This window comes from Hypanus sabinus, chromosome 7 (assembly GCF_030144855.1).
Source record: "Hypanus sabinus isolate sHypSab1 chromosome 7, sHypSab1.hap1, whole genome shotgun sequence".
In the NCBI taxonomy this organism is placed as follows: Eukaryota; Metazoa; Chordata; class Chondrichthyes; order Myliobatiformes; family Dasyatidae; genus Hypanus; species Hypanus sabinus.
Window position 1 is genome coordinate 68,064,940 of NC_082712.1, and position 288,358 is coordinate 68,353,297.

The window sequence follows — 288,358 nt, forward strand, 5'->3', positions numbered from 1 at the left end:
ACAATAGACAGTGATTCAAACAGAGAGAGGAGAAATGGGTTAAAAATTCTGTATCTGAATGCACAAAGTGTCAGAAATAAGGCAGATGAGCTTGAAGCTCAGGTGCGAATGGGTAACTATGATGTTGTTGGGATAACAGAGACATGGCTGCAGGGAGATCAGACCTGGGAAATGAATGTACAAGGGTATACGTACTATCGTAGGACAGAAATGTGGGCAGAGGGGGTGGGGTTGTCCTGTTGGTGAGGAATGAGATTCAGTCCTTTGCAAGGGCGGACACAGGTTCAGGAGAAGTAGAGTTTGTGTGGATAGAACTGAGGAACAGTAAGGGCAAAAGGAACCAAATGGGTGTTGTCTACAGGCCACCAAATAGTAGCATGGATATTGGGTGCAAGTTGAATACGGAGTTAGCATTGGCATGTGGCAAAGGTAATATCGCAGTAGTTATGGGGGATTTCAACATGCAGGTGAACTGCGAGAATCAGGTTGGTGCTGGACCCTAGGACAGGGAGTTTGTAGATGCATTCTTGGAACAGCTTGTACGAGAGCCGACCAGGGACAAGGCTATTCTGGATTTAGTGTTATGTAATGAACAGGATTTGATAGGCAATCTTGCAGTAAAGGAGCCATTAGGGGGTAGTGACCATAATATGATGTTTTTATCTGCAATTTGAGAAGGATAAGGGCATCTCAGAGGTGTCAGTGTTGCAGTTGAACAGGGGAAACTATGGAACCATGAGGGAGGAGCTGGCCAAAGTTAACTGGACAGATAGCCTAACAGGAAAGACAGTGGGACAGCAATGGCAGGTATTCTTGGGAATAATGCACAAGGTGCAAAATCAGTTCATCCCCCAGAGAAGGAAGGATTCAAAGGGGGGAAAGGGTCCACAGTGGTTGACAAAGCAAGTCAGAGATTGCATAGCATTAGAAAAAAGGAAGTATGACAGAGCTAAGGTGAGTGGGAGGACAGATGATTGGGAAGTTTTTAAGGAACAACAGAACTTAACTAAAAAGACAATATGGGGAGAAAAAATGAGGTATGAACGCAAGCTAGCCAGGAATATAAAGGAAGATAGCAAAAGCTTTTTTAGGTCTATGAAGAAAAAGAAGATAGTTAAGAACAATGTTGGGCCCTTGAAGAATGAATTGGGTGAAATTGTTATGGGAAACAGAGAAATGGCAGAAGAATTTAATGAGTACTTTAGATCTGTCTTCACTAAGGAAGACAAGCAATCTCCCAGATGTATGGATGGGCCAAGGACATAGGGTAACAGAGGAAATGAAACAGATTGACATTAGGAAGGAAACAGTGATGAGAAGACTGATGGGACTGAAGGCTGACAAACCCCAGGTCCAGTTGGTCTGCATCCTAGGGTACTAAAGGAAGTGGCCCTGGAAATTGCAGATGCATTGGTAATCATTTTCCAATCTTCCTTAGATTCAGGATCAGTTCCTGAGGATTGGAGAATGGCTAATTTTATCCCACTTTTTAAGAAAGGAGGGAGGGAGAAAACACAGAACTATTGACCTGTCAGCCTGACATCGGTGGTGGGGAAGATGCTAGAGTCCTTTATGAAAGATGAAACAGTGGCATATCTAGATAGCAGTGATAGGATTGGGCCAAGCCAGCATGGATTTACCAAGGGTAAATCATGCTTGACTAATCTGTTGGAGTCTTTCGAGGATGTAACCAGGAAGTTAGATGGGGGAGATCCAGTGGATGTAGTGTACCTTGATTTTCAGAAGGCATTTGATAAGGTCCCACATAGGAGATTGGTGGGTAAAATCAAAGCTCAGGGCATCGGGGGGAAGACATTGACATGGATAGAAAACTGGTTGGCAGATAGAAAGCAAAAGGTAGCGGTGAATGGGTGTTTCTCAGAATGGCAGGTGGTGACTAGTGGGGTTCCACAGGGCTCGGTATTGGGACCACAGCTGTTTACAATTTACGTCAACGATTTGGATGAAGGCATTGAAAATAACATCAGCAAATTTGCTGAGGATACTAAGCTGGGTGGTAGTGTGACAAGTGATGAGGATGTTAGGAGAATTCAGGGTGACTTGGATAGGCTGGTTGAGTGGGCAGATACTTGGCAGATGACGTTTAATGTGAATAAGTGTGAGGTTATACACTTTGGGAGTAAGAACAGGAAGGCAGATTATTATCTGAACGGTGTAAAGTTAGCTAAGGGAGAAATACAAAGAGATCTAGGAGTCCAGTGAATGAGCAAGTGTAGCAGGCAGTGAAGAAGGCTAATGGAATGTTGGCCTTTATTACAAAGGGAATTGAGTACAAGAGCAAGGAAATCCTCTTGCATTTTAAAAGAGCCCTGGTGAGACCACACCTGGAGTATTGTGTACAGTTTTGGTCTCCAGGGTTAAGGAAGGACATCTTAGCTGTAGAGGAAGTGCAGCGTAGATTCATGAGGTTAATTCCTGAGATGTCTGGACTGTCTTACGCAGAGAGGTTAGAGAGACTGGGCTTGTACACGCTGGAATTTAGGAGATTGAGAGGGGATCTGATTGAAACATATAAGATTATTAAGGGATTGGACAAGATAGAGGCAGGAAATATGTTCCAGATGCTGGGAGAGTCCAGTACCAGAGGGCATGGTTTGAGAATAAGGGGTAGGTCATTTAGGACAGAGTTAGGGAAAAACTTCTTCTCCCAGAGAGTTGTGGGGGTGTGGAATGCACTGCCTCGGAAGGTAATGGAGGCCAATTCTCTGGATGCTTTCAAGAAGGAGCTAGATAGTTATCTTATGGATAGGGGAATCAAGGGATATGGGGACAAGGCAGGAACCAGGTATTGATAGTAGTTGATCAGCCATGATCTCAAAATGGCAGTGCAGTCTCGAAGGGCTGAATGGTCTACTTCTGCACCTATTGTCTATATTTAAAGTAGAGATTGATGGCTCTTCATTAGGAGGGTCATCAATGAGTATGGGGAGAGGACAGGATAAAAGTGCTGGAATGAAAAAAATAAATCAGATGGTAAAATTGTAGCACAGACCTGATGGGCTGAATAGACTAACTTGCTCCTATGTTGAAGAGCTACAATCCATGGAGGCTGAAATGCCATGGAGTATTTGCCAGATGGTGACTCCCATTGGGGTTCAAAGGTTCTGATAACAGTTTCACAGTGGTAAGATGTATCAAATGAACAGCTATACTGTACAGGGCAGAAAGAGGCCGTGGGTCAGTCAGCATCTGGCTGATCAAAGTTTTCACTGCTTTGGCCTTGATCTATTTAGATTGCGCATCGGTGACTACCAATATCACGTGACCGTCCAATCACCCCGCAAAGTCCCCAGAGTTTGGGGGGTCAATGCCATGGAGCCATAGGTACGGGAACAATTAAAGATTGAGACTGCTGACGTGGGTCACACACATGAATAGTGTGTTCAATATCTTCATCAATTTTCGACCAGCAGAGATAATTCCGAGTTACCGCCTTCACACGTGATATTTCTGGATGCTCACATTGCAACTCATTCCGGATAGGGGACCATAATCGTGCAGGAATTACGACTTCCCTACAGCAGACAGTCGTCATAGAATGCTAAGCCAGTTTTGATGTCTGCACAGTTTGAGGCACACTAGTTAGCCATCCATCTTCTACGTACCGTTTTGCTTGTGCCAATGTTACATCTCGCTCAGTTTCTTCCTTTACCCGAGAGGCGGTGATCGAAGATAGGTTGACCCAATCCATCAGTAGTACCAGTCCCAAAGGCCTGTCGTCCATATGAATCTTGAAACATTGGCCGTACATGTAATGGTGAAAATGCATGACCACAAACACAACTGCCAATGCTTCCTTGTCCAAGTGTGCAGAGTTTCGTTCACACTGGTTTAAGGGTGCATGACGCGAAAGCGATAGGCTTTTTATGACTGCATGACTGTCCCTATTCTTCTGGGTTAGTACCGCATCAACACCATACAGGAAGGCATCATAGTACACAATTATTGGTGCCCGGGGTCTGAAGTGCATTATGTTTGGGGCTGAGTCAGTATTTGTTTGGCTATCTGCAAAGCAGATTCCTCTGCCCGTTCCCAACGTCACCTCTTATCTTTCTTCAATAGATTGAAGCAAGAATCTACTCTGCAAAAATCTGACATGATTATACATATCCAAGAAGGAGAGAAGTTCATGTATATTACTTGGTGCTGGGGCTCCAAGAATAGGATGAAACTTTTCTTTGATAGGTTGTATACCTTTGGAATCCAAATGGAAACATTCCATATGATTTGTCAGAAAGATGCATTTCTCGTACTTTAGTCCTACACCAAGTTCCATCAGTCGGGAGAAGGTTTTATCAAGATTCTTCACGTGCTCTTTTAGGGTTGACCCGGTAATCAGAATATCATCTAAGTAAGCTATTGTGTTGGGCAGGTCTTTAATGCAGGATTCGATGGTACATTGACATATTGCTGGAGATGAGTTTATGCCAAACGGGAGCCTTGCAGACTGGAACAAGCCTTTGTGGGCTGCAATATATTAAGGCTCTTCTAGCTCGAGCTGTTGGTATGTATATGCGCAGACAAGTTAAGTGAAGAACTATCCGCTTCTTAGTATCACGTAAATATTTTCTGTCTTTGGAATTGGGTATATCTTGGTGGGTAGGCATGAATTCACTGTAACCTTGTAATCTCCACATATTCTTCTGCGCCCATTGCTCGTGACTATTGGCACAATATCAGATCTGACGGCAGTCGTTCAACGAGAACAAGGCGCTACCACTGCCTCCACGGGAGGCTTTGGAAACAACATTATCATCAGCCACCGAATACACCGAGGTTCGCAGGTTCAAATATCCCGTTTTCTTGTAATGGTGAACTCAACTTTGGGGCAAAGCATATCTGGCAAAGCATGTGCCTGAATCTGGAAGATGTACTTTGGTACCCTTGAGATTACCTTCAACAGGATTGCCGAAAGGAAGTTTACTGTTGCTTGAGTAAGTTGTCGACCCACATGTTGGTTTTCACCTGGTGCACACCTAAGACAGGCATTTGCCATAGTCAATCACGCCCGGGTAAGTTCATTCCATATCCCTTAGTGATATGTACTGGTAGTTAGGGCGGTTGATTTTCATGCTCAGAAAACCCTGTCACAGCCAAACAGCAGTAACTGCTCCCCCGCGTATGTCTTCGATCTGTAATGCGGTGGTGTAAGTGTCTTCCAGGTGTCAGGGCCAATAAGAGTCTGTCCTTGTCTTTTCACTGCAGAGAGTAATAACTCACCTTGTGTCAAATTTAAAAGGAATAGATCGGTCGGTAATCTATAAAACCATCCGGATGGTGGGAGCTGGCCCTAGGCCATCTGAGTGCATTAACCGCAGCCGCGTACAGTGCTGCTGTGGGATGTTCTGGTTTGAATGGAGGCCAAGATCGGTAAAGTCTTGCCAAGTGTCCTTTCTTTGGCAAATCTGACAGACGGAGTCTCGGGGTGACAGTCAGTAGGCTTCTGGTGAAATTCACCTTAACAGTAACGTTGGAAACCTGATGTTTAATTCTTTTTTTAATCTTAGCTAGGGACACTTTGTTAACGCCTGAATAATCTGCTGCAGTTGTTGCCTCTCCTTGTACTTTGCACTATTGCAGCAAAACTGCGTTCTAATCTGCCGCTTCCATGCTATTTGCAAATATCAAAGGCTGCCTTAAGTGGGAGCGCTCTGATTCTGCCAATAGGCGACATTCAATGCGAACGTCACGCACACTGATGACAAAGTGATCACCTATAATATATCCTCGAACTACGGCAAAATCAAAAAAATCAGTTTTCTTAATTCAGCAACCAATGTTGCTACTGATTCGTTTTCTTACTGAACAGAAGTACTGAGTCTAAAGCATTGCACAATGACAATGGATTAGGATTGTAGTGAGACACAATTAGTCCCACAAGTTCCCCATAATGTTTCGAAGAGGGAAAATCAGGAGTCATCAAACTTCAGATATTATATGTTTTGGACTGTATATACTGAGCAAGATGCTGGCTTTTTTTATTGGGATTAGCGATTATGTTTGCCGCGAAAAAAACAGTCCAAACATTCGACTTAAGCGTTCCAGGGGTATTGAGTCACGGTATTCCTCAACTTTTTCAGCTATGCTTATTGTTCAAATGTGAACATGTATTCCAAAAGAGTGACTGACACAGCTCCCATCCTCGTTGCCGCTGTTAAAATTTAGGAAAGACACAGAGGTTTGAACAGAATATTTATCATGTACAGTGCAGCCTAATAGGTTTACTTGACTCGCAGGTCAACCAAAAACAAAGTACACATTCACCTGCACAGGATTAGTATGCCAACGTTAATTGATAGATGGACCAGCCCACAAAATCGGCCAATCGTATGATGTCACGTGACAGACCGATAGGACAATAGGTAGTTCACCAAGTTTCCTAAATTGATATTGTATCAAAAGCAAAGCTACGCACGAGAGTGGGTATGTTTATTTGGATGTTTGGGAGCAGAACAATTATGGATGGAAATTCCTGTAGAATAATTAAGTTTGTGAAGGTTATTGCAGTTCATTTATCCATTCTTGGAGATCTGTGAAATTTTAATTTTCTTTGGAATATAAAAAGCATATGTTGCCAATTTGGTTATTGAAATACTGTTTTCATGACTTAAAAAAATATTGAGCCAAGAAAAAATTTGGAAAAAAGATGGAAAGTGAATTAAAAAATGACAATACTAGAAATATGCTGAAGGTAAGGCGTTCACTGGTAACCTCTCAGCTCAGTGACTGTTCATCAAAACTAATTGCATCTACAGGTTCTACCTGAACTGTTGAGTATTTCTGGCATTTTCTGACTGTAATGGAGAATGTTCAAATTCAGAACCAATTTCACTGTAATGAATGACTTGACTTCATTCGCCAGGCTGAAGTGACACCACCAGTGCCCATAGCATCTTATCACTATTTCACTCAGTGGCTGATAACCCACAGAGCATCACTGTTCCATTTTTCTTTCAGAATTTCATAGAGCCTCCTGCTTGCACACAATATGAAGATATTCTGCTGAAGGAAACCACAAATGTTACCCTGTTCTTTAATGAAGGATGTAGTGAACTATAGACCTGATAGAAGTACAATAGTTTGGAGGGAAAATGCAGTAGTTTAAAGATGTGATTGGACAGACTATACAGATTTGTGAAAGGACATATTGACACATTTGTTAAAGGTACCTTGACATGGGGCCACCATAATCTGAAATACCTTAACATAGATATGATGAGATGTCACCAGAGGTTTGTCCAAGAACTAGGCGTGAAGGATGTGAGGAGAACACTTTCTATAAAGTGGTTATGACCTGCAGCAGTCCCTCAAACAGGGCTTGCAAAATGAAACAGAATAACTGACACAGGGGGAATGGCTTACAAGGTTGCATGAATAGGATCAACTATGTTTCTCTGGAGTGATCTTGATAGGCTGACCAGGCTCCTGCTTTGCAAGGTTCTTCACAAAGTTAATTCTCATTAAGGTAGAATAATTGAAAGGACAGAGCATTAATGGGCAGAAGATCAGCTATTTTCAGGCTGAAAAGCAGTAACTGTACTGCAAAGATTAGTGCTTGAGCCTTAGTTATTTACATTTATATTCATGACCTATATGAAAGGAGTAAATGTAATATGATTGAGATTATCCAAAAATAAATTTGAAAGAGCCATCTGTAGTACATAGATAAAAAAAACTGTTGCAAATATAGATGCTGCTAATATCTAAAGATAGCTCACTAAAATACAATCATGCACATTGTCAAAGATTACCTAGCAAAGCTGCCCCTACATCTCCTCCCTCACCAACATTCAAGGCCCTAAAGCATCCTTCCAGGAGAGGCAGCGTTTGACATGTGACGTTATTGTTGTTATTTATTGGATCTGTCTGTGGTCCCAGTGCAGCCACTTCTACATCAGTGAGATTGGGAGTCGCTCCATTTTTCGTACCAGCCAGGATCTCCCAGTGGCCAGTTGTTTTACTTCCACTTTCTTCTCCCACAGTGACAGATCTGTCCATGGCCTCTTCCCCTGCCAACCTGAGGTCAGGTGCAGATTAGAGGAGTAACAGTTCATATTTAATTTTGTTCGTCTCCAATCTGACATCATTGAACATCAATTTCTCTAACTTCCAGAAAGCACTCTCCTCTGTTCCCTGTTATCTTTCCCTAACCCAAGAACCCCCATCACCTGATCTGTTCGCTCTCTCTCACCCTCTCCATCTGCACATCACCCACACATTCCTCCCATCAGTTCCCCTTGCCACCTCCTTCCCATGGTCCAAGGCCTTTTCTTGTCTGATTACATGTTCTTCAGCCTTTTGTCACTTCCACCTAGTACTTCCCGGCTTCTTACTCCATTCCTTCTTTACCCCCTCCCTCTCCTGCCTATCACCCACTAACTCCTGCTGCTGCTCTTCCCTCCCTATCTTCTTACACTGGCTATTTTCCCTCTTTCTTTCCAGTCCTGATGGAGGGTCTCAACCCAAAATGTGGGCAGTCTGTTTTCTGCCATAGATATTGCCTGACCTGCTGAGTTCCTACAGCCCTTCATGTGTTTTGAACATTTCTTTATTAATATTAAAGCTGAATATCAAAATATATTTTGAAGACAAAACAGAAATCTAGTAATAGTTACTAGTAATGTTTATGTTACTAGTAACTATGCTGTTTGGTTGGCAAATTTGACACTTTCAATTGTCCTGAATGTGAAAGAGGGTCGACAATTCAGGGTGTGTGTGAGAAACAAGAGGTCATAGGGAGATCAGGGTTTTAGGTTATAGGGGAATGGATTGGCCAGTACAGACTTGAATGGCCATCTTTGACATCACAAAGAAATATGGTAAAAGATAGGAGAAATATGTGATAAGGACATGGTATTGCTGTACTGTATATACATTAAACAGAAAGTGCCATGGGTGGACTGTAGGACAAGCAGTGCCTGTGAAGAGAGAAATGTGGAAAATGTCTTCGGGCTAGCTCTGATGAAGAGTTGTTAACCTCAAATGCTAACTCTGTTTCTCCCTTCATCGGTAACACCTGACCTTTTAATTATAAAAAGCATTTTATGTTTTACATCAGATTTTCAACATCTTCACTTATTTTATATATTTTATATACTGTACCTATTTTATGGTATTTTCAATATTTAGTTATTTTGACTACTATGTAACTGAGTTTCAGAAGCAGAATCCATTTCATCTGCAATCCTATGGTGCCCAGCAACTGAGTGAAAATGCTTAGTGTTGAATGGTGTTAATGTGCCACAACTTCAAACAACAGCTGATGAACTATTTTAGTTACACCAATTAAATTGAGCTACACCAGTGCTATACGCTAGTTTCTATTTTTGGCACAATGAAACTTAAAGCTGGTTGCCAGAAATTTTCTGTACAAATTTGGTCAAACAAAAGAAGAAAACAATTCTCTATAGTTAATCAGTCTATAGAATTTGGAAGATTGCTGATCAATTGACAATTATAGTTTTTGAAATTATGTGTTATTCTAGGAGGTGCACTATTCAAGACCGATGTCCTTGGTTTCATTTAGAAACACAAGGGAATTCAGGTGCTGGACATTCAATCAGCATCAGAGAAAGGAAAGGAACTGTTGTGAAACTCAGCATCACGGCTGAGAGGAGAGAAGGAGGCTAGTTGGCATAAACAGCAGAAAAGGAGAGGTGAAGCAGGACAACTGCCACCTGGGCCCCAACTGGCTCCATCTGCCTTTCATCCTTCACTCCCTCTTAGTTCATCCCCTCTCACCACTTCCCTTCTTCTCTTTCCAGCTATCATCTTCTCTATTCTCAGCCCTGATACAAGGTCTCAACTCAAAACATCAACAGTTCCTTTCACCTTACAGATGCTTCTTAACCCACTGAGTTCCTATTAATTGTTGCTTGGGTTCAACCAGGTGAAGCATAGCATGGGATGTGGTAGGTAATGATAATGTCTTAAAGATCCAAGGACCTGGATTCAGACTAATCCTCTGTTCCTGACTACTTGGAGCTTGCATGTTCTCCCTGCAAACCCAAACATGGGTTTTCTCCTAGGTGCCTTATTTCCAACATTCCCTCCGATATACCAAGGGCATGCTGATGTTATCTCTAGTGCGGGTAAGCAGCATGTAAGAGCCACAGGTAAACAAGGAGAATGTGGAGTGAGACTGATGGGATTGGTCCCTTGGGAGCTGTGATGAACCAGAAGATTGAATGGTTCTCTGTTGTAATAAATAGATGAAATTTGAGCTGGAATGTCAAAAATAAAATTAATATTGACCATAGCTTTCCTGCATCCAGCATGGAACTAGCAAGATGTTAGTTGCTGCTAATACATGATAGGAAAGGCAGCTTCATTGAGTTGCTAGAAAAGTGTCTAATGTCTGAGAAACAGGAACCCTATAATATCAACTGTATAGTGGACATTAAGAAGAAAAATAAAACTCTTGCTAGATAATAGAACACGCACCCACATCTCCATCTCTACTTCACAACCCAGAGTTCACAAATCAGAGTTGAATTTTTCAGGTACCTGTCAGATCCAAGAGCCTATGGTATGTCAGCATCTTTAGTTAACAAGTAAGTGATACTGTCACTTGTTAGTATATTGCACTTGCTGCATTACATCCTGCATTATATCTAGCGGAAGAATGTGAATCCAGCTCTCTATGCCATGATATGTATATGCACAGAATAGTTGTTTTACTAGAGACAATAACACACCCGCACACTGTTTGCTGAATTGCCATTTTACGGATGCCTACGAAGTACTACTGGCATCAAATTTGTCAGTAAGTACAGGAGATTCAGACTTATATGCTGCAATTTCTGAGATAATGGAGTGACCCACATTGAAGTGAACACTTTGACAATGGTGTAGCAATTGGTTAGTAGGTGAGTTAACACAGATCAGTGATCCCAGAATTGCCAGCCGCAAAGGACATTTAACAACACAAAGAAGTTTGCAGGGGAATGTTGATCTCCATGGAAAGGTCAGTATTCCATGTTAAATGTGATGTCTGTAAAGGTTAGTATCTCAGCTTTAATCCATGCCAGATCTGTGTGGTGGCCTTCCAAGCACAAAAACCAGTTAGAATGGCTGTATTATATTTACCCATACTGTACTTCAAAGTTCAAAGTAAATTTATTATCAAAGTACATATATGTCACCATATAAAATGCTGACACACTCAATAAATCCATAATAGAATAATAACCATAATAGAATCAATGAAAAAACAACTTGGACATTAAACCAGTGTGCAAAAGATAACAAACTGTGCACATATAAAAAGAAATAATAACAGTAAATAAATAAACAATAAATACCAAGAATATAAGATGAGGAGTCATCCAAAGTGAATCCACAGATTGTGGGAACATCTTTATTATGTTCCTCTTAAATAATGGTACAACTGCACTCCCTTGTTCATTGAAACTCCTGTCAGATTCTGCCGCTCATCTACACAATAGGGGCTTTCAAGGACAAAAGCAACAAGAAAATCTGGAAATTTCAGCATTGACATTTTAAAAACTGATGGAGGCTCCTATTCATTTGTACAAATACCACTCTCCTATTTTGTGTCACTGGGCTGGATCACAGCTCTGAAGTAGTCAGCCCAAGCAATGACTGAGAGAAAAAAAAGAGGTGGGGGCGTGGCACTGTTGACCAGAGATAGTATCATGGTTGCAGAAAAGGAGGAAGTCATGGAGGGATGGTCTACTCTGTGGGTGGAAGTTAGAAACAGTAAGGGGTCAATAACTTTACGCAGTGTTTTTTATAGACCACTCAATAGTAACAGGGACATTGAGGAGCAGATAGGAGACAGATTCTGGAAAGGAGTAATAATAACAGGGTTGGCATGGTGGGACATCTTAATTTCCCAAACATCGATTGGCATCTCCTGAGAGTGAGCTATTTAGATGGGGTAAAGTTTGTTAGTTGTGTTCAGGAAGGTTTCTTGACACAATGTATAGATAAGCCTACAGGAGGAGAGGTTGTACTTGATCTGCTATTGTGAAATGAGCCTAGTCAGGTGTCAGATCTCCCAGTAGGAGAGCATTTTGGAGTTAGTGATCAAAATTATATCTCCTTTACTCTAGCATTGGAGAGGGATAGGAACAAACAAGATAGGAAAGCATTTAATTTGAGTAAGGGGAAATATGAAGCTATCATGCAAGTACTTGGAAACATAAATTGGGAACAGATGTTCTCAGGGAAATGTACAGAAGAAATGTGGGGTTATTTGCATGGAGTTCTGCATAGGTATGTTCCAATGAGACAGGGAAAGGAAGGTAGGGTACAGGAACCATGGTGTACAAAGGTTGTTGTAAAGAACAACAAGAAGAAAAGAAGAGCTTATGAAAAGTTCAAAAAACTAGGTAATGATAGAGATCTAGAAGATTATAAGGCAAGCAGAAAGGAGCTTAAAAAAGAATTTAGGAGAGTCAGAAAGGGCCATGAGAAGGTCTTGGCAGACAGGATTAAGGAAAACCCCAAGGCATTCTACAAGTATGTGAAGACCAAAAGGATAAGACGTGAGAGAATAAGACCAATCAAGTATGACAGTGGAAAAGTGTGTCTGCAACCAGAGGAGATAGCAGAGGTACTTACCGAGTACTTTGCTTCAGTATTCACTACAGAAAAGGATCTTGGTGATTGTAGGGATGACTTACAGCAGACTGAAAAGCTTGGGCATGTAGATATTAAGAAAGAAGATGTGCTGCAGCTTTTGGAAAGCATTAAGTTGGATAAGTCACAGGGACCAGACAAGATGTACCCCAGGCTATTGTGGGAGGCAAGGGAGGAGATTGCTGAGCCTCTGACAATGTCCTTTGCATCATCAATGGGGATGGGAGAGGTTCCGGAGGATTGGAGGGTTGTGGATGTTGTTCCATTATTCAAGAAAGAGAGATAGTCCAGGGAATTATAGACTAGTGAGTCTTACTTCAGTGGTTGGTAAGTTAATGGAGAAGATCCCGAGAGGTAGGATTTATGAAAATTTAGAAAGGTATAATATGATTATTAATAGTCAGCATGGCTTTGTGAAAGGCAGGTTGTGCCTTATGCGCCTGATTGAATTTTTTGAGGATGTGACTAAACACATTGATGAAGATAGAGCAGTAGATGTAGAGTATATGGATCTCAGGAAGGCTTTTGACAAGATATCCCATGCCAGGCTTATTGAGAATGTAAGAAGGCATGGGATCCAAGGGGACATTGCTTTGTGGATCCAGAACTGGCTTGCCCACCAAAGGCAAAGGGTGGTTGTAGATGGGTCATATTCTGCATGGAGGTCGGTCACCAGTGGTGTACCTCAGGGATCTGTTCTGCGACCCCTACTCTTTGTGATTTTTATAACTGACCTGGATAAAGAAGTGGAGGGAGGAGTTAGTAAATTTGCTGATGACACAACAGTTGGGGGTGTTGTAGGGTATGGTGGGCTGTCAGAGGTTACACTCGGACAGATGCAAAACTCGGCTGAGAAGCGGCAGATGGAGTTCAACCCAGATAACTGTGAAGTGGTTCATTTTTTTAGGTCAAATGTCATGGCAAAATATAGTATTGATGGTAAGACTCTTGGCAGTGTGGAGGATCAGAGGGATCTTGGGGTCCGAGTCCATAGGACACTCAAAGTTGCTGTGCAGGTTGACTCTGTGGTTAAGAAAGCATATGGTGCATTGAGCTTCATCAATTGTGGGATTGTGTTTAGGAGCCGAGAGGTAGTGTTGTAGCTACATAGGGCCCTAATCAGACTCCACTCGGAGTACTGTGCTTAGTTCTGGTCTCCTCACTACAGAAAGGATGTAGAAACTTTAGAAAGGGTGCAGACGAGATTTTCAAGGATGTTGCCTGGATTGGGGAGCATGCCTTATGAGAATAGGTTGAGTGAACTTGGCCTTTTTTCCTTGGAGCAATGGAGGATGAGAGGTGACCTGATAGAGATGTATAAGACGATAAGAGGCATTGATCGTGTGGATAGTCAGAGGCTTTTTCCCAGGGCTGAAATGGCTAGCACAAGAGGGCACAGTTTTAAGGTGTTCTGAAGTAGGTACAGAGGAGATGTCAGGGGTAAGAATTTTTTATACGGAGAGTGGTGAGTGCGTGGAATGGGCTGCCGGTGACGATGGTGGAAGTGGATACGATAGGGTCTTTTAAGAGACTCCTGGACAGTTACATCGAGCTTAGATAAATAGAAGGCTATGGGTAACCCTAGGTAATTTCTAAGGTAAGGACATGTTCAGTACAGCCTTATGGGCCGAAGGGCCTGTATTGTGCTGTAGGTTTTCTATGTTGATAATGTAAGATATAAACACAAGTGTTTCAGCAGATGCTAGAAATTCTGATCAATACAAACAAAATGCAGGAGGAAATCAGCATGTCAGACTGCATCTATTGAGGGGAATAAAGAGTTGACATTTCGGGCTGAGACTATTTATTACAACTCTGAGGAAGCATCTGGGCCCAAAACTCTTTATTCCATGCCATAGATGCTGCCTGACTTACTAATGTAAAGTATGGTCGTATCCATGGAGCAGCTGACAGTTAATGCTATTTAAAGTCATTTCATTGTTTCTATATGCCTCTGATGATGAAATAAATACAGAGAAATAATACAGAACTAAAATTGAAAGCAATGTTTTATAAAGTCATGATATATTAAATAAAATCCCATTTATATCAATCAAAAGAAAGGTAAAACAAAACAATAACTTTTCCAAGGAAAGCAGCAACCTCAGTCAATTGAATGTGACCTTACTGGCTGGTGTAAATATAGAGGGGCCAGATGCAGGAAGTTCTGGGCTTACTATTGAAGTCAGTAGCAAATGGAAAAGTAAGATATGCTTGTGCAACTGACCTTCAAAATATTCTTAAACCCAGGATTCTGTGTATGGGCTAGAATTATATGATACTCACTCTGTATCAAGTACTGATGAAGGGTTTTGACTCAAAATGTCAGCTGTTCAGCTTTCTCCATCGATGCTACCTGACCTGGTGGATTCCTCCAGAACTTTGATGCGTTGATTCAGTCTTCCAGCATCTGCAGTCTTTCTCTGTGTTAGCTGGTCATTGGCATGATCCAATCCAATGTCTTTCCATAAATCGCTGTGGCTAGTCTATAAAACCATGCATGCCTCACCAATTTATTTCCTGTTTATTTTAAAGATTCCATTTCAATTAGTAAAGTTTTGTTTTTTATAAATATTTTATTAAATATGCATCTTTTGAAGAACTTGTGGCATTATATTATGTGGCAGCAAAGTTAATAAAGATTCAATATGCAAAGACATCTTTCTCCAGTTTTTAAGTTTAAACCTAATAATTCTCAAACAATTTTCATCTCAAACTTATCATTGTCCTTAACAATTATCAACTAATTTTACATGTATGTTTCTCTCTTTTCACATTCTCATTCACTGTCTGCATGCAACACCCTAAGAAAGGTTTCACTGCTAACGTAATGCTCTTTCTGTAGAAGCATTGTCTGGGTTATGGTCAGAGCTAACAGGTGCTTTAGAATGTGAGCCATCCAAGGACAAGGAGGTGTTTTTGTGCTGTGTGCCTGACACCAAGATGATCTGGGTCTTTTGTTCAGCGGGAGATGAAGAGAGAAGATGCTGGAGCGTAGCCATGATCCGATAAAGTCTAAGGAAATCGAAGGAGAATCAGCAAAGGGGAAACAGTGAGCTCCTACTTGTACACATTAGACCAGGGGTCAGCAACCTTTACCACTGAAAGAGCCACTTGGACCCGTTTCCCACAGAAAAGAAAACACTGGGAGCCGCAAAACCCGTTTGACATTTAAAATGAAATAACACTGCATACAACGTTTTTTTTTGCCTTTATGCTATGTATAAACAAACTATAATGTGTTGCATTTATGAAATTGATGAACTCCTGCAGAGAAAACGAAATTACATTTCTGCATGCAACAAAAACATTTTGAACTCCGAAAAAAAGACGTTGGGTTGAAAGTTACTTTTAAGTAAAATATTCAATGTCCATTTGAGTCCTTCTTGTATTTATGAAAAACGCCGAACTTAAATTTTCCGCCAGCAGCAAACCAAAAATAACGTCAGCCAGCTGTCATCCTGAAAAATGAAAGGACTATTTCACTGAACAATGAAAAAATATGAATATAAGTAAAATAATAGGCAATTAAAATATTTATCATACTTGGTTAATGGGATTTCTGCTCCTGGACCTCAGCGCACAGCGTCTGCACATCAGGGCTGTATGATGTCACCTTCATCTTTACACAGGATCGCAAGCTGTCATCTGTGAGGTTTTCAATATCACTCCATTTGTGTTTCTGAGCAAGAACGGCCTTCTGACGGGCAACATCTTCAAGGTCTGCTGTCAAGCGTCTAAACTTGGACACCCATATGTCTTTGTCGGCTATGTCGGCCAGTTCCATCTCAAGATCAGGTTGACTCACACCTGCCAATGCAGTCGTATTCAGTAGGGAAGGATCGATGCTTAAGGGAGTGACCGGGAAGGATAATGTGTTTTTTTCCTCTCTGAACTCACAGAAGCGTTTCCCAAACGATGTTTGCATTGCGATGATTGCAGAATGTAAATACTCCGAAATTATCATGTCGTGACCTTGTTTGAACTCTCTCAAATTGGGGAAGTGAGACAAAGTGCCTTTCTGTAAATCTCTGGCAAGCACTGTCAACTTGCGCTCGAATGCCAAAACATCCTCCAACATGTGCAGGGCTGTACGTCCTTTCCCCTGAAGAGCTGTGTTCAGCGTGTTCAGGTGCGCTGTCATGTCTACCATGAAGTGTAGCTTTTCCAGCCACTCTGGCTGTTCCAGCTCAGGAAAGGTGAGCCCTTTGCTGCGCAGGAAAGTTTTCACTTCTTCCAGACACGCGACAAAGCGTTTCAGCACCTTCCGTCTGGACAGCCAGCGATAAAAACACGTTGTAGCGGTGTCAGTAAACTGCAGTCAAAGATAGCTTTATTCGAACTAAACAGCCTTGCTTTTAAGCCTCCCTCAACCCAGCCCCCATGGACGCAGATGCTGCAAAAGACGCGTACTCACAAACCCCCGTAGGCTATCTCCCTTAGCCGGAATGCTGGCTAATTGTGAGCCGTTTCGGATGTGGCAGGAAATGTGTCGCTACACTTAGGTTGTACAAGATCACCATAATTACATTTCAAAAGCTAACAAACTAACATAAAATACATTTTAATTAAATACTGACCAATTATTTCCCAAAGCCACAGGGAGCCGCAGCACAGAGGTGAAAGAGCCACAAATGGCTCGGGAGCCGCAGGTTGCCGACCCCCCCATTAGACTATTTCTTTAAAAGGGACCCTTTTCCTTTTTTGCTTTTTCTTCACTAACCCTGTAGTCAAATTCAGAATTATGAAGCTAAATCATTTAATTGTATGTGGTGTACTGTCTGTTATTTTGTGGTACTGATTTGTAACAGGGTTACAAATGATACAGCATCCACAGGTTTTGGGGCAGACTCACATCTCAATCTCACCCATTTGGTGGGGCTAGGAACTGTCTACCCTAGACTTACACAGCTGACAGAGCATGAGGGTTACACGTTTCCACATTTCCAATTCATGCTCCTGCAGAGATATTAATCTTCATGTCTTCTCAAAGTTCAAAGTAAATTTATTATCAAAGTACATATATGTCACCGCACACAACTCTGAGATTCATTTTCTTGTGGGCATACTGAATAAATACAAAAGCACAATAATAACATAATAGAATCAATGAAAGACCACACCAACTCCAGTGTGCAAATGACAACAAACTCTTCAAATACAGAAAGAAAGAAAGAAAGAAAGAAAGAAAGAAAGAAAGAAAGAAAGAAAGAAAGAAAGAAAGAAAGAAAGAAAGAAAGAAAGAAAGAAAGAAAGAAAGAAAGAAAGAAAGAAAAAAATAAAGAAAGAAAGAAAGAAATAATAAGTAAATAAGCAATAAATATTGAGAGCATGAGATAACAAGTCCTTAAAAGTGAGTCCAAAGGTTGGGAGAACATTTCAATAATGGGGCAAGTGAAGTTAAATGAAAGTATTCCCTTTGCTTCAGGTTGAGGGGTTCTAACTGTCCCTGAACCTGGTAGTGTGAGTCCTGAGGCTCCTGTACTTTCTTCCTGCTGGCAGCAGCAAGAAGTGAGCAAGTCCTGGGTGCAGGGGAGTTCCCTCATGATGAATGCTGCTTTATTGCAACAAGGTTTCATGTAGATGTGCTCAATGGTGGGGAAGGCTTTGTTCGCAATGGACTCGGCCATATCCATTACTTTTTGTATGATTTTCTGTTCAAGGGCATTGGTAATTCCATACCAAGCTGTGTTGCAGCAAGTCAATAAACTGTCTACTACGCTACGGAGAATCTCACCTGGTTCCTCAACACCAGCTCCATAGCAAAGAAAGCCCAGCAGTGTCTGTACTTTTTGTGAAGGCTGAGGAAAGTCCATCTCCCAACCCCCCCCCCCCCCCCCATCCTCATCACATTCTACAGGGGTTGTATTGAGAATGTCCGAAGCAGCTGCATCAGTGCCTGGTTCAGAAATTGCACCATCTTGTATCGCAAGACCCTGCAGCGGATAGTGAGGTCAGTTGAGAAGATCATCGGGGTCTCTTTTCCCGCCATCACGGACATTTACACTACACGCTGCATCTGCAAAGCAAACAGCATTATGAAGGACCCCACGCACCCCTCATACAATCTCTTCTCCCTCCTGCTGTCTGGGAAAAGGCTCCGAAGCATTCGGGCTCTCACGACCAGACTATGCAACAGTTTCTTCCCCCAAGCTATCAGACTCCTCAATACCCAAAGCCTGGACTGACACCTTACCCTACTGTCCTGTTTATTATTTATTATAATGCCTGCACTGTTTTTGTGCACTTTATGCAGTCCTATGTAGGTGTGTAGTCTAGTGTAGCTTTCTCTGTGTTGTTTTTTTTATTACGTAGTTCAGTCTAGTTTTTTGTACTGTGTCATGTAACACCATGGACCTGAAAAACGCTGTCTCATTTTTACTATGCACTGTACCAGCAGTTATGGTCAAAATGACAATAAAAGTGACTTGACATTATGGAAGTCCCCAGGGCTGCAGTGCAAGCTGCATTCAGGAGGGTGAACCCATGAAAAGCATCTGGCCTAGGTGGGGGATGCCGTCAAGTACGAAAAACTGGCTGGTGTGCTCACAAAGATTGTTAGCCTCTCACTTTAGTAGTCCAACGTTCTTCTTAGCAGCTGTGGAGCTTTGTGATGGTTCCTCTGTTTTTTGACGGTCAAAGAGAACATATCAGGTATTGAGCTCACCTGGAATCAAATCCTTGGTGTTGCATTTATGGCTTGATTTAACTTAAGAGGTGATAGTATTCAAACCCTGACACATCTGTTGAGCATCCTTTGGTGTTCCAAGTTTAATCCGGAGTTGCCACTTTGCCTTTGAGGTGGTGTTCTGGAGATCGTACCTGGACCTTCTGTAATGTTCTTCATCACTTGACTTGAATGCCTCTGATCTGGTCCACAACAGATTGTGAATCTCATGGCTCATCCAGGGCTTCTCACTGGGGGAGACGCTGAATGATTTTGTGGGGACAGTCGTCTACAACAGTTTTAGTTCATCATGGTCCATGTCAATTATGGTGTATTCATTCAGATCCACAGATGAGTTGTCCTAATCTCTTCCTGTATGCAGGAATGCAACACTAATATGGAGAAGAGGCCAATTTCAAATGTGATCTCAGGTGCTCAAGTCCCACGTGCCCAGCATTCCCCATCATCCTTGGAACTGTGCCAAGACACCACTTGGTACCAGTTAAAACAGGTACTTGGCTATTTCTAGATGCTAACAAGGCAGCTACCTAAAAAAATTGGCAAGAGTTGGAAAGATCATGTGCCATGCATGATGTTCTCATATCTACAGCTATCTACTGAATGACCACAAGGGGTAACCTGAAGACTCGATCCATCACTTTTGTGTTTGCTACTGATTATGTTAAAAAATGTACAGCAAATTGAATATATATATGTGTGTGTGTGATAATATTTCAATAGTTCTTAATAGAAACACCATCAGCCAATTGTCAATGTATTAGGTGAGGTGAACAGCAATTGACTGAAAAGGCCGGCTTTAAGGTGCTTCTGAAAGGGGAAAAGTGATGGAGATCTTTAGGATGGGACCTCCAGAATGGGGAACAGAAAGCAGAAGCCATGGTCAAATCTTCAGTGAAATCAAGGAAGATCCAGTAATTTAGAAAAGCTCAGACATTTCACTGTTGCAGTAACAATGAAAATGCTGGAAGCCCTCAGCAGGTCAGGCAGCATCTGCTGAAATGGAAACTAAGGAAATCTTTTAGATTGATGTCCATTCATTAGAGCTTAGGAAAACGAGGGGACTGTCAAAAGTATTTGTTCTTTCTTCCAATACTCTCTCTCTTAATAATGAGAGGATGTGAGCTATGTGAGTATAACCATTGTGTTCTCTCTCTCACATCATTTGTAACTTCACCTCTGAAAATACCAAGCTTTGTGAACAAGATACCTTGGTTTGAACGTTTTGATTCAGACTTTGAAAAAAAACATTAATTTACACACACAAATTGCTGGAGGAACTCAGGTCAGGCAGCATCTTTCTCTTGTATTTATCCATTGACATAAAAGCTTCCAGTCTTCAGAATGCTCCAAAGAAAATTATGTACATTTGAAGTACAGCCAGTGATATAATGTTGTAAGCTTAGCAGCTTTATGCAAAGCAGGATCCTTCGAACAGAGGCATAATGCTCAGATAACCCATCAAATGATGATGTCTGAAGGAACTATTATTGGCAATGACTCTTTGGGATGACCCATTACTCAATGTAGAGACTGGGAATCAACTAAGCAGATGGAGGGGGCTAAGATTAAACATCTTAAATGCCTAGAACAGGGGCGGCGATCTTTTGAGAATGTGCCCAAACTGGTGGTAATCTAAAAAAATGTTCTTTTGCCATGGTAATTTTGACTGGAGATCACACTGATTAATCAATTGGTAACAATAATGATAGACATGTTTTAAAGGAAAATAGATGAGGCTTTTTGCTTATTTGTGTGTATTCATTGTTTTACCATTAATTAAAATATAACAGAGACAGATTGAAATAAATTAAGCATTTTAGAACTCCTGTTCAAAGATTATTAATGTTAATCTTTTAAAAAGACAATTGAAAAATAACATTTCTCAATAGTGCTGGGATTATATCCATTTACTATCCAAATACTGTGAGGATTTCAAAATGTATCATCCAAAATGCAAGTTGGCCTGAGATGTTTCCTGTGAAAACATCTGACTGCTCGTGGATTGTATAAAATCATTTGCTGCAATTGGCAGTAAAGATAATCATTTTGTATCTTTTTATCATGGGTGTTGTACCCTGATCCTTGAAAATAGTGTCACTGGTGCCTTGACTGAGACTGTCTGCCCAGATCTTGTGGTCCAGTCCCTCGAGCATTAAAGTCAGATTAAGGCTGACTGCCAATGACAGTAGGTTAGATAGCTTGCAGAATCAGACAGCGCTACTGCTTGATGTCTAGGGGTTGTTAAGAAGGAAAAAAGTACCCAAGAGCCGAAGTAGGTGAGATACATATTTGTTCTCTAAGGCAGGATAATTAATATCCCTCACAAAAGCTTCATCCCCAATTAACTGTTTGCACTTAAGTGATTAGATTTAGTGAACCACTAGCTAATATTGAGAATTAACTTAATACTAACTGACTGTGCTGACCTTTGAAACGTTAAGCTGTGCATAAAGCCTTTGGAACATAGAACTTCTTATCTCTCCCTCTGCAACATTGTCTGAGCCTGGCCCTCTGCCGTTCAGGGAAACCTCTGACTTTCCCTCAAAAGAATGTACTACCAGCCTAAATCCCCAATGCCCCTGCCAGCCCATCATGCCCAGCCTGCAAACCAGATGAAATCAATGAAGTCAGCACTATTAATGTGTTCAAGAAAAGAGCAGAAGGATTGAGCATGAAAAATAGGGGATGATAATGGTCTTGTTCTGTCGATTTGGGACTGGTGTAGGGAAGCAATGCTGAGGTTAAAGGTTATCCATGATCTTACTAGGTGATGGAGCAGGCAAGACGGTCCATATGGTCCAGTCCTGGTTCTACTTCTTACAGATGGCAAAATAAAATGAATGTTATCACAATTTTATTTCTCACATAAAGCATAGGAAACAAAAAAAACATACAAATATATTTAGACATTAAATTTTTCTCACAAACAAGTTATTATTTTGGTACTGTAACATTTTGATATGAAAAATGACTTTTAAGTTATAAACATTAAAACTTTATCATCTCCAAGCTTTGCTATTTTTCTTTGTTTGCACTTATAATGACTAAATTGATTTTACAGTGCAAACAAAAACAAAACAATATATTCCAGAACATTCTGTATAAAGTGCTTGGAATGAAACAATCAAAGTAATTTTAAAGATGACAATGAAAAAACTCTAGTGCTCATGGAAGTGTGTAATTTTATTCCTGATAGGATGCAATGTAAACACTTGTGTTTTACTCGTTATATCTGTAGTCGGTAAATAAATAACTTACAAAGATATTTTGTTTATATCTATAAAAGTTTTCTCAGAGAAGGGTTATTAAAGGAATTGAGGCCAGCTTTGGTTACGATTTCTGAAAGCTTCAGAATTTGGTAAATATTTTATCAACTATGTGGACTGGTTTGTATGTATTTGTTTGTGGATGAGTTATTGATTTGTTAACTCATTGCTAACTTTTATTTATCTAGAGATACAGTGTGGAACAGGCCCTAGTGGTTTAACAAGCTGCATGGCCCAGCACCCACCTATTCAACTCTAGCCCGATCATGGGAGAATTTACAATGACCAATTAACCCCTATTAATTGGTAAGTCTTTGGACTGTGGGAGGAAACCGGAGCATGCTGTGGAAACCCAGGCACACGGAGGAAAAATGTACGAACTTTCTCACAATTCGATGGAACTGAACGCCGGACTCTGATGCCCCGAGCTTTAATGGAGTTGTACCACTCGCTACGCTACCGTAGCACCCCTGACCAGTGATTAACTGTTGGATTGTCGCATTGTTTTTGTTAAATTGAAATTCCGTATAATACTAGAGTTTCACAAGGTCGTCATATTGAAATACAAACTATATTCAAGTTTTAGACTTAACCTCAGTACTAGTTAACAATAAACAGAGGCACCGCCTTCTCACAAAATAGTGGAATTATTGCATTGGATTGCATTGAATGGCATCAGTAGAGTGTCCAGTTTTATTCTTCCTCTTATTTACTTAAAAACAAGTTCAGATTTTGAAGGGAAGTTTCTGTACAGGTCTGACATTCAGTTCATCAGTTCACACACAGCTTTCCTTCACATTGCTGTCATGTAAAAATGAATTCAGGAGTGCAACGTTGAGGACGGTGTCGTTTCTGTGAATGGACGAGTCCTTTAGGAGGTCATCGTCACTTTGGTCCTTGGCAAAGTTTACAAATACCTGAAGAGAAACACACAATGAGAAAGAACAGAATTTAATTCATAAAGCTACCCTTTGCAGAAGATTTGTACTTGAATAGGGCCTTTCCTAATCACCCTTTGAGAAAGAATGTTATAAAGATCCTCAACTCTCTGAGACAAAAGTATAATCTCTATCTAAAATAGTGACCACATATTTTTAAACAGCACCTCCCAAGCATAGCCTGCCCAACTTTTGTCAAAGAACTAGATGATTCTGCTCTTTCTACACCCATGACTGTGTGGTGAGGCATAGTTCAAATGCCATCTATAAATTTGCTTGATGATACAACTACCGTTGGTAGAATTTCAGATGGTGATGGAAGGGCATACAAGAGTGAGATGTATCAGCTAATTGAGTGGTGTCACAGCTACAACCTTGCACTCAAAGTCAGTAAGACCAAAGAACTGATTGTGGACTTCAGGAAGTGTAAGGCAAGGGAATACACATGGAAGGATCAGAAGCGGAAAGAGTGAGCAATTTCAAGTTCCTGGGTGTTAACATCTGTGAGGATCTATCCTGGACCCAACATATCAATGCAATTAAAAAGAAGGAAAGACAGCAGCTATATTTTATTAGGAGTTTGAGGAGATTTAGTATGTCACCTGCAAATTTCTGCAGATGTACTGTGGAGAGTATTCTGAAAGGATGCATCACTGTCTGGTAAGGAAAGCTACTGCACAGGATCTTAGTAAGCTTCAGAAAGTTGTAAACCTTGTCATTCTTATCATGGGTACTAGCCGCTGTAGTATCCAGTATATCTTCAAGGACTGATGCCTCGAAAATGTGGGGTCCTTCATTAAGGACCCCTATCACCCAGGACATGCCCTCTTATTGTTACCGTCAGGAAGAAGGTACAAGCCTAAAGGCACACACTCAGTGATTCAGAAAGAGCTTCTTCCCCTCTGTCATTCAATTTCTGAATGGACATTGAACCCATGAACTTTATTTATTTCTATTTTTGCCGTTCTTATTAACTCATTGTAACTCAGTTTTATTTCTCTATTATCAAGTATTGCATTATACTGCTGCTGCAAAGTTAATGATTTTCACAACATATGCCAGGAATATTAAACCTGATTCAGATTCTCATTCTAACTGCAAGAATTGATGAGGACACTAGTTTAAAAAGGGAGTCCAACACTGAAGGGCCATGGTACGGTCCCCAAAGTGAGCAAGAGAAATAATCAATGTGGAAAATAGGAATGTAGGGATCTTTACCTGAGGAAGAAATGAGAAAGGGAAGCAAAAAAGACAAAGCCATTTTAAACTTGAGGTATTGCTGGGGGACATGCTATTCTAAATCAGCACTAGTGTGCACCCATAGTTTTAGGTTTCAATGAATAAAGAAGCAAGCACCTACTTGGTCTAATGTGGTTTGTGAGACGGAGTAGTCCTCAATGTGAAGCTTCTCCTTGTTGCTGGAGAGAATACTGAAGATCCTTGATAAGGAGGACTGGTATGAAGGCAACTGGTACTGGAGCATGCTGCGGTGTTTCTCCTTGAGAATGCTGCCAGGAAAAGCCCGCTTAAAGAACTGCTCCACAGGAGTCAGGTCTGGGTTTGGACCAGCTATCCGCACGATTATTGTGTATCCATCACCAAACCTGGAAAGAAAACAATTCTTAATTGTTAAAGTTAATGGCCACAAAATATCCGACTGCAATCTGCAGACCTGTGTTTCAAAACTTTAACAACTGGAACTACGGGTTCTGTGTATCCTTTACATAACTATGTAAAGAGATGGTGACACACACTGATGAATTCAACAAAGTGATGCAGTAGCTTGATGCTAACCGTGGAAGCTAGGATTTAAATTAGTCAACAATTATACAGAAATATTTCCTTTCATTATTGGTTTTAAATATTTTGTGTGAAATTAGGGAAAATTACTTTTCAAATTGAACTGGATATCACCATCATTTATTCCCAATCATCAAATACTCTTGAAAGGTGATGATCAGCCTCCTTCTTGAACTACTGAAATCCACACTTTGAATGTGCTTCAACAATGCTGTTGGGAAGGTAGTTCCAGGATTTAGATGATGATAAAATAATGATACTTTTCCAGATCAGCAGCCATTGGAGAGAGACATGCAGATGGTAGTTTTCATACATTCTGGCTGGATTGTAACATCATAGCCCATCTGCACCCCAAATGGGAAGCTTCCTCAGAATGGTGGCTTTGGTGACATCTCAAAACAAGGTACAAAGACACTTTGCAAGTACCTTAAATACAGAGACCCTTATTCTTAGAAGTTTCATATCTGAACTGAGAAATGTTATGTTGATACAGGGAAACCAAAAAAATCCAATACCCCTCTCTCTGCAATGCAAGAATTCAGCAAAAGTAACATTTGCCTTACATCCAAACAGAAGTCCAAGAATATTAATGCAAAATTATATTGAATGGTGCTTTAGTGAACCAGGCTCTAAAAAGGGCATCATGAAAAGTACTTATTGATGATATAGAGGTAACTAAATTTGACGCAATGAAATAATTCAATAGCCACAAGATATCCAAGCACAATTTGCAGACCTGTCTGTCACAATTTAATTATTGGAACTCTGGGTTCTGTGTTTCATTTATAGAATTATATAACAGATATAGTTTGAGAAGTTCATCATAAGATTCTTCTTTGGCAGGGTAAAGGTAGTCTATGAATTTTCAGATTACCCATTGTCGATTTGAAAACTAATTGGAAATGAACTCACTATAACATAGTATGATTTCACTGATGCTTCATTGTTTCTCATTTCAATCTTCAAATATTACTAGGAATTTTAACAGTATAATTCTTTTCCTCCTGATGTGCTCCCTTTGTCTAACTAATTACTTTCTATTAATTTGATAACCTTCCCAATGATTAACAATGAGAGATGATCTTAACAGGCGTACACCACCAGTCTCAAGGACAGCTTTGACTCCACTGTAAAAAAAAATTCACTGGTTCCCTAATAATACAAAATGGACTCTTGACCTCACAACCTACTTGGCTGTGACCTTGCACTTTACTGTCCTCTGTAAAATTTTATTCTGCACTCTATTATTGCTTTACGTTGTACAACATCAATGCATTTGCACTGAAGTGATCTGTATGGGCAATGCACAAGACAGGTTTTTCACTCTAAGTTTGGCACATGTGACAATAATAAACCAACTTAACCATCTAATTCACTGATTCACTTCAGCTTCAGGTAGAAGACTACCGAGGGTCTTACCTGTTCTTGAGGTGCTGTACGCTGCCTAGACAGCGGAATTTGCCATTAACCATTATTGCCATTCGAGTGCACAGAGCCTCACACTCCTCCATACTGTATGGAAACAAGCAGGGAAAGCTGTTAGCTTTACATTTGACTGGAGGCACTACTCTACACTTAGAAGCAAGCAGTCAGCTTGAAATATGATTTAGATCAAGTCCTGAGTTGTTACATATTGATAAATGTCACTTGCAAAGTCACTGATGTGAAGCATCCTGAGTAGTATAGGAAGAACTCTCTAGTCCTCAGGATTCTGGATACATGAGGGACAAATGTTTATATCCATAGTAAATATAGTCATGCAAATTATACATAGGCATCTAAAATACATCTTATGAAGTTGGTGTATATTTATTTACACATGCACAATCTATTAAACGAGTTTCTGAAGTTTGGGTATATATATATATGAAAATCATCTCCTTTTCCTCGATGGAAAAGATTCAGAATGAAGCATATACAGGAGGTGGTTGTTAATGCTGTTAGCTCAATATTAACAGCATTTTGTGCTTCCTTAAGGACCAGAATGCAGGCTTAGCATTTGCTGGCACAATTAAGAATTTACAGGGTTAGGAAGTGAATATTTATAGCATTGGGAAGTGGTTCTGCTCACACTGCTATTTAATACGCTTGCGTAAGTGATGTGATGCCAGACGTTAATCATATGCCCATCATATGCCTTGAACCCAGTTAATCTGATCAGCCAGCTAAAGAAATCATTACAACACGAGGAGAATAATATTGCTCAACTGGCTGTGGCTACTACAATGTGTCTTCAGTATTACTGAGCAAGATTAAATCCCCCAGCATGCACCCATAAACAAATGACATGGACAACAGGCACCTGAGTTACAGGAACTGATTCCAGATATCGGACAATATTCTCCAGAATGCAGGGAACTGAGAGGTGACCAGATAGAGATATTTAAGATTACGATGGATTAGACAGGGTGAAAGCACATAGTCCTGGGACTGGGGTCTGCTAAAAACAAAAGCTCATACAGTAGGTTTAAGATCTGAGGCACTAAATTTAAAAGGGACATTGGGGCAGAATTTTCATGCGAAAGATGGTGTCTATTTGGGATGAGTTGCCAGAGGTACAGGCAGGCACTTAAGCAACATTTAATATCCATATTGATAAGTACATGAATAGGAGAGGTTTAGAGGGCAATGGGTCACATGGGGGCAGATGGGACACGTTTGCTGGACAACACAGTTGGCATGGGCAAGTTGGGTCAAGGGGCCTGTTTCCTTGTTGTATGACTCTGCAAGAATGAAGTGTACTGTAGATGGACTATTTTATGTTTTACAAGGTTCAACATTTAATAAGAGTGAAAGACTCTTCCTGTCCTGAACCATCATGTCCTCAGCATCTCCAGGATCTCAGCCGTGAGGCTATATGAGCCCCTGCTGTGGCAAAACGAGGTCATACTAAATTTGCTGGGAACAGTGTCTCAGAGATGAATGATGAACGTCACACATTTTAGCTGCAACTTAACAACTGGTTCATCTGAATGAATGCAATCTCCCTGATGCTCTCATCCACACACCTGTGTGATGTCAAAACCACTGAACGACCTCCTTTAATGATACTGAGAATTGTGTTCCACAGGAATCTCCGTGCTTTTGGATCCATACCTGTTGTGGGTTCATCCTGTTTTTGACAACAAAAGAGATTCCCTTTAACATCACTCACTATGATTACGGACCCAATGTATCCAGCACAAATAAATTATCCAACAGATATTACATCCCCATGACAGTGAAATTAGAGAAATGAGTGGGTTGAAATTTAAAATGTAAATATGGTGGACATCTTAATCATTTTGGTAACGATGCATTGGTTTAAACATTTTTTCTTCACCTTCAGAAGAATCCAAAATGCTCCATTTGCGTACAATGTCAAGTTTGAACTATTGTAATGTTTATAACTATCTAACCTCAGTCACCATACTGATTACAACAAAGCTCTGCTGTACTCAGTATGTTGATTCAGTAGCTGTACAACAGTTTAGTGACCAAACCAGCACCAAGATCCATGACTTAATGACTCTAGCTTTGGACTGTTGATCCAGAGGCTCCAGTTGAAACCCCAAAATGGAAACTGTAAAACTTATGTTCAGATAATTAAATAATTCTAGAATTAAAGCTACGCACTATAATAGTAATTATTAAATAAGATTAAAGCTGGAAAATCAAATAGGCTTGGAACAGGGTCATATTACATCATATGAAAATATTGAATAAATGGTCTCCATGTCTTTTCAAATTTAATAGAAGTATCAAATACACTACTTCTAATTTTTTCTAAATTTAAACATAACATAGTTTGAGAAAACCAATGAAATACAGTGGGAGGATTAATTTCCTTCCAATTCAGCAAAATAGATCTTCTAGCCATCAGAGTGAGAAATGCAATCATTCGACAGGTGGAAGAAGATAAATGAAGTAAGTCCATCATTGGTAAACCAAAAATTGCGGTAATAAGATGGGGTTGTAAATCGATGTTCAATACCGCAGAGATAATATCAAAAATATCTTTCCAATATTTTTTCAAAAGCGGACATGACCAAAACATATGAATTAAAGACGCTGTTTCAAATTGACATCTATCACAAATAGGATTTATATAAGAATAAAAAAGAGCTAATTTATCCTTGGACATATGGGCCCTATGTACGACCTTAAATTGTATTAATGAATGTTTGGCACATATAGATGATGTATTAACTAATTGAAGAATTCTATCCCAATTCTCAATAGGAATAGTAAGATTAAGTTCTCTTTCCCAATCATTTTTTGTCTTATAAAGGGGCTCTGAACGTATCTTCATAATTATATTATAAAATTTTGATATAAGCCCTTTTTGAAAAGGGTTTAATTCAAACAAACTCTCCAAAATATCTGAAGACACAAAATTTGGAAACATAGGGAGTACAGTACTTAAAAAATGCCTAATCTGTAAATATCTAAAAAAATGAAATCTAGGCAAATTATATTTATTAGATAATTGCTCCAAAGACATAAAACAATTGTCCAAAAATAAATCAGAAAATCTTAGTAATCCCTTAGTTTTCCAAGCCGAATAAGCTTGATCTATAATTGAAGGATGGAAAAAGCAATTAGATACAATAGGAATATTTAAAACGAACTGAGTCAACCCGAAAACTTTCCGAAATTGAAACCATATACATAAAGTATGTTGAACTATTGGGTTGTCAATTCGTTTCGGCAATTTAGAAAGAGCAAAAGGGAGAGAAGTCCCTAAAATAGAACCCAGAGCATAACCTGGTACCGATTTAATTTCCAAACTCACCCAATGAGGGCTAAAAGATCCATCCCAGTCTTTCAACCAACATAGCAAATATCTAATATTAACTGCCCAATAATAAAATCTGAAATTAGGTAATGCTAACCCACCTTCCTTCTTTGCCTTCTGTAAGTATATTTTACCTAACCTGGGATTTTTATTCTTATTTTTAATCTTATTTATGTTGAGAGGATCGGAGTTGACGACACTGATGATTATGTATTCTTGTGAGATATTATAAACAGCCCTTTTTTTTCATTTTCTAGTTTTTCTTTTTTTTTCTTTTTTTTTGCTTTTTTTTCTTCCTTATTAGCTATTAGATTAGTAGTTTCGTTATTTTTGCATAACATTTTTTTTTCTTTTTTCTGTTTTTTTTGTATTATATATTATGAAATACCTAGATTTACCTTGTTCATATGTATACTGTATTGTTCATGATTTGGGAATACTTATTTATACTGTAATCATTGCTTATGTATTCTTTCATGTGCAATGGGGATTTGTATGTTTGTAATCCCCTTATTAATATATCTATTGTATTTTGTTCATATTATTAATAATAATAAAAAGATTGAAAAAGTAATTATTAAACAGGTGAACTGCTCTAAAAGGTAACCTGCTGATTCCCTCATCCTTGGTGTGTCTGGTATAAATATAACTCCATTCCCACCAATGTCATCGATTCATAACTGTTCCCTCAGTTAAGGGACAATTAGGGATTGACAACCCAAATCAACATAAAGAACAATATATATTTTGCTACAAAAAATAAATTATAAAAATAAACATGAGAAAGTCTCCAGATTCTGGAAATTAAAAGCAACAAACACAAAATGTTGGAGGAACACAGCAGGTTAGGCAGCATCTATGGAGATGAATTAACAGTTGATGTTTCCGGTCGAGGCGCTTCTCCAGGACTGAGAAGGAAGGGGAAAGACACCAGAATAATAAAGTGAGGAGAGGGGGAGGAGAATAGCTGGAAGGTGATAGGTGAAGACAGATGGGTGCGAAAGGTAAAGGGCTGCAGGGAAGGAAATCTGATAGGAGGAAAGAGTGGACCATAGGAGAAAGGGATGAAGGAAGGGAGCCAGGGAGCAATATTTAGAATTTTGATGCCTTTGACCTCCATGCATGGAGTTCAATTTGCAGGGTTGGAGGTTAGATAGGTTAAGGAGGTATAGTGGTACAGCTGATTGAGTTGCTGACTCACATCTCCAGCACTCTGGGTACAATCCTGACTTCCAGTGCTCTCTGTGTGGAATTTGCATGTTCTCCCTGTGACTTTCTTCCAGGTGCTCCAGTTTCTTCCCAAAGATGTGTAGGTTAATAATTTAATTGGCGACTGTACATTGCTCTTAATGTTTGTTGGGAGTTGGAACTTGGGAGGTATTGATGGGAACACAGGAGATTTAGGCTACAGAATAAATTAGAATGGGACTGGAATTGTTCTCTCAGCATAGATTTAATGGGTCAGAAGTTGTATCTCTCCATATCATAAGGAAACAGAAATGTGAACACTCACCAGAAATAAAACTGGAGGTCCCCCTATCAAGGCCATGGCAGTGGAGAGCTTGCGCCGATTCCCGCCACTGTAGTTCCCGGCCTTTTTGTCTGCATAGCGCACAATTCCCAACTTCTGAATTCCCCACTCAGCAATCTGAAGGGTAGAAATAATGTCAGTGCACATCCATAACCAGCTACAGCATCATTATACAACCACAAACTACAAGGATACATGTATCCCAAACTACTCCTATAATTTTTCTTTAAGTCAGTAAGTTCTGATCATACAAGCTTTGGCAAAATGTCACTTGGATAGATGACGTGAGCTACGATACTGGCTCCAGTGCAGTACCTCACCTTGCAGATTTCCTTTTCTGGAATTCCACGGAGGAGTGCATAAAGCTCCAGATGTTCCCGGCCAGTCAGCAGCTCATTGATGGCGTCAAACTGAGGGCAGTAGCCCATGTTTTGATGGACCTCTTGCATATTAGATAGAATGCTGTGGCAAGAAATACAAGAAATTAAGCCATTTATTTTTAGTGAAGTCTTCTTTGTAACTTGCACTTTTGTTTTTGATAATAAGTCATCTATTGAATGGTAATTGAGGCACAAGATAGAGAAATCTCTAACCTTCACATAAAAAAAACATAAATTTTTGATCATGCTGCATTAGATCAACTAAGTTAGCAGAATATAAAGTAATCCTAGAAAGCTCAATCTGCTTCTTATGATCATTTTATCCCAATTGCTTTTATGCAAAAATAAATATTACAAATATGTGGTGTGCCAAGAAAGAAATGAACCCTCAGCACATGTGCAGAGTAAAAGTTCTGAGATCTGTAAAGGAGCTTTGTGATGTGATCTTGCTAAGTCATGTTAATATTTCCCCGTAGTGACTCCAATTTTGACTCCAGTATCCCATTCATGTTCCTCCCTTATCTCTTGCCCTCTGGTACATCATCCAATGTCAATCTTGTTGGTCTTTCACTGACAGACCGGGCATCCATGAGCAAGGTTGTCATGGTGGAACTACAATCAACACATATCATCTGAGCCCACCCTCTCAGAGGCTGGCTGCAGGGCTGGGTACTAAAAGAGAAGGTTAATTGCTGGAGAGGGATGACAGACTATCTCACATCTTTTACCTTTGTTATAGAAAAAGACACTAGCAAAATTATGTCACATTTCCATATTTTCTACTTACACATGTCTCAGTTGTTTAATAGCCAAATATCCCCCATAACAACTAGTGTGCCCATGACCTCTTTCCATTCCTCATCTTCCTGAAAGGATGTGCTAATGAAATAAGGTGCTTTCTTGTGTCTCCACAGTGAAATAATGTATCTGACTGCTACTATATATAAATGTTGTCTGCATCACATACTCTGCTGTGAAGTAGCATGATCCAATCTGTTAAAAATAACACATTGGAATTTGGGTTTTTGGAAAGCTCCTGGGGAAGTGCCTGGAATATTGGGCCATCATTCTTCCCTGCACAATTCTACAATGGTTAATCTTCTCTCCTTTATTTTTAGAGATAGAGCATGGTAACAAACTGATCCAGACTCAACGAGCCTGTGTCAGAAATTGTACCGATGTGACTATTAACCTACTAACCCATACGACTTTGTAACGTGCAGACAGCGGCAAAATGTAACCTGGATTACTAACACTGTAATAGCGTTGTGCTAATCACTCTGCTACTCTGCCACCTTATTTATACGGGTTGCTCCACACCCATAGATCTAGTAGCAAAATCTCTATGAAAGACACAAGTTAGGAGCAGGACTTTTGCAAGCATTGAGAAGTATTGGGAGAAATTGTCACTGTGTTCCTCTACTTGGCAAGCACTAGATGGCTCTTTCCTAGGATACTAATAACAGTTATACTGTTTAGTTCCTAGGTTCTCCTACTTAGACACTGGAAAGGCCTCAGAACATTGATGATGTGAACTTGACTTAGTGTGAGTGCCATTCATACACTGGTGCACCTCCTACAACCAAGCCCTGAATTACATTGAGTAGATAAATACTGACATAATTGCTTTTGTGATTAATTAGTTACCTTTGAACAGTCACAAACACTCTGATTTACCTGTGTCCTTTTAGGAAAGCCTCTCCTCCGGTGACGTAACTATCACCTGTCAACATCTTGAACGTTGTTGTTTTCCCAGCACCATTCACTCCTAAAAGCCCAAAGCACTGGAATGGAAAAAAATAGTGTCAGGGAACTTGCTTGCCTCTTGAAGACCAAACCTGTGTCCCTGTCGTGAGGTGCAATTAGGTAAGGCCGGCAAACAGGGCTCTGGTGAAGCTGTATGGGCCAGGCCTCTGTAGAGTGGATACAGTGGATTACAGAAACATTGATGAACTCCAACAATACCATCAACTTCAGTGGACAATGGAGACAGGAGGTCATCAATGATCTATGCTCCACAGGGAGCTAAGTGCCCAAGTACGTTAGTAAGAGAACTTGCTTGTACGCTAGATACTAACAATTACCTAATTATGTTCTGGAGGATCATGTCTTCTAAATAACCTGAAGATGATGAGTATAGTGACACAACTAGTAAAGCTGATGCCTCACAGTGTCAGCAATCAAGGTTCAATCCTCACCACTGACGCAGTCTTCCAAAGAGTTTACATGTTCTTGCTGCAACTGTGTGGGTTTGCACAGGTAGTCCAGTTCCCTACTGCATCCCAGTGATAAGTGGTTTGGTAGATTAATTGCCCATTTTAAATTATAAGTAGGTGGTGGAATCTTGACATTATTGAGGGCAGGGCAAGTAAGGAGACGTGTTTGCAGGGAAACTCTTGCAGGGGAAGTTGGTTGTTTCGCGTACAGCTACAAACTGGATAGGTTGAATGGCCTCATTCCATGACACAACAAAAATTAGAAACACAATCTCTATCTCTGATTCCTATGTCAGTCCAAAGAATGCAAGTCAATGACCCTTAGCACCTCCTACCTCTCCAGGTGGGATCCCCACACAAAGTCGGTCCACAGCAGGCTTCCGCTTCATCCTGTAGATCTGGAACAGAAACACACTCATTGTGAGAAGCAATAAAAATTTGTCCTGTCTTCCTGTTTTGCTCAAAAGCACAATTTGTAACTCACCTTGGTGAGGCTTTTCAGCTCCAGAATGTCATTCTGGCACCCACCACTCAAGACCCTCTGTCTCTCTTTGGCCACATCATCATCATCATCAGTCACCTCTGGCAGCTTTAAAGATGAGGGTCTAGATGAACAGCAAAAAGACATTAATGCCCTTCTTTCTCCTGTCTCAACATCACATGAGTCACTGATTTAATTGAACATGGACACAGAACATTTTTTATCAACTTATTTTCTTTTTACCAACAAACACATTTCTATGACAACAAGGCTTAGGCTACTAAAATGTTACATCTGGTCAATCTTGCTGTATGCTTCTGAAACGTGGACTATAACACCAGAACTCCATTGAAACTTAGAAGCAACAGAAACGTGGTTTCTTAGAAGTATGCCGAAAATATCATATAGAGATAGGGTTACTAATGAGACAGTACTCCAACGTGCCCATACAAAAAGGTCTTAAATGAGAACATTAAATTAGAGGAAGCTTAATTTCTTGGGCTATGTCATCAGAGAGGGAGAAATAGAATGCCTTACATTACAAGGCTGTATGCCTGGGAAACGCAGAAAAGGAAGGCAAAGAAGAAAATATATGCACACTGTGAAAAAACTAACAAATCTAAGTGTGTGAGATATCATTGATGCTGCGAGGGATCGTTCGATGTGGAGAGCCATGATCGCCCAAGCAAGTAACGCGCAAGGCACATGAAGAAGAAGACTAACGTTTTACTTTGAAACACAATTTTACACAGATCTCATGATATCAAATGGGTACCCATTACCTACCATAATGACTTCCATATGCAAATTAACCTAGTGGACCGAAAACATTGTTTGGCAAGGTGCTAAGTAAATACATCTATTGAAGGGATTGAATGGGAGGATAACCATGAATCAAGAAGTAAATTGATAACAAAATCTATATTTTTCATTTTAAATTATTCTGTTTTTTTGTGGAGATTGAGAGGTATAAAGTATGCATTAAAACATTGAAGCTCTGCAGAAACAAGACATTGAGCTCTATTGTTCTAAACTGGTGTAATGTTCTTCATAAACCACCCCTCCTTATTTTGTTGAACTCTATGAACTACATAGTATGAATGTGTGACAAATGCACAGCTGATATACATGGAAGAGGACGTGGGAAACTAGCAGTACAGCTACTGTGGGCCTACTGCTTTTTCAGCTGGGTAGAACTTGGCTTGTGGCCACATGTCTGACTTGCAAGCAGTTCAGTTTATGAACAATTCACAGGAATGATCCCCTTCTGTAATCTGGAGATGAGCTGTATTGGCAACATTTACCTTGGTTTTATGAAGAACCTGTACTGAATCAGCACTGTGATGATAAAGAAAACCACTCCCTCCACAGCCATGGCGAAGAGATTTCTTCCAACTAGCTCCCAGGAAAGGGGAGAAACAAAACGATTCTCACCTAAAGGAAAACAGAGTCAGAATGAGCAGCAGACCTAAACAACAATAACACATTCTTATACAACACCCACCCCATTATAATTTGAAGTAGCGAGAGAAAGAGCAACATTGTTGCAGAACAGGTGCCATTTGAAAAGAACAGGTCTCGTCGGGGAGTGAGTTTTGTTGGAGCCAATAAAAAGAAGAGAAGTGTAAGTGGAGAGGCCATTGTTGGAGTGGGCCAGTGTTAGAGGGGGAGGCTTTGGCTCAACATGTCTTTGGTGAGACAGGCTTGGGCAGGCACTAGCAAAGGTTCTAAGTAAGTTTCCAGTAAGTCTTTTGTTTTCTCTTTGTCTATTAGTACATAGCTAGTAGGCAAGAATGGATATGGAAGTTGTGGTATGTTCTTTCTGTGAGCTGTGTGAGACTGGGAGACCTCCAGTCTCCCTGATAAGTGTATTTGCATGAAGTGCACCGAGCTGCAGCTCCTTAGAAACCGTGTTAAAGGACTGGAGCTGCAGGGGGATGATTTTCAGGCCATAGGGAGAATGAGGTGGTGATGGACAGAAGCTGACAGGCAGGAGACAGAGCGGGAATAAAGGGACCTTTTCTCGTTAGCTGCTGGTAATGAGTGGCCTGTTTTGGGACTGCTTCTTTTCATGTTATACATCAATAATTTGGATGATGGAATGGATAGCTTTGTGGCTAAGTTTTCAGATGATATGAAGAAAGGTGGAAGGGCAGGTAGTGTTGAGGAAGCAGGGAGTCTGCAGAAGGATTTAGACAGATTGGATAAATGGGAAAAGTGGCAGATGGAATATGGTTCAGAGAGTATATGTTCATGCAGATTGCTAGAAGGAATAAAGGCAAAGACTATTTTCTTAATGGAGAGAAAATTCAAAAATCAGAGGTGTAAAGGGATTTGGGAGTCCTTGTGTAGGATTCCCTAAAGTTTAATTTGCAGATTGAATTAGTGGTAAGGAAGGCAAATGTAATATCAGCATTCATTTCAAGGGGACTTGAATATAAGCAGAATTATGTAATACTAAGTATTTATAAAGCATCAGTCAGGCGGCAGTTGGAGTATTATGAGCAGTTTTGGGTCCATTATCTACAGGTAGATGTGCTGGTATTGGACAGGGTCCAGAGGAGGCTCCGGAGAATGATTCTGGGAATGAAAGGTTAACGTATCTGTAGCACTTGTTGGCTCTAGGTCTGTACTCACTGGAGTTTAGAAAAACAAAGAGGGATCTCATTGGAATCTATCGAATATTGTAAGGTCTAGATAGAGTGGATGTGGAAAGGGTGTTTCCTACAGTGGGCGAGACTAGGAACAGTTGGCACAGCATCAAAATAGAGGAACACCCATATAGAATAGAAATAACGAGACATTTCTTTAGCTGGAGGGTAATGAATCTGTGCGATTCATTGCTACAGGCAGCCGTGGAAGCTAAGTTATTGAGTATATTTAAAGCAGAGGTTGATAGGTTATTGATTAGTGAGATGGTCAAAGGTCATGGAGAGAAGGCAGGGGAATGTGATTGAGATGGATAATAAATCAGTCATGATGGAATGGCAGAGCAGACTCGATGGGCTGAATGGCCTAAATTTGCTCCCAAGTTTTAAGGTCTTATTATAAACTAACAAAGCTATACGAAGAGACAATCAAGAGATTATTGGTTCGCATTATGACACAGCCGGTAGATATACTTCCTCACAGTTCCTAAGACCAGAATTTAGTCGTAACCTCTGGAGATGAGAGTTTGGAGTTTGCACATTCTCCCTGTGGCTGCTTGGGTTTCCCCGAGTGTTCTGGTGTTCTCCCACATCCCAATAATATGCAAGTTGTTGCATTAATTGACCACAGTAAATTGAAGTTAATGTGTAGATGATCAGTACAATATGGTGGCAATGAGGAAAATTGATGTCACTGTGAAGAGAATAAAATGGGTCTGGGAATGGTGAGTGCTAAAACGGATGTTGGTTGCTCAGAGAGACTCGATAGGCCAGTTTCAGTGCTACACCTCTCAATAATTCTTTGTGCTTGCTAGAAATAGACAGGTGAGGGGATTGGTGGGGTTCAAATAGACCAAGATAGGGGTAAAAACCCAAAGCTTAGTGTTTTACCCACAGCTACCAATAAAGAAATATATTTTGTGGAAATTATCATACTGATGCATTGACATTCGCATCATTTGTACTAACAAGACTTTTACTCTCAGCAAGCTTAAAAGTGACTGTGCCAAGTACTCTAAGACAACTTCTTTACACAATGTAACAGACTTAAGGTTTCAAAAATAATCAATAAACTATTACACACCAAATCTTTCCAAGGCATCTGCCATTGCCTGATTTTTCACCATATCTATTAACCCACGACCCAGGCAGAAGTGAGGGAAGATCAGGAACACAGATTTCAAAACTTCATTAATGCTGTTCAGTTTCTGAAACAAAGAAGAAATATTTTATGTATTTAGATAAATGTTTAAAGTTTATTTACAATCTGCTACTTTATGTTCTAAGAAGGGAGAGAATCATTATCATCTTTTTAATTTATCATTCCTAAACATAGAGCTGACAGACTTACTGCCCGTTATCTTTATATAGACAGCCAACACCTTCACTGCCTTAAGTCATATAATCACACAGGCCAAAATGTGGCACTGAAGCAGAATTGAAGTGACAACTTTGAAACTGTAAGAATTTGCCCATTTCAAAGACTGAAAGAGTGAGATTTGTAATTATCAGGCTCAATAACAGCAGAATCTAACAACACCCACTGGTAACTAAGTAAATGAACTGGCTAGTTCAAAGGACACCAGCCTTTACTGTGCAACTTGTCTTTATCCATGCAAACATCCACACTGTCATTACATTAATCATACCAATAATATTATATTTTAGACAGCCAACACCATCTTCATTATATATTTGCAATTCTATTATCACAGAATCATTTGTAAATCTTATCCCAATTTTATTTGACCATACATATACATGATAGTTATAGACCTTCAACATGTGTAAAAAGTATTTATAGTAAATTATGCATACAACTCTTGCCAATGGCAGTGAATCAAATCAGGAAATTTTACTTTATAGATGATACTAAATCCAACAAATAAATCTGAAGCAACAAACAATACGCTGCAAGAACTCAGCAGGCCAGACAGCAGCTACATAGGGAAATATCATATTTGATGTTGCAGTGTTTGCCAAGCTTGGCAATTCGCTTGCAGACGTTTCATCACCAGTCAAGGTGACATCCTCAGGGCGTAAGTGTTGGTGTTCCTCTCTGAGAGTAAGCTCTAGGAGAAACACCAATAACTGAATACTGAGGAGGTCACCTTGACTGGTGATGAAACATCTGCAGGCTAACTCCCAAGCTCGGCAAACACTGCAAATCAAATGCCTCAAACTGAGCAGCCAATATTGACCACCATCCTAAAGATAGCGTTGAGGTTTCAGGTCAAAACCCTCCTTCAGGAATGTACCGGCACCAGTCCCACTGTATTCCTCCAGCAGATTGTTTGTGGCTCCCAGCTCCATCATGCTGTCTCCAGATAAATCAGAAACTGGATTCAGCCTCTTACAATCATTACAGTGTGCATCATTGCCCAATGAGTACAGATTCCCTGATCATGTGATTAAGCAAAAGTTCTCATCAGGGAAAAAATTCAATCAGCAGCTTAACATTGTTCCATTTGGGTGGAAAGTGGACAATGTGATAAGTGAAAATGTTTAATGACTCACATTGTTGCTAAACAGCTCAAGGACAAAGGTAGCCACACTGCCATTGATCCCGATGAACAAGTTCACACTGGTTAAGATCACATAGGCTGTGCTGGGGATTCGGAATATAAAGGATGCCGGGTACATCAAAGGGGTGATGGACCACCTGCAAGTGAAAAGAAACACTCGTAAGAAACAGACATTGAGGGGCAGCTCAGTGGCACAGTTAGTAGAGTCTCTTCCATGCAGTGCCAGGGATCCTGGTTCAATCCTGATGTAGGTGCTGTTTGTATGTAGTTTCTATATTCTCCCTGTGAACTTGTGGCGTTTCCCAGGGGTGCTCTGGCTTTCTCCCATATCCTAAACGGGCTCTTAGGTTAATCGGCCATTCTTAATGGCCTCTTATGTGCAGATAAGAGACAGAATCTGGCGGAGGTTGCTGGCAATGTGCGGAGAGTGAAAATGAATTATGCTGGCATTGGAGAGGGTTCAGAGGAAGTTCACAAGAGGAATTCTAGGAAGGAAAGCGTTACCATATCAGACCAGTTGATGGCACTGGGCCGCGACCCACTAGAATTCAGAGGAACGAAGGTGGGGGGGATCTCATTGAAGCCTATCAAATGTTGAAAGGCCTCGAGAGAGTGGATGTGAAGATGTTTCCTATAGTGGGGGAGTCTAGGACCAGAGGGCGCAGCTTCAGAATAGAGGGATGTCCTTTTAGAACGGAGATGAGGAGAATTTTCTTTAGCCAGAGAGTGGTGAATCTGTGGAATTCACTGCCACAGGCGGCTGGAGGCCATATCATTGGGTATATTTAAGGCAGTTTGGGCAGAGGGGGAAATAGGTCAGCCTTGATGAAATGGCAGAGCGGACTCAATGGCTTAAATGGTCTAATTCTGCTCCTATATCTTATAGTCTTACATTATTTTTCAATCCCCTATCAGTAGAATATGGGAGCAGGTGATGGGAATGTGGGAAGAATAACACTATGTGGTTAATGTAGGTTTAGTGTAATTAGGGGGTTGATAGTCAGTGCAAGTTGTTGGCCAAAAAGCCCACTACCGAGCCGCGTCCCTCTGTTACTCAACGTGATGACTGAGTACTGCCATTCCTGTTTCAGAAGCTGATGGGTTCATTTCTTGCTTTTCCAAAACTTAGTATAACAGATGATGGAGGGATTGCTGTCGTGAAAATGATACCATCCCTCTCATCCTGGTGTGTTCTTGTTTGGGTTAATTCTTAGGGCATTTCCTCAGATTTTTTTTTTAAGGAGGAAGCCGTTATACAGAACTCTGAAAACTTTAAATATATTGTCCACTACGTGATAGCCTCAGTGGAATCTGTCGTAGGTGGTGGATGTTCAGCACTGACGAATGCTAATGAGAGTATGGGGTCAAACCCATCCTCCAAAAGTGAGACAAACTTTTCTGATAGCAAGCAAGCATTGGAATGAAAAACATGAGTGCGCATTTTGAAATGCTATTCTATTTTGCTTATTGTCCTTATAAGCTCAAGTTTCCTAACCACGAAGGACTGACTTACCCATATAGTAACAGAAGCAAAGCAAGCACGGGTAAGTTTGAGGAGGACACGTAAGATTTTTGTTGGAAGCAGATGAAAATGATGATGACCAGTGTGGCAGGAATGATGTAGTTACACTGCAAAGAAACAAAAGCACAAAACATATGAGTAATACCAATCTTTCATCAATAGGTTTATGGTAAATGAACTATTTAGAACTATCCTTTCCACACTACGCTTTCTTCTCATTTGGAACATAACAATATTGTACTGTAAATGAAATCAACAAACTGCAGATGCTAAGAGTCTAAAAGAAAATTTGAAAAGTGCCAGAAAAACTTGACAGTCTGTATCTGTAGAGGGACAGTATTAACAGTGCAAGTTTTTGACAGGTCTCCAACCTGAAACATTAATTTTGTTTCTCCTTCTGCAGATACTATTTGATCTGCTGAATGTTTTGAACATTTTCTGTTTCTATTTCAATATTAATATGCTTCAGGTTGAAAAGTTGATGATCACCATTGGGATCAAAATTCATCCTTAGACGCCTGGGCTAAATACATACAGCAGCAACATTTGCACACTGAGCTCCACATTGGAAATTCAGTAGCACTCAGCTCAATTTCAGCAATAGTCTTCAGTGGACTTATATCATGAGCTCATATAACACAGGGTATACTTCTACTATCCACAACCAACAGAAATCATTCATTACCTTTGAACTGTGCATGCCTTAACAAAGTAAGAATAAGCATTTACAAATAACATCAGCGACAACTTTGTATTTTTGCCAGACCTTTATATTGTTAACATATCTCAAGATTCTCCATAGAAGTTACTAAACAAAATTTGACAATGAGCAATATGAAGTGATACTAAAACAAGTGAGGAAGGTGTTCATCATCACCTGTTTACGGACAGAACTGAGACATCAAAGAGCTTGTGCTGACACAAACCCCAACTCATGTTTTACTACCTCTGAAATGGACCCATTAAAGACATAAAATAATACAGTATGTGCCCTTTAACACAGTACCTCTTAACCTGCCCACAACCAATTTAATCCTTCTCTCCTACATAGCCCATAACTGTCCATTTTCTTTCAACCATGTGTCAATCCAAGAGTCTCTTAAATGTCCCTAAGTACAGTATCAGCTCCAGACTGCATTCCAGGCACTTGCTACCGTCTGTGTAAATATCATACCTCTGCCATCTCCTCTAAATGTTCCTGCACTCACTTTCAAAGAATATCCTCTGGTTTTAACCATTTCTGTCCTGGGAAAAAGGCTGTCCAATCTATCTATTACTCTTATACACTTCTATCAAGTTACCTTCACTCTCTCCAAAGAGAAGAAATCCTAGCATTCCTCTTTGAATTGCTCGTAAGCCTACCATTGTCTACCCTCCATTAACCTGTGGTCACCCAAAAGTCTGCTCCCCTTAGCTTAAATCATGCAATCATCTTCACTGTTACCTTTAAGCTTGTTCATTGATATTATATCTGTTTATACTAATCTATTCCTAATATAGATGTAATATTGATGGCTGTCATGTTAGGCCAAATACTCTTTTTCTGTTGGTTTTATGACTTTGTGGCCAACACTGTGAATTGAAAAAGAGGAGATCTTATAGAAACATCTAAAATTAAAGAAGGGATAGATAAGATAGAGATAGGAAAGTTGTTTCCACTGGTAGGTGAGACTATAACTAGGTGACCTAGCCTCAAGATCCGGGGGAGTAGTGTGGTGAACTACATATACCTGTCTGGACACACCCCCACCCCCCCCACCCTGCTGACTGCTCCTGTGGCTCCTCCCACGGACCCCAGTATAAAGGCGTTTGGAGACACAGCCCTGGCCTCAGTCTCCAGGATGTAGTGTGGTGGTCACTTGCTGCTTGTTCTTTCTTCCAGCCAATAAAGCCTATATCTCGCCTCATGTCTCCGAGAGTTATCGGTGGTGCATCAAGTAGATTTAGGACGGAGATGAGGAACTGCTTTACTCAGAGAGTGGTGAATCTGTGGAATTCTCTGCCCAATGAAGCAGTGGAGGCTACCTTAGTACATATATTTAAGACAAGGTTAGATAGATTTTTGCCTAGAAGAGGAATTAACTGTTATGGGGAAAAGGCAGGTAGGTGGAGATGAGTCCATGGCCAGATCAGCCATGATCTTATTGAATGGCGGAGCAGGCTCGACAGGCCAGATGGCCTACTCCTGCTCCTATTTCTTATGCCACCCATTCAACTTTTTATAATATTGAACTACGTATTGCAAGTATATTCTTGTGAAGCAGTTAGTAAGTGAAAAATTCCTGGGAAGCTTCACAGAACATTATCAAACAAAATCTGACAATGAGGCTCAGAACAATGTTTTGGAGCAGTTGTTCAAAAAGACTGTCAAAGAGCCAGGTTTAACAGCTCATAGCAAGAGGAAAATGAGGTGAAGGGGTTTGGAGTCATGAGCAGCTGAAAACAGTGACATTACTAATGAAAGTTTAGGGATGATCAAGATTCTTGTATGAAATATTATCATTCACAGTCCATGGCACAGTTTGATTTTTTTTATGCCATGGACACCTACCATTAACTGAAGGGTCCATGGACCCAGGTAGGAAAACATTGCTCTAGAGGGCTCCTGCAATGATACTGGAACACGGAAGTCACCGCCACACCCAGATACTGTTTGTCACATGTATATTACTGTATAATCCCAATCTACTGGCTGATGGACTAACTATTCATTCAATTCTTGCCGCAGTGTTCTCCTATCTTGTAAGATCCAGAAATATATTTTCACTAAAGGCCAGTGAATTAAGGATAATCAACTCCACACTAAATCAAGGCAAAGTGTACAAAGCTATGATAGGTATACTGAAAATAATTGAAGAAATCTAATCAGAAATTCTGCAGCCTTTGAGGATAAATTCAGAGTCACATTTTCCCTTTCTGTCAAGTATGGAAAACCCATACAGGATAAAACTCTGCAGTCAGATCTCACAGTGATCCAGCATCAAAGAAGGCTAATCAATTCACAGTGTCCTTATTGGCCTAGTTCAATCGCTCCCACTATCCTGCTCTACTCCCACCGCTTTGCAAATGCTTCCTATCCAAGTGCTTATCCATTTCCCCCGGTACCTGGTATATAGGAACAACAGAAGCATTTCCTGAGCAATGGGAGTGGTTACAGTTTATAACTTACCATATCCCACATATAGTTAGCCAGCCAGTAGATGGCCGGCTTCACTCCACAGATGAACTGCATGTGCTTGGCTTTGGTAACTCGCTCCTGGATCAGGAAAACCACAAAACTCGCTGGGACAAAGGACATGGCAAAGATCACGCAGATGGAAACTAAAACGTCCACCGAAGTAGTCATTCTGCAAAATGCACACGTTCCAGAGTCAATCAAACATTTCTGATTAAAGCTCAACAGCGTGAAACATGAACTCTGTGTCTCTGTCTACAGATGCTGCTTATCCCATTGATTAGGACCACCATCTTCTTTTTTTATTTTGGATCTATAACATGTGTTTGCTTGCTTTTCAATCAAATAGTCTGTACACCAAACAGAAGTTGAAGTGGTAGAGGGAAGTATGTAGATGGAGCCTAGGGAAAAGTTAATAATCCAGCTGCAATAATCGCCTAACAATTATTTCATGGGGTTGAACTTTCAAATGCTGAGGGCTAGCATATTGCCCTGATGGTGAAGACTTTTGAAGGGACATCTTCTCCTGATACATAGAGGTGTTATATCTCATGGTGGTTTTCTACAGATCTGCAAAGTGAGTTAACCTCATATAGCAACCATGCTACTCCCAATGTGCATGCATTTCCTAAAACTGTCTGGTTATTTTTGGCTTTCTGATTTTGGAGATACAAAATAATCCTTTATGTTGAAGTGAACTACAATTTTTAGTCGCCAAGTCTGAAGGGAATATCATGAGAAGGTGGTTGTGGGACAAAAGACAAACTTGTCCTTTTACTACAACTGCTACTTACAGTAGGTATCACTATTACTAGCAGCTTAAGGAGCTTGCATCACTCCTCCATTAAGATGGTGCCAGCGAACAATGATTTTTTGAACATCTTCCAGATAGCAAATCTTTTTCACTTTTTCTGGGCCTTCTGCTTGTTCTTTTTGTCCTGCTTGAGTTACGGAAACAGCTGAAGCATGTGGCATACAGTTTGAAACTCGATTAAGTAATCTAGTGCTCTGCTGTGTCTAGAGAGCTGGCTTGTGGGGATCAGAGACATGGAACTGAAAAGGACTGAGAACATGAGCTGACTCGTGGAAAAGACCAGAGACAGGACGCGGGGTCAAGATGGACTCTATCTCAAAGCAGAGAGGAAGATTGAAGTATTGAGGTGAATGCAGAGGGGGTCAGTGATTGCTCTCAATGGAAGCCACTGAGTTGGTAGTGTTCGGCCCCGGTCAGCAATTGCTCCCTATGGAGGCCAGACGGTCAGCAAACGGTTTCAATAGAGGCCGCTAAGGTGAACGCAGAGGTGGTCAGCAATTGTTCCTAATGGAGGCCAGATGGTTAGTGATTGCCCCCATCAAAGACCAGCAAGATGAATGCAGAGGGGATCAGCGGATGGACTGTTTGATGTTCTGAGATTAATGTGATTGGACTGCACTTTGTATTAGTCTCCTTTGGCTTTTCAGCATTTTCTTTCTTATGGCCGGTTGGTGGGTGATCTGTTAGTTCTCTGTGTGTGAGGGGTGGGGATCAAGGGTTTGATGCTACTGTTGCTGTTCTTTGTTTGTGAGTTAGGGGGTCAGGGATTGCTGTTTTTTCTGTGAGTGAGGGTGATGGGGGATTTGATGCTGTAGTCGCTGTTTATTCTATGGGGAGTGGGTGGGGGGGGGTTTGGGTTTGCGAGTTTTTTTCTTTTTCATGTATGCTCTTTCTGTGTTTTTTGGCTATCTGGAGAAGGCAAACATCAGCGTTGTATATTTCATTCCTAATTTGATGATAAAATCAACTTTTGAACCTTTATAAAATGCTGGAAATACTCAGTAGATTAGGCAATGTTTGTGGTGGGGGGGGGGGAGGTCAACATTGCAGTTGAGCTATTGAACTATTGATTATTACTCCGTTCCCCTCTCCATTAATGCAGTCTGACCGGCTGAGTACTTCCAGGGTTTTCCATTTTATTTCCCATTTCCATCATCCAAAGATTCAGCTTTTGCTGCATGATCCAAGATCAGATTAAAGCATGCTTTAGACTGATTCTGCTGAGGGTAATCCATGGCATAACTTACAGCTGACAAAATGAAATCATATAAAACCATGTAATTTTAAAAAAGCATCTTTTTTTTTCTTAAGTGAGAATGGTTTAGGTGGTTGAGAGTGGAGCAGATACTTACAGGGCCACCTCAGAGATCTGCTCTTTGGTCAGATTGAGTGGGTGATTGATGGCAGTGATTCCATATACACTTGGATCTTCTCCTTGTGGTAGATTGGAGCGCAGAATGGCATTGTTCATGACATTTAGGAATGCTCCCAGAGCATGCCAGCCTTTGTTGTTAAACCAGATCTGAATGGAAAAGCCAAATAGATGTTTCAAAACATTACCATCTACAAAATAGGTAATGAGATGGGATCTAAGAGCGTAACATAATCCAACCAAATACCATTGCTTACTGTGGAAATGTGGGAAAATCATGTCTAGACCATTCCATCGCTTATGCTTGTTCACTTGTTCAATGGATCACAGCAGATCAGAGATGTCACCTGTATCCCCACTTTTGACCACCCCCCCCCACCTGAACCACACTGAATTGTAAAATTTAAAATTAACAATGGATCAGCTACCATCTGTTAAAGAGAAATGTAATTTTTAAACTCTCTTTCTTTCTGTAGTTGTGTTTCCTAATTGCACTCCTGGTCTAGATTTAAGATCATAAACCTAGCCCTTTATTTCCCAATCAGTTTATTCCTACTTACAGCACTTTCAACAAGGATAAGAACACGCCTCTTCCTCTGTTCCACACTCTGACCTTTTACCTCAGTCTCACCTGCCTCCTTTCCTTTCTCCTATGGTCCACTCTCCTCTACTGTCAGATTCCTTCTCTGCACCCCTAACCCTTTCCTGCCCACCTGGCTTCACCTATCACCTTCCAGCTATTCTCCTTCCCCCTCCCTCCACCTTTTTATTCTGGCATCTACCCCCTTCCTCTCAGTCCTGAAGGAGGGTCTCAGCCTGAAATCTAAACTGTTCAGTCATTTCCATAGATGCTGCCTGACCTGCTGAGTTCCTCAAGCATTTTGTGTGTGTTGCTTTGGATTTCCAGCATCAAAAGATGTTCCCATATTTTTAAGAACACTCAGTTTGCATTAGAATTGGCTTATTTTGCAGTAAGTCCCAGTAATCTAGTTACAAAAATAATATGACATTGATAAGTTAAATACAAAACTCTTTTCGCCAGCTTCCTGGACAGTGTATTCAAGATTATCAACTAGAATAAACACCCCTATTGCTTTTTCCCAGTTACTCGAAATCTGTACCTTCTGGTCATGTCTCCTTCTGACACTAAATACAATTTCACCTTGTCTGCTCAATCCAAATACTTACTAAAACTCTTGAGCAAAAATGGCAAGCAAACTTGTCTTAGACAAGTTGGACTGGGATTTGGCTGACTCAGGAGTTCCATAGGTCTACTTGAATTCATAGATAAGAGCAGAAAAAAATCTTTATTCTTACCTAGTAATACCGACACTGCTTACAAAATACAAAGGTAAACCCAATTCCTCAGAAATATGTATTTGTTTCAATCAATTTAGTAACTTGAATTATCACTCCTATAAATTCCAGCTTTTTACCCTTTCTAAACCAAAATTTGTTTCAGATAGAGCATTAACTGACCAAAGCAACTGCTGGGTTCAAGTTCAAAAGGGTCAGATCATACCTTCACATTATCTTTTGCGTCGAGTCCAGATATGAACTTTGGGAGTTGCTTCATAAATCGGTCCGAAGCACTGCCCTGGAAGACAAAGAGCACAACTTTTAACCAGTCTCAATCTTGCTAATAGCTTCATCTGAGCTTGCTCCTCAGTTGGTTACAGAAATAAATGCCCACCGAGCTTCACTGATGAGGCACTGCTCCCATGGCAAAATGGAGGGAATATCCTATCTCCAAAACTGTTCTATCAAAGGGTAAAACTTTATGTAAACAATATAAACTTTATATTTCATCTGAAAATGGAACCAGATTTTAGAAGAAGAATAGAACATACATATTATAAAATATCACACATTTAGTGTGTAAATTAAGATGTGAATTTCAACTATTTTGTGGTGGTCAGGGTTCTTAATTGCTACTGTGCTTGACAATGCTCCTTTCTTGTCACTAATGCTGTTAATGGTTGAGTCAGTTTGCTAGAACGCAATTCTAGCTAAAGAAGGTATTGACTCAAATTCCTTCTAAATGCAGTTTTGCAATTCTAGTACGTTGTTTGGTAATATTATTCTAAATGTAGAACAAATAACAGAGAACTCTACACACAGGAACAGGCCAATCAGTCCACAATGCTGTGCCAAACCAGCTAAAAAGCAAATCAAAACACATGAACACTACTCCCGTCTACCATCACCAGGTCCGCCTCCCTCCATCTTCTTACATCTATCTGCTTACGCAAATGTCTCTTAAAACACTCCGATGCATTTGCCTCCACCACCATAACAGGCAGTGCCTTCCAAGCATCCATGACTCCCTGAGTAAAAAACTTACCCCTCACATCCCCCTTGAACCTACCGCCTTCAATTTCTTGCTTTTGCAATTCTATATTAAAATAGAAGGGTCCTAAGCTTTTTATCATTGTATTTGGGATATGGGCAATGTTGGGAAGAGAAATATTTACTTTCCACCTCTGAATGGCCTGAGATTGTGAGAGTTCTTCAAGGAGCCCTTCACAGTAGCTGTCAAGTCAAGTCAAGACACTTTTATTGTCATTTCGACCATAACTGCTGGTACAGTACAAAGTAAAAATGAGACAATGTTTTTCAGGACCATGGTGTTACATGACACAGTACAAAATCTAGACTGGACTACAGAAAAAAAACAACACAGAGAAAGCTACACTAGACTACAGACCTACACAGGACTGCGTAAAGTGCACAAAAACAGTGCAGGCATTAGAATAAATAATAAACAGGATAATAGGGCAAGATGTCAGTCCAGGCTCTGGGTATTGAGGAGTCCGATAGCTTGGGGGGAAGAAACTGTTACATAGTCTGGTCGTGAGAGCCCGAATGCTTTGGAGCCTTTTCCCAGATGGCATGAGGGAGAAAAGATTGTATGAGGGGTGCACGGGGTCCTTCAGAATGCTGTTTTCTTTGCGGATGCAGCGTGTAGTGTAAATGTCTGTAATGGTGGGAAGAGAGACCCCGATGATCTTCTCAGCTGACCTCACTATCCACTGCAGGGTCTTGCGATCCGAGATGGTACAATTTCTGAACCAGGCAGTGATGCAGCTGCTCAGGATGCTCTCAATACAACCCCTGTAGAATGTGATGAGGATGGGGGGGGGGGGGGGAAGGGGAGATGGACTTTCCTCAGCCTTCGCAAAAAGTAGAGATACTGCTGGGCTTTCTTTGCTATGGAGCTGGTGTTGAGAGACCAGGTGAGATTCTCTGTCAGGTGAAATTGTCACCAAGAAATTTGGTGCTCTTTACGATCTCTACTGAGGAGCCGTCTATTATCAGTGGAGAGTGGTCACTCTGTGCCCTCCGGAATTCAACAACCATCTCTTTTGCTTTGTTCACATTAAGAGACAGGTTGTTGGCTCTGCACCAGTCCGTTAGCCACTGCACCTCCTCTCTGTAAGCTGACTCATCGTTCCTGCTGATGAGACCTACCGTGTCATCGGCGAACTTGATGATACGTTTCGAGCTATGTGTTGCAGCACTGTTGTGGATCAGCAGAGTGAACAGCAGTGGATTGAGCACGCAACCCTGGGAAGCCCCCGTGCTCAGTGTGATGGTGTTGGAGATGCTGCTCCCGATCTGGACTGACTGAGGACTGCCAGTCAGGAAGTCTAGGATCCAGTCGCAGAGGGAGGTGTTCAGGCCCAGTAGGCTCAGCTTTCCAATCAGTTTCTGACGGGTGATTGTGTTGAATGCTGAACTGAAGTCTATGAACAGCATCCGAATGTATGTGTCTTTTTTGACCAGGTGGGTTAGGGCCAGGTGGAGGGTGATGGCAATGGCATCATCTGTTGAGCGGTTGGGATGGTATGCAAGCTGCAGGGGGTCCAGTGAGGGGGGCAGCAGGGTCTTGATATGCCTCATGATGAGCCTCTCGAAACACTTCATGATGATGGATGTGAGTGCAAAGGGACGGTAGTCATTTAGGCAGGACACCAAAGACTTCTTTGGCACGGGGACGATGGTGGCAGCACGTTGGAATGGTGGTGCTGCTCAGGGAGATGTTGAAGATATCAGTGAGAACATCTGCCAGCTGGTCTGCACATCCTCTGAGCATTCTACCAGGGATGTTGTCCCCACGTGGTTTGGGAAAGTAATCATCGTATCTAGCAGCCAGGAATGTGCAATAGCCTTTTGGTTCCTGGGTTTATCAACAATCTCAAAGTTATGAATAAAGTGATTGCAATTGGTCCATGATGTGGTGCTGATATTTACAACGCTGTCAGTCCAGACAAATAGCAAGAAGCAGGATCAACTTTTCTCATGGTTCCTGATCAGAGCAACATGATGTGGGCAGTGGAGGGACCACAGAGCAGCAAAAGTGATGTCTCCTAGCTAGAGGAGATTTATAGTAAATTTGGACTGTCCAGCTTGAAGGGTAGCTATCTATTGTCCACCATAACAGCTAAAGCATCTCTACCAGTGGCACGGAGCATGTTGTGGGGAGCAGAGCATGCCCGGGCAAGCTGATAAAGATGTGCCGCAAAATTTATAATAAACTACCTTGGAAAAAAATTTATGCAGGTGAAAAGCTTTTGTTTGTTTTTCATTTTTGCTGTTAATTTCACCGGTTGAATGCGAAATATCTGTCACAAACCTGTGTTAACTCAAGTGACTGCTTCAATTGTTGGATAGCTTTGGTTATTTCCTCCTTTGGAGTCAGGAACGGTGAGCTCACTCCCCCCAGTGAAAATCCACCATACCTAGGAGACACAAGAACTTATCAGTAGCTGCTTTTCTCCTTGTAAATGGTCCTGTTCTGACAAAGTAATCAGTTACACTGCCTAGAACCATCCTAATGACACAAGCTATAAGAAGTCATGGTCTACACTGAAATAATACACACAAAATGCTGGAGGAACTCAGCAGGCAAGGCAGCATCTATGGAAAAGAGTAAATAGTTGATGATTTGGGCTGAGAGCTTACATCAGGACCAGTTTACTAGTCAATAGGGCCACTGGTCCAGTTATTCTTATTTGATTGATCAAAAAAAAACATTTTAGGTTGTAACTTTCTAAGTAAAATTATCTCTGTATCCCATGTATCTATTTCAAATTAATAAACTATTATCAATTGAGGTGTAGAAAATAGATGCAAACCTACCTAAACTCATTCACCCAGAGCTTGTTCTTCAGACTGTTTATACAAAACAGAAACAGAGTTAAAACACTCAAAGGCACAAAACCAAATACTAATTTACTATGAAATACTCCAGGGCAAATGCTAGCACTGCAATCTGGTGGAACCCTTTTACCACAATGTGACAACTTACTTTCTTCCAATGATCTGTGCATAGGTTTTCACAAGGTAGTCCGATATATTTCTGCCTGACAGGTTCTGAAGGATGTCTGTTGAGTTCAGTTTAATCTAGAAAAGTGGGAAGGGAATAAGGAAAACATGTTAATCTTCTCAGTGATTACAAATTGATTATTTTGTTACAGTTGTGTCATATTTTGGGTGATGGGTAGCGATACGTTTTTATCAAGGGAGGTGTAAAGGTGCTCCTTCCCTTAATTGGGCAAGATGTGGCAGCTGCTTAGTGCCACCCACCACCCCCACCCCCCACCGGGAATCAGGGTCACATGAAGCCACGGGAGCAGGAGGTGGAAGGTCACATGAGCAGCTGGTGCCTATCACAAATCCTGGCCATGTGACCACTGACACCAGCAAGACAATCTCTGAAGAGTATTGATAATGGATGGGGTCACCCGTCTTGTAAAGACACTGCCCACAAGAAACCAATGGCAAACTACTTCTGTAGAAAAATTTGCCAAGAACAATCATAACCAAGGTAGTTCATGTCATATGACACAACACATAATGATGACGAGGAGTGTCATATTTACTTATCTTTTATCTTCAAAAGTAAAGCACATATCTTAAAATAGTGCTTATAATGTTAAGGTGTTAAGGAAGTACGTTTTTTTTTAAACTTGGCACCCTGTATTGGATTTACAGATTTCTAATGGTAAATGAACCTCAGTATAGGAAATTTGAACAAGAATTAATAATGCTGATGTAACATTAAAAGCATTACTTCTTGTTCGTAGGGCTGTTTGCTGAGCCTGGAGACAAATGACCCTACAAACAAGCAGCCAATCTGAGCTACCAACCTTCTTTCTTTCAAGCATTATTTCTATCAAATCTAATCACAGATCCAAAAACAAATCTAATAACAGAAATGCCAGACAAGCACTACATCACTCATGCCGGTTTCTACAAGTGCAGGTGAATCACCAAAACTTAGTCTCTTCCAGTGATATATCTTTCTAACCAAAATATTTCATCTCCTTATGTTAACGTTTTACCTTAAAATATGGTATTCTGGGCATGATTAAATGATACTGCAATAATTTCATAACTGGATTGATTTGCCTTAAAGTAGTCACTGATCTCATCTATACTTTGATTCAACTGCAGTGCAACTACATAATTATGCTGTCCATTAATGCACTTAAACTGAATTAGCTCTCTCAAAAAGTATTTTGTCAATATTTGCCAATAATAAAACATTATTGTAAATAGAGTAGTGCATCCCATACCTGAGGAGGAGGAAGTCCACCTGCTCCTGGAGGACATACTGGAAGCATCTTCTTCACAGCATTATCACTACATTGACATGAAGGTGAAGGGTTGTCCATTGTCCAATTCCCTTTGAGGAAGACGTCCATTATAGAATCTGATACAGATGGAGTAATCCATTTCTCATTTGTGGGCTTACATGGGACATTCCTGAATCGAGCAATAAACAAGACAAAAATTATTTATCAAAATATCTCTTTATATAAATAAATTGCCATTTTTGGATACCATGGCTTGAATAATTGTGGCATTTATTAAAGGAGACTAAACATTAACAATATCATCTAATAGACCTTTAGAAATTTATAGTAGTCACCAAATCACTTCATCAAACCTGTTTTCAGAGGCAGGGTTCAAAGTACTGATATTTGGGATAAGATTAATGAATAAGTTTAGCAAAAACAAACTGAGAAACCTTACCAGAACTGCATCACCATATTCAGTGTGCTTTGTAACTAACAAGGTACCATCAAGGTAAAACAGACTAGTAAATCCAGCATTTCTATCTCTTTTTTTTAAAGGTGGGTATTATTTGGTCAAACAATATGTATTTTTACACAGCCTGTGTTCACCAGGGATAGCACGACAGTGCAATTCACATCAAGAACAATAGGGCATCCTTTTCATCAGCAGCATCTACTGCTATTCCCAATTCTGGTGGATAGGACAGGCCATGTGTTACATAAAACCTTAGAATTTTATGTCATTGCATAAAATGCAAGGTTCAAAAACAGGCTATTCTGTCCATCTAGTCTTCTTTACTTGGTCCTCCTCCTTGTCTACTTCATCTCATCATATCAGCAGATCCTCATTTCGCTCTCACATACATGTCCAGAACTTCCATGAAACTGCATGAGTATTTTTCCCCTCATCTCTTGTTTTTGGCCCACTCCCTTGATATTGCTGCTGATTTATCAATGAAGTCACATGGTTTTTCCCCTACATTTCAGATTGCCTACAAGAAATAATAAATACAGAAGATTCTGCAGATGCTGGAAATCTTGAGCAACACCCAGACAGTGCTGGAGGAACTCAGCAAGTCAGGCAGCATCTATGGAGTAGAATAACAGGCAATGTTTCAGGCCAAGACCCTTCATCAAGACTAGAAAAGGGGGAAGGAAGCCAAAGCAAGAAGTGGGTGAGGTGAACGTGTACAAGCTGGCAGGTGATAGTTAAGACCAGGTGAGGAGGAAGGTGGGTGGGCAGGTGGGAGAGTGGGGATGAAATGAAAAGGTTAAAGAAGAGGTAAAGGACTAAAGGAAAAAGAATCTGATAGAAGAGAACAGTGGACCGTGGAAGAAAGGGAATGAGGAGGGGCACCATAGGATGGAGATGGGCGGGTAAGGAGAAAAGAAAAGAGGAACCAGACTGGTGAATGGGAAAAAGGATAAAGAAGAGGGGTGGGAAACTACCGGAGGTTGGAGAAATTGATGTTCATGCAGTGAAACGCACACAAAATGCTGGAGGAATTCAGCAGGCCAGGCAGCATCTATGGAAAAGAATACAGTCGATGTTTCGGGCCGAGACCTTTTAGTAGAACTGGTTCATGCCATGAGGTTGGAGGCTACCCAGATAGACTACTGGTGTTGCTTCTCCAATATGATTGTGGTCTCATCATGACAGTGGAGGTGGCCATGGACAGACATGCTCAATGGGAATGGGAAGTTGAATTGAAATGAGTTGTCACCAAGAAATCATGTCTTTGTGGCAGACGGAGTGAAGGTGCTCAATGAAGCAGTTCCTCAATTTCTATTGGGTGTCACCGATGTAGAGAAGGATGCACTGGAAGCAGCAGGTATAGTAGATGGCCCCGAGAGGCTCGCAGGTGAAGTGTTATATCACTCGGAAGGACTGTTTGGGGTCCTAAATGGTGATGAGGGAGGAAGTGTAGAGGCAGGTGTAGCACTTGTCCCACTTGCAGAGTTTAGTGCCAGAAGGGAGATCAGGGGGGAGAGACAAGTGGATAAGGGAGTTACATAGAGAGCAGTCCTTAAGGAAAATGGAAAATGGGGGTAGGGGAAGATGTGCTTAGAGGTAGTATCTTGTTGTACGCGGATGTTGTGGAGAATGAAGGCTGGATATGGAGGCTCAACAGGTGAGAGGTAAGGTTAAAGGGAACTCTATTTCCGTTCTGGTGATGGGAGGTTAAAGTAAGGACTGATATGCAGGAAATGGAGGCTATGCGGGTGGGGGCAGCATCAATAGAGGTGGAAGGGAAACTACGGTCATTAAAGGAGGATATCTCAGATGTTCTAGAATGGAAAGCCTCATCCTGAGAACAAATTAGTGGAGACAGCAGAACTAAGAAAAGGGAATAACAATTCTACAGGTGACAGGGTAGGAAAGGGTATAGTCAAGATACAGTAGCTGTGAGAGTAAATGTGTTTATAAAGGATATCAGTAGATAGATTGTCTCCAAAAATGGAGATGGAGAGATCGAGAAAGTGGAGAGTAATGGACCAAGTAAATTTGTGGGCAGATGGAAGCTGGAGGAAAACTTGATGGAATTGATGAGCTCAGCAGGGGTGAAGGTAACAGCACCAATGCAATCGTCAGTACAGTGCAGAAAGAGCTTTGGGGTGTTACCAGTGTAGGTTTGGAGCATGTAGTCTTCCAGATAGCCGACAAAAAGGAAGGGATAGCTGTGGCCCATGGCTATGCTTTGGGTTTGGAGAAAGTGAGAGGAGCCAAAGAGAAACTGTTAACGATGAGAACCAGTTCTATCAGGTGGAGGATGGTGATGGTGGAGGGGAACAGGTAGGGTCTGTTTTTCAGAAAGAAATGAAGAGCTTTAAGGCCTACCTGGTGGGGATCGAAGTGTAAAGGGACTGCAGAAGTAAGAAAGAACATTTCTCTGACTACATTATAATTTTGAAGACCCATATCAGATCAACTCTCAGATGTCTCCTTTTCTGCTCAGTCGTCCCTGCTATATATTTGCAGTGAGAAATCACAAGTTGTGTCAAGATCCAGAATAACTACACCAGCTCTATTTTCCTCAAATTGATTGGCTGGGGTGAAATTACATCAGAGGGCAGCATTTCATAGAGACTAATAAAAATTCAGAATAAAAGTCAGGTAAGAGAATCAGCTGCATTTGTTCTTCTCAGTTTGAGATCAGGTTGGGAGAAATTTACGGGGCAGTTTTAGGACAACGACCCATTCACATTCTGGGAACTGCATCATGACTGCTCAAAAGAAATTAAGGAGCATTTTATAAGTGTATCACGGTAACCAGACAGTTAGCTACAATAAATGAATTGCACAATAACCTCCTGTAATAAATATTCATGCTATTAGCTTGAGTGTATGCCATTTTTGCTTTTACCCACAATGCTGTCCAAGGTCTGTAGCTGATAGTATCTTGCACTGAACTACTGATATAAGGGAAAAATGCAAGTGGGTGGAGCAGTAGGTTTTAAAGTATGTTGTGCAGAAACTGATTGCAATTAGGGATGCTAATTTACAGAACCTTCAGTAACAGATTCAGAACTAAATATGCACTGGCCATGGAATTAATATTTCTGAGTTAAGCTAGTCCTTCCACACCAAGTCCAATTGTGCATTATGAATTGTGTGAAAACTAACATCAGCAAATGTACTCACGAAATTGGGTCTCCTCTCATACACCGTGTCCCAAATCCTGGTTCATTAATAAGAGAATCCATCAGCCTTGCTGTGTTTGCATCTCCAGGGGCATCATTACTGCAGGGAAGGTAAACACAAACGTCATTAGTCTCAAATTAAGCTGGATCAGCAGTAGGATCAGTACAAGCTAAGCACTAATCTCACCCTTTCCTGGAGAATTATTGGGAAATATCACTGCTATATTTTTACATGATTCTGAACATGTCTTTCCGGTGACCATCTTTTCTCTTCCTTAGTAGATGAGTCAGATTTTCTAACCCTCTAGCTTAGCGGGATGTCAGTACAAATCAAGCAAACCCTTAAGAGCTCCCTTATCCAGAGGCTTGATCCGGAGACACAAGGTATAATCCTACCATGGCAGCCGGAGAGTTTTAATTCAGTTAATTTAGTACATTTGGAATAACACTGCAGAATTGTGGCCTCCTTCTGTGCAGTATATTTCTGTGATTCTGTGCTCTGAGGATGCTCTTGGCTAGTAATTTGATAATGGTATGCCTAATCAAGGAGAAGAGTCTGAATTGGTAGGAAGCCTTATAACTCTAATTAGGGAAACCATAACTTTTTTTCTGTCTCCACTCTTTTAGCAGGGCCTATAATAAATTTAAATGTGTAACACACTCCTCTTCTAAGGTAAACACTTCTCAAGAGGTTGAACTTGATTGTAACAATTGTAGGTTGAACTGACTTTCTACAGAAATTTGACTAGACCGGTCGTGAATCAGACAGTGATGCAATTAACATACCAGATGTGCATGACGCATCAGCTTACTTCCTTACTGTCTGCTATGCAGCTGGAATTTAGCAGAGCAACAGATCCTCTACCTCTGTCTGTCTTTGGCCAGCTTCTCTATTGTGCCCCAGGTATGGTTCACGGTCCTCACATCTGCCACTACAATACGGGGTCAAGTTGTTTTTGGTCTCTTACATTTCCTCCATCCTTCAGGGGTCCAATGAAGTGCATCATCGTCTTGATGATGGCATTGGCTTCTCCTCTCTTTGTGCATCCAACCCATCTCCAATATTTCCTGATTGTGACCGTGTCCCCTCGATGACACCAAAGGTGTAAGACGTAATTGGAGATCTTCCTTGGCCAGAAAATACAGACGATCTTCCGGAAGTTCATGGAGCTGTGCTGAACAGCTTGGCAATGTCACTCTCTGTCAGGCACCAGCATTCTGACCCATACAAGAGAGTGGAGAGAACACACAGCTTCGGTACAGCTCCATCTTGGCGTGGACGCTGTACTTGGTCGATCCTCATAAGTTGTTCATTGAATTGAAGATGTTTCTAGCTTTGCTGAGTCCGCACTGGATGTTGTCCTTGGTCTCACCATCCTACTGAATGCCCAGGTAGGTGAATCTGCCAGAGCTGGGTAACTTGATAACGGATGTTTTGGTGGGAGGAGGAAATTCTACATTGAGGGCCGTGGTCCCAGTCTTTCTCTGACTGACTGAGTCCAACCTGACCTCCGAAGGTACAAAGGCACTCAGTTTTCTCTTGCATGTGCTGGTGTGTATGTGATAGTAATGCGAGGTCATCCACACAGTCAAGGTCTTCTAAAGTACAGAACAGTCCACCTAATGCCTCTCTGCTTATCTTCAGTAACCCAGTCAATCGCCAGATTAAACAATATTGCTGACTCCACACAGCCCTGCCTGATTCCTGTCATGACTTCAAAGCTCAAATTGCAGTCCCCATCTGAGCAGGTGAAGTTAGTATAGAAGCTCTGGATAAGTTGGACAATTTTGGAAGGGATCCTGTACGATATGAGAATTTGCCAGAGGCTATCCCTGTTGATGCTATGCTCATCAGAAGAGCTCCTTTACAGTATGGCTTAGTAAATTAGATCATATTATGCTGGATACACTCAGAAACATCATTTGCTACATTACTCTCAGTGGCCACTTTATTAGGTACTCTTGCTCATTAAGGCAGATACTTAATCAGCCAATCTGGTGTCAGCAACTCAATGCATAAAAGCATGAAGTCATGGTCAAGGGATACAGTTGTTGCTCAAATCAGTCATTAGAATCAGGAAGAAATGTGATCTAAGTGACTTTGACTGTGAATGATTGTTGGTGCCAGAAGGGGTGGTTTGAGTATCTCAGAAAATGCTGATCCCCTGGGATTTTCATGCATAACAGTTTCTAGAGTTTACAAAGAACGGTGCATAAAATAAAAAAAAAAAATCCAGTGAACGGCAGTTCTGTGCGTGAAAACCCCTTGTTAAGGTGAAAAGTCAGAGGAGGATAACCAGACTTGGTCAGGCTGACAGGATGGCGATCTAATTTACCTGCCAGGTCCTCGCTCATCTGGTTAGCCTGTCTACATCCTCCCAGGGCCTCTCTGCATCCCTCCTGACAATCCACACTACCAAGTAGTTTTGGACCAACAGCAACATTGCACCTTTGGCACAGATCATGAATAACTGGGATCCAAGTATCAATTCCTACAGCAGCCCAGGCTGTCATTTTCCTGTGGCAACCCGCAAACAAAATGTTCCTTGGTTCATCCTGAGTTGTTAATTTTCAGGGCCTTTGCTTCTCGTGTAATTGACATGCCATTTCTTTAGTCACTGACAATTCTAGGATCAATACCCTCTCTTTGATAAGCAAAACCTACGATCAGAGGAGGGAAGAGGATGAAGACTTAATGTTAAAGAGTACTGTTCCAGGCCTCTGCGACACCAGCATTCCTCAACCAATTGCACTAATGGCTGAAAATAAATGGAGCTACTAAGTTAAAATAGCCATGACCTCAAACTGATGCTCAGTAGTAATGGGAGGGCACCATCCAAATCCTGCTTCTAACTACAACCTTTGCCACTTTTCAAGTTGTACTCCCCACAACACTTCAGCATGATTTCAGCATCATCTGACGTTCTCTTGCAATGAGCTGCATTTTTTCATTCAACACCGCCAGAAAGGGGCACTCGAGGCATGTTACCAAAGCTAATGCAATAGGCACACTACTTCTGCTGTTGATTAACCTTAAGCCTCATTCCTCCAGCCTGCCAGTCTAGAAGTGAGGTTGAAGTGCAAAAGCTCTGGTTTGCCTCCCTGTGCATCCAGGAAGCTCAGCGAGAAAGAGGATTATGTGGAATGTCAACAGTCGTTAAGGCAGCTGTTTTATATACCAGCTTCCCTACAGTTCCAGTGTTATAAAACAACCTCATTTGAAGTCTGCATCCACAAAAAGCAGCGATTCTTGACAAACAATGTCAGAGCCATCAAGCAACTTCAAGTTCAAGTTTATTGCCATCTAACTGTACATATCTACAACAAAATGAAACAACGTTCCTCCAGACCATGGTGTATCCACATAACATATCCAAATAACATATAAACCAGAATATAACACTATAAATAAGTTAATAAAATAAATTAATGCAAAAATTTAATTGAACTGAACTCAGCTTTTCACGTGTTATTTTGTCTTTGAGTCATGGCATATCTTAACTTTCTCAGTTGAACTATTGTGATACTCTATGAAACAATGGTGGCTTTACGGGAATTGTAACCTTTGTGTAGACGTACCTAATGAATGTGTACTGCTCTTCGTACATCCAGGGGTGCAGCTCCAGGCTGGGATATTTACCGAATGGAGGCACAATCAAGCTGAACACCAATGCAATGCACACAAAGACAGCGGGAAGCACAATCTGGAAAACAGAATTCCTCAGACATGTAAAAATTAGGCTGGACCGTTTCATATTCTAATGCACTACCACATTAAGGTTGCATAAGTTTTGTTCTCTCCATTTGTAATATTACCCTTGCTAACATAATGTCTTTAAACAAGGCACTGAGATAATTAACTCCCCTTGCTTTAATGCTAGGCTAACACTGCCAATATTAAAGAATGTTATGGTCACAAATAAACTCCAACTAAAGACAGCTCATGTGAAAATAGCAAATTCCTTGTTTCTATAACAGAGAATCCACAAAAATATTAATTTAGAAGCAGAGAAGGATTGTGTGTAGCAGATGTGTGTTGTGTTGGACAGATCCAACTTTATGATATACTGACATATATTTCGTATTTTCTTCTCAATTAGTAAGAAATGGCATTTAAATGTGGGTCTTTAATTGCATACTTTAGACACATATCACACAAAGCAAAGGTCCTTCAGTACTGCAGAAAAAAGTTACCAAATATAATTTGATGGAGTCACTGGGTGACCATTACCCTGCTGCAGAGAGAGTGGAGTACCCTAAAGCAGGAAATACTGCTGAGGTGTAGGGATTAATAGTCCAGAGTTTGAGGAGCACAGTTGTGGAATTTAGTGGGAGTCCATGGATCATTTTAGCTCAAACTTTGTAGCATTGACAGAGATGGATTTGCACAGGTTTTCTCTGAGTCTACAAAGATTATTGCGGATACGCTATTCCAAGTACAATATGCGTGAAACTGGAAATTCCAGTAAAATGTGAAGTACCTCAGGCAAGTTGTATGCTGGCTCTATTTCACACTTTAACTAATGACCTATCAACTTCAATCTTACATTATTGTGCTATGAAGGCTTGGACAACGCAACTGTAATGAGCTGTAATAGCTTCTCTGTAATGTTTCACTGCTAAGGCTAATGAAATGGCTTTTCTGTAATGTTCACTGCTGAGGTAACGGTTTCTCTGTAGCAGCAATGTTTGGGTTATGGCTGGAGATAACAGGACTGTGGTATGCATGTTAGTCATTCAGGATCTTGTTGCTCTGTCTTGTGAATCTGGAAGGAGATATTTCGCAGACTTTTGCCGGGGTGAGATGAGGAGAGAAGACACAAATGGAGAGAACTGGTAGACCGCTGGAGGGGGTGGACTCGGAGCGAGGGTCCGAAGGGCAGCAATGATTGGAGGAGATTGAGGGTGAACGCTCGATTTATCAATGAGCTCCAACTTTGCGCAACAAGCTCTTTCATAAGATTGGGCCCTTTTTTTCCTTTTATTTCATTTCTCTACTAACCGTATAGTCGAAGTAAGAATTATAGAGCTTAATTGTTTAATCGCATATTGTGTACTGTTTGTAACTTCGGAGTACTGATCAGTAACAGGTGACACATAATGCAACATCCACCCAATCAAGATTTCTTAAGTATGGCCGGGCAGGAGGCTATCACCCCCTATATTAAGCCGCTAGCTGAAGCAAGAGTTACACAACTGTTCTTGAAGAGAGATGCTCCACGGGGTTGTGGCTTGCATGATACAATGAGCAGTCATACCAACTTCTAAGACATCTTCAGACAACAGCTAGAATGAGCCTAGATTTTATATTCTTAATAAATAAGGCAGGAGAGGTATCAGTGTGGGAAATACTGCCCCCTTGAGCAATAGATGAAGCTGTAGAATATACATATTAGGCCTATTGCAACATGTAAACATGTGGAAATGATTGTATCTCACAAGTTATGAGAAATATCACAAAGACTTGTAAAGACGTGATTAGCATTGCAAAATTAGAATTCAATAAGATTGCGTAATTCCTTCATGTTAACTAGTCCTAGGAATGGTTCTGATGTCACCATTCACAGAATATGGCGAGGACAGCTGTCCATCGTCTATCCCCTTCTGTCAGTTCTGACAGGAAGCAGGCTTACCTGAGCAAAGATTCCTTTCCTGCTGCGCTTGGCATAAATCAATCGCTTCCAGAACAATGCCACAAACTGTTGCCTCATGAGATTCCAGCCTCTTATTGAGTATGATCCCTTCCCATCCATCCCACTCAAGAAGTCAGTTTCCTGGGATTCTGCAAATACATCCACGGATGTTATACATATATAACCTGTCAATCTCCTTAGCTTGTACACAGGGTGCCACAGTACCAAATTCATTTGTGCAATAAAACTTAGTCAGTTATAATAAAACAGTTCAAATGTGCTCTTGCTATTCCGTAACAATTTCAATGATCTTGAATCATGGTGATAAAGAAACAACACTGAAATCTTACATTTTTGAAGAAAGGATATATTGTTGTGTATGCCTCAAGGATATCCCAATAAACTTTCTAGCCAATTCATTATTTAAGAAGCTTAATCACTCTCATGATATAGAAAACATGGTAGCTAATTTGTCCAGAAATAACATAATGGACACCAAATAGTTTACTTTGGTGGAGTTGGTTAAATGGCATAGGTATTATGCTTGGGGTCTTTTGTGTTTACTTGAGAGGATCTTGGTTTAATGAATCAGCCAGGAGCTAGCACTTATGACAGTAAAGCTCCATCAGTACTTGTCAATGGAGAAAACCAATTGATAAGGACCCTGATAGAGCAGAAAAGGAGAAACCAGGAATATTTTTATTCCAAGTTCAATCTGCTAAAGACTAACTGAATAACTCAACATCTGAGAGAATGTGCCCGTGAACTGATTTCCACTTTACATTTAATTCCTATGAAACATAAGAACAATAAAGTCAAGAGCGAAAATGAGAGGAAGTGAGTTAAACTAGTGAAAGGGTTGGGTTTTCACAGTCCACTTTCTCCCCTGCCTGATGTAAACACTCATGATTACAGGAAACAAGGAATGTTATATTAAGTGCAAGGAAGTGGCACCAAGATAAAATATCCCCCAAGAATTCATTGAATGACGGAGATATTTCCTTGTCCTTTGCTCCTAAACTCACTCTATGACTTCTGAGATATACAACTCAATTGCAATTATTTCCATATTGCAACAGAGGCCACACTGATCATCGGGTGTTTTAGAATATCCTGAGAGGTATGTGAAAAGCACTTCAGAGAAGCAAGTTTTTCCTTTTTGTTTTAAGTGTATCTGTTACTCTATTACAGCCTAGATTCTTTTTGATGTTACTTTCGGGGTGTTCAAAGGAACACACAGTCTTTTGCACAGTAATTAGATGAACAGCAAATCACAGAGTCACTGTACTTTCCTGAGTGTCAGTGGTTTGTGTCAGCATGAACTGGGGGGGAAGATCATCTACGTACAATTTACAATGGAGCCCAGCAAGTGACATTGCTTTAAGTATTGTTGGAGAAAATATTATGAAAGCACATCACTTTTACAACTCTGTATTTACCTGGGTCAGCATCTGAGTCATTCGCATCGGCAGCATCGTCATCTGTGAATGGTCTGAGGCAACTCTGTCTATCAACGAATCTCGATCTCCTGTTTCTGCAGGCAGGGATAGTGCCATCTGAAGTGAAATCACATTTGCTGGTTAGAGCAGCCTTAACCTTGGAAGATGCAACATTTAAACTGGTATTTTCTATTTACAAAGTTAGGCAGTAACCATCTTGAATGAGATAAAGCCTAGCTAACTATCTATGAAAATTCAGTGGCTTTGTTATTCTTACTACTAGATGGTCTCCCTTATTTTTATCATTAGTTGGTCGGATTAATGCGATTAAAATGATGATTTTACCGAAATTTTTATATTTATTCCAAGCTTTACCAATTTTTATTCCTAAATCTTTTTTTGATAATATTGATTCAAAAATTTCCTCATTTGTGTGGCAAAATAAAAATCCTAGGTTAAGCAAAAGGCAATTACAAAAGTCTAAAAAAGATGGTGGTCTAGCTTTACCTAACTTTAGATTTTATTATTGGGCGAATAATATTCGTAACCTAATGTACTGGAAACTAGATTTGGATTCACCTGTGTGCCCACAGTGGGTAAATTTGGAATGTAGTGAGGTTAAGGGATATTCTATATTTTCCGTTCTTGGTTCTTTTCTTCCTATTGATTTAGCCAAATTCAATAAACAGATATCTAACCCTGTTGTTAAACATACACTACGAATTTGGTTTCAATTTCGCAAATTCTTTAATCTGAAAAACTTTGCTCTGGACAGCCCTATTTTATGTAATTTTTTTTTTAAACCTTCATTGACAGACCAAGCTTTTAGTATATGGAAAAGGAAAGGTATAAAATGTTTTCGTGATCTTTTTTTTGAAGGTACTTTGATGTCTTTTGATCAACTATCCAACAAATTTGAATTACCTAAATCTAATTTTTTTAGATACTTACAAATTAGAAATTTCTTACATAAAATTCTTCCATCTTTTCCTAACTCAACTCCATCGGATTTTTCAGATTTGATTTTTACTTTTAATCCTTGTCAGAAGGGATTAGTAGCTTTTATTTATAACATGATTATGAAGATACAGCCAGAAATATCGGATAGAATTAGACAAGAATGGGAAAAAGAACTTCGATGTAATATATCAACAGATAAATGGGAAAAAATTTTACAAATGGTTAATTCCTCCTCTATTTGTGCTAAACATGCTTTAATACAATTTAAAATTGTACATAGAGCTTATATGTCTAAAGATAAGCTTGCCCGATTTTATTCGCATATTAATCCTCAATGTGACAGATGTCACTTAGAAGTGGCTTCATTGACTCACATGTTTTGGACATGTCCCACTTTACATAACTATTGGAAGGACATTTTTGATGTCATTTCCTCAGTATGGAATATCGATTTACAACCCCATTTTATTACTGCAATTTTCGGTATACCAAATGAAGATGGCAATCAGCTTTCCCCTTCAATCAGACGAATGATTGCCTTTGTAACATTAATTGCCAGAAGGTCTATATTACAAAACTGGAAAGAAGTAAATCCTCCTACTACATTTCAGTGGTTCTCCCAAACTATTTCTTATTTGAGTTTGGAAAAAATCAGAAGCACTATCTTTGATTCTTCAATTAAATTTGAAGAAACCTGGGGACCATTTATTCGACACTTTCATATGAATTAATTTGGCCTATTTCAGATCCTTTTCTCTACTTATACTTGTTCAGGTATGGAGTTCCGGAGTTCTTTTCTTGACACCTTTATATATTTATAAAGTGCTATTATTGCCCATGTTAGTTTTAGTTTAGTATTTTTTTTCAATATATATTTTTTCTCATATATAATTTCAATTTTTTTTTTCTTCTTTTTTCGATGATTATTTTTGTTTTTTTTTCTCATATATATTTATATAGACTTGATTGATTTATGTACCTTTTGTTGATGGATGTTTTAATAGGATATTATTATCCTATTACTAATGTAATCTCAAGTTTATTGAATCTGTAATCTATTCATTATTATGTGTTGTTTTTTTTTATATATGAAATTTAATAAAAAGATTGAAAAAAAAAGAAAGAAAGAAAGAAAGGCTTTGTTATTGCTTAGTCCTCTACCCTCAGCATGCTGGGGGTCCCTAATTGAGTTGGTAATGCTACTGTTGCTAATGCAGACAATAGCTGAAATATATGGCATCTACAAAATTCATTGCACCATCTGCCTACAGCATCTGGCACTTCTCTGATCTCTAACACCAAGAATTTTCAGGTGCATGGAAACACTACTATCTTCAAATCCTTCACTGACATAGAATCTTAAGACCTGGAACTTCCTAGCCAACAATACTGAGCGAGTTCCTTGACCCACAGACTGCAACGGTAACACACAAAATGCTGGAGGAACTCAGCAAGCTCGGCAATATCTATGGAAAAAAATAAGCAATTGATGCTTCAGGTCATGACCATTCATCAGACTATAACAGTAAACATAAGAAGGTCTCAGATGCTGGAAATCCAAAGCTACACACACAAAATGCTGGAGGAACTCACCTGGTCAGGCAGTGTCTATGGAAATAAATAAACAGTCAATGATTTGGGTCAAGATCCTTCTTCAGGGGTGAAAAAGGAAGGAGGAAGACACCAGAATGAAAAGGTAGAGGGAGGGAAAGAAGGATTGCTGGAAGGTGATAGGTGAATCCAGGTTGGTGGGAACGGTCAAGATCTGGAGAAGAAGGAATCCGACAGGAGAGAACAGTGGTCTATAGGAGAAAGGGAAGGAGAAGGGGTCCCAGACCGTAAATGGTTCAACATGAGATTCATTTCTACACTCTCAAGGAAATCAGAGATGGGTAATAAATACTGGTTTTGCCAAAAGTGGCGCATTCTGAAACTGAATAAGAAAGAGAAGTGCTGGATGTGACTGAGAAATTCTCCAATGTTTATTACTTGTTTAAACTCCTTCATATAGTGATTAATGAATGAACTATTTCAATACTTGATTACAGCATAGCTGGGATAATAATTGAGGACAATGATATGCACCTGTTTGTGAGAGCTTTTCTGTGACTCTGTATGATCAGCCTTGCAAAGTAATGATTAAAGCATAAAGATCTAAACTGTTTCTAGAACTATATGCACCAGACTGCCAAGGAGCAGGAACAGCAGCCGTATTTTTGTAAAAAGCATTGTACATTCCAATCCAAGAAAATTAAATATGCAAATCTTCTACAAAAGCAAATAACAACATTCAAATTTGAAAGAAAAAGGTGTAGTATATATCAGCCTTCTCCGCATAACTATCTAAGACAATAATTTGGAGAATATAGACAAATTTATGGAGTTAAAGGTGGTGTCCTTAAAGATAACATCTGCCTTGTATTTTGCTTATCAGCAGATTTGCCTCACCACATGCTAAAAACTGGTTGTACTTTTGAGATTTGACTATAGTCAGTACACTTCGCAGTAGTAAACGTAGGTTCTGATTTGAAATACGTACGGACATTTAGCACAGTTCTGGAGAGACAGCTAGTGGTAGAAAAGTGTGCAGGTTGCCCAAGCACTTGGTGTAGATGACGTTACCTGAGATTTCAGCGTCCACTCCATGATCTTCTGCAACCTTCAGAAATATCTGTCAATAGAAGTAATAAAAAAAAACATAAAGACGTTTCATACATTTCCAGGATGTGCTGATTAATGGTTTCATTGTACATTCCTAAGGGTAGCAATGGCAGTTAAGCATCGTCTCAGCACTGGCCCTCTGTTCAATATGATTATGCTGATCACACTCACCTTATACCCTTATCCCTCGATGTTCAAAAATCCACTGTTCTCAGTCACCAAGTAACCTCCAAATGAGACAATTTCAAAGACATCAAGGTTCTTCTTATATGTCCAAGATAATTGGGTGACCAGTAGGGGAAATAAGGGGAGTAGGCAGCTCGTGCCAGGTTCCTCATTCCCCTCAGCAACACTTTGAATGCTGTTGAGGGGGATGTTCTTTCAGGGGCTGGACTGGCTCTGAGATTCAGAGAGAAATTGTGCAGATAGTAGGCACTACTCAAGAGGGAGTAATACCAGACTTCCTCATAGGGATCAAAGCAGAACAAGTAACTTAAGTGCCAGCCAGAAAGACAATAAAATAGTTACAGAAAAAGACAAATCAGGTCCACAGGTGGGCAAGATTAAGGAAAATCCCAAAAGGCTCTACAGCTATATTAAAAATAAAATTTCGGGTAGGGAGAGAATGGGTCCTTTAGAGATCCTCAAGTGTTTACTGAGGAAAAAAATCATGGTTGCTTAGGAGATGAGGGGGCAAGACAAGTAGAGGAATTCCAGAGGACATTCATACTACTGTGCAGGAGGTATTTGTAGCCTCACAGTGCATTAAGTGGTAATTGTAGGTTCACAGTACGTTAAGTGGATAATTTCTCAGGGCCTGACTGAGTGCATTTTCAGACTCAGAGGCTAGAGGGGAAATATCGTAGGTGCTTGTGGAGGATACTTGCTTCTTCATTGACCACTGGTGAAGTTTCTCAAAAATGGGAGATGGCTAATGTTGCTTTGTCTAAAAAGGGTAGAAAGGAAAACTAGTGAGCTAGAGGCTAATCAGCTTGACATCAGTCATGGGAAGAGTTGTTGGGAGAGAATTCTGAGAGACAGGATCTGCCATTATTTGGACAGAAGTGTCTCACTAGAAGGAGTCAGCATGGCTTTGTGCATGATATATCATGCATGGGCCAGTAATCAGTAAGTGTGCTTACATATTAAGCGTTAAATATTAATCAGTAATGTTGATTCAGGAAGAAATTTTTTTCTGAAAATTGAATGTCCATGTGGATAAGTGAAATATTGATTACTCCTTGGTGTAAATGTGAAATATTTAAACGTTGAAGTCCCTTGAAAAGGAAATGCGGTGGTTTACTAATGAATGCTAGCAATTGTTTACATCTTTGCTTCAAAAGAGTTCCCCATTCACCCTCCTCCCTGACATCATGTTTTCTACACATCTCTCCTCCACTGTACAATGCCTTAGGCATGGATACTTTTATTGTTTAAGAGACAGTTTCTCATTTGTCAGCCTCAAATGTCAAGTTTGAAAGGTTATTCAACCATGGGGGCCTCATACCCAAATCCAAAGCTGGACTTATTCAACAACCTTAGCAGAAAGCATAGATAATTTCTTTCCTCAGGCATCAAACAAGATCAAGCATTCTAGAGAGACACATATTCTATAACAGGGTATCCTCTTGACAGCACTTTCCTGAAACTGTACAAAGACAATTCAAAATTGAAATCATGCGTGTCTCTTGTCAGTGCTCATTGCATGAAGAATAGATGGCTGGGCTAAAACTGAAGGTACAACAGTGAGTTCAGAATGCTTACTTCTTCCAGAGTGGTGTCAGAAATTCCATAACTGGAAATTCCCAAGTCAGTGAGTCTGTCATCCATCTCATGGAAAAGTTCCACAAAACCACCATCTTTAGCAGCTTCGTAAGGTAACACATATGTCAGTTCATGCCCAATATCTTCAACTAGGCGAGCCTTTGCCACATGCTTTAAGATCAGATTGGAGATAGCTGAGACATCTGCAAAACAGAGTGAAAGGAGCTTATTAATAACGCTACAATATGATGTCCTGGATGTACTGGTCATGTTGCGTTATTAATTCTTTAAAGAACTGGGTTCAGAAGGCCATATGTTCCTACACTTAAGAGAGGACAACAAGGCAGAAGGAAGGGCCAGGGTTCCAGTTTCAGCTAGCCATAGTGTTGTGAATGTGGGAGGATCTGGGCTCTTGCCCAATATAAACCCTTGACTGGGCTATCTTCACCTGATGTTATTCTGCAATTTCAGCAGGAAGGTGTGAGGGGAAAGGCACCTTTTCTCCTTCTAACAAATGTCTCTGGACACACGGATCAGTCCCGAGGAAACGCTTCGTGGCTAGAAGTGCCTTCCTCCAGATAACCTCTTCTGTTCACATTGAAATAAATGACGGCATGACTTTGAGGAATAATAAGGAAGTCATCTTGAGTGTTTTGAATGACATTTATCGATCACTTCACAATTACGCGGTTTGTATTACAGTGGCATTTGTGAGAGTTGTGGCTGCATAAACTGGCTGCTGCATTTGTCAAAGCTCAGTGACCACACTGCAGAGGCAGCTGTCTGAAAACTTGGAAACTTGGACTCCATTTCACGAATGCAAGTTTTTATTTTCCCTTTTTAGAAATACTAAAATATTTACAAAAATGCAGAACAAATTAAGTGCTACAGTGAATAAGCTATTCATCCCAAAGGAATCCTAATTGGCAGCTAATGGATTTTGCTTACCTATTGTCATAGTATCACTGTCTTGATCACTGCCAAGTCCAGCATCTGAGCTACTTTGAGAAACATTATCATCCTGTGAAAGGAACCAGGAGAATATATGACCAATGAGAATGGTTGCCTTGAAAACATTTACAACCATCTTCTCACAATTTAACCATGCAAGTGCCACTTGCCTTCTTCAGGTAGGACATAGTGCTATTGCTGTTCCTGCAGGAGCTAAGAGATGGCTCCAAATCTTTCTTGACCAGGGTGAGATAGTAACCTGTTCCCAGCTGGTTCTTCAGGTATAGTGAAGACCCACAGCAACATAGCTTTCCATTGGAAATGATGGCAATCCGATCTCCCAGTATATCTGCCTCATCCATATGATGAGTAGAGAGGATAATAGTCCTACCTGGGGGAATCAAAATATTTAGGTTATTTACTTATGCAATTTACATTGGCTTTATTATTAACCTAACATCACTTTGTATAAATCTGCAGACTTTCAAGGTAAATTAAAACTCAGATTTGAAAGTGTTCAAATCTAGCTTGACCATATACAACAATGTAGATACTAAGACCAAGAAAGCACACCAATGCCTCTACTTGCTTAGAAGACTAAGGAGATATAGCATGTCCACATTAACCCTCACCAGTTTTTATAGATGCATCATAGAGAGCATCCCGTCCAGATACATCACAGCTTTGTACGGCATCTGCTCTGACCAGTAAATTGCAGAGTTGTGGACACTGCTGGTCCTTCATGAACATCAGACTGCCCTCAACGGATTTTGCCTCAGAAAAGCAGCCAATATGATCAAAGAACACACCCACACTGGATATTTTCTCGTCTATGCTCTTCCATCGGGCAGTCGATGAAAAAGCCTGAAAGTATGCCAACAGGCTCAAGGACAAATTCTATCCCACTGTCACAAGAAAATTAATGGACCTATTGTATGACAAAGGTGAACTCTTGATCTCACAATCACACTCCTCATGGCTGTTGCACCTTATTCTCTACCTGCACTTTCTCTGTAACTATAACAGTATTATGATATTCTGCATTCTGTCATTGTTTTTCCCTTTGTATTCATGCTATTAAATGATCTGTATGAATACCATACAAAACAAAGATTTTCCACTGTAGCCTGGTACATATGATAATAATAAACCAATTACATTTGTTATACTGCTTGAAAAAAAGGCCTATCCTTCCTGTATAATTATCACATACCACATACTTCAATCATCAGGGAATCCAAATACATGAGCAGGTGCAGTGGCTCTTTTGCTCAGAAATAAAATTGAATCCTTAAAAACAGATGATGTATGACTCGAAGATATACAATCCTTTTTATGTGGAGTTAAGAAAGCACAAAGATAAAATGACCCCAATGGGAGTTATACACAGGACCCCAAACAGCATTGCATCCAGGATTTGGGGTAAAATTTAGACCAGGAGATAGAAAAGGCATGTAAAAAGTATGAAGAGCATTTGATGGCTCTGGGCCAGCAATCACAATAGTCATTGGGGACTTCAATATGTAGGTAGATTTGAAATTCAGGTTGTTCTGAAGAAAGAAATTATAGAATGGGGCTATGAGCTGGCTTTTTAGAGCAGATTGTGATTGAACCCACAACTTCGGGGGTGGCATTTCTGGATAGGTATTGTGTAATGAACAGGATTTGATTAGGGAGATTAAGGTAAAGGAAGTCCAGATTAAATATAGTGCAGAGAAGTGTATGGTCATGCACTTTGAGAGAAGGAATAAAGGCACAGAATGCTTCCTAAACAGGGAGGAAATTCAGAAATCAGAGACACAAAGAGAGTCTTCGTGAAAGATTCCCTAAAAGTTAACTGGCAGATTGAACTGGCGGTAAGGAAGGCAAGTGCAATGTTAGCATTCATTTCGAGAGGACTAGAATACAGAAGTAAGGATGTGATCCTGAGGCTTCATAGGACATTGTTCAGACCACACTTGGAGTACTGTGAGCAACTGTTGGCCCCTTTGCCTTAGTTAAAAAAAGGGTGAGCTGGCATTGGAGAGAGTCCAGAGGAGGTTCATGAGAATGATCCCAGGAATGACAGGGTTAAAGTATGAAGAGCATTTGGTGGCTCTGGGCCAGAAATCACAGGAGTTTAGAAGAATAAATGAGGATCTCGTTGAAACCTATCAAGCACTGAAAGGTCTAGACAGAGTAAATGTGAGAATGGAGACATAAGAGATCACAACTGATAGAATCTGGAGCAAAATCAAATGCTGGAGGAACTCAGCAGGTCTAGGTGAAACTGTGGAGGGAACGAGACAGTCAACATTTCAGGTGAGATCCTGGATTACTTCAAGCAGAAGTCAGCAGACCCAAAAAAAAAGCCATGACTTGTAAAATGATAAACTAAGTGGCCAAGGGTAGGATTCTGCTGGAGAATTCTTTTCCAACTAGCACAGGAATGATGCACTGAATCATTATCTTTTATGATGTCAGTCTTCTGTGACCTGCTATATCTAGCTTTGACATTTTAAAAGGAAGCCTGGTAAAAACACAATCACTCCAGACTATATCGTGATTTTACCTTGGCGATATTTGAGCAACAGATCCCATATTCCCCGGCGGGAGTAGGGGTCAACTCCTGCGGTTGGTTCATCCAAGATGACAACTTTAGAGCCACCAACAAAAGCAAGGGCTACTGAAAGTTTGCGCTGCATTCCACCTGTTAGGCAAACAAAAATCACTATGTTAGCTTCAATGTGAAGTTGAATAAGCACGGCAATAAAGAACACCTTAATGAACGATAAGATTTATAAAGATTTCACTGGAGGCTTCCATCTGTCCTCTTGAGGAAGAATTGAAGTTGCAAAATACAATCGTTTTTATGAAGTCACAGACCAGGGGCACATTGGGCAAGACCAGCATGTATTGCCAATCCTTAAATGCTTTGTATATTTTTGGTTTGGCTAACCCCTCAAGAGGATGAACTGAGTGTTACGCTTAATTCACTTTGAAGCCGAAACAGGTAAAAATGGAACATCTCTTTCCCTAAACTTGAAGGGTTTCTAATAACAATTAAGCAGTTTGAATATCACTGTTAACGATACCTATTTTGTTTCCAACATTTTTATCAGTCCTGAGCTGACGTGGTTGGCTTTAAACTCTTGTCTCACTATTAATTGTTAATTCAGGTCACCAGCCCAGTAATGTTAGTACATTACTGATCAATAACCTGTTTCAGGTGAACATATGAATTAGGAGCAGTTGCTGATCACATGGTCCCTGGAGCATGTATTGCCATTTAATAAGAAACTTCTATAATCTCATTACAACCTGAACTTCACACTCCTGCCTACCCCTGCTCACCTCAACCCACTTGTTAGTCAAGGATTCCAGTTTAATAATTCCCCTGATGAGGGCTTTTGTCTCCAATTTCCCTTGCTACTGATGTTACTGCTACTGTGACAGCTTTGAAGAAGCCTTCTACACAGCCATTTAAACAAACTAACTATTTTAGTTGTAGATCCAGAAATATTTATTAAATATGCCATTTAAAGTTTACTTTTTTTTCCACAATTGGATCTTACACATAAAGGACCCAAAGAATGTTCCGGTGAACATTGAACATTGAATTCTCCAACTTCCGGTAATTCCCTCCCTCTCCCTTCCCCCATTCCAGTTTCACTCTGCCTCCTCTTCCAGCTGCCTATCACCTCTCTCATGATTCTGCCTTCTTCTAGTACCCATAATGCTTTCCCCTTACATTCCTTCTCCACCTTTCCTGCCTATCCCCTCCCCGCTTCCCCTCCCCCACCCCTTGACCTTTCCTCTGATTGGTTTTTCACCTGGCACCTACCAGCCTTTTCATTCCCACCCTCCCCCACACCTTCTTTATAGGGCCCCTGCCCCCTCCCTCTTCAGTCCTGATGAAGGGTCTCGGCCCAAACCGTTGACTGCTTGTTTCCATGGATGTTTCCATGGATGCTGAGTTCCTCCAGTGTGTTGCACGTGTTGCTTTGACCACAGCATCTGCAGTGTACTTTGTTTTTACCTGAAGAAGCTACGTGGCTCAGGGCTGACCAATTATAATTCTATTGAATGGTGGGAGAGGTTTGAGGGAACAGGGTACCATCTCTTGCTCCTACATTCTTGTGTTCTTGTGTTCTTGTGTTCAATGGCTAAACAATCAGAGCTCAACATAAGGGAAGTGACATTCTGTATGGAACTAGGCTACAGCTCCACCAGGATTATTCAGAATTACCCTTGCAGATCAGTGGTGAGTTGTGGAAGAGCTTTTGAAGTGGGTGGAATTTTCCTGATAGAATCACACCTTGAAGAAGGATTCCCAAAGGCCTGCAAGCAGGGTTTTGCCACATAATACAGAGAGGTAGATCTCTAAGCAAGTTCTTGACAAAATCCTTACCCAGCTGTCTTTTACCAGTTCAAAGAGAAGAATTTGCTTCTGTTAACTCTAATGTCTTTCGAATCCAATGAGACTATAATTAGAATAAGCTGAACTATCCTGTTAAAAAGATGAAACACGTGGTCTCCACTAGATATCACAAAGAGTGATCTACTGGTCCAAAGGCTACAACCATTTGGTGAAGAGTTCTTAACTGTCATTTCCTTCACCACTGGTAATCCATTCAGAAAACTATTGGAAAACCTGGTTAATATTGTGGTGAGTCTAATTAAGCATCACAATTATAAGACATCATTAGAGAAATGAATTAGGCATCAAGGTAACCTCCTTACCTTAAAGTGGTGAGACAAGGGATGACACAGTGATACAGTTAACAGTTACTTACTGCTTCACTGTGCAGCAACCTCAGCTCAGTTCAGATATTGAGTGCTGCATGTGTGGAGATTGCACGTTCTCCCTGTGACTGCACTGGTTCAATGAGATGCTCTGGTCTCCTCTCACACCCCAAACCATGGAGACTGGTAAATTAATTGTCAATTCTAAACCGTCCCTAGTTGGCAGGTTGAGTGGTGTCATTGGGGGAAGTGATGGAAAAGAGAGGAAAATAAAAAGGATTCTGAATTGATGGTCACCAAATGTAACTTGGCTGAATGATTGTAGGTCTGCAAAGTATTGCCTGATATCACAGGGAGTGGTAGTATTGAACAGAACAAGTGGAAGCTGCACAAACATGCAAGGAATAAAGGAACGGAAGGGTATGTTGACAGGTGGAGAGAAGTAAATTGGACAGAGGCCACTGTGGTGCATAAACGTGGAGACAGTCCAACTGGACTGAATATTTATGTGCAATAAATACCACGGAGGATGATTTAGCTAACCTGAATCATGGTAATAATGATGACAGTATGCCCTTAGTTCAGGGAGGTGGTGGTGGGAATTTCAAAAAATAAAACAAAACTCCCTGCTGGCTCCTGCCTTTGGCAGATGAGATTGGGGATGAGTTATTCTCTGTCTCTGCAGTACAGAGCCAATTCACAAGAGAGGAAAGGCACTCTGTTTACAGTTGTTGCTGCCAATGAACTCAAGTAACCCTTATGAAAGTACTGCAAGTTCATCAGGAACCTGCAGTCCCATGGCTGAACACTGTGTACACTTAATAAAACTGACATCTGGAGCTGATCTGAGATTCAATTCCGAGCTGTATTTCAAGGAGATTGCTCCAATCGTTCCGGAGAGACGCCACACTTGAGTTCCCGGCAGTCTAATTTCAAGTATCCTGTTGAGTCAGAGAGTGAAACTGTCAACAGGAGGCAGGCCAGTTTATTTCTTCACAGTCTCCAGTCCGAGCAAAAGTCATCTCAAGCATGGACCTGCTTCCTGGCAACAGGGGAACACTGATGTTTTCACCAATTCAAGATGGAGGACGTAAACAGAAGGTAATATAATTGCTGGGAAATTGTCAGAACTCTTGATCTGAATATTCACCGCACTAAGGATGAACAACATAATTCAACAACAACATTGTATTAATCAACGGCCCTGTGTATAACTTCAAACAAAGGGCTCTTCATGCCTTAACCATTTCCTTCATTCGTTCATGCGTTATCTGAATTCAACTGGAGTGAACCCTACAACATGATGGGGGAAGAATTGTCTTATTGACACACTCAGTGGATCTTGGTGCATGGCAGGGTGTAACCAATACCACCATCCTTACGTACACTTTTGGCACTTGCAAGTAAAGAGTTTTTTTTTCTACATATTACCTCCATAGGGGGGTACAGTAGCATAGTGGTCAGCACAAAGCTTCATAGAAGAGCGATCCAGATTCAATTTCTACTTATGAGGAACTTGAATGTTCTCCTCATGACCGTGCAGGTTTCCTCTGGGTGCTCAGGTTTCCTCCCACAGTCCAAAGACCTACCAGTTGGTAGGTTCGTTGGTCATTGTAAATTGAACTGTGATTAGGCTAGTGTTAAATTGAGGGGTTGCTGGGCTAAACGGCTCAAAGAGCCAGAGGGGCCGATTCCACACAGAATCTCAATAAGTAAGTAGATTAATCAACCTTCCCTAAAAGTATTTGATAAAGCTGACCACATTTTTATAAGGATTGCATGGAAAGTGCAGCACAGAAACGTGCTCCACAGGTCTCTGGTGGTCTTTATTTGCTACACAATAATTTTCACTCATTCCACCAGCATAACCTCCATAAGAAGGTCTAAGGTACTTTCCTCAGCTGCTTTTTTGGATAGCAGGTTCCACATGCCAGCTGAGCTCTTGCTAAATATATTTCTCCAGAATTCTGTACTATATTGTGATACCTGATTTTGGATTGCCCTATAATGCAGGCCATGGAGGAATTAAATTATGGAGGAAATCATCAAACTCGAATGAGTCAAGGACAATGAAATTCGGCAAACCAAATGTCTTCTTGCCTCGTGGCTGAAGAATGGAGGTTGCCAGTTTGTAATGCTGCTCTGTAACCATTTAGTGAGCTGTTCTCTGAACTGGTTTTACTCAGGAAGCGGTATATCAAAATGCTTTAAAATGGACACGGTGATGTTCCTGATAATCAGGCTGAACTAGAGATAATTTCCAAACAAGAAGTTATCTGTGAGGTGTTCTTTGGTAAGATAGACATATGAATAGAGGAGTCTGTGTCTGGCCAGAGTAACTCGAGCCTAATAACTAGCTGGCCTACTCTGATTCAGATCAAAGAGAAGCTGTTACTGGACAATAAACGGATGCTGGCTGGGACCAGTGCCAATGGGAAGCTGACACACATTAGCCAGATAGGCCAGAGCCAACCAGGTCAAAATGCAACATCTGAACTGATAAGGAAAGAGTACAAGAATGATGGGCTTCAAATGACAAGAATCAAGAACTCCAAAGGTTAACTATCGCAAGAAAGACCTCCATGCCAGGGGCTGGGAGAAGAATGATCGACCAGTGGGCCAATGGGACATGCCCGATTCCAGCATTATAAATTGAAGAAGTGATCTGGGTGAGTAGAGGTACAGAGGGAACAGTAACATTCTTGTTTTAAGTTGTTGGCCCGGGGTCAACAGTTATGTTGATTTTTGTGCACAGGCAATAACGTGCAAGTTTTGATTAAGAGTTGTGCACTGAATTGTTGAACCTAGGTCAGCTGACAATTGCCAGCAATAAGGACACAGGTTTAGAGTAGGGAGTAAGATGTTTAGAGGGGATTTGAGGAAGAGTTTTTTCACTCAAGTGGTAGTGTGTAACTTGAGTGCATTGCCTGAGTCAATGATGCAGGCAGGCACTCGTGCATTTGAGAAGTATCTAACTGAGCACTTGACTCAGTATGTAGATCTGAGTATAACTATTTTAAAAACATTTTAGTACTGTTGTGGAACACTTGACAACATCCACTGAATATTGTTTTCATTTTGTTGGAATTGTCTTCTTTCTTGTACAATTTTGTAAATGTTTAATGTTTGTTTTTCTTGAGAATAGTGTCTCTAATGCAATGTCTCTATGATGCTGCTACAAGCAAGTTTTTCATAGCATCTCTGCGTTGATGTACTCCTGTGTTTAACAATTAACTCAATAAACTCCACTTGACTACACAACTAATACAATCTTCACAGTAGTCTTATCCCCTTTGCCCTATTGATCCCTCTGCCACCTTCGCAGTAACTTAGACCTATCTTTTTAGTTTCTTTCCCATTTTTGATGCAAGATCTTTAACCTGATTTTTTTCTGTTTCTCTGTCCCACAGATATTGAGTGTTTCTAGTATTTTCTGTTTATGTTTCAGATTTCCTGCATCTGCGTGTCATTGGTATTTCTGTTTCCCCTGATTACTATAAGTAACTTTGACCCCTAAGAGAGGAGGCCTTCCTGCACTAGAGATGGTGTAGTGTAGAGCAAGTTAACTGATCATCAGCACCTTGAGATAGAAGCGAAGTCTCAGATTTCAGTGTTTGACCATGGAAGATAAGCACTTGGGATGTAGTTGAATGGACATACACACAAGGGCAAACAGCATCAGATAAATTATTTTGGACACTTTTACAATTAAACAGTGGTGGTAGGATGAGGAGACATGATTCAAACTACCCTTATCAAAAATAGAACACATAGCATAATGTCCTGAGGCAATTCCAAGAACAACATCTGCAAAGCTTAATGTGAGCTAGATGAGAACGCACAGTGTGTTTCTTCACAGAAAGACAATGTATTGATGAAGAACAATGGCAGGTATGAATTGCCACTCATTGTAAATCCTTGCATTGTACAGAGGAAAGGCCTACCTGAAAGCTTGTCAGTTGTTTCTTTGCGTTTACTAGGCAGCTTCACGTCCAGGACCATTTGCTCCACCTCTCTCTTCACCTCTTTCGCTGGCAGCCCCTTGAGCCGTGCATAGAACCACACGTGCTCCTCGACAGTAAGCCTGACAGATTCATAACAGCTTTCAGTTAAAATTGACTAACAGAGCATTTGCACAGTGTTTGGCAACAACTATGGGGAAAAAGGAAAATAGCCATTGCTTGCAAACTAGAGTCTGAAAATAGAGTTTAGCCCTTACGTGCACAACAGGTTTTCCAAAAGACTATAAGATATAGGAGCAAAATTAGGTCATTTAGGCCATTGAGTCTGTTCCGCCATTTCATCATGGCTGATCCACTTTCCCTCTCAGCCCCAATCTCCTGCCTTCTCCCCATATCCCTTCGTGCCGTGACCAATCAACAATCTATCAATCTCTGCCTTAAATTTACATAAAAAATTGCATTCCACAGCTGCATGTGACAATAAATCCCCCCCCCCCCTCTGGCTAAAGAAATTCCTCCTTATCTCTGTTTGAAAGGATGCCCCTCAATTCTGAGGCTGTGTCCTCTGGTCTTAGACACTCCCACCAAAAGGAAACATCCTCTCCAAATCCAGTCTATCAAGGCCTTTCACCATTCGATAGGTTTCAATGAAGGCACCCCTCATTCTTCGGCTGAGTTGCAGTTAGAGTGTGTGAATGAGTCACTAATGGTCATTAAGAATTAGAACCCAAACTCTGTTTCCATCCCACTGTGATTAGCTTTGACGGAGAATCAGATCCAAAACCTGAAGATCTTTGAGTTTTCTTCACTTCTGCATATTGCCAAAACTTAGATTGTCTCAGCAATTTATCACGTCCCGCAGACTTGAAACTTGCGTCAGTCTATGTGATACGTAACTACTGTTAAACCATAATGAATCACATTTTAATCTCTCTCTAAGCTACCAACAAGGGCTGTGGTGAAAATGGCCCCTCGACACAAGTCCTACTCACAGTATGTAATCATCACTATTGCCAGTTCCTACAACCATTTTCAGGAGTTTCAGAAATCGAGAGACGGCCAAAATATGACCATTATTGAAAGATATGTTGGCAACTGGAGTGTTCGGACTGATATTGCTCCACAGGGAGATTGCTTACGTTTTATATATTTAGATATTATATAATTAGCAATGGGATAACTATGATGAATGTTTAGTGTGGTGAAGATTACTTGAGAGCTCTAGTGAATTATGTGTATCCTCTGAGGAAGCAAATTCTCACTCAGGTTGACCCTTTGCTACTCTGACACACAGCAGTGTGCTGCATGCTTGGATGTCCACTGAGATACCACTACAAGCCGCAGGGTAACTTCAAACCACGATTCCCTGTCCAACAATAATGTGAGATTGCCCTCACAGAAAAGATGCACTTCTTTCAAGAAAGTTCCCCCCCCCCCACACTTTCCAAAGGGCATTTAGAGGGGTGGGGGCAATCATTTCTGGCATTGCCGGTGACAACGGTATCACCTGAGATGGGAAATAAAAAAGCATCAACTATACTTACAGATCGAAGAGGACGTTGTGCTGTGGGCACACCCCCATATTTTGCCGGATGGAATTGAGGTCACTACGAATGTCTTTGCCCAGTATGTAGGCTGTTCCAGAGGTTGGTGGAAACAATCCTGTCAAAATTGACCTGCAATTAGGATTGACAACTTTAGAAATTGTACCACAAACTTTCTACAAAATCTAAAACTATCTGACAATATATATTAAATAGACAAGCATTGGAATGAAAGTATTTTAAGTTTTCCCCCATTTTTAAATTCAGTTCTGATTTTCAAGGATCATACTCAGGTCACAGGAATTTGCCATGTTCTGATTTTGTAGTTCAAGGTTTTTTTTTGCTTACAAAGCTAAAGATAGAACATTGTTGAACAGAATGTTTCAGAACCTGGACAGTGATGGAAAATTGATGTATCTTTCACTCAGTAGTTTTGGATGGGAACCTGTAGGTGTTGGACTTCTGATGTAATTACTCTCCTACTATTCTTGGTGATGGACATTATTGCATATCCAGATACTGTTGGAGAAGCCCTGTTAAAATAGTGCTCAATATCTTGCGTCCTGATGAAGGGTCTCGACCTAAAACATTGACTGTTTATTCCTTTCCATAGATGCTGCCTGACCTGATGAGTTCCTCCAGCATTTTGTGTGAATAACCGTAGTGGGTTTTCCGAATGTAGTTTCAGAAACTGCTGCTCCTCTGAAATCTCCATACACCCACACTGTCAACTGTCCTTATTATGTAATCGATTCCTCTACAACAGGGATTCCCAATGTGGGGTTCACAGATCCCTTGGGTTCATTTAATAAGAAAGGGCGAGAAACCCCTGCTCTACAATGTCACACAATGATTAGGTAATACAATTCTTGAATACCTGTTACTTGTCAAGTTTGGCATGTCCTGGATAACAGAACATTTACTGGGTGTATTATTAACACAAAGAATGATTTAAATGTAGTCTTGAAGATAATATAACTTGCTAGGATTTATTGACAGTAAGCACATTAAATGCTGGAAGAACCTAGCAGTTCAGGCAGCATCTATGAGAAGAAGTAAAGAGCCAAGGTTTTGGGCAAAGACCCTTCATTGGGACCGGAAAGGAAGAGGGAAGAAGCTAGGATTTATTCCTTCCATTATCTCCTTACATTGTGGTAGTTTTGCCAGCGCCATTGTGTCCCAGGAAAGATGTGATCTGCCCTTCATAGAAGCCCAGTGTGAGCCCATCAACTGCCAGCTTCTGGCCATCTCGGTAAATTTTGACCAGGTTTTGAATGGAGACACCAAGCCGAAGGTGAGTTGGCTCCTCCTCCATGCAAACTGAAAGAGAATAAAAAGGGACAGATTGTGCAACCACTTAGTGACCATGCTCAAGTTCATCACAAACAAGAAAATCGCACAAATATACCCCATAGGTGCTGGAAATCTTAAATAAAATCAGAAAACATTTGGATGAGTTTCTCCCTTCACAGATATAAACTTGTCCTACTGAGGGCAAGTACAGCATTCACTCTACAGGTGTATCTTCATGACCAACAGTAGCTCTGTGAATGGCATGTTTTAGATCGTGAGATAGTCGTACTGTGTACACTGGTATATAATGAAGCCCACTGTTTGACTTGATGCAGATACTTCTCATTCATTTACAGTGCTGAGTGCAATGTCAGTAAGTAATGCCTATTTCCTCAACTGAATACATTGCTGCAACACAATATATACTGCAACATTTATTTAATCTATTAAGAATAAAAGGTAAAATAGCTGAAAGAGTGGTCTCTTAATACACCAAGAAAAAAAAGTCCAGGCTATGATAGCTAAATTTAGAGTCTGAGAGAAAGTTATCAGCAAGTTCACCAACAATTGGCCATGCTCCTACCACTGACTGGAATGGGATTCTGGAAGGTGGCCTTTGGATTTAATGGATTGATTGAAATCCAAGGAACAGTAGGCTCTGTCTCCGTGATAACAGTCACTTTTTAAATTTTATTTATTAATTACAATACAGCATGGAATAGGCTCTTCCAGCCGAGCCACCTAACAACCCCTGATTTAACCCTAGTCTAATCTCCGGATGATTTACAAAGACCAATTAACCTATCAACTGCTATATTTTTGGACTGTGGGAGGAAACTGGAACTGCTAGAGTAAACCCAGAAAGGAAGAATGTACAAATTCCTTACAGACAGCATCAGGAATTCAACCTAGCTCACGGGTAAAGCTGGTAAATGCTACTGTGCATTTCAACTACAAGCATTGGATTCCACATACCAGAATGTTTCTGGGGTGATCATTTACTTTCATCAGGTTCTGAATCAGTTTGCTCATTGAAATGTAGAAAGCAATATTTTATAAATACAGTAGTTCTAAAGAAGTTTTCAATAAGTTTCCATTCAAAGGTTGTTCTTAAACACTTACTTCGTGAATCTTTACTCTTTACATATGGAGACTGTTTAATATCCTGAACTGGGTCTCCACACCAATAGGACTTGGTAAAAGGGAAGTACCAAGGTTTGGGAATGCCATATTGTCCTGAATTAGGAACAAGACACAATAAGTTCTTTAGAAATGCAGTAATAAAAATACATGCATTGTGTTCTATGAAGAAAAAATCATCTTCTTTTATGTACATGTTGAATGATAGTTATTCAGAGCCAATAGGCTGATATAAATAGACAAGGTTTGATTTCAGATAGACACTGTTGTGAGATTTGTTACAGATCCTCAACAGATATCAAAAACCATTTCATCTATTATAGTGCAAAATGATTTTAACATGTATGAGCAATCTTAGAAGACTCAGTGTTGGTAGATGACCAGAATTATTCCTTCATACATTGACTACAAATTGCTTTTCTTGTTAACAAGGAGAGATATGATTGTTTCCATACCTGGGAACACTGCCTCAATATACCAGGTCATAACTGCATAGAGGAAGGTGTCGACTATCATGAGGATGATGGATGTAGTGATGTTGTACTCATCACCTTTCGATGGACTTACAAAGAGATTATGCCACTGGACACCAACTCCCTGCTCCTCAAACTGCGCAAAATAGTCAAAGCCAAAGCCAAATGCAACTGGGGATAGCAGACTCTGTAGATATAATTAGAGAAGGGAATGAGAAAGTCAGCCAGTCAGTAAATTGATCTGCTGTGTGCCATGTACACTAACAACAATGCTGGGAACAATGAGGAGCTCCTTTTGAAAATTGTAGTCAGAGCTACTCCGGGTGCAACTAAAGTCACTCAGCAAAAAACACAAAAATATTCTGTGGGTTTGAACACAAATTCTGGTCCTGTTATTGCATCTTGTTGAAAGTTCTATCTTTTGGCTGAGAGCTGAAGCCAAACTCATGAGGAACTCATCATTCCTCAGTCAACATGTCAAAATCAAAACCACCTCTCCATCAACCCTTCGCTATTTTGTAGAATGCATTACTTATATGTTGGTTATCATGCCATATATAACAGTGAATTAACTTCCAAGAACCTTCACCCATTTGTGGAGCGTTTCCAGTATCCCAAGGACAAGATAGGTATAGTACAGATGATCAGTGGAAACACCAAAAAGCAAGTTCAGTGCTCTCAGCTTCGCCTTAATCAAAATGAAACGTGCAAGGAAGTGGAAAGGCAGAGTCCAAGATCACCACTGCCCCCATAGAAACAGTAATGTCAGAAATCAAGTTGCACCAGTTTTGTTAACCGGTCTCAGTGGGGACACTGTTAAGTGTAATAAAGTCAAACAGATTTTCACTGACATGAAGTTATACACTTATGTGTCATTAATATATATACATACTCACTTGAAATCCAGTATATCTCACAAAGGATACTGTTTACTCATGCTATTAGTGTTCAGCTTTTTTGAAAAAAATACATTAGCAAGGCAACAAAGAATCAAACTGCCGGCAGTGTCACTTAACATACACAGATATGGTCATCATCTGGTATGACTCAATTCACCTTGTTGCTTCAGTCTGTGGAAACAAACTTCTTCAATTGCTTCTTCTGACTTGAGGCATTGAAGGCTGAATCTGAGCAAGCAAGTCACGACTGTCTTGATAATATTGCTCCCAGAGCCAACATATTACCTCCAAAACAGGTTTTGTAAAATCAAAGTCAGGTTTGGTGGTGAAAAGGCCTACTTACTGCGAAGATTTTGATCGGGTAGTTAATGTACTCCTGCCAAGCCATACACAGCACGTAAGGGAGGTAGAGGGTGAAGTAGATAATCCCTCCACAAGCTGCTGCCAAGTTAGCCTTCGAGAACAATGTGCTGATCAAAAAGCATTGTAAGATGGTGACCACTCCAAAAACTGCGAGGAATGTGAAGACGGCAGCAGGGTTACTGTAAGGCAAGATGTTCCCTTCCTGAAAAAAAAAGAATGAAGAGAAATTTAAATAAAATTTTAAATCCAACACTGAGAAGCAAATTCTACAGTAATGCGAATTGTTCTATAATACTAAGCGTCACATTCTAATGCAAACATAAACGACAGCATCTGATCCAAGATGAAGTGCATCCACAAAGGAAAACAGCTGACTCTTAAAAAAAGAAACATGTACTCGAATTTCAAGCTCATTTGCTTCAAAAACCTGCAAAGAAATTGAAGTGTAGAAATATGATTCAAATGCATAGCTGATCGCAAAAAGCAACAGCTGTGAATCCTCATTGTAAATCTATGCTAACAATTCAGTTTGGTGACGTCAAAAGGCCACAGTAATCCGGAGACTTGAATACAAAGCTTGTATTTATGCTTCCCCTGCAGGAATGTGGGAATACCGCAGAGTTAGAGTTAGTGATTCTCAGGTGAGGTGATCAATATTCCTTTTGCCCTCACAGGTTAAAGGACCAGCGGGTCTCTGTTCAAATTTGAATTTCTTCTGACAAGATGGCAGCATGCTTAGTCACAGCAACCTGTCTGGGCCCAACAAATGATGCAAATATGTGTCTTGTGATCACAAGACCCCGTTGGACATTGGTAATACCAAATCCTGCAAGTCCAATTAATTGGTTCATTGGCAAGACCAACAGTGAAGGGAGCTCAGTGGCCTCGGTCACTGCATGAACCAGGCCCTCATGCTGCAGTGTTACCTGTTACAGCCACCCAATGGAGATGGCAGGAATGCTGCAATCTGTGCTGGGATGGGAGTTAGCTTCTGCACACCAGCTCTCCTGTTGGTGTTGTTCTCCAGTGTTCGCTTCCTGGAAGACAAACTGGATTTCCTACGACTGCGGCTGACCCAGCACAAGACAAGCTGAATTCTTGCAAAAACATGATTCCAGGACATCCCAGGCACCAGCAGTCTTTATGCCGTGCCACTCGGGGACTTGTGCTAATATTATCCTTTGTATGTGCTTTCACAACTGTATGTGCCGTGTATGGCTATATGTGCTGTTTTCCACCTTGGCCCAGAGGAACACTGGTTTATTTAGCTGTATTCATGTGTAAGGTTGAATCACAATCAAATTTGAACTTGAAGTTGTTTAAAGAAATAAGGGGTTGACCATTTAGAGATATATAGCATGGGCCAACTATGTTTTTTTTGTGAGGGTCACGAGTCCCTCTTCCTTAAAGGCATAGACACTGGAGCAGAATTAGGCCATTTGGCCCATTGACTCTGCTCCACCATTCAATCGTGGTTGATTTTTCCCCCTCCTCAGCCTCACTCCCAAGCCTTTTCCCAATAACTTTTGATGCCGTGTCCAATCAAGAACCTATCAAGCTCTGCCTTAAATACCCCCAATAATCTGGCCTCCACATCTGCCTATGGTAATAAATTCCACAAATCCACCACCCTCTGGCTAAAGACATTTTTCCACATCTCCATTTTAATTGGACGCCACTCTATCCTGAGGCTCTGCCCTCTTGCCCTAGACTCTTCCACCATGGGAAACATTCTTTCCACATTTACTCTTTCTAGGCCTTTCAACATTCAAAAAGTTTCAATGAGATACCCTCCCTCCCATCTTTCCAAATTTCAGTGAGTACAGACCCAGAGCTATAAAACATTCCTTGTATGTATTCCTTTCATTCCCAGAATCATCCTTGTGAACCTACGCTTATCAATTTCTGCTAACAGAAAAGAAACTTTACGCAAATATGACATTTCTTCTATAAGCCTACCACCATTGAGTATCTTTAAGAGAGGTAGATAGATAGTTGAAAAGTAAGGTGGGGTGGAGGGAGGGTGTTTACCAGGAAGAGTTTAAAGTATAGAATTGAGGTTACAGTCTGGTTAGTGGAGTCGGAATGAGTGGCTGAGTGTCTAATCCTGCACTGAGTTCCTATAAACGTCTGACTCTACAGGATTGGGCTCTCGTCGGTAATCCAAACACCAGGATTGTGAAGCAAGGATGCCCAGCTGAAGCACTGTCAGTAGTTGCAAAACAGGAGAATCAGGGACACTCTTCCTGGCAGTCACTTTCAATTATCTAGTGACATCTACCGAGCTAATGGTGGTCCAGAAAGGACCATTAGCAAAGGATGAAGTCAATGTAAAACCTTTCTTTTTTTTTATTAACCACCACCTGACAAATTTCCACTTACCTTTAGAATCACGACAAGCAAGCCAGCGCTGATGAGCAAAGGGATCAAGCTGCTGATGAACCAGCTAACCCACAGGGTTCCACTGCTCAAGCCCATGATCCTCATGGTCTCTTTCAGTCGGGTTTCCTTCTCGTACACTATCCCTTTGATTATCACAGCTACAGAGTATATCCAGGCCAGCGTGGTGAACAGAGGCAAAGACTGGCTCAGGACGCGAAGAAACCTAAGGTCAAACAGCAGAAGAAGATTTTTTTCCCCGGAAGTACACAAATCAAAGCATGAGTGAGTACACCTACATAAAGGCATTCTGGTGAAAATGATGAAAACCTCAGTCTACTGTCTGCATCAGACATAGGTTCTTGTAGACTTCCCGAGCCTGACATCAGAACATCGATTATCATTTGGTGACATAAGAAGCTGCAGATGCTGGAACCTGAAGCAAAGAATGAAATCACTGTCCTGGCAGAACACATCGCAAGGAGCACCAGCACCTTTACTTTCTTAACAAGTTAAGGAGATTCATCTAGTCACCAAGCACTCTAACAAACTTCTACAGAGGTACTGTTGAAAATATCCTGGCTGGTTGCATCATGGTCTGGTATGTCACTTCAATTGCACAGGGATGTAAGAAAGAATTGTCGACTCTGCCTAATATCACAGGCATACCCCTCTCCACCACTGGTAGTATCTACCTCTGCCTCAGGAAGACAACATCTATCATTGAAGATCCCCAACCATATCAGCCATACCATCTTTCTGCAGCTATTAATGCAGAAGCTTTGAATCTCCCGTCACTAGGTTCAAGAATTGCTGTCACCTTTCAACAATTTGCATCTTGAGTCAAGCAGCAAATGGTTACAGTTTAGAAACACTATGACCACCTTGTACTAAAATGGGTATCTGCTTGTTCTTTCTCATATAAGTCGTGTATAATTTATGTTAAATTTACATTGTTCTTGTGAATGCTACTTGTACTGCATGAATGGGTGAGCACTAAGATTTTCATTGCACCTGTTCATATATGTACTTGTGTTAATGATAACAGACTTGACTTTAAGTTTGGTGAAGGAACCCATTGGGTCAGGTAGCATCCATGAAGGGAAATGGACATTCAACGTTTTGTCTCAATGCCCTTCATCTTAAAGTTGTCAGTGGAATGTTAATGGGATGTGAGTCCTGCCAAAGGTTTCGGCCTAAAACATCTCCGGTACTCTTTTCCTAGATGTTGCTGGCCTGCTGAGTTCCTCTAGCATTTTCTGTGAGTTAGTGGGATGTTAGATGCAAGTCCCGAAGACTTCCCAGGGGGAAGCACTGCATTCCATTCTCTTGATGTTCTGAACTATTAACTCAGTACAGCAGGGAGGCTGTCTACTCTCTCCTACACCTAGGGAAGTACCTATTATGGGAGATACTCCAGGTAAAGCAAAACACATTAAATGGAAGTTTAAAATCTACTTCTCTTGAACTTACAAGTCATCCACGTAGCAGGGATATGGCATTTGTTGGATGTATACACCTGTCTCCTCTTCGTTGCCAGTCACCGTGCGGATAATTGCATGCTCTATTATATCCTGCAGGTAGGAGAAGCCGCCCCAGATGTAACGGAGATCTTCAAATGGGTCAGCACGTGGCCCTGGATCCCAGTACCTTCAGGAGAAAGGATGAAAGATGAATGTGAGTGGTTCTGAGGAACAAGGGTTACACAAAGCAGCAAACAACACAACTTTTGTTAACTAAAAATATTGCATCTTTTAACACTGTGACAGGAGATGTTTCAACCATACCCATCCATTATCTTATTTGTTCGTTCCACATTGTCAATATCCATCCGGATCTTGTACTTCATGTGTTCTGATGGTTTTGTACTGTTGGAGTTAGAGCCAAGGAACACAATCCCTGCCCAAAACTTCCTCTCATCCAGCAGTTCCATGGATTTATTAATTAGTTTCTCCTCAGTAGACACAGCTTCCAATTTGTCCCATTTTATGCACTAGGAATAGTAGCAAGTTATGGTTAACATGAGGGTAATTAGCATATCAGTTGTTAAATACCAACATTTGTTTGTAACACAATGCTAGACCAGAATGTCCTCTGATCCAGATATTCTTCTAACAAGAAACTGACTTCTGCTCAACTGCGCATGGCAGGATACAAAAAAAATTAGTCAAACCCCTTAAATTTATAGCAATTATGTCTAAGGATGGAATCTTTGATCTGTACATGATCTCACTTACCCTTCAATGATAATCACCTCAACTACTTCCTGAGGTGGTGTGTCCCATATTCCAGCTGCTTTCAGGAGATATTGCTTCTTCTAAATTCTCTATTAATCTTTAGTAATCACTACTTCTAGTTTCACTACATAAGGGTCTACCCTCTCAGTGTTGAACACTCCACCTGTCCTTCTCTTAAAACTTCTATTTTCTAGAGAAAAGTGCCTCAAATGTTTTAGGTCTGGGAATAAATGGAACTCCTCACTAGGTTGGGATCAAATCTGGTTTTCATCTAAGGCAGACTGGAGCTTTACCTCTCGATCCCAACACCAAATATGCATAATCCGTAGGAAATGTTCTATAGACTTGGACCTGAAAAATGTTGGAGCTCATAAAACTTACCTCCATTACATGTGATATGTTGTGAATTGCCTCTTCTGTCTCATTATAAGCATTCCTCCAGGTATATGCTGAGTGATTTGAATGCTGGACCTCTTCTGGGTATTTTGCAATGAAGTTGGAGATGTCAGTAACTGTCCAAGAGGTTCCAGCCAACTGTGAGTTAATGTAGTCACCCATAACTTCTTTCTTCAGTAAACTCTGCAAAGATAAGGATGATTTTGTTCTCAAGTCTCCAAGCTACCATGGCCTCTTGACTCGACCAAACTGAAATGTTAGTTTAGATCAGGAGTACCCTACCTGGGATCCATGGATGCCTTGCTTAATGGTATTGTTGCATGGCATGAAAAGGCTGGGAACTCCAGGCCTAGCTCTACCATAAAGGAATCACAGCCTGTGCTTTATATAATCAGCTGTCGTATTTCTGCACTCTACTTTCATTGCAGGTTTTGGAAGCAAATGGGATTCAGATTTAATTACCTATATCCTTTTAACAATCCGCTATTTTCTTTTGTGGCTGAAAATTTCCTTGAATCAGATGCTGTTGTTTATGTTTGCATCAGAATATGATACTTAATTTAATTTTACTTACAGAGCAGTTCAAATTTACTGTAATTATTTCAGGTTTTTGGTTCCCAACCTTGGAAAGGATCAGCCATTTGAGATCTTCCCTGACCTTCAGCCCAGTATGAGTTTAAACAATAGACCTGACCACTGAATTGCTGGAAGTTCAGTCCAAATCCGTTCCATCAATAGAATGTCTCAAAGGAGGAGAGGATAAGGAATTAATTTTAGGCAAAGTATTAAAGGATCCAGTGATAAGTGAGTTAGATTGAGTGAGCATATGGATCATCTGTGATATAATCTATTGGCTCAAGAGAGCTGAAGGGATGAATGGCCTCAGAATATGGTATCATTAGTCACAAACATTGGGCTCATTATATGCATCAACCAATCTGTTGGCAAAATAATGTTGTTCATTCTCAGAAGATATCCATATTTTTAATCTCAGATGCACAATGAAGGGCTAATCTGCCCTCTTCTAATTCACACCAAATCCTGCTCACCAATTCCCAGTGTTTGCTGTCTCACACTGGCTTCCTAAATCAGCAGTATTTTAATGTTAAAGTTTTTACTCCACTGTCAAAACTATTGTGGTCGGCTCTCCCTCTTTCTGTATTCTCCCCCATCTTTAGAACCCACTTAGAGCTCTCCACTCTAACTCAAATTTCTGATCTTCCCAGCTCTCTTAATGGCAATCCATTACACTCTTAAAAAACCCAAAATTTCTCTGCCTCTCATTCAGTCTTTAACGTGCTTCCTAATACTCCTTTCCTTACCCAACTCTTCTCTAGTATGTGGCATTGCGCGAGTTTTTATTTTATAGCACTATGCAGTACACGCAAGGATGTCTTTTTGTTACGTTAAGGGAGCAACATTTCAGAAAAAGTGTGATACCTTTCAATTCCTGAATTAACCACTAGGGGGCAATACAATGTAGAGAGCCATTCACAGGAGCAAATTACACAATGCAAACAAACTCCACACTTTGGCAGACTGCAATTTCTTCATTTACAAACCACTCAAATTATATGCTTATTTATTCACAAAGAATAAATACATTGAATAAATATCGTACCATAAACAACAAAATCAGGTTTATAAGCATTAAAACTGATTTCACACTTGCCTTTCTTTAACTAGGCTTGTTCTGTCTGCAATAAAATTTATGTTTTTGGATTTTAAATGGATTATTCACAAATCTCTAGACACCAATACAAGTCAGAATCTCACATCCTTTCTTGTGTCTAGAAAAAAATGTAATAATTGCAGGTGATCAAAATGCACTGGTATATGTGTTACATTATGTTTCAGTGTCACTGTGCATTCAAATAGAGTTTTTGAGGTTGTGTTGGGTGGTATGGTACAGTAGGTGGTTGGTAGGAGGCTGTTAAATGTGTGCACACACCTGCATATCTGTCAGTGTGTGTAAGCATTCATAGTGCAGGTGTGGAACTCCAGAGAAGGCAGTGACTTCAAGACAATGGGAGAGACAACGCTCCTCTCTATCTCACATTCCATGTCACTCTACTGCCCCTTCCCACCCAACCATTCCCATGGGCTCACTAACCTTTACAGGCTTTCTGACCAACAACCCACAGACGAATCACAACCTTGTCTTCCTCACAAATTTCTACAGATGGACCATGGAGAGCATTCTAACTGGCTGAGCCACCATCTGGTATGGTGGGGTGCTGCTGCACAGGATCAAAACAAGCTGCAGAGAATTGTAAACTTAGTCAGCTCCATCATGGGCACTAGCTTCCTCAGTATCCAGGACATCTTCGAGGAGCGATGCTCAAGATGGTGGCATCCATCATTAAGAACCCCCACCCAGAATATGCCCTGTTCTCATTGCTATCATCAGTGTAGCGGTACAGGAGCCTGAAGGCACACAGCTAATGATTCAGGAACAGCTTTTTCCCCTCTGCCACCAGGTTTCTGAGTGCACACCACCCTCGCTGCATTTTTATTTTTATTTTTGCACTGCTTATTTAATTGACAATTTAATCAATATATTCCTACTGTAATTCAGTTTTCATATATTACGTATTGCATTGTACTGCTGCTGCAAAGACAACAAATTTCACAACATATGCCCATGATATTAAACCTGATGTGATTCTGATTCCTCTTCCATTAAATTCTGCACACTGTTTCCACTGTCTTCTTTCCAGATTGTTGACTCCATCAGACTCCTCAATACCCAGAGTTAGGACTGACACCAACTTACTGCCCTCTACTGTGCATATTGTCTTGTTTATTATTTATTGTAATGCCTGCACTGTTTTGTGCACTTTACGCAGTACTGAGTAGGTCAGTAGTCTAGTGTGGTTTTTTCTGTGTTGTTTTTACGTAGTTCAATGTAGGTTTTGTATTGTTTCATGCAGCACCATGGTCCTGAAAAATATTGTCTCGTTTTTACTGTGTACTGTACCAGCAGTTATGGTTGAAATGACAATAAAAAGTGACTTGACTTGACATGATGAAGAATTTTTAAGTCTGTAGTCTATTTCCCCTCTCTGTTTAGCAGAGTAAGTTGTCTGATGGTTAACAATGATAAACTAGCTGCACAAGCTTATGTGACTTCCTCTGTACTCACCACACATCTTTCACTTCTGTGGTTGTTAATCCTACAATTTTTGCATCGAACCCTTGTGGGATGTGGGTTCAGCAAATACTTATTATATATCTGTAATTCATCTGAGATGTTTGTCCTGAGCTCCCTCTTCAATGGTACTTCGATACAACTGCTTGAGGCACTACTTCAAAAAGCTAGTGTTAGCACTAATGTTGCTGCAATATGTAATCAATGAGATGCGCTTTGAAGTTTTCATTTTAATGCTCTGACTGCTGAACAAAATTGCAATTGTTCAATGTCAGGTGTTCCGAATGAACACCTGAATAACAAACGAAAATCGTCAAAAAAGCAGATGTTGGAGATCTGAAATTGAAGACTTTTTACTTGAACTCTACAACACAAGCTACATTTATTTCTATAATCAATTGAGCATGAGTGGTTCAGGAACTGTGGACCTGGAGATGCTGGAATGGAATAGCAGAATTCCTTTCCCATAGCTGACAGTCAGAAAGCACCAGTCCAACTACTTCAAAGGGAACCCAGATCGACACTAATGGGAGGGCCACATTATTAGAGGTGCTGATTTCCATTTCAGATCCTTTTTGCTCCTCCAGATAAATTAAACAATTCCCTGGTGATCACTGAAGTAGGGCAGAGGGGGATGTAGGTCCTCAGGAAGGCCCAACCGGCAGCCTGAGTGTAGAAATAAATAATTTGTGAATGTCTTGAATAAGTACTATTCAAGACTTCTCAAGTTGGAAGAAGGGTTGATGTGGATGTTTGGAAAAAACAAACCGCAAGGGAGAGAGAAGAAAATAAGAGGTCAGACATCTTTAAATCGGGATATATCTCTAAGCCCTGGTAAGATGTTTCCATCATATCTTAAAAGAAGCATAGGAGGAAATCACCTTAACATTGATTATTGATCGACCAGCTACCGAAACCAATCCCTTTCTCCTTATTCCATCAACACCTTATCTGGAGTACTGAGGAGAATAATCAGTTCCCTTATTTTAAGAATGGATGCTGCTGCTTTAGAATTGGTTCGGAGGTTTACTGCACCAAAACTGGAATGGGAATGTGGTCTAAAGAGGAAAGGATAGACAGGCTAAGCATCTATCTTCAGGTGTTTAAAAAGTGAGAAGGGACTTGATTAAAACATACATGGTTTGAAGGGTATTAATGAGGTGGATGTGCAGAGAAAGTTTCCTCTTGTAGTGGAGTCTTAAACTATGGGTCATTGTTTTAAAAGAATACTACTAAAAGGTTTGTAGCTTGTTAATTTGTGTATTTCATGATATCAAGTGATTTCACCTCAAATTCATTTCCCAAGCAAAATAACCTATTGCTTGCCCACTGGAATATAATCCAAAGAAGGCCCTGTGGCTGAAACTGTATCAGCCACTTAGTAAATTTTGTAGGTAGTCAAACTCCATACAAATATTCTATGTCATCTCCAATACTGACCATAGTTACTTGAGAGGATTGATGTGGAAGTTTCCATGGTTCTTTTCTTCCCCTGCTTGATTCTTATCAGATTCAAAATACAAGAATAGGCCATTCAGCCCAACTTGGCAATGCCAGAGATAATCCTCTGCAGTCTTTGCTTCACTCTCTACTTTATGTCACCCAACCATCGTATAAGAACCATAATAAAGCAACAGATAGACATAGGCCCTTTGAGTCTGCTCTGCTAGGACATAAGATCATGGTTAATCAGTTCTGATGCAGAGTTTTGATTTGAAACATCGACAATTCCTTTCTCCCAACAGATGCTGTTTGACACACTGTGTTCCTCCAGCAGATTTTGGTGCTCCGGATTTCAGTACCTACAGTTTTTTTTTGTCTATCCAGATTCCCGTCAGGTTCTATAAACCCCTTTAGTCAAAACAATCTCTGGTTTGAATGTACTTAATGATGCAACGTCTGCATCTTTCTGGGACAAATGATTCCAAAGATTCAAACAAAGAAGAAAGCTGTTCCTGATTGTAATCTTAAATGGACACTCTGGTTGGTGGTTGCTCCAGCCAAGGAAACAACTGAGAGGTTCACCCTCTCAAGCCCCCTTCATATTTTGTGCCCAATATAACGCAGAACTAGCTTAGACTTATGAGCACACTTTGTTTGTGACACACATTCAACTACTAGAACATTCCAGAATTAATCAGTAATGTCTGATTTGATGACAAATGATGACAAAGTAAACAAGCAGAATGCACACATACTAGAAAGCATGTAACTCACTCGAATCAAATCCATTGCTTGGCTTCTTTCCATAAATTCCCTTACTTTTGGTCCAATTTCTTCCCACATCCCTCCAGCTTCCCTGAGGACACTCAATTCTTGAAAGGTCTTGTTAACCTAAAAGTAACAAATGACAACATTGCTCAGCATGTAAAACAGGCATTCTGGTGAAAGATCAGTAAGGATAGACATTGTTAAAATTATCACTTCAACTTTTGTTCTCGATATGAGGCCAAAGCACTGAAAAAGCCAAGTTATTATTTGTTTTCCTAATTTAAAAGTATCAAAATAATATTGATGCTTACAATATACATTTACAGTTCAAAGTAAATTTATTATCCAGGTACATATGTCACCACGTACTACCTTGAGGATAATTTTCTTGCACTATGTACTACCCAATATCTCATAACCTACTGACACATGGTTTATAGCATCAATTAAGCCCTGAAATAAGACAGGGAAATAAGAGAGAGAACGGCCATACAGATACTCTAGCCTGTTCCATTGTTGAATGAGGTTATATTTTGCTTCTCTATCTCATACCGCTAAATAATTTTGAATAAAATATCCTTCATATCTCAGATTTAAAATTAATAATCAGCCCTGGTGTAATTTGCTGAAGAGAATTCTAGACTGTGTGGGGGAATGCATTCCAATTTTGCTCCTGACCCTGCTCCCCCAGGATCTTCGACTACCCAACTAGTCTCAATAACTTTCAACTCTCTAATATACTGGCACCTCGGGATGTCTCAAAGACTTCAATCAAATTACTCTTTTGTCTTCTACATTCCAGAGGACTTGCATTTTTCTTCATGGTCTGACCTTTGGACCCATACATTAATTTGGCAAATCTACGTTCTATTCCATCCACAGCCAATATATTATTCTGATGGTTTGCTGCCTAGAATTACTCACTTGTGGTCTTAGAAGGACAATACATACCAACAATTATACTTTCTATCTCCTCGTCATCCGGAAATAAAGGTCAGCATGGGATTGCTTCTGGCTCTGCCCACGATTTTGTACTGAGCTATGAAAATAGAACCTCAAGTCTCCTCGGAATTCAACTGTTTCCAGCTTTTTACTTTTTGGAAAGAATTCTGTCCTTTGTGAGTCTAAATATCATGTTGCCCATTTGAATTTAATTAACCACAATTTTATTTAGTCACACAATCCATTAGTATATTTTTTCCAATGCAATACTCACATCTACAGAGCTCATAATACCAGTACAGACTAGGTTTATGTAACTACTTTTGAACCCACTTACCATCTCAAAACAAGTGAGGGCCAAAATTAATTATGAACAAATATTTGTCATTCCTGAGTTAGTCTCACTGTTCTTGTGAGTACAAAACCTACTATTTTAAAGTATTACATTTTGTGTCACTATGGTGTCCTTTCACTTTTCATCATCCAATCAGATTTTGAACAGTAATTGTACACAATAAATAATACATGCATAGTCGCGGGGGAGTTATCACGAAAGAAAAAAAAAATTCTTTTAAATACATATAGTGATGATCAACCTACAATGATAAATACAATCAAGAAGTTTGTCTTTCCAAAGAAACCTGGTTAACTTCTTTGCAATAGCATCATGGGTGAATAGTACAGGGTCATTAGTACAAACTGTATAGCTTGAATGGGAAACTCAATGCACAGTGAGTTGAACAAACTACATAAAACAGTGTGACAGAAAATAGTGCCTGGATTTGGTACCGTAATGGTCCAAATGACCCAGTGGTCATGAGATCACAATTTTGCCAGTAGTAGCTAGTGCAACTGATTCCAGTAAAATTGATCACTTCAGTGTTGCAAAACATAAAAGCATGAGTAAGCCTTTTAACCATTAGGCCAATTATGCTGTTCAATTAGATCACTTAACTTAACTCTTCCCACAAACGCACACCCCTTGGGTGAAAAATCAGATTCATAAGATTATAAGTGCATTCAGATTAACTTGAGCTACTGCCAACAAAAAAAGTACTTTGAAATCCACTAAACAGAGAATTTCAAAAAGTTCCTTTTAACCCAGCTAAAAATAAAACAGATCTTAAAGTCAGAATGATGACTGTACTTTTTCAACTGAAGATGATAGGTTGGAATCCTGTAACTTGTCAGAGAGCATTTTATCATATTAAGGTGCTCTCATAATAAGTACGTAACAAAGAATATGGGTAGGTTGAGAGGAAGTGACGTTGGGGATTTAAAAAGAGATTAAAAGGATCAAGGTTCCCCCACACATTTAATTATAAAGCTTACCTCTTTGATTATTTTCCGGGTTACAGGAGTATCGGGAGTGTACAGAACTTTCCCAACCAACAATGGTTTCATTGCCCTCCAGATCATTTTTGAGACGGGATTGGATTCCAAACGCTTCATCAAGTCATTGCAGTATGGAGCTTAAAAGGAAAACAGAACAGCTTTATTTTTGGGAATGATTGATATTTGATGTGATAGTTCTCATTGAAAACATATCAGTGAAGGAAAGCAGAAAAAAACAAATAAGACAGTGAGGCAAAGAGAGGATCAAGAGAGAAGGGGGGAAGGGGGAGAGAAGAGGGGGGGAGAGAAGAGAGGGTGGAGAACAAGGGGGGGAGAGAAAAAGGGGGAAAGAAGAGAGGGGGAGAGAAGAGGGGGTAGAAGAGGGGGAGAAGGGGAGAAGGGGGAGAAGGGGGTAGAAGTGGGGTAGAAAAGGGGGGTAGAAGAGAGGGGAATGCAACAACAGAGAAACATCTTCCATAACCTTAGGATTCCCAATCTGCCAAAAAGTCTAAAGAAATGATTTTGAGGTATGGGCACTGCTGCAATAAAGTACAAGTGCAGTTTGTCCGGAGCAAACTCCCACAGTGGCATTTTTTAAATGTTGGTTGAGGTATCCAATATTGTACTTCTTCAAAATATTGCATTTATCTTTTAGTGTTCACTTCTGAGAATAAATGGAGCCTTTGCTTAACGTCTTACCTGAAGCTGGCAAATTGTTTGATTTTTGTCATATGTACCAAGGTAAAGTCTTGCATTCTGTCCAAACAGATCGTTCCAGTACAATGCTGCGATGACATAGAGCCAGGTAAAACAATAACGTGATGTCAGACTGAAGTGTTACCATTACAGAGAAAGGGCAGTGAGGGTATAAGGTGCAAGGCTACAGTGAGGTAGATCCTGCGGTCAAGAGGCTATCTTGTACTGGAGGGCCATTCAACAGTCTTATAACAGAGAGATAGAAGATCTTGGGTGGGTATGTCTTTTCAGGCTTTTACATCTTCTGCCCAGTGGGTGGGGTTTTTGATTATGTTGGTTGGTTTACCAAGGCAGCATGAAATGCGGACAAAGACTATAGAGAAATGGCTAGTTCCTGTGATGTGCTGAGCAGTGTCCACACCTCTTTGCAATTTCTTGTGGTCTTGGGCAGAGCAGTTGCTATACCAAGCCATGATACATCCAGATAGAATGCTTTCCATGGTGCATCGATAAAAAATTATGAGAGTGAGAAGGCACATGTCAAAATTCCTTAATTACATGAAGAAGTTGGAGCAGGATAGGCTCCTAGGAACTTGAAGCTCTCGATCTTCTCAACCTCAATACAGTTGATGTAAACAGGAGCACTTGCACAGTTCCACTTCCTGATGTTAATGACCAGCTCTTCTGCTTCGCTGAGATCATCTGTTGTCATGACAACACATTACAGGATCTCTATCTCCTTCCTCTACTTGGACATTGGTATTTGAGATATGCTCCACTATGGTCATATCATCTGCGAATTTGTAAATGTAGATAGAGCAGAATCTGGACACACACTTATGAGGTAAAGAAAGTAGAGTAAGGGACTGTGGATGCAGCCTTGGGAGGCACCAGTGTTGAAATAATTGTTATAGATTGCTGCCTATCTTTATAGCTTGTGATCTGTTGGTCAAGAAGTCAAGGATCCAGTTGCGGAGAGAGGTGTTGATTCACCAGTCTAGGAGTTTGGAGATAAGTTTACTGACAGTACCTCAGCAAAAAGAATGCCTTGGTATCTGTTGCAACATTGTGAATATTCCACGCAGGTCTGTGACTGCAGAAACGGGCCCTGTGTATCTAAGAGTATTCTATCCAGCAGCAAAGAAGTTTCAGCTTTGCCTGGCTAACATACTGTAAATGTTTGTGGGTTCAAAAGAGGCCTATGTGCATGGAGGACACTAATTATTAGCAATCATTTAATGAATGAATTCACTCATATAATGCCATGGAATATAATGTATTAAGGGAGTCAAAAGAAATATATCTCTTTAAACGCAGTGGATAGTCAACTTTTTTAAGGGCTACCTGTACATTGCTCATTCAGGAAAGTGGTCTGGCAGGATAGAATAAGAAAATCAGCTTCTGGCTTGCATTATGAAAATACAGCTATGAGTCACAAGCGGTGTTGTTTTTTTGTCATGAGGTACCTAAAATTTCTCCAACATCATTGGTGGAGGGATGGGTGCAATTACATCCTCATCGGCCCACACCCAAATTGGTTGCTGATCTGTCCTCTGTAAGAACAAGGTCAAGTTGGTACCCGGTTACAATGTTTGATGATATTGTTTGCGGGGTTGGTTTTGGGGACAGTGCGGGGAGTTAGGGGTCGAGTTAAGGTTTTGGTACAGGAATGAGGGGGGAGTTAGAGGTCAGAGGCAGTAAATAAAGGGTCTGAGCAAGAGATTGAGTCTAGGTAGGAATGCTCTGTGATTGAACGTCAGTAAATCCCAGAGGTGAGATCAGCAGGCACTGAGGAAACCAGCAATCCCCTTGTTGGTGGCAGACAGTAGGTCTGAGGTACAGCCTGGAGGCACGAGGGTTGGCAGCTCCCCAGGTCGTCAGGGTCAGAGGTCCATGGGAGTCCAGAAGTCGAGGCCCATACTTCGAACCCATGATAGGCCGGTTCTGAGGTTGCTACCCAGATGGAAAGCAAAACCAAAGATCAACGTACAGAGCACAGTAGAGGCCTGAAGGAGTCACAAGTGATCAGGTCACCATGTCAGAAGTCTGTATGAATCTGGAACCAAGTCTCAGAGGTTAATCTCCTGATCAGTGAGTCCTATGGTCTAGATCCGAAGGTCAAACCAGTAATAGGTGGAAAAGAGGCTTGCTTTACTGTTGTCTTGTTTTTTTTTTTGTTCTTGCTTGCATTGCTGAACATTGTGGGTCAGCTATATTGGCACCAAGTCAAGTCACTTTTATTGTCATTTCGACCATAACTGCTGGTACAGTGCATAGTAAAAATGAGACAATGTTTTTCAGGACCATGGTTTACATGACACAGTACAAAAAACTAGACTGAACTATGTGAAAACAAAACAACACAGAGAAAGCTACACTAGACTACAGACCTACACAGGACTGCGTAAAGTGCACAAAAACAGTGCAGGCATTACAATAAATAATAAACAGGACAATAGGGCAAGGCATCAGTCCAGGCTCTGGGTATTGAGGAGTCCGATAGCTTGGGGGAAGAAACTGTTACATAGTCTGGTCGAGAAAGCCCGAATACTTCAGAGCCTTTTCCCAGACGGCAGGAGGGAGAAGAGATTGTATGAGGGGTGCGTGGGGTCCTTCAGAATGCTGTTTCCAGAAGGTGTGGCAACACTTGCGGGCTATCCCCAGAGTATCCTTGGGTGTGCTGATTGTTAACACAAACATCATATTTCACCATATGTTTTCATGTACATGTAATAAATAAATCTGAATATGAACAGCATAATGAAGGGGGAAGATTTCTTCTCCAAATCTCTTTAATGAAGGTCACCCACTCTGACTGGACATAGTTTAGGAGGTTTCATCACGTGACTCCTGCCTTCAACAGCTCTTTCTCCCTTCTCCAAGGTCCTTAGCATGACTGAAGGAAAGTATCAAAAACATCAGACAAAGGACCAACAGCTTAGTTTTAATGTCCCTATGACTTTCCCCCAAAGTTACTCCTCATTGAGTAATTTTTAATTCCTGGAAATACCAGACCCAAGCTGGCAACCTGTTTATGGCTCATTTAGCACCCCTTTCTCAACTCCCTTATTCATCGTGTTTCAGCCTGTTACATGAATCATTTACTAAGAAAGTACCCAAACTTCATTTGCATGGAGATGACCAAATGCAGATACTCACTTGTTGAATTGTCATATTGCGAGGACTCTTCATCTGTGCTGTTTCTGCCCAAAAGGTACTTGTAGTTGTTGTCCTCGTACCAATTCAGGGATTTGATTTTTAAGCCCCCACCTTCTGGATGTCCACACACAATCCTCGTCACGGCTTGGTACAGCTCCTGGGGCGATCCTGACAAGCTATCGTTGCTAAGCAGCTTCACCTCTTTTCTCATGTCACTCCAACTCCTAACCTCAGTCAACTGTGCAAAGACAAGAGACACAGGAAACCAAGGGTTTAGCAGCTGTTTGGACCCAGGGGCATGGCTGGTACCTTCTGCTCCTCTTAACCAGTGAACAGTTCTGCTCTGGCTTTCCTTCCAGTAAACTACCAGTGAAATGATCTTACTTCAACACGCTGAGGAATCTGATAATTGGAAATGAAAGATTCTACGAAATGCAACGAATATTTAGTGTTCTATGAATTAAGTCAAGATCATGGTGTCACCACAGATGCGAATGTGACTCTAACTAAAACAAAAGTTCTGGAAGGATAGAAATATATCTACATTTTCCTGATGTAAATGCAGAATGGAGTATTGCATCTACACTATCCTCCCGAAGTTTGATTGTCCTTGAATTTCAGAAGTTATAATGAAGAACTGAGGCTATTAAATAAAAAATCATTTTGAACCTATGTAACCTCTGGATAAAAGAATAATTGGGACTGAATAGGAATTTTTGAACTGAAGTAAACTCTGTCTTCAGCAGTTACCAAAAAAAACCCTGGCTTATAACTAGTTCTCCTTTGGTATACAGAGAGAGACATTGAGAGTTGATAATATTCTACATTGTACCCTCGTTTGAGTAAGAGGAGGAGGGCTCACTGATAAGGACAAGAATGAACATCCGTCAGGGTCTTGTAAAGGGAATAACTGATAAGGATTGGACAGTACACCCATCTGTAATTAAAACCTTCATTTAAAAACTCTCTTATCTGTAACTAGGTTCTGCACCAACAGACTTGGTGGGAGTAGCAGTTCTAATAACATCTGAAACAGTAAGGTACGGGACTTACGAAGTATAAGTACACGGCTCTAACCTGACTAAGGGGTCCACTTGTCAGATGGTGGCAGTACTTACGTGCCTTCCCTTCGACAACTGAATCTCAAACTCCTGCAGGAGGGTGCGGCAATAAACTGCTTTAACTATAAGAAGCTGGTGTCCTGAGTTCTATTCAGATTCGACTTTAACAGTAACACACAAAAGCTACTAAATGACACATGTGGCTTATGTAACTGAGGGTACACTTTTACTCCTTTATTTCTCAGAGAAGATTTTAAAGAAAGGGGTGTGGAGACATTTAGCAGGGATCTCCAGAGTACGTGCCCAAACTGAGTTGATAAGTATCTGATTCGGTGATGAAGCAAGTGTGGGAAAGCACACACGAGACCTACAAGACTTATACATAACTTGATAATAAAATTTACTCTGAAATTTGATTGCTTGGAAGTGCTGTTAGGTTGGAAGATGTTTCTGAGATAGAGTGAAACTCATCTTTGTAGAATTTGTATATGTTGCAAGTACGAGGATTTATGTGTCAAAACTGCCACCTCATAGTACTAGCGTGTGGTTCCTCAATGTGTATACTGAGATTTTTTTTAGTAACTGTCATAAATTATTATTTGGTAAAGTACTACATATGATATTAAATTTCCCCTTTTAACAATGGCTTCAATGTTCTGTTTTTTGAGAATTTCACCTTTAGAATAATACTTAGTGATAACAACTACATAGTTCCAATTCACAGGGTGGATGAGTTTTATATTTTAAAAAATAACGGCAAAGTAGCTCTCATGGACCCCAAATGTCAAGTGAGAGATGGGGAGGTGATCCAACTCAGAGACTTGTATCCTGAGGTTCAGTTGGCATTAACAACAGAAATCAGTGAGGCCACACTTGATGTATTCTGTTGAGTTCTGATTTCCCTTGTGTAGGAAGGATGGCATTAAAAGATTTACAAGGATGTCATTAGGACTGGAGGGTATGAGTTATAAGGGGAGTCTGGGTGGGCTAGGACATTTCCCTGGAGAGCAGGAGATTGAGGAGGCACCCCATAGTGGATGGACCATGATTAAGGACAGTCTTTTTCAAGTGTCAGGGAGTCTAGAACCTCAAGACATAGATTTAAGATAGAAATTGATAGATACTTTATTGATTCCAAATGATTGAAATTACAGTGTGACAGTGGCATTGCAAGTGCACATATATATGTAAATATATTAGAAGAGAAGATGGGAGGAGGTAGATTTAATAGAGAACTGCGAGGTAACTTTTCATACATACAGAGGTGATGGAATGAGCTGCTAGAGGAAGCTGTTGAGGTGGTTATCACCACAATGGGTAAAACATATTTGGACAGAAACATGGAGAGAAAAGATCTGGAGGGATATGGGATGAATGCAGGAAAATGGGACTAGTTCAGATAGACAACTTGAATAATATGGATGAGCTGGGCTGGAGGGGCTGTTTCCATGCCTCTAATTAATGCTCTGCATTTCCCTTGTTAACATTTCAATTCTGTGTGAACAGCACCGATGGGGTTTCTCATGAAATTTTTAATGCAAAGAGAGAAAGATTCTTGATAAGTAACTTGCAGGGCTACTAGGGTAGTCAGGAGAGTGGAGTTGAACTGACATATTTTTACTGAAAAACAGAGCAAGCTCAAAAAGCCAAGACTTTGGCTCCTAATTTGCATGTATGCTTGCAATTATTGTATGGGGAATTTAATGTGGTACCCAAGGTGATATACAGATAATGAGAGAGGTAAGCAATGTTGTCATGTCACATCAAGCTCTCAAATGGCAATGCGACATTCTCCAAAACAATGTTGAATAAGAGATACAGTCGGCCCTCCTTATCCGCGAGGGATTGGTTCCAGGACCCCTCACGGACACCAAAATTCACGGATACTCAAGTCCCTTATTCAACCTGTCTCAATCCAGTGGACATTAGGACCCAGCGGAACTCCGGACTTTATTCAACCTGTCTCAGTGCGGTGGACATTAGGACCTGGCTGCGCAGCTCTGAATGCGCAGTGTTTCTGTTCATGAAAATAATCACGATCACAATTGAAAATAAAGTGGAAATAATAAAGTGATTGGAAAGAGGTGAAATGCCATCGGTCACTGGAAAAGTGTTAGGCTACTCTGGTCAATGATTGGAACAATTTTAAAGGATAAAGTGAGAAAGGCCCTGCCCCGATGAAAGCTACAATTCTTACTAAGCAACGTAGTGGTTTAATTATTGGGTTTTAGGGTTTTGCATTTTTGATCCTCCACATCAACCCGCCATGGATGGAGAGTGCACTCGATAGCGGTCTGTCACTGGATCGAACTCGGGAAGAAGTTCCTGAGCCCGGTACTGAAACATACGTTCTTAAGTGTTTTACATGTAAAGAAAGGTGAAATATATACTATATACTAAGACAAACGTTTGACTAACTGACGCTAAATAATACCGGATGTACCTGTTGTCTTACTTAGTAAGAGAACTTCCGATTTTTTTCGATCCCGACCCACGACAACCCACGCTATCCTCCCGTATACTTTAAATCATCTCTAGTTTACTTATAATACCTAATACAATGTAAATGCTATGTAAAATAGTTGTTACGCTGCATTGTTTAGGGAATAATGACAAGAAAAAAAGTCTGTACATGCTGAAACAACAAGTGCTGGAAGAGCACTTCCGGGTTTTCGCAGTTGGTTGAATTCGTGGATACGGAATTCGCGGATAAGCAGGGCCAACTGTAAATGCAGGCCGGGAAACTGGTGAAAACTTGTCGCTCATCAAAACTGTCACAGAACTTTTTGCATCTGCCTAAGAGGCAGACAGAGCCTCAACTTAAGTGTTTGCACGTGCTTCATATGACCCCATGGGTTGCCTCCCACCTCTCAAGATCAAAAGGCTAACTGCATATTGTCCTTGGTGCATGGGTGAACGGTGGAATTGTTGGATATTGGGGAGAATAAGAGGACGTTAGGATAAGATGAGTGTAACTGAGTATTTGAAGATGAGTATGGACAGAAGGGCCTGGTTCCATGTTTATGATTCTGGAGCTCCTTCAATAGCTGCAAAGCTTTTCTGCTCAAGTGCCTGGAACAGGATTGAAACCATGGGTTTTCTGACCCAGAGAATGGATGATTTAAATGTGTTATCTCATATACATGTTTTGTTCTGTTCCTAGATGAACTAATAGTCACTGTGTCAGTGAGAGAACAGTTAAAAGACTTTTCTTGTTTTTTTTTAAATGGATTATTCTCATCCTATCACATCACAGATGATACCAAAAAAAAACTTAGATCAGAAACTTTTGAAACTGTAACGATCACCCAATAAATCTTCTCTACAGGAAAGAACTATCACTGTTGAATCTATGACTTGTCTGCAAATGCACCCACATTAAACAGGACAACCACTGCTTCGGGATACACTAACTATTCGTCATGGACAGTTTTAAAATATCTTTGGGATCTGACGACTATCAGCAAAAAGCAAAGCGCAGCTATCGTTAGAAACCAGGAGTTGGGAAGTCCGAGAGAAGTTATGGAGAGACAGATTAGCAGAGTGGCAAACTGGCAAAGAGGCAGAGAGACAAAGCAAAAGTGAGAGAGAGAGAGAGAGAGAGACAAGGGGGGGAGAGAGAGGGGAGAGAGGGAGAGAGGGAGAGAGAGGGGAGAGGGGAGGGGGAGAGAGAGAGAGAGAGAGAGAGAGAGAGAAAACAAACACATCTCAGGGTAAAATGAGTGAAAGGTCATTGACCTCAAACACTGACTCTGTATCTCTCTCCACAGATGCTGCCCAACCTGCTGAGTACCTTCAGCATCTTCTGTTTTCGTTATCTGCAGATTATGTTGTTTTGTCTGATTGGCAAAACGAGAAAAAGAGTTAACAGGCCAGTTGGCAGAAGTCCAAAAGGAACGCTAGTTCCCCTTGACAGTGTGTACTGGGACAACTTGGCCACGTCAGCTCGTTTGGTATCACATGGCTTCAATTATTTTTAACAGACAAAGGCGAGCCAAAGTACTGTAAACTGACACTGTAGCTTGCTCATATGCTTATTTCTGCTCATCTAGACTTATGCAATACAGAAATATATAAATTTTTAAGCGTCTGTGAAATAGTATTTCCAGTCAACTTACTTGCTTTTGGTGCTTTTTACTTTCCATTGATTGAAAAGGAAAAGGATGTGTGATCACACAGTTAAATCTGAAACCAGAAGTAACCGTAAGTGGCTTGAGAGCCTCTCATGCACTGTGGGGTTACTAGAGTTCATTTGACAGAAGGCTCCTAACTAATTTAAATGCATAATTCATAAACATTGCATTCAAGGGAGGGGGAGCTCCTGGGATAATAGCCACTATTCATATTGCAAACGATCAAACAAAGAGAGTCTGCAGACAAATTGGAATATTGCACCACTGTAATGTGTCAGAACACGCAAACAGTATGCCAACACAAAGCAGGCAAGGCAGAAACAAACACCCGCAACAGAGGAGAAGAGAATATAAAAGACTGAGGTGTGGCTTGAGCGTGGCTTTGAGGACTGTAAAAATTACAGACTAGACCGAACAAAGAAACTCCCATTTACAGAGAGGTCCAAGGGCCTTTGTTGTAAAGTAGTCGCAAATACAAACAGGGAATTTCTTCAGAATGAGAGAGCAGCAACTTGTGGCTCTCTACCAGGACTTGTACTTGAGGGGAGTTGTACAGGTTTACATAGAACATTAGGCTACAGTCTAGTAGTCTGTTACTAGTCATACCTGTCTAGTAGTCTCTTAAACTTCACTAGTGTATCTGCCTCCACCACTGATTCAGGCAGTGCATTCTATGCACCAACCACTCTCTGAGTGAAAAATCTTCCTCTAATATCCCCCTTGAACTTCCCTCCCCTTACCTTAAAGCTATGTCCTCTTGTACTGAGCAGCGATGCCTTGGGGAAGAGCCGCTGGCTGTCAACTCTGTCTATTCCTCTTGTACACCTCTATCATGTCTCCTCTCATCCTCCTTCTCTCCAAAGAGTAAAGCCATTAATCTCTGATCATAATGCATACTCTTTAAACCAGGCAGCATCCTGGTAAATCTCCTCTGTACCCTTCCCAATGCTTCCACTTCCTTCCTATAGTGAGGCGACCAGAACTGGACACGGTACTCCAAGTGTGGTCTAACTAGAGGTTTATAGAGCTGCATCGTTACATCGCGTCTCTTATACTCTATCCCTCGATTTATGAAAGCTAACACCCCATAAGCTTTCTTAACTACCCTATCTACCTGTGAGGCATCTTTCAGGGATCTGTGGACATGTACCCCCAGATCCCTCTGCTCCTCCACACTACCAAGTATCCTGCCAGTTTGTGAGGGAAAGCTCGATAAACAGGAAGGATAACTGAATAAGAACCAGAGCAAAAAAAACAATAACATAGACTGGGAGCATCAGCAGGTCAAGCAGCTTCTGTTGGGAGAGGGCCAGACTCAACATTTTGAATTTCTTTCCATAACTGAGCACTTTCAGCATCTGATGGCTTTATTTTGGATTTCTGGCCCTTTCAGTTTTCTTGCGAAAAAGAGTAAGACAGGAAACAAAAATGAGAAGAAGGGGGTTGAGAGTACTGACACGTACAACACCAACTCAGGCATAGTCTGAGGGGCAGAATGGCCTGCTTCTCTGTGATAAAAGCAGAAATTGCTCTAAAAACTCAGCAGGTCAGGCAGCATCTATGGAAACAGAAACAGTTCACGTTTTGGGGGTTGTGTTCAGAATGGACGGTTCCCCGGCTTCTGCTGGAGGTATAGAGCGAGTCAATAACTGGATGTAATTGCAAAGAACCTTAAGCCTTCTTAATATTGATCACCTGCTGAAGATGTAGGAGTCAAGGAAAGTAGTGAAAACTTGTTTTCATAGAACTATTTTCCAACAGCAGTTAGTCCATTCAGGACAGAACAGAGAAACAAGCATCCAGCTTGCTTGGTACATCAGTGTGGGCCCAGTGGTACAGTTGGCCCTCCTTATCCGCGGGGGATTGGTTTTGAGACCCCCCCTCCCCCGCAGATACCAAAAAACACGAATACTCAAGTCTCTTATTTAACCTGTCACAATGTGGTGGTCTTTAGGACCCAGCGGAACTCCGGACTTTATTTAACCTGTCTCAGTGCGGTGGACATTAGGACCTGGCTGCGCAGCTCTGAATGCGCAGTGTTTCTGTTCACAAAAATAATTACAATCACGATTGAAAATAAGGTGGAAGCAATAAAGCGATCGGAAAGAGGTGAAACATCATCAGTCATTGGAAAAGCGTTAGGCTACAGTCGGTCAACGATCGGAACAATTTTAATGGAGCATGTAAAAGGCCCTGCCCCGATGAAAGCTACAATTATCACTAAGCAACGTAGTGGTTTAATTATTGAAATATGTATATTTCTGAAGTGTTTTATATGAATAGAAAAGCAAAATATGTATAATATACAGTACTAAGAAAAACGTTTGACTAACTGATGCTACATAATATCGGATGTACCTGTTCCGACTTCAAATCTGACTTAAAGACGGACTCAGGAATGGAACTCGTTCTTAACCAAGGGACTGCCATATCTTTAAGTCATTTTTAGATTACTTATAATACCTAATACAATGTAAATGTTATGTAAATAGCGGTTATACTGTATTGTTACGGGAATAACGACAAGAAAAAAAGTCTGTACATGCTCAAACAACGAGTGCTGGAGAGAGAACTTCCTGGTTTTCCTGATCCACGGTTGGTTGAATCTGCGTGTGCAGAACCTGCGGATAAGGAGGGCCGACTGTACTGTGAGGTTGCTAATTTAATGCCAAGTTTCTGGGACAGCAATCTTTCTAAGTTTTCTGTGTAAAATATGATTTCATGAGTTCAAGGATGTGCATTGCAATATGAAAGAGAAGCAACAATGCCAGTCTAAAAATCACAAATCCCCAATTCATTACACCTTTGACAGTTGGCAAGAACATTTTGTTTCTGAGGGAGAGTTATCAATCAAATAAGCAGGAACTATGTGCTTGTAGCCAAGCAACTGCTTTTTCTTCATGCATGGGTTAATTTGATATGTCAACAGCAGCAAAGGTAAATGTTACCCTCAGGGTTTTCTTTTGAAACTATGAACTGGGGTAGGATCCAACCCATGGATATAGAATGTCAGCTTAATCAGTGTCAAGTTAGAAATATCTCATAATAATTGGTGCAAGGTTGCACCATCAGCATTGAGTGAATGGATAAATACCCCAATACTCAGCCCACTGCTCTCAGAGAAGTGAAATCAGAAAGTTTCACAATGAACAATGATGATCTACCCACGATACGTTGCAACTTGCCCTTCCAGTTTAAGCTGACAGAGAAACAGCTAAGGCAATGGAGGACCCATGTGGACTGAGTTTCACCAATGTTAATGCAATCTGGGTCTTGGACCTGAAACATTAACTTTCTCTGCCTATCCTTCCTGAGCCATTGAGTATTTTCTGGGTCTATTTCAAATGAATTTCAACATGGCCTGAGACCTGCATTGACTTTCCTACTGAGAGACACAGTTGTGGGTAGTGTCATCTAATGGGATATGATTCCTTATGACGGGGTCAAAATCATTGTATGAAGTCGATACCTCAGGTGCCCAGGATTTCTCAATGACAGACTAAATTGCTTGGCACTACACTGGGAACCAAACAGGGAAAATACCCTCATCTTAATTGTTTTGGAAGTTCACCCAAAAAGTAGGGAAAGTATCAAGCATCTACTGAAGGTAAAAATTGTGAAGCCAGCTGACGAACTCTGTCACACATAGATACTTCAGTACAGGACGCAGGAGGCTACATCCTCAGAATTTCTGGAATAGTAACACCAAGAGCATAACAAGGACAAGGACTTCCGGAGCAATACTGGTCTCCTGGGTATCTATGTGCTAATTTAACAAATAGTTCACCGCACCTCTTTAGTGAGAATCATGACGTTTTGAAGCACAGAGTCAATGGCGTTAGACACCTCTATCGTTGCAAGAGGATCAATGGCCATTCCCTTCTGTAAAGAACAGACAAGATAATATTAACAAAACAAATGTGCACAGGCAATGATCACCCTCCTTTAGAGAGAGTGAGCATTTAATTCAGATCATCACAAGAACACAAGTTTATAGTAGTAGGAATAGGCTACCAGACCCTTCCTGCTTGTCCAAATTTTCAATGTAAGCACGCATTATCTCTGCCAATCCCCTATAGTTCATCAATATTTCAAGTATTTAGTGAGTTTTGAAAAAAAAATTCAACCAATTATCTTTCTGACCATTTCCTTAAAACCCTGGGGTTCAGGCCTTCGGCTCTAAGTGATTGTTTCACCTTCAGTCCCATGTGCTTCCCCAATAATTTATCAGAATCAGAATTAATAGCACTGGCACATGTTGTGAAATTTACTGTTATGTGGCAGCAGTACACTGCAATATATAATAATAAAAACTGTAAATTACAGAAAGAAGCGTTGGTATATATAGCCACAATAGGTCTAAGTCAGAAGCAATCTCACTGGCACTCCACTCAGTCTTGGACACCTGGACAATAGCAATAGCTACGTCAGCCTGATGTTTGTTGATTCCAGCTCAGTGTTCATACCCTCAGTACTAATCAACAAGGTCCAAAACTTGGGCCTGTGTATGGCCTTCTGCAACTGGATCCTTGACTTACTCATCGGGAGACCACAGTCAGTGGAAACTGGCAACAACATCTCCTCCTCACTGACAATCAAAACTGGTACACTTTAAGGATACATGCTTCTACTCTCTCTACACCCATGACTGTGTGGCCATACATGGCTCAAACACCATCTATAAATTTACAGATAACACAACTGACTTTGGCAGAATTTCAGATGACGACGAGGAGATATAAGGGAGTGAGATAGATCAGCTTGTTGAGTGGTGGGGCAATAACAACCTTTCACTCAACAACAGTAAGAAATTGGTGAGACCAAGGAATTGATTGTGGACTTTAAGAAGGGAAAGGCAAGAGAACACACACCCATCTTCATCCAGAGATCAGCAGTAGAAAGGGTAGGCAGCCTCAAGTTCCAGAGGGTTAACATCTCTGAAAATCCATCTTGGGCCCAACATATTGATGCAATTACAAAGCAGGCATGACATGGCTACATCTCATTAGGAGTTTGAGGAGATATGGTATGTCAACAAAGATTCTTGCGAATTTCTACTGATATAGCATGGAGAACACTTTATTTGGTTGCATCACAGTCTGGTATGGAGGTGCCACTGCATAGTATTGGAAAAAGGTACAGGAAGTTTCAAACCCAGCAAGCCCTATCATAAGTACTAGCCTCCCCAACATTGAGGACGTGCGCAAAAGGCGATGCCTCAGAAAGATGGCATGCATTGTTTAAGAACCAATCTCCCGAGGACATGCCTTCTTCTCATTGCTATCATCAAGGAGGTGGTAAAGGAGCCTGAAGACACACACTCAATATTTTAAGATCAGCTTTATCCCCTCTGCCATCAGATTTCTGAATGAACAATAAACCCATGTACACCAGAACATAGAACAGTACAGCACAGCAACAGGCCCTTTGGCCCACCATATTGTGCTGAACCACGTAAACTAGTAATCAAATAGCTGATGAAGCAATTTTTTTATACCTACACAATGTCTTTATCCTTCCATTCCCCTCACATCTATGTGCCCATCTAAATGTCTCTTAGAAGTCCATGATGCTGCTGCCTCTGCTACCACTCCATGGCAGTGAATTCCAGGCTCCACCACTCTCTGTGTAAGAAGTTTACCCTTCACATCTCTTTTGAACTTGCCCCCCTCACCTTAAATTCACGCCCACCACTATTAGACATTTCAATCCTCGGAAAAAGATAGTCTGTCTATTCTATCTAAGCCTCTCATAATCTTACAAACCTCTATCACTACTCCACTCAACCTCTGCCACTCGAGGGAAAACAAACCCATGATTGTCCAACTTCTCTTCAGAGCACATAGCCTCTAATCCAGGCAACAACCCTGTAACCATCTTCTGCACCCTCTCCAACACTCTAGCATCCTTCCTATAATGGGGTGATCAGAACGATATGCAATACTCCACATATGGCCTACACAAAAGTTTTATAAAGCTGCAACATAACTTCCTGGCTCTTGAACTCGATGTTCAGATAATAAAGACAAGCATGCCATATGCCTTCTTAACTATCCTATATACACGTGTAGCCACTTTTGGGGAGCTATGAACTTGGATCCAGAGATCCTCTGCTCATCAAATCTGTCAAGAATCTTTCCCTTAACAGATCCTGCAAAGATACAACACTTCACATTTGGTCGGGTTAACCTCCACCTACCATTTCTCCACCCATATCTGCAACTGATCTATATTCTACTGTATTCTTTGCCAGTCACCTACGCTAGCCACAACACCAGCAAACATCTTATGATCTGAAAACTAACCCACCAATCTACATTTTCATCCAGGTCATTTATTTATATCACAAACAGCAGAGGTCCCAGTACCGATCCCTGTGGAACACCACTAATCACAGACCTCCAGCTCGAACAAGTCCATTCCATCACTACCCTCTGTCTTCCATGGGAAAGCCAGTTCTGAATCCAAATGGCCATTTACCATTTAATCTTCTAAATCAGCCTTCCATGGGGCACCTTGTGAAATCCATGTCGATAACAACCACAGTCTACCTTCATCAATCACCCTCGTCACCTCATCAAAAAATTCAATCAAGTCTGTTAGACTCGACTTGCCCTGCACAAAGCCTGCTCTTCCTAATTAGGCCATATGTTTCCAAATACACAAAAATCTTATCTCTAAGAATTCGCTCCAGTGCCGTCCCTACCACCGACTTGAGACTCATGGGTCTAAAGTTCCCAGGATTACCTCACTGCTATATAGCTTCCAGGAATACGAACATGTTTTTTTGCATTCGTCTTGTACTACTCATTTAATTTAATATTTTATTTTTATTTGCAGCGCAGTACAGGCCCATCTGGCCCTTCAATCTGCACCATGCAACAACCCACTGGTTAGACCTAGGACAATTTACAATGACCCGTTAACCTGATAACTGGTAGACTGTGGAAGGAAACCCAAGCACCAATTACAATATTTCTTATTGTTATTTATAGATATTTAAAAAATTTGTATTGCATAATAACACCAAATTTCACAACATACAGTATTCCAGTGATATTAACCCTGATTTTCTTTCTGAGAATTCCATTTCTGCGAAATTCTTTATTTCTCTTTCTCTCATGGAAAATATTGGCAGGGGTGAATAAGCCCAATGTATGAAGATTAGGAGAATTCCAATCCCAAACATTTTTCTCAGAGGAAGTCAAGTTATGTTTGGTGTGTTGTCTGAGTAATAACTCAGTCACTTACTTTGGTTAACTTTAGGATATCCAGGTTAGAGAAGAATGTTCTTTCGACTTTTCTTAGCTCTTCCTCAGACAGTGTGCAAATGAGAGTTTGAGTGTCTGTGGCTGTAGCAGGATCACCAATGATAACAAAGTCATCCAGTTTTGTGCCATTGCAAAGGTCTTTCAGCTGTAACCCTTGCCCAACTGTAATGACCTGGAACAAGTGACATAATGGTTAAAGATCTATATGTCAAGAGTGAACTGAAAGCTTGTGCTTTTGCAGTGGCATCATTACCACTGTGCTAAGTGCTCCATGCAATAAAGTTAGTTATGCCAAAGTGTATATTTAGGAACATAAGATTAGCATAGATTTCCGAGCTTGATCCATGTTTCAAATTGTGTCATGACTGATGAGCTGTCCTACCCACCTTGCCTTAATTACAATATTCGGTAACACCCTTGTCAAACAAAAAAGGGTTAGTTTTCTGTAGCTGTGAAATTAATAATGTAAAATAATATTTCCAAATCAAAACTGATTGCTCCATAAACATTATCCATAATGTACCGTATATGATCTTGCACAAGCCACCAAGCCCAGTTCATACAAATCTTGTCTAAGTTAAAATTTAAAACATAATGATTATACATATTATGTAGTACAATTTGTTAGTTATCAGGTTAACATGACCTCAAGAGGCCACACTTGATACTATAATGTCACAGCGGAGTGTAACTGCTACCTTAGACTTGAAATTAGATTACAGCCTTAAAGTTATTTAAATAAGATGTCTAAATGACTTGAAGTACAGTAAACCTGTAAATAAGCTAACCAAATAATCATTCCTCATTCATTTCATGAACAGTAATTTATATTAACTTAAGTTTATGTCAATTTATGTTTGTCATTTTTTGTAATCTACAGTACTGCAGCTTCTGCTGCTGCTGCAAAAAAAACTAATTTTAATGGCATTTACACCCTGGGTATGTATGTCCAGGGCAATAAAATGAAGATCACACTTTTTACAAAGTCATGCAAGTACTAATTTGATTGAAATTAACTCCAAGTTTCACAATTTTTCTGAAATTTAACCCATATGTTTACTATGTTTCTTCCCAGTACTTTCTTGCACGTGTCTCATATAAAATGCACAGTGAATGACTGAATTAGCATCTAAGTGATCTTTTGTAAAATGACTGGCTTTATTGGTTCTGACCAACATTTGCAAAGTGTCTGATCCAGGTAGAATTTCTTATTTATCAGTGGACTGTATGTTTGGCTCAGCAGCATAATTGAAGAGAAAATATTATAGAATCAAGTCCCACTCCAGAGATTTTGAGCATTTTACCTCAACTGATAGGATGAGACTATCATCTCTCTCTCTTTGGACTATATGTTTAATCAAGAACTTCAAAGGGATGTAGTGTGCTTTTTCTCTAAAGTTCATCACAATTAGCCGCATTACACAGTTCTATCTCTATTCTACAAGGTTATACCCAGGGATTCATCCCGAGACTCATATCAACTGCTACTGTTAGACCATCAGCTCAGAGATAGACAAACTTTGGTCTGCCTTAAACTCACCTGTCTTACAATGCAACTGAGTATTGCTGAGTGGCACACTCTACGGTGCAAGATTTTATGTCGTAATATGTATTGAAGTGGGAATAGCCAGTGTAAATGATCCACACCAAAAGACCACTAAACTGGTGTTTTTTTTTCATCCTTCACATGACTCGAAGTATTCAACACTTTCCAATTGCTACCCATTCCCATCCTTCTACAATAAATTCCTTCAACTGAGTTTGTGTAGGAAGTTGTCAATGCAACATGTCATAGTGCACCTCCAATATAGCACTTTAACTTCCGAAGAGGTAATTACTGTATGATAAATGTTCAGAGAGCACACTGAAATTACACAAAATTAACTAATTCAAACTGCCCAGGAGTAGGGGATGGTGACAGCAATGCAAAAGGACCTGCTGGATCTTTTAATGAGGAGCTGAGAATGGAATCGAAAATTTTGTAGCTATCAGCAAAAATCTTACTTTTGATCTTATGACGGAAGGAATATGGTGCAACTAAAGACAATTTGAACTAGAACATTATGATTGTTCTTTAATTTTTCTTTCCATTACATGCAACTCTTTTCTCTTGATGCCCCGTTGACTGTATTTTCCCTCAGGGCTCCTTGATATCCTGCTCAGTCAAGAGATGCCTTTTAGTATTAGGTAAGGTCACTTATACCTCATGTTTGGGATTACACACTTTGGGACATATTTAGACCAAGGTTGTAATGAGGTCTGGAACCAAGACATGTTGTCAAAACCCAAAGTGGGCATTACTAAGGTGGTATTGGTTAGTAAATAGCACTTAATTACACTGTAGATGGCACGTTCATTCACTTTGTTGATGATTGAGACCAGAACCGATTGGAAGATTTGCTGGACTGTACTTCCATATATTAGATATATCTGGACAATCTTCCATATTGTTGCATGGACACATAATATTAACTACTGCATTAGAAATTTACATGGACAGTTTCATGTAAATTTCCAGAAAACCAGATTTGTTACAAGGCAACAAGATGAAATTGATAGTATAAATCTTAGCACAGGAACATATAACAAGAAAAGCTGGCACAACGTGGAACCAGACACAAAGTCTTATGATGGATTACGGACTAAGATTGGGTGTTGTTGTCTATATTACTCTACAACTACTGTCATTTTTTTTTACCTTTTCAAAATTTACATCAGCATCCAGAATTTTATCCACTGTCCGATGATCAAACGACATGTTTTGGTACAGAAATTCTGACAGTGTCTCATTTTCAATCAAGAAATCCCGGAGCCTGAGATCTACACACAAAAATAAGATGCAATCAGTAAGCAAAGAATTTGAGCAGGTTTTACACTGCAATCAAGCGTAGTCTATCAATCAATAAAAATATGGCTGTTCTACACCATCCTCAGCTCTTCTTCTGTGTCAGCTCCCCTTTAGACTCTCCTCTTTATACCAACCATCACCCTTCTCTATCTTTAGTCCTGATTCAGAATTTTCACCTAAAATGTCAACAATTCCTTTATTCCACAGATGTTGCTTGACCTGCTGAGTTCCTCCAGCATATTGCTTGTTCCTTCGTAAGCCTCATTACCTTTATCTTCTTGAGTATTTGTATCTCCATCTTAAACATATCTAATGATCTGCACCACCACCTGCAGGGGCAGAGAATTCCAGAGAGGAGACATTTCTATGTAGCTTAGTTTTAAATATGACCTCTTACTTGGTAACCTTGTTTGTAACTCTCCCACAAGAGGAACTATCTCAGCATCTATTCTGTTAGGACCTTGTATGTTTGAATAAGGTTACCCATCATTAGGCTTATATTGTTGTTTATTGGTTCACTCCTTCACTGTTCCTCAACAAGTAACCTTAGTCTTGATTTATTGTTACCACCTGATGATACCAAGCTTTAGCTTTTGGTTCAGGGTATTTTCAGAATAAATACTTATATTAATAAACTTAGCTTTTCCTTTGCATTTCATGTTACCTAATGCAACATTAAGTATTAATGCTACATTAATTAATTAATTAATTAAGTAAGTAAGTAATTAAGTACTTTTGTAAGTGTATCGCTGTCCTGATGCAGCTAACTTGAAAACAACAAACTCCTCCTAACAATAATGTAATTGGTGGCAGATCATTCCTTCTAGTGATATTTTGTCAGCAGTCAATTCTGGCTAAGGCATTCACAATTCTCTTACTGCATTTCAAAATAGTGTCATGGGATCTTTTACAACCCCCTAAGATAACAGATGGAATCTCAGTTTAAAATAAAAAGTTGGCACATTCTGGAAAAAAAAAGCCTAATTTTTCTCCAATGTATCTGAACTGGCAAGTAAAAACAAAGAAGCAATAAAATTTTGAGAGACTGCCAACTTAAAAGGAAAGTATATATTCACTGAATACTTCTGTGGGGTTACTTTAGTTCAGTGTCTGTGCTCAACACTTGGACTCAAACAGAATCTCATTAATATTCATAGTCACAGATGAACCACGTGCAGGTGGGAAGCCAAAGACTACAGGCATGTGAACTGACCGATAATAACCTCTCAGCTTGTATATGCTTCAAAAGCTTCTGCACATTTTAACAGGAACTGCACCAACTATGATGCATCAAACATGTTCAACTTCTGAAACAGGTTTTAACAATAGGGACAGAGGAAGAAAATCAGCCCAAAAATAAACATAACCCCACTATCATCAAACCAGAGTTAAAATTTGATTAAATTGATATTGAGAAGAAAGGAATGTCACCAAAATCAGCTCTATCCAACATACTGGGTTAATGAAGAACAGAATCTGGTCGGCTGCTTTCCAGCTGTATACTTTTTCCATGTGTGTTCATCTTCATTCTCTGATTAGCTCATCAGAATATGACCACACCAAGCATTTGGCAAAGTTTTGCATGTTAGTAATGGGATTGTGACAGTGTTTCAGGGAGGGGGGAGGTCGGTTGGAACCTCAGGGGTTGCGAGGAGAGTGGGACACCGAGCACAAAATGAAAACACCTTCATGTTGCCAACTGACATTGATAACCTCCAAGCAGGAATATGTACATAGTTACTTACTTCTGGCAAAGTGGAAGAGCTTCTTATCACTCCTTAAGGAGCAGTTATTTTCATTAATGGTCCATAATGGTCTCAGTTAGGCCTTGGCTCATCGCTCATGTTTAGTTTAGCAACTTACTTCCATTGGGGATCCAATTGGAATGAAGCTAATTTATGAGAAATTGTTCAATCTACAGCACCTCCACACCAAAACCAAGGGCATTTCAACTTCAGTCATTGAGCTGCAGTGTACATGTGAAGTCTGACAGTGTTTGTACATTTGGAGTTAAGATCCAAGTCACCATTGACCCATTCACTGAAGCATCTAAGATGAATGGTTCTACGTACCACTTGCCCACAAGACAATAGTTCTTCAGCAAAATGGCCCCAATGTACAACACCAGCATCCAACAAGAAAGTCCACTTTGAACCCTGGAATATCTGGAACACTTCCCATATTTCAGAAGTCATACTTCTTTGAAAAGAGACATCAAATGATGAAATTCGCCATCGTCCACAGAAGGCCAGCTTTGTCGAACTGATGAAAAGAGCACTTGATGATCAAGACCTACAAAATGACACCTAACTCATATCAAACAGCAGTGATCCTTGCCCTCCTGTTCCAAGGCACAGATTATTTCAGCCATAATACCTTAAAGTGCAGAAGAAAAACCACCAACATTATCTCAGCAAAATACACCACATCTACAGGCGGGAGAAATGAATGAATCCCAGCATCCTCTTTCAGGGCAGAAATCCAATGCTTGACCTGTGACTGTTCTGAGCTCCTCCACCAAGGAGGAAACTCCAAGGATGCTCTCAAAGCCTCCTTGACAAAGTGTAAATCCACATTCTCCTGACCCTGACTGCTCAAAACAGAGGAGTCTTCAGGATGGCATTGACATCCTGATGTTCCCCTGCTTGCAGCACAAGGAATTTTGCAAAACACTGGAAGGAACACATCATCTCAGCATCTACCCAGCCAAGAGCTTCCTGTCTCAATTACAGCTCAATGATTATGTCGCACGTTAACCCACAGAAAGCAGAACATAACAAAATAACCCTCAAACTTGACAGACATTTTTGTAAAAAGGAGAAGTCAACACCTTTAGTACCAAGGCATGTAGAAAGAACAAGAGCAGAGGAACTTCGACAATGAGAAGAAATACTCTAAGTGTTGGGTTTATTAGAACGTCTTAAAGGCAAAATGAAAGACTGCAAGGCAGCATATTTAGGAGGATTTCCTCAGAATGAACATCTGTGAGTGATAGAGTGAAGTAAAAGATTGAAAAGATTTGCATTCAGGTTCAAACTGGGTTGTGACATTTCTGATATAAAGATTCAGGGTGGGAGGAAAGAGCAAGTTGCTTCAACACGACCGCTTCAACCAGTCAGCACTTCCTTTGTGCTGTGTCTGAAGTAGCTTTTGGCAGCTGTTTCAGTCTAGCAGTTCAGCTGACTGAAGGAGCAATACCACAGTGCTGAGCTGTGTGAAAGAGAGAGGAGGTTACTCTCGGTCATTGCTCTCCAACCTACATTTAGCACTATCAGATTACATGCAAGCTTTGTTCTCTGCCTGAGCAATGAGTTTGATAGCCAAATCATTTTAATTGGAAGCCGGACAACCTTTGATGGAAAAACTTACTTTAGCAAAGTGAACTGCAGTAGCCCTACAAAACACTGAAAGTTTTTTCTCATTTTTTACAATCAAAGTGCATTACTGATCACAAGAAAACCTCTTAAAGAACGCTTAAATGTCATTTATTTACACTTACAGCTTGTGTGTTATACCTTTAACACAGTGAAAAGTCCCCTTCTACTTCTTTGTAAGAATGCTTGTCTGCCACTCCTGTTCTTGCCAACCTCTATTTTGTTGAGACATGGGATCCACTCCGGGTTGTGATGGAACCCTCTCCTTCCAACTTTCCAACCCTTTTTCTACTGTATGATAAAACTGCTTACTATTTTGTAGGTAGGTGGATAGTTTTGGAGGCAGTACACTCCTTCTGCTAGACTTCTGTAATACCCTGCACACAGAAGTCTAGATTCACACTATCAACTTGAAAGGTTCTTCTCCATTTTGAGGAGACATGAGTCAAGAATTTCCACACAAATTGGTGGGGGCACTGCACTCTCTCAAGGAAGTCTTGAGCTGTTTTCTCTTTCTTCCTCTGCCATGCCATGGAAGAGTTTGGAACTGAGCGTCTGTTTTGCAAATTTGGTGTTGCACACAAATAACATGACCTGTTCAAAGGACTGACTGTGTGTACTCAGGAATTCAATGACCTTTCAATGCTGTGACATTGATATTGATATTGAGAGAGGACATTGATATTGATTTGCCAATCTTCCAGTGGATTTGAAGGATTGTGTCAGGGCAGCCTTGGTGTTATCCGTCTAGGGCTTTAACATGACTGCAGTAGGTAGTACATGTCATGAAACATAGGTGGAGCAGGAATCTCTACTGTCTGTTAAATCATTAGCTCATCCTCGGATATACATTGGAATACAGGAGATACGAACATCAGCTGTGCTCATTGTGCCACAGTGTCACTCCAAAAACAGACGAATAATCTCCTGAGCCAATAGTACACTGCCTATGAATGTCAAAATCCTGCATACATATGGTTTACACAGATAAATATGTATATAAGCACACACACAAAATGCTGGAGGAACTCAACAGGTTAGGCAGCATCCATGGAAATGAATAAACAGTCGACGTTTCAAGCCGAGGCCCTTTATCAGTCCTAAAAGAGGGTCTCGACTTTTCATTCATTTCCATAGATGCTATCTGACCTGCCAAGTTCCTTCAGCATCTTGTATGTGTTGCTTTGGATTTCTGGCATTTGCAAAGTTTGTCATATTTGTATATGTTACGTATTCTTTGGGGTAAAGAGAGACTTGCTTCCTTTGTAGTTCTCTGGACTAGGAGGTGGAAGGTGAGGCAAATGTGTGATGTAAATAGGGTGGTTAAGAAGCATATAGCATTCCTGTCCTTATTAGTTAAGGTATGGAGTTCAAAAGTCAGCAAGGTATGTGGCAGCTTTATAAAACACCAGTTAGACCACATCTGGAGTATTGCATACAGTTCTGGTCACCGCGTTACAGGAAGGATATTAAGACTGTCGAGAGGTTGCAGAACAGGTTTACCAGGATGTTGCCGGGATTAGAGGGCATGTACTCTTTAAGAAAAGTTGGACGAACTTGGGTTGTTTTCTCTGGAGCAGTGGAGACTGACGGGAGATCAGATGGAGGTTTATAAGATTATGAGAGACAGAGATAAGGTAGACTGACCAGATCTTTTTTCCAGCAATGAAAATATGTAATAGCAAAAGGCATACATTTAAGGTGAGAGGGGATAGGTTCAAAGGAGACAAATTCATAGGAGACGCGAGGGGCAAGTTTTTTTTTGTGTATATACAGAGAGCGATGTGTGCCTGGAATGCACTGCTTCAGGCGGTGGTAGAGGCAGAAACATCAAAGACTTTTGAGAAATATTTAGATGGGCATATGAATATAAAGAAAATTGAAAGATATGGACACTGTGCAGGCAGAAGCGATTAGATTAGTTGGCTATTTGATTACTCGTTTAAGTGGTCTAGCACTATATTGTTTCAGTGTTGTACTGTTCTATGCTCTATATTCTATGGTAAATGCAAACATTATGCATAAATGCAGTGGCTTTAGAATGCAATTGTAACTGTTGTTCGATAAATAATTTTCCAACAATTATCAGCTGAACAAGCAGCTAAGTTAGATTTAATTTGAAGCTTGAAGTAACAAGGTATTGTGAAATATGTTACCTTCACAGAAATTGAAGGGATCACCCACTCCACGAGTAATTTTTAAACCTACCTAATAGAAAACTCATTTCCCCCTGCCTTTAACATATCTTAATCCACAAGTCTTACTGTCCATTGCTGCAAGACTCTACATTTGATGTTAAAGAGAAGTTGGAAAAATATTTGGAAAGAAACAACTAACAGGGACACGGAGAAAATGAAACCTGGAACTCCTCCGTTGTTTGAAAGGTCGGGCATCCCATGCAATGGACTGAGAGGCCTCCTATTTCTGTTTGTCCAATGAAACATTAATCAACTCTACAAACTGCCTGTGAACATCAGATGATTTTGTGAACTCGTGTATTGTAACTTGATGAAAGCACTACCGTCTGTGCCTTTCACAATCTGTGCCTCTCTGAACTTTGTCCGACAATTGTCACTTGATTACAGTGATGACACAATTGCATAGTCTTAAACGAGTCAGTAGTACTTTTTTCAGCATTCAAAGGAAGAACTATTAAAAACCAAATTTTCTAACCTAAAATAGATTTTCATAGATCCAAACGAAGTGGAAACACATTCTAAGGTTCATCAAGTCCTCACCAACTATCACCATGTATTAACAATAATCATATTTTATTCTTTTCAGATTCCCATCAAATCCAACCCCCCTTCCCCCACCCATCAGATGTTACCACTCTTGTACATAGTAGAGGCAATTTCCACCTATTAAACAACCAACTTTGGCCTATAGAAATAAACTGAAGACACAAAGGAAAGCCACCTGATCACAGGAAGAAAGTACATAGACAATGCTGGACATCAGAACGCAAACACAGGGAAATCTGTAGATGCTGTAAATTTAAGCAACACACACAAATGCTGGTGGAACGCAGCAGGCCAGGCAGCATCTATAGGAAGAAGTACAGTCAACGTTTCGGGCCAAGACGCCGACTGTACTTCTCCCTATAGATGCTGCCTGGCCTGCTGTGTTCCACTAGCACTTTGTGTGTGTTACTGGATATCAGAATTGAATCTCAGTCAGTGAACTTTGAGGCAGTGGCTCTACTGGTTGCACCACCCATTGACCAATCTTCAAAATGCAATTTCTGTAAAATGGCAAAGGCCTACTTTCCTTTCACTTAACCAGTATTGCATCTCTAGTTGCATGCTCTCAACAGCAATGCATGCAACTTGAGCTCAACTTCTGAATTTTGATTTTGACCTTAACAGAATCATACTTGAGATGGAATATCCATTGCATGTACATCACAGAGATAGCATGTCTTTCCCATCTTATCATTTTCTGCAAGACTCTGAGTTAGAACTGGTAGAATGTGGGGACAAAATTGAAAAAGTGCTCCAGTGCATGAATCACGGCAGATTAGCAGGCAGACCCAACAAGAAGTTAAACAGTATATATGTATTTATTGTTAAATGTTTGGAGTTTAAAATTAGGGTAAATTTCTTACAGCTGTATGAGGTAATGATGAAGCCACACCGGGGATACTGTGAAGAGTTCTGGTCTCCTCAGTTAAAGAAAGGATACAGTAACAATGGAGGTGGTCTAAAGGAGATTCCTCAGGCTAATTCCTGACACAAGAAGTTTATTCTATCAAGAGAAATTATACAGTTCAGATTTGTATTAACTGGAGCTATCACAAGTGAGGACTGACTTAATCAAACACAAAAGATGTTCCCAAGGTAGATGTGGGAGAGTCACAAACAAGAGAACATAACTACAAGATGCCAGTCATTTAAAACAAGTGTGCAAAATTTTCTTCTTTCATAGGGTAGTTATTTCTGGAAGTCTTTGCCCCTGATGATGACGGAGGCTACAACATTAGATACAATGAAGGTGAGGCCAGATAAATAATAGAAAGATGAGATTTGAGTTTAGGCTATGGGGAAATAATACAGCAAAGTTGATGCCGGCATAGATTAGCCATAATCATATTCAATGGCAAGGCAAACTTGAGAGGCTAAGTGGCTCACTCCTGGTTTTGCTTTCATATTGCTCTTGTGCCGTCCTTGTTCTACGAATCTGCATGGATATATCAGTGCCAAAACCTGCCCAAGGTCAATGCCTTTTTCCACAGACATCATTTGGTTGCTGGAAAATGTGATCATGGGAGATAGGGTCTTCCTGCCACCCCAGTCAGCCTTTTCCTGAAAATGTGAGTAATTTTAGGTAAGAATGCGATTCTGAGTGCATGCATCAGGTAGCCTGGGGTGGCATATGTTTTAATCCATGATAGTGGTATGTGTGATACATTCAGACAACCAACCCTAATGGTGCAAGATTTTAAATGGCAGACAACTTCCTCTGACTTGGAACTCGGGAGATGCTGGAGATCCGAGGCAGACCACGCAAAATGCCGGAGGAATTCAGCAGGTCGGGCAGCGTCTATGAAAACGAAGAAACAGTTGATGTTTCTGGTCGAGACCCTTCATCGGGACTGATGAAAAATCCTGAAGAAGGGTCTCGGCCTGAAACACGACTGTTTATTTATTTCCGTAAATGCTGCCTGACCTGCTGAGTTCCTCCAGTATTCTGTGTGTGTGGCCTTCAGCAGAACGCAGCTGGGTTATTATGCTTGAAGAAAGGATTTTTATTGCAATGATTATGTTCAGGAGAACAACTGGGTAATATTGGCAAAGCACTGCTGAGCAACATTTTAGAGTCTAATGCCTCAAAATGTGTGGATTATTCAAAAAGGTAATGTTATGATTTTTATATATTCATAAAATCCATTTATAGCCTTATAGATTGCATCTGTTTCAAATCCACTGAAGAATTCAGAACTTTTGCTTTGAATAAACAGCTTTTTTTGTAAATATTTCTTCTACCTTTCCTTCTCTATGCAAAAGAGGAAAGGTGTGTATTGAAGGAAAATTGCTAATGTGATAATCTTATTCAAAAGGGATAGGAAACAACTACAGACTGGTTAGCCTAATGACTATTATTGGAAAAATGTTATTATTATTTATTAAAGAGCTAGTAACAGAAGGTTTAGAAAGTCAAAATTGGAATCAATAGAGTCAGCATGACTTCATGAAGGGGAAACCAATTCAGACTAACATGACATTTTGGGGAAGTGTAAGTCAAAGCGGTCTGAGGAAAGATGTCTCACATTCACAAATTTCTCATCCCATATTTTTGTGTGGCATAGGTCATTTAGATGCTTATATTTCCATCCTTATCCGAAGAATCCCATTAAACCCATTCCCCACCTAACTTCCTACAGCTCTTTCTCTTACACGTGCCTATCATGTCCCCTGATTCCCCCAACATCCATCCACTGGTACAGTTATGATAATACAATAGCCACTTAACCAACCAATTCGAACATTTCCAGGATGTGGAGGAAACTGCAACACTCAGGGAAACTCGCATGGTCACAAAGAAAATGTGAAAACTCCACAGAGATCATATTCAAAAAGCACTAAGAGATTACATTGCAAGCTAAGAGCTCAACAAAATATGTTAATGTGGATGGAGAATTCTCTTATTAGGATGAAGCAACAAATGGAAGGGTATCATTTTGAGCTTGGAGACTTCAGCCCAAGGGCAACAGAGGGAGTAGTACTTGAATGACAACTGTTTGAAATATACTTTAATGATTCAGAAGAAGGTAGTGAAATGCCAACTGAATGGTGGCACAGCCTAAAGGGGCCAAATGGCCTACTTCTTTGTGCAGGGGATAGTAAGGAGGGGTGTTGAGTAGGAGAGAGAGAAAGCCTTTCCCAACATGTAAGATTTCTCAGTTTTAACATGTTAAAACTCTTTCATGTTGCAGTATGCTAGAATTAAAGGTTGCCAGTGATGAACACAGTCATTTATAGTGACAGTGGAAAGAGGAAACATACGTATGTAATAAGGGTGTTCTAAATTTAAGTCAATCATAGGGACTATTGATCTAGAATGATCCCAGACCTGCAACGTGTGTCTACAGCATTCCCGAAGACGGTAGTGTCACTGAGAATTCTACTAGGGTGATTTTCACCAAGTAAAGGATCGACATGCAGAAGTGAATAAGATCACAGGCAAGACATTCACAGTCTGCCTAATGAAAATTTTAAAAAATTCAACCCAATAATCAAAGCTATCGACTAAATACCAAGTCTTCTTCCAATAAAAATAGAACTGGATCCTCTACTTGTGAACTGGACACTCAGTTACAGAGGGCACAGGCAAGGATGATCCACTGCTCCAGACTAAAATAGCTCCGGTGCTAAAGTGCAGCCACAGATGTAGTATCGAAGACGTGGCAGCCAATTTGTGCAGAGCAAGCTTCTGCAAACAGATTGACAACGACCAAGTAGTAGAGCAGAGGCTCTATTGACTGTGATTTCTGGCTACCTGCCCCTGCACTCCGTTGTTCTTTTCAGCCTGGTCCAAGGAAGTCATCATTGGAAGGTGTTTGCCAGCTCATCCGCTCAGCTCTGCATGGTGCATCTTCTCTCCCAGTGTAATTATCCCACTACATGGACAGAATGGCTTTGCCAGCTGACGAGGCTCCTTCACCCAACCCGAACCTTGCCCACAGGCTGTTGAAACTGTCACTGAATGCCTTTCAGCAATCAGAAACATTTCAAAATCAGGCAGTATCTGTGAAATTGTCTTAAAAATGCACAGGTACACATGCATCCTTGCACACTCATACAAGCCTAGTGTTACGAACCCCGTAACTGGGTCACTTACCAGCAAAGATGGAGACGTCCGTTGAAGTCCAATGATACTATTTTTAACAGTATTTATTAGTAAAAATACACAAAAATAATATCAATGCAAACATACAGATAATATATGTCGTCAATACTAAATCTAAAAGTGCGGGTATAATAATAATCAATAAGAAATAAGCTCTATCGTTGTCTAGGGGATAATGTATTGTCCGATGGAAATATAAAAGTCACTCAGTTCATACTGGCTTCAGCCTTTGGGGACCATTGGGTTTTCAATTGTTGGAGAGAGAGAGATTTTAGAAACTTGCCAGCTTTTCCTTTTTATGATGTCGATCCTTCTAGAGTTCCGTTGGTGTAGCTGGTCACGTGTGGCCACTCCTTTTGCTAAGCCGTTCTTCCATGGTAAGGCCCCAATTCCCAGGCAAGGGAAAAGGACGCACAGGAGCCCTCCACCGGCTATCGCTATTAAATGCTGTCACGGGATTTCTAGCATTTCTCCTGGTGCGTCTGAAGGGGTTGTTCCCCAGACCCTCTTTTATCCTTGCTCACGGGGTCTCAGATCATCCCAATCAGGTTGGGATGATGCAATCCCTCAACCAGTCCACTTTGGTCATTCCCTGAGGGCTTCAACAGTACTCAATACACAATTCCGTCTCCAAGAGACAATGGCCGTTATCCGTGGCTTTGTATCGCTGAGGCCAGGACCCACATTCCAAACCCTTGTGGATCCTGCATGTCTCTCTCTCATTTCCTGGGTCCCAGACCCGAATTAATAGCAATCTTGCGATTCTCACAAAGGAGGGGGCTACTTTGTACCCTTCGGCCCCCCCAGAGTTGTGGCACATTCGTAACACTAGACACTCGCACACACCCATACACTAACACATACCCCTGTATACACACACACACACACACACACACACACACACACACACACACACACATGAACACATGCTCATACACTCACATACATAGACACACTAACACACTCATATGCACACTAACACTCTCACATGCATTAACAGATGCCTGGATAGAGTGGATGTGGAGAGAATGTTTCCTATAGCAAGAGTCCTAGGACCAGTGGGTGCAGCCTTTAGAAAAGAAGGGCCTGCAGTTAGAACAGAGATGAGGAATTTCTTTAGCTAGAGGGTGGTGAATCCATGGAAATGATTGTTACAGAAGGCTGTGGAAGCCAAGTCATTGAGTATGTTTAAAGTGGAAGTTGATAGGCTCTTACTTAATTAGGACATCAAAGGTTACAGGCAGTAAACAGGGGAATGGGTTTCAGAAGGAAAATAAATCAGCCATGATCAAATGGGGGAGCAGACTTGAGGGGCCAAATGGCCTAATTCTGCTCCAATGTCTTCTGGTCTCTCTCACACACACACACACATTCTCTCTCTCACACACACTTTCATAAACACACTGAGCCAAATAAAATCTGATATAAGAACGTGTTCTCGTGAGTTGATTTTCACTGGGGCTGCTGTACTTGCATCATATCTAGTCCAGTGCCAGCTCAGCAGGCAGACGACCCAAGCACCGAATTGTTGCTGTGTCAAGAGGTGTACACAGGGATTAGTAATGCTGACCCTGTCACCAGTGCAATGCCAAGCAGGATTGCTGCCCTACAGCACACATGGAAGTAGCCCAGCCATGGCATAGTCACCCAGCTGACTAAGCAGATGTTGGTGGGTAATCTGCCTCAGTACCTTTCACCTACATGAACTAGATGTACATTACGTCCAGGACACAAACAGCAACCCACCCGCTCTTCATTGTAAAGTGCCTTGTCACCTTATGCACAAACCCGAGACAACTAGCTTCAAAGGTTTCAAAGGTACATTTAATGTCAGAGAAATGTATACAATATACATCCTGAAATGCTTTTACCTCACAACCATCCACGAAAACAGAGTGCCCCCAAAGAATGAATGACAGTTAAATGTTAGAACCCCAAAGTCCCCCCCCCCCAGCTTCCCTTCCTCCCGCGTGTAAATGGCAGCTAGCAATGAACCCCCCTCCCCTCCACCAACAAAATAAAGCATTGGTAGCCATCACTGAGCACAAGCATACAGCAAAGCAACGGCAAAAACACAGGCTTGCAGTACTTCAAAGACTACTCGTTCACCTGGTATTCGATATACCACAGGCTCTCTCTCTCTCTCTCTCTCTCTCCCCCTAATAAGGAAGGAAAAGATGTCTCTATTTCACAGTGAGAGGGGAGACATAACAAACTACTCGCTGGTTTTCAATGTTAAAAGTCCATTGTGTCGCTTTTTCCGAGCTCTGTGCCCAAAGATCTCTGGTCTCTGGGCACACAGCCATTGACCTTCCAGCTCCCACGACACACTGATCTCCTGCCGGGACACTGACCTTCGATCCGCCTGTCTCCAGAGCCACGAAGTCTCGGACCTCCAAAGGCCAATGAAACTCTTGGGCAGTGCCCTTGGCATGTCGAATACGGCCTAACACCTCAGCTGACAGACCCCATCTCTAACAGTGCAGAATTCTCTCAGTACTGTCATGGATGCTGGCCTGGACTTTGAGGTTCATTATGTAGCATCTTACATCAAAAACAACTGCCTATTGTGCCCTGAGATATTGTGACCGAATGAGGTGCTGCAAATATTTGGTTATCAGAGTAATGACAGAGCCAGCAAGGCCTACTTTTGAATTCAGAACTAAGAGAAGGATTAGGTCTTGCCACCATATTGGCTGACCCTACTTAGCTCCCTGTTTACTGCCCTATTCCCACATTCCTTGATTCTTTTATCATTTTCTGTGCAGCAAATGACATAAATGAAGGCCTAGATGAATGATTAAGACTATATAGGAAACTTTCCTCTTCATCAGGCTCCCTCTTACCACCTTCGACAACAGAGAGTTTATTTATTTAAAAATATAGCATGGAACAGGCTGTCCTGAGTCACATCACCCGGTAACCCCCAACTGTCATGGGACAACTTACAGTGACCTATCAACTGGTATATCCTTGGACTGTGGGAGAAAACCGGAGCAACCTCAGGAAACCTACAGACACATGGGAAGGAACATACAGACTTACTTTCAGGGGACAGTGGAACGGAATTCCAAACTCTGACACCCCGAGCTATACCAGTGCCACGCTCACTGCCACACTACATAGGTGCCCTGCTGAAGTGTGCTTCTGCAGATCGTGGCTCTGTGCAGAAACCTACCCAAGATTACACTGTTCATGGGTGATCCTTGACAGCACAAGTCACACAAAAAACTGAGTCAAACTCTTTTGATAATTACCGAAATAGAGGACAGATAACACAATAAAGATTTAAGTAAGATCTGTATGTAATTTATGGACATAAATGCAATACATTTGATTCAGAGTGCTATTTTCAGCAATTCCAGATTCACAGGTCTATTCGCAAACCTCATGAACAGAGAAAAGGTCTGCATTCTGCTTGGGCAGTGCACAATGAACTGAAACCCAGCTGCGTCATTACAAGTGCTGAAAAACAAGGGAGTAGTTATGGTGTCAGCACTAAGTCCTGCTGTGAGTTGATAACAGCTGAGTCTGGTATAGTTGATACAGTGCGTGTTCTGGAGAAACGTTTGGCAAGAAAAGACTGAATCATGTGCAGAATGAGCAGGAAATTTTGCCAAAGGACAATGTTGCAAAGGGATGCCAGTTCCAAAGCTTTAAGGATCCTCTGTAGGTGTGGATTTTTTAAAATTTCACCCAGACGCAACATATCAATTGTGCCTAGGACAGACATCGAATAACTATCTTGGAGTGAATGAAAAGGAATTGATGGGAATTAATTTCTGATGAATAACCATAAAGAAGCAAAGTCAAAAGTCTACACAGAATCAGGATGAAAAATGGTTTGAAAACAGGAGCACAAAGATAGAGACTTTAGAAAGCAACCAAAGTCGGGATTGCTGTGGTGGACTTCCCAGCATCCAGAAAAGCTATATAAGAATCCTGGGTCCATGACTACATAAAGTGCATTTAAAGTGGCACTGGGACCCTTCAGGTCCTTGTATTGGGAGTGCAACATCACTGGCAAAAGGAGTGCACTACCTCACTCATCCCATCTGAAACCTCCTAACTATCTAAGGTAGATTCTGCAGGACCCCATTGGTCTCCTTAAAACAGAGCAGAAGCAAATCCTCTGTGGTCCTGAGGGATTGCTTAAGAAGAAAGCGAAGAACACAGGTTCACAAGTGGCACCAAATACCACTTACAGTTGTACTACCTGAGGGCAGCTTGTTGGGAAGGCTGCAGTGACTGGAAAGATCGAAAGATTTACAATTTCATAACTGGCAGAATTTGAAACTGCACTTTAATACAATAGTTAACTAATTTTAAAGTTATGGAGTGGTATTAAACAAATGCTTGTATAACATGCTTGGACTCTTGATACAGTACGTATGGTATCAGGCACTGCAGCTTAATTTTGAATTACTACCTTCCAAATAAGGATGCTCAGTTGGGAGTTATTTCTTTGCTTGTTTGTTATTTCAAATAGGGAACAAAGTTAATTAACAGCAAGAGCTTTTTTGGGGAAAATCGTAGGGAGTGGAAACGTTAGCTGGGAGGGGTACATGATGGGGTTGGAGAGATCACATTCGATTTAGGCTTCAGAAGAACATTCATGCTCCCCGGCCATATAAAGTAACCTGCAGTTCATTTTTGTCCTCCCCGCCTTGTGGCCTGAGGGGTGGACAGACCCCATGCTTACTGAACTCCTATTAAGACATTGCCAGCATTGTTTCAACATTTGTGTGGTGTAAACAAATGCAAGATGAAATACAGATGTGAAATTGTCAAATCTCATATTTCCTTACAAATACGTCGGGGGGGAAAAAGCAATTGCCTGAAAACTTGGTGATCGACACTTTGAGTACTACAGCCAAAAATAGCCCCTTCATCCCAGAGTCTGCACCAAGCACCTATTTACACGAATTCCATTCAAACATCCCCACTTTCCTATCAACCTTCCCGTTTCTACCACTCAACCACACTCTAAAAGTTACTTAGCTGTGAGCAATTTACCAGCAATTTAACAGAGATTTTTATCAATGTAGGAGAATAACCCCTGCAATCACAGGGAGAGCATGCGGACTCCACACAGAGGCCAGGAATGAAGCTGGATTACTGGAGTTGTGACAAAGAGCACTACAGCTACAACATTGTAACACCGAGATGTAGTTCTACCCCATTCATCATTTGAACGTGGGGAGTGTGGTGAACTACAAATACCTGTCTGGACACGCCCCCTGCGGACTGCTCCTGTGGCTCCTCCCACTGACCCCGGTATAAAGGCGATTGAGGTCTGAGCCCGGCCTCTCTGTCTCCAGGATGTAGTACGGTGGTCAACCACTGCTTGTTCCTTCTTCCAGTCAATAAAAGCCGATATCACGCCTTTACGTCTCAGAGAGAGCTATTGATGGTGCATCAATTTTATTGACTGGAAGTTTTAAAACATGGAAACCGTTTTACGTCCGGAAAGATTGGATTTGGACCCCCAAGACCCTGAAGCAGCTCTTGCCTTTGAACTCTGGCTTGCATGCTTCCAATCATACTTGGAGGAGGTTCGTGCAACTGACCCCACTGTTATGCACAGGATTCTCCTCTCGAGGGTCATCCCAAAAGTTTATTCATTTATCAGGGACCTGCCAACCTACGAAGGGGCACTGGACGCCCTCAAAAGACAGTACCTGTGGCCGGTGAACACTGTCTACGCAAGACATCACTTAGCTACCCGACGGCAGCAGTCTGCAGAGTCAAGTGCCGAGTTTCTCTGAGCCCTAAAGACACTCGTCAGGACTTGGGACTGCAAAACGCTCACGATGGAACAGCATGCGGAGCTGCTAGTACGAGACGCCTTTGTTACAAGAATTAGGTCAGTGTATGTGTGCCAGTGGCTGCCGGAAAATGCCGATCTTACCTTACGCTCGGCGATCGAGACGGCCAACATGCTGGAGGCTGCTCTGCACAACGCTGACGCTGTCCAGCCGCGCGATTCTCCGCCGGTTCTGTGGACACCTCAGACCCACCGCCGTCGGTTCCTGCGAGCGAATTCGCCAACGCCACTACCAGTTGTGATTCCACAAACTTCCCGAACCCGACCACGGCAGCGGCCAGGCGAAAGGCCGAGCAGTGTTACTTCTGTGGACTCGAAAAGCTCCCACGAAAACGCCACCCGGCCTGAGAAGCGACCTGCTCCAGCTGCAGGAAGAAGGGCCATTTCGCCAAGGTCTGTAAGTCTAAACCATGAGCTGGGTCGAGCAGCGCTGCGTCTGAGACGTGGGGGCCACCATCTTGCATGCCCGGATGTGGGCAGCCATCTTTGTCAGTGTCAACATGCCCCACCCTCGATCCACCAGTGTTTACCGGGCACCAAGACGACAGTTCAACTCTGGCCACCGCAACCCTCGACCAAAGCGCCCCACACCAGCTTGCAAGGTCAATGATGGACATCCTGGTGGAGGGGCACAGGACTAGCTGCCTGTTTGACATGGGCAGCACTGAGAGTTTTATTGACCTCGCGGACACAGTGCAACGCTGTGGACTCGTGACACAGCCGGTAAGTCAGTGGGTCACGTTGGCTTCTAGGTCGCATTCCACAGACATCCGGGTGGGTTGTGTAGCGATGTTGGTGGTGCAGGGCACAGAATATCGGAACTTTGTGCTACTGGTCATGCCTCAACTGTGCGCACCTGTGCTATTGGGGCTGGACTTCCAGAGCCATCTCGAAAGTGTGACTATGGCATATGACGGGCCCCTCCCACCACTCACTGTCTGGAATCCTCAGTTTGGTGGGACTTCGTCATATACCCCGCTACTGACCACACACACACACCGACCAACACATCCCACCCAGCACCATGCCGACAGCCGCGCTACCAACACCACTTGCAGCCTCTCCACCCTCAAGATCCCTCCCCCATCGCTGTTCGCCAACCTGACCCCCGACTGTAAACCTGTGGCAACTAAAAGCAGGAGGTAAAGCGCGGGGGACAGGGCCTTCATTCAGACAGAGGTGCAGCGGCTTCTCAGCGAGGGGATCATTGAGCCAAGCACAAGCCCTTGGCGGTCCCAGGTGGTTGTTGTTCGGACCGGGCAGAAAAATAGGATGGTCGTGGACTATAGTCAAACTATCAATAGGTTCACGCAGCTTGACATGTACCCCCTACCCCGCATCGCGGATATGGTCAACCAGATAGGTCAGTACAAGGTGTACTCGACAATAGATCTGAAATCCGCTTATCACTAGCTCCCCATCCACCCGGAGGACCGCCCCTACACCGCTTTCGAGGCGGGCGACAGGCTCTATCACTTCCTGCGCATCCCATTTGGTGTCACAAACGGTGACTCGGTTTTCCAGAGGGAAATGGACAGGATGGTGGACTAGTACCAACTGAAGGCCATATTTCCCTATCTGGATAACATCACCATCTGTGGTCACGACTGGCCGGGTCACAACACCAACCTCCAACGATTTTTCCAAGTGGCCGAAGCTCTGAACCTTACTTATAACAGGGACAAGTGTGTGTTCGGAACCACCCGACTTGCTATCCTTGGATATGTCGTGGAAAACGGGGTCACTGGCCCTGATCCCGACCGTATGCGCCCCCTGTTAGAATTCCCTCTTCTCACCACTCTCGAAGCCCTCAGACGGTGCCTGGGTTTTTTTACGCCCAATGGGTCCCCCATTACGCAGACCAGGCCTGTCCCCTATTCAAGTCTACCACTTTTCCCCTTTCTGCTGAGGCCTGTGCGGCCTTCAGCTGCATTAAAGGGGACATTGCCAAAGCAACGATGCATGTGGTGGACGAGACCATTCCCTTCCAAGTAGAGAGTGACGCCTCCGATTTCGCGCTTGCTGCTACCCTCAATCAGGAAAGCAGGCCAGTAGCATTCTTTTCTCGTACCCTTCAAGGCTCTGAAATTCGGCACTCTGCGGTGGAGAAAGAAGCCCAGGCCATAGTGGAAGCTATTAGACACTGGAGGCACTATCTCGGCGGCAAAAGGTTCACCTTGCTGACCGACCAGCACTCGGTTGCGTTCATGTTCAGCAACCAACAGCGGGGCAAAATCAAAAATGATAAGATTTTGCGGTGGAGAATAGAACTCTCCACCTACAACTTTGACATCCTGTACCGGCCTGGCAGACTCAATGAGCCCCATGATGCCCTATCCCGGGGAGCGTGCGCTAGCGCACAGCTCGACCAGCTATACGCCCTTCATGCACATCTTTGCCATCTGGGGGTCACCCGATTTTACCATTTCGTGAAAGCCCGGAACCTGCCGTACTCCCTGGAGGACATCAGGACGATGACCAGGGACTGCCAAATCTGCGCTGAGTGCAAACTGCACTTCTACCGTCCTGAAACGGAGCAAATTGTCAAGGCCACCCATCCTTTTGAGCAACTGAGTGTTGACTTTAAGGGCCCCCTTCCCTCCACCGACCGCAATGTCTATTTACTTAATATTATCGACAAGTACTCGCGGTTCCCCTTTGCCATCCCCTGCCCCGACACCACTACCACGTCCGTCATAAAAGCCCTGCACCAGTTCTTCACTCTCTTCGGATATCCCTGCTATATCCACAGTGATAGAGGGTCCTCCTTTATGAGTGACGAGCTGCGCCGGTACCTGCTGGCTAGGGGCATTGCTATTAGTCGGACCACGAGTTATAATCCCCGGGGAAATGGACAGGTGGAGAGGGGGAATGCCACAGTATGGAAGGACACACTTTTAGCCCTCAAGTCAAAAGGGTTGCTGGTCTCTCGATGGCAGGAGGTCCTCCCCGAGGCACTCCACTGTATCCGTTCCCTGTTACGTACGTTCACCAATGCCACCCCTCACAAGCGCCTATTCTCTTTTCCCAGGAAGTCTGCACTGGGACCACCCTACCAGTTTGGCTGACGTCCCCAGGGCCAGTGCTGCTCCGGACACATGTGAGGAGTAATAAATACTCCCCGCTGGTCAAGAGGGTTCACCTTCTAAATGCGAACCCCCAGTATGCCTACATGGTCTTACCTGATGGGCGGGAGGACACAGTCTCCGTCCGCGACCTGGCACCCACAGGAGCAGCAGACCACTACCTCAAACACACCCTGGTAACTATGAACCCTGTATCCGAGGTGACACTGCGCACACCGAGCCCTACACAGACTCCTCAAGACACTCCTATACCGGGCATCTCGTACACACATATACCAGGTGCCTCACACACGCGAGACGGATCACTGATGCCTAGTGGTAGTGGGCTGACACCTCCAGTCAGGCTGGAACCAGCACAACCTCCATCTCTGGTGCAAGCACCACTGGCATCTGTGCAATCACAGCTGGTGCTACGTAGATCACAGCGACAGATTCAACCACCTGATAGACTTAACCTGTAAGAAACTTCGCCACATGGGAACTCTTTTTAAAATAAAGGGGGGTGAATGTGGAGAACTACATATACCTGTCTGGACACGCCCCCTGCTGACTGCTCCTGTGGCTCCTCCCACAGACCCCTGTATAAAGGTGATTGAGGCCTGAGCCCGGCCTCTCAGTCTCCAGGTTGTAGAATGGTGGTCACTCACTGCTTGTTCCTTCTTCCAGTCAATAAAAGCCGATATCTCGCCTTTACGTCTCAGAGTGAGTTATTGATGGTGCATCAGGGAGTTAAAATCCACCTCCCCTCTGTCCAGTCTCTAGTTATCTTTGCAAACTGCAATGTTATTCTTGGCACAGAAGTGAGCTACCCAGTATAGCCTATGATGTTTACTGTCCAGCTAGCACAAACTCAAGATAACAGATCTCATCACACAGCATTTTACTGGCAAGCCATACCTCTAATCTGTATCAGTATAGATGTACTTCGGAATGAATTCTTCTAAACATAAAAGGTCTGTGCCTTATTTGACACTTAAAATTACAAAACAGAAACGTCCTGATGTATACAAATATTAAACCACACTGCACCTGCTTTTCTCAAATTAGTCAAAGGATTTAAGGACAAGGTTAATGGACTGAGGCAAACAAGGTTTTTAATCAACTACATTTTTGTGATGTACACTATGTAGGATTTGTCTGACGTCTTTAAAAGGTTAAGGACGACTTTAAAGGAACTGCTGTAAATGGAAGAGTGGTTGGCCCATCGCGCCACTAACTCACAATTCCAGAGACTGGGGTTCAAAGTAGACATCTGGTGCTATCACTTTGGAGTTCGAATGTTCTCCCTGTGGCTGGGTGGGTTTTCCCAGAGTGCTTCTGTTCCCCCCCACGTTCACAAGGATGTGCAAGTTGGAAGGATATTCTGTGACTGTGAACTGCCTCCAGTGGATAGATGAATGACAGAATTCCGAGAAGAGCAGCTGGGATCACAGAAAGAGCAGATAAGAAAAGGCTGCAGGGAAAATGAGTGTGTCACGGGCGTGCTCTGTGAGCTATCATAGGCTCACAGACAGACGTGTCCTTCTACGTCATAAGGAAATTCATATATGGAGTTCAGGCAGCATTCACTCCTGCTTGAAAGGTGGAATTTAAAAGATTGTAATATCAATATTGCACCCTGTTTCAACAGTGTATCTGCATATTAAGGACAGGGGAGGCCCAGTTAGGGTAAAGCTAATCTTACAAAGTCTCCATCCTAAAATCAAAAGGTTTTCCAAGAGCATTTGTTAAAAAAAAGTGGTATTTGACAATCATAGTGCATCAAGACTTAATTCAACTGATGTCAACAACAAATTGATATTAACTTTCTTTCTCTCCATCTTCATCACTGAAGAAACGTCAGGTGCACATGAATTTCAATATACAGATTACAGCAAAGCATTTTTGATTAGTGGTGCCACAGCTTCTCCAGAGCTGCTACAGTTGTAGGGCTCAATGTCTCTGGAGATCAATGTACTTAGCTCATCAATCCAAAGGCCCTCACTGAATGCCAGAGAATCCTCTCTGTTGTGCCAGCTATTCCTTATCCATCAATCAATGCTACTTAGAAATGTTCTGGCCATTTCAGCATTGATGTTTATAAGTTACATGTCTGCAAACTAACTGCCTTGTTCCCTACATTATAACAGTGAGGATACTTCAAAAATACTCTCCAATCCAATGGCATGAATATGGATTCCTCTCTCTGGTAAACAAATTCCACTTCCTATACCACTTCCTCTATTCCTCACTCTGACATTTTACTTCTTTGCACCCGCCTATTCCTTCTGCCTGGGTCCACTCTTACTTCCTTTTCTCCTATAGTCCATTCTCCTCTCTTATCAGATTCTTTCTTCTCCAGCCCTTGACCTTTCCCACCCACCTGGCTTCACCTATCATCTTCCAGCTAGTCTCCTTCCCCTCCTCCTAGCTTTTTATTCTGGCAACTTCCCCCTTCCTTCGCAGTCCTGAAGGAGGTTCTTGGCCCGAAACATTGAGCGTTTATTCTTTTCCATAGATGCTGCCTGACCTGCTGATTTCCTCCAGCCTTTTGGGTGTGTTGCTTCAAAAGTACAGGACCCCTCTAGACATACCACTCACTTGCAGCAAATATGTAAAAGCATTTTTGTAATTGACTGGATGGACTTGCTAATAAAAGAATGGATTGGATGAATTGCTACCATGAGCACAACCCTCTCCACCAATGAGGACACCTTCAAGAGGCAGTGCTTCAAGATGTTCAATAAGGACCTTCACCATCCCAGACATGCTCTCTTCTCTGCAAGGGTGGAGGGACAGAGCCCGAGCACCCACAATCAATGATTTAGAAAAAATCTCTTCCCCTCTGCCAGATTTCTAAATAGCCCACAAACCCATGAATACTACTTCATCATTCCTTCTGTTTGTATTATTTATTTACTTTGTAATTTATTGCAGTTTTTCCATCTTTGCACTGTACTGCTACCACAAATTCCCCATCATATAATAGTGAAAATAAGCCTGATCCTGATTCAGAATGTTTAAAGCTCCCATTCATACATATCAACATAAAATGTATCTACTGGTTTGGTTTGAGGCATTTCAGTTTCAGAAGCAACACAGCAGTGGAGGAAAACTACTCCTTGGGGATGGCTGGAAGAGAATGCAATTCTTCACTTTAGCAATATACCAGCCAACTCTGATCTATGCAGACAACCTTTTGCAAGTGTGTGAGCATGAACACTTCCTGAAGGCACATTCTGCAGAAAATCCTGCCAACTGTTCACAGCTAATAGCAGTGGTCTCATCCTCACTTTCTCTACCCAGAAAAGTTGGCCAGATGCAAAAAGAAGCACCTTTCTAAATCAATTCTGAATTATAGGATCCACAAGCCAGAAATCTATGGATGCTGAAAACTGGAAATACAAACAAGAAATATCGCAAGTCAGGAAGCATCTGTGGAGACGTGACAGAGTCAATGTTGTAAGTTGATGAAAACTGTAAAACAGGAGAGAGAGGAGGAGGGAATAGGCCTGTGATGGCAAGAACAAAAATGGCACTAAGTGAAGAATAGAAGGCCTGCAAATTCAGTCTGTTGGAGATAGTGAGAGAAGTGAGGGCAGTAAAGATGAAAAAGCACTGATAGAACCGTGAGAGGTGGTTCGTGTCAGAACCAGCCATGAAACTCTGTTGGTGTTGGAACTGCTACTAGATTATGCTCTGTAATATGAACTCAGGCTTGTACAGATGCATGAAGCTGAATTGGCTGAGCATTTCCAATATTTTGTTCTTTCTCTCTCTCTTGTAATTGCACAATCCATTTCAAAATTTCAGCATTTCCCATGGCAGCCAATTCAGTCACTGCAAAATGAAAGCATTATTGTATTGCTGTAAATGGAGAAACCAATCAGAGCACAGCAGCATGTTTCCACTGCACCAGCGTGATAATGACCAGATAATCTGCCTTAGTGCAGTCCTAAAGAATAAATATTGGTCAGGGTAATGTGGAGAACTCATTTGCTCTTCTTCAAAATAAGGCCTTTACACCCTTAACACCCAGCTTGCCAAATAGATTAGATCTTGTTTCAATAATTTTTCTAAAAGCTGCCACATCTAACAGGGCATCACTCTCTGAATGGCATGACTTCAATTATGCCAGTAAAAGCTTAAGTACCTGGAATGGAACAGTGCTATACTTTCCATTCTAACTTATAAAAGTTAAGTCACATAAAATAGACTGCACTCCAAAACAATGTGTTGGAAAGGTAATATAAGAGTTAGTCAATTGTACTGTATAGGGAAGCTACCCAATAACAAACTTTTACCCCTTGAACATTAAAAATATGCATTAGTTAATGATGTTCCTGCAGTCTTCAAGACTCTTTGAGTACCTCCAAATCTCAACTCTTCAAAATTGCAGGTGATCATCACTCCTCCATCTCATTCAGTTTTGTGGGGCCAATCCCTAATTCATCTGCCTCTCTCACATATTTGCTATGACTATTAAATGGAACTCGGACCAAGATTTCAGTCTCCTTTACTCTTATGTCTTGATGTTAATCTGCTGTAATACTGAGTCTTCTGCCCAATGCATTGACTGTTTTACAACTATGTCAAATGCACAGTACGTTGCTAATAAATCCAGATAAAGATGTAAAAAGAGGGGTCATCATGAACTAGGGGGGAGTAATTATTGAGAACAGTACCGAGAGTAGAGTTGCTGAATTTTTTCAGCGCTTCATACAGCTTGTGGAAGGCTTCTGTGTTTCCATCCCTCTGGCTGTACAGTATTATCTTCTTGGCGTCAAGAAACAGGCGGGAAAGGCTGCAATGAAAGACCAAGTAAAACAACTTTATCAAAAATTCAATTTGGTACTATATATCTATTCCTAAAAGCAACAACAAAACATCTTTTATAGCAATGAAGCTGCAAACTAAAACACAATTGTACTCCCAGCTTGTGTACCCTGTAGATTTTAACACAGACTTGTGACGCCAGTTGGATCCAATATTTCAATAACATTGTACGTTTGGAGTGATGCATTATGATTTTCAGGGTTAAAATGATCAAATGTTTTGGTGATTTCTACTGTTTGGTGTCTTCTGCAGGACAGATTATGCTGTGTATAATTAGGTTAAATGGTTTAATTGTTAAACTTTCAAAGTAACATCACTTCTGTTAACTCAAATACAGGTCAGAACACATACGCAACATCAAATTTCTTATAATCTAAAGGAGGTGTAACATCTATCTAAACGTTTAAACTGAATATTGGATTGCATGGCACCCCAGCTTTGCAAAGGTTTAGAAAATCTCATACATTTCACTGGGTTTTAAAATGAAAGAGAAAAGTCACATTGTCAGCCTGATGCATATCAGTTTCATACACTTTCTTTGCACCATTTGCTGTTTTAAAGTTAGGCTTTTACATCAGTTCATTTTAAAATGAAAAGGTAGATCTTTGCTATCACAACAACAACCCTTAGAAGTAATCCGATTGAGATTCCTGGATACAGCTAGATATGAAGGAAAATGTGACAAACTACGATGAATGAAAGATAAATTGTAACTGACTCTTAAGTTGTAAGTCATTCCCAACTTTGTCTATTCGTCCCATGACTTGAACTAATCAGTTGCTCAATTTCCTAAATCTCAATATTGAAAAGTGAAATACATAGGCAGACAAATATGAAATAATATATTTAAGTTTAGCTCAGCCACTGAAGTCAAAACTGTTCTGTTTGTTGGAGTTCAGATCCGCTCTGTTTAAGAGTCAGCTTGATTTTATGGGGAAATTGCATGTTTCCAACCAACTAGTAATGCTTAAGATAAATCAGCTAGCTCTGGTTAACACACCAGAGTACCACAATTTTGACAAAATTAGTTTTGTGAAGAATTAAAGATATATTGGAACAACATGTGAAAAGGTATCAAGTTCAACTCAGTGCATCTATGTATATTACTATATTTTCATACACAAGGAAAAATATTCTTTAGAACAACTGATCTCTGCTGACCATCATTTCCATTTAAGTTAATCCCATTTGAAAAAGTGAGTCACAAGCAAAACACAAAATATTTTTATTCATCAGTCTCGGTATTAATGTTTTAAAATAAATCAGAAAGGCTGCCGGAGCCCTGAGAGCTATTGCAACTATAGCAATGAGCCCATTTCTCACTCACATTGATTTGTCAAAATTTCCAGTCACTCTGGGCGATTCACCAGGCGTTGGATAGCGAAAGCATGGGTTGTTTGCATTACAGATAATTCCTTGTATCCATGGCAGAGTGCCGGCAGAAGGCATTGCCTTGTTTGGGAAATGGCCTAAATAAACAGAAAAGAAAGTAACTTTAGTTACATGTAAACCTTGTCCAGTTTCTGCGTATTCATCTAAATCAGTTTACTCTGTTCATTTATGGTATGACTTTGCTTTATCCTGTCTATTGTGCCATCCAATCAGTGAACAGGTTGGAGACATCCAATATCATGCCACAAATGGAACATGCGTAGAAAGAACAGGCAACTTTGGACCTGAGATTACTATCACATGGGACTTTTTTTAGTTCATGCTTGCCCCAATAGATAGTTTAAAATAATTCCTTTTTCTTGCGCCAGGCGAAAACTAGACTGGTGAAAGGGGTGATCAGTAGTAAATGCTGAACAGTGGTGCTCCCCAAGAATGGATGTTGTATCTATGCATTAACAATTGATATAACGGTGTGCAAGGTAGTATTTCAAAAATTATGGAAGATACAGATGAGTAAACTATATGGATGACCCACAGTACACAGCAAGAAGATAACCCAATACAAGCATGAGAAACAATACCTTATTCTTGAACAGAGCATCTTGCAGCACAACACCACCCCCCCACCTCCATCCCAGAATGAAAAGGAAATTAGAAACACAGAAACATGAAAAACCTACAGCACACCCATTGTCCTCTAGTTTTCTAAGCTCCATGTACCTATCCAGGAGTCTCTTAAAAGACCCTACTGCATCCACCTCCACCCCTGTCTTCGACAGTCCATTCCATGCACTCACCACTCTGTGCGTAAAAAACTTACCCCTGACATCTCCTCTGTACCTGCTTCCAAGCACCTTAAAACTGTGCCCTCTTGTGCTAGCTATTTCAGTCCTGGGGAAAAGCTTCTGACTATGCACATGATCAATGCCTCTCATCATCTTACACACCTCTATCAGGTTGCGTCACATCCTCTGTTGCTCCAAGGAGAAAAGGCCAAGTTCACTTAACCTATTCTCATAAGGTATGCCCCTCAATCCAGGCAACATCCTTGCATATCTCCTCTGCACCCTTTCTATGGTTTCCACATCCTTCCTGTAGTGAAATGACCAGAACTGAGCACAGTACTCCAAGTGGGGTCTGACCAGGGTCCTGTATAACTGCAACATTACCTCTCAGCTCCTAAACTCAATCCCACAGTTGATGAAGGCCAATACACCCGTATGCCTTCTTAACCACAGAGTCAACCTGCACAGTAGGTTCTCCAACCTTTAAGCATCTCATTATTCTTTTCTGTCAGACCACATAATTTCTGCCTGTCTTCCATCAGTGATCACCCCTCCATTTTTTAACAGCTCGATCTGTTGGACCTGACCCACAGCCCTTCCATTAGTGACAGAACATTGAAAAGTATTATAACCCTCCACCTGTCTCCCTAACCCCTTGACCTACTCTTCCCCACACAAATAATCCCTTTGTCCTATCTATCTACCCTCCTATCACTTCCTCTGCAATTTTAAATTTATTTATAACATCAATTTATAAGACAGAAGATATTTTCCCATGAGTTTGAGGGCAATGGAATGGAAACCTCAAGCGATGATGAAATAGCCAAGTGAGGGGAAAAAACCTTCTTTTGCACTTTTGGTCATTTTGATCTATAACTCTTAACTCAAAAGAGTGGTCAGCTTGACACTGCAAGGCTCTGGAGAAGGATTTGGGAATAGGACTGATGGGATTGCTTTAAGAAGTGCCCACATGTACATGAAGGACCAAATTGTTTCCTTCTGTGCATTACTGATTTTATAATTCTTGAACATGTTCCATTCAGCACTTCCCATGTCTTCTATTCCAGCACATCTCAGAAGTGTAAAAATTCATTGATCATTTCCTCTTCCTACATCTTCCATATTAATACAGGCCTATCATCTCAACTTACTATTTTTGAGTCTTTTCTGCTATTGCTATAGACTAGTAAAAAGTTAACTTAGAGTCACGGAATGATGCAACACATGAGATGGCTATGAGTCAGTCTTGACCATGTGAAAGAGCTGTCCAGTTAGTCTTGCTCTCAACCGTCCTCCATTCCACTCTCTTCAAAACTGGAGAAAGTAATAGACATGTACTTGAGATGCTGTGATCTCAGGGCTGGGGTAGCTCTTTAATGACTTGTACAAGTGACAGGCTAAACTGCTTCCTTCTCTACTGTAATATATGATATTGCAATTCTGTGATTATACTTTCAACAGTTTGTTTCAGAACCAAGGAGTGGCATGGTATTGTAGTGGTTAGCACAGCACTTTACCATACAGATGACCCAGGTTCAAATCCCGTCACTGCCTGTAAGGAGTTTGTATGTTCTCCCCATGACTGTGTGCTCTGGTTTCCTCCACAGATGTACTGCTTGGTAGGTTACTTGGCCATTGTAAACTGTCCCATGATTAGGCTTGGATTAAATCCGGGGATTGCTGTGTGGTCTGGCTCAAAGGGCAAGAAGGGCCTATTCCACACTCTATCTCAATAAATAAACTTGGATTTTTGCTCTTAACAAGTGGTCCTCAAAACATTTCATTTCTCTGACAGCGTTACTTATTCAGATTGTCCAAACAAAAGTGCTACTCAAATCACTTACACAACTAAACTGGAGACTGGGATATGGAAATGGTTTTGAGATGAAGACAAACACTCGTGTCTAGAATAAGCAAAGACACATCGGGCCATTTTCTAGGTCATAGCTACTTAGTATGCTATGGAATTACTTGGCTATCTCAATCAAAACACTCTCCCAATTTGTTCAAAACTGACGACAGTAACCACAGCTCTGATGACAAGCACAATAAGGAACGGAGACAGTGGGTGGGGATTAAAAATAGAAGCAAAAGAACATAAAGGCAAAAAGAAGTGGGGAATATAAACATACAAACAATATTATAGGAAGTAAGAAAGAGAAGTGGATAAAATGCCTGACAAAGCAGCTTCTTATTTCCCAGTCACAGCCCTGTTTAATCAAGGACCTTTAGGTACTGAATGGTAACTTGAATGGACAAGGGTGAAGGATGGGTTCAATAAAGGAATTCAAACTATTCTGGTGTATTTGAGGTGCAATAATCACTTGGAAATTCTACTGTGATTATTATTCCATTTGGGCTGCATATCCAATTGTCTCACTTAGAGCCATCTAACCAGCCATGCAGGCCTATCTATTAAAGAAGGATGACAGACAAAATGCACGCGGCTGTTTTACCCATTGTTACTGCACTGCACTATGCACTGACATAACCCAGTGATGAGACTAAATTGGTAAAACAGCAGCAGAAGATAAATCTGACATTGGCATGACTACAATCTACTGAAGGAAAGCAAGAAGTAAAGCCAGACTTTAAGCACGTTAGTGATGATATCCAGACCATAACTGACTAAGCCCAGGTGTGCAAGGCAGACCTGTCGCTCAATGAAACAGTTTTGATAATTAATATTAATGAATTAGGCATGGAATGAATGGAAGCTTCACAGTGAACTTTGTTAAACTTCTGCTACCTGCTTTATCCTGAGATATATTTGGGAATGTGGATAGACATTCCATGTGACTCAGTCCTTTTATATTAATAAGAACCTACTCAGCACACTAACTAATAGTATAACTTCATTCTAAATTGCTTTAGTAATATTATTACACATCATATAGCCTTTGGTTAGGTTTTAACTCTCAAAGAATGGATTAACAAATTTGATCAGCATCAAAGGTTGTTGCATTGTTGCTACGATGCCACTCCCCCCAGCCAGTTATAAATATCAGCTATCAGTAATTGTTTCTCTAATCTATACTGGTTCAGGGTCATTCAATACAGTTCAAACCTAGACCTCATGTATAACCTAGAGAAGGCAAAGTACAGAAAGCAAAATACAAGATCAGAATCATTGCATTATCCTACCCTATAAAATAAGAGGGTGCACTATCAACTTGTAAATCATTATATTTCAATGTGATTGTCCAAGTTAAGTGAACTATTATAAGTTTAAGTAACAAGCTGACTCTAATTCATGATGGGTCCTAGTTAGCTGGTTGCTACTTTTTTGTTGCTAGTTTAGGTGATTTTGAATTGGGGTGGCCTGCATATAATGAACACTGAGCTGAATTGAAATATGCCTTTTGATTCTGTGTTTTTGTTACCATTTGTGTGATTTGTTTTTTTTTTGTGCCTGGGTGAGGGGGGGGCTTGTTTTTTCTTCCTTTGAACAGGTTCCATAGTTCTTCTTTGTTCTATGGCTTTCTGTGGGGAAGTTGAATGTCAGCATTGTACACTGCATACATACTTTGATAATAAATGTAAATGTACTTTGAACACCAAAAACTAAAACATACAGGACTGAGAGAGGAAAAAAAAAGAGTAATAACTTTATTGCTGGCAGAACTGGTATGCATTTTCCATCACAAACAAGAGAAAATCTGCGGATGCTAGAAATGTGTGTTGCATGCATTTTCCATCCCCGACTGCCAATAAGAACAGTTCAAAGGATTTTTTTGGGGGTGGGGGGAGGGAGAAGGTGGTCAGAAATCCCCTCCAGGAAAGAAAAACAGAGATCCTTACTCAAGGCCATTAAGGAGCAAGTGCCTTTTACAATTTCAGGTTGCCCAAAGTGATTCACAAGGTATGATCATGTAGGAACAGAAACAGCACATTTGGAAAGAGCTGGTTCTCACAAAATACAATGTATTAATGAATAATTTCAGTAATGTAGGCTGAGGAATAAGTATTGTCCCTGATACTCTGAAAGAGACCATGAGTTAAATTGCTCACCAACATACAGAAATTTAATCATACATTCGAAATTCTTACAGTTCAAGCATAATTCTCTATTGGGAAGAAGGAGCCATGACTTAACAACTCATGGTTTAACATGTTGAATCGAGATTAAAAGAACCTAATACTGATCACTACTTGCAGACAAGGTAAAAATATAACAGGGGCAAAATGCAAATGGGAAATACACCACTGCAGTTCAGAACTCCACCCTGACACAGCCAATATTCGGCTTCAGTACTGTCAAAGGGGCATTTCATATAAAAGCCAATGGATAATATACTGTACTGTGAGGCTTTAGTGTAAAATTAGCTGAAGGTAAAAAAAAAGTCATATCAGGATGGATTAATGGGACCTAGATGGCAGGGTGTTACAGTAGAAATATCCATCAAACTTCTGATTCTCTGAACAAATGATCCTGATCACAGTCAGGACGGGAATGTGTTCACGCATGTATTTGGCCCAAAAGCAGTAATTGCTATTTCAGCAATATCACTGGGTCATGGCCTTCTTGAGACTGGGATCTAGATTTACTGATACAGTAGTGTTTTACATCTCTTAATGAGAAGAGCTCCCATGGATAACATTGCCAGCAAATTTGCTGAAGACTCTATAAGACTCTCACCCTCCTCCCAAAAAATGTCTTTCAGTCCATCAGCCTTCCTCGGTCCAGAAGGTTAGAAGGTTTATGTCATATCAGTGCTGACTGCTGGTGACATGTTTGCAGCACCAATTTGTTCTAGAGGAGGGAGCTAAATAAATACCTATAAATTCCCAAAAGAATAGGCCAACAGAATGAGTCCTTCTCCTCAAGCCCCAATTATGCTCTAATTCTTCTTAAGATATATATTAGTAGTGTGTTCTTTGTTGTTAATCCATCACTCAAGAAGAATTAGTGGTGGTAAAATAACGTTGAAATCATAACTTGAGCAGTATTACCATAGCAAAGGGTGGAGTTGGATGGAGAACGACAAAATTAATTTCTTAAGCAGACTGTCATAATTAGACTTAAGTCACGTGTGTTCCTCAGAACTGACTTTTATAAACCAAGTCAGCATCAGTAATGCCTGGAATGAAACCATACAGCCAATCATTCAGGGTGCCATGATAACAACGCAGTTAGCCTGACGCAATGTCGGAGTTCAGCGTTCAATCCTGGTACCCTCTATAAGGAGGCTCTGTTTGCCCTCCCTATGGAAAGTGAAGGTTATCTCCTGGTCCTCCAGTTTCCACCCAGACTCCAAAAGTGTACCGGATAGGTTAAATGGTCATTGTAAATGGTCCTATGATCATGTTAGGGTTAAATCGGGGTTGTCAAGTGTTACTGGGCAGTGCAGCTTGAAGGGCAGGAAGGGCCTATTCTGTGTGACATCTCTAGATAAGTAAGTACATGCCAAAGGAGAAGGATTTATACGGCATTACTCAAATCACTTTCATCACCTTTCAAAGTGAAATAGGTTTTCTGTAATTGTCATTGTAATACAGGGAATAAGACATACAAGTTGCATATGGCAAGTTCCTTCAGAAGCACTGTGATGATGATATTAAGTTCAGGTGATAATACTTGAAGAAATAAATTTTGCTACAACACGAGGATAGCTTTCTGTTTTACAAGAGTGCTTTTAATTCTGGGATAGCACTCTGGGACTGGGTTTAATGCTTTTTGGCTCTTTGAAATACCCTAAATGGTTTTAATGTTTAACTGGGCACACCAACTGATGACGGTATTTTGTAATCGCAGCTGAAAAATACAAAAGTCCGACAGGCGATCTGTCGACGTCCCAGAGTTCACCCTGATCCGATTCAAGGTTCATTGAGGCTAATGAGGAAAAGGCCTGATGCAATAGATTAAAGATCACAGAATGGATGCAACGTAGTGGGTGACTGTGATATCACATGTCTTCACTTGTATTCACTCAGGGCAGGTGTTCTGGTGACTAAGACCACAGTGCCACACTCTATTTGTAGTAGAGAAGCTAATCTCAATTTACAATTGAAATGGTTCATTTGTTCTCCTTTCAGTCAATTGACAAAATAGTTTTGCTTGTAATTAATGTAAAAATAGTTACTGATTTGCAGATGAAAGTCAATTAAAGATTAGAGACTAAAATTATATAACTTTGCTAGTGATATTTTCTCCTGTCAACACCATACATTCAATTGTTTAACCTGATTTTTGCTGTTACAAAATGATAGACCTAGTGGAGTTTGACAGTAGAACTGCCCAAATAGCAGTTTTATTTGCTTTCAGGTGGCATGAAAGAAATCAAACTTTTTATCTTATTTACCAAGAGTACAACACTCATCAAGAGCCCAAAAACCAGCAGTCAATGAGCTACCACAGTAATGTGCAGTCTGAAAGCGAGGTGATTGGCACTTACATTCATGCTGCTCGTAAGGTGGATAGGAGAGCCGTACGGAAATCAATATGAAGAACAAGAAGAGAGGCCACGCTATCTCAATCAGCAGCTGAAACTGAAAAATACAAAGAAAAACACTTTAATGATGGTGACAACGATTCTGGAAAGATTCAGACATTATATTTCTGGCGTTTATCACTGAGATCACTCCCACCACCCTCTTTCCAATATAGCGGCATAATTCCTTCAGGACTGTTTTTCTTCTGGAGAGCAGAAATTTGTAGCAGTTCCATGAGAAATGACAAGTCATAATGTGCTCACATAAGCCTACATTCTGAGCACCCCAAGCAATCTTACAAAAGGAGCCATTATGACTGAGGCCACTGCTTTTTCTATCCAATATACATACTGAACATCTCCAAAAGAGGCTATTACACAATATTATCAACCCCAGCTGATTGTCTTTCCAATAATTTTTCTTGTGAACATACAGGTAAATTTTAGACAGACTACAATTCCTGAACTCAGGCCATCTTGGGGCTTAATGAATGGTACAGACTTAAAGCTGCTATATTTTCTTTGACTTTTATGTATAGTGCTCACATTACTACCCAATAGATGAAATTAGGTTCTGCTCAGTATTGTAATTCAACCCATTACAAATACTGTATGTTTTCGTTTCCTTAACCAGTGCGAAAACACTGATAAATCACAAGACATAGGAGCAAAATTAGGTTAGTTGGTCCATTGAGTCTGCTCTGTCATTCAATTATGGCAAATATATTTTCCCTCTCAACCTATCCTCTTGCCTTCTCCATGCAACCTCTACCACCCTTACTAATCAAGAAACTAACAACTTCTGCTTTAAATATACCCAATAATTTGGCTTCCACAGCCATCTGTTGCAATGAATTCTACTAATTCACTACCCTCTGATTAAAGAACTTCCTCTTTATCTCTGTTCTAAATGTTCTATCCTGGGGCTATTTTGACCTCTGGGAAAGACTATGTGCTTTCACATTGTCTATGCCCCTCATGATGTTATACAGTTCACTCCTCAATATCCTACATTCCAGGGTTTAAAGTTCCCATTGTAGAAATTTCAAGGCAACACGCCCAAAGTGCTTGAGGAACTCAGCAGGCCTGGCAGCATCTATGGAAAAGATGCTGTTGAGCCTGCTGAGTTGCTCCAGCATTTTGTGTGTGCTGCTTTGATTTCCAGCATCTGCACATTTTCTCTTGTTTATGATTCGATTACTACACTGTGAAGTCTTTTCCAGGAATGCACACCCTGAAGAAGTTCAAATTTCCCTTCGATGGGAGTTCAGTGAAAGCCTCTCTCGCTGATCCCCCTCTGTGATCTCTGCTCTCCTCTGATCCTCTTTGCCTGTCCTGCTGAGTTCCTCCAGTATTGTGTGTGTGTGTGTGTTGCTTTGATTTCCATTATCTGGGGATTTTCTCTTTTTTGCATAAATTTCTCCACTTGCTAATTGGCTCTTTCTGACTGACCCTTGGTCTGCAGATGATAGCCAGAGGACAAACTAAGTGACAAACTAAGGGCCAAACTAAGATGTGGAGGATGAAGCAGAAGGCTCACCAGAAATGTGAGATGATTTGTGGACAGCAAACCAACATAATGGCCTCAGAGAAACTGCTGATGAATCAGGTCAACCACCTTAGTGGCTGCCGGAAGCTTGGGGAGCGCAATGAAGAACCCGGGAGAACCGGTTCACCATGGTGATGATCACCATGGCCCCATCAGAAAGTGGCAGACATGTGATGAAATCCACGGCGATGTGAAACTGTGAGACTATGAGTATCCAGAGATTGGTAGAGACTAGAAGAGCCCAAAGGACTGCTGGTTGGAGGAATTGGATAGGCACATTGACGGCAGGCAGCAATAAACCAACAAATTCTTTGATCACGGTGGGCCACCACAACTGGCGTCACACAAAATCGAGAGTCCACAGTGCACCTGGATGGCCAGGGAGGGCTGAGGAGTGGGCCCACTGGAGTGCTTCAGTGCGCATGGCATTGGCATGTATATGCGATTGTCATGTGTGATGGCCAGACCAGGCCTTGCTGTAGGGCCTGACCTACCCGCTTCTCTCAAGGACCCAGGCGGTTAGGGTGAGGATCTACAAGGATGGAATGATGGGCTGAGGGTTGATCTCCAATTCAGCTTAGTCAACTTAGTCGAACATCTGCCTTAGTGTTCATGGAGCTACCTGGAGAAGGTGATTGAATTGCTTGAAGAAGAGGGCCAAACAAGCCTGGGGATTGAGCTGGCAGATCAGTTGTATGGATCTGTTATCTGTTCAGGTAATCAGTCCAGTTCAGGAAGGGCTTGATGCTTCCCATCAATCAATGTCTTCATTCCTCAAAGGTTCATTTAATGGCAATTAGCTCCCTGTCTCCTACTACATAATGGTGCTGTGTGGAGTTAAACTTGTGTGAGAAGAAGGCACAAGGGTATGTCTTCCCACCCAGTCCTTGCTGAGAGAGGTTGGCCCCAGTGTCCACGTCAGATACACTCACCTCTAACACAAAAGGTCTAGAGGGTTTTGGATGCCAGACTATGGGAGTGGTGATAAAACTTCTCCTGAGCTCCTCAAAACCATGGTCCACAGCAGCAGAGCAAATTATCTATGAGGTGGTTGACTAGGTGAGGGAGGTGAGAGGTGTGGTAATTTGGTGCTCATCCCTGATGAAATGGCAGTAGAAATTGGAGAACCAAAGAAGTGTTATAGCTGTTTTAGGAAGCATAGTTGGGGCCATTCAACAATGGCATGCTCTTTCTCTGGAATCATGGTTATGCCTTAGGGTGAAAGAACATAACCCAGAAAGGAAGAGATGGGGTATGGTACCGGCATTTCTCGAACTTGCAGTACAGTTGGCTTTTGAGGAGATGTTGAAGGGCTGAACAAACATGACAGGGGTCTTGAGGTTCCTTGGAGAAGATGAAGATGTCATCGAGGTAGATGAACACATACCTGGTTTGCATTTCTTGAAAGGTCTCATTGATGAAAACTTAGAAAACAGATGGATTATTGGAAATTCTGAAAGAAATCACCAAGTATTCGTAGTAGCCAGTTGGCGTTATTAACACTGTTTTCCACTCATCCCCCAGATGATGCAGATCAGGTTGTACGCTCTCTACAACTTCCTGTTTGGTGAAGATCTCTGTCCTGCAGAGTGCTGTGAATGTCCTATCCATCAAAAGGGGAGGATATTGGTTCTTAAAGGTGGTTTTATTGAGTACACAGTAGTCAATGCAGGGACAAAGACCCCGTTTTTCTTTCTGACAGAGAAGAATCTTGCACCAGCTGGGGACTGAAAGAACAGACATGGAGGGGTGGTGCCCGGGAGAAGACTGATCACGTAGTCTGTGAGAGAACAGGATGCTGGCCTCCCTTTTTACTGAAAGCAAGGGCTAGGTCGTCGTATTGCTGTGGGAACTTGGTGAGGTCGAAGGTTTCCATGGATTTAGCAGGTGAGATCAACTGTGGTTCCAGGCATCTGACCTGGCAGGTGGATCCTCAATTCACCAGACGTTCAGGTGAAGTGAGGATCGTGAGCGGAGGGCCAAAGCTAACGCAAGATGAGATGAATGTTTAATGAGTTGATAAGGAGGATGTTCATGTGCTCAAGCCCTGTGCATGTGCTATCGAATCCACACCCTAAGGGACGTCCATCAATGGGCACGATGCAGAAGGGGTGAGAGATAAGCTCGGTAGGGAGTTCAAGCTGCACAGACAGAGTCTGTTCAGAAAGTTGCCTGTTGAACCAAATCCAGCAGAGCCTCCTATGTGCATAGAGCTGGAGTGTGGAGGACAGAGAGTGTCAGCCTACGGTGCTAGAATGAGGGGACTGGGGAAACTTACCAGATAGAAAGCCCCTCATCTCTACCTGGCGGTGCTGTTTCCAGACACAGTGTGCATTTGATGTGTGGGTGATTTTCAGCTCCCCAGTAAGTGCAGAAATCATTTCTCCACCGACGCTCACACACTTGGGGCATTAAGAGAGCTCTCCTAAATGCATAGGTTTCTGGAGGCATTGATGATAGGGGTCCTGCAACCTGAAATGGTTCTGGGAATGGAACTGGGGTTCAAGTTGTTGACCTGGAGGGTCATTCCGTAAGATGCTAATTAACACGGAAGACCAGAGTAATGAGGCTTTCATGTTTGGTGGGTAACTCCCAGGTAGACAGCTCATCTTTCTAGTGCTCCAAGAAGACGTGACAGAAATGGGTCAGCAACACTTCCACTTTTCAGCTCCACCGTCAGGCTCTTGAATTCCATGGTGTAACCCCCCACTGAGTAAACCTTGACGCAAGCCAAGCTTCCTTGGTTCCGCTCCCCGGACTGTCGAAAACCCGGGACATCTCAGTGGTGAATTCCTCACATTTATTCCAATTGGTAGTTTTATTGCCCCAGTTAGTGGCAGCCCAGGTCAGAGTTCCCCCAGTCAAGAGCATGATGACAAAGGCAACATTGGCTCAGTCTGTATAATACTGGACTCTAAGTGCAAAATGCACTGGCATCGGGAGTCACGGCATCAGGTTTGGGAGCCGTAAAGCGTTCAGTAACCAGAACCTGGGGCTCAGAGGGAGGAGTTGAACTGGTGCTGTGTTGCCATTTTAAGATGGCGAGTTGGAAGAGAGTGGTGAACAGATGGTCAGTGGTTTCCTGCTGCTTCTGGACGGTGTTTTCATGTTGACGGATGACTTCATTTAGGTGAGCGAGCTCCACTGGATCAATCACTAGTTCACCCATCCTGTCAGAAAATGTAGAGGAATCTTGATCCAAAGGCAGAGCCACAGAGATGAATCAGTGATGAGCAATAACGTTTATAACAAACTGCAAAATATTAAGCTGTGAGAGGTCACAATATTAACAAAAAACAGTTGCTAAACACAACAGGCAACTGAGTAACTGAGGGCAGGCAGTAACTGGTTGCGACTGGCTGGTTCCATGGGTAAAGAAGGATTATGGATGAGTCCTGGGTTTAAATAGGCTGCAGGTGATGAGTCAGAAATGAGTGGCAATTGATGCCTGTTCACTGGGTGGAGATTGCCTTTCTGGCACCTTGTGCCACACCATACACTGCCGACCCATTACATTTGACCTCTCAAAATGCTGCACATCACACTTGGCTGGCATAAGCCCCATCTGCAATTTCTCCATTCATTCCTGCAAATGATCACTATCCCAATGTATCAAATGAATATCTACAACATGGATTCAATGGAGCAAATGGCTTTGTCCTTTGTTGTAAATTTGTGATCAATCTTACATGCTACATGCAAAGTTAATGCACACACATAGTTCCAGAACTTCCAGGAAGGATAAGACCCACATTCTTCCCAAACTTGTCTCTATCTTAACTTCCTTTTAACATCCATCCATTGAGGCCTTTCAATATTTGGTATGTTTCAATGTGATCCCCCTCGTTCTTCTAAACTTCAGCAAGTACAGGCTCAGAACTATCAAACACTCTTCAAGCATAAACACTTTCATTCCTACAATCATTCTCGTACACTTCCTCTGGACTTTCAAATGCTGGCATATCCTTTCTTAGACATGGGACCCAACACTCGCCACAATATTCCAAATGTAGTCTGACCAATGTCTTATAAAATTTCAGCATTGCATCCTGGTTCTTCCTGATAAATGCAGATTTCAGTTTTAATAAGTTTAAAAGAGAACTATTAACTGTCTATTAGTTCCACTACTATTCTTTACATATTAAAATTCAGCACAAAAGCCAATATACAGTTCATGAACATGTAAACAGGATTAATTGGTTAACTCTGTTCACAGTCTTAGCCAATCCACTGGGAGATAGAGAAATGGCAGTGTACTATATTTCTGAATATGATGAAGAATATTCATTGCTGTCATTTGAACATTCTTTGGTAGGTAAAGCCTTAGAAATCTGTCGGTTGCCTCTTTTAGTGAAACAATAATTAGAAAGGTGGACATGGGATGAATAGACCAGACACACTTCATCTCTTTGAAACAGAAGTATCATACCACATTGTTCAACCTTCCTACTTACCATTATGCCAAGAATAAAGCTGACAAAATCAAATATAATGATCATGAAAAGAATACAATGAAAATGAGCACCAGTAAATGTAAATGACATTCCATACAATGGCTCTACCATTGCAACCACATCCTGAGATGAAGAACATTAGACCCTTAGAATTATAATTTATAGTTATAGAACTGTACCCTACTCCACTTTCTTCTTTAATGGTAAGCTATATTCTATGTATAGCTCCATTCCGGTCTAAATGAGGTCATTAATATGGTTAATTAAATGCTTAAATCACCTTCACTTCCCAGCAACATAAGCTGCAACATTACATCCAAGCACAATTATCAAATTTATTTATTGAAACCCAATCACTCTCACTTTAGTTCGCAATATAAATTAACACAAGTTAACCTTAAAATAATTACATTTTATTTGCAGTAGAGAGAAAGAATTCAGAAAGAAGAGACATCAACCATTTCACAGCTAATTCTGTGGATGCAAGATGGTCAGCTATTATCCAATATAACTCAAACAGCTCATCATCAAATTTGATATGTTGTCAATTGGGTGTGAAGGTAGACTACCATAAAAACCAACCAGACTGTCAGTAGTAAAGATTTCCTATAACACACACAAAATTCCAGAGGAAATCTGCAGGTCAGGCAGCATCTATGGAAAAGAATAAACAATCGATGTTTCGGGCCAAGATCCTTCTTCAGGACTAAGAAGGAAGGGGGAAGATGCCAGAATAAAAAGGTTGGGGATGGGGAAGGAAGCTAGTTGAAGCCAGTAGGGTTGAAAAGGTTAAGGGGTGGAGAAAAAGGAATCTGATAGGACAGGAGAGTGGACCAGAGAGAAAAGGGCAGGATAAAGAGCAGGAGGGGACCCGGGAGAAGTAATCTGCATCAGTAGGCAGCTGTGGATCTCAGGCAATCATGGGTTTGCGCCTCTGGTGGATTGGGTTAAGTGTTCTCTCCAAGGCACAAGCCTGGGTAGAAAGATTTGAAGAACCGGTTGCTGCCCATGCAGTGGATGCCCCCCTCCACATCACTGATGTAGTCCAAGGGAAGGGCAAGTGCTGATACAGCTTGGCACCAGTGTCGTCGTCGAGGTTGCCAAAGTAAAGTTGTAAACAACATCAAACTGCCTTGGGGATCCCAGCTCCTGATTTCTTTCTCAGGGTTTAATCCTGAAGCCTTTCCCGTGGGTGGGTATGGCAGCAAGGCAGTGGAGGTTTAAAATCAGAGTTTTCTTTCTCCTAGGTGGGCTGCCATCCAAGGCTGATGGGGCCCACCTGCCTAGGGGGAAGTCATAAGCAGATAAGAAGAAGTAAAATGTCTGTAGGGAACAGAGCAGAGGGAGGTTTTTTTTTACCAGAAGGAGGAACTGATATTCATGCCATCAGTTTGGAGGCTACACAGACATAATACAAAGTGCTGCTCCTCCACTCTGAGGGTGGCCTCGTCTTGGCACAAGAGGAGGCCACAGGCCGACATGTCAGAGCAGGAATGGGAATCACAATTAAAATTTTGGCCACCTGGAAGTTTGCTTATGGCAGAGGTGCTTGATGAAGTGATTACCCAGCTTACGATGGGTCTCACCAATGTAGAGGAGGTTGCATTTGGGAGCAATAGACGACACCAGCAGAATTGCAAGTGAAGTTGCAGTGGAAGGACTGTCTAGGGTCCTGAATGGAGGTGAGGGAGGAGGTGTACAGGCAGGTATCGCTAGCTCTTAGGCAGCTTGCAGGGTTAAGTACCAGGATGGAGAATAGGGGGAGGCACAAATGGACAAGAGAATCACAGAGGGAGCGAATGCTGTGAAAAGTGGGGGGGGGGGGGAAAGAAGGTACTGATATGCTTAGTGGTAGGATCTCTGTGGAGATGGCAGCACTTGCAGAAGATGATGCATTGGAGGTGGAGGCTCATGGGATGGCAGGTAAAGACAAGAGGAGCTCTATCACTATTAAGGGGGCAAGAAGATGAGGTGGGTGCGGATGTTTGGGAAATGGAGGAGATGTGGGTGACAGCAGCATCAAGCGTGAAGGGAGGGATACCTTGTTCTTTGAAGAAAAAGAGCATATCTTATTTCCTGCAAGTGTCAGCCTTCCCTCCATCCCTGCTTATCCTTTCCTCTTTCATCTGCTCATAACTAAAACTTTCAAGGACTATCCAGAGGCAAGATTGGAACCATTCTGCATTAAATCTTCTATCTTTGCCGTGCTCAATCTTTAGATTCAATAAACATGTCAACCATCAATTTTCCCCTCGTGTCCTGGAAGTAAGAGTGTAAGTAACTGAGATCAAGCTAATGAAGATCTAACATATTGGACAGTCGCAAATAAGCGGGATTTGACATAATCTGCCTCCTAACTTTCTCACACTAATTAGAGACAAAGCTGTGTGTGCACATCCATGGGAGGTTTGTGGCTTGTGAAAAATGAGCAGGCGAATACTGAGCTTTCAGCCACAGTGGCTGAAGAAACGCGATGGAATCATGCAGAGCTGAAATATGCTTAAATTAATGCAGAAGCAAAATCATTGAGGATAAACAAAACAGGAAGATAGAAAGAAAACAAAAACATATTAAAATATTCTTAGTTATTATTAAAATCTGAATAATGAGGTTCTTGTTACTGCAGTTATCCAGTGACAGATACAGCTGACATTAGTTTAAACATAATGTTATTAAAAATTCAGTTACTCTGAATGACCAGTTCTATCTTTTTCTGGCAGGTTTAATGGACATATATCATTGATATACCATAAATTCACACTATCAGTATTTGAAAGTGAGCAGGGCACTGTTAAAGCGATAACTTTGGAGCAGCATAGCATTTCAGATATTAACCGACCGATTTCTGCATTTAAGGAAAGCTGATTTAAACCTTAGGGTTATTCTTACTGTAAATCCAAATCTTAATGCTACAGTAAACCATTCCAATTGGATTTTCCAATTGGGATGTGAGGAAAAGTGGGTGTAGAATTTAGTGAGGCCTTAAAACATTAAGTATGATGTTAAGTAGTCAATCTAGTTTTTGTACTGTGTCATGTAACATCATGGTCCTGAAAAATGTTGTCTCATTATGTCTTACTATGTACTGTACCTATATAGCAGTTATGGTGAAAAAGACAATAAAGGTGACTTGACTTGACTTGATGATACAACTAGAAGGAAAGGTCACTGTCAATATGTCAGTAGCACACTAAGATATCCTTTGTTCTTTAACAAATCTCATGACAATAACCATTAAAGATTTTAATAAAAGATAGACTAAAGATTTCTTGGTGTGGCATTGTCACCCCCCCCCCCCCCACCACCCCCAAGGTGTAACTCATATTTGGGACAAGCGCTTAATATTGCAGTTATATTTCCAGATTGATTTCTTTTTAAATATCAAAAAAAAACAATGAAATGAAAATTAAAGTGATGATTATAAGTTCTATAAAGCAAACCTTAAAATCAATTACTAAAATTATCCATGATTATATCTACCAACTATATGCATAATTTTTTGATAAAGCAATACTTCCTTAAGATTACAAGAGAGAAAAATGTCCCCACAGAGGCTTAGCACTGAGATCCGTAAACCAGGAATATAGAAGGAATCCAAACATGTAATTTGCTGTCTGAAGCATATGATGCAACAACACACTGCCTCATCTCCCAAGGGTGTGGTCCCTAATACGCACAGGAGTTAGAGTCAGAGAAAGTTATAGGAAGAAATGCCATTCACTTCATTATTTTCACACTGATCAATAAAGAATTATTTAGCACAAATCCCACTTCCTATCTCTCAATCTGCAGTATGCACAAGTTCTCAAACATGTCCTTATTAAATAGGAGCAGAGTTTCTGTCTTATCCATTCAGCGAATGAGTTGAAGACCCAATTATTCATCAGAGTGAATATTATTTTCTTTATGTCCTTTTTAATCCTTCCCTTCATTAGCTTCAAATGATGTCCCCAGTTTTTAATCTCATTTTTAAGGGACATGAATCTTTACTGCTAACCCAGTCTAGGCTACTCCTGGTTTTTACAAACCTGAAACAGTTTTTCTCTGGGCTATCCATATTGCAAAGAAAGCAATGCTGCTTTAACCAATCTCACAGCTCTGTATAATTCATGTTCAGTTGATGATTTTCTTGTTTATGTCGAGTCTCTAAAGTCAAGTGTCTATGATGCATGTAAATTTCTCATTGCACATGCACACATGTAATTCTGCATATGATAATAAACTACAGGTTTTCATCAATAAAATGGCAGAAGCATTATACGTTTAAGAGAGATCATAATAACTGCTATATTGACAACAAAATACAAGAATATAAAATGTGGTTAAAAAATTTACAAAACTATGTCATCAAGTCAGTCCAGCCTCGTAAAGTGAACGCCAACTCAATTTCAGTGGTTGTGCATGTTTCCACCCAATGACGAGTCAGCACACAGAGAGGAAGTGCAGTGGCTAACAGATTGGTGAGTGCCAACAACCTGTCTCTGAATATGAGCAAAAACAGGAGTGCATGGAGTGACCACTCTCCACTGAACATTGATGGCTCCTTGGTAGAGATCAGTAAGAGCACCAAATTTCTTGGTGTTCATCTGGCGGACAATCTCACCAGTTTCTTCCACTGAGCCATCAGACTCCTCAATACCCAGAGTCTGGACTGACACCAATTTACGGCCCTCTACTGTGCCTATTGTCCTGTTTATTATTGATTGTAATGCCTGCACTGTTTTGTGCTTTTTATATAGTCCTGGGTAGGTCTGTAGTCTAGTGTAGCTCTTTCTGTGTTGTTTTTACAAAGTTCAGTGTAGTTTTTGCATTGTTTCATGTAGCAACATGGTCCTGAAAAATGTTGTCTCATTCTACTGTGTACGGTACCAGCAGTTATGGTCCAAACAACAATAAAAATTGACTTGACTTGACTACATTACTCAACAAGCTTTTGAATTATTTGACTTATATTACAAAGATAATATATTTGTAGATATAATCCCAGCATTTTATGAAGTTCTAAATTCTACCTATTGCAGCATTATAACTTTGAGAAGCTTCCTTACCTAAACACTGTGAAGTTATTTATTGAATAAAAACTATGAGAAGTTAGGATTCGAAGGTGATTGTGGTCATGAATGGGAATAGTATTAAATTAATGAAAAGAATACACTCCATAGCTCAGAGAATATTAAGCATAAACTTAACAGGCATTTGCAAGCATAAATGAACTTCATATAGTAAATAATAAGAAAAACTTCTAGTGGTTAAATCAGAAACCAAATGATTTTGAATCAACATAATTAATAAAAGGAGTAGAGCAGAAATGTTTTTATTTTGTCACTTATCGTGATCAGACTTGCACTGACATAAAGGGAAATGAAAGCATGATACATAATGATAAGTGGTACAGGCACAAAAAGGTTGAATAGCCTCATTTTGAACTGATTCAATGTGAAGAAAATGGATGTTGTTATTCACTATTGAGAGTTTTGCCAACCACAATGCAGCTTATTTGTGCTGAATGGTTGAAATAACAATTGCTTTCCCCTTCCTTTCAGGCTGACCCTTTTATGGTACAAATACCAAGATTCTATAATTTCAGGATGGGTAGTTGTGAGTACATGGCAAATTGTTCAATTCCAGTGCAGCAAATTAGAAAATGTCAACACATAACCATTTCCCTTAAATGTAGCACCTCAGGAGAACTTAACCCTGTGAATATCAAGAGATTTTTAGTTTTAATTGTATTCAAGGAAGTAAATCTAGTACAGAACCTGGTGTGAAGCAAGCCCAATTAAATAACCCATTGTTTCACACTTAACTCTTGAGAAATCAGCCCATGTGCCGTGTCTGTATCCTAAAGACGGTGCTTGTGTGCCAAGTTGTTCTTTTAACTTCAGATTGATAATTGCTTGTCATTTGCATTATGAACTGAAGTCTCGCTCTCAATTTAAGAAAAGAAGTCAAATAAAGAATATTGGTTGAAAGTTTATCCTACTGAAAAACAACATTTAAATCTCTAGAATTTTCAACGGATATGTTAGAAAGCTGAGCTTGGCTCTCAGGCCCTGGGACAGTGACTATCCATCACAAAACCTGCAGAAATAGGAGAGGAAATATATGATGGAAGGGGGCAAGGCACTGAAGGAACTTTAAAACAATGATGTGAAATTTAAAATTGAAGAATTCTTTCACACATTCAAGGCAAAAGCCAACCTACACCCATTGACTGCTTTGTAAAGATGGCACTGGGGAAATGAAGGAATTGTACTGCTTCTCCCTCAGCTCACAGACCGTCTAAGAAAATTAACACACTTATGAATACAGGCTCTGCCAAGAGAGGAAAGATCAGGCCACCAGACACAAAATATAGATGGCCTGGCTTGTTGAAACATTTCATAATGGAAATTAATGTTGGCAGCAGATTGCTTTTGCTGAGTCTTGCGGTACAGAATGGACATCACCTATTATATTGCATAATATGCATAAGTATACCATACTATTAACAATCCTGCTGAATCTGCAGAAATAGTTTTTTGAAACTGACAGGAGAAAGGAACATGTTATTTATTCACTTAGTCATTTCAATGCATAGGATTAAATGAGAAAAGGTTTAGACAACCATGGCAATTACAATAATCTTTCCTAAAGCAAATTACTCAGCAGGTAAGCAGCCCCTATGGAAAGAGATCAGAGTTGGTGCATGAACTACTGAGTATTTTGAGTATTCTTTTGATTTATCAATTGACCTTCAATTCCTTCAAGTACTGGGTCAGAGATGATCTTTACAAGGCCCTGCAGATAATTATCAGTTTGAGGGTACTACCATGGATTGATTTGGGATTTTTATTTCACCCATTTGGGGCTGGGTTGTTAATCTGGTTTGACTCCTCTTCTAAAACGTCATATGGTTTTATGTGGGGAGGAGAGTGGAGATATATACACACAACATTTCAGAACTACATGGACAGATTGGGCGCTTCAGGGAGTCCTTTTCTGTGTATCATTGTTTATAGTTCAGTTCGCTTCAAGGACATTTTTAAAATCTCCTTCCAACTATATAACAGTCTCATGGGAATGCTTAGCCCATGGCTGCTCGAAACAAAGAAATTGATGGAATGTTGTAAACATTTCTGGCCTAGACAATGGGAGCATGAGAATGTTAAGGATAAATGTTGGAAGGGCCCATCAGAATCCTACCCTAAGGCCCATTGTGAGAGGTGGAAACAGGTATAACTGTATAGGCCAAACCTATGTACAGTGGATGCAATGGTTTGCAGAAGCATTGATAAACTCCATTCTTACCATCAACTTCAGAGGATGATGGAGACGGGAGATCAGCAATGCCCTGTGCTCCACTTAGGAGCTAAGGGCCCAAATAAGTAAATCATGGAAGGACTTACTAAGCTATCCATTGACCTACTCCCTCTTAAAGGACCCTCAGCACATCAGATAGAAGCCATTAACTGCCTCAGAGGCACAGGACTGCAATGGAAACTGCTTCGAGGAACAGCCTAGTGTGAAAATGTGGCTTATCCACATTTTCATAAAATTTCATTCTTTGTTTTGAGTGTTCCAAGGCCAGAAATGTTGCATAGATTTAAAATGCCTATGAAACAAACTGAAATTTTGTGTGCAGTTTTGGTCACCAAATTACTGGAAGGATATTAATAAGGTTGAAAGAGTGCAGAGAAGGTTTACAAGGATGTTGCCGGGACTTGAGAAACTGAGTTACAGAGAAAGATTGAATAGGTTAGGACTTTATTCCCTAGAGCGTAGAAGAATGAGGGGAGATTTGATAGTGGAATATAAAATTGTGATGGGTATAGATAGAGTGAATGCAAGCAGGCTTTTTCCACTGAGGCTAGGGGAGAAAAAACAACCAGAGGATATGGGTTAAGGGTAAAGGGGGAAAAGTTTAAAGGGAACATTTGGGGGAGCTTCTTCACACAGAGAATGGTGGGGATGTGGAACGAGCTGCCAGATAAAGTGGTAAATGCGGGCTCAATTTTAACAGTTAAGAAAAACTTGGACAGGTACATGGATGAGAGGGGTATGGAGAGATATGGGCCAGGTGCAGGTCAGTGGGACTAGGCAGAAAAATGATTTGGCACAGCGAAAAAAGGCCAAAAGGCCTGTTTCTATGCTGCAATGTTCTATGGTTCTGTGGAAAAATAACAATGTCATACAGTAAAGGACACCCTGGAACATCTGCTCTTCTCCCCATATGAAACCATGAGATCTGATGCAAGAACTGCAAGACCCAGTTAAAACCCCAGCTCCATCAGGTGAAAAAAATTAGAAACTAGCTCATTTCAGTAACCATGTTGTTCGGAGGAGTTCTTAAGAATATAAACACTTACTGTCTGTCGTTTTCTATAGGTGAAATTCTTCCACACTAACAGACCCAACTGTGTCCAGAAACTCGTCATGTCTTCCAAGCAGATGCTCTATGTATAGCAGAGAGCCTACTGCTCACTCACTGAAAGAAAAGAATATCATGTTACACTTGAGATCAAACATCTCACCACACTGAACAAGTCAGCTCCTATGCTTAATGTTCAAAACATTTCTTCAGCTGCAGTTGCATTTAAAAAGTCACAGAAAGCCACATATTCAACAATATCAGATAATAAGTTCAAAGGATTGTAATCAGTTATTCTTTGTCAGCTATTGAGAACCACTGTCTTCGCATCTCTGTCTTTTGTTTCATTAATTATCAGTGAACTGTGTACAATGATGTAGTCTGTAAATGTGTTGCTGCTAATTTAAAACAATACTATCATAATTGTCTTCTTTGAAATATCATCTTATCATCTATTTGATTATGACTTTATTATTGGATGGATTATTGAACTGAGTGGTCAGAGCATACAGATGATATACAAATACCACAAAGGCAGCACCAAAGATCAGGAATGAACCCTGATCTCTGGTGCTGCCCAGCTTAAAGGATACCTTTGCAAATGTTTCTGGAGGAAAACACATCAGACAAGTGGTCTTAGCTGAGGCCAACCTATAGATGGAGATGGAAGAAGAATCCAGAAGGTTTCTCACCATAAATACTCACAGAGGGCTTTATTGCTATAATAGGCTTATTTCTGGAGTAGCATCCGTAATTGCACTCTGGCAGAAACTATGGACCAGGTGCTGCAAGGCTGCCCAGGCACTCAGTGTTACCTGGATGACATCACTGTTACCAGTGAGGATGACAAGAAACATCTACAAAATCTCCAGATGGTGTTAAATAGTTAAGAAGATTATGGGCTTATAGAATGAAGCAACAAGAGTGAATTTTGAGCATCACTTATACTGTAGTCACACCATTGATGCACAAGATTACACAAGTGTGCTGAGAAAGTTCATGCAGTGGTGGATGCGCAGTCATAGTTGCAGTCCCTTTTCTGATTTGCCTATTATTATAATAGGCTCCTGTCAAACCTGACCACTGCGCTCCTCCTTGAACTTATTACTGCAAATTGGGAAAAAATGGCAATGGTCAAAGCAGTGTGAGGTAGCTTCTCAAAAGGCAAAAGAAATGGTGATGTCAGACACTGTCCTCACACATTATGATTCACTTCGCCCAGTGAAGCTTGCCAGTGTTGCCTTACTTATGGTACAGTTGCAGACATGTCACATGTTATAAGTGATGGAAGGGAACATCCTTTAGCCTTCGCAGCATGTTCCCTACTGCTGCAGAGAAAAAATTACACACAGATTGACAGAGAGGTCTTGAGTCTGATTTGTGGTGTAAAGCATTTTATTCAGTACCTATGAGGGAGAGTGTTTACCCTCACTACTCATCCTCAACCACTGTTGTCCATTTTCAATCCACAGATCAGTGTTCCACTAACAGCAGTGACACAAATGCAGAGATGGGCTCTGTTTCTTGGAGAATACAATCAAAAGATTGAATTCAAGAGGACAAGCAATCACAGAAATGCTGATGGATTGTCCCATTTACCCTTGGAAAAGGAAGTACCTGAAAAATTTACAAAACAGGACACTTCTCTTGACATATTCTCCTTACTACAAGTCAAAAGTCTCCCTATAATGGCAGAGGTGATCCAAAAGGAAGGCAGGAAAAACATTATGCACATTCAGATCTACATGGCAACCCAGAATGGATGGAATATGCAGCAGAAATTCCAGTCCTCTGATTTTTACCATCACCAGGATGCGTTTGCCCTTCACAGGGATTGTCTTATATGGGGATTGAGAGTTTTTGTGCCATCCAAGTTGAAAGCTGAAGTGTCAGAGGAGCTACACTGATGTCATATAGGCATAGTCAAAATGAAAGCGTTGGCTCAAAGCCCTGTGTGGTGGCCTGGGAAATTATCAGCAGATCGAGCAGTTCGCCATGTACTGTTCGGGAAGCCAGCCCATCAAGAATTTGCCAAGAGCAGAGCCTCTTCATCCCTGGGAATAGCCAGCACTGCTTTAGCAGCGGACTCATATGGATTTTGCCAGACGGTTCACGGGCACAAGTTTCTTGGTAGTAGTGGATACACCTACAAAGTGGCTGGAAGTGCTCCCAATAGCCTCCACTACAGATCTGCACACCGTTGATGTGTTGAGAAGCCTCTTTGCAACAACTGATGTTTACATAATTCATTATGGGTTAAATGTAAGAAATGTGATAATAGCGTATATCATTATAGACAATAGACAATAGGTGCAGAAGTAGACCATTCGGGCCTTTGAGCCTGCACCGCCATTTTGAGATCATGGCTGATCATCTACTATCAATACCCGGTTCCTGCCTTGTTCCCATATCCCTTGATTCCCCTATCCATAAGATACCTATCTAGCTCCTTCTTGAAAGTATCCAGCGAATTGGCCTCCACTGCCTTCTGAGGCAGTGCATTCCAGACCCCCACAACTCTCTGGGAGAAGAAGTTTTTCCTTAACTCTGTCCTAAATGACCTACCCCTAATTCTCAAACCATGCCCTCTGGTACTGGACTCTCCCAGCATCTGGAACATACTTCCTGCCTCTATCTTGTCCAATCCCTTAATAATCTTACATGTTGCAATCAGATCCCCTCTCAATCTCCTTAATTCCAGTGTGTACAATCCCAGTCTCTCTAACCTCTCTGCGTAAGACAATCCGCATATCCCAGGAATTAACTTCGTGAATCTACGCTGCACTTCTTCTACAGCCAGGATGTCCTTCCTTAACCCTGGAGACTGTACACAAAACTGTACACAATACTCCAGGTGTGGTCTCACCAGGGCCCTGTACAAATGCAAGAGGATTTCCTTGCTCTTGTACTCAATTCCCTTTGTAATAAAGGCCAACATTCCATTAGCCTTCTTCACTGCTTGCTGCACTTGCTCATTCACCTTCAGTGACTGATGAACAAGGACTCCTAGATCTCTTTGTATTTCTCCCTTACCTAACTTTACACCGTTCAGATAATAATCTGCCTTCCTGTTCTTACTCCCAAAGTGGATAACCTCACACTTATTCACATTAAATGTCATCTGCCAAGTATCTGCTCACTCACCCAGCCTATCCAAGACACTCTGAATTCTCCTAACATCCTCATCACATGTCACACTGCCACCCAGCTTAGTATTATCAGCAAACTTGCTGATGTTATTCTCAATGCCATCATCTAAATCGTTGATGTAAATTGTAAACAGCTGTGGTCCCAATACTGAGCCCTGTGGCACCCCACTAGTCACCACCTGCCATTCCGAGAAACACCCATTCACCGCTACCCTTTGCTTTCTATCTGCCAACCAGTTTTCTATCCATGTCAATATCTTTCCCCCAATGCCATGAGCTCTGATTTTACCCACCAATCTCCTATGTGGGACCTTATCAAATGCCTTCTGAAAATTGAGGTACACTACATCCACTGGATCTCCCTTGTCTACCTTCCTGGTTACGTCCTCGAAAAACTCCAATAGATTAGTGAACCATGATTTGCCCTTGGTAAATCCATGCTGGCTCGGCCCAATCCTATCACTGCTATCTAGATATGCCACTATTTCATCTTTAATAATGGACTCTAGCATTTTCCCCACTACTGATGATAGGCTGACAGGTCAATAGTTCTCTGTTTTCTCCCTCCCTCCTTTCTTAAAAAGTGGGATAACATTAGCCATTCTCTAATCTTCAGGAGCTGATCCTGAATCTAAGGAACATTGGAAAATGATTAGCAATGCATCCTCAATTTCCAGGGCCACCTCCTTTAGTACCCTATTATGACATATCATATGTGAGCACTTCACTAAAAAAAACACTAAGTAGACAAGTATCTGGCTTTTGTGTTTATCTTTTGGTATTGAAATGAGCTGTCAGAGAAAGCAGTAGAGGTAGGCATTGTTACAATGCTTAAAAGACACTTAGCTAGGCACTTCATAAAAAAAGATCTATATGAATATTGGCCAAACACAGGCCAATAGGACTAGCTCAGCTAGACATCTTGATTGGCATAGATGACCTAGATCAAAGAGCCTGGTTCTGTGCATATAACTGCAAAATGAAGTCAATCATTTTCCTTAGCTTTATGCAAAATGACAGAAAGGATACAAGGTCACTTGTTCAAAATGTCTTTCCTGGCACAGCATGTACCATCCTCAACTGGAATTATGGTGGGAACCATAAATAATCACAATGTCCTTGGCTAATGAGTGTGGAGAAATTAATAAATATATGAAGTAACCCAATTAGCTCCTAGAACTGGCTCCACCATTAAGATGCTCATGACTGATTTGGCTGTAGTCTAACATTCTCATCTACCCAGAGCAAATTTACAATCCCTGCTTATATTAAGCATCTATCTACTTCTGACATAAAAATACTCAGGCTATTTCCAGAGTCAAAAGACTCTTTCCTTTTAAGTGAAAAAGTTTATCTTCTGTCATATAGAGGCTATCCCTTATTTCTAAACAATGACTCCCTGGTTCTAGGTTCTTTCACAAGAGGAGACATTCATTTAATATCCATCCAACCTCTCACTTTTCCAGTATCTTGTCTGAGCTGCTTCCAGCATGTTACAATTCTTCCTTAAATAAGAACAGTATTCCAAATACAGTCTCAAGAATTTCCCATATAACTGGAGCAGAATCCCCCTATTTTGATATTCATTTCCCCAAACAGTAAGTGATAATCTACAGTTAGCTTTCCTAAATACTTTGCATATTAGTGTACTGTTCTTTTGCACGTCATTCACTGGAAGACCTAGATTACTTTGTATATCAGACCTCTACAACCTCTCATAATTTACATAACATGTGCATGCAACATTAAACTTGACATGTCTCTTCTTTATTCTCCTGCCAACATGGACAATGTCACATTACTTTCCACATTCCAGATCTTTGTTCACTCAGTTAGCCTATGATCCACTGTAGCCGCCTTACATGCTCTTTGCATGCTTACATGCTCTTTCCTACCTGTCTTTACAAAGCCCAAACACCAATCCTCCCACTTCTGAAGACTACTCACTGCCCGCTGAAAGAGCAGACAAAGTATGTGAGTTTGAGGATCAATTTCAGTTTGAAGCAGTATCAAAGCATTAAGGTAGTTGTGTATTACCATAATGACTGGATAGCCCAAAGACTTCTACAGCTAATTATATGCTTCTTAAGTATAAACAACGCTAACAGGTAAGAGTGGTCAATGAAATCCACCATGATACTAGACAAATGCAGCCAGAAGATTGTCGTGTACCACATTACAAAAAGATTCTGATTAGTCCATAATAATATTCCTGGAAAATTAAAGTTCTGTTTCAAAATAAGTAACTTTCAAACTTTCTGGAGTCTCATTCTGACCACAAGCAATGCACTTCTTTTATACCCTACACCCAGCTGTTCTGCTTAACTGACTCCTGACACCTGCTCCCCAAGATCTTTCCAAATACACATCTGGCTCTCCACTGCACAGGTCTAAGATTAGCAGATAATGCAAGACAGAGTCAGTATAAATTGGACACACTAGATCTTGTTCAATTCCAGTGAACTATGTGGCAAAAAATGCTGGCAATAGGAAAATCCTTTTAAAAACCTTGCATAGTACAGTCGGCCCTCCTTATCCATGGGGGATTGGTTCCAGGACCCTCCCCCCCCAACCCCGTGGATATCAAAAAAATGCAGATGCTCAAATCCCTTATATAAAATAGCATAGAATTTGCATAAAACCTATGCACATCCTCCCATGTACTTTAAATCATCTCTAGATTACTTATAATACAGTACCTAATACAATGTAAGTGCTATGTAAATAGGTGTTATACTGTATTACTTAGGGAATAATGACAAGTAAAAAAGATCTGTACATGAGACGTGAGGCAAACAATGTTCAAACAACGAGTGCTGGAATGACAATTACCAGGTATTCCTGAACCGCGGTTGGTTGAATCCGCGCATGTGGAACCCACGGATAAGGAGGGCCGACTGTATAGAATATGTTATGTTAAAACATTATTTTAAACTAATTTGAAGTCATGTGATAGCTGTGCAACCATTCATTTTGCTTGACTCATTTATTTTCATCTAAAGAGAAATGTATATTAATCTGACTAATTTAGACAACTTTGCTAATGTTAAAACTCTCTCAATACAAAGGTTTCTCTCCAATGTCGCAATTTTCTGAATGTTTGAATACCATTAACCTTTCAACAATTAAGAATGATATGACGTCATATTAAAATCAAAACAAGGTTATTTAAAAAAGGAAATCAGGAATTACTTTTTACATGGTTTTATTTGGAATTTTCTGGGATAATCAAGCATCCTACACCTAAAATCAGGGTTTAATTTGGAACTAAGTTCGGTAAACAAATGGAGGTGACTTGCACATCTGCAATGAGGTGATCAAATGGCAGAACAGGCTTAAGGGGTGTTCCTATGCTTATTTTGACATCAATCAACTTAACCTTGCTAAGGAATAGCCAGTCTTTCAAAGATTAAGTAAATATGTCATTCCTATAGTCACTGCATGTAGCACAGAAATCAAAGGTGTTCAAAAAAGATAAGAGTTTGGGTCATCAATGCTGTCTTTCCCAAAGAAGGCAGTGGCAGTGGAGTCAGCAAGCTATGATACTGGGCCAGTTCCAAGAGCATGGTTCGGAGAACTTCACCATGAATGGAGTGCATGGGGAATCTGTAAATTCAAACAGTGGAGACATTTTTGGCCTTTCTGATGGTTTCATACAGGATAAAGACCTTCACCCAGACAGAGATGGACTCCCTCATCTTGGTAACGGAAATTGTGGAAGTTTTGCAATGGAAATGCTGAGACACATGGAGTCAGCATGTTTACATTTCAACAAGTCCCACCGTGAAGCACAGAGTTCACTGAAAATGGATCACAAGTGCATTGATTAAAGATATTGTTTTGATTAGTTTTAGTTGAGGAAATATTTTATACTTCAGTTGACAAAAGATTTACAAGCAGCAGCCCTGCATGTTAGGTATTCTACACTCATATTCTTGGGTATGGAATGCTTCTCCAATCAGAATTCCCCCTCACCACAACTTATCGTCCATTAATGCCACTGCATCAACAACATTTAAGTATCAAAAGTTAGCTGGTCCATATTGAAAACTGATTTAATTTTAGAAATTATAGCCTGAAAAAAACTTGAATTTTTGATCAAAATGGTCCAAGTATAACCTTCTCTAGAAGGTTTCTATTTTGCTTTATTTAATTGGTTATTGTGATATTCTCTGGCAAGATCACTATTTATAGTGTATCGACAATTGAATCTGAATTAAGGAGGCAGTTAAGAATCAGCCACATTGGTAGATTTGGAGCTGATTATAGGCTAGACTTGGAAAGGAAGGCAGATTTTGATCCCAGAAAGATGTTATTGAACAAACTGTGATTTTTTTAACCATAATTTGGTAGATACATAATTACTATAACCAAAAATTTTCTTTCATCTTCTAATTTAATTATTTAAGTTTAAACTGACTGCTAAACTGGGATTTAAACTTGTCTCTCTGGATTAACGCTGCAGACTTCTGTCCTCTGTAATGGCAGCTCAAAATTGGCTATGGTACAGGATGGTGGTGGTGGGGGGTGGAGGGAGAGAAAGTGATCAAAGTGTTAAGACATTTGAAGAACAAACTTGTTATTTGGCCTAATCAAGCCATTTATAAGTCGGAAAGTTTGACTAACACACAGATTCATAGAACATGACGGGGAGAGAGGCCATTCTATCCATCATGTCCATGCTGACCAAATAGGATTAGCCTAATCCTACTTTCCAGATCTTTGTTCATAGTATTGTATGTTACGGTGGAGCAAGGTTGCATGTAACCTCCAGTCGGTGAATGAGGAATAAATTGGTCTGTGTATTCATGTTTCTGTTGGGTAGGTGAAGATGTCACATACAAGCTTTACGAGGATGTACCCATTAACTCATTCCTCAAATACAATGCAATCCCAATTACTTGATGCATCAAAAAATCTGTGCACAACTGAAAAGAGTCCCGTCTCGGACAATACTAACAAATACCATCTTCCTACTGGAAGTTCTCATGCTACAAGGAAGACTTCACAATAATAAATAAATTGTCTTAAAGACTTTGAGAACAAAAGGCACCTTCCAATGTGATGATACTATCTTTCCCTGCCCTCATCATCAGTGCAACCAACAAAACCCAGCTATTCCTGCCTATCTGTTGAACAGCAAGCAGATGGTCTTCACATTAAGGCCTAGTTTCTTACCTTCAGCCTAAAGAGATCTGGAACAGAAATCCTGACTGACAGAAAGGAAAGGACTCCTCTTCCACCCAGTTTAAATTACTTAGCTCCACCCCAATGGGTTTCAGAGCACACTATTCAGTAAATTTATTGATCAGATATCCAGGATAATCACTTTGCAATTATGCATTTATGTTACAGCAGCAGCACACACATCCCAGCGGAGTATCTCAGATACCAACCCAGGTTTCTGAGATGGATTTAGAGAGGCAGTACTTTTAAAAGGACACACCTACACTGAATGAAATCTTTTACTTTAACACTAATGTTCAGTTCCTCCAAGAGGACCACAAACATTGTGGTTTGCAAACTTGAGTGCCTCAATGACCAGGAGAGCTATGTTGGCTGGTGTCAGGGCTTTACACTTAGGCTTTTGGTAGAGTTATCCATGCCAAATAGGGCAAAGGGTAGAGGCCAGACAAAGAGTGGTCCACTAGTCCTCCAGGTTCAGGGGTTCAGCTCAGGGCTAACAAGCCCAACTGGTAAAACAAAATTGTATGGAAATAGCAACAAAGAATCCTTCGACATCTGAGTGCAAAGGTATTCCTGAGCCTACACCAGGGACTTGCATGAGTGACAGCAGTGAAAACCGAAAGGAACCTGCTGACATGATGCTGAACACCACCAGAGATGGAGGACCTTCATTGCTGCCCTAAATTCCAGCAGCGTAATAAACAGTAAATAACATTCAATTGCATTAGACTATGGACTCTGGCAAGAACATGCGGCTCTGATAAGTTTCAAATGAGTAGTTATCTCTCCCTACTGAGATAAAACGAACTCCAGTTTGTTCTGACCTTTTTGCTACTGATAATAATTAAGGGACTGCAGATCATATTAAAGTATAACAAAAAATGGCTGTAGTTAAAACAAAACCATCTTGATTTTTCCCTTAAGTGATTAAGAGATAAAATAGCCATTTCCAGCCCATAATGTGAGCTGAAATATGCTAAGCAGAAAATTAGCACTGATAAGTGTCGATGCCAATACTGACTCCACTTGTCCATGCGCTCTCCAAACATACACATTCTGTTCTGACTCTGTACTTTGTACTTGCAATTTCCATCACTTTCAGATATGTAACAGTGGCGCAAACTTACAGCAAGTTTCTGGCTCAACAACAGTAAAGACCCAGTTGGCAGCTGGTAAATGCGTGATGCCAAGTGCAACAGGATGCACTCCATCTTCCGTCGTATCACTCCTAATTTGTATGATCCTATTGCAAATAAAAGAATGCTGAAGGTTGCCAGGACCCATGCTGAAAGCCACAAAATGCCTTCCTTTTGTCTGCCTGTGCAAATCTATGCTTTGGCAATGTTTCCGCTGGAATAAGCAGCTCTTGTTCCACCTGAAACCTCACCCCATTATATATTGAAAGGATAAACGTAAATCACTGTACTTATTTGACTAGTGGCATAGGCTTCTTTACGTTTTATTTACAGGATGTGAACAATGCTACCAAGAACAGCATTTATTGCCCCGTTCAGAAGCCCTCCATTAGTCAGGGTCAACCATGGACTTTGCCGCCCAGATGTCGACATGATACGCAAACCAGTGAAGTATGATATGGAGAGAAAGCTGTTGCTCATGCAGCAAGCTCACCCTCTTCACGTAGCTGATGAATCAAAAAGGAACGGCGGCTACCGATATAGTTCTGCAGCAGTACCACAGGAGCTGCTAGTCAGCTTTAAACTTAATGCAGGACGGTCTTAGGGACTCCAGCTCCGCATTTTCCTTCGGAGTTAACTCACAAAGCCTTCCCCATGTGTGGGTACAGCTGCAAAGAGTGTTAGTTTGAGATCACTCTTCTTTCTCTTAGATGAGCTGCCAACTATGACCGACAAGCCACATCTGCCCGAAGCAACTGGCGTTAAGGTGCTTTTGCCCTTTCTCCCTGGTTTAGCCGGGCTTACTAGCTAAGCCACATGTGAAGTTTAGGAGCAGGACTTGGTTGTCAAAGACCATTTAAGACGCATGCCACTGGGAGCATTTAATAGGTAGTGTAACCTTACTACCCCCACTAGCCAAAACAACCTTATGAAACCTAGTGGACAATAAAGAACTATGAACATTAGAATTTACATAGAACTGATTACTTATAAACATTAGAATTCAGATGCAAAAGATTTACATTCACATGTAGACATTATCAAAACAGTTATTTTATAATATTTTCTTGACTTCATGGTCACTGACGTTGGGTTTTCATTTTAAATATTCATTTACTTGATTTCAATTCCTTAGCTATGTTGAGTGGAATGGTCCAAGTTTCCAGTTACATGCAAAGAAACATAACCACCATGCTATCAAACACTCACCCAAGAGGAAAGTGGCAATCTCCCTTTAATATCCTACTTGAAAGAAGACACAACCAACAGTTCAGCAATCTCTCAGCGTTGCACCGATGATTAAAATCGTCTGCTTGTTGTGAGTCCTGCCAAAACATATCATCCTTCCTGCATTCACTGGATGACACAGTTGTGCCAATGCCAAGAATTTCCCAATAATGGATAATGACATAAACCAACCGTGTGGTCATTACCGCTGATTTCTTCCATATCACTACTGCTTCCAAGTACTGCTTCAATGATTTATTTCTGAAAATTAATTTGATTGTAAGTGATCTGCTTCCTAAATTCAAAGTGGTGGGCCAGAGGAAGAAGAAAATGGCTTAATTCATGCAGGCATCCTTCAAGTTTAAGTTCACGCAGAAGTTTAATCGTCATTCAACCATACACATGAATACAGCCCAATGTAACAACATTCCACTAGGGGCACGGTGCAAAATACAAAACCACAGTCACACACAGCACGCGTAATTATGACAGCAGAAGAAACATAGTTAGAAAAAATAATACTAAGAAATGGTAATAATATCACCCAAATTCCTGAGTGTCAAAGCCTACAGGTTGATAGGGTGTGGATGTTGTCTGGAGCCACGTCTCTGCAACAACAGCCTGCAGCAGTTGCTGATATCCCGCAAGAGCAGCTGCAGATGAATGCAAAAGAGCTTGTCTGCCCAGGAGCGAGAAATGGAGGACAGCTCTCATAGGAGGGGCCAGCCACCAACCCAGCACAGAATCCACAGTGAGCAGAGCAGTTCAGAATTGACTTACTGCTCATTTCTCACCAACGATTAGTGACAAAGATTACTGCTTTTTGAACACAAACTCACAGAACTGACGCGATGTAAAACTGCTCGCTCTGAGCATGGTATAGTGCAGGGGTAGATGAGTAACTATTGGGCTACTATAATTATCCAGCCCGTGAGCGATTTTTCCTTATTCTGAGTGTTTCATGCGACCACACTGATGGGTATGCATGGCATCTTATTGCACTGGCCGCAGGTTCTGTTTCGTTCCAAACCAAACACTGGTATATACGAATGAAGGGAAGGCAGACTACCTTATTAATATGTATCAGATACTCTCCGTGCACGTGCAGGTTTTCAGATGGGATCGTTCAAATTTGTAAACAGAAACAGTGTCACTGTGTTTTAACAAGAAATCCACGCTAAATTTCCAGATATTTACATGTGCTATGATACTTGCTGAATAACTCGTGTTTCTAAATAAAATCAAAGAAAAAAATCAACTTGTTTTGCTGATTTTCACTTGCATGCAAATAAGTTCAAGCTGCTTGCTACTCCATTTGATGTGGAAGTGGACACTGCATCAGAAATTTTTCAAATGGAATTGATTGAGATGCAGTCTGACGACATATTGAGATCGAAATTTCATTCTGAAGATGTGTCAGTGCTTGACTTCTATAGAAAATATATTCATCCAAGTGGGAAGTATCCTAACTTAGTGGACCATGCAAAAAAGATGGCATCATTGTTTGGCAGCACTTAACTGTGTGAGCAATTATTTTCAAAAATGAAGCACACCAAGAACCATTCGAGAACAAGTGACTGATGCCCATCTGGATAATGTCTTGCTCTTGGCATCAACAAGTCTGACACCCAACATTGAAAAGCTTTCAAGCAACAAAGAGCATCGAGTTTCACACTGATTTATCGACTACATTAAAATTTTCTTTATTATACTTAATTTACCACCATTCAATGTATCGTTTATACGTTTTATGTTTAAAGATTCTTTGCGTACTTTTAATAGATTCAAAAGATGCCTTGATTGAAATAAACTGCAACTAAACTGAATTCTTTGATTACTATTTGGCATCCTCAGTTAAGCACAAATGATTGTCTAGCATGCGATATTCATTAATTTGAGGCAAAACATAACTAGATGTATTTAAATGGCTAATTCCCATATTTCAAGTTTTTTTATGGCACTTATCTGGCCTACTGTCAGCTCATTAATACGTGATCCAGCCCACAGGGGCAAAAAGATTGTCGACCCCTGGTGTAGTGCTTAATGGCCACACAAGTGCTCATGACAGACTCTAGTTAGTACCTGTTTGGCAACATCCTCCTACCAATTGAGTGGCATTTTGTTCCAAATAAACAAAGATAATCTGAGCAATTTCCTCAATTAGATTTTGTTCTTTGAGAGTTATCCCAAATATGCAGCTGTCCCAGTTAACTAATGGCCTAATTAAATGGAATCCACTGCATTTTGGTGACAGCTTTCACTTTGAGATTGGGATGCCCTGCTCATGAAATCCTCACTCAGGGTGGTAACCTGAATCAACTTATCGATGTTGAGTATCAAAGCTTGCAATGTGCTGTTCCTCAAAATTACACTTGGCCTTTGTTCTGTTTGCAGAAGTGATGGTGAGCTTTCAGATGTTTGCCACTATTTCTCCAGCTGCTCACTCCAACCAATCTGTCTGTGGCTTCCAATATCAATGCAGTAAGAGTGATATTGTTTATGAACCCAAGCTCTTAACTTTATATTCATAGGTTGCCTGCATATCACATTTTTCTCACCTCCAGATCCACACAGCAACTCAAAAGCTGATGTTTTCAACAATTAGAAAACAGATTCAAGAACAGTATAGAGTAGGGGTTCCCAACCTGGGGTCCACTGACCTGTTGGTTAATGATAAGGCTCCATACCTCCATAGTTGCAAGTCCTATCCCTACTGCTGCCACTGGAATACAATTGCACTGGACCTTCCCTGACAGTTTTATTTCATTAAGCTCAATGTCTGAATATTGTAGGTTCTCAGAAGAACAAATTCAGTTTTGGCAGACATCAGTTTGGTCATCCTCCCATTCCACAGCAACTGGCAAATATTCTTCCATAAGCTGAGTGCTCAATAAGAGGAGCATTTCTCCTGATTGTCAGAGATACAGTGGATAATCAGCACAGCCCAGGCGACCAGATTGTAGCTTACCTTTACAAATCACAACAGCTTGAAAACAGTGCAAAATATCGGTGGCCTACACTTTGATTGCTTTCAACATGCTATGGCTTACAGTAGCTTAAAATGTAAGTTTATTATCATGTGCTTATCACTGTTCCTACCAAAGTTGCCCATCAATGTGTGCCAACAGCACTATTGCGATAATCTATTGCAATCCATGAATCGGGTATTTTTTGCATCAGACTATGTTTTGACAATGGATTGGTAATAGCACAGATAAGGTGATGATTAGCTAGCTATCTCTAGGCTTTCCCCACCAGTATAAAGCCAATTCTATGAGTTTCCCCTCAATTGCTGCTCAATGCACCCCATCACCCATCTTGACCTTTTAGGATATGAGTAAAATACCCAAACCTCATTCAGTTATAATAAGAATGAAAAGAGAGGTTGAGATCAGTCAGAGAAATCAAGTGACCAATATTTTCTGGCCATGGCTCACAATGACCTAGAAAGCAACACTCATGCCATGCATTTGGACACTGAATTTTATTTTGAGAACGATTCTACAATATTAACTGCAACAGGTTTTTGTTTAATTATACCATTTTGAAAGGAACATGAGGCTACAAATCATTTTGACTGAAAACTGACAACAAAAATAAATCACCAAGATTGATGTTGTGCTGCTGTTTCTTTTGGAAAACATTCAGGGCACTATGGGTTAGGTGGCGCATATTGTCAATTGCATCTGGGCTCCAAAAGTTAAATTATGAAGGATAATACGCGTGCTAGCCACTTTATTAAGTACACCCGTAAACTTGTGTGTTAATGCAAACATCTAATCAGCCAAAAACGTGGCAGCAACTCAATGCATGAAAGCACGCAATCATGGTCAAGAGGTTCAGTTGTTGTTCAGACCAAACATCAGAATAGGGAAGAAATGTGATCTAAGTGACTTTGGAATGATTGTTGGTGCCAGTTGGGATGGTTTGAGTATCACAAAGCTACTGATCTCCCTGGAGTTTTCATGCATAACAGTCTCTAGGAATAACATAGAACAGTGCAAGAAACAAAACGTCCAATGAGCAGCTGTTCTGTGGGTGAAAGTGCCCTGTCAATTAGACGGGTCAGAGGAGAATGGCCAGATTGGCTTAAGCTGACAGGAAGGCGACGGTAACTCAAATCACCACATGTTACAACAATGGTGTGCAGAAGAGCATCACTGAATGCACAACACGTCAAACATTGAGGTGGATGGGCTACCGCAGCAGAAGACAACAAACATACTTAGTGGCCAATTTATTAGGTACACCAGGTATTTGCAGATACTAAGGGAAATGATGGGCAGATTGTGAGAAATTATTTTATTGGTTAGTGGTTCCAAAACTAGTTTACAGTTTGGAAATAACACTCTCAGGAATGATGACAGAAACTAATTCATCATCAGTGGTAAAAATCATAAGCTTTCCTGATGCTGGCTGAGTTGTGTATTTGAAGTCGGAGGGAAATGGATACTTGTTAGCTCAATCTAATAAACTACATGTCAAGATGGTTACAGGGATTTTGTTCATAGATCGGCTTCAATGAAAGCTGCAAGAATCTTGAAGGAGCAAATGGGTTAAAGTGAAGGCAGAGAGGTTTAGGGGAGACATCAGGGGTAAGTTGTGTTTTTTTTTTACACAGAGGGTTGTGGGTGCCTGGAATGACTTGCCAGGGATGGTGGTGGGGGCAAAAACATTAGGGGTATTTAAGAGCCTCTTGGACAGGCACATGGATGAAAGAAAAATAGAGGGTTACGGGGTAGTGTGGGTTTAGTACTTTTTTTAAAGGAATATATGGGTCAGCACAACATCAAGGGCCGAAGGGCCTATCCTCTGCTGTAGTATTCTAGTGTCTAGTGTTAATACATTTCAACAATAGTATGCGCCTAATGACTCAGAGCCAATTTCAAAATGAAATGGCTCTAAAGATAACGGGAATCAGAGAAATTTCTAGGAGAACAATAAAGTTCATATTTTCATTATTCATACAAATTGTACTCTGGCTTACTCATATCCAACAGCTTTCTTAATGGGATGTTAAAGAACTTCATTTGACAAAAGGAATATGGATCAAAGCATGTGCTGACCTATAACTGGAGATGTGCAGCAGTATGAAATGGTAGAGCTGACTTATGGGACTATGTGGACATTTCCTGTACATTTTTATTAAATTTGTAGAACTTTTTATTAAATAATGGTTAAAAAGTTACATTAACAAAAACTGGGAATTATTCTTTAAGCCACTCTGTAATATTAAATCACTGCAGTGCAGTTTGGTCATAAAATAAAATTGCACAACCATTTTAAACCCACCAGGAAATCACAAGAAGACCTTGTTTATGTACTGGAACCTCTGGTCTGCAGTTTTTAATATTTTTTTTAAAACGTGGAAACTGTTTCCTGTTTTCTTAAAGACTCATTGTGACGATACTGTTAGTGGTGGAATAACAATAGAAAGATGCAGGAATAAGTCATATTTACATTCAGCGAACTGTCTCATCATAAAAGTTTTCCTTTATCCCTGTGGACACATAAAGAGCCATTTCCAAAGATCTTTAAAAATTAGCTCTATTTGTCACACCTATATCAAAACATAGTGAAATGCATTCTTTGCATCAACTGAATGTGCTGGGGCATTCTTCAAGTTTCACCTTGGTTCCAGCACCAACATAGCATGCTTACAACCTACTAACCCTAACCCGTACAGGTAATTCTTTGGATTGTGAGAGGAAAGCAGAGCAGCAGAGGAAACACACGTGGTCATGGGAAGAACTAACAGTCTCTTTACAGACAGCAACAGGAAATAAACCCCTATCTTTCCATCACTGGTGCTGGAAAGCATGACACAAACTATTACATTACTCTACTACCCTAACTCCTTACAAAAAGGAACAGGAACATATTAATGTATTCATTATAAAAACATCATGTTTTGCTATTTATCATAGTAGGGTGCCATGCTTTGAGAAAACACTCAAATCGGCTAACCAGCTCTTTGGTAATTCAGTGCCAGTAAAATTGTGACTTTAAAAAAAAATTCTGACTGGTATAATGGGCAATGAAACATAGAAAACCTACAGCACAATACAGGCCCTTTGGCCCACAAAGTTCTGCCGAACATGTCTCTACCTTAGAAATTACCAGGCCCTCTATTTTACTAGGCTCCATGTACCTATCCAAAAGTCTCTTAACAGACCCTATCATATCCGCAGTATGACTTAAAGCAAAAATAATGTTTTGCTTTAAGTCAGATAAAATGTTCAAATAACTTTAGTTAAAAGCTATTCATTTAAAATTGCCCTTATAGATTAGATAGTTAGCCATTGTACTGTCATTAATTTTTAATTAATTCTAAGAACTAAAGGTTCCACTTTTAAAATGTACAGTTGGCCCTCCTTATCTGCGAGTTCTGCATGCGCGAATTCAACCAACCACACATTGAGAAAACCCGGAAGTGCTCTTCCAGCACTCGTAGTTCGAGCATTGCTCACCTCGTGTCTCGTTCGTTCACTACTTTGCTCCTTTGAAAAACTGGCTGCTAAAAAGCAATTACATGGTCAAAGCAATTCCTCAAATGCTAAGGGGGAGCGTAAAGTGCTACCTCTCGCCAAGAAAGTAGAAGTATTAGATCTTTTGAAAAGTGGCAAATTCGTGGAAGAGTTAGTGCTGCCCCTACAATGGCAAAAATGGTCTCTCTGGTTTGTGATAAAGTGCTTGCAAAGACTGAGAAAGCATTAAGTGTGTGACTAGAGGACATGTCACAGAAGCACATCCATGTTGATGGCCAAATTATACATGAAAAAGCTCTTAGTCTCTATGAGCACTACTGTGATGGGGTTGACGAGAGCGAGAGGTTTAAGGCTAGTAAGGGATGGCTGGCTGGCTATGTAAAGCGCTACAGCCTCAGGAACGTAAAGATCACGGGAGAATCAGCATCGGCTAATGCCAAGGCAGCAGCTGTGTTCCCAGAGGAGCTCAAGAAATTCATAGAAGAGAAATGCTACCTTGCAAGATTTGTTTGATGATGCAAAGGAAAAGAAGAGACAGCTTCCCATAACAATGTTTCTAACTAAAGCATCTGCAATTATGAAGTCTCAGCGTTCAACGCTTGAAGCTCCTCAGCCCTCAACCTCCACAGTTCCTGACTTTAGTATTATTGAGCCTCCTCCAAAGCATCCTTATTCCCTAAACAAGACAGTGTAACAACTACTGTACAGGTATTACAAGTTTTACTCGTTGTTTGATCATCGTTCACCAAGCGTCTCATTCATTCGCTGCTTGTGTTCTGAGCGAGAGGAACATATACAGTTTTTTTTCTAGTCAATATTCCCTAAACAAGACAGTGTAACAACTATTTACACAGCATTTACATTGTATTAGGTATTATAAGTAATCGAGAGATGATTTAAGCATTCGTGAGGATGTGCATAGGTTACATGCAAATACTACGCCATTTCATGTAAGGTATTTGAGCATCCGCGTTTTTTGGTATCCGCGGGAGGTCCTGGAACCAATCCCTCGCAGATAAGGAGGGCTAAAATGTTATAAGACTTAATTAACCATATTTTGTGGAGGAGAAAATGAAAAGCAGAAAATGTTGAAAACACTCATCAGTTCAGACAGCTGTATAGAGAGAAGCAGAGTTACTGTTTCTAGTTAAACTCCTTTCAGAATCATTTCTGTTTCTCCATTTCAGCTTCTGAGTATCTTACACACTCCCTATTTTCATTTTGTCTTTCCAGTACCTACATTTATTTTTAAGTTTAGAAGAGGAGGACATCTGCATTCTGTATTTTCAGTTACTCCACAATCAGTTTTGTAGGTTTTATCATTAACAGTGTCAATAACTTGAGTTCTAATTAAGTCACTGAAGCAAACCCATTTTAATTATGATCCATGCCTTTTATAAATACTGACATTGGCAGTTTAAAAGTAATTCTTCTAACAGATGCTGAAAGAATTTGGTCAGATGTGTCTCCGAACTTGAAAAACTGATTTTATGTCCAATGAAATGAATGAAATGATGACAGTGGGCCAACAACTTCACACGTAGGTGTGCCTATTGCAGCCAGTAAATCAGTCCAGAAACACCGTCAAAGACCAACGTTTTCTCTGGCTTCTAAGAATTCAGTACTGGCCTTAGAAGGTGCTGCACTTTCAGAAGTGTGGTCTTGGATAAGACTTTAAAATGACACTCCTTCTGCCCTCTTGGATGGGTTAAAGACTGATGCTACCCTATGAAAACATAGTTCCTCCAAGTGTGCCTGGTGACAGGCATTCCCAGAACTGCGTGGGCTCATTCATTCCTTACTGTTCCAAAAAGGAAGGTGTGGTGATGGGATAACACGCAGAGCCGCGGGGAACTGGATCGTGGGCAAAGGAAGCACTGCACAATGCATGTCGTTGTGACATGCCTGACAGTGAAATTATGTCACGTGCAGAATGCAGATTACTCAGCTGAGTTTCGGCATTGAGGCAAAATCACTTCTCAACAGAGAGAAGATGTTCTCATTTGTACATGGTCTAGGGAGCTGAAGGAAAGTTTCAAAGTTTAGTGAAAAAGATATTGGAGAAGGAGATTCTTTTCTGCATTGAATGTAACTCTGCTTAGGGACATACTGCTTGTACGGATGGTTGAGACGGAGTCAAACACAGCTTTCAGAAATAATTGGATTTATCATTCAAAGGAATATGCAGGGTTATAGCATAACGGAGCTGAGAATATAATGTTGGCTTTACTCTACTAGGAGCGGGCATTGAGGTAACGGGGCAACAAGTCTCCATGTCCCATGATTTTAAAAGAACGTCATTCAGAGTTCACAAGAGAGCCAGTGAACTTTCATGTGCTGTGGTCAGTATTTATCCCTCAACCAACATGACCGAATCAATTATTTTATTTACCTAGCGATACAGTGCAGAACAGGCCCTTCCGGCCCAACCAGTCACACCACCCAGCTGCCCACCCATTTAACCCTAGCCTAATCACAGGACAGTTTACAATGACCAATTAAACTACTGACCAGTGTGTCTTTGGACTGTGAGAGGAAATCGGTTCCACCCTCAGGAAAGCTATGCATTCACGGGGAGGAGGGAGAAGCTCTTTACAGGGTTATTATGCTAACATGGAGAGGATAATACTTCAAAAAATGTAATTTAGTCTAAGTATCCTGCAATATTATCAGTGATGTAGAAAAGCAGGTCAACCTTACTTCATCATAATTTTTAACCTGTGGAAAAATAGATACAGTTAGGGATAAGCAAACAGGCACAGAATTCTATTGATTGAACCCCATTCATTCTCTTGCTTCGGATCAAGTATTGCATGTGAGCCCAGTACTTCACTTAAAAGTTCAGCCCCCCACCCCCAACTTCTAAAATGTTTCTCAATTGGTACTGCTAATTTTCATCTAATTAGATGGAGTCAATCCACCACATTCCTAAAGATTGCTTGATTTTTTTTTAAAAAACGATGCCCAAAATTGAGGTCTTGATCCACGGGAGTGTCAGGATGAACAAGGAAGAAGGTCATGGGACAATGGTTCGCAAACATATCAGGTCTTTTCTTCATGGCAGTAGATCAAAACTACTGAGCTAAGCACTAATTTTTTTTGGCAAACTAATAATGTTATCAAGTTTTGATTGTGTAATTATCTTTCATGGTTGCTCAGTTATCACATGCAAGTTAAAGTCTTCTTACATGGGTCACAATATAAAGCAATCTGAAATGATTGTGCTGTACCATTCAGCTTCACATCAACTAACCAGGGATCAGGGATTCACAAAGGGTAGAAGAATAAAACAAAAATAAGTTATTGACACAAGCATATATACATGCAAAAGTCATTAAATTATCTCCCCTTCTTTGCAATGTAAACAGTACACTCAGAAGTCCATAAGCTCCATCTTCTTTCTGTCTCAGCACTTCATTTCACAACCAAATATGTTTCTCTATACTAACATAATATATATCTCTGAACTATTGTAGGACTGCCTTAGAGATTCCAGTGATGAATTTTTCCTCAGGGTCTAATTCTGAACCTCTAAGAGGACCACAACCTTGTCACATTGTGGAGGCTTGCACGCCTTAATGACCTGGAGAGCTTTGCTGGCCTTGTGCTTTGGCTCCTGGTAGGGATGCCCATGCCAAACAGGTCAAAGGGTAGAAGCCAAGATAAGCATGCTCTAGCGGACCTTCAGACAGAGACAGAGGACCTTCACTGTTGCCTTAAACGCCAGCAGAGTCATGAGCAATAAGTTACTCACATGAGTGGGTATAGCCACAAGGCTGTGGAGGTTTGAGATCCGAGTTTTCTTTCTCCTAGGTGAGCTGCCTACCATGTCTGACAAGCCCCATCTGCTCCAACTGGCAGCTCCTGCAACACAGCTGATGCCAGACTGTATCAGTCTCTCCTGTTCCTTTGAATTTCTGAGCTGCATGGAGAGGGGCAGTCTGCTGCATGGGCAACAGCTTGCACTCCATATTGTACTGCCCTGGCTTATGAAGACAGCCAAGCCACAACATCCATGGTCAACCCTGATTAACGGAGATCCTACTAAAACTCTGTGCATTGTATTAATCTACAGTCCAAGAGACTGGTTTACATCTTCACTAAACAAGTTGACTTGCACATGTAGAGCAAGCTAAGTTCTCATTTATAATTTGAAGGCACTACATTACGAGAAGCATTGTCATCCGTGTAAGGTATTGTACATCAACCACTTGCTACCTGTTAATTCAGCTGGTTATTGAACCATAGAATGTGATTGCACAATGGAAGCCATTCACCACATCGTGCCATCTTTAATCAATTTACCATCTTCCCGTCACTCTTTCCCAAAGGGCCTTTCATTTCATTTTTCAATCCTATTCCCTTTGGTAAGTTACTCTTCCTTCTACCATTCTATCTCATAACAAATCTGCCTTAAAAAGATTCTTCTTCCCTCCTTGGTCATTTTTACCAATTATCTGTGTTCTTCGATTATCAACCCATCTGCAGGTATAACCAGTTTCTCTGCGAAAATGTAATATCCTTCACAGTTTTGAGCATTTCTACTAAGTTCCTTCTCAATCTTCTTCCCAGGCCTAAAGACAATTCAGGCTTCTCCAGCCTCTACACATAACTAAACCCTGGTATCATTCTGGTGAATCTACTCCGCATAATATCTAAGCTTTGGCACTGGCTGGAACTGAAAACACTTGGTCTCAAATGGAGTACTGTGTGCAGTTCCAGGCATAACCTGCATGCTTTTGTACACAATTATTCTCTGATGCTAACATGATGTGACCTTTTTAAACAGCCTTCTCAACTCACCTGCCATTTTTGAAAACTTGTGCCCTGTTCATCTGCTGATCATGCGCTGACAGTGCTTACTGACGCTTTATGAGGGTCGAGGGAAGTGTGGAAGGGATATAGAGTAGGTCCATTTGACATCCTTGACCAACATCATAAAAATCAGATTAAATTTAATTATCAAGCAACTAACATTGAATTTTGCAGGTCATTGCTTTGCCTCCAATAATGAGACCAACCAACCAGATTTTTAAAAAAAGTAACTGACAGATTGGGAAAATTTAGAGATGTTGCAAAGACGAGAAAAGACACTGTATTAAAATTGGTCCCGTTACAGACGAAACGATTCAACTCAATAATGTGTATATTGAAAACATTGCTTTCAATCAACAAATTCAGTGTACTAATTGGTAGAATATCATTGCTGCAGGGAATGTGACTCACAGTTCTAAATAGCCCTGGTTAGATCTTCACCTCTGGTGCTCCAAAGTAGAGTTTGCACATTCTCCATGTCACTGTGTGGATTTCAGCTGAGGACTGCAGTTTCATTCCACATCCCAAAGATGTGCTGGGAGGTGGGTTCATTGGCCACAGTGTGTGGGTGGACAGTAAGAGAACTGGGGAGGGGCAGAGGTGTCAATGAGCATGTGAGAGAGCATATGTTGCAGGGGGGTAAGTAGGGGAATGGGACTGATGGGATTGCTTTGAAAGTCAGTGTATATTTGATGGACTGAGTCACTTCCTTCCCAGTGGTTTGCGATGAACAACGGCAACAGCTCACCTATTTAACCCTAGCCTAATCTCAGGACCATTTACAATGACCAATTAACCTACCAATCTATGTGTCTTTGGAATATGGGAGGAAACCCATGTGCTCACGAGAAGAACATACAACCTTTCTTACAAATGACTGAAGGGAAATAATCAAAAAAGCTCCAGAAAATCAAGAGATTCTGTCCTGGTCAAATGCCTCAAAGGCGTTAATGTGCTCAGACATTGACTATCTTGGTACGAAGCAGAAAATCCTCATTTAATTGCATTAGCCTCATTGATCTGAGATCAAAATCACAGATTCTCCTATTCTGAATCATTAAGTTGTACCATCTGATTCCTTCTTCTCCTGAGTTCCACACATCCCCCATGGGACTCTTAAACCAATTTGTACACTCTCCCAGTGTTGACATACAGGTGAGGTACACTAAACTCCATACCACCATTTAGAAGTGGACACAGAAGGGGAAGTAGATTCCCTCTCATTAACACACATACCCCGTAATTTACCATCAGCCGACGTTCATCCAGTTGTGTTTCACCGACACTGTTAGATCCTGAACTCCAACAACCCCAACTCTAACTCCAACCAAAAGGTGCAAGTAGTCAATGGTTACGCCATCTAGATGCAACCATGTTGTTGAATGCCAATCCATTATGGCAGCCAACACTCCAAGCTCCAGTCATCCAAAGTAATCCAAATATCAGCTCAAACAATTCAGTTTTTGTCCAATAGTCAGAATGATACCAATAAGCTGAAAGCCAATTCGCAAATGTAAGTACTATCTCTGTTTCATTAGGGTAATTGCTACAGTAGGGGCACTGCTAGTTTACTAACCCTGACATGGCGACAAGTGAACCAGATACAGCTTCAAAGTCTAGCATAGCAGCTGGACAACCTAAAGTGAAATAATTTTAACAATCCAGAATAAAATAATTTCTATGCTGATGCTCATGAAGCTACCACACTAGCAGATAAAACATCCCACACAGTTCATTATTGGCCTTTAAGGAAGGAATCTGTTGTTCAGAAACACTGTGATGAGGCAGATTCTTAACTGCCCAACAACCCGCCCAGTTGCCAAGAAAGCACATGCCAGTGAGGCCCACATCCTGTTCCAAGATGAAAAGAATCTCGACTGTGGTTCTGCAGGTCACAATATCCTCATCTGAATTGAGGAATTGAGGGTTCAAGACTTTAGAAACTTAGGAACAGAAACTTGGGTTGAAACTCCAGCAAAGTACTGATGGAGTCCTGCTATGTCAGAGGCAGTTGCCTCCGAACATGATAAAGAACTGAGTTTGTTAATGTAAAATTCTTATCTAATGTTACACTACCTATCAAAGGAGTATGTAATTGGTACAGATTATTATTTAACACTTTAGGACATCCTCGATTTACTTAAAGCATTATACAACATCGACTCTTTTTTTCTGAGAATAACTGAGGAATGAAATGTCAGCAACCAAACTCATTTACATTCAAAAAGCAAGTAAATAAGATGTCACTTTTTTAAAATTGTTCCCAAATAACTATTCAACATACACCATAGTATGTTTAACCCACAGCTACATATTAAATACCTTATTGTAACAAAGGAAGGGATTCTTCCACCTGACTGTAAAATTTTATATACACCTAATAATACATTAAATATTGAACAGAAAACTGCTGGTCTGAAATGTAGGGAGGCACAAATAATACAACACGCCTAATTATCATGTCCTCGATGTTCTCTTCGACCAAAAGAAACACGCAATCTCCTGAGAAAGGTGAAGAATAGATAAAAGAATCCTAGAGCAAGGCAAAGACAGTATTGTTCGGGGAAATTCCTATCCAGTTCACTGAGACAAATTAACTGTGAACATGAGCGACATACACAAACAATACATATATCTTTTCCATAAACTGCAAAACTAGCCACAACAAGGAAATCACTCAGCTCCATTTTGTATTTTTGCAACAAATCCACCCTCATCACACATTCTGCCAACTTATTCCCAGTGTTGTAAACTTCTTGTGCAAGTACAAATCCCTGGCAATTAGGCTTCCTTGGCAGATATTCATGATGCTTCATTTTCTGTAAACTACCTAATTGTAATAGTCTGTCCACACAGACACAGTTTCATCTGCATTTTGCATGATTGGTGATTTACATTGTCTCGCAATCTACCACTACAAGTACCAATACAAAGTGCTTTTCTGTAATTTTTGTCCTAACCCCTACATAATACATTGTGTGCATGGATCAAAATCAAACTTTGAATTCCAAGCCTCACCTGGGCTTTACAAACAGACTAGGGTTCTTTAATTTTGCATTGCAACTTCCAGACCACCCTAGTCTTTTACAAACAAGAGAAAATATGCAGATACTGGAAATCCGAGCAACACATGCAAAATGGTGGAGGAACACAGCAGGCCAGGAAAAGGGTACAGTCAGCATTTCAGCCCGAGACCCTGTGGTGAACTACATATACCTGTCTGGACATGCCCCCTGCTGACTGCTCCTGTGGCTCCTCCCACAGACCCCTGTATAAAGGCGATTGAGGTCTGAGCCCGGCCTCTCTGTCTCCAGGATGTAGTATGGTGGTCAACCACTGCTTGTTCCTTCTTCCAGTCAATAAAAGCCAATATCTCGCCTTTACGTCTCAGAATGAGTTATTGATGGTGCATCAGACCCTTCAGCAGATACTTTATCTGTTTCTGCTGTGGTTTCTCTGCAAAATTTGTGCAGCAAGAACTACCCATGGTTTATCAAAACTAGGGCTCTTTCTTACTTAGCAGATAAACTACACACCTGGTGTGCAGATACACTGCATTAACACTGAAAATTATATGTAGTTCTTGTTGTTTCAGGCTTTTACCTCAGCTCACTTTCTCCTAAAAACCTTATCCGTGGCTTTATTGCCACTAGATCCAATTATTTTAGTGTACTCATGACCGGTATTCTATTATGCAATCTTGTTACTTGACTGCATCCAATTTTCGGTTCTTTGAACATAAATTTGTTCAATAAAAACAAGAAAATTTGCAGACACTAGAAATCCAAGCAACCCACACACACAAAAATGCTGAAAAAACTCAGCAGGCCAGACAGCATCTATACAAAAGAATAAACAGTCCATTTCTCAGGTGGAGACTCTTCATCAGGACCAATGAAGGGTCTCAGCCCAAAACATCGAGAACATGAGATGAAGAGTCCTTGAAAATGAGTTCATAGGCTGTGGGAAAAGTTCAGCAGGCTGCTTTGGCTGCTGATTTCCTCCAGCATTTTGTGTGTGTTGCATAAATTTGCTCAAATCTCAGTCAGCCACTACCTCACTATTCTCTATCTCACCTATTACTGCAAACATCGAAGGCTCTTCAACCTTCCAAGATATCAGTCACAGAGTCAAAGATATACAGCAAGGAAGCATGGCCTTTGTTCCACCAAGTCTACGGCAATCATCAACCAATCTTAAGATTCAAAGCTCAAAGTAAATTTATTATTGAAGTACATATACTATACATCACTATATACAAACCTGAAATTTGTTTTCTTCCAGCCTTACTCAGTAAATCCAAGAACCATAACAGAATCAATGAAAGGTCGCACCCAACAGGGCAGGCAGACAACCAGTGTGTAAAAGACAGCAAACTGTGCAAGTACAGAAGGAAAATAATAATAATAATAATAATAAACAATAAAAACTGAGAACATGAGATGAAGAGTCCTTGAAATTGACTTCATAGGTTGTGGGAAGACTTCAGTGATGGGGCAAGTGAACTTGGGTGAAGTTATCCCACTGGTTCATGAGCCTGATTGTTGAGGGGGTAGTTGCAGTTCTGGATCCTGGTGAAGAGAGTCCCCAAATATATAGCATAAATGCAAAATGTGATATTTTTAAGAAGCCATATTGTGAGCCTCTAACAAACTTTTCTTGACGCTCATTTTGTATCATCATTTTAACTGCCCCCACCCTGTTTTAATGCTAATGTTGTACTATGAGAAGTTATTCTTTAATAGTCTAACAATTTTATAATAACTGAAATCTAGCTATGGTAGCTTTGATATGCTTTTCAAAGGGTAATTATGCTTTTATCTCATAATGTTTATTTTGTTGCTTATTTTAAAATTATATTATGTATAAACTATGTTAATTTAAGTTTAGAGTAACATATCTGTCATATTTGAAATTCACAGTCTTGCTGTGGTAAAAAAAAGCTAAATTTTACATATGCCTATGACGACCATAAACTTGAACTTGAACTGAATTCATAAACCCTCTTCCAATCTAAGGCAACAGTCTCTGTAACCAGCCAGCTATTAAATTTAGAAGCTAGTAGCCCATATCTATTTGAGAAACCAGGTGGTAATATCCTAAAACAGGGGCTTCCAATCTTTTGGATGCCATGGACGAATGCCATTAAAAGAGGGTCCATGGACCTCATATTGAGAAACCCTGACCTAACATGTAGCATCGCTTTCAAATTAAACTGCATCAACTTTGTCACCTTTGACTGGAAACCGCATTACTAGTAACTGAGTCAACTGAAATTACTGATTAAGAATTTCTATCTTATTCCGATAGTTCACCAGTTGTTGCCCTGGAATGTTTTTTGGATTTTTTTTCATCTACCAGAAATGGTCTCAGTAAAAGTAATTCTCTCATTTCTGATAGTACAAAAGGAACAAGGGAAAAATTCTATAATAACTATCTATAATGGACGTTAGGAATGGTGTTTTATAAATACATAACCTAATTTAATAACTTCGTGATTTTTTTGTCTTCAATCGGCATTCTGGTTGCTTCAAAAGTGATTTGTTCTCTTCAGCGGAACCAGCATCCATCCCAATCATAGAGTTACAATCTAAAATATACTATCTAAAAAGGGGGTAGATATATACTTAATGCTATCTTTCCACTGCGATCCAGACACATTTTTGAAAAAGTAATATTTCCAAGGTTAGGGGAGCTGAAAAGCGCTTTAGAAAAGAGTATTTGGATACAACATACGCTAAATTTCTCCTTCGGTCAATTACTGTGTGGCTTTGCTTTAAATAACTGTATCAAAATGCAAATATATATATTGTCTTTGAATCCAAGTACCTAATAAATTATTAAAATTATATTAGACAATTATTACAAGAATTGCAATTTAAAAGCACTTCACTTAACTTGACAGAACCACAGTTTTTAATGCTACTTTTAGACACTTTATGAATTGGTTAAAGGTGGGAGAAATTTCCCATATGGCTGCTCAGATCCCGAGAAGAGGGAGCAAAGTGATAAGACACGGTAAGACTGGTAAGACACAGGGTTCAGAAATGCAGAGTTTCAATAATGTCACCTACAGCTCCCTACCTTTCTCTTGCAATCAAGATGACAAGCAACAAGAATAGCAATATAAAAAATGACCGGAAACGACCCAGTTTATGTTCTCTGAACTCATTAGGGTCTGTGTAACCAGCTAAACCTGCGAAAGGGTTAAATTACTGTGGTGAATAAGAAAGATGCTGCCCGCTACATAACAACCACACACTTTCTGTCCTTCAACCCCAGCAACCCCCTCACACTTAAGTTCAGCCCGTGTTTTCTTTACACGAAGTCTTGCACCACCCGCACTCCCCCCTCCCTCAAAAAATCAAGTATATTGCAAAGAGACTAGAATAAAGTAAGGGAAACGGATTAAAAATTTTTGGTTACTTTTTACAGCTTCCTCTTTGCAATTCGGCACAGGTCACTGGAGTCCGGCTTTACTCTTTCCACAAAAAATTCCTAGCTTCTCTGCCCCAATTTCCACACCCAGCTTAGGAACAAAAAGCGGGTTGACCAAACCATTCCCGCACCAAAGCCAACCCGGCTTCTAAGTTCAATGTGTCTCATTTTGAAAGAATTTAAAAAAAAACAATTATGCATAAACAGACATAAAAAATCATACAATTAACTGGGACTGCAGCAAGTAATCCCGACCAACTAAAATTAAAATTAAAATTCCCACACTTACGATGAAACAGGATGTCTATAACCAGTTTTAAGTGATGAGAGCGCAAGAATATGTAGAGATCGGTAACAGTTCATCAACAAAAATAGATTTCCTTTCTACCACATTTTTTTCTGCAAAGTTTAATCCACAGATGCAAACAACAAAATCTTTTGCATTAATTTCAACCCGAAGAGGGACATTTACTCCGACTCGAACTCGCTGTGATACCAAGAAACAAACATTCACATTCTCGTTTTAACCAAGGGAGCTGCATCAACGTTAATTTTAAAGAGAACCAACTTAATCAATAAATTGCAGAATCTCTAACCTTTATCCTCCGGTTTGTTGTCAGTTCCGTTTCATTTCCAGTAAGAAATCCCTGTGAATGTATACGAAAGTCTGCCGGTTGCGCGATCTCTCTTGTGCGTGAGCCTCTCTCTGTTGGAAGTACAAGAGACTTTTTTTTAACCTCCAGTAGCTCCTCTACAGCTGATCAAAATCTCGAGGTTACTATCGGTCAGACGCCCTGCTCTCGCTGCGGACTCTTGTTTATGTGTCGTTATCTGCTCCAGGAAGCACGTGGAGCACCAAAGGGAAGAGGAAGACTGAAAGCGGCTTTACCAAGGGACAAAACTTCTCTCGGTGTGGGGTGGTTGTGCGGTGGGGCACAGGACAGAAAGTAAATTGAGGTCCCACTGTTAATCTGCAAAGCAGCAGATGTAAAACATCGCTGTTCATGTTGCAAAAGGAGCATACTTGTGTTAATATGCAAGTAGAACAATGTTTAAACGACTAGACCCCGTCCAATCTTCATTGTCCTCCTGTCCAACGTTTCAGTTAAGATTCATAAACGGTAAGGACCTCAGTCTTCACCGGATCTTGTATAGTTTGAGACAGTGTGGCCATCAAGACAAGTAATACCTTATACAGTCTGTGCCTCTCACTTAAGATACTTGAAGACCAAGTAATGGTATCTTAAATCCTGTGCAAGAGAGTGGTGAAAGGAACTTAAACTCAGGGTCAACACAACTCAAACAGTGCAGGTAAAATGAAAGGCATAATGAAGCAAAAAAAAATACCACAACGCACTCGGCAAATTAGCCAGCACTTGGAAAGGAAGCAACTTGTGGTGAGTGGGAGGAGATTGAGGATGTACAGAATAGGGCTGGGGGCCGACAGAACTCAGCTGGGCCAAGAATACTAAAGGACATAAAAACTAGGGTGAGCACTCTTGGTTCAAGGCCCGGCGACCCAAGTTCTTTGGGCACAGAGTTTGGAAAAAGCAACTCAACAGAGTTTTAACATCATAAATCTCTGAGTTGTTTGTTGTGTTCCCTCCTCTCGCTGTGAAATGGGGGCACCTCGTTTTTCCCTACTAGGGAGCGAGAGCCTGTGGTATGTCGAATTATCGGGTAAACGAGTAGTCTTTGGGTTACTGCAAGACTGTGTCTTTACTGATGCTTCCTGCATGCTTGAGTGATTCGTGGAGGGTGCCGATGCTTTATTGCTGGTGGGGGGTGTGGCCGTTGCTTTGCTGCTGCTTGTGCGTGGGAGGGGGAGCTGCGGGGAGCTTTGGGGTCCTAACGTTCAACTGTCATTCATTCTTTGGCACACCCCTCTATCTTTGTGGATGTTTGCGAAGGAAAAGAATTGCAGGATGTATATTGTATACATTTCTCTGATATTAAATGTACCTATTGAACCTATTCTGTCACCAGCAAGTTTCTAGATAGCATTTGAGCATTGCACTTGAGCTGTACCTAACTACACAGTCATCAGTGTAGAGAAAGTAGAACAGTGGACTAAGCATGCATCTTTGAGGAGTGCCAGTGTCAATTGACAGCAAGGTGGAGATGTTATTTCAGATCTGCACTGGCCCGACGAGAAAATCGAGGATCCAGTTGCAGAAGGAGGTACAAAGGCCCAGGTTTTGGAGCTTGTTGATTAGTACTGAAGGTGGGATGGTGTTGAATGCAGAGCTGTAATCAATAACAGCAGCCTGATCTAGGTATTGCTATTGTTCAGGTTGTCTAAAGCTGAGTAGAACCACCAGTGAGACTGCATCCGCTGTAGACTTATTGTGGCAATAGGCGAATTGTAGCAGGTCTAGGTCCTGCTTAGGCAGGAGTTGGTTCTGGTCGTGACCATCCGCTCAAAGTACTTCATCACAGTTGATGGGAGTGCAGCTGAGCAAGTGTTGTTGAGGCAATTCATCCTGCACAAAACGGATATCAAAACACTCCTTGTGTTACCTGTATCTGTTGAACAACCAGTATTTTCTCCACAGTAATCTCCAAAGAGAAATATTCAATTAAAATCCCCGCCGTTCGCCTGTGGCACAAGATGCAGACAGCTCTGATGATCTACAAGGGGATATTCTCTCCTCCTAGCCACCCTTTTACTTTTAATATAACTATAGACCCTCTTGGGATTTTCCTTAACCTTACTTGCCAGATCCATCTCATCGTCTCTTTGTTTTCCTGATTCCCTCTTAACAGTATTCTTAATCTTTTTTTTATAGTCATCAAGGGATTCACTCATCCTCAGCCTTCATTTTCTTGACCAGCGCCACGTTATGTCACATGAACAGCGTAAGCGAGCAACATGACCAACGGTGACATCTGGCAGACAGTTTAAAAAAGCTTTTTCTTATAAATATGCTCCTTCTCCTGAACTGCGATTGATTGCAACCTGTAATTTCCATCTTGATGGTGTATGTTTGGGCCTCCAGAGTGGCCTGGCGATTTTGATAGCTCCTGGGGAGTTCTCAAGTTTGAGAGCAGAGCATGTGGCCGTTCTTTTCTAATGGCGGAACATGAACCTGTGGATGGCTCCGTTACCCCTCGCCGATTAAAGATTTGAGCAAGACTGATATTGACAAGGATGAGAGTGGAAGACAAGTGGGCGCTCAGCACTGTGCCTGTTTTTGATCACTTCCCCTCTTGCTGCTGCCGGAGCAAAGTTCAGGTTTGATCTCATTGGCACAGTTCGTGGCTGTGGGACTTTGCGGTGTGCTGTTTAATGTCCTCTGTGCTCTTGTGGTTGTGGACTCATTTTTGGAGGACTCTGCACTTCGAGCTCCATGTGTTTCAGCTTACTCTGCTATTGCTGTTTGCGCAATGTGATCGAAGTGCTTTGCGTGGAACTGCGGTTGAGGCCTGCAGTCATCAATGCAGCACTAAACTGAGCTGACTCAATAGCTGTGGCTCCTGGACCATTTCAGGGATTCTGCAAGTCTGATGTTTAATATTCTGTGTGTTATTTGCTCACTCTTCAGTGTTTGTGTGATTTGTTCTTCTTTAGCGCATTGGGTGTTTGATGTTTTCTTTAAATGGGTTCCACGGTGTTTCTTTGTTTCATGGCTACCTGTGGGAGGACGAATCTCAGAGTTGCATATTGTATACATACTTCAATAACAAATGTACTTTGAAACCTGCCACATGTACCCTTCATCCTAACAGGTTTGTGCTTCACCTGACAGACACTATCATACTCTTAAAAGCCTCTGAGTTGCAATTTGTTCTTTTCCTTTTAAAAAATCTCACCCAATTAACCTCTATAGATCCTGTTAATTTCCTCAAATAGACCTGCTCTATTTAGGGCCTTAACCTGTGAACTTGTCCTTTCATTTTCCATCACTATCTTACAACTAATAGAACTATTATCTTTGGAGTTGAAGTGCTCCCTGACTACCATTTCAGGTACCTTGCTTAAACCCCTAAGAAGAGTGTTACACCCAAACAGCACCCTCCATATATTCCACCCTTTCTAGGCCCTTAAGACATTGAGTTGTCAAGTCAGTACTGGGGAAATTAAAAGCTCCCACTCAGAGAACCCTATTATTCTTAGAACAATGAACACTATCTCAATACACCTGCTCCTCAAGACCCCATTGCCCACCGGGAGAGGTTCTACAATAGAGCCCCTCTAGAGTGACCCTTCTCCTACTTGTTTCTAAGTACTATCCATAAGGCCTACTGGACAATCCTCCAAGACTGTTGTCATCTCGAAGTACTGCTGATAGGTTCTCCCTTGTCAAAAAGATTATAGCCCTTTTTCACTTACCTGTAGCATCGGTATCCTGAACTGCTGAGCTGCTAGTCCAGCCTTTCTCTTAGCCATGTTTATGTTATGGCTATAACATCTCAGTCCTCCGAGCCAATTCATACTCTGAGTTGTTTTGCCTTACCTCATAAACCCTGTCTATTCAAATAGCGTGGTGTGTGGGAGAACACGATGTAATTAGAATATTTGGATTTGAAACGATGTACAGATAGGTTGAGTGAGTGCCTGAAAACCTGTTGAAGGGATTTTAATGTGGGAGGGTGTGAGATCATGTACTTTTCTAAAAGGAATCTGAAGACAGACTTCTAACTAAATATGGGAAGATTGCTGATCTAAGTGTTTTTATACAGAATTTGCAGTGAGCTAGCAGGCAAATGCTGCATGGGCTAGAAGATAAATAGGGCACAAGCCACAACTGCCAGAAGGTTAGAGTGAGAAACAAACCATTGCTGCAATTGTACAGTTGCTGGTGAGGTTTCTGGAATCTAAATCATGGGGTGCTTTCTAAGAGGAAGTAGCTAAACTTTCGAAAGATCGGGGAATTGAGTTCTTTGGGGAACTGGCAGAGTAAAGCAAATGATTTAAGTTTATGTTGTTATGTTTGTCTTCATCTTGTAATGTTCTGAGCTGCTGCTGCAAAAGTTCAAAGTAAATTTTATTATCAGAATACATATACGTCTTCACGTACGACACTTGGATTCATTTTCCTGCAGGCATACTCAGCAAATCTCTGGAGTAGCAACTATAACAGGATCAATGAAAGATCAACCAGAGCGCAGATGACAAAAAATGCAAGAATAAATAAATAGCAATAAATAATGAGAACATAAAATAACAAAATAAGGAGTTCTTAAGGTGAGTTCATTGGTTGTTGGGAACATCTCAATGGATGGGCAAGTGAGTGTAATTATCCCCTTTTGTTCAAGAGCCTGATGGTTGAGGGGTAGTGAGTGTTCTTGAACCTGGTGCTGCGAGTCTTGAGGCACTTGTACCATTTAGCTGATGACAGCAATGAGAAAAGAGCATGGCCTGGGTGGTGGGGAATCACCGAGAATGGATGCTGCTTTCCCACAACAGTGTTTCATGTAGATGTGCTCAATGGTTGGGAGGGCTTTACCCATGATAAATTACGCTAAATCCACTACTTTTTGTAGGACTTTCCATTCAAAGGCTTTGGATTAAGTTTATATCCTGTGAATGTATGCCCGTGACAGTGAATTGATGGTCGTATTGAATAGTGGGGCAGGCTTGAGGGGTTAAGGGGCTTCTCTGTGTTCTTCTATCTTCTTGTGCTTTGTTTATCTTCTAACTTGACATTTGAACTTTGGACATCTGGGTACACTGGGCACCCATTTTTTGAACGGTGCCTGGCTGAAACGTTGTGGATCTGAATGCCTTTTCAAATGCGGGATGGTGTGCTTCATCTGCCTGGCACTCCTAAGGCCTGATTCCTTCAGAATAACCATAAGCATTGGTTGAAGATGGCCAAAGAAAAATTTTGGACATTAAAGGTTCCCCATCCCCTCAATACCACCATTATAATGGACAAATATGACCTTCAATTATGCCATTGAATAGATCCAATCCACACCCTGGTTGTTTCTGCCTTGTCTGTTAAAATCTGTCCTTTGAAATGAATGCAGTCTGTGCATGATGTAATGTAAATATCCGGACTTTACAACATTCTCAGTTATGTTATCAAGTAAAGACTAGCTGCTTCTCCAGAAAGAAAAGTGCACCAGCCTAAGAAACTTCAATACACTTCCTAGAGTCCAACTCGAAAAGTTTGGAGTGGATATTTCTCACACCTTCTTGTGAAAAGAAGGAGAACTTCCAGAGAAAGTAAGAAGAAAAACTAAAATGAGTCAGTAAAGCTTTGGAAGTAAAAACAAACTTGGTTTCTATGAGCTGAGCTGTAAACACTAAATATCTTGGAGAGAAATTTGTTCAGTTGAATTGCCGTTTACAATATGACAAGAGATTTTGATTAACATTTCTATACTTACACAGTTGACCAATGACCAAGTACTTCATTGAAGCAAGTCTTGGTCCATTTTTGCTCTTGGAACAACCTTGATAGGGGAGCTTAGGTGCAGTCATATCTGAACTGCATCAACCACATAAATACAGTATCTACTTCAGAGCTCAGATCTTGGTTTCCTGTAACATATAATTCACATTCTGACTCACCAGCCACAAGGGACAAATTGTGAGCTTAATGAAGCACTCTCACTTGCCTGGAGGAGTGCAGTTCCAGTAATATGGGAGAAGCTCAATACCATTTAGAATGTGACGAGAGGCCTGGATGAGGATGGTTAGATCCAAGACTTGCATGTAAATACGATTTCAAAACTCAGATGAGAACAGGGTCCTTGACTAGATGCTGGATAAGAACCTGACAAGACTAGATGAAAATCCAATGAGACAGAAATCCCAAACACAGTTACAGTCAAAGTTGAGCTGATGAATGACCACCAAACTTCAGTTCAGGTGCTTTTTAAATATCCAAATATGGGCATCAAAACATGGCCACAAATTAGGGAAGTCTGCCTGAGTCTTTAAAGGGACCACGGTGGCTATCCATACCCTTGAGACTCAGAGTGTCTTAACCCCAGAGGCTAGAGCAGTCGGGTAAGTACTGTAACCCAGAGCAAAGCAGCCATTTCACTCACTCCACCAATTAAATGTTCACTAATTAAATCCACCCAGTTCCAATGGCCTACTGTGGCTGTCAGGTGGACCACATGTTTACTGTACAAAACATGTACAATACTCAGTAGGGCTTTTCAAAATTCAAAGCACATTTATTATCAAAGAATTATACAACTTGAAATTTGTCTGCTTACAGTCAGCCACAAAGTGTTGGAATCTAGAAGGAATTGATAGAACTGTGGGGAGAGTAGACTACAGCTGACTCAATGGGATGAATCGCCTCTCAGATTATAATGTTACGTGGAAATGTAGCACTCAGTGCACATGAAGAGCTGAAGTGAATTGATTTTGTTCATGTGGGTCACAGTGAGCTTGAAACACAGCAGACTGAGAGGAATATAAGGCTCTTGCTGATAAAATATGATGAAGAATATTGTGAGCTCGTAACTAATGACCATAAAACATGGGGTGGGAGAGTTGTGGTGGTCTTCCCTTTTCCTTAACTATACATTCAGTGCAATTCTATTGAATGCCAGATGGGTCTGTCCTGCGTGGGTACAAAAGCAGAATGCAAAATCAAATTCATCACCTAGTGCATCAGTGTCCAACATTGGAGGAGTTGATCATGTTCATAGTGCTGATACCATGTTTGGCATTTGCTATCTGAGGTGGATGGTGTGAAAGAGGATAGAAAGAAAACCCATGAAAACAAAATTTTTGTAAGTTTCATAATTGATTTTATAATTTACAATTGCTGAGAGAGTGGCAGAGGCTGAAGTTCTCATCACTGCTACAAAATACCTGAAGTGCCTATTTACAGATTCATTATTTGAGCCCTAAGATTAGGAAGTGAAAGGTGGAATCAGGCTGGTAGGTTCTCATTTTTTTTTCAACGTATAATCAGTGGGAAAAAATGTCCTTTCTCTCTATTGTTACTTTCTATGGTTCAATAGGTCATTGGATTGAAAGACTGTTATTGTGGCAAAAATGCTTTGTAGAATTGAAAAAAAAACTGGAATTAAATGTAAAATTTTTTAATGATGGACCATAAGAAGCTGTCAGTCATAAACTGTCAGATGGTGTTGGCAAACAAACCTTTGCAATATTTGAGATTATCATCTGAGAATATCAGCAGAAAACAGTCAAATCTTCTCATAAAACTAATCATAAAATCAAAGAAATCTATGTCATAGAAAATGGCCATTTGGTACTGGACTATCCAGATTTACCCTACATTCCATCTTTTGGTCATTAGCCTTACAGTTAGTGTCTCTACAGGTGCCCATCTAAGTAGTGTTTTAAAGTGGTGAGGGTCTTTGCCTCATTCTCTCCTCCAGGCAATGAGTTCCAAACTCCGGTTTCTGTGAAAGAAAAGTCATCTCTCCAGTATAAAAGGCTATGGAAATAAGAAAATTCTTCCCTCTCCAGTATAAAAGGCTATGGAAATAAGAAAGTTCTTCCCTCAGAAAAGTACATTTGTACTTTAATGGCAATGAAAATGGTGAGATTTTGTAAAGCGCTGATTCTAAGGCAGGGAAAATAGCTGAGCTATAACGTAAGTGGATAGTGGAACATGCTCAATTGGATAAGTGGCTTGCTATTGTCCCTACCGATTTTCCTCTGCTCTAGAGCTTGTTAGAATTTGTTTGGCACTTACAAATTTTCTTTCATGTCTGAAACTGGCAAAAATTCTGTTAAAACAAATTACACTCTTACTTTGCTGGATCCTTAAGACTTCAATGTCTTCATGCTAGTGTGACGGTTAAATTTTGCATAAAGTAGTCCATCTATCTTCCATCCTGTCATCATCTCTTTTGGTCAAGATGGAGTTGTAACACCAAGGTTTTACCCTAGTCTTTGATGCTGTGGATAAGTATAGCATGGTGCATGCTCCCGTTGATCTAAGTATGAGAAAGTTGACAGGTTCTTCCCCCTCTCTCAGCTAGGCCATCTGAATCCAGCATTCAGCAGTGCTGAGATGGCTGGAGATGAGTCTGGATGCAGCGAGTGGCCGTTTAGTTGTGTTGAAATGCTGGCCTGTGGTGTGCATGCTCTTAATATCTTGCTAGTCAGCTATACAAGCGTGGATCCTAAATCCACCAGCGGTCAGATGTAGCTGTCTGCTCTCAGAAACCCACAGCCAATAGATGTCAGCAGCACCAACATGTGTGTCATTGTATTTCCACTGTGCTCCACTCTATCACAAACATTCTCTTTGTTTTCTTCAAACCACCCTCCCCTCAGAAACCTAGACCATGCTTGCCTTCTAACTTTCCAGTCCCGATGAAGGATTGTTCCTCCCAGTGTCTTAGAAATGTCTTAGACATTAACATTTCTTACTTTCTCCACACTTTCTGCCTGTGTGTTGAATATTTCCAGCATTTTCTGTTTTTATTTCAGGTTTCCAGCATCGACAGAATTTTGCTTTTCAACAGTTGCAAGTGTCTGCATATGATAATAGTCAGTGTGTGACATGACTAGAAAAACACAGTAGATCTGTCCAAAGAAGTTTTTTTCTCCCTTGACAAATCTTGTTTCAGTCTGCTGGATGTTGACGCACCTTCATTCTCCCAGGATAGATCAGGAATAAATATCAGTCTAGTCACTACCCAAGGTAAATACTGTGACCACAGGAGCAGGTAAGAGGCTTACATTTTGTGGTAAATGACACGCCTTCTGACACCCTGAGGCTTACCACCACCTGTAATGCACAAGTCAGAAGAGCAACATTGGACTACCTGGATGAGATCAGCTTCTAAAACATTCAGGAAGCTGGGAGAATGTTGTCCACTGGACTGGAATCCATCCACCACAAAACATTCATTCCCTCCAACATTATCATGGAAGCATAATCACCAATTTAACTCTGGCCATTTACCTATTGAGCTGCTCTTCCACCTTTCACCTACATACCTTTTCCTCACTTTGCCCTTTGAAGCCCCTATTTTTACTTCATTGTACATAGTCTCCCAGTTATATTTCCCACTTGTAGAATAAAAATTATCAGTATTTCATTTTGCTGAGTCACACACCTGATCACATTTCTGTCAGGAAACTGGACCACAAGTAGCTGTCAAAGCATTCAATAGTTACTGAACAAGGCACAAAATAAATCATAAAATTTTACTTTGGGACACCATTGCTTTCAGAGATTATGAACATTGTTTACTTTCCTTTAAGAAAGTTTAGTTCTGACTTCCACCTCATTAGCATGGGTCAGAGTTTTTATGCAAATCTTTAGAAAGGATGATCTTCAAGGATGGGATGGGAGTGGCATAATGCTGTGCGTACTTCTCAAAGGTGGACAACTATTTTGAAGTGAACCCTATGTTGCCTCCTGATCGTGGACTAAGCCACTATGATTATTAGCCATGGGATCCACAGTGTGAGGGAGCTGCGGACTGCACTAGCACTTCACAGACCTCTCCATCCTTAAAAGAAGTTGTGAGCACAGTTTTGATTTTTATTTAGAATTAAAGAGGCTACCTCGTTACCAATATAATGATGTCCCATGGGGTCACTTTAATGTTCCTTTTATTCAATCTTTCAGTGTGGTATACTCCTCATGTACAAAGTATTTGTAAGTTAGAAATGCATGATAAAAGTCATGAGTTTTTGAGCAATTTTCTGCTATTAGGTAATTGAAATGAGTCACGCACATTGAAAAAGTCATTGCATGTGCAAAATTGATAGGAAAATAGAAACTCTATTGGAATGCTTAAAGGGAAAGTTTAAATAGGTTAGGATTTTATTCCATGGATTGTAGGAGGATCAGGGGAGATTATGAAGAGGTATACAAAGTTAAGAGGAGTATAGATAGGGTAAATACATGCAGGCTTTTTCTCCTGAGGTTGGCTGGGGAGAGAAGTAGAGGTCACAGGCTTAGGGTGAAAGATGAATAATTTAAGGGGATCCTGAGGGGGATGTTCTTCACCTAAAGGGTGGTGCAAGTGTGGAACGAGCTGCGAATGCAAGTGGTAGATGCAGACAGAATTGCAAAATTTAAGAGAAATATCGACAGGTATGTGGACAGGAGAGGTTTGTGGGTAGATTGGACCAGGCAGATAAAAAGGTTAGAACTAAATGGCCTGAAAGGCCTGTTTTGTCCTGCAATGCTCAGTGACTCTGTGACTCTATGTTTCATGGCAGAAGATGCCCTATTTTAATTTTTAAAGGATGAACCATTATACAGAGGTACAAATCCTTCAGAAAAGGTGAGGAATTTTTATGCATAATATATGCATAATAATAGACACAAATTGTTTAATTACTAGGCATTGATATCCAAGTTCAAAATTCAAACTAAATGTTATTATCAAAGTACAATATGTTACCATATACAACCTTGTGATTCATTTTTTGTGGGCATACTCAACAAATCTATAGAATAATTACTAAAACAGAAGAAATAAAGCACTGCTCAACTAGAGCATTCAACCAGAGTGCAGAGGACAACAAACTGTGCAAATGGAAAAAGAAGAAACAATAACATAAATAAATAAGCAATAGATATCGAGACCATGAGATAAAGAGTTCTTAAAAGTGAGTCCAATGGTTGTGGGTACATTTCAATGATGGGGCAAGTGAAGTTGAGTGAAGTTACCCCCTTTGCTTCAAGAGCCTGATGAGTGGGGAAAATAACTGTTCCTGAACCATGAGGTATGAGCACTGAGGCTCCTGTACCTTCCACCTGATGATGGTGGTGGTGTCCTTGATGATGGAAGCTGCTTTCTTGCAGCAGCATTTCATATATTGTGGATGTGCTCAATGGTGGGGAGGGCTTTACCTGTGATGGACTGGGCTGTACCCACTACATTTTGAGGAATTTCCATTCAAAGGCAATAATGTTTCCATACCAGGCTGTGATGCAGCCAATCAATATATTCTGGACTACATATAGATGGAAGTTTGATGAAATTTTAGATGTCATGTCCAATCTCCGCAAACTCCTAAGGAAATGGAGGTGCTGCCATGTTTTCTTTGTAATTGCCCTTACGTGCTGGGTCCAGGAACACATAGGAACACATAGGAATTTAAAGCTGTTAAAACCATACACCTCTAATCCTCTGATGAGGACCGGTTCATGGACCTCTAGTTTCCTTCTCCTTTTCCTAAAATCATTTCCTTGGTTTTATTGACATTGAATGAGTGTTTTTTGTTGTGACACCACCCAGGCAAATTTTCAATCTCCCGCCTGTATGCTGCAACACTGGTATTGTCAGCAAACCTGAATCTGGCATTCAACATTCAGTATGGCATTGGAGCTTCACTTAGTCATACGTTCATAGGTGTAAAACATCATAATCATAAGTGTAAACTTCCAAGAGATTTCAGCATTCAGTTATGTCTTTACCTATCATGTGCCTGCTCATGCTTCCCACCTTCTCTCACCTTTTTATTCCGGCATTTGCCTGCTTTTTTCCCCATCCTGTTGAGGGGTTTCAGCCTAAGATGTCCCTGACATGCTGTGTTCTTCCAGCATTTTGCGTTGCTTTATATTTACAGCATCTGCAGTCTCTCTCATGTCATATTACAACAGTACACCTACAGCCATCTGTCAGTCCGCAATTATTGCGATATATCCTAACCCCAATGTGCCATCACGGAATCAGAACCAGTGACCAGTTTTCTACAATATGCTCAAAGTCAGAATGCCATATTGAATGTTGAATGCCATATTCAAGTTTGCTGATGACACTAATGTTGCAGCATACAGGAGGGAGATTGCTGAGTCCTGATGAAGGGTCTCGGCCCGAAACATTGACTGCTCATTTCAATGGATGCTGCCCGACCTGCTGAGTTCATCCAGCCTGTTCTACATGTTGATTTGACCACAGTATCTGCAGTGTGCTTTGTGTTTTCTACAGTATGCTGCATGATCTACCAAAATTCCCCTGCATTTTCAAGTCAAGTCAAGTCAAGTCACTTTTTATTGTCATTTCGACCATAACTGCTGGTACAGTACATAGTAAAAATGAGACAACATTTTTTCAGGACCATGGTGTTACATGACACAGTACAAAAACTAGACTGAACTACATAAAAAACAACACTGAAAGAAAACAGCTACACTAGATTACGAACCTACCCAGGATTGCATACAGTGCACAAAACAGTGCAGGCATTATAATAAATAACAAACAAGACAATAGGGCAGTAAGGTGTCAGTCCAGACTCTGGGTATTGAGGAGTCTAATGGCTTAGGGGAAGAAACTGGTACATAGTCTGGTCGTGAGAGCCCAAATGCTTCGGTGCCTTTTCCCAGATGGCAGAAGGGAGAAGAGATTGTATGAGGGGTGTGTGGGGTCCTTCATAATGCTGTTTGCTTTGCGGATGCAGTGTGTAGTGTAAATGTCCATGATGGCTGGAAGAGAGACGTTGATGATCTTCTCAGCTGACCTCACTATCCGCTGCAGGGTCTTGCGATCCAAGATGGTGCAATTTCTGAACCAGGCAGTGATGCAGCTGCTCAGGATGCTCTCAATACAACCCCTGTAGAATGTGATGAGGATGGGGGGGTGGGAGATGGACTTTCCTCAGCCTTTGCAAAAAGTAGAGACGCTGCTGGGCTTTCTTTGCTATGGAGCTGGTGTTGAGGGACCAGATGAGATTCTCCACCAGATGAACACCAAGAAATTTGGAGCTCTTAACGGTCTCTACCGAGGAGCCGTCAATGTTCAGCGGGTAGTGGTCACTCCGTGCCCTCCTGAAGTCAACAACCATCTCTTTTGTTTTGTTCGCATTCAGAGATGGGTTGTTGGCTCTGCACCAGTCCGTTAGCTGCACCTCCTTGCTGTAAGCTGACTCGTCGTTCTTGCTGATGAGACCCACCACGGTCGTGTCATCGGCGAACTTGATGATGTGGTTCAAGCTGTGTGTTGCAGCACAGTTGTGGGTCAGCAGAATGAACAGCAATGGACTGAGCGTGGCTAAAAATTTCTAGCATCTGCAGAATCTCTTTTGTTTCTACAGAAAACATTTGGAAGAAGATGGCATTTAGGGTTATGTCCTTATTCATGTGTGTTTACTGTACCAAGCTGAGAGGTAGTTCAGATAGTTGAGACTATAATCAACTGATCATTTTACCTTTCTTTTCTCGCTTTGCAGAAAAGCATGCAAAATTGCTCACTTTTTTTGGGAAAGCAGAAGGCAAAGTGATATTTGAATGGTTTAATTTAGGAGAGGAATTAGAGATGGGTTTATGTTAGAGTTGGGTAACAAATGCTGGCCTTACTTGTGCTATTAAAATGTCAAAAGTGAATAAATAAAAGTTGTTTCAAATGGCATTGGACTTGGAAGTGTTAATATGTGCACAGAGAATTGCACCAGTTACTGAAAATAAGAAAGCTGGTCCAGTAAGTGATTGACAAAGCAAGGGCTCTTTTGGCCTTTATTGGAAGAGATTCTGAATATAGTAACAAGATGTTTTGCTACAATTATACAGATCCTTAGTAAGAGCATACATAGGATATCAAGTACAGTTTTGGGTACCCTTCTTAAGAAAGGATATGGTTGCTAACAGAAGGTGTGGGACAGGTTTGTCAGACTGATTCCTGAGTTGTCAAAGTTGAGTTAACTATCACATGCAAAAATACATGTATGCACAGGTGCAATGAAAAACTCCCTTGCAGCAACAACACAAGCATATCAGAGCATATAAGCAGCATACAGTGTGAATACACTAGGGTTGAGGAGAAGAAGTAAAGATCTCATTGAAATGTACAAAATCTCGACAAGGTTGGGTTGGGGTACGATGCTGCCTGTGGCTGAGGAGTGTAAGGTTTGATAAATGCTAAGGGTTAGAATGAAAGATCGCAGTCTCAGGATGTGAGTTAAGATATTTAAGACTGAAATGAGGAGAAATGTCTCCTCTCTGAGGAGACCTGTGAAATTGACTATCACGGAAGTCAGCCCACCCTAAGCATTGATTATACTTAGGACAAAGATAGATAGCATCAAGGAGTTGTGGAGTGAGTGAGAGTATGCTACTAAGATAAAGTGCCAGCCATGTTTGATATCTGAATGCCCAACTCCTGCTCCTTCTTCCTACACTTTTGCTGAAAGTTCAAAGTACATTTATTATCAAAGTAGGTATGCATTATACAACCTTGAGATGCATCTTCTTCTGGGCAGCCACAAAAGAAGAAACCCAAAAGAAACCATTGAAAAAAAGAAAACCGACAAACACCCAATATGCAGGGAGAGAACAAAAAAAAAACAAATTGTGCAAACAATAAAAATCACTGGCCGGTTGTATAGGGGCATCTGCACTGGACCTTGAGGTGAGTGGTTCGGGTTCGAATCCTTGCAAGCTTTCCATCCACACTGGGCTGAGCATCGAGCTAGCATCTCGGCCTCATAAAACACAGACAAATGCTAAAGAAATGGCAAGTTTGCTGCCCAATGCAACTTAAGACACTGGGAGGAACAACAAAAAAAACAAGTAGCATTTAGAATCAAAATGAGTCCTCAGACATAAAGCTTGGAGCAGGCCACAATCTGAGCCTCAGTGCAGCAAAGAGCAGGGCAAGCATCATGGTGCAGTGAGCAGATCTGGCCTGACCCTTGATTCTGGTCCTGACACCCTGCCTTTTCAATTCAACTGGCTTGGCTTTTAAATCGTCCAAACATCGGGTGGCTCCTCGCTCTAGGATCCAAGCCTTCTCAATTCGATACACCTTGGGCCTAGAACTCGCCACTATGTTTTGCCCCATTATCTAACCTTTCGCAATCGGCCTAACGCTTAGATTGATCAAACCTCACTCTCGGTTTAGGTGGACAGGATCTGAATCTTTCTTCCACTGCTCTGATGGCGCTCCGATCTGCTCACCCCAACACCTCAAGTATGCCTCAACTTCTCCTTCAAACATGCCTTGACCTTGCCCCGACCTCCCCTCACACCTGCACACTTCAACCCTCGACTCACTTGCTTCTTCATTGTTTGCGGAGGTCATTTACCGTAATTTATTTTTTAACAGGAAAAGTGGTATTAATGAACATTTAGTTGTTGTATTGGGAACTGCCAGTAAGTAGGTGATCGCCTTCAACAGCACCAACCAAACCAGAAGCTTGTATACCTAAGAGTAGAAATATTCCCTTTATTAATCTTTCAGTTTTTAATAAATACCTCCATATACTTGCAGTTTTTTTAGATTATTTCTGATTCTTCATGTGTGGAGAGGAATATAAAACAAAGTCTGATTCATCCATGTCAGTTTTTTTAAAACTGGAAAACAATTTTTAGCCAAGAGCTCATTATTTTGTACTATTATACAGAAATGTTTGGTGTTCATTTTTGAAACTTGCTTCATATTGAAGCTTCCTTGATAGGCTTGTTTGCTCTATAAGAAGATAATTTAAAGGGCCTTGTTCAAATGATTCACAAAGCAGTAAATATTGGCAATTAAATTATTTGTAATTATCTTGGAGAATCATTTAGATTCTTGATTGGCCAGGGCATGAAGGGATACCAGGATAAGGCAGGAAATTGGGGCTGAGAGGAAAATTGGATCAGCCATGTTGAAATGACAGAGAAGACTATCTGTTCCTATATCCCATGGTCTTATGGTCTTCTTTCAAACCACTATTAGTAGACTTTTCCTTTGACTGGATAAGTATAAAAGGAAGCGGAGTAGTACAGGGGGACGGAATTAAAATAAAGATCTCACGAATAACAGAATGGATAGAAGTACTGAGTACAAATAGGAGGCAATTTGGCCTCTATGACTAAACTACTCACTCATTTAACTAAATGTGGCTTTGTGAGAGCTTTTGAAGTTTGCAAGCCATAGTAGATCTTTTGTGTAAATGTTTGTTTCACATTATCTGTAGTGATTTTCTATTTCATTTAATTCCCGATTTAATCCAGCCTATAACCCATGTGTAAACATATTGAAGCAAATTTTCACGGCTATCTACATTTCTCTTCTTGTCAGACACTTTTAACTCGATAGATTAGAGATGAATGGGAGTGGAGACCGTGTGCTTGTTAGGTCTGAACTGTATACATCTGTAGAGTTATATTTTTGTTTGAACAGTTTGGAATTTTGATTTCAAGGCTGAAAATATAGTTGCATCCAAGATAGCTTCTGAAATTCTTGTGGGCGAACTCTATCTACCAACTTTCAATCTCCAGTCTGCATTGTTCTAGAATATACCACAAATATGAAGTGTTTTTTAAAGATAGCATTGAAACCACCAATTATTCTGTCTACAGATCTCATTGTCAGCGGTTTGACTCAGAGGAAATGGCATAATTGACCCCTGCTGCAGGAACCATGCCAGTTAGTTCAATAACTAAACCATTTGTGTCTCGTTACTGAACTCAACTGTACATTTTTGTACAGATCATTTTGTGTCTGTTCAGAGTCCATGCTTTCTCTTATTAATAGCAACCTTCAACTCTGTTGCAGAAACCTATTTGTATCTCAGTTACCAGCAATATCTAGAGAGTTAAAAAACAAAACATTGCTCATAAATTTGCCACTCCAACACCAAATCTTTACTGTATCAGTTCCTGTCAGTCACCTTACATTCAGATACTCCTGCACTTACCATCACTCACTTGATGAACGTACAATCTGTCTATGTATATATGCTAATCTTATTTATATGTGGCCACAATACAATTATTTGTACGTTGTGATTTATAGGATTATATTTGTATTTATCATGTTTTTTATAATGCTGCATTGGTTCTAGAGTATCAATCATTTTGTTCCCCGTGATAGCTATGTACTGAGGAATGGCAGTAAACAATCTTGAAACTGGAATCTTGAATCATGAGTTTTGAATCTTGCTACTGCTAGGTGTGAATGGAGTGAACAAAGTCACCAGAGAGACACTGAAGCTGATGGGTGCAGAAGTGCTTTATTCACGAAAATGGGACACTCTCGGGGGAAGAGACCCATTTGACCCAATATTACATGACATTTTATAGGTTAAAGAACAATTCAAATGAGATCAAGTTTAATTGTCTTTCAAACCATACATGGATACAGCCGAATGAGACAGTGTTCCTCTGGGGCCAAGGTGCAAAAACATACGTGTGCATTCAAAATAATGAGAAAGGGAAAAAAGAACATAGTCAAGTAAGAAACACATCTTTAGTCCCGTAAATTGACGATTTCTGACAGTCCATCTGGTAATTCCATTGATCCACCACTGGATGGTAGCACCAACGGTGAGACCACCCCCAACCGAGCCCAGACGCCAAGCCCAAGGACTGAGGCCTAGACCTTGCTACAACCAAAGAAGCACTGCAGCCTCACCGCCAGTCTCACCACCAAGCAGGGAAGCAGGCCTGTAGCAATCAATGTCCATAAGGTTTTGCGCTCACAAAAGAAACTTCCAAGACAGTCACTTATGGTTTCACTGTACACCACCTTCTCGCCAACTCTGGTGCCTTCAAGTAGCAGGCAGCTGCACAGTCTCCACCTAGGTCAGCTATTCTGAACTCAGTCCAGCTTCTCCTAAGGCCCAACAGCCTGTTTCAAATTCTGACGGCTCGGCTTGAATTCTCCAGCCCGAGGGCCCTATTTGACAGCCCTGTCCCAACAGACCAACTCAACAAAGAAGAATTCTATAGTTACAATGTATATACAATATATATAGTTACAATGTATATACAATACTTGCATTTCCATATAATTTTTACACCTTCTTCTTCACACCCACACTCTGGACACTGAAAATGAATGTTAATCAGCAATGTCTGCTTTTCAGTTAACTGTTGTCCACAGCTCCAGGAAGCTATTGTCTAGGGTTGCATTTTTAATTTAATCTACAATCCACATTCAGGTCTAAAGATTGGTAGCTGAAGTTAATATTGGCACTATACCCAAATTCCAGAAAATGCTCTACGAATGGCAAATAGTTTTCTGAAGGGATTGAATCTTCAGATTTCAATGTTGGTTTATTTCAGAGCATTGTGAACATTGTCAAAACTGGTATTGTTTGGATAATTAAAATTTTAGGCAAATGCATCATCTTTTAGTACGTCTTAAGTGATGATGACACTAATAATACTGGCACATACAAAGTCAGCTAGGTTTTTGCTTATCCATGTTTTCAAACCCCATATTGCCACTGGCTGTTTTGTTTTAATATGTATAAACAAACAAAATGCCTGTGCACAATATCTACAGTTGGGAAATTATTCTTGAAGCTAAGTGCACGGTTGGAATGTAAAATATACATTTCATCAGAGTAATCTTTTTCCAAAGTTTTTTCAATTATTATCATTGGTTAAAAAAAGCAAAACAAAATCAATCCTTTTGTTACTTTATGAAAAAAAGAATTCCTCCTCTTGAATTAAAACTTTCAGATTAGAGATCATCATTGATTATGCTTCTATTGTATCAGTCTTTCTCTTTTGCCCATTATGCTGCTGGTGCTTAGGGCAGCAATAAAGCTCCTCCATCTGTGGCAATGGTCATGGCTTCCTTCATCATGTCAGTAGCTTCCTCTTGATTTTCACTACTGTCCGTCATGCATCTCCTAGGTAGAAACACAGAAATGCCATCAGACTCAGATATAGAAAGATTCTTCATTGGTGTTTCCATAACAATTTTGTTTTACCATTCCAGAGCTGAACCCCTGAACCTGGAGGATCAATGGACCACTATCTGTCTGGCCTCTACCCTTTCACCTGTTTGGCATGGGTGACTCTACCAAGAGCCCAAGCATAAAGCCCTGACTCCAGCGAATACAACTCTCTGGATTATTGAAGCATGCAAGTCTCTAAAACATGGCGAGGTTGGGGTCCTCTTGAAGGTAATATAACCGTGTGAGGGCATTATTCTTCACTACCAAAATGCAGCCCCACCACAGTCAGTGAAATAGAATTCCAAAAGTGGCTGCAGTATGACTTTCTTGCACTGCTGTCTTCTGGGAAGGAACTAATTTGTATGCCAAAATAGGATAGCATTTAAACACCAATTACAACTTCTAAAGCCCTTCAATCCAGACATAAAGACCTTCAAGATGATTGGAGACACATTCGGCAGTAGAGCAAAGAGTCCTGGGTATACGGATCCCGAATTCCTCAGACGTGGCATCACAGGCAGATAGGATTATAAAGAGAGCTTTTGGCATATTGCCCTCCATTAACCGGGGTGTTGAGAATAGGAGTTGGGATGTTACAATAAAGTTATATAAGATATTGGTAGGGCCGAATTTGGAGTTTTATGTACAGTTCTGTTCTGCTACTTACATTAAAGATATTAATAAACTTGAACAAGTGCAAAGAAAACTTGTAAGGTTGTTGCTGGGACTTGAGAGCCTCAGTTATAGGGAAGGGTTGAATACATTGGGTCTTTATTCCCCAGAGCACAGGAGAATGAAGAGAGATCTTATAGAGGTACACAAAATTATGAGGAGTATAGAATGCATGCAGGCTTTTTCCACTCAAGTTAGGTGAGACCAGATCGGGATTCTGAGGGCAAATTTCTTTACTTGGAGGGTAGTCCAAATGTGGAAGTTTGACTGCATCAGTGGTAAACATGGGTTCAATTGCAACATTGAAGAGAAGTTTAGATAGGTACATGGATGAGAGAGCTATGAAGGCATACAGTCCAGATACAGGAAGATGGAACTAGGCAGAAGATCATGTCAACATGGACTAGTTGGGCAGAAGTGCCTGTGTGTGTTGTACTACTTTATGACTCTACACATTACAACAATTGCATGGTTGGACATGTATGAAACCACTACTCCATATGTATGTAGGTATACATACACGTATGCACAAACCCACAGCTGCCTTCGCCCCCTGACAGAAGTACACCCTTCCTTTAATTTCCTCACTTGTCCCTGTTCCCAAATCTCATCCCCTATAATGCCTAACCTTGCCTATTCCTAATCTCCACCCATCCTCAGTTTATTCCTTCCAAACTGTCCTTATTCCTCTTACTTCCTTCCATCCTACTGCTTGGCTCTCTCTACACCAAGCAGAAGCACTCTGCCCTTTTTTTTGCTCTGGCCATTTGTTCACCTCCCTGCCCACTTTCTCTCTTCCATTTATCCCAATAGCAACACGATGCTCAAGATGGCAAGGACTTAGTTCTTCGTTCAGAATACCGATATGTCACATGGGAGACTAACATCACCACACCAATGGCCTTTAAAACAAGTCAAGAATAAGGCAAACAGGTTATTTATGGACATGGTGATTGGTCATGTGACAGAAAGTACTTACCACAGGGCAGGAAATCATGTGTTTATGTGCACAAAAACATTTTTCATTGAATGGGTAGACTTCTTTGGACTTGGGCTAAAAAGCAATTACAAAGAAGATACTCTAACATTTGCTGTCACCAGGGATCTAGTTAAATAATTGCCTTTGCATTACTAGTGTAAACTGCTCAACCATGTTCCTCATGGTAAAATAAAAACATTTTTGTTTACATTTTAATTGGATCTGAGCCACACTGAAATAAACCAGTGTTCTGTAGCTCCCCATCCCTACCTTGCCCTCCAGCCCTCAGTAAAAATGTTTTATGTCCTGCTGCTGAGCTGAGTTTTCATTGCATCAATTAAAATGCTAGACTAGTAATGCAGGGGCCATTTGGCCCATCGTGTCTGTTCCACCATTTCATCATGGCGAATCCACCTATATCAGTTCTAATCTCCTGCCTTCTCCCTATATCCCTTCATGCCCTGTGCAATCAAGAATCTATCAAACACTGCCTTAAATATGCCTAATGACTCGGTCTCCACAGCTGCCTGTGGCAATGAATTCCAAAGATTCACCACTCTCTGCCTAAAGGAATTCTTCTCCATCTCCATTCTAAAAGGACATCCCACAATTCCAAGATTGTGCCCTCTGGTCTTATACTCTCCCACCATAGGAAACATCCTCTCCACATCCACTCTATCAAGGCCTTTCAACATTCAATAGGTTTCCATGAGTTTACCCCTCATTTTTCTGAATTCCAATGAGTAGAATCCAAGAGCCATCAAACGCTCCTCATTTGACATGCTTTTCAATCCTGGAATTTGCTTGATAATTTGGAATTTGGAACAACAGAAACTTGTCTTTGCAATAATGAATGTAGAAATATCCAAGCAACTGAATTATTGTGGGAAAATACATTTGCAACACTCCTGCAGGGGAGATTCCACTGTCTGACCTTACTCTGATTGGCCGTAGAACTTTCCCAAGTGGTCAACCATGAGATGCCCTGTGAGATGGCCTTGCGAGCCCCTCAGTGGTGTCATTACTTCTGTGTTCAAGCAGGAATTCAAAGTAGCTCATCTTGGTGATGGGTTTGTAAGAAATCATTCTTGAATTTATCAGGCAATGGCGCATCACCTGTACACACAACCCTGGTCCCATATCACCAAAGGCAGACACAGAAGACTATCTTGTTGGCTCAGTGTCCTAGATTACTGCAGAGGGCCCTGATCAGTGACAAAACCTTGGTGAATCAATAGAGAAGCCTCATTCCAAAAGATTTGACAGCTATCAAAGACCTTCTGTTAATCCCGCAAAAAAATGAGGTAAACTAAAAAATGTAGAGCTTATTAATAGCTTTTAAATTATTAAACAATTATATATTGGTTATAATTAATTACAATATTAGTCAATAATAAAATACATATTCCAGTTACCTTTCTTTTCTACAATTCTGCAATACAACTACCGTTGAATCAGTTGATCTGAGTACAGCACGTAAAAGGTGAACAAGATACCTGGAAATCTCACCTCTGCCAAGGCAGCAGAGCAGTCAAGAGTAGTTTCAGGACTTTATGCTTCATTCTGCATTCACAGGTCTCTCTGGCTTATCTCCATGTTCCAATAAAACCCAGGCCATTTTCTGCTTATCTGCTGAACTCTTGAGCAATTTTTTGCGAAGAAGCAAAGTTGTACTTTTCATTCCATTTCAAAAATGTGGAAGTTTACTCACAGGAAGTTGCCATCATAAAAATAATCTCGCTCCTTCCATGACTTATTCAGTAGTGAAGTCAATTACAGCTGAACTTGGCTTGGCAGCCAGAAGAATCACGTCAATTCATTACTTTATCAAGTGCCAAGGCGCAGACTAAGAATACAATGCCTGGAACTATTCCAAATACAGATAATGTCAGTAAAAAGAGATAATTGTTACAAAACAGACCAGTTTAAACTGAATCAAGCATGTTTCCAAATTAAGTTTTCACTCCTTGTGGTACAGTCATGGGCATTGCTTTCAATTGTTTGCAGAAAGAACATCAAAGTCTTAATGAGTCAAGATAGATGCGGAAATTGTACTTGAAAGTTAATTCATTAAATGTAAGCAAAAACAAAGTTCAAAGGTAGCAAACTGCTGAAGCTGAAAATTTAGAATTAGGTCAAAAAATGCTGCAAACACTTAACAAGTCAGGTAGTATAAAAAGAGGGAGGAAAAAAGTCAATCTTTCAGATCAATGACCACTTGTCACAGCTGAAAAAAACCTGATCGTCCAATGGCTGGCTGAAGTCATGGGTCATCTACCCAGGAAGACTGCTGGCAAAACTTTGGAATGGGCTCCCAGGTGTAATATTCCCTTAGGAATCTAGCTCATAGCTATTCAATGAGACCCAATGTACTGCAAGTGCTTTATCATGTAAGTTCTGCTCCAAGAAATGCTTAGAGAGATGTTATGTTGTGACACGTTCTCCCTTATTGTCAATAGTACTAAATCCAAATGTCAACAAGTTTGAAATACCTTCAAAAGTTTAAAAAGGAATTAAATATACTATTCAAACATTTCACTACTAAAAATGTCTGTAAATGTGAATCCTAAAATCACTAATTAATTTAAACCAGCCAAATTAATGTAATTAAATGGATCCACTCTCCCCTACTGATTCTGTCCATTGAAATGAATGGCACTGAACCAACAAGCTGATTTCCAAGTCTCATTTCTAATTCCAGTCTAATAGCACTCCCCTGCCGGACTCCAGCTCTTCCACCTTCACTCTAGGTCTTTGAGTTTCTGCAAAGCATCAGAGGTCAAAATCTAGGCTTTTATCTATGTAACACACACAAAATGCTGGAGGAACTCAGCAGGCCAAGCTGCATCTATGGAAAAGAGCTGAAGTCCTGTTGAAGGGTCTTGGCCTGAAACATCAACTGTATTCTTTTCCATAGATGCTGCCTGGCCTGCTGAGTTCCTCCAGCATTTTGCATGTGTTGCTTGGATTTCGAGCATCTGCAGATATTTTCTTGTTTGTGTTTGTACCTATGTTGTGCTGTTTGCTCTTAGTTGAAAAATCAGGATTATTAGCTCTAATTTCCTCTTTGATAGAGCTACTCATCCTTCTAAGTATTTGAACCACTACTACATTCTTCATACTATAAAAAGAGTAGGTATTTTTGTGGGATGTGAAGGCTTGTTTTGTTAACCTATTGTACAGTCTCTTGCTGTACAATAGATTAACAAATACTACTGAATCTAATTCTAAGGTGTTGTGAATTATGAAAACTGAAGATAATCCAGAAAAAAAAACTTAGAAAGGGGAGTGAATGATAAAAAAGTAATTTTTTGATTTTGAAAACAAAATAGAAATGGTAAACTTGGCTAGTTTCCCATTCAAACGTTGAAGATGAAGTCTAGAAACTAGGGGTACTATGGCCGTGGAGCAGCAGTAGTTATTATTTTAATGAATATTGAAATTAAGGTGAAACTAAAACAAAAGTAATATTGGAAGCATTTATTACAAAACTAAGTTAAACTAGAAATAAGGAATATATGAAGAAAGTAATTAAATAGGCTGCAAGGAGTTATGGAGAAAAATTTGCTGGCTCTCAAGGGCAAGTGAAATCAATGTCCTGAGAGATGTGTAGAAATGAGCCTTATGAAACCTGAAGGCGTGGATTATAGAGAATGATCTTGCATTGGGAGTGAAAGCATTTTGATGTTCAAGATGAGACAGTCAAGGAAGATCATTCATAGCTGCATAGTGACTTATCTAGTAGCTGCTGGCTTATAGGACCAGCCTTCCAGATTCACTCTTGATCTCTGCTTCTGTCTGTGTGGGAGTGTGCACTCTCATAGGGTCACTGTGTGGGTTTCCCATGGGTGCTCTGCTCTCCTCCCATGTGCCAAAGATATTCAAGTCTATAGGTTAAGTGGTTATTGTAGATGAGTGACAGAATCTGGACTGCGCTGATTGGAGTGTGGCAGAATACAGTGAGATTAGTGAAGGATGAAGATAAAATGGCAGGTAGGTTGGCCCTGTGGATGAGGGCTGGTCACCTCCCCCTCAACAAGATCAACAAGTCCCATCTCTGCTGCCTGCTCTAGTGAGGCATTGAGAAGTTTAGGCAGAGTCCATTGAGGGGAGACTGCTTTCTGTGATGTGCAGAACTCTCTGCAGTTTCTTGCAGTCATGTGCAGTGCAGTTGCCATACCAAGCTGTTATGATCCAGATAGGATGGTTTCCATGGTGCTTCAATAATGGCCGATGAGGACATGCTGATTTTTTTTAGCATCCTGAGGAAGTAAAGACATTGGTGAGTGTTTTTTTTTGACTGTTGGACCAGGACAGGCATTACAGTCATTCGCTCCTAAAACGTGAATCTCAACTCCACACTGTTGATATAGATAATTACCAAACACTCTCTCTATATATATATGTATCTGCTGCAAACTTGTTGCTGTTGTTATAGCAGAATCTGACCACAGCAGAGCCAACTCTGTCAATAAAAGAACGACAAAATTAATGATGAGACACTACTGAGCTCCAAAGGTGACTCTGGAAAGCTACAGTATGCATTATCTAAAGTTGAGGTGCTATCCCTTTTACTTCCCATGAGTTTCAATGGAAGAGAATTGTGCAAAACAAAAGTGATAGACCTGTTAGGAAACAACTCAAAGAGCAGATTCAGATTCATAATGTCAGCTCCAGAGGGAGATTTAAGGAATTTTTTTTATAATCAGGCTTACCTCTGCTCCAAATTGCAAATGTATCAGTCTTACTTCATCATTGCTGGATCTAAATCTTGGAATTCCTCACTTAACAGCACGCAGATGAGATGCAGATGGTAACAACTGAGCAAATATCTTCACCAGGCTGTCTAAATCCAGCTACACCTGGATTTTAAAAACCCCTGAACCCCTCTGTAATTTCCCTTCACCTATGCTGCTTTGTATCCTTACCTCACCTTTTCAGTCTCAGTCGCAGACACAGTGTCTATCAGTCCTTTCCGCTCCCACTTCCTAACTTCAGCTCTTCTCACACTCTTTCATTTTTAAGTGTCTTCTCTTAACCTTCCACCTTGTCCACTCATTTCTATGCGGATTTCGAACTCCAGATTCTCGCTATTTTCATTTACAAATATTTTCTTTTGTAATTTAACCGGACTCTAAGAACAGTGGGCTGCCCACTGTATCCTTCCTCTGTTTTCTCAAAGCATATGCCTGTTTTAAGTTTCTTAATCACCTGTAGATCACAGGTAAGCTATTTGGTAGAAATCAATGCATGAGTGGTAGCTAAAATAAAGTTCACAAGATGCACAAAGTCATACCTTTTCTCCCTTTGATCTCTCTCATCTCTTGACACCAATTCTTATTGTCCATCTTTTACTCTCTATAACAAGACAAAACCCACTGTCGATATGCCAAAATACCAGGTGTGTTCTAATTCGCATGCTCAGACATAGACATATTAGCTTATTCATTTTCTTGGTGAGAATACTTTTTCTTTCGGTAAAACTGAATTTTGCTTTCCAACTTCTCTTTAAATAGTTTTAAATAAGCAATTTATGAAAGCTATTGAAAGACTTTCAAAGTGTGATTAACTAATCGGTACTGATATAAAAGAAACTAAGTGCACTTTGCTTGCTTTGTCTGCTTACTTCCATATTGACACTCTGGATAAAGTATCTAATTAAAACCCAGACTTTACACCTATTCAAAAATAAATAGCATCTTAAGTTGCTAGAGTTAGAAAAGCAAGGTATTCAGAAAGTACTAAGAGGGGCAGGGAAAGGGGTAAAATTATACAGTACTGACTCACAAAGGAACACTACCTCACCTTTTTTTTATTACTTCTGCTTTTGCACTACTGTTTTAAATTTAATTATTTAATACATATGTGTATATCTACTGTAATTCTTTTTTTGTATGATCGTGTATTGCATTGTACCTCTGCCACTAAGATAACAAATTTTACGATGTGTCGCTGATATTGAACCTGATTCTGATTCTGATTTTAATGTTCCATTCAATAAATAATTAGGTGCTATTCTTTCTGTCTTATTACATGGAACAACTTGATTATGTGTCAGTTGAATTGTGGAAAGCACTATTTTTTAATTATCCACAGTTGGTGAAAATAAGTTATTCTTATGTAGCTTATGTAGACCAATCAAAGAATACCCGCAAGTTCGTACAAACTATTAATTGCTTTTCTTGATTACAATTTTATGAACTTGGATATCTTGCTGATATCTCCATCCCTCACTCATGCGATGCATGTCAGGATAATGATGAAAATCCTCCACTTGCCCAGATGAATGCAATGCTAACAGCCTTCAAAAAGCTCAACACCATCTGGAACAAACTAGTCTGTTTGATTGGCAACGTTCATCACGATACCATTTCAGTTTTTTCACCAGTAATGTACCATGGTTGACAGTATGCCCTCATAATGAAAGGTACTGATGTTATCTGCCAAGGCTTGTCTAATAGCACATACCGAACTGATGATTTTTGTCATATTACAGATACAAATTCAAATATATTCAAAGTACATTTATTATGAAAAATGTATAAATTAAACAACCAGGAGATTTGTTTCTTACAAGCAGCTGCAAAGCAAGAAACCTGAAAGAATCCAATTTTAAAATAAGTAAAGATGAACCCCATTGCACAGAGAAAGAGAAAAAAAAAACAGAAAGCATGCAAACAACAGCAGTATTCTGAACCAAAATGAGTCCTTGGATCCAAGTCCCTGGGGCAGCCTGGAGCAGGCCCAAAACCGTGGTAATCAGTTTATCATATTAGCGGGGTGTAACGCCACAAAGTTCACAGACACGAAGCACAGCAGCCGGGGACAGTCTCAGAGCCTTAGCATTACAGAGAGAGATGCACCCAGTCTATCAGGGCCAGTGTTTGAAGACAAAATCTCCAGATTCACAGGAACCTCAAGTCACACCCCAGTCACCAGAGTTGTATGTAAGTCCAACTTCTGCAAGAGGACTACAACAAAGTCATAGTTTGGAGGCTTCCAAGCCTCAATGACAGAGTGAGCTATGCTGGCCGGAGTCAGGGATTTATTTTTCGGTTCGTGGTAGGGTCACTCATGCCAAATAGGACAAAGGGTAGAGGACAGACTAAGAGTGAAAAAATGGACCTCCAGGTCAGAGACTCGGCTCAGGGCTAACAACCCTAACTGGCAAAACAAAATTGTTATGGAAACATCAATGAAGAATCTTTCTACATCTGAGTGTGAAAGCATTCCTGAATCTCTACCCAAGACTTACATAACCAACGGTTGTGAAAACTGAGCAGAAGCTACTGACATGATGAAGGAAGCCCTGAACACCACCCGAGATGGAGGACCTTCACTGCTGCCCCAAATGCCAGCAGCATAACAGGTAGTAAATAAGAAGTAGGTCCAATTGCTGCTTCACTGTGCTTACATCATCAAAAAAAAGACGCATTTGAGTAAATTAATGGCAGTTATTAAAAAATGGCTTTGTCACTGATGCCTGGATTCAGCAACTCATAGAAAAGAAAAACACTAACTAAGCATTTCTGCAATTTCAGGGATTGGAGCAGAGTTAAGATGAAAATCCCTCAAATAGAGCAGGAGACAATCAGTAATTCTTAGCCTTTTGTTCCATGTGTAAATTGTGTGAATTTTGATGAAGGATCAATTGACAGATTATTCTGTCACAGTAAGATTGGACAGTGAAAACGTAATGTCCATGGTGTTAACCTTGAGCTTCTGAGGAATTACTATTGTTGATAAGGCAATAGATTTAGAGAACACCTGAAAATTCACTGCTTGATCGTTTCAAGGTATTTAGAACACTATAGGGAAAGTGTGGAGGTTACTCAATGGAGAAAGAGCCTCACTTCAACATCAGACAGATTCAGAAGCAAATGAAAATGAATTATAAAACTGCATCTAAATGTCAGTGAGATAGTCAGCCCAGAATCTTCATTCTGCCTGGATGTATCCTACTCTGTGAAAGAAACCTTTGGCCCCAACCATGTTCAAAACTTTGTTGCAAACATGCACATGATGATCAAACACCATAACATAGGTTAGTTGCTGGTGAATAAATTTAGAAATCACTTGATAACAAAACAGATCGCAGATTTCTCCAGGCTCACATGACCAGCAATGTTGCATTGTGTGTGGATTTGACTTTAAAACACACTATCTCCATCTCCATGTGAGACACCTACATTCAACCTCTTTGAAGGACAGTGCATCAATAGGCACAAGTTTGAATATTCATTTATTCAAAATTATTGCTGTTCCAATTGATATTTGAAAGTAGTTTGCAAATGAAGGATAAATGAGATAGATTTTACAAATAAGCAACTGTTTCTATCCTTGGGAAAGAAGAGTTTTGCAAGGTTGGAAGCATCATCAGACAAAGGTTATCATTCACATTTTATTTCCTTTGAAATCTGGAGGTTAATTTTTGTGACGTACACCCCTGGAAAAAGGCAGATGTGCAGTGTGAAGCGAACAGTCATGGAACTTTAAAATGGGAAAATCTACAGATGCTGGAAATCAAAGAAACACACACAAAATGCTGGGGGAATTCAGCAGGTCAGGCAGCATCTATGGAAAAGAGTAAATAGTTGACGTGTTGGGCTGAGGTCCTTCCTTCATAGCTATACTAACCCATACAATGTCACATAGTGAACACAGAAGAAACAGAAAGAGGTAAAAATTGCTGAGGAGGAACAGTGAGGAAATCTAGGAGAATATGCAAAAATGTATTAAAGTCATCGATGCTTTAAAACAATGCTAGGGACAAATAGAAGAGATTTATAAAGATAAACATGCTCTTTATATCAATGGTACATAAGCACATTATTTATATTTCAACAGTAGCTGCATTGTAAAAATCATCTCATTGCCGCATAATGTTTGAGCACACTTTTGAGGTTATGAAAGGTCCAATATAAATAATAGCAATGTAATTTCTTTTTTTTTGTTGGTAAGTACCTTGTGCAAGAAAACTACCAATTACAAGTTTCCCAACACATCAACCTGACTTGCAAATATCTCATCAAACTTTTGCCACCAGTGAGTTTAAATACGGGAAATCATTTGCCTAAAAACACTGTGGGAGCACCTTCACCGGAAGGACTGCAGCAGTTCATAAAACAGCATAATTAACACCTTTTGAAGATTATAAAGGGTGAGCATCTCATAACGATTACATGAGGAATGGCGAAGCACACTTGATAGGCCAAATTGCCCTCATGGTCTTATAGTCTTATGGTCTTATCATTCAGTGGCTCTCTAGATTTGTAACAATGTCCAATTGTTGGAAAGCAACAATTAAAGTTTAGTTTTCCTGGAACAATCAAACTTTATTATTTAGTGAGTAAACAATGTGGATGAGGTCATTTATGATTTGATTATAGGATGAGGGATTTGGTGCAGGTGAAGCTATACAAGTTACTGGAAAGTTGGAAAATTATGAAGGGCAAGGTCAAACAGAAACTAATTGTAAAGTGGGAAATTAAATGGGATAAGCAAAGTTCAGTCAGAATTTAAATGCATGTTTGAGAATTCTGAAAAGCAGAATGATTCAACTTTTAATTGGTAAGTTATGTCCCTTTTCAGAATGTAATACTAATGTTATTCAATTCTATTCCAAGTTCTATGTAAAGTTACAGTATTTTCCTTCAGGAATTTGTTCTGCATACATTCCTACATTCCTAATAACTTCTTGTAGTTATATTGTTTGAAAATATTGAAATACAAAATCAGATTCACTGCAAGAAATTTACCTAAATTAAGTTTGCCAATAATCACAGTCCCAGAACACACCCTACACAATTAGAAAAGCTCACCAAAAATTATCTATCTTGATACAAGACCAAAACATATCTGCTAAAGTAACCACATCAATATTATATCTGTCGTTAATATTGGAAAAGATATGGGCTAATTTATCCTTTGACAAATGCGCCCAATGTACTATCTTGAACTGTATCAAGGAATGATGGGCACAAATAGATGAAGTAATTTTTGGAAAGATATCTTTAAAACTTTATCAAAAGTCTTGGATTTGGACCTACAACCGAATTTACTTACAACAATTTTTGGGATCACTCCACCGTAAGCAGGATATATTCCTGTTTCTGCTCAACGGATTATAACTTTTATAACTTTATTGGCTAGGAGAGCCATTTTGCTTAAATGGAAGGACTCTAATCCACTTACTGTTATTTATTGGCTTACGTCCATTATGTCCTGTCTAAGTTTAGAGAAAATAAGAAGTCAGACATTTGATACGTTCTCTAAATTTGAAGAAACCTGGTGAAAATTCAAAATTCAATATGATTTGATTTATTGCTCTTCCAGTTACTTCCTTGAAATGTTGAATTTGATCAGAAAGTTCCTCTTTTTTTTGCTTTCGCTCTCAGTATGAGCTGCCCAGTTCCTTTTATGTTCTCCTTTTCTTTTTTTTTTGTGTTTTTTTTAGTTTAGTGGGTTTTTTATGTATATAAAAATTATAGAAGTTCCTTTATCTTTTTTCTTCTTTTCATGGAATAAGAGGAGAATCAATTATCTTACTTTTTATTATATACTATTAGATTAATACTATGTATAATCTTGATTAACTTTTATATGAACTATCGATATAGATATTTGAGATAATTCTCCGCTTGTCTATATATATGTACTTTTTAATTAATGAAAAGATTGATAAAGAAGGAAAAAAAAGCTCACCAATGCTTCTACTTTCTGAGGGGGCTGAAGAGATTTGGACTTTGTGCATCTATACTTACATTATTCTCCAGGTAGAGTTATAGAACAGCACAGAAACAGGTCCTTTGGCCCACCTAGTCCATGCAGAACTATTAATCTGCCTAGTCTCATTGACCTGCACCTGGACTATAGCTGTCCATACCACACCCACCCATGTACTGTACCTATCTAAAATATTTCCAATGTTTTACCGCCAGTGAACTCTATTTGAAATCTTTTCACTAGTGAGAGGATCAATGTGATTTGGCAGCTTCTTACACTTTACTGTAGCTGGATATCTTTGAACACTGACTCATAATCTGGAAGTGTCCTCAGATGTTTTAAAATTCTAAGGTAACCCATCGATATCTTAAAATTTTTAGAATGCTATTGACACATTAAGTGTGTAATATATTGGTCTCAATCTCTGCAGTGTATTTGTTTTGTTCTCAGATAAAACTTTGAGACCATAAGGCATAGAGGCAAAGAGCAATACAGAATGAAACAGGCCTTTGACCCCTCTAGACCATGCCAGACTGTTATACTGCCTAGTCCTATTGAATGGCACCTAGACTGCAGCCCTCCATACCCCTCCAATCCATGTATTTATCAAAACTGCTCTTAAGTTTTGAAATCAAACCTGTATCCATTACTTCTGCTGGCAGCTCATTACAAACTTTCACCACCCTCTGAGTGAAGAAGTTCTCCCACAGGTTTTCTTTAATATTTCACCTTTCACCCTTAATCTACAAACTCTACTTCTAGTCTCACCCAATCATAGTAGAAAAAGCCGGCTTGAATTTACCCTTTCTATACCCCTCATAATTTTGTATACTTCTATCTTCTTCCCTCTTTCTTCTACACTCTAGGAATGTGCAGTAGAGAGTATCCTAACATGCTGTATCACTGCATGGTACAGTAACCATACTGCAGTGGACACGAAGCTTAACAGCTGGTATTCAAAGCAGTGCAATGTATTATCAGCATTAGCCTGCCTGCTGTCAAGGACAGACATGCAGAGAGGTGCCATAAGAGGGTCAGTAACATCATGAAGGATCCCACCCACCCTACTCAGGAACTATTTGTCCCATTCTTATCAGAAAGGAGATGACATAGCATTCATACCAGGGCCACCAGATGTAAAAACATTTACTTTTCCTGAGCAGTAGGGCTGAGCAACACCTCCACCCGTTAACACATCCCCTCCACAGCACCTCATCCACCACCACTATTTTATCATTTCCTGTCAGAGTCACCTAATGTACCTATGCTTTTGTGTCCAGTGTCATTTTGTGGTCATACAATTAATTTATGTATATATGCTATCTTATGTATTTATATTCATTGTGTTTTTTTATTGTGTACTTTATCTCATTACTTTTTTTTGCACTGCATCAGATCTGGAGTAGCAATTATTCCATTCTTCCTTTACTCTTGTTTACTGTGACATTAAACAACTTTGAATCTTGTAAAGGGACAGAAAGAAAGAGTGAGTTGTCTGAAACTGGAGAATTCAAAGTTGAGTTACAAAATAACCAGAGGAAGATGAGGTGCTTTCCTCGAGCTTGCATTGGGCCTCATTACAACAGCACAAGAGGCCACAGTCAGAAAGATCTGAGTGGGAATACAATGGAGAATTGAAGTGACTGACAACTGAAAGTGCAGGTCATGCCCATGGACTAGATCCAGATGCTCTGAAGTGTGATCATCCGATTTGTGTTGGACTTCATCGACGTAGAGAAGGTCTCATTGTGAACACTGAGTGTAGGACACTAGGTTGCAAGGAAAAAGATGACTACTTCCCTCACCTGGAAGGAGTGTTTGAGTTCCTGGATAATGGGTAGAGAATAAGTGAAAGGACAGGTGTTGCATCTACAGGATTGTGCTGTAAGATGGGGAGAGGTAGGTGGAATGATGGTTGCATTGCAGGAACATTAGAAACTGCTGTTCTCTTACAGGACCAGGAGATCTGATGGAACCACATAAATTGTTAAGGGTTTAGATTGATTATTGAGAAGTTCTTAGCTGAATGGCTTATAATTTGAAGGAGCGGATTTAAAGAAAATAGTGAAATGAGAAGCAATATAAGGAAAACGAAAACTTATTTTTAAAACAGCAGATTAAAATTTACAGCATGCTGTTTGACAAAGCTATAGAAATATAGACAGTCCCCGGGTTATGCAGGGGTTTCATTTTAGAGTCAGAACTGTCCATTTTCAATAGAAATCCATATCATATTGCCCTGTATGCAATTGCAATAATGCCTTTAATCACCCTAACGCTGCTTATAATTGAACCAATGCAATATATACTGTGTCTAATTATTCATGAATAATTTGAATTATTATTAGTAGTAGTTCTATCTTGAAAAATGCTTTAAAAATGTACCGGCTAATTAGGCTTCCCTAAATCAGATCATTCATAACCCAAGAAGTCCCTGTAGTTACAAGCCAGCTATCAACAGGGACTGGAATGATTTCTAAAGGAGAACAAAAAGAACAGTAATGCACTGAAAAAAATGCTGGGGAATAACACACTGTTCTTGGATATAATCGGTAGAAATGGGTGACATTATTCTATGATGTGTTTTTCAATGGTTCTCTCACAGGGCTGAAAAACAGCATTGAGATATTTGAAACAATCCTGCAATAATGCTTTGCTTTTAGTGAAGCAATGGAGTTAGAATACACCTAATGAAAGTGTCCAACTTGGAAGGAAAAACTGAAAGAACAGCATCCTTTTGCTCCTAGTCTTAGAGCCATAGCACAGGGAAACAGGCCTATTAGCCCAAATGGTCCGTGCCAACAAAATTCCCATCTAGGTTAGTAAATTGGCTCAATTGGCCCATATTCATCTTTTTTCTTAATCCCAGTATCTGCCCAAATGTCTATTAAATATTGTTATTTCACCAGATAGGTAGGTTACTTGGCCTCTGTAAATTGTCCCTTCTTTATAAGTAAATGGAAAATCTACGGAAGTTGATGGGAATGCAGGAAACAGGTAACAGGGAGATTTAGGAAATGAGCTAACTCTGAGAATTCAGCATAGATGTGCTGAAATGGCCTCCTACTGTGTCATAAAGAAAGATTAAATCTATTGTTTGAACTTTTTTTAGTGGGCTGCAATCACTGAGAGTAGTGGTCAATTGGTGAGCCAGTGCGAGTTTCAAAGAGAGCTCGAGGCCTTTTGGAACTTTTAGGCAGACTGCAATCATCACATCCTTTTAGGCGCTTGGCTGGATCCAATAAAAAGAACCAAGGTGTAAGCACAGTGGCCATCATTGGAGCGGCCATTGTAGGAGTGGGCCAATGGTTTAGAATGGTCAGGCTTTGGCTCAGTAGGCTTGGGCGAGAACAGGCACAGGCTAGAACTTAATCTTGAGAAGTTGTTAAGTACAACAAGTGTAGGCAGGATGCCAGCTTAGGCATTAGAATGCTCCTCCTATGAGATGTGGGATTTCAGGGTACCTAATTTTACCTTGATATCTACATCTGCAGCTTCTGACTGACAAGGGCAAGGAACTGTAGCTAGAGCTGGATGTATTAGCCCATAAAACCATAAGACATAGGAGCAGTATTGGGCCATTCAGCCCATCAAGTCTGCTCCACCATTCCATCATGGCTGATCCTGGATCCCACTCAACCCCATACACCTGCATTCTTGTATCCTTTGATGCCCTGATCAATCAGGAAACTGTTAACTTCTACCTTAAATATACCCACGGACTCACTCTCCACCACAGTCTGTAGCAGAGCATTCCACAGATTCACTGCTCTCTTGCTGAAAAAAAATCTTCCTTACCTCTATTCTAAAAGGTCACCCCTTAATTTTGAGGCTGTTATGGATACCCCCACCATAGGAAGCATCCTCTCCACATCCACTCTACTTAGTCCCTTCAATAGTAAGTCCAGTGTAATGAGATTCCCCCGCACTCTTCTAAATTCCAATAAGTACAGGCCCAAAGCTGCCAAATGCTCCTATTTTAACCTGTTCATTCCCAGAATCATCCTCGTGAACATTCTCTGGACTCTCTTCAATGACAATACATCACCTCTGAGATATGGGGCCCAGAACTGTTGACAATACTTCGAGTGCAGCCTGGTTAATGACTTATAAAGCCTCAGCATTATCTCCCTGCTTTTATATTCTGTTCCCCTTGAAATAAATGTCAACATTGCATTTGCCTTCTTTATCACAGATTCAAGCTGTAAATTAACCTTCTGGAAGTCTTGCATGAGGACTCCTAAGCCCCTCTGACCCTCTGATGTTTGAACCTTCTTTCCATTTAGATAATAGTCAGCACTATTGTTCCTTTAACTAAAATGCATCATCTTACATTTTCCGAAACGGTATTCCATCTGCCACTTTTTGACCATTCTTCCAATAAGTCCTGCTGCAATGTCTTTGCTTCCTCAGCACAATCTACCCCTCCAATATCCACAAAGCCATCAATTCCAGATAATCCGGCAGGCTGAAAACTTCATAGATGAGATTTACTGAGTGCAAACTTCAGATAGTAGATGGGTGACCACGAGGAGAAATAAGGGGAGAAACTAGTTAGTCCAGGTTTCCCCTATGGCCATTCCCCTCAGCAAAATGTATACCCTTTTGGATACTGCTGGATGTTGGGAATGACCAATTAGGACACATCTGTGGGACTGTGGCTGGTTCTGAAGTTCAGCAGGGAAGAGTAAAGTCAGGCAGAGTGATAGTGATAAGAGCCTCAATAGTTAGGGGGACAGGCAGGAGACTCGATGGCTGTAAAAGAGAAACCAGGTTAGTGTGTGGCTTCCGAGGTGCTGGGGCTCATGATGTCTTAGAGCAGTTGCAGAAGATTTTCAAGAGTAAGGGTTGGCAGCTAGAGGTCACGGTGCACATTGACGTCAAAGGCTTAGGTAGAAATTGGGAAGAGGTCCTGCACAGTGAGTATACCGAGTTAGGAAAGAGGCAGGACTATCAAGGTTGTAATCACTGGATTACTCCCTGCACCATATGCTAGTTACAGGAGGAATAGGATAAATATACAGATGAATGAGTGGCTGAGGAAGCAGTGCAGGAGGCAGAGTTTCAGATTTCTGGATCATTGGGATCTCTTCTAGGGAGATATGAACTGTACAAAAAGGATGGGTTACTCCTGAACCCACGAAGGACCAATATCCATCCACAGGCTTGCTAGAGCTTTTGGGGAGGAATTAAACTAATTTGGGAGGTGGATGGAAACTGGAGTGATAGGGAAATTGGTATACAAATCGAGGCATTGTGTAGTGAGACTGAGGAAGACAGGCAGATAATAGAGCAAAATTGCAGTCATTTTGGTGAGTTGAAGTGCAAAATTGAAAAGGACTGAAGGTGTTATATTTGAATGTACACAGTGTACAGAATAAGGATCTACTATCTTGTAGTGCAGTTGGAGACTGACAGGTATGATGTTGTGGGCATCATTGAGTTGTGACTGAATGAACATCATGGTTAGGAGCTGGTATCGAAAGGACAGACAGGTAGGAAGAGCCGGTGGCGTGACTCTGTTAGTACAATAAACTTAAATCAAATGCTTATAAAGAGCTGAAATAGGATCAGAAGATATCAAATCCTTCTTGGCAGAATTGAAAAACTGCAAGGGTATAAAGACCCTGATACACTCCTCTGGTAAACTACATATACCTGTCTGGACACGCCCCTCTACTGACTGCTCCTGTGGCTCCTCCCACAGACCCCTGTATAAAGGCGATTGGAGGCTCCCCCCCCCCCCCCAGTCTCCGAGATGCTGTGCTCTGTTTTGCTGCTAATAAAAGCCTATTGTTTGCTTCCCGTCTCCGAGAGTTATTGATGGTGCATCAACTCCCTCAAACAGTAGCCAGCTTGTGGGATGTAATTTCATTGGGAAGTAGAAAAAGCACAATAGTCATGGGGGATATCAAAATGTGGGTAGATTAGGAAAATTAAAATTGTGTTGGATCCCAAGAGGGGGAACTTGTAGAATGCCTAGAAAATGGCTTTTTAGAGCCATAAAAGGCAGACAACTTTGGATTGTTGCATAATGAAGCAGATTTGATTAAGGAGCTTAAGGTAAAAAGAACCATTAGGAGGCTGTGATCATAATAGAATTCATCTGGCAGTTTGAGAGCAGATCAAATTAGATGTATCAGTATTATAGTGGAGTAAAGGGAATTACAGAGGCATGAAAGACAAGCTGACCGAGGTTGATTGGAAGGGTACACTATCAGGAATAACAGCAGAACAGCAGTGAATGGAGTTTCTGGGAACAATGTGGAAAGTGCAGGATAGATATATCCCAAAGATGAAGAACTGGTTTAAAAGGAGAATGAGGCAACCGTGGTTGACAAAGGAAATCAAAGACTGCATAAAAGGAAAGGGTAGGCCATATAATATAGCAAAAATAGTGGGAAGTTAGAAGATTGGGAAGCTTTTAAAAACCTAAGGAGGCAACTAAAACAACCTTAAGGAGATAAAAGATGAAATATGAAGGTAAGCTAGCCAATCATCAAAGAGGATACCATAAGTTTTTTTGGATCTTTAGAAGTTTAAGAGAGGTGAGACTGGAAATTGGACTGCTGGGAAAAGACTCTGGAGAGGTAGTAATGGGGGATAAAGAATGGCAGATGAATTTAAGATGTATTTTTGCATTAGTCTTCACTGTGCAAGACACAAACAGTATGCCAGAAATTCAAGAATGTCAGGAGACAGAAGTGAGTGTAGTTGCCATTACTAAGGAGAAGCTGCTTGTGAAGCTGAAAGGTCTGAAGATAGCTCTTATTAAAGTCAGTGAACTGTTGACCTGCTCCAGTCTCTCCCTCTCTCTCTCCCTCCCTCTCTCCAGCTCTCCATCTCACCCCACACGTGGGCCATATCTGAATGCTTTGACAACCAGAGCATGTGGGGAATCCACATGGTCACGGGGGAATGTACAGACAGAATCGACAGTCAGAATTGGGTTACTGGAGCCATGAGGCAGTAGCTTCGCTAGATGTGCTACTTTTGTCAGTCACTGTATGTTCCCTACAACAATAGAAACTGTTTTACCAACTCAAAAAGTATCTCTCTCAGATCCCCTCAGAGAATCTTCTGTTCCAAAGGCATAAGTTCCAACTTCTCCAATTCATTCATGTACCGAAGTTGTTCATTCCCTGAATCATTCTATAGGATTAGTTATTTTATCTAAACTTTTTCCAAATATGGTGGTTGAGACAGAGTTAGTTTTGCTTGTCTTTGATCAAAGTTCCTTTAAAGGATTCATCATCAGCACAGCAAGCATGTTATCACTTGGTCTTTGTTACTTACATGGGTTTTGACCAATCAAGAAAATGGCTGGAGTTGCTTCATACTTTCATGCAAGGGTCAAAACCAAACTCACAAAAATTAGCAAAAATAGTGGAAAGAAAACTGCCAATATTTAATATAAGATATCTACCAGGAAATCACAATAATAGCTCCATAATATTTTTGTCCAGTGTGAACTCCTGGAAGCCTGATTTCTCTGTCCAACGGCCCTTTCTTTAGGCACCAGGACATACCATATTTAATAATCAACAAAGTTAACTTAAGTACGCACATGAATTAGAATATAATGCACCCCGCAATGTAGTTACAATCTTATTACAAAATAAGCAGAAGTATCTACATTAAATACACTATATGAACAATATATACACATTTACAAACCATCATAACTAAAGAAATGGAATATTTCGACGTGTATGGTGGACAGGGCATCTTAATGCCAACCCTTTGGGACCTTTTATGAGAATATACCGGAGAAGACATTGAAATGCACACACTCAGCGTAAGACGCCTAAATGACAGTGTGTGTGTGTGTGTGTGTGAAAATGCACATGTCCAAGGAGTGCATTTACCAAACACTCCCCATCACAATCTTAAAAGGTACCTGATATAATAGCTAAACAAACTCCAAAGAAGTCACATGCTTCTAGGAAAAATTATGGAAATTTGAGCAAAGGAAAGCCTGCTTCAATGTCCATCAAGGGAAAATTGCAGGCTAAATGTGATATGTAAGTAAATGTAAGCATATCTTTAAGAACTATGTATATAACACAAAGTGTGTGCCAGGCACTGCCGTTAATCGTTAATGGGGGGGGGGGGTGGATTACTTCATCTGATGAAGCATTCTGTTGATGCTCTGATCCTGATGTAAGGAATTAACACAAAAACATCATCTATCCCTTTGCATCTGTAGATGTTGTTTGACCCACTGAGTTCCTCCAGCAGTTTGTTTTTTGCTCTACATTCCAGCAACTGCAGTTTCTAGTATCTCTGTTGGCAGTTTTTCCGGTATTATTTTCCTTTGCAAGTGCCAAAATTAAAGAGCTTACAGACAATACACAATCATCATGTTTGGGATTTTGCTACTTCTGGGATTAACAACATAGTGATTCAGTGTGAAGAAATATTCTCTGGATAATCACAGATAGGGGTTACGATGGATGCATCACTGAGCTCAGAGTACATGAGTACCCTCAGCCATTTGCCCTCCATGTCGAGTAGGGGAGATGCTCATCAGAGTGAATGATTTTGAAAGCATGGAAAGACACAGAACAACAAAAAAACACAGCAGTTTTATAAGAGATTATATTATTCATATTTCTCATTGAGTCATTGAGCCTTTAGCCCATTGAGTCATTGCTGGCTGTTAGAGAAATCCAATGAATCCCATTCACCCTCTTATTTCCTTAAAACCTTTTCTTTTTCAGATAATAATTATTCTTCCTCAGACAGCCCTTCCATCCATTCAAACCAGGGACAACCTGCAGTGGCCAATTAACTCCCACCAACCACTATGTCATTGGATAAGAAAATGGATTATCCTCTGGGAACCTACATGGTCAAGGGAAGACATACAAATTTCATACAGAAAGCACCCAAAATGACTAGAGTTGATGAAAGATCAAACATTTCTGATATGTTGACAATTCTATTTGTGCCCACAAAAACAGTCAAGGAAGGTCACATGAGGACATAGTGAAAAACTTTTATCAATACCCTCACAGATGTTCAAGAGACGCCATTTACAAATGCAACCTGGACCCAGAGAAAACAATTTATGAAACAAGATCAGGGTGAGAGCACAGCAACTTATATAAAAAAAGACAGGGCACGAGCCCATAATTGACCCCATTTCTTGGCGATCTCACTGGTTAAAGCATTGAGGAATATTGAAATTATTAAGACAAGATCAGAAGGTGAGTGGGAGTTCAGTGCCATCTGCCAATCTCTTGCTCGCTGCTGCTGGAAGAAGGTGTCTGGGTGTGACAGACTCTCTCTCTCTCTCACCTGAAGGAAGGTCCCTTCGTTCAAATGGTCTCTCTCTTCCTTGATGCTGTCAGAAGATTGTGCTGGAATTCTGGGTCTAGGGCAAGGTTTAATCGATGCAGTTGGTGGATTGGCCTCTGTAGTTCACATTATGACGTGTTTCTGGTTTCTGTTCACTCCTTTTTTTGGTACAGTTTTGAGCAATTTTGATCAACGTGGCCTACAAATAACAAACAACTGAATATGCCAAGTCACTTTCTATTTTGTTTTAAATTATGTGTTCTTCACTTTTTTTTGGCATTTGTGTGATTTGTTTTTATTTTGCGTGTGAGAAGGTTTGGTGTTTTGTTTTTCCTAGAACAGGTTCCATGGTTTTCTTTATTTCATGGCTGTCTGTGGGAAGACAAATCTCAGGGTTGTATACTGCATACATGCTATGATAATACATGTACTTTGAACCTTTGAATTAATGAGCATGCGAAGATAATAACATATGAGATTAATGTAAATGGGTGGTTGATGTCTGATGAAAAATTGTAGGATCACTTAGTTGAAGGAATAAAAAATGAGAGAATTCTAGTAAAATTCTATGTATACTGGAATGTGGTTGTGGTTGGCATCTGTCTGTCTTGAAGGACAATGAGTGATCATGAGTCTGGTCAAAAGGTATGGAGATCCTGTGATGCCCAGTCATCAAGATCCTCCTCTTGGCCTCACCAGGGTGGTCCAAATGAAAGTTTATGAAGCAATATATTTGACACCAGCTTGGCTACAAGAACTGCTGGAAGGATGTTCAATTTCACCCAGCCACATTAGGGACTCCGCTCTGGATTCGCTGTCTGGGTTTATTCACGTAGCCTTTGTCTCTCCCAAGGCCGCTCACTAGAATGTAAGAGTACATAAAATAGCCACAGTGTGGAGATGTTGTTAAAACATGCCATAGTTTCATTCATGGTGCATGACCTCTAAGACAATAATGGTAATAATTAGCGGTGTTTGCAAGGTTCATGTGGATGCTACAAGGGAGACCAGTAGATCACAGCAGATCAGAAGACTGAAGGCCTTGCTGTGGTTGATTCAGGAGTCATTCTGCCTCATTACATCCATGGTAAATTTCTCACAGAGTGGGGCATATTGAAGAAAGCAACTGTCTGCCATATATTGTAATATGATTAACATGATATTTTAACTTTTTTTCCCTCCCCCCTCAGATGCTGCCTGGCCTGCTGAAAAGAATTTCTATTTTAATTCAGATTTTCAGCATTTGCCACATTTTGCTGTGAGGAAGTCAGTGAATAGGAAAGTGATAATTGCAAAGGTTGGTGAGTACTCCAGAATGAAGGAAGAACTACATACTGACCATAGAAAGATGGTCCACTCCCAGAAGTCCAAATCAAAGGCAACAATTCAGCAGTGCTGTGTTCATCACACAACTGGTGCTGTCCTAAATTTTCATTGCAAGTCGCTCTGAGAAGAAATCTGTAAACTTTTCAAATAGACTATGATCTATTTTGTAGAGGTCTCAGAACAACTGCAAGAGTTGGCAAACAAGGTGAGAAGCAAAAACATGAGATACTATAACATAGTAATGTTTGAATGCAATGCAGTGATACCGGTGGACAGGAAGAGAATTTCAGTTCTGTCATGGAGTTCAGTGCCTATAAGACATTCGCTGAATTGCATGAGTCCAACATAGTTAGAGTCGAACGCTTTATGAGAGGACAGTAACATGAAGGCAGTTCCAGTCTCTGAAGATCCTATGCAGATTGCTTCTCCAATGTCAGGTCAATACAGCATTCCAGGAGCAAGAAGTTTGAAAGAAGGCATAGAAGAATTGAAAATTTTTAGGGAGTGGGGTGATTCAGACAAGGAGATGGGGTAAATAACTTTGTGACTTCAAAATCAACAGCTTGAAATTGGAAAGGTCCAGAGTCGGCCAGAGTTCAGAGCAGGAGTTGGGATGCAAGATAGAATGAAAGCAGAAGCTCAAAGATAGAGAACCTGAAGAAACAATCAACACAGAGATTGTAATTGAGTTCATTATATCGAATAATGTACAAAATACAATATATGTGTAATCACTGTTAATATCATTCTGTTAATGTTTGAATGAATAGTTTGGCATAACACCAATGTGGTGTATTTAACACTTAAGTAATAGTTGAGTAATACTGTAAATAAATTATTTGACTAAGTATTCTTGTTTGTTTAAATAATTCATTATGGGTTATATGTAAAAGTGTGTGAATGGCATTGCCTTTGCATTACGTTCCCTTACCACTGCAGAGAAAAATTTATACACAGATTGACAGAGAGGCCTACAGTCTGGTTTGGGATGTAAAATGTTTCAATCCGTACCCGTATGGGAAAGAGTTTACCCTCAATACGGATCATCAACTATTGGCATCCATTTTCAATCCATAGAAAAGTGTGCCTCTAACTGCAACAGCATGAATGCGGAGATGGGCTCTTTTTCTTGGAGGACGCAATTACAAGATCGAATTCAAGAGGATGAACAATCGTGGAAATGCTGATGGATTGTCCCATTTACTCTAGGAAAAGGAAATATTTAAAAAATTTATGGAAGGGGACACTCCTCTTGATGTATTCTCCCTAACGCAAATCAAAGTTCTCCCTATTATGGGAGAGATGATCCAAAGGGAAACTAGAAAAGATCCCACACTGTATCTGGTATACATGAGCACCTGAAATGCTGGAATGTGCAGCAGAAATTCCAGTTCCCCCATTTTTAGCTGTGCCAAGATGAACTTGCTCTGGACAGGGATTGCCTTTTGCAGGGATTGAGAGTTGTTAGACCACTAAAGCTGACAGCTAAAGTGTTGGAGGAGCTACATGTGGGTCATCCAGATGTGGTCAATATGAAAGCATTGGCTCAAAACTTCGGTGGCCTGGAATAGACCAGCAGATCGAGCAGCTTTCCATTCACTATTTGAGATGCCAACACGCCTAGAAGAGTAGTGTCCAGTGATGTTAGAACCACTTACTGCAGTCCCAGAGTCAGCTGCTACAACTACTACAATGGAGACCCCAGACCAGAGCTAGTTCCACAGCCACAAGTCTTACCTGCAAAGCAAAGTGACCCCACTTGTCAGGAAAGTCATTATCCCAAAAGAGTAAGAATTCCTCCACAGTGAGTAAATCCTTAGGCCTGAATGGGACAATTTAAAATTTGTTATGCTGTGGATGTCTACATAGTAATTGTATTATATAGATTACTGTGTATACATAGATGATTAGAGAGCAAAATGTTACCTGTTTGAGTTGAGATGCATTCTATATGGAGTTGGAGTTTATAGCTAAGCACGGAGGGGTGCTGTGTATCTAATACTTGAGAAATATTGTAAACTGCATAATGCAGTTTAAAATATGTTTGTAAACTTTGATATACTTTGATAATAAGTGTATCTTGAACTTTAATTAAGCATTGTTGATCATTTAAATAATTCATTATGGCTTAGATGTAAAAGTATGTGAATAGTATACATCATCATGCCACCACTTCATATATGTGTGTCTTGTTAGAAGTAAAACAAAGAACGTACACGAGTTATCCCAGCTCTGTGGTTCCTTTCAATTGCTTTTTATGTTTTGGAGTTACAAAACGTAACAACCCAGGAAGCTGGTGATCAAAATATGTAAGATACTGCATTCACATTTATAAAGACAATTATGTTGAAGTACTAATTGCAGAAGAGATCTTTTTGCCTGTGGATGAGCAAGTGAAGCAGATTGTAAGAATTGGTGAGCGTCAGAGTAATCTGGAAAACTAATCCATTGTGGTCACAGGTGCCTGAGGTGGGAAGTTCGGAGATGTCATGGAATTGCCGTGAAGATTTCAGTGAACAAAGAAACCAGCAGAGTGAGGTAATCAAATTTCTAACCTGAGCTTGATGTAAATTATTAAGCAATTGTATAATTTCTTTCCTGTAAATCGTTCACAGACTGTATGAATTTATTACTTTCCTAAAGGTGGGTCAATGTAGTCTCAGGGTATCTTTAACAATCGAGTGCACCAAATGTAAAGACTTATGATACATTTTTTTATGATACAAGGCCATTCTTTGGGAGTCCACACCTTCAATAAAAAGTGTTGATTTATAGGTCCTCATCTATCATGTGCCTTTGTGAGCAGTAGCAATAAAAAAGATGCCATAGTCACTCTAGAAAAGTTTCACAATTATTTAAACATCATTAAAACTCTGTACCTTTATGAGGAAAATGGTTTCTTCATTTTGATTTTACTGGAACAAAATAAATTTCCTCTTTAATGTGTTGCGGTGCTAGCAGGAATTTATAGATTCTTTGCCTGATTGTGAGATGCTGAAATTGTTGGCTTTGTCTGGCAGAACCACAGCTCCCAGCACACTGTTTGGATGCCACTTCGCATTATAACCTGTTGCCTCTTCCTTTTAAGGCAATCTGCTTTAAGCATTTATTTCCATGCGGGGGTCACACATTGGCAGAGCTGGTGCAGCTGCTGCATCCTATCTTCAGGGATCCAGTTTCAACACTGGCCTTTGGTACTGTCGGTGTGGAGCTTCCACGTGCTACCCGTGGTTGTTGGGCTTCTTCTGGGTGCTCATGCTTCCACTGCTTTCCAAAGGTGTGAGGGTTGTTGGATTAATTGGCTAGTGTAGCTTGCCCTCATGTTTAGGTGGGTGTTAGAAATTGGTGGGAGGAGATGGTAATGGGACTGCGGGGAGAATGATGCAGGAATTGTGTAAATGGATGATTGATGATTGGTGCTTACTCAGTGGGTTGAAGGACCTGTTTCCATGTTGTAACTTTATGTGACTCTAAAATACTGGATACACTCTACAGCTCAGCCAGCATAAGAACATATAGGAACAGAATTAGGCCATTTGGCCTACTGAGCCTGCTCAACCATTTCATCACGACTGATCTATATTGCTTCTCAGCCCCAATCTCCTGTGTTCTCTCGACATCCCTTCATGTCCTGACTAATCAAGAATCTACCTACCTCAGCCTTAAATATACCGAATGACAGCCTCCACAGCTGCCTGTGGCAACGAATTCCACAGATTCACCACTCTCTACCTACAGAAATTCCTCCTCATCTCTGTTCTAAAAGGACGTTCCTCTACTCTGAGGCTGTGTCCTCTAGTCTATAGACTCCCCCATCACAGGAAACATCCTCTCCACATTTATTCTATCGAGACTTTTCAACATTCCGTGACTCAATGAAGTCACCCCTCATTCTTCTGAATTCCAGTGAGTAGCAGGCAGACCCATTAAACGCTCTTCTTATGACAAGCCTTTCATTCCCAGAATCATTCTCATGGATTTGTTTTGAACCCTGTCCAATGTCAGCACGTCCTTTCTTAGATAAGGGGTCTAAAAGAGCTCACAATTCTCCAAGTGAGGCCCCACCAGTGCTCTATTAAGCCTCAACATTATATCCTTGTCCTGTCAAAATAAATCCTAACATTACATTGCCTTCCTCACCTCTGACTCAACCTGCAAATTATCCTTTAAGGAATCCTGCACAAGGACCCCCCAGTCCTCTTTGCATTTCAGATTTTTGAATATTTTCTACATTTACAAAATAGTCTGTGCTTTTATTTCTTATACAACAGTGCATGGTCATACACTTTACAACACCATATTCCATCATCCACTTCTTTGCCCATTCTCTTAAGTTGGCTGCTGGCTAAGTCCTTCTGTAGCCTATTTTCTTCCTCAAACCTGCCTGTCCCTCCACCTATCTTTGTATTGTCTCCAAACTTTGCCATAAAGCCATTAATTCCATTATTCAAATCATTGACACATAAGGTAAAATGAAACAGTCCCAGCACAGACCGCTGTGAAACTAGTCACCGGCAGCCAACCAACCAATGCTCTTATCCATGCTAGTATCTTTCCTATAATACCATGGACTCTTAAATTGTTGGGCAGCATCATGTTGGGCACCTTGTTAAAAACTTTCTGAAAGTGTAAGTACACAACATACAGTATACTGATTCTCCTTTGTCTAACTTCCTTGTTATTCCTTCAAAGAATTTCAACAGATTTGTCAGGCAAGATTTTCCCTTGAGGAAACTATGCTGACTACAGCCTATTTTATCATGTGCCTCCAAGTACCACAAAACCACATCTTTAATAATCGACTTCTACATCTTCTCAAACACTGAGATCAGACTAACTTGACTATAATTTTCCTTCTGCCTCTTTTCCTTCTTGAAGAATGGAATGACATTTACAATTTTCCAGCCCTCTGGAACCATGCCAGAATCTATTGATTCTTTAAAGGTCATTCCTAATGTTTCCACAGTCTCCTCAGCCACCTCTCTCAGAACCCTGGGGTGTACACCATCTGGTTCAGGTGACTTACCTACCTTCAGACCTTTCAGTTTCTCAAGAACCTTCTCCTTTGTTATGGCAATTTCACACACTTTTGCTCCTTGACCCTCACGAACCTCCCACATACTGCTCGTGTCTTCCACAGTGAAGGCTGATGCGAAGTATTTTTTCAGTTTGTTCTCCATTTCCTTGTCACACACTACTATTTCTCCATCATTGTTTTCCAGTGGTCCAATATCTATCTACTCCCACCTTCCTTTTATACTTTATGTCTCTGAAGAAACTTTTAGTATCTTCTTGAATATTATTGGCTAGCTTACCTCCATATTCCATCTTTTCCTAATTTATGACTTGTTTAGGTGCCTTCTGTTGGTTTTTTTAAGAGCTTCCCAATCCTCTAATTTACCACTAATTTTTTTTCTATTATATGCTTTCTCTTTGGCTTTTGATGTGGCACGTGGCCAAGTAGTTAAGGCGTTGGACTAGCGATCTGAAGGTCGTGAGTTCGAGCCCCAGCAAAGGCAGCGTGTTGTGTCCTTGAACAAGGCACTTGACCACACATTGCTCCAGTCCACCCAGCTGAAAATGGGTACTGGCAAAATGCTGGGGGTTAACCTCGCGATAGACTGGTGTCCTATCTGGGGGGGGGGGTGGGGGGGGGGAGAGTCTTGTACTCTCAGTCACTTTGTGCCATGGAAACCGGCATAAGCACCGGCCTGATGAGCCTATAAGGCTCGGGACAGACTTTAATAATAATTAATTAATCTTTGGCTTTTATTTGACTTTGATATCTGTCAGCCATGGTTGCATTATCCTGCCTTTAGAATACTTCTTGTTCTTTGGGGTATATATCCTTTGCCTTCTGCATTGTTCCCAGAAATTCCAGCCATTGCAGCTCTGTCATCAACTCTGCCAGTGTTCTTTTCCAATCAATTTTGGCCAACCCCTCTCTCATGCCTCTGAAATAACCTTTACTCCAGTGTAATACCGATACATTTGACTTTAGCTTCTCCTACCCAAATTTCAGGGTGAATTTGATTGTATTATGATCATTTTCCACAAGGGTTCTTTTACATTCAATTCTCTAATCAATTCTTGCACATTGCACAACACCCAATCTAGAATGACTGATCCCCTAATGAGTTCAGCTATATGCTGCTCTAAGAAGCCATTTTGTAGGCATTCTAGAAATCCCTCTCTTGAAATCCAGAACCAATGTGATTTTCCCAATCAACCTGCATAATGAAATCCTCCATAACTGTCGTAACATTGCCCTTTTGGCATACATTTTCTATCTTCTGTTGTACTTTGTAGACCACATCTTTACTACTTTTTGGAGTGCCTGTATATAACTCCCATCAGGGTTTTTTTACCCTTGCAGTTTCTTTACTATGCCCACAACGATTCTGTGCCTTCTGATACTGCGTCACCTCTTTTTACTAATTTGATTCCATTCCTTTACCAACAGAGCCAACCAAACCCCTCTGCCAACTTGCCTGTCCTTTCCATTCAATGGGTATCCTTGGATGTTAAACTCCCAGCTATAATCTCTTAGCAACCATGATTCAGTGGATTTAGATATAACACCTTCAGTCCCGTATTCACCCTTCTCGATTTTGTCCATCTTTTACATTGCAACTTATCCTGTTGACTGCAATTTTGCCTTATCATCAGCCTTTTCTTGTTAGGAGTCTCACTACACAGTGCTTTTGTTTGTAAACCAACTACCTCATCCTCAGCCCTACCTGTCCAGTTCCCATCCTCCTACTAAATTAGCCTAAGCCCTCCCTAAGAACTTGAGCAAACCTACTCACAAGAATATTGGTCCCCCTCAGCTTCAGGTGTAACCTATCCCTTTTGTATATGTTGTACCTTGCCCTGGAGTGATTTCAAAGATCCATAAATCTGAACCCCTACCCCTGAAACCATTCCTCAACCAACATTCATCTGCCAAATCATTCTATTCTTGCGCTGAGTAGTACGTGGCATGGGCTGCAATCCAGAGGTTATCAAACAACACACACAGAATGCTGGTGGAACACAGCATTTTGAGTGTGTTGTTTGAATTTCCAGCTTCTGCAGATTTCCTCGTGTTTGCCCAGAGGTTATCACCCTGGATGTCCTCTTATTTAGCTTTCTACCTCGCTCCTAAAATCTCTCTTTAGGACTTCCTCAACTTTCCTACCCATGACATTGGTGCTAATATGTACAACTTCTGTCTGCTTCCCCTCACCCTTGAGAATGCCATGGATCTGATCCAAGAAGTCCCTGACCCTGGCACCTGGGAGGCAACATACCATTCTGTGAAGAGTAAAACAGATTTAAGTGTTACAGATCAATGACCTCCCATTGGAAATAGAAGTGTGTGTAAAGAAGACTGCTTTTAGTCGTAGAGAGAGAAGTGGTGTAGAGACCATAGGGAATGTCTGTCATTGGGCAGAGACCAAGGTTGTGCCATGACACAAATGCTGCTTAGAAAGCATGATGAATGCTTGTTTGACTCAACCAAACTGTCTATCATATTTGTATTTAACATCAAATTAGTGCATAAGTAATTTGTATAATTTTTCAGACCTGCTAATTTTCTTTATACTTATTTCTCCACTTGGTTTCGTATTACAAATGCTAACTAAATTAATATAGATTCTTATGTAATTTTCATTGCTTCCTCTCCATGTAATATTTTGTTTTGGTTCAACTTATCTTTGTTCTTCTTGTTATCTTAGGAATGCTAACAATACCAAGATACTCAGATAAGTCAAATGCAATAATATTTGTCAACATCATGTGCTCATGTCTCCAGGAATAGATCTAGCCAAAACTGAAAATCTCCTTGAAAGCTGCAATTGAAATCATTTCTTTTCTGCAGGTTCATTTGTTAATTTGGAGTTTCTGTTCATCATTTGACTGAGGTTTTCTATTACAAGATTCCAGACCATCTTTGCCTCATTTCTCCCATCAAGGAGAAAGTGACTGCAGTATTAAATATAGAAATTTCAGAGAATGTTGAAGAATGAAATCCTTCCTAGATATGTTACAGTGTGTCAGATTATCATGAAACCTGGCAATTGTATTAACACCTTGGGATTGCCTACTGAGAAAGATAAACTATGGCATTGGAAGGAGGATCAACAGTGGACTATGTGACAAGCGCATTATTAGTGAGGCACCAACTCTCGGGAAGTTTGAAGTACCTGCTTAGAACTTTCAGTTCCCTGCCACGCTCACTGCCAAGCGGAGATACCTGCGGATCTCTCTGTCTCTCTCTCTGCCACCACTGTGGGCCTCGCTCTCCACCGTCTGCCATGGCTCTTTCCTACACTTCATTCTCTGCTGGATTCACGCTTCCAGCCACCGTTTCTTCTCCTTCCTCATGTCCAAGAAGGATCACAAGCTCGCCCGCCTGCAGCCCACGATGACCGCCTCCAGCCCAGACCCTGACCTCTTGGACTTCGACTTCTCAGGCCTCCGGCAAGCCAAAGACCCATCCGTCTCTGACTCTAACCCCGACTGGAACCACGGCCTCCTGGACATGGGCATCAGCCCCTAGGGCGCCATGGACTCACTCGCTTCTGACTCAAACCTCAGTTCTGGCGCCCTGCAGGCCACAGACTCTGACACCCATTGCTCTAGATCCAACTCGAACTGAGATCCTGACCCTCTCCAGACGGGGACCGCTCTTACTGCCGCTGGGTCCTACCGCTCGTCTTATTCCTCTACTACCCCCTATCTTCCCCGCGACTCCCAACCTTCTCTCCACCCCTCATCTCCCCTCCATTCCTCTGATCCCTCATCCTCCCCTCAGCCCGCTCTCCCTGAACAACCCAACCCCTCTCTCCCTCCTGAGACCTCCCACTCTTTACCCTCCTCTGATCCCAGCCCCAACCCTTGCCATGTCTTCACCATCCCCTCTGACCTTCCCCTCTCTGAGGCAGAGCATTCTGTGCTCAGCAAGGGCCTCACTTTTGTCCCCCTCCGTCCACACCTAAGTGAGTTCCGTGGCTGGCATGATGCTGAACTCTTCTTCCGTCACTTACGTCTCCGAGCCGACTACTTTAACAAGGATTCCCCTCCCCCTATTGATGACCCATTCTCCCGTCTTCAACCCTCCTCCTGGACACACCCACTGGGCCTTCTACCTGCACTCGATCTTTTCATCTCTAACTGTCGCCGAGACATCAACCGTCTCAACTTCACCACTCCTCTCTCCTGTTCCAACCTTACTCCCTCTGAACACACTGCCCTCCACTCTCTCCACACTAATCCTAACCTCACCATCAAACCCGCAGACAAAGGTGGTGCTGTAGTAGTCTGGCGGATGGACCTCTACCGCAGTGAGGCCAAACGGCAGCTCTCTGACACCTCCTCTTACTTACCCCTGGAACAGGACCCAATCAAAAAACATCAAACCATTGTCTCCCGTACCATCACTGCCCTTATCAACTCTGGAGACCTTTCATCCTCAGCCAAAAAACTCATAATTCCCACACCCCGCACTGCTCGCTTTTACCTCCTCTCGCAAGATCCACAAACCTGTTCTGGTAGGTCTATAGTTTCAGCCTGCTCCTGCCCCACCGAACTTGTATCTGCCTACCTCGACTCCATTTTGTCACCCACAGTTCAGTCCCTTCCTACCTACATCCGGGATACATCCCCTGCCCTCCACCTCTTCAATAACTTCCAGTTCCCTGGTCCCAACCACTTCATTTTCACCATGGATGTCCAATCCTTATACATTTCAATTCCCCATCCAGAAGACCTCAAAGCCTTCCGCTACTTTCTGGACAATAGACCTCACCAGTTCCCCAACACCATCACACTCCTCAGGTTGGCGGAACTGGTACTCACACCTAATAACTTCTCTTCCGACTCTTTTCATTTTCTTCAAATCAACGGTGTAGCTATGGGCACTCGCATGGGCCCTAGCTATGCCTGCCTTTTTGTGGATTATGTGGAACAGTCTATGCTCCAAATCTATACTGGTACTGCTCCCCAACTTTTCCTTTGATACTTTGACGACTACATTGGTGCTGCTTCCTGCACCCTTGCTGAGCTCGTCAATTTCATTGACTTTGCCTCTAATTTTCACCCAGCCCTCAAATTCACTTGGTCCATCTCGGACACTTCTCTCCCCTTTCTCGATCTCTCGGTCTCCATCTCTGGAGATAGACTGTCCACTGACATCTTCTATAAACCCACTGACTCCCATAACTACCTTGATTATACCTCTTCCCACCCTGACAAATGCAAAAATTCTATTCCCTATTCCCAGTTACTCCGTCTCTGCCGCATCTGCTCCAAGGATGAGGCTTTCCGTTCCAGGACATCCCAAATGTCCTCTTTCTTTAAGAATTGTGTTTTTTCTTCTGCCGTCATCAATGATGCCCTCACCCCCATCTCCTCCATTTCCCACACTTCAGCCCTCACCCCATCCTCCTGTCACCACAACAGGGACACCCCCTTGTCCTCAGCTATCACCCCACCAGCCTCTGGATCCAGCATATTATCCTCCACAACTTCCGCCACCTTCAACAGGACCCCACCACTAAGGACATCTTTCCCTCTCTACCCCTCTCTGCTTTTCGCAGGGTTCGTTCCCTCCGCGACTGCCTGGTCCACATGTTCCTCCCCACAGATCTCCCACCTGGCACTTAACCCTGCAAGCGTAAGTGCTACACCTGTCCCTACACCTCCTCTCTTACCACCATTCAGGGCCCCAAACAGTCCTTCCAGGTCAGATTTAGATTCAGATTCAGTTTATTGTCATTTAGAAACCACAAATGCAATGCAGTTAAAAAGTGAGACAACATTCGCCCAGAATGATATCACAAAAGCATATGACTAAAGAGACTACACCAGAAAATCCACATAACGTTTGGCAATCCCCAATTCAGAGTCCGGAGAGGCTGCTGCGTATTAATATTGCACTACCATCTAGCACGTTCCCCGGAAAGGAGCTCCAAATCCACCAGACAAAAACAAGACCAAAAACTAAAGCTACGAGACCTGCACAAAACCACCTAGTTACAACATATAGTTACAGCAGTGCAAACAATAGCATAGTTGATAAATAAAAAACAGACTATGGGCACAGTAAAAATAGTCCAAGATGTTAAAGGACTGTAAGTTCAAAAGAAATCACAACAGTTTCCACAAATCCCCAGGGTCCTGACAGACTCGCCATCCCACGCCGGCGGCAGAAGGGAATACCCCCGCTATGGACTTCCAAGGCGCCGCCCGACTCAGCCTCGCAGACGCAGCACACAGTGGAAGCTCCGTCGAAGCCAGCCTTGCAGACGCAGCACACAGTAAAAGTGACCTGAATCCATCGAACCTCCGAGCCGACAACCATCCCCTCCAGCACAGCTTCTCCAAGCTCCATCCTCTGCCGAGCGTATTAAGACGGCCCCGCCAACGGCCATCGGCAAAGCGACCCCGAGGACTGGGGGCCTGTTCTTCCCAGCAGAGTCCCAGACCTCACAGCAGCAGCAGCAGCAACGAAAAAGGTCTTCCTGGAATTTCCCGATGTTTCTCCGTGCTTCCACGTCTGTTTTCAATCGATTATGATTGCGCACAGCACCCCACTTCACAAATAACAGATAATCAGTTCCAGAGTGGCCGCTGCAAACTGCGTCACGCTGCCATCTTAGATCACTTCGCTTGTGAGACTGTTGGGGTAATTTATTGCATCCGGTGCTCCCGGTGCAGCCTCCTCTACATTGGCGAGACCAGACGCAGATTGGGGGACCACTTTGTCGAGCCACAACAGACAGGATCTCCCAGTTGCCGCTCACTTCAACTCTCCTTCACATTCCCATTCGGATATGTCCATACATGGCCTCCTCTACTGCCATGATGAGGCCAAACTTCGGTTGGAGGAACAGCATCTCATATACCGTCTGGGTAGTCTCCAGCCACTTAGTATGAACATTGAATTCTCCAACTTCCGGTAATTCCCTCCCTCTCCCTTTCCCCATCCCACCTTCACTCTGTCTCCTCTTCTAGTTGCCTATCATCTCTCATGACTCTGCCTTCTTCTACTACCCATAGTGCTTTCCCCTTAGATTCCTTCTTCATCTCTCCTGCCTATCCGCTCCCTGCTTCCCCTCCCCACCCCTTTCCTCTGATTGGTTTTCCACCCTCCCCCCACCTTCTTTATAGGGCCCCTGCCCCCTCCTTCTTTAGTCCTGACGAAGGGTCTCGACCCAAAATGTTGACTGCTCCTTTCAACGGATGCTGCCTGACCTGCTGAGTTCATCCAGCTTGTTTGTACATCTAGAACTTTCAGTTTTTGCTTATTAAATGTATGGAGGCTCCTGTTGTAAATTAGGGTTTAACACTACCAATTTCAAGGAAGCTCATCTGGGGATGGAAAACACACTCTTGAGAGTTGCTTCATATAATATTTTGTAACTCTCTACTGTTCCTGACCACCCTAATTCAAGCATGAATCCATTTCCGGACAGAATGTACACCTGCCACTGCTTGACTCCCAGCCATGTACGCCTGAGATGATGCACAGAATATTGTGTGGTAAAGAATATTGTGCGAACAAGCACTTCTTCTCCCTGGGAGTTCTGGTGCAGAATTGAGGGGTTTGTTGGAAGGGACCCATGGATGCTTCTCAGTCAGAAGGAACAAAGCTGGACCGTGCTCAGCTGCGGTATTTGCAAAACAGATCTCATTCTCGAGTCAGTGACAGGAATGCCTTAGGTATACATCCTCATTCCTTGGAGATTACTTTAATTAATATACTTGTTCTCCTAAGTTCCAGCAGAGAGGTTTCTAATTAATAGCAGCATGAGGCCACCTTTACTACCGAGGCAGCATTTGTCATGATGTGCGCTGGCAATATTAAAACCCAAGTGCAGAGAAAAGATAGACTCCAATGTAGAGATGGTGACTGGAATTTATTCATAATAATTCCAAAAGAACATCAGTGACATGGCAAGAAATAACACACTCCAAACTAGGACCTAATTGGGCATCTGCTCAGATAATACAGGTTAACACAGAATCCCCAAGCCTATCAAAATAAGCTTAACAAGCTTGAACAGAAAGTTCCAGGAGCCTGTACTACAAAGAGTGAGTCACTTGAGAAAAAGACAAGGAACTCTAAACCAGAGGTTCCCAAAATTTTATGCCATGTACCCCTATCGTTAATCGAGGGGGTCCATAGACCATAGAGAGGGGACTCCTGCCGTAACCGAATAACAACTCTCATTAAACAACAAAGAACCAATTTGGGGGCTTTAAAAATCTTGGAGCCCAACATTCTTCTGCACTCCACATAGACTAGAAGACCGCATTACAGTAAAAGGTGAAGTGGAAGTGACTTTCTACATTTAGGGTGTGGGAGAGAAAGCTGGGTCTTGATGTCTCTGCTTATTTCAGAGAATTATATTTCAATCAGGCAGTTTCTTGCATAACGTATCAACTCACTACTCAGTCTTTTAAGTAGACTCTAACACTTTGTTCCTGATGTTGAGGTTCTTCATCTTCTCTCTTAATAACTAGATAAATAAAGAAGAAAAGCTCTTTTAATTTGTAAAACATCATATTCCAAATCTTCAATTCCAAATTGTTTTACATCCAATAAATTACTTTTAGGATGATTGCCAAAGGAGATGTGGCAGCAAGACAAGCCTTCAGGTTAACTCCAATATTATTCATTTATTCCAGGTTCAGTGTTTCTCCCTAACACCAGCCAAAAGAGTGCTGTGGACATCAGAATCCTGAGTGAAACCCTTGAGAGGGTCAGGTAGTCAGTTTCTCTGCACGAGGTCAGAAATGGGTGATGTTACCTTGCATGCTAGGTACTACTGCTGACGACTCACCAGTTTCCCCAAACAAGGTTGCAATTAATTATCTCCAAATACTATCTCGGAAAAAAATGTTAAAAATTAACAGGGCACCCTGGTGAAATCCAACAAAAGATTTTTGTTTTGTAAATTACCAGAATTTGACTCTTCTGTAATTTCCATGTGTAATAAAACGGATGATAAAACATCCTAGTTTATCCTGATCACTTTGGATTTTATGGCATCATTTACTTAGTAATAAGATAATCGAATGTCCTTCAGTATTATAAATATTTCATTTCTGCCAGCTATGAAATCAACCTTTTCTATTTGAAAAGTGTTTGTTGAAGTCTCATCATTGTTAAAGGTATCAGTGCCAAGAATCAGCAGCAGTTTTGGTAATAATTCTTATCAGTGAAACTACTTGCATTCAATATGCTGTACATTCTTACTGGTAATAGACTGAAAGCAAAAAACACAAGATGATGTAAAGTGGAACGTAAAATAACAGACTGCTGGAGGAACTCAGCGGTTCAAGCAGCATCTGTGAAGGTGAAAAGATGGGCAATGTTTCGGATCAAGATTCTACATTAGGACGACTGCAAACAACATGTCCTATACATAGTAACACAAGGGACAGGTTCACCAATGGGGAATTTTAAGAAGAATTACCAGTTTTATAACTATAATTAGTTAGCATGATGGGGCAATAACAGGAGGAGAAAGTATTCACATTAGAGAAGATATTTCACTGTATAGAGGAGTAGAACCAGAAAAATACTGGAAAAACATAAGGCGGCATCTGCAGAAAAAGAAATAATTATCAGATCTGAATTGTTACTCTTTCTACAGATGCTGCCTGGTTTTGTCAGGTTTTATTACAGATTTGCCAGCATTGATAGGTTTTGATTTTATTTTCTTCTGTTGTGTAGTGGGCGCCATGGAATTTCATTATTGGCAAAAATACCTCAGCTTTCATAATCAACAGAGTATAGTCTTGTTTGACTTGTCATACAGAAACTATCACCGGTTACAATGTTCTCAAACCACATGGTGCATAGAAAAGGTGCTGAACTCAGCATATTTAGGAATAAAATTAGTCAGCACTGTTCTTTGCAGAGAACTGTTATGTAGCTTCTGGAGCTTGCACCTAAAAGGATATCTTTGTGCTAGACATGATTAAAAGCCCTAGATGTTTTTTGATTGCTTTTAAAGGTATAGGGAGGAAAGTTTGATTAACTGTATCAGCCTGGGTAACCTGCAGGGTCAGTCCAGGATATGAGGGTTCTGGAGAAAGTAATGAAGTGGTTGCCGGAATGAGGGGTTTCAATTTCAAGGTTTGCTGGAGAAGCTGGTGGTGTCCTCTTTGGATCAATGAAGGTTGAAAGAAGATTTAATGGAGGCCAACAAATCAGGTTTTGAGAAGGAGACTTTTTATTTCAATGAACTGCTTAGGTTACTGAGGCAAAGGTTAAATTTCCGGCTTAAAGATATGGGGGAGTGGGAGTGGGGAAGATGTAAGAGTTTTTTTTATTTATGTGTACATTGCATACAGAATCTGGAACTCATTTTGTAATAGTAGTGGGAGGCAAGAGCCCCTGAGCATTACAGGAGCTGCATAAAACAGCTACATGCCTGCACTGAGGAGAAGCTGAGTTAGAATCCACCTTAAGTTTAGGAGCCAGAGATTCATGTAGAGCAAGTACGGAGGGCTCGCAGCCTGAAAGAGAATAAATCTGAGATGCCCTCTGAGCTAAACAGCAATGGTGGAACTGAAACCCCAATATACAATAATATACTGAATTAAAGAGGACTGGAAGGAAAGGCAAAAAACCTAGGTAAACCAAATTCAGCAACAGATCAGAATGAATAATGTATAGAAATAAGGCAGTCAGAATCTTTTTTTCTGGGTAGAAATATGAAATATTGAAGAATGTGCCTTTAAAGTGAGAGGGGGAAAGTTTAAGGGAGATGTGCAGCCAGGGCTGGTGGTGGAAGCAGGTTTGGTGGAGATATTTTAGAGGCTTTTAGACAGGCACATGATATGACAGAAATGGAGGAAGCACATCCAGGCAGAAAAAATTTAGTTTCATTTGACTGTGTCTGTGTATGTGGTGAATGCACTTGTGTCTCTGTAGTTGTGTATGTGTGTTTCTTTTTCTATGTCGGATATGTTGATGCACCATCAATAACTCTCAGACGTGAGGCGAGATATCGGCCTGGAAGAAAGAACAAGCAACAATTGACCACCATGCTACCTCCAGGAGACTGAGGGCTGGGCTCAGGCCTCAATCGCCTTTATACTGGGGTCTGTGGGAGGAGCCATGGTCAGTGGGAGGAGCCACAGGAGCAGTCAGCGGGTGGGGGGTGGGGTGCTTGTCCAGACAGGTATATGTAGTTCACCACATATGTGCTTCTATCATTTGCTAACTATATGTAGCTAAGCCTTGTCATTTTTGTCTTTGGATCTGAACATTGCTCTGTTTGACCTTGTCTGCTACAATTACCCCCTCCCCCCAGTCCCATACATTAAAAGATTTCATCAACAAGCTTCTTCTAGTCCTCCATAATGGAATGGAAACAAGTCATCTTTTATCCTTAGGAACTGCAAATAAATGAAAGGGAAGTTGGTTGTTTATTTAAGTACAGCAAGCTCTCAGAAACATCGACAAGGATCAGATAATTTGAGTGATGTATACTGAGGGTGACCAGGGAAAACTTATCTTGTTTTTTGAAATTGCTTAAGCATTTTTTTCTTTGATTTCCCTCTGAGGAAGCTGTTATGCCTTGGTGTGACACTTGAGCTAGCTAGAAGATGAAATCTTTTAATAGAGCAACACTTCCCAGTATATGGAGAACCAATTCAGATTTCTGAGCTGAAGGATCGTGAGGCCTGATCCCAGGACCTTTCAGCCCACAGGGAAGAGTTGCCAACCAAGCTAAGATCTTAGATATTAAATGAGAGGATAAGATATGAAATATGCAGTACAAGATTGGCCAATATTGCAGCATTTGGAATATTAATTGTTGCAAAACATATTTCTCCTGATTCCCAGAAGGTGCCTGTGATTCACTTCAATCTGACATTATTAGAGCCAAAAACCCAGATTACAACACTTTCCAAATTAAGCAGAAGGTGGGGATAAGATCATAAATGTTGTGTATTTAATATTTGAAAAATATAGTAAATATATTGTCTGATTAAGCATTCTTGTTTGTTTAAATGATTCATTACAGATAATAAGTAAAATTGTGTGAAAGGCATACATAACCATGGCCACCGTGTCATACATGCGTACCTCGCTTGAAGTGAAAATGAAGTTAGACACAATTTGGCATCACAAAACATAACAGTGGTGACAAGGAAGTTTTAAACAAACCTGAGATGACTACTTACCTGTTGAAGCACAGCTAGACAGTCGAGTTTAATAAAAGCACAGTCAGGCATTCAAATTTTAAAAAGCGGCACAGCATATATTTCTTCAGGATGAGATAGAAATAGTTGAGTTTAAAAAAAGGCAGAAAACTGACGGATGGACAAATTATGGATTCATAAACAGTAAATACCAGGTGATAATATAAAAAAAGTAAAAAAAGAGGAAAAAAATGGCTGACTACATCGGCAAGATAACTGTGTTCAATTGCACAACAGATAACTGGCTCAAGTATACTGAGAGAAATGAGCAGTACTTTGAAGCAAATGAAATAGCCAATGTGAAGTGAATGCCAGGTTTACTGAGTGTATTCAGAGTAAGGGCATACAGTTTGCTTAGAAGTTTGACTGCTCCAACCAAATAAGGTGAAATGAGCTTTACTGATATTGTGAAAGTAATGCAGGAACATTTAGAATTGAAACCATTGTTGAGTGAAGAACAATTTAGGTTTCATTAGCAGAATCAAAAAGGAGTCCATTTCAGTGTACTTGGCTGAATTAAAGAGATTGACTGAGAATTGTCACTCTTCTCTGTTTAACTATAAACTACAACTCAATATACAAACCCCATTTCCAGAAAAGTTAGGATATTTTCCAAACTGCAATAAAAACTAAAATCTGTGATATGTTAACTCACGTGAACCTTTATTTAACTTACAAAAGTACAAAGAAAAGGTTTTCAATAGTTTTACTGACCAACTTAATTGTATTTTGTAAATATACAAAAATTTAGAATTTGATGGCTGCAACACACTCAACAAAAGTTGGGACAGAGTTAAAATAAGATTGAAAAGTGCACAGAATATTCAAGTAACACCGGTTTGGAAGACTTCACATTAAGCAGGCTAATTGGTTGCAGGTGAGGTATCATGACTGGGTATAAAAGTAGCGTCCATCAAAGGCTCAGTCTTTGCAAGCAAGGATGGGTCGTGGCTCACCCGTTTGTGCCAAAATTCTTGAGAGAATTGTTAGTCAGTTCAAAAGGAACATTTCCCAATGCAAGATTATAGAGAATTTAGGTCTTGCAACATCTACAGTACATAATATTGTGAAAAGATTCAGAGAATTCAGTGACATCTCAGTGCGTAAAGGGCAAGGTCGGAAACCACTGTTGAATGCGCGTGATCTTCGAGCCCTCAGGCGGCACTGCCTAAGAAACCGTCATGCTACTGTGACAATTATAGCCACCTGGGCTCAGGAGTACTTCGGAAAACCATTGTCACTTCACACAGTCTGTCACTGCATCCAGAAATGCAACTTGAAACTGTATTACGCAAGGAGGAAGCCATACATCAACTTTATGCAGAAACGCTGGCGAGTTCTCTGGGCCCGAGCTCATCTCAGATGGACCGAAAGACTGTGGAACCATGTGCTGTGGTCAGATGAGTCCATATTTCAGCTAGTTTTTGGAAAAAAACGGGCATCGAGTTCTCCATGCCAAAGATGAAAACGACCATTCTGATTGTTATCAGTGAAAGGTGCAAAAGCCAGCATCTGTGATGGTATGGGGGTGCATCAGTGCCCACGGCATGGGTGAGTTGCATGTACGTGAAGGTACAATTGACTCTGAGGCGTATATTAGGATTTCAGAGAAACATATGTTGCCATCAAGGCGACGTCTCTTCCTGGGACGTCCATGCTTATTTCAGCAGGACAATGCCAGACCACATTCTGCACAGGCTACAAAGGCATGGCTTTGTAGACACAGAGTGCATGTGCTTGACTGGCCTGCTGCCAGTCCAAATCTATCTCCTATTGAAAATGTACGGTGCATCATGATGAGGAGAATCAGACAACGGATACCACAGACTGTTGAGCAGCTGAAGTCTTATATCAAGCAAGAATGGACAAAATTTCCAATTGAAAATCTACTACAATTAATATCCTCAGTTCCAAAATGATTAAAAAGTGTTATTAAAAGGAAAGGTGATGTAACACAATGGTAAACATGCCTCTGTCCCAACTTTTGTTGAATGTGTTGCAGCCATCAATTTCTAAATTTGTGTATATTTACAAAATACAATTAAGTTGGTCAGTAAAACTATTGAAAATCTTTTCTTTGTACTTTTGTCAGTTACATAAAGGTTCACATGAATTAACAGATCACAAATTTTTGTTTTTGTGGCATTTTGGAAAATATCCCAACTTTTCTGGAAATGGGGTTTGTAGAATGCATCTCTATATATTAAATAAATAGAACCATAGAACATTACAGCACAGAAATAGGTCTTTTGACCCTTCTTGGCTGTGCTGAAACATTTTTCTGCCTAGTCCCACTGACCTGCACCTGGACCATATCCTTCCATACACCTCTCATCCATATACCTGCCCAAGTTTTTCTTAAATGTTAAAAGTGAGCCTGCATTTACCACTTCATCTGGCAGCTCATTCTACACTCCCACCACTCTCTGTGTGAAGAAGCCCCCCCAATGTTCTCTTTAAACTTTTCCGCCTTCACTCTTAACCCATGTCCTCTGTTTTTTTCTCCCTTAACCTCAGTGGAAAAAGCCTGCTTGCATTCACTCTATTTATACCCATCATAAGTTTATATCCCTCTATCAAGTCTCCCCTCATTTCTCTACGCTCCAGGGAATAAAGTCTTAACCTATTCAACCTTTCTCTGTAACTCAGTTTCTCAAGTCCTGGCAACATCCTTGTAAACCTTCTCTGCACTCTTTCAACCTTATTAATATCCTTCCTGTAATTCGGTGACCAAAACTGCACACAATACTCCAAATTCGGCCTCACCATTGCCTTATACAACCTCAACGTAACATTCCTTATACTTAATACTTTGATTTATAATGGCCAATGTACCAAAAGCTCTCTTTACTACCCTATCTACCTGTGATGCCACTTTTAGGGAATTTTGTATCTGTATTCCCAGATTCCTCTGTTCTACTGCACTCCTCAGTGCCCTACCATTTACCTTGTATGTTCTACCTTGGTTTTTCCTTCCAAAGTGCAATACCTCACATTTGTCTGTATTAAACTCCATCTGCTATTTTTCAGCCCATTTTTCCAGCTGATCCAAATCCCTCTGCAAGCTTTGAAAACCTTCTTCACTGTCCACTACACCTCCAATCTTTGTATCATCAGCAAATTTGCTGATCCAATTTACCACATTATCATCCAGATCATTGATATAGATGACAAATAACAATGGACCCAGCACTGATCCCTGCGGCACACCACTAGTCACAGGCCTCCACTCAGAGAAGCAATCCTCCACTACCACTCTCTGACTTCTCCCATTGAGCCAATGTCTAATCCAATTTACTACCTCACCATGTATACCTAGCGACTGAATCTTCCTAATTAACCTCCCATGCGGGACCTTGTCAAAGGCCTTACTGAAGTCCATGTAGACAACATCCACTGCCTTCCCTTCATCCACTTTCCTGGTAACCTCCTCGAAAAACTCTAATAAATTTGTTAAACATGATCTACCACACACAAAGCCATGTTGACTCTCCCTAATAAGTTCCTGTCTATCTAAATACTTGTAGATCCTATCTCTTAGTATTCCTTCCAATAATTTACCTACTACCGACGTCAAACTTTCAGGCCTATAATTTCCCGGATTACTTTTAGAATCTTTTTATAAGCAATGGAAAAACATGAGCTATCTTCCAGTCCTCCGGCACCTCACTTGTAGATACCGACATTTTAAATATGTCTGCCAGGGCCCCTGCAATTTCAACACTAGTCTCCTTCAAGGTCCGAGGAAATACCCTGTCAGGTCCTGGGGATTTATCTACTTTGATTTGCCTCAAGATAGCAAACACCTCCTCCTCTGCAATCTGTATAGGTTCCATGACCTCACTACTTGTTTGCCTTATTTCCATTGACTCCATGCCAATTTCCTTTGTAAATACAGACACAAAAAACCCATTTAAGATTTCCCCCATTTATTTTGGTTCCATACATTGTCAACCACTTTGATGTTCAAGAGGACCAATTTTATCCCTTACTATCCTTTTGCTCTTAATATACCTGTAGAAGCTCTTTGGATTATCCTTCACCTTGACTGCCAAAGCTATCTCATGTCTTCTTTTAGCCCTCCTGATTTCCTTCTTAATTACTTTTTTGCACTTCTTATATTCCTCAAATACCTTCTTTGTTCACTGTTTCTTAAACATGTCATACATCTCTCTCTTCTTCTTTAACAGAGTTCCAATATCCCTAGAGAACCAAGGTTCCTTATTCTTATTCACTTTGCCTTTAATCCTGACAGGAACATACAAACTCTGCACTGTACACTTAAGTGTTCTTAAAAGTAAATTTTAAATTGTCCCATTCAAGGTGAAAGATTTAATCACTGTGGAAGATTACTTACTCTTATACAATAGTATCTTTCCTGACAAGGAGTATCTCTATTCTTAATGGGTGAAACTCTTGGCTGTGAAGCAATCTCAGTTGGCTCTGGGTCTGCAGGAAGTGGATTTGACAGCTCCGGGTACCTTTCTTCTCCTTTCTCCAAGATGTTCTTGGCATTTTCTGGATGTGTTCTCATCCCAAATAATGCATGGAAGGTGCTGAAACTTTGATTTATCCCAGGTCACTAGACAAAACTTTGAGCCAACACTTGCATTTTGACCATGCCTCAAGACCGGCATGTAGCTCTTCCAACACCTTAGCTCCTTAGAGTTCGAGGTGATTCAGCACAACATCTAATATTTTGATAAACTTCTATAGCTGTATGGTGTAGAGTATATTGACTGGCTGCATCACTGCCTGATATGGAACCACCAATGCCTTTGAATGGAAGATCCTACAAGAAGTAATGTATATGACCCTGTCCATCACAGGTGAAGCCCACCCGATCATTGAGCACATCTACATGGAGTACTGTTGCAGGAAATCAATATCCATCATCAGTGTTTGCCACCACCCAGATCATGCACTCTCACTGCTGCCATCAGAGACAAAGTACAAGAGCCTCAGGACTCACACCACCAGGTTCAGGAACAATTATTACCCCTCAACCATCAGATCCCTGTACCAGAGAGGATAATTCCACTCAGCTTCACTTGCCCTATCACTGAACTGTTCCCACAACTGGCGAACTCAATTTCATCTCATGTTCTCAATGTTTATTTCTTATATATTTATTAATTATTCAATTATTGTTATTATTTTAAATCTTAATTTTTATATTTACCCAGTTTGTTGTCTTTTGCACACTGGTTGCCCACCCTGTTGGTGTGGTCCTTCATTGATTGTACTATGATTTAATAGATTTACTGAGTATGCCTGCAAGAAAATGAATCTCAGGTTTGTATATAGTGACTTATATGTAATTTGATAATAAATTTACTTTGAACTTTGAACAAACTCATTTCGTGGAATGATTGAAACAGTCAAGCCAGTGTCCAATTCCTTTTTAATTAACTTGCCATTCACTTCTGTTGGAAGCCATATTGCCAGTTTTCACATTGTAAATTTCAATCCCACCCAGACCCGTGTCACTCTCATCGCTATCAGATATTTCATCAACAGCATGCAGAATAGTGTTCTTTTGAATCTGCAACTTGACTTATCTTTTCCTCTTCCCTAGCAGTCCATTTACTCCTGTCTGTCTGACACGCTCTTTGAGTGTGTCTTGCTTTGTTGCTTTTCCTGCAAGTTGCACGTATAAATCTGCATTGGTCTAGTATCTGCGAGCCCCTACCAGAACAGTAACACAATTTGCTCAGCCAGGCCGGTTTCTGTTCAAATGCTGCAATTTTGTTTATGTTCACATTCATTCCTGACTGCAACTTAGTTGCATCTCTATCTGCTGTTTCCATTGATAAAGTAATTTAAACTGCTTTTTAAATGTAAGCTGTTCTTCAATTAGGAGCTGTTTTTGAATGTTTTTGTGTAAGATTCCACAAGCTAAATGATCTCTCAATGCATTCATTAAGGCCTTCACTGAACTGACACTGTTAAATTCAGCTCTTCAATTCAGCTATGTACACTAAAGTAGACTTACCTTCCTTTGATTCCACTTAGGACACCTAAACATTCTACAATCAGCAATGGTTTTGGTTCTATTTGTTTCTGCATTACTTTCACTATATTAGCCAAGCTCATTTCTGTTAGCTTGGTTGGCGCAGTCTAACTTCTGCCTTTAAACTCAATGTATTCAGCAGAATTGGCAATCGCTTTGCATTACACATAAAATGCTGGAGGAACTCAGCAGGTCATGGTAACATCTATGGAAAAGAGTGAACATTCGAAGTTTTGGTCCAAGACCCTTCATCACAACTGAGAAAAATGGATCAGACTTCAGAGTAAGAAGGTGGGGGTCGGGAGGAAGAAGTACAAGGTAGTAGGTGATAGGTGAAATCAGGAGGGAGGAAGGGGTGAGGTAGGCAAACCACAAACAAGATAAATCCGAGCAACACATACAAAATGCTGGAGGAACTTGGCAGGCCAGGAAGTATCTATGGAAAAAAAGTATAGATGATGTTTCAGGCCGAAACCCTTCGGCAGGACTGGAGAGAAAAAGCTGAGGAGCCGATTTAAAAGGTGGGGGAAGGGGACAGAGAAACACCAGGTAATAGGTGAAAATTGGAGGTGGAGGGATGAAGTAAAGAGCTGGGAAGTTGATTGCTGAAAGAGATAGAAGGCCATGGAAGAAAGAAAAAGGTGGGGAGGAGCACCAAAGGGCCATGATGGGCGGGCAAGGAGATAAGGCGAGGGAGGGAAAAGGGGATGGGGAATGGTGAAGGGGGGGAATGGGAGGCATTACCGGATGTCTGAGAAATCAATGTTCATGCCATCAGCTTGAAGTTCCTCCAACCTAAGTGTAGCCTCATCACGATAGTGGAGGAGGCCATGGATGGACATATCGGACTGGGAATGGGAAGTGAAATTAAAATGGGTGGTCACTGGGAGATCCTGCTTGTTCTGGTGGACGAAGCATAGATGGTTGGCAAAGAGGTCTCCCAATTTCTGTCGGGTCTCACCGATATATAAGAGGCCACACCGGAAGCACCGAACACAGTACGTGACCCTAACAGACTCCCAGGTGAGGTGTCGCCTCACTTGGAAGGACCAGGAGGGAGATCTGTGAGGGTGGGGGGTGGACAAAAGGTCAAGCAAACTGTGTTGGGAGTGATGACGGTGAAAAGCAGGAAGTGGTGGGGAGGGAAAGATGTGCTTGGTGTTGGATCCCTTTGAAGATGGGGAAGTATGTGATAAAACATTCCTGTTCATTTAAATAATTAACTACGGGCTATATAGAAAAGTATGTGAATGGCATACATCATCAAGCCATTGTATCCTATGTGTGCACCATGCTTAAAATAAAAACAACATTATCCCTGCCTCCATACTTTTATTTCAATTTGTTTTATGTGCAACGGGAAGACGTCTTTTCCCCTTATTAAGGAGAAAGAGGGAGCCTGTGGTATGTCGAATTACCCAGTGAATGAGTAGTCTTTGGGGTACTGCAAATCTGTGTCTTTATTGATGTTTTGCTGCATGCTTGAGTGCTCGGTGGGGGTTGTCATTGTTTTTTTTCTGGTGGGGGAGGGGATTGTTCATTTGCCGCTGGTCATGCATGGGACGGGGGAGCATGGGGTGGAGGCTTTGGAGTTCTAACATTTAACTGTCATTCATGCTTGGGGGGAACCCCTCTGTTTCCACAGATGATTGTGAAGAAAAAGAATTTCACGGTGTATATTGTGTACATTTCTCTGACATTACATGTATCTTTGAAACCTTTGAAATTACAAAACATAACAATAAACTAACACAGCAGGAACATCCAGTTTTGTAAATAAATAGACTGAACATCTTCATGAAGATAATTCAGTCTCCTTAATGCCATAGGGAAAACCAGCAAACATGTTTAAAAATGTAATGGAAATGTTATTGATCTGTATCATTAACAAAATAGGAATAGAAATACAGAAAACTAGAGCATGAACAGGCCATTCAGCTCCTCAAGTCTGCTCTGTCATTCAATTCATTCATGACAGTTTCTTTATTCCAACTCTTTCCTCATACCCTTTGATATAGACTTGCTGCTGCAGATCTCACCCCTCTGTTGCTTTGCACTGAGCAACAGTATTACATTTAATCCTTTTTTTTACTCCATTACATGGTATAAATTTCCAAAATTCGCTATATTAAATTAAGATTTCAAAATGATATGCTGATTTCCTCCCATGAATCTGTGGGAACTTGTTCAGTCAGGTTCCGGTGGGGGGAGGGGGGTATTTGGAAGGAGAATTGGCACCGACCAGAGGGATTGTGTAAGGAAGTAAGAATCTGTGAGAGATAGTCAGAAATAAAATGCTTTTTTTTTTGTAGCCTTTCACTGGAATGCAATCTTGACCCAAATCACACTTTGTACATTCTCTGTGTACCTCAATGTTCTTTCTGAAGACAAAAACAAAGTATTTAGTTTTTCTGCTTGCTAATCTGATTTGCTGCAGAGAGGAAGAGAAACCATTTGTGTCTGTGTGTGTGTTTATGCAATAAACTCCTGAGACTCCATTCTGACAGCTGGTGTTAACACTGAAGCCTGCACACAGTTTGACCGATAGTAACCCTGAGACAGGCCGTCAGAAAGGAGGTGAAAGGTATACTTTGTACATAATTCCGGCTGCAAGTCCTGTGCTGCCAGAACACAGGGAAATGCTTCAGTCAGAATGACTTCAAGCTTAAACAGCATGTTTCATTTTAGTTCCTGAACCGGACAGCCTGCTCCACCCTTGTTGATAATTTAATAAGTTAGATTTTAGAACAGTTTGAAGCAGAATGCCTGGAGCCTAAGGAGATCCGGGAGATCAAAAAATGATTTCTTGCATCTGTATTTACTCAGGAAATGGACTCAGAGTCTACAGAAATGAGGCGAAGTATCATCAATTCATGGATCCCGTACAGATTACAAAGGAAGAAGAGTTTGTTGTCTAGCGACAAGTTAGGGTGGATAAATCCTCAGGGCCTTCAAGGTATTCCTTAGACTCTGTGGGAGACAAGTATAGAAATTACAGGGGTTCTAACAGAGATACTTAAATCATCCTTAGCGGCAAGTGAGGTACTGAAGGATTGTAGGATAGCTAAAGTTGTTCTGCTGTTTAAGAAAGGCTCTAAAAATAAACCAGGTAATTATATGTCAGTGAGCCTGACATCATTAGTAAGAAGGTGATTAGAAGGTATTCTAAGAACTGGATATATGATTATTTGGACAGGCATGGACTGATTAGGCATAGTCAACATGGCTTCATGCCTGGTAGATTGTGTCTAACCAATCATACAGAGTTTTTCAAGGAAGTTACCGGGAAAGTTGATGAAGGCAAGGCAGTGGATGTTCTCCACAGGGACATTAGCAAGGCTTTTGCTAAGATCCCGCATGGGAGATTGGTCAATCATTCAACATTCAAGATAAGGTAGTAAATTTGATTAGTTTTGACTTTGTGAGAGAAGCCAAAGAATGGCAGTAGATGGCTGCCTTTGTGACTAGCAGTGTGATGCAGGGAGCAGTGCTGGGTCTGCTGTTGCTTGTCATCTACATAAATGTAACACTTACCCAAAAGGTTGGTATATGTCGAGGGGAAACGGAGTTCCCGCAACTCACCAACCCCACCTCCCGTACACGCAGGTGCTGTGAGAATCGAGTGTATGCCTCGCGCCCGCCAACACTTTCAAACCCACAACAAATACCGTTATGAAATACACTTTAAAGAGTTTACTAAAATTAAAAGAGTAGTAGGCAATACAATATATACATATAAGGAAAAAAACAAAAGGCGCCAACTTATCAAAGTTCAGTCAGTTCAGTCAGTGCACTCGTTGGAGCTCAATCAACGAACCAATCGACCCATCCAACCGCACAACCGCCACGCCGTCGCACCTGGGACCACTCCGGTGGTCTTACGAGCAGTCCAGCGCACATCCACCTTCCTCGGCGTCTTCCTCACACCAAAAACCCGCGAAAACCCCTCCCCCAAGTTCCCAGCATCACAGGACACAATAACATTCCCCATTGATTAACAAATGAATACAATTACCATATCAGCCATTCTAAAGCGAAACAACGGCGAGAAAAACACATCCGACAAAGGAGCATTCCTGCTCGTAACAAACCAAAGAAGCCATTTTGAGTAACATACACAGGACATTGTACATAAATAATCTGGATAATAATGTGGTTAACCAGATCAGCAAATATGTGGATGACACCAAGATTGGGGTGTAGTGGACAGCGAGGAAGACAATCAAAGCTTACAGCAGGATGCGGACCAGCTGGAAAGATGGGCTGAGAAATGGTAGGTGGAATTTAGTGCAGACTAGCCCGAGGTTTTGCAATTCAGCAGGACCAACCAGGGTAGGTCGTACAGAGGATAGCGTATCCAGAGATACCGGCCACGTGACGCACTGCCACCTGGCTGGTCAGAGGACACACCGCATGCCAATCAACATTTGCTGCACTGCCACCTGGCCGGTCGGAGGACACACCACATGCCAATCAACATTTGGTCCCTCCCAACTAATCAATGCACACCTAAATTATTGGTCACCTTAATTGGATTATCGCACCCAGCCCAATACTATAAAAGGTGAGACATGTGCTGTGGTGAACTATGTGTGCCTGTCTGGACATGCCCCCTGCTGACGGCTCCTGTGGCTCCTCCCACAGACCCCTGTATAAAGGTGATCAGAGCCTGGGCCTGGCCTCTCAGTCTCCAGGATGTAGTATGGTGATCACTCACTGCTGATTCCTTCTTCCAGTCAATAAAAGCCGATATCTCGCCTTTACCTCTCAGAGTGAGTTATTGATGGTACATCATGTGCCTAGCTTGGTCTCTCTTACAGACCACCTCATTGAAGGTAAGTGCATTGATTTATGTTTGGGAAGGTCTATTGTTTGTGCTGGTAAGGGAGCCGCAGCTATCCAAGGTCAAGGGGGATAGCTGTTGTAGTACTTTTCCCTTGTTCTTTGTATATGTAACTGTACCCTGTCCCCACACTATTTCCTATGTATTGTAGTTGCTTGTGTTGACCTGACTTCCTCTTGTAAATAAGTTCCTTATTATTAAAACTGTGTGTGTCCAGGCCTCTACTGTTGAGACTCAAAGAACCAGTTATTTTCCATCACAACAGGTAGCTCTTGCATATTGAACGGTAGGGCATGATGGCAGAACAGGATCTGGGAATATAGGTCCATAATTTGTTGAAAGTGGTGTTGCAGGTAGATAGGATTGTAAAGAAAGCTTTGTCACATTGGCCTGGATAAATCAAAGTACTGAGTACAGAAGATGGGATGCTATGTTCAAGTTACATATTTTCAGTAGGTTGGTGACCAAAACTGCACACAATACACCAAATTAGGCCTCACCAACTTCAAATTAGGCCTGCACAAGTTCTTATATAATATACTTTGTTATCAGATATAACATAACAAAAAGTATATAATAAATAATATATATACTTTATATACTTTGTTTTATATACTTTGTTACATGAAAAGATGTAAATAAGGTTGAAAGAGTACAGAGAAAATTTACAAGGATGTAGCTGGGTCTGGAGGACCTGAGTTGTAAGGAAAGAGTGAATAGGTTAGGACTTTATTCTAGATGGGTTAGGAACATTGAATAATGAGAGGAGATTTGATAGAGGCATGCATTATTATGAGGGATATAGATAGGGTAAATGCAAGCAGGCTTTTTCATCTGAGATTGGGTGGGATGACAACTAGAGGTCCTGGTTTAAGGGTGAAAGGTGAAAAGATTAAGGGGAACATGTGGAGAAACCTCTTCACTCATAGGGTCATGAGATCTTGGAACAAGCTACCAGCACAAGTGTGCTTGTGAGCTTGATTTCAATGTTTAAGTGTATTTTGGATGGATACATGGATTGTAGCAGAATGGAGGACTGTGATTTTGGTGTAGGTTGATGGGAGTTTAGTTTTGGCATGGTCTAGGTGGGCTGAGGGGTCATTTTTGTGCTATAAGCTTCTATGATTCTGATTCTAAAATGCATGTACCACCACTGATTTTAAAATAAAATTTTACTTTTTGGATGGTGAAGGAGAATAACAATCCATAACTGGCTCAGATAGTCATACAGCACAGGTAAAGGCCCTTTGGCCAATCAAATCTATCAAGCATCTACTTGTACCAAAGCTACACTGATTTAATTTTATTCTCCTAGATTTTACCACTAATCTACGCACTGGGGGGAATTTACTTAGCAACGGCGCATCTTTGGGAAGTGGAAGGAAAGTGGAGCACTCAGAGTAAGCCCATATAGTTATAGGGAGAATGTGCAAACTCCAGACAAAACAGAGCCAAGAGGCCAGCATCGAACCTGGAACTGAGACAGTGCCCCTGCTGGTTGCGCCACTGCACTGCACTGGATTGAAAAACCAATGACGTAGGAAATCTGAATCGAAATGGAAAATACTGTAAACATTCTGTCAGACAACATCTTTGGAAAAAGAAACAATTAATATTTCAGTGAAAACCCTTTATCGGAGTGGTACCGGTTTTGCCAGAGTAATAAAGGTAAGCTGATTATTGAGTGCTGTAATTTGGCAGAGTTAAATCAGTTTTTTGCAGGTGCTGGATAGATCTCTATGCCTAGAAGTTCATCCATACAAAGGAAGAACACAGGTTCAGTAATATATAAAATTGTATTACTGTTGCAATAAACCCAAACTGTTCAGTGCTGTTGGCCCAAGGTTTGCTACCATTGAGAATTTTAGCCATGTCTTCCCCTCGAGACCTTTCTCTTTGTCACACACTGGTCTGCTCTTCCACTTCCACCAATCTTTTTTCCCCATGCAATTGCAGAAAATGCAGCAACTGCTTGCCTACCTTTTCTGGCACCTAGTATCCAAACACTCCACCAGGTGAAGTTGTGATTCATTAAACTTTCTCTAATTGTGTGTTCTGTGTTTCGTGCTCACTACTTTAGCACCAGTACACCGGAGAAACTAAACTCAGACTGCATGGCTGCTTCATGGAGCACTGCATTCAGATTGCAGAGGTGATGCCAAGCTTCCAGTTGGTTTTCTTTGCAGATCTCCATCCTATTTTCACACTGACTTCTGTGTCCAATGAAACCCAGTATAGATTCCAGTAACAACACTCCATCGTCTCCTCAGGGACTTTACAGGACTCAAAAATGAATTTTAAAAATTCATATAACCTGCCTTTCCAGCTCTGTATCTCATATGTACCAGAATGCTTGTTTCTACTTCTGTGGTATTTCTAGATTTTATTCACGTTGTCTCATTCACACCCCCCTCGGCAAGGATCACTGCCACTTGACTCATTCATTCACCATCCTAACTAGGCTTTCCTGTTATTCCGCCCTAACCCTATCCTTTCTCTACAAATTAAGACTTGTTTCACTACGATCTTTGAAAATTCGAAGGACATTTATTACTAGAGCATATATACCAAATACAACTGACATTTGTCCTCCCTCATCTAGTTCCAATGGAAATTCATCAACCCTAAAACACCAGTTTCATTTCCTGCACTACAGGTGTTGACTGACCTGAGTATATCCAGTGTTTTCTGCCTTGGCTTTTGCTGGTGAATCTAACAGCACATAGGCTATTCTAACCATTCTCTGGGGCAGCCACATTGAGTGTTGTCCAGTAGAAAGAAGGGTGCTAGAGTGCAATATGTTTGTGCTTCAAGGGTTGTCTGAGTTCTCAGCTGCATTTATAAGAGCTGGCAGCAGCAAGAAACCTTGGACGATAATGTTCACCATTCCTGAAACTTCATGGCGTTGAACAAAGGTGACTGACAATATTAACATAGAAACATAGAAGTCTACAGCACATAACGGGCCCTTCAGCCCAGAATGTTGTACCAACCACGTTACCTACTCTAGAAGCAGGCTAGAATCTCCCTAGTGCATAGCCCTCTATTGTTCTAAGCTCCAGGTACCTATCTGAGAGTCTCTTAAAAGACCCTGTTGTAGTCACCTCTACCAGCATTGCTGGAAGTGCATTCCACGCACCCACTATTCATCTATGTGCAAAACTTACCCCTGACATCCCCTCGGTAGCTATTTCCAAGCACTACAGAATCTCCTCTGCACTCTTTCTATAGTATCCACATCCTCCCTGTCGTGGTGACCAGAACTGAACACAGTACTCCAAGTGGAGTCTGACCAAGGTCTTGTATAGCTGTAGCATTACCTCACGGCTCCTGAATTCAATCCCACGGTTGATGAATGCAAACACACTATACGCCTTAACAACACTGTCAATCTGCACAGCAGCTTTGAGTGTCCTATGGACATGGGCCCCAAGATCTCTCAGATCCTCCACACTGCCAAGAGTCTTGGCAGTAATATTACAATCTGTCTTCAAATTTGACCTACCAAAATGAACCACTTCACACTTACCTGGGTTGTAATAATTTTTGGGATTTTTAAGAAATATTTAGGGTACGTTTAAGGCAGTGGTTCCCAACTTGGTATCTAAGGACCCCTCAGTTAATGGTAAGGCTGATTGAGATAAAGGTTGGGATCCTTTGGTTTAAGGCCTAAGACACAGCACAGATGAATTGCTGAACAATTGCACTGTCTAGCAATAGCCTTTGGGAGACCATGTGAGCTTCAAGATATTGCAGCTTTTATGCCATACTATTCACTGTGCATGAATACTAATACAATTTGGGGTACCACACAGTCATTGTCACTGTTACTGATTTTTAAAACCTATTTGATGTTGGCATCTGGATGTTACTGACTATCTCGGCATCATCCTAAATTTGCAACTATACCTTAGTGGCCTGGTCCGAAAAGGTGGATGCACACAAGTCCCAACTTCAGATTGACCCATGCAAGGACATTTCTAAAGTTGCAGTTACTTGGGATACTTCACAGGCACCAAAGAGAACAGATAAGGCCTTGCAATTAGAAGGTTGTTGGAGGTTGCAGCATTGGAAAGGAATATCAACCCACAGCAGAATGAAATCCACCAACTTCTGATTGAGAAGTGAACGGTTTACCAACTTAGCCATTGGCGGTATGCAAGAAATAAAGCAATCTGCTGTGAGATCTTTCATGCATCTGCAATTAATGTGCAAGTGTTGGATTCGAAAAACAATGAGATCATTCAGTCATAAATACCAGGCTGGAAATGTGTTCCTCCTTTCTGTTTGCTTTGCTCGTCTTTTTCTTCCTTGTCTGCTAATTCTGCCTGGTGTGAGGTTCCTTGCCTGCCAGCTGTATGATAATCTAAAGGGGATTACATGTTGTTGTGCAGGAACCACGAAAAGTTAATAGGCAGCTGCAGCAAGTAATTGAGAAGGCAAAAGGTTTAAAGTTTAAAAATAGAGAAGTATTGTTACAACTGAACAGGGCATTGATAAGGCTGCAGCTGGAGTATTGGGCACAGTTTTGGTCTCTTGTTTAAGTAAAGGCATGCTGGCATTAAAGGCAATCCAGAAGAGATTCATTCCATTCATCCCTGGGATGAAGGAGTTCCCTCATCACCAACAGCTAAAAGATTAAACCAGTGTTCTTTAGACTGTAGAAGAATGAGAAGTAATTATATTGAAGAGAACATGACTCAAAGATTCAAAGTACATCTTTTATCAAAGTACACATGCAGTATACAACCCTGAGATCTGTCCTCCCTACAGACAGCCATGAAACAAAAGAAACCATGGAACCCGTTCAAAGAAAAATGTTCAAAATGTAACAAATCGCACAAATGGTAAAATGGTAGATGCTGAGATGTTTCCACTAGTGGGAGTGTCTCGAATGAGGCAATATTTCTACAAAATAAGGCAACTGTCTTTTAAAACTGAGGTGTGGGGGGATTCCTGCTGAGTATTTGGAATTTTCTATCTCAATGTTCTGGAGGTTGGGTTACTGGTGGTATTTGAAGATGAGTTTGATAATTTTTGAAATTCAGGGAATTTGAAGGTGATGTGGAGGTGACAAAGAGGAGTTGAGGCCTGGAATAGATCAGAACATAAGATAAGACCTTAAGATATAGGCTGATCCATTTTCTTTCTCAGCCCCAATCTCCTGCCATCTCCCTATATCCCTTCATGCCCTGACTAATCAAGAATTTATTAACCTCTGCCTTAAATATACCCAATGATCTGGCCTCCACAGCAGCTTGTGGTGAAGAATTCCTCAGGTTCACCCCTCTCTGGCTAAAGTATTTCCTCATCTCTATTCTACAAGGATGTCCATCTGTTCTGTGGTTGTGTCATCTGGTCTTGACTCCTCCACCATAAGAAACATCCTCTCCACATCCACTCTATTGAGGCCTTTCAACATTTGATAGGTTTCAATGAAGTCACCCTTCATTCTTCTGAATTTCAGGGAGTACAGGCCCAGAGCCATCAAATGCTTTTCATATGATGCCTTTTAATTCCTGAACCTTCTTTGAGCCCTCTTCAATATCAGCATATCCTTTCTTAGATAAAGGGCACAAAACTGTTTGCAATACTCCAAATGAGGCTTCACCAGTGCTTTATAAAGTCTCAACATTGCATCCTTGCTTTTATATTCTAGTCCTTTTGAAATAAATGCTAACATTTCACTTGCCTTCCTGAACATTGAATCCACTTGCAAATTAACCTTTAGGGAATCCTCCAAGGACTCCCAAGTACCTCTGCACCTCAGATTTTTTAGTTTTTACTCAATTTAGAAAATAGTCAACCCCTTTATTTCTTTTACCGAAGTGCAATAACATACACTTCCTGTCAATGCATAATTAGCTATGATTACATTAATGGCTGTATAGGCTTCAGGTCACAGTTGGCCTATTTGTTGTATGCCATCCGATTGCCACATAACTAACCCCTTAGGCTGAAACCATGCTTACAGTACGGTAGTATTACTAAAATATGCTCTGATCCATGTCCCTTGGCTTGCCCACTGATTCCATGAGTAGCAGCTTGTTTAACAAAGTATTTCAGCATGCAACAGCCTGTCCTTAATCTAAGTACCAGCTCAAAAGATATAGCGGAGAGAATTGCTGAGCACAACGAAGCTTTGGCTACTGTAGAGTTTGAGTTGCCTCGGGAAGAATAAGTTGTGCGTGCAGAGGGGAGACTTGATCACCAGCCACAGTTTTCCCAATAGTGGTGAATAACAGATCCAGAAAAAATCAGGATAAATCTCCTTACTCAGAGTGGAGGTAATTCAGATATGATTCCACACTCAGAAGTTGAGGCAAATATAGGGAACAAAATAAGTACCTTAGAGAATTGAACACAAGTAGATATTAGTGTGCACTGATGGGAGAAGACTCTTGTGAAAGATGAACAGTTTATATACCTGTATCTGTTGGGCCATGTGAGCGATTGGTATTGTATTAATTCAATGTAATTCTGCATTACTCAGTGGGATTTTGAATATGTCCAGGAAAACTGAAATAAAAGAAGAAAATCCTGCACTCAGCAGGTCAGGCAGTGTTTAAAGAAAGAGAAAAGGGGTTAGCATTTCAAATCATTCTTGATAAAGGGTGTCGGAGCTGAAACAAATACCATTCTCTTTCCACAGATGCAACCTGACCTGCTCTGCATTTCTAACATTTTCTGTTTCATAACTGATTATCTCTTCTCATCATGGAGCACATGAACTATCACTTGCCTTTGAATTTTGAGAATTCCTTGTATATGACCCACAACCATACCCTGAATAATGAAAGGGATAGTTTTTTTTGGAAATGCTTCATTAAGCAAGGTTTTGCAAATCAGAAGAGGGAGGAATATACATTGGATGTTTGATGCTCCATTCTTATTTGGGTACATGATGGGAGCATAACAAACAGGAACAAGAAAACATTAAATGATGGAGTGTCCTGACGAAGGGTCTTGGCCTGAAATGTCAACAGTGCTTTTTCCTATAGATGCAGCCTGGCCTGCTGCGTTCCACCAGCATTTCATGTATATTGCTTGAGTTCATGCCCTACTCAGTAAGATGATTGAACCAATTTTGACTTAAACATACTTCCCCACGCTCTTTTTATGCTTCTTCACTGTGCTGTCGTCAAATGTTTGTCAGTTTCCATTTTGGATATGTTTAAAATCAAGTTTAATTGTCATTCAGCCCCATGAATACTCATGAATACAGCCAAATGTGACAGCGTTACTCCGAAGCCAAGGTGCAGAACAGCACCAACTGTCACACATGGCATGTACAAGATAGCAAACACAAATTGGTCTCAAAGCCATGTAATGAAAGAATCCATCAATCTGCAGTTGAGCATAGTAGAGCTTCTTTTCTGCTGAATGAACACTAGGGGGCAGCACCTGAAATATCGACTGTCCATATCCCTCTGCAGATGCTGCCCAACCTCTGACCTCCTCCAGCAGTTTGTTCTTTTCTCTCATTTCCAACACCTGCAGTATCTTGTGCTTGCATCTACTGTTTGGTAGGAAAGAGAATTCCAAAGAGTAACAACTCATTAAAGAAGAAATCTCTCCTCAGCCATCTTAATAGGAGAGACCACTTATTTGAACCTTCGCCCCATATTCTAGATACCATCACTAGGTCTTCCCAGCATCTACCCTATCCATCCCTCTGTTTCTACGTTTCCGTAAGGTCATCCTTCATTCTTCAAAAACTCCCCAAAGCACCAGCCCAACTAGTTCAACCTTTTACCAGATATCATTCACTTCATGCCAGGAATCAGTTTGTTAAAACTGCCTCACAAGAACACAAGTATCTTTACTTAACAGTGGAGACTAAATCTGTGTGCAGAATTCCAGGTGAAGTCTTACCCATGTCCTGTAACGATGCATCAAAATCTCCCTCCTTTTATAATCCACACCCTCTGACTGAAGGTTTGATTTTTAGTGTGATGAATATAGAATGAAACATATTAAATATTCTTTTGGCTTTCTGTTCTCAGAAAGAACTTGACACACTTGCCCAAGGTTGTCAAAGGTGATTTATCTTCACCACTTCTGTTCTATCAGTGCGCCAATCACTGGGTACTGAAACCTGTTTCAAACTGACCTAGGGATAGGTAAGGCACTGTAGCACTGCTTCATTGATTTCTCCTTTAATGAGTTGTTACTCTTTTGAGTTGTTACTGTTAGCCTTCCGAATTACTTGCCATGCTTGCACATACGACAAGTACTGTATTTTTTTAAGAACGGGTACCCCAAAACCTCTTCATTCTGTATCATATTATCGGCTCATTTCATTTAAATAAGTTTACTTTTCAAGTACTCTTCCTAAATAAATAAGCGCTTTCCTCCTATTAGATTCTACATGCTAATTTGCTTAACCTATCCATTTTCTTCACAGGTTTTGTGTGCCTTCCTTTGAGTTCTGCGCTGGACAAATTGTTTGTCTGCCACTCGTTGGCATCTCTTTTTAGTTTATAGGAATTCAACCTTTGTTTTAGAAATGGTATAGAATTTGGAAATGCTTAAGATAGAAATCCTGAGTTTTGAAAGTGTTAAGAATGTTGTTTGTAATTAAACATGCATCATTGAAAATATATGAACCGTGTTTAAATGACTTTGTTAGCTGTAAGTATCACCTTCTCAGTAGGGAGGGAGGACCTGCTGCTAAAATAGTGGCTACTAGCAGCTAAACTCACCGTGGATGATAAACAGTGATGTGAACTAGACTCTGAAGATTAGGTAATTATATTACAACCTCCCTTTAGTAAGCATGCTCATATATTGGATCAGGCTTAAGGTATTTGAGTTTAAAACTTTGCTGTCAGCAAACTTAATACCATCACACTTAATAACGGATTCCAGTATTTTTCTGACGACAGATGTTAGATTAACTGCTTGATGGATTCCTGCTGTGCCCATTCTTGATCAGTGATATTACATTTTCAGATTTCTAATTGTCTGGGACCTCTCCTAAATCCAATTGCAACCAACACGTCCACCATCTGTGCAGTAACGGTATTTCTGTTGGACCAAGGAAGCAGGCCATCCGGTTCAGAGGATGCGACAGCCTTTAGCACCGTCAGTTTGCTGAGTATCTTCAGCAACATTGTTTTAAGTCCAGAGCTACACTAAAATCTAAATCAGTTGGTTAAGTGGGTCAACGAAAGGTAGATGGAATTAAACTTGGCCAAGAATGAAATGATGCATTTTGGAAGTTAAACCATGGCAGAGAGTGCACAATGAAGGGCAGGGACTTTGGGAATGTTATGAAACAAAGAAATCTACCTTCAGTTAGATTCATGGATGTGGCAACTGAGGTAGACAAGGTGGCGTTAAAGGGGTGTGGCATGTTTACCTTCATTGGATAGGGCATTGAATGCAAGATTTGGGATGTCAAATTATAGCTGTACAAGATACTGGTGAGACTGCCCTTGGAATATTGTGTAAGTTTCTGGTAGCCATACGAATTATCAGAATAGAGAGGGTAGAGAAAAGATTCACAAGGGTGTTTCTGAGACTGAAGAGCTTGACTTTTCCAAATCAGATTCCGAATCTGAATCAGAATCGGGCTTATTATCACGGGGCATGGGTCATGGAATTTGTTAACTTTCAATGAGAGACTGATGGGTGAACTTGTAGACATAGAGGTTTGTATCATCATGATTGGAATGGATAGGATGGATTGTCAGAGTCTTCCCATGGTAGGGAAATCTAAAGCTAGAGGTAAGAGGGAAGAGATCTAAAGCAGACCTGAGAGGCACCATTTTTTACATAGAAATAGAATGTAAAATAGGGAGGATACATTCAAACTCTATACATTAGTTAGACTTCTGAGTATGGTTCTAGTCACCCCGTTACAGGAAAGATGTAACTGCTTTGGCGAGGGTGCAGAAGAGATTCACGACGATACTTCCAGAACTAATGAAAATGTAGCTTTAAGTGAAGAATGAAGAGGTGTCATATTGTTTTCTCTAACAGATGACTGAAAACAGATTTCGTTAACTGGTAGAAATTATGAGAGGCCGGTAGAGATATTTTTTCCATGATTTAACAATTCCATAGGAAGTTAGATAGTATGTTGATAGTTTTCAGGGATTTTATAAGTTCAGTTGTCAATTTCTCTTCAATCAGCACGGGGGTAGAGATTAGACTACAAATGTGTACCCTGCAACCGAGGAGGTAATGTGAAACCGCGGAGGGGCAGTGGTAAAAGTAAGTCTTCAGCCCCTCAAATCTATTTCCCTTTCATATTGTAATAAGTATCACTTTTCATCATTAAGACATTAGTTTCTGTCAATCATCTTTTCTTGTGCCATACCTGGCCTCTGGCTCTCACCTCCATTGTGAGTAACAGCAATACTGATCAAGTTTTATCATTCTGGGGACAGAGACGTTCACTGTTGCAATGATTCGTGTTTGGACAAGCTTTGGTGCTGGAATTTCCAGCTAGATGAATAAAAAGCATGAAACTCAATCAAGACTCCCACGCAAGTATTCTAAACAAAATAATTGCAGTCATAGAAGGATTTCAGGAATTAGTGCTGTCACGCAGAAATTTAGATTTTGCCCTGAGCTGAAAAGATTGTAGCTATTGGGCCCAATCAAAAATGCTACCATGCATTTTGTTCATCATACCACAGAAATGTATATTGTTAAAGTATCCTTACAACATGTGCAATTTCAAACACAAATATAAATTTAGCTTTTGCTCTCCAAAAGGTCCTTTGGCACTAGCTTATGAACAAACTATTTTTAATTACCTGATTCCATTTGATCATCTGAGGTAATAGGAAAATGGCTCCCACTTTTTCTGCAAGTTTTGAGTTCTGATTGATGACGTTAAATTACTAACTCTCTATAGGTGGACAGCATGCAGTACCACTCAAAGACTTTATTGGAAATTGTATCACAATCATGCCCAAAATTGTCTGGGATTTTTTAAGTTGCTCTTGCCATGTCAGTCCAGTTGTAATAATTGATCTTTTCATTGGGTTTATTCTGTAGTTTGCAAACCTCTTTCTAAGACATTGGGGTAGATATTTGACATCAGCAAGGAACCTCATTCCACGCTGTTACTTGATCCACAAAGCTCAGGTACAGATACTTTTTTATTCATGTTTTGTAGATTATGACTTATGACTTATGATCATGATGTTACCTGAGCTTTACAAGAAGCGGTCTAGATTTATGAAATACATCTCATGCCAATGGCTCTCCTTTCAAATTCAACTGAGACTTAACCGTCAAAATAGTTCTGGTCTTTCCAACAGTATCATGAGTTAGTGATATTCATTGTTCTGACTGACTTAATGGCCCATTACACTGCTGGCTTTCAGGGCTGCAATGAAGGTCCTCCATCTCGGGTGGTGGTCAGGACTTCCTTCATGTCAGTAGCTTCCTTTCAGTTTTCACTACTGTCAGTCATAGAAAGACATATCTCTTTAAAATCTATTGTGACTTTTCTAACAGAACCAAACTTCTATTGTCATGATGAAATTGGACCTTGGTGGTTCGTTGCCCATCTTTGATGTCACATTGCTAACTTATCGCGTGATTTTATCTCTTGCAAACAAATCAGAATCAGGTTTAATATCTCCGGCATAGGTCGTGGAGTTTGTTGTCTTTTCAGCAACAGTACAATGTAATACCCAATAATAAAAACAGTGAATAAATAAATAAATAAATAAAGTGTCTGATGCAGAGGGGAAGATGCCGTTCCTGAATTGATGAGCGTATGTCTTCAGGCTTCCTGATGGTTGAACTAAGAAGAGGACATGTCCTGGGTGATGGATGCTCCCTTTTTGAGGCATTACTCCTTGAAGATGTCCTGGATGCTACATAATCCAAATCAGATTTAATATCACTGGCTCATGTCATGATATTTATTAACTTTCTGGCAGAGGTACAATGGAATAGTGATAAACAAATATAGAGAAAAATAACTGAGTTAAATTAAGTGTGTGTGTGTGTATATATGGTTAACTTAACTATTTAGTGGATATATATATATACACTAAATAGTTAAGTTAACCATATAACAATTACAGCACGGAAACAGGCCATCTCGGCCCTTCTAGTCCGTGCTGAACGCTTACTCTCGCCTAGTCCCACTGACCTGCACTCAGCCCATAACTCTCCATTCCTTTCCTGTCCATATACCAATCCAATTTTACTTTAAATGACAATACCGAACCTGCCTCTACCACTTCTACTGGAAGCTCGTTCCACACAGCTATCACTCTGAGTAAAGAAATTCCCCCTCATGTTACCCTTAAACTTTTGCCCCCTAACTCTCAACTGGGGTCCTCTTGTTTGAATCTCCCCTACTCACAATGGGAAAAAGTCTATCCACATCAACTCTATCTATCCCCCTTTTAATTTTAAATACCTCTGTCAAGTCCCCCCTCAACCTTCTGCACTCCAAAGAATAAAGACCTAACTTGTTCAATGTTTCCCTGTAACTTGTGTGCTGAAACCCAGGTAAAATTCTAGTAAATCTTCTCTGTACTCTCTCTATTTTGTTGACATCTTTCCTATAATTTGGTGACCAGAACTGTACACAATACTCCAAATTCAGCCTTACCAATACATTATACAATTTTAACATTACATCACAACTCCTATACTCAATACTCTGATTTATAAAGGCCAGCATACCAAAAGCTTTCTTCACCACCCTATCCACATGAAATTCCACCTTCAGGGAACTATGCACCATTATTCCTAGATCACTCTGTTCTACTGCATTCTTCAATGCCCTACCATTTACCATATATGTCCTATTTGGATTATTCCTACCAAAATGTAGCACCTCACACTTATCAGCATTAAACTCCATCTGCCATTGTTCAGCCCACTCTTCTAACTGGCCTAAATCTCTCTGAAAACTTTGGAAACCTACTTCATTATCCACAACACCACTTACCTTCGTATCATCTACATAATTACTAATCTAATTTACCACCCCATCATCCAGATCATTAATGTATATGACAAACAACATTGGACCCAGTACAGATCCCTGAGGCACACTACTATTCACCAGCCTCCAACCTGACAAACAGTTATCCACCACTACTGTCTGGCATCTCCCATCCAGCCACTGTTGAATCCATTTTACTGCTTCCATATTAATACCTAACGATTGAACCTTCCCAACTAAGCTTCTGTGCAGAACCTTGTCAAAGGCCTTACTGAAGTTCATATAGACAACATCCACTGCTTTACCCTTATCAATTTTCCTTGTATCTTCAAAAAATAAAATAAGATTTGTCAAACATGACCTTCTGCGCACAAATAAGTTAAAATAAGTAGTGCAAAATAACAGAAATAAAAAGTATTGAGTAAGTGTTCATGGGTTCAATGTCTATTTAGACATCAGATGTTAAAGGGGAAGATGTTGTTCCTGAATCACTGCGTGTGTGCCTTCAGGCTTCTGTATTTCCTCCCCAATGGTAACAGTGTGAAGAGGGAATGTCCTAAAGAAGTATAACCACTGTCATTCCATCTTTGTGATCACATTGATATGTTGGGCCTAGGACAGATCTTAAGAGATGTTGACATCCAGGAACTTGAAATTGCTCTCCTTTTCCAATTCTGATCCCTCTATGGGGACTGGTGTGTGGTCCCTCGTTTTATCCTTTCTGAAATCCACAATCGGTTTTTTGGTCTTACAGTCTTTGAGTGCAAGTTTGTTACTGTGGCACCACTCAACCAGCTGATATAACTAGTGATTTATGATATTCCATAGAATCATAGAGTTGTAGAGCAAGGAAACTAACCTGTTGGCTCACTGGGTTCACATCAGCCGTCACTTTTCACAAATCTTACTCTAATTCCATTTTTTAAAATTTCCTCTATTCTCATCAAAGCTGTCAAGATTCTGTTACTAACCTAAACTAAAGGCATTTTATATTGGTTAGTTCTTCTAGTTTGTGGGATGTGAGAGATAACTGGAGAAAACTTGCACTTTCAGAAAGAGAACTGGTAAACCCCACACATAATGTAACCCCACACACTTTTGACAAACATTGCCAATTTTGTCATAGCATTTTGGGGAAAACCCACACACATTTTAAACAGCTGAAGTGCGATGTGCATTGTCTGCAGTGTGTAAAATGCAAATGGGTTTCTGTTATTCTATTGTTGATAAACACCAGAATGACAAATGCTGCCTGCAGCTGATATTTGGAGATATTTTGATTGGATGGCTCTTAATGTTTTCCCCAAAATACTATTACCAAATTGGCAACATGTGTCAAAGATGAACAGCAGCCTGGATCTAGTTATTAATGCAGTTTGAAGTGATTTGTTGTTTCAACCTCACTAGATCGTCTTCAGAGAAATGTAATACACGCAACTGTGTGAGAAGATTAGGCAACGTGTAAATATATCAATTGGCAAGATTGCTACCCAGCTGCCAGATTGTTCTTCAGTGACACCAGCAAAATCATTAATTTACTGGAAACTCGCTATTGGTCTGATACATTCTTGTTTCCGTTCCCTCCTTCAAAGCATAGCCTTTCAGCCAGAAATTCCAAGCTCTATCCTGCTGAAGGAGTCATCTGATTTTCCAAAGCTTGCTTATTTTGAGATTTTCTTCTGGTTCACCCAGTGTGAATTGGAAGGGGATCCTCTGGGTAATGTGTCTTCACAGAAAACATCACTGAAGTAAAATATCTGGGACTTGCAGAAATGTAAATCACGTTCTGTGTCAAAGTGATGGACCAGTCAGTGCTCAAACATGTGTTTGCTGACAGGACAGACACTTACATGACATAATCTCAGGATCTCCCAGAGCATCTGACATTTTACTTTGAATATTATAGTACCCAAAACAAAGGCAATTTGTGCATAGCAAAACTGATTAAGCAGAAACATGTGAATGATTGGATTACATTCCTTGAGAGGTAAATATTGGCCAGGAACTCAGGCAAAGCACAATAGCTCTCTTGGCAGCAGTGTGGATGGTAGGTTTATGGCCATTTGAAAGGATATTGCAGTCCACTTTACAGCAGTAATAACAATAGAAAAACATTTTATTGGAGGTGGAGGATTTGGCAACATTCTGAAAGAGATAGAGAATCATAAAGTTATATATTAAAGAAACATCCCTTTGAACTATCATGCCTATGATAAGTACCCATCTTTTCCAGTGTCATTGTTTGTCACTTTGTCTGTGACTTTCTATGAATTGGCAATTAAAGGGACCTCACCTCATCACCCACTCATGCAGTGCACCCTGATCTCCCACCATCAACTCAGTAATAAGAATTCCTCCTCAGAACTCAGTTCTGGTCACCTCATTAGAGAAAGGATGTGGAAACCATAGAAAGGATGCAGAGGAGATTTACAAGGATGTTGCCTAGATTGGGGAACATACTTTATGAGAATAGGTTGAGTGAACTTGGCCTTTTTTCCTTGGAGTGATTGAGGATGAGAGGGGACCTGACAGACATGTATAAGATTGAGAGGCAGTGATCATGTGCATAGAGAGGCTTCTTCCCAGGGCTGAAATGGCTAGTGTAACCCCCTGGATCGCCTCAGGCTCGCTCAGCTCGTTTCCGTCTAGGGGGAGCAGCCTTTGGCCCCGCAAAACTGGGTAATCAGCTGGTGTGGATGCTGTGTGATGTCCCCGCCTCGCCCAAAAACACAGTACACCATATGCGATTAAATGAGTACAATTTATAAAGGTTACTATAACTAAGTGATTAATAACGATATAGTATGGGTGAAGAAAAAAATAAAGAAAAGGCGCCAAACTTATCAAAGTCCAAACCACTTCATGCACAACCGTTGGAGCTCAATTACTGAAGTCTTCTGGCCACCATTCGATCCCCTCCAAACTCCTCGACTCGCAGCTCAGGACCCTCCGAACTCCTCGACTCGCAGCTTAGGACCATCCGAAGTGGTCAACCAAGCACATCTAGCTTCATCCCCTCTCCTCTGAGTACCTCCTGGCCTCGGACCCCCACTTGGAGTCCGTTCCTCGCCCAGTTTACAGCATCGCGTCCTCTCTCTCACCCCCTCGCGCCGACCTGCCCAAAAGCCCGCCAACAATAGCTTACAGACTCAGAAGAAAGAACAACATTAATCCCAATTGGTTTACAAAGGAATACAATTCTTGTTATCAGTAAATTTTAACCCAAACAAGCTTCCAGCACTCTCTCGCAACAAAGAAGCATTCCTACTTTTAACAAAACAAAGAAGCCATTTTGATTACATACACAGTAACAAAGAAAAAAAAAGAAACCCCCTTTACACTAGCACAAGAGGGCACAGTTTTAAGGTACTTGGAAGTAGGTATGGAGGAGATATCGGTAAGTTTTTTTTACAGAGTGGTGAGTGAGTGGAATACGCTGCCAGTGATGGTGGTGGAGGCGGATACGATAGGGTCTTTTAAGAGACTTCTGGACAGGTACATGGAGTTTAGAAAAATAGGGGGCTATGGGTAACCCTAGGTAATTTCTCAGGTAAGGACATGTTCGGCACAGCTTTGTGGGCCGAAGGGCCTGTATTGTAGGTTTTCTATATGTCTAACTCCTCTGAACCTCTACCCTGATGCTGCAATCTGATCTAAATTTCAAGAACAAATCTCCAAAATCACCACACTAACAGCACCAATATGAAGCAACCAACAATCTGCTGGAGAAACTTTGTGGGTCAAATGACATCTGTGGGAGGAAAGGAGTTGACTATGTCTCAGGGTGATGCCTTGCATCAGGACAGAGAGTGGGGAGGCAAGATAGCCAGAATAAAGAGGGGATGGGAGTGGTTAGGTAAAAGCCTGAAGCAATTGGTGTACTATGGAGGGGTGCAAAATGTCAGGCAGTTTGTGCCAGGGACAAGAAGGAAGCAGAGGTAGAGATGGAGACAGTCTGTGAGTGATAGATGGAGGTAGGCAAAGTGAGAGGGAAAATCGATATTAGGAGGCAGGTAGAGCAAAGTAGGAGAAGGGATTGTGAAGTTTAGAGATAGTAGCTGGAGGGAGATTAACATGATCACAAAGGGCTACTGGTGCTGGGCTTCAATTAAAAGGAGGAGAGAATGGGAACCATTGAAGAGATGCATGACAGTTGGAAAGACAATCAGATGGGAAAGTGTGAGGGAAGGGGGACATGTAGGTGAACTGTGTATGTGTAGTTGGTGCATGGAACCAGGAGGGGTGAGGGATGAAGATGGGTAAAGGGAGCATGGGGAGTGGGTGTATGAGAGAAGTTGCAAAAATGGGAGGACTAGAGAAAGATTGGAAGGAGATGGGGTAAAGGGGAAGCAAGGGCTAAACTTTTGTCTTCTAGATTACCTTTGGAACATAAAACATAGAACAGCATCCTCAGAGGGAAAGACCCTTCCACTCACAATGCTACACCAAAATAATTAAGCTAGCAATTAAATGCCTAACTAAACTAACCCCTTTTGTCTACACAATGCCCATACCCCTCAATTCTCTGTATATTCATGCACCCAATATTCTATTGTCTCTGTCTCCAGTACCACCCCTGCCAGCAATCCAGGTGGCTACCGATTTCTATCCAAAAGAAAATGTGCCCTGCACATCTGCTTTGAACTGACTCATTCTCACTTTAATTCAAGCCCTTTAGTATTAGGCATTTCTATCCTAGAATAAAGATACTAGCTGCCTACTCTATCTATGCCCTTCTTAATCTTATAAACTTCTATTAAGTTTCCACTCTGTGTTGCTCTACAGTAAATAGCCCACATTTGTCCAACCTCATCACACATACCCTCTAATCCAGGCAGCATCCTGGTAAGCATTTTCTTCACCCTCTAAAACCTTGACATTCTTCCTATAATGAGGCAACTAGAACTAAACGTGTACACAAAGTTCACTGCAGATGCTGTGGTCAAATCAACATGAACAAACAAGCTGGAGGAACTCAGCAGATCCAGCAGCATCCGTTGAAATGAGCAGTCAACATTTTGGGCCAAGACCCTTCGTCAGGACTGTCCCGACGAAGGGTCTCGGCCGGAAATGTTGACTAATCGTTTCAACAGATGCTGCTGGACCTGCTGAGTTCCTCCAGCTTGTTTGTTTGTGTTGATAGAACTAAATGTGATTCTGCAGGTGTGGACTAATTTGAGTTTTAATGAGCTAAAACATAAACTTTCCAACTTTTGAATTCAATGCCTGGACTAATAAAGGCAAACTATCATATGCTATCTTTTCCAACTATCAAACTGTACAGATACTTTCAAGGAGCTATAAACTTGGACCTCAATATCCCTCTGCCGATCAACACTTAAGACTCTGGCCATTACCATTTGATCTCCCAAAGTGCAACATCTCACAATTAACTATATTAAGCTCCAGCTGGTATTTCTCCTTCCATATCTACAACTGATCTATATCCCATCATATCTGTTGGCAATCTTCTACACTATCCACAACAATACCAATCTTTGTATCATCTGCAAACTTACTAACTCAACCATCTGTTTTTTCATCCAGATCCTGCTGCATTGACACACCTGATAACCACAGGTTCATGCCACTGGCTGTGCATTCTGGGGCACCCAGAGGGCCCACTCCTCACACCTCTTTGGCCATCAAGGTGCAATGGGACTCTGGATTTTCTGCAATAGCAGTTCTGGTGGCCCACGATGATCACAGATATACGTCAGTTTATTGCTGCCTGTCCTCAATGTGCCCAGTCCATTATCTCCAACCAGTGGCCCTCTGGGCTCGATGTCCATGGTCTCACATTGCCATGGATTTCATCATTGGTTTGCTACCTTCCAATGGAACTATGGTGATCTTGACAGTGGTGGACTGCTTCTCCAAGGTGACCCGCTTCATTGTTCTCCCCAGACTACCGTCAGCCACTGAGAAAACGGACCTGGTTCTCCAACATGTCATTCATCTCTAGTTTCCTCTGGACATTGTGTCGAAACAGGACCTGCAATTCATGGCATTTTAAGCAATGCGCATGGAAGCAGAGTTGATCTGAAGCATATTAATTGTTTCCCCTATTGCACACTAAGTCTGTTGTGGTGCTCTTTTCCTTTTTCTCTTAGATACTCTTTTGTTAGGTCTTTTTTTCTTCTGATTCTGGTTGTTTATCTTTTTATCTCAAGGCAAAATATTCAGAAATATTCCTCTCAATGCCTACTGCTACCTTTATGGTTTATGGAAACAGAAATTTACCAATTGATACTAATAAATTTGGCAAGTATGAGTTCATCTATTGTAGGTCTTAGAAGAACAGAACTGAATTTTAACTAGTGGAATGCCTGAAGTATATCAGTTGCACAGAGACCTGTGGGTCCATGTTTCTAAATCATTAAAATTTCAGAAAATAAGTAAAAAGGCTAATGAAATGATGTTCGTACATAGAAAGAATCAGAATAGAGAGTACTCTTCTGCCTTGGTTGGGCTAATCTGAGCACTGACCATTTTGAGTGCCACCTGTTAGAGGACATATTAATCTTGAGGGAATCAAAAGTAGATTTACCTAAAATGATAGTTGGGCATCAAGGGTTAAGAGGAGACTACCCTATGCATTCTATAATGTTAAGATACAGTTTGATGAAAGATCTTTGGGTATAAAGGGGATTTTAACCCATTCCACAGAGCTAGGTTATTATTTTTCATGTTTGATACTAGTTGTATATTATATTTTACTAAGTTACATACTTCCAGTTGTTTAAATTTAACTGCAGCAGAGTGAAGGAATTGTAGAGCGAAGAACAATATTTCCAAAATCAGCAGGGAATAATAAGAATGAATTAGTAGATTCCCAATTACCCATAGCAAACTGCATCACCTGCATCTTTGATCAATAATGTACTCACTAAATCGTAAGAATGATCAAAAACTGTCCTTTCTATATCTAGCCAGTAAGTATGATGTGCCCATGAGGTATAGAGGAGATCTGAACTATATTTTTCATTTCCCCTGTTACACACAAGACCTGTTGTGGTGCCCTTCTCCATCTTTCTTAGATATTCACTTGTTGGGTCTTTTTTTCTTCTGATTTTGGTTGGTCCTCATTAGCTTTCTATCCCAAGGCAAAATATTCCTCAAGGTCTACTGCTACCTTTATGGTTTAGCACTGGAACCAAGATGATAGACAGCATGTCTCAAGTTACAAACAGTTCTAATGAGATTAAAGGAAAGTATTTTCCCTGTACATTGATAAATGTTAAGAGGAAGCTGTGAAGAGGCTGGCTCCTTGAGATTGCAAACAGAAACCAATGTCATCAAGAGTCTGGGGATTTGATAGGAAGGTGATATTGAGGCTGGAATTTATCATGATGAATGGAATGAAGGAGAGACTTATGGTCATAGATTTGTATAGAATGGATGCAGGTCCTTCAGTCCAATTCATACACGCTGACCATGTTGTCTGATTGGTTCTTATCCCTATAAGCCTAAGGTGAACTTGTGAATAGTGGGAGTGAGCTTGAATGAATAGTGGTCCGGAAATGGATGCGAATTAAGTCTGCATGTGAAGACTGCTAGAATTTGGAAGTTTAGCACTGATTGAATTTTTTCATGTTGACCTCTGGAAATTGTTGTGCAGAGGACAGTATCAATAAAGTAAGTGGGCTCCCCTTCAGCAAAAGGAAGATTTGCTTCAGGAGCAGGAAGAGTCAAACATTGCATCTGAGCCTTGATAGGAATTTATCATTTTGGGACAACAACAGTGTCTATCAAAACTTTTTTTTTAAAAAGATGTGCATGGGGCTACCCAAGTTAGAATTGATGACGTGTGATCTGGTCTCTTGACAGGTCCCGGAGTGTATTTGGAATCTGTGTATTAGAGTCACAGAAAGCAGGAAATTATAAGGACTGACTATTAATTTTGGTTCTTTTATTCAATGTCAGACTGCTGTAATGGAAATGTGCTTTAGGGGAAAGAATCAAACAATTTCGTTCACATAACATTTCCATAAAATCCCCATGTATTTTGCAACCAATGAAGTATATTTCTGAACTGAAGTTATTGTTGTAACTCCAGCAACCTAGCAACAAATTTATGCACAGCAACTTCTCATAGGGTTGAGAAAATATTGCCAGGAAAATTAAAATAAAATTCCTGCTTTTCTATTAAAGTAGTTCTGAGGGATCACTTACAGCCTCATGAAGGAAGAGGAAGGCTTTGTTTTAGCATCCCATATTCCTCAATACTGCACCAGAGTGGCAGCCTAGATTTTTTGTTTCCAAGTCTCTGGTTCCTCTGGAGCGTGACGAGTAATGCAGCCAGTAAAGCTGCTGCCACACAACGCCAGCGACTCCTCTCTGGCTGTGCTGTGAGGAGTTTGCACATTCTTCCTGTGTCCTCAAGCATTTTGAATTTTTAGATGTTGACCTGTTGAATTTGTCGGGCAGGAATTTCCTGGCTTCTCCTGTTCCCCTTCCCGGCACATGCACATATCCCAGACGTGCAGTATGGCTGGGTAATTGATCACTGTAAATTGTTCCAAGTATGCAGGTCATGGCAGAATCTTGTGGAACTAATGGGTAAGTGGGGAGATTGGAAAGTGGGTTAGTGTAAGTTTAGTGGAAACAGGTATTTGATGGTTAATTTGGACTCAGTGGGGAGAAGGACCTGTTTCCCTCTTTTCTCTCCTCTGACCAGGCAGAAGATACAAAAGGCACATACCACCAGGCTCAAGGATGTCTTCTATCTCACTGTTATGAAACTATTGAATAGACCCCTAGTATGATAAAATGGACTCTTAACCTCACAATCCACCTTGTGACCTTGCACCTTATTTCTGCTTGCATTTTCTCTGCAACTTTTTATTCTGCATTCTATTTCTGTTTTCCCTTGTACTACCTTAATGGCCTAAAGCAGTGTATGGATGGCATGCAAAACAGTCTTTCCACTGTATCTTCAAACATATGACAATAACAAACCCATTTGTAGATTGTATGACAGTTTCCTTAAAACAGGACTGGAACCAGCAACATTCATAATCTACGACAAGGGTGCTAGCAGCAAGAGATTTAAAAAAAATAAAATCAAAAAATAAAAATTTATATATATATTCTTAGTGCTCCTAGATATAAAGTAAGGTTGGGGGGGGGGGCAGAATAAGCTCCCACTAATAAGTATTCCTGATGGTGTGCATCTCAAATATCCTCTAATAACCAAGTCCAACTGCTGGCCTTCACGTGTGGCTTGGCTAGTAAGCCTGGTAGAACCATTTCTACTGACAAAGGAGGAACTAGGCGAGTTACTGACACCTTAAAACTAATTTCTCTTGGCAGATATGGCTTGTCAGTCATGGTTGGCTGGTCATTTTGGTGAAGGAGAATTCTGATCTCAGACCTCCGCTGTCTTACAGCTATATTCTATTCATGGGGAAGGCTTTGAGTAAACCCAAAGGGAAAAATCCAGAACTGGAGTCCCTAAGTTCTACATTCAGTTCAATGCTGACTGGTGACTCCTGCAACACTGCTGATGTCAAACTATCTTAGTCTCATTTGTTCCTTTGGATTCGTCTGCTGCATGGGCAACAGCTTGCTATCCATATCATACTGTCCTGGCTTGTGTATTGACTTTAGTGCAGACAACTAGGATACAACAAGCATTGTGCACCTCAACCACTAAAGAGATGCATGTTTCATCAAAGACTAGTATGTAGGACCAGCAAGTAATCCTGTTTGGGTACTGAATTTCAATGATTCGCTGCACTGTGATCCCATACCACTTGAGAAATTTCAATGCATGTCGTTACTGACTGTTGAACAGTATTCTGGAGTTACATGAATATAGCAGGTATTAATTTAAACAAGAACCATCCTTCAGTTCTTATAGTAAATTGAATTTAAAAGCACAGGCTGGCCCACAAACCGAAGTGTTTTTTTTGCAAAATGGTGACCATGGAACATTTGCATATGCATCAGCCAAAGGTTCAGAGAATGGGGTTGTGTTAATTGGCCTGTATCAATCCAGGCAACTATGGGCTAATTAGCACCACTATAGATTAATTTGGGAAAGCTTGCAATTAGTTTGTTCCAGCAAAGCTATTTGAACATTCAGAGGTGCCTCCCACTGTAGATATGCATTTCAAAGGAAGCATTGAAGTAAATGTTGTTATAACTATTGAAACAGTGTCGAATCACGTTTGCATATGGTTCAGCCAAATGTTAAAACAATAGAGCTCTGTAAATTGGAACACATCATTCCAGACTTCAGTGTCTCTCTGGTGACTTTGATCATTGTCACACACTGACCTTCTCATATCATGAGGTTAAATAACTAGCACTGGATTTTATATTTATATACACAGATATCATGATTGGCGCCAGTAAGAGAACATTGTGGTGTGGCTTTTATTTACTGATAAGATACAGTAATCAGATTTCAGAGGCAGACTCGGCTAAGGCAAAATACACGGGGAGCGTGCAAGATTAAGCATGTCCAACTTGTGGTTCTTACCATTGTAGAACTGTGGCATTAACACGGTTCTGGAAGATCTGCAATGTATTGTGTATCTGCTGTCCTAATTAGAAGAAACAAGGCCTGGATCCTGAACAAGATTTGGCTGCTATTATTCAGATGCTGCCTTTGTTCAATTCAAAACACTTAGTCAGTAAACCTTCCCACCACCGCCCCCTTCACAACACCACTGCACATGCATAACCCAGTGTCACTTTATGTGCATACGATCAGTCTACTTATATAAAAGCCACTTGTACATTTTACAGGATTTCTTTATATTTACATTTATTGTGTTTAATTGAGTACTTTATTCTTATTGTGGTTTTCCTGTGCTGCATTGGATTCAGAGTAACAATCACTTCATTCTCCTTTACACTTGTACGTTGAAGAATGATAATAGACATTCTTAAATCTTGAATCTTCAAACCCACTATTAAATCCTTCATGAAACTCAGAAGAGGTCATTTTCTAAGAATGCTATTTGCTGTTGCATGATAACAGTGGCAGGGAACTGCACTGCATAATTATTAAAGTACAATAATTATATGTACCGCAAGGGAAGTAGAAGAATAAAGAGAGTAAGAGGAAAAGATGTAGCCATGTACAGCCAATAAAGTGTTTAGTACTGCAGGTAGATTTTTAATTCTTAGCAATTATCAAGGCATTTTTGCCCACCAAACAGCTGCTGCCTTTTTTTTTGCTTTTCACATAATTCTCTAAACTCTATAGAGTTCTGACTGTTGTGCATGAAAATCCTAGGGCACCAACAGTTTCTGAGATAGTCAAACTATTCCATCCAGCATCAATGATCATTCTACAGTCAAAATCACTTCGATCACATTTCTTCCCCATTCTGATGTCTGGTCTGAACAATAACTGAACCTGTTGGCCATACCTGCATGCGTAATGCAATGAGTTGCTGCCTCATGATTAGCTGATTAGATATTTGTATTAATGAGCAGGTGTACAGGTAACCTTAATAAAGTGGCTTTGAAGTGAATGTAATTTATGGTAATTTTTTTTATCTTGCACTGGATTGCTGCCATAAAACAGGCATGCTAGTGATAAAAATCTTTTGATTCTGATTCTGTTTCTGATTTTTTTTTACTGGATTCAAAAATGATCCCACTCCTTTCATCTACTTTTAACCCCTGTTCCTTTTTCATTTTCTCTTCCAGCTTAATACTGTCTTTAATCTTCACATTTCGCTCATCTCTCCTTTAGAACTTTCCTCCATAGTGCAATACATTTTTTCTAAGAACCTTGAATAATATCCTTAAATATCCAACACTTTTCCCTTTGTCTTTCCTGCTAGTTCATCTGCCCATTCTACTCCAGCCAGCTCCGGACTTAGTCCATTGTAATTTCTTTTATTTCTGTTAAACACAACTTTTCTTTCTGATCCAAGTTTCTCCCACAAAAACAAAAAAAAACCCACACCATAACTACTTTATAGGAGTTTATTTAATACTCCAAAATGATATTATATTTGGCTCATTACCTATGATCAGATTAAAAAAGAACTATTCCCTGAGTAGCTCCATAATAGACTGCTTTATGGAACAATCCCAAATGTACACTGTGGATTTGTTTTCACAACTGCCTTTTCCAATTCCAGTCAAGCTCATAAAAGTTGCATTTTTATACAACCTCATAATTTGTTGACAGAATGACCTTCCCATCAGTACAGCTATTACATGGGAGTCTATTCACTACTCTTACAATTCTTTTCTTTTCCTTGTTTTTTTTTAAATCTCCACCCAAATGGATTTAAATACTTAAAAGCCAAGGTAGTGTATTTTAACTGTGCTCATTTCCTCTCTTGACATCAGGGGTATGCCACCACTTTTTCTATCTTGTCTGTTTTTACTAAAGTGACTGGGTGGCTAAGTACAGCTCAAATACCATCCATAAATTTGCCAATAATACTATTGTTTTTTGGTAGTCTCTCAATGCCATGAGCTGGTACACAGGACTGAGATTGAGTGGTGTTACAGCAACAACCTTGCATTCATTGTCAGCAAGACCAAGGAACTGATTGCCAACTTCAGAAAGGGGAAGTTGGGAGGATACATATTTTTTCTTATTGAGGGGCCAGCAGTGAAAAGGGTGAGGAGCTTCAAGTTCCTTGGTACCAATATATCAGAAGATCTATCCTGGGTGCAACTCATTGATTCAATAACAAAGAATACATGCCAATGACTCTACTTCATTAGGAACTTGAGGAATTTGCTATGTCGACAAAGAGCATTCCAACTAATGGCATCACAGTCTGGTATGGAGACTTCAATGCATAGGATTTGCAAGAGATTGCAGAGGTTGTAGATTCAACCAGTTCGAGGCAGTGCCTCAAGAAGGTGGCATCTAG

At 40.8% G+C, this 288,358-nt stretch overlaps 1 protein-coding gene across 1 annotated transcript; it reads right to left on the reverse strand.

Moving 5' to 3' along the window:
- Positions 1–22,152: 22,152 nt before the first annotated feature.
- LOC132396862 (phospholipid-transporting ATPase ABCA1-like) lies at positions 22,153–192,733 on the reverse strand. The gene is made up of 50 exons (XM_059974869.1): positions 192,561–192,733; positions 163,523–163,641; positions 149,136–149,229; positions 141,891–142,032; positions 140,413–140,531; positions 116,463–116,584; positions 113,745–113,936; positions 110,286–110,375; positions 101,300–101,537; positions 97,442–97,581; positions 95,174–95,290; positions 89,791–89,988; positions 88,960–89,165; positions 88,646–88,822; positions 87,176–87,398; positions 84,774–84,995; positions 83,514–83,718; positions 83,041–83,154; positions 81,774–81,945; positions 80,626–80,757; positions 79,064–79,203; positions 72,946–73,083; positions 70,565–70,785; positions 70,392–70,464; positions 69,444–69,646; positions 67,641–67,689; positions 64,059–64,175; positions 62,620–62,768; positions 60,566–60,690; positions 56,988–57,086; positions 53,342–53,531; positions 52,072–52,166; positions 51,903–51,935; positions 51,397–51,502; positions 48,283–48,357; positions 46,741–46,910; positions 44,569–44,746; positions 41,391–41,506; positions 39,870–40,014; positions 38,437–38,560; positions 36,009–36,138; positions 34,708–34,828; positions 34,559–34,621; positions 33,685–33,791; positions 31,948–32,089; positions 31,610–31,744; positions 28,328–28,431; positions 26,739–26,831; positions 24,880–25,123; positions 22,153–23,498 (listed from the first exon to the last, which is right to left on the reverse strand). The coding sequence occupies exons 2-50, from the start codon at positions 163,589–163,591 to the stop codon at positions 23,358–23,360; spliced, it is 6,798 nt and encodes a 2,265-aa protein (XP_059830852.1). The 5' UTR covers positions 163,592–163,641; positions 192,561–192,733; the 3' UTR covers positions 22,153–23,357.
- Positions 192,734–288,358: the final 95,625 nt, after the last annotated feature.

Coding starts and splice junctions, on each gene's coding strand:
- LOC132396862 (XM_059974869.1), bottom strand. CDS start 163,591: ATGACGAGTTTCTGGACACAGTTGGGTCTGTTAGTGTGGAAGAATTTC. Junction 149,230..163,522: donor CCTATAGAAAACGACAGACA/GTAAGTGTTTAT, acceptor TGTATTTTTCAG/TTTCAGCTGCTGATTGAGAT. Junction 79,204..80,625: donor CACAACGTCCTCTTCGATCT/GTAAGTATAGTT, acceptor TGAATCTGTCAG/GCTTACTGTCGAGGAGCACG.